At 41.3% G+C, this 288358-nt stretch overlaps 2 protein-coding genes across 5 annotated transcripts in view; one reads left to right on the plus strand and one right to left on the minus strand.

Annotated features, from left to right (window-relative positions):
• Positions 1–9989: 9989 nt before the first annotated feature.
• dntt (deoxynucleotidyltransferase, terminal) lies at positions 9990–210906 on the minus strand (the record flags this gene model as incomplete). Its single annotated transcript, XM_079686891.1, has 11 exons — positions 9990–13739; positions 84168–84251; positions 84631–84879; positions 110947–111049; positions 125067–125199; positions 129119–129242; positions 129428–129499; positions 134320–134490; positions 177273–177377; positions 193640–193814; positions 210713–210906. 11 exons carry the CDS (start codon positions 210904–210906, stop codon positions 13653–13655), a joined length of 1497 nt encoding a protein of 498 aa, XP_079543017.1. The 3' UTR covers positions 9990–13652.
• Positions 210907–229978: 19072 nt separating this feature from the next.
• The window catches only part of blnk (B cell linker), a 71293-nt gene continuing 12913 nt past the window's right edge, over positions 229979–288358 (plus strand). Inside the window, exons 1-13 of one of the 4 annotated variants that reach the window (XM_079686887.1) lie at positions 229979–230185; positions 230378–230440; positions 267370–267416; positions 270139–270216; positions 270744–270790; positions 283249–283286; positions 283715–283832; positions 284108–284211; positions 284381–284453; positions 285393–285476; positions 287889–287914; positions 288007–288035; positions 288159–288215. In XM_079686887.1, coding sequence (XP_079543013.1) covers positions 230042–230185; positions 230378–230440; positions 267370–267416; positions 270139–270216; positions 270744–270790; positions 283249–283286; positions 283715–283832; positions 284108–284211; positions 284381–284453; positions 285393–285476; positions 287889–287914; positions 288007–288035; positions 288159–288215 — 908 coding nt within the window. In that variant the 5' untranslated portion in view covers positions 229979–230041. Of the gene's footprint in view, positions 230186–230377; positions 230441–267369; positions 267417–269513; positions 269654–270138; positions 270217–270743; positions 270791–283248; positions 283287–283714; positions 283833–284107; positions 284212–284380; positions 284454–285392; positions 285477–287888; positions 287915–288006; positions 288036–288158; positions 288216–288358 lie in introns of those variants that run through there. The other 3 variants (XM_079686888.1, XM_079686889.1, XM_079686890.1) reach the window with 3 other exon arrangements.

Consider the following 288358-nt stretch of genomic DNA (forward strand, 5'->3'; position numbering starts at 1 on the left):
ACGACAATATATACACAGGCTCCCACAATCGGTGAGATAACTGATATTTTGAACAAAGAACTGAAAACAGTAATGGAATGGGTGACCAGCAACAAATTAGTGCTCAACATTCAAAAAACAAAAAGTATTGTATTTGGCACAAATTACGTACTAAGGTCTCAACCGCAGTTGAATCTGATGCTGAATAATGTAGAGGTTGAGCAGGTGGAGGAAACAAAGCTCCTGGGACTCATCCGAGTGAACAATTTATCATGGACGAAACACATAGATTCAGTGGTGGCAAAGATGGGGAGGAATATATCTGTCATCAAGAGGTGCTCAGTGTTTTTACCACCGCAACTGACAAAACAAGTCATTGGGACTCTAGTCCTTTCACAACTGGACTACTGCTCAATGATCTGGTCAGGGGCAAACAAGAGGGACCTGGGAAAGATGCAACTGGTTCAAAACAGAGCAGCTCGGCTAGCCCTTAGGAATACAACAAGACATAATGTAAACAAAATGCATGTCAAGCTCTCCTGGACATTAGTCACGGAGAGGCTGATGGTATCACTCCTTTACTTTTTGAGAAACATAAATGAGCTGAAACATCCAACCTGTCTATATAAGCAACTCACCTAGCTCTAAAATCCATACATATAAAACGAGACATGCCACAAGAGGTTGCTATCAAATCCCTAAAGCCAAAACAGAGTCTATGAAGAGCACAGTGCTGTATAGAGCCATGGCTGAACACACTGCCAGATCAGATTTCTAAAGAAACAACTGAAGTAAGCTTCAAAAGACGATTGAAGAGGCATCTACAGTAGAAGCCCAAAGATTGTAAATTACACAAGCAGCAGACAGGTTATGGTAAACATACAGCAGCACACCGATTCATATAGGTTTTTTAAACACATGCAGGAATATGGCACTTTCGCTAACACAGACACACACACAGCCTTTCACAGTGATGATTAGGATTGTATTTGTTTAGTTTGTTTTTACTCTAAAAGAAGCAAAGGGAGACATTTGAAAAATTATTATTATTATTATTATTATTATTATTTTTTTTTTTTTCTTTCCAAGGAAATGGGGAATCAGAAAATAAGCTGTATGTGATAGTTGATATGAAAGTCACTGTTTGAAGGAAAATTGACGCCGTACACAATTTGTAAAATTGTCTTGTAATGTACTGTCGAATGTCATGTTTTATGAAGATTAGCTGTTGTTATGCACCAGCTAATGGGGATCCTAATAAACTCATAAACTCATAAACTCATAAACCATCCAACTCAATCATATGTTTTGTATCATCATACATTAGTAGGCTTTGAGCAAGCAAAAAATACATGCCTTATCATAAGTGTGTAACTATTTTATGAAGAGATGAACAGCAGCGGCTTTTCACAATGATCATTATGCAATTTAAGCTCATGTAAAGTAAAGAGGAAGCAATTATAAAACTGGAAATGAAACTGGGTTTTACATTAATTTGAAAATCAAAGCCGTTTTAATGTTTTGCTTCAAAGGTATTCCATCAGATTTACACCCACTCCATGGAGCAACATGTATAGTTAACTGCAGAATAATATTGACTTTTTAAAGACATCAATTTTATTTTTAATTATGATTTATGGATATTAAAACTCTATGCCAACACCTGTAAAAAACAAGAAATGTAAGATGTCATATAAAGGTCTGTGCTTATCCAAAACCAAACTGTATTTTTGTCAACCAGCAGAATAAGACCCGCTGTAGCAAAGCGCTTTATGACTTTATTTTTTACTCAATCTATCAGGATGGCATGGGGCTCGGCCCTCGAGGGTGGCCAGACGTAGGTGTTTATTCAGCATGAAATGGGGTGAAGCCTAAAAATACATGTGGGTCGAATGGGGTGCCGGGCAGGTTTAAATGGTTGCCCCCACCATTCAGAGAACCACAGAATGAACAGTGCTGCCTCATTAGCAGCCTGATATGGAAGCAGGTCCATCTGGAATAACAGGCAGAGGAACTGGAGAGACTTGGACTTGGCACAGAGAGGGAGAAGGGTCAGAAATAGTTTAAAGATAAACAGACTGACTACAGGACAGACACACAGCACAGAAACAAGCAGGCGAATGTGGCGGGGTGGTCATTTTTAAAGGCAGAGCCACCCAAATACCAAAATGCCTGACAATGCCACCTGGGGAATTTTGCCCCAGGAGATATTTAATTTACACCTCAGAACTAAGAAGGCTCTACAAGTTTGTGACTGACAAAAGACAGAGACGTGGTTCAATTATAATGAAACATTTTAACAGTTTATTTCAATATGTCAATCACATGTATTTGTTTATTCTTGGTAAAACACTTTATATAGAACATTTCTCAAATCAATGAGGGGAAAAGGGGAGTGGGCAGATGCCAGCCAGGGGGAGGCAGTCCAACAGGGCTGTGTCCCACTTACCCACCACCGGTGCTCACTGTAAACCAAAACTCACTGCAAATCAAAACTCACTACATCAACAACTCCTACCAATACATGCCGTGAAGGGAATCAGACTGTGTGCCTATGCCTCCACCACTAGCTGGTTCCAACTCCACTACAAGGGGCAAAGAAACAACAAATGAGTATAAAGCAGAATAAACAATTATCCAGTTGGTCCAAATGAGCAAACAGTCAAATACACTAAAATCTATAAGACAGCAAAACTAAATAACCTAACTCAAAACTTAACCTAACTGTAGCAAAACAGCAGCTTAACACATTTTACATTAGATTACAATACAGAAGTACACATTTAAATCTTTTAGCTTAGGTAATTGTAAATGTACCACTACTCAGTACGATTAATACTAAAGTACCAAGGACCAACACACATCCCTCTAGGTTAACGGGAACTTCAGGCATCACATTTGGCCAAAGGAACCACAGGTGGACCAGGATACGCAATACACTCTCACTCCCTGAACGTCCAGGAGCGACGCTTGGTCAGAGTCCCGTGGCGTGCAGTTGGGACGCACCAAAGCTCCTTCAGCTTCATAAACGGACGCAAAGAGCTTTCAACTGATTGCAATGTATTCCCATCTGCGGCGGGATTTGACGCTCAGGGAAGCACCGCATCGGTCCATGTCGGCGGCAGTTAAAGGCAATGTGAGCGTCCATTCCCATTGGATAACGGAGAATTTTACACCCGGAAGTAAGTATTCTCCTTACTGTCGATTGATTTTACAGTGATATCTGCACTACTCATCAACTCAAACACACCAGATTATCCTTGTTAATTACACAACATTGATTGGCTTAAATTGTGTACAATGGTTTTGTGTTTTTCCCCTTCGATTCGGAGAAACAGCAATTTTTTCGGAGTTTAGGATGGCAGAACACTACACTACCCAGAATCTCAGCTATCGTTTGGGACTACACCATGTGCTTTGCTTCACAAACCCCGTGATTAGTCCTCAAGCTCTGTGATTGGATATTGGAGTGGCAGTGCGCAAAGTTTACACGGAGCGTCAAACAGCACTTTGAAACGGAATTAATCCCATCGACGGCACACTAACCAAAACAGGAATCGAACATGTCCTTCCGATGCGATGTTTACAGTGAGAACAGCTGTGAGGTCCGTGCAGAAAGCAGAGCAGTGTGTAATATATATATATATATATATATATATATATCACTCAGGCCTACATTGGTCTCTGTATTTGTATGCTTTAGTTTAGTAGATATCTACAAACAAAGAGTCGATATTTTTCTAAGACCATTTAGTGCTTCACATAATAAAATACACAACGGCTGTAGCCTGATTATGCTTTAGGAACTGTAGGTGTGTGTGGCACAGTGTGTAGGTGTGTGTGGTACAGTGTGTAGGTGCGTGAGTATTGAGAAGCCTCAATGGAAGAAAATATAGAGAAGCACCTTTAAAGTCAGAGACAATGTTAAAGTCAGACAAATACACACATTTGATAAAAATGGTTAAAATAAATATATATTTTTAAACTCAGATTAGGTAATTATTGTTTTTAGATAAACATTTTTGACAGGTCACTAGTAATTGTAACGGAATATATTTTTTAATTAACCCTCCCAGCCCTGGGTACGGGTCACCTTGGACAATTTCCCCTCCCCACAAAAATCACAAACCTTTTCACAAATCATCCTACTATTTTTCTTAAACTTCCTTAGTTAATATAACGTTTGTATTTATTTAATATTTTTATTTTACAGTATTCCTTCAACTTCTTCTGTTTCTTAGTTTCTGATCTACTGTAAATATGCTGAAACCTGTTTTTGTTCCTAATTTGTCACATGTGAACTCTACATCAGGAAACCTACTGTATGTGTCATTTTCGAAAACTCTGATGCTCCACTATAGCCGCATACACATGGTTGACGTACTGTATAGAATTAAAACCATACAACTTGGTTATGGTTGTTGTTTCGGTCCTTAAGTAGCGTAATGTAATAAATGCCAACATTGAGTTTCTTCTTCACACAGGACCCAAATAGAGGGCTCCAGGGTGAAAATACTTTGTTGGACCCATCCATCCACCCTGAATTATTCCATACACAGAATCTTCACTTTTTATACGATGTCTCCTGACTTCCCGAGGACTTGCCCCGAACGTCTAATACTTATTCGGATTTGTTTACGTTGTAGTTACTTCAAAGGTGCATCTCATTTAGACACTTAGGGAAATTAAAATCGAAAGAATACCGATCAATCAGTGTTGACAAGCCAAGAAAAGTCTTGAAAGTGTAGTTTCTAGTAAACTGGTTTGGGGAAATGTAACAACAATGATTAATTAGAGATACACTGACACATGGACAGACACATACATGTTTCTGCACAGACACATGCAACCACACACTCACATGTACACATTTACACAGTAAAGGAAGCTGTGCATACACGCTCTCGTATACAAACAGCTCCGCTTCTATCCTCCCGCCTGTTTGCTACAGAGCAGAAAGCGGAGGGCGGGTGGAGACACTGGAGAGTCGTGACATGTTGCAGCAGATGGCTCCTCTCCTTCACCTCCTCATCCTCCGCCTCTCCTCCTCACGCTCCTCTGCCACCTGTGGAGGAGGACACACTCTCGGAAACCGTCCGCCCTCCCTGAAATCAAGGGATGCAGGTCGTTTATCATGAAATGAGCAGGTCACCTCAAATTAAAGTTTGTTGTGCGAGTGTGTGATTCCTCCTGTGGGCTCCGCTCATCACTGCATATTTGTCAGACTAAATGAATCTGAAAGTCACAGTGACACAGATGGGAGTTTGTCTTTGCAGGCATATTATCTCCAAGATCCATTTAAAACATTTTGAGTGATTTTTTATTTTTAGGCTGATTAAAAAGGCTTGTGTCTCAGTGGTAATGAGACACAAGCCTTTTTGCGAAACGTTTTATTTTTCACTGCGGTACTTATTCAATATATTTGTACTTCAAATACTGTATGTATATGCTATTTAAGATATTTCAGCTCTCTTCAGGGAGAGCACAGTAAATAACAGTGCCTTGGGAAGACACAGCGGAGGCGGCCAATCAAAAAAGACTTTATTTGTCACGAAGCGGGGGAATTTACAGCATTAAGGCAGCGAAGAAATAGTGCAGTTTAAAGGCAAACAAGAAAAAGAGTACACTTAAATATTAAAAAACAAGGCAAGTATATGTTATTAATAAATAAATAAACAAATAAGTTCACCATGGTAGTCACAATTAAGTAAGAACGTAACAACCGGATACAATGTATATATAGTAAAGTCACAAAACTGTGGATTGCACATGAGCAGGGCCGCCCCTGACCAACTTGTGGCCCCACGCAAAGTTATGGGATGAGGCCCTCTGTGTCACGAGTTATGAGGCATTTGCGCTTCGGATGAGGCTCCCTCCGAAAGATGAGGCCCCACGCAGTCTGCGTGATCTGCGTGTAGGGAGGGGCGGGCCTGCACATGAGCATTTATATTTCACAATGTTTTTATATTTACAATTACAGTGTTCCCGTACAAGAGCAGTGTTTTAGTCCCTATATGTGCGGTGTTCTACCAGGGGCAGTGGTGGTCGGACTGCTATGAGCACAAGTTCATAAGGAAGGTGAACATACGCTGAGATCAAAGGGGATCCGCGACTCCTTGTCTTGGAAGTGAAGGTTCGGAGAGTCAAGGTAAATTGCAGGTTTGTAGCCACATCAATGGCAAGGCTACTCCGTGAGACGTTTGTAAAGGAACGGCCCACTGGCAAGCAGCCAAAGACCTCTGAGGAACTTCTGAAAAAGGTATTCAGCGACTCTGGAGGAAGATAAGGAACTTGCCGGGATTCCCTGAGTTGTCATGGGCCTAACAGTGAAAACATTGAGGAAGAAGAGCACCCTCTTTAGAAACCAAAGAACACCATCACCATGTCTCCAGAAAGTAATCAAGGGATACTTATACGCGTAGTCCTACATAAGAGAAAATATACAGAAAGGGTTGGTGTAGGTAAAGCTGCATTCCACTTGGAAGAGGTAAAATGGCTGACTTTGTTGTTGTGTTCCTATGGAGAGATCAGTGCCACGCAACTACGCAAAAGCGCTACCCTCAGCATCAAGCACAGCTTTTCCCGCTAAAAGCTGCACTTTGACCTGGATTTGCAGTTTAACTTTCAACACTAAAACCAATTAGATGAAGGCTGAATAGCCATGCAAGCTAGCAAGGGAGTACCCATAGAAAAACAACTTATTTAACAGAACAATTCATGTATGGTGCGAAGGCATGAGGGTCGAAATGAGAACTTTTGGACGTGGCTCAGAGTGCAGGCTTCTCCTCTCTCTGTTCTGTTGTTTCAGCCCAGCCATGCAGCGGTTTCACTTCTCTCTGGTTGATTTGACGTCTTGACAGGCCTTGAGAGGCAAGGATACACACTGTCCTTATTCTGTCACCTTCCCCCATTGGCTTTGACTGGCCCCAACACAAGCATCGGAGCCTCCACAGCACAGCCAATAAATCACTGTCTCATGAAACAATATAAGAGAAAGTTTCTATTTATGGTCCTATCCTTTTCAGTCGTCTGACATGAAAGGATAGACATCCCTGTGATGAAAACTGTGATGTTCTTCAGTGCATTAATGCTTCGGATGGTATTCAAACCGGGCTGGATTTGGGTGTCAGCTCCTTTTATATGGTTTCATTCACAGATGCTTGCTCTCACTTTTGAGGAATGTGTCCACACCATTACTCACATTACACACTTAGTCACTCATTGTTCGTCATGACCTTTTGTCACGCAACTTTGAGAGGAAAGTGACACTTCATATTCTATCTTCAGACCATCTCTCGAGAGACATTACGGCTGATGCATGTTCCCGCGGGTACATGTGTCCTCCTCAAAGAGCCGCCCATTAATCTTTGAGCACTTCCTATCAATGCAAACCGTCCCCACATCATCGGCTCTCTCAATCAACCTCATAATATCCGCGGTGACAAATTGACAGAGCTGCAGAATGACCTTACATCATTTTACATTGTAATGTATCCATGAATGAATAATGAGAAAGTGGGCCCCAGTAGTCCCTCTCTCTTTCATTTTGCTTTGTGTCTTTCTGGTCATTTTGTATCTCTTTGTTGTTATTTTTGGTCTATATATGCATCTCTATGTTTTTTTGGGGTTCTGCATTTCCTTTCTTTGTGGTTGTCTTTGTAGTTTTTTGGTATCCCTGCTGTAATTAAGCATCTAATTGTGTAGTCGTTTAGCGATCATTTAACAAAAACAGATTTTAATCTCCTCTAATCAAGAATCTATTTGTGGTATTGTAGCTTTCTCTTTGTGTTCACTTTGGGAAACAGTGTTAATTTTGCATCGGTGATTATTTTTTTATCTATTCTGTAATTGAGCACCTCTTTTGGTTGTTTTGCCTCTTTTTGTGTTCGGTTTGTGTCCCTGTGCAATCGTTTATGGGTCATGCTCATGTCGTTTCACCTCATGACAGAGGTGGGGACTCGAGTCACATGACTTAACTCGAGTCAGAATCGGCATATTTTTGGACTCGAGACTTGCTTGACTAACATTGATAAAAGACTTGACTTGACTTTGACTTGGTATTCATGACTTGAGACTTGACTCAAGCTTGAGACAGATGACTTGAAAGGACTTTTGTTTTTGTAGTGAGATATTACGTTTAATTTTTTCGAAAAACTTGATTATAGCGCCATGCGCGCAAACCTGGCAACCTACTAGAAGGCAGGAATGTCAGTTAACATGGCAGCGGCTAGCTTTACTCCAAAAATAGTGAAGTTTGGATTCAAGGATTATTTTGTCGATGACGGTAATAAGAAGAGAACAGCGGTATGCAGGGTCTGCAGCATAAAGATCAGAGACACGACCGCCACAACATCCAACTTCATTCGTCACTGCAAAAAAACCTTAATCCTATTTAATTTATAAGGAAATTATATAATGGAACAAATGAAATGATTTGAAAATGATATCTATGTAGGTGCTGATGCTGTTTGCGGTTCTAGAGTTAACAGAAATTTAAATTAAATATGTGGCAAATGCCATATATGATTTTCTTACCTGGAATTCTGCCTTTTTGAACAGACTTTTTGATTGAGTCCTAGCTATATTGTCTGCAGTTCTAGGGTTAATATGAATTTAATATGATTGTCATCGGTCTAAAATAGATTTCAAATGATTAACTGTGTATGTAATGAAGATCATAGTGTGGGTTGAATCCATTTTCATAACCACTGTCTTTTAACTGATTTAAATGCGGAAACTGGGCTTATTCATCAGAATTTCGTATGACTTGACTTGACTTGCTTGACCTGAGCAATGACTTGACTTGACTTGCTTGACTCTCACCACAGTGACTTGGGACTTGCTTGATACTTGTAGGTCAAGACTTGAGACTTGCTCATGACTTGCACATGTAGGACTTACTCCCACCTCTGCCTCATGGTCATTTCTGTCCCTCTGTACTCATTTTGCTTCTCTTTGTGGTCATTTTGCTAAACTTTTAGGTCATGTTCCAACACTGCTGTGACCCCCAAGAAATGTCCAAGATATCAATATTAGTGCTGTCAAATGATTAATGTTTAACATTCTAGTATTTAGTTGTATTTTTTGGGATAGAAACAAATACACATGTAGAGTCTAAATAAAGAAATGCATGACAAACCAGTCAGAGAAATCCGTTTTTTCATTAGATTAAGCATTAAGGTTTGAAGATGAATCGTGTGCGTTGATGTGTTAATGTTGACAGCCCGAGTCAATATCTCAGCTCCCATGCCATGAGGAATATATGCAAGTTAAAAGAATGGATGTCGGATCCAGTGATTGAAGGCCGGAATGTCACCGAGAGAAAACTGGGGATTAGAAATGCTTGCATAGGTATAGAAATTAAAACTGATTGGACAGAAAAATACATTTTTGTCAGCAAATCCAGCACTTTTATTTAAATTCTTGTGAGCAATATTTCATATATTCACACATCTGTCATCTCAGTCAGACCTCAGATATCAAGCATGCAAAAACAGAGTTTGCCAGACTGAGGCAATGATTTGCATAGGAAATGGACACATGTGATTGGCTGAAAGTGATGAATAAACAAATGAGTTGGATCTGAGGCTTAGACTCGGACCTCAGCAAAAACAATTTATCTTAACAAGATTGGATTGGACAGCAATGAATGAATAGAATCTGTCTTTTTCTTCTCCAAAATATGTAGTCTGTATAGAACAACAAGAACTGGTCAGCAGTCCCTTTTAACTTTGATTGTTTGTCTTTTAGTTTTAGGATTATTATAAAACGAAATGTAAAGAGCTGTTTTATTGGGAGAGATAATACATGCAGGGGAAAATTGAAAAAAGATTTTTTTTTTTTTTATCAAATGTTTTTATTCACACACATTTAGTAAATAACAAAGTACAATCACAACACAAATTAACTCAAATACAGAAAAACAAACAATAACAACAATCTGACAAGAGGACAAAACTAAGAAAAAAAAATAATAATAAAATAAACCCTCCCACCCCAATCCCAGGACCTCTCAGGACCAATGACTGCAAACAAATACATCGGTTAAGACAGCTAGATCCGCTCCTTCAATTTTTCAGCTGTCGACACCCATAAACCGTTTGTAACACAAAAGCGATGAAAAAACCCCACAGCAACACAGAAAAGATGGTCTTAACATGACCCAGCGGTCTAGTAGTTAATAAAAAACAATAATATCAAAACAAAATATTACTACTAACTTTATTGTGAAATTCAAACTGAACGGTAAAAGAATAGTTTCCGGTCTATTCTGAGCCCGATCTCTGTAGATAAATAAAAATAAAGAACTACGACAGATGTGTAATATATGTAATGCAGCCAAACCATTTATTACAATGCATTCATGTGATGACTTTCAAAGAGTAAAGCAAGCACTGCTGAATAAAGTATGATTTTATCTTTTACAAAATGTTTTTTTTCATATGGAATGCAGTTGGAGGTCAACCAATCCCAGAGCTTGAGAACTAATCACGGGGTTTGTCAAACAGAGCAGATGGTGTAGTGGGATTCTGGGTAGTGTAGTGTCTTCTGCCATCCTTTACTCCGAAAAAATATGTGTTTCTCCGAATCAAAGGGGAAAAATACAAAAGCATTGCACACAATTTAAACCAATCAATGTTGTGTAATTAACAAGGACAATCTGGTGTCTTTTAGTCGATGAGTAGTGCAGATATCACTGTAAAATCAATCGACAGTAAGGGGAATACTTACTTCCGGGTGTACAATTCTCCGTGATCCAATGGGAATGGACGCTCATTGCCTTTAAGGGCAACCGACACAAACGAATGCCGTGCTTCCTTGAGCGTCAAATCCCGCAGCAGATGGGAATACATTGCAATCAGTTGAAAGCTATTTGCGTCCCTTTATGAAGCTGAAGGAGCCTCGGAGTGTCACAACTGCACGCCACGGGACCCTGACCAAACGTCGCTCCTGGACGATTATGGAGTGAGAGTGTGTTGATCTATCCATATATCGTTCACTGTACTTGAATTATTGATATAGTTTTTACCTTTCATACTTTTATCCTACTCCCTGGACCTTGGAAGTAGGTGAAGTTCTATCAGAAACACTGAATGAAAAAAACTGTGAACCACTGAAACAAAAATTCTGTAATGACACGAATGACTGTGAATTCCCGATAAGTGCTTTCCACATTCATTTCTGTATCTCAATTAGTAATTACTGGAGTTCACTGAGGTTAAGTGTTGCAATACTCCGGTATGATCAGTTGTAGTGTTATTCACAGCTAAAGTTCCGTCAGATAAACTAACACTAAAAGCATGGTCTCACTGACTAATGCCATGCAGACATATTGCTCCATAGGGACTGAATGGAAGGCTTTGGAGGAGATTGCATTACTTGATTTTCAGCTTTGCAAACAGTTTAAGACCCTCTCAGACCAAAACTGCAAAGTGTGGATTCTTAAATTGAGTGCTACCGCCTTTAAGTCCCTTTACACGGGTGAATATTTAATGTGGAAATAAAAAAGATCCCATTTGCATTTGGAAAACGATAAGGAAAAGAGGGCAGGACACATTTAAATGTAATGAGGTCAGCTTTTATTTTTTTTATTCTTCTAGAGAAATTTCTCATCTTTTGGGTAAGAATTCATCCCCGCTTTAAAGTGAAAACATTAGATAACCCAGGAGGCCGGGGTGCGGGAGCTTGTGCTGAAAACCTTCAGAGGTTGTGTCAGCGTGAGTTAAAAAGCAACTCAGCGGGGGGGAGGGAAGAAAGATACAGACAAAGAGGGAAGAAGAAGGAAGGGGGGTCCGGGTCGAGTCCTCAAAGTGTCGGACTGTTCTACTTATAAGTCTTTAAATAGGGTGATTCACTAGAATGCCGTGGCTCTCATCTGTTCCTGCTCCTGTTGAGGCACCCAGGGAAGAACCAGGCGCTGAGCATCATTGGAAAGTGGGCTGGGAAGTGAGCAGCAGGGCAGGTCGCGTCTATACGTAGTTTTTCCAACCCAGATAAGATTTAACCACGCCCACTTCTGACTGACGAAAACATCGATACAGCGTCAGAGTGTCACTCTGCGTTTTCATCCCACAAAATATTAATCTGACTGTCGCTGCATAGCGCGTTCTTAAGAAGATTGATGAAAAAGCGACTTTAAATAAATGTATTATGTCAACAGATTTGACGTAACTGTATTAGGTTAGTTGAAAGAAATAATATCAAGTTTAAATAAAAAAGATTAGGTTCAACTTAATGTTATTGCTTTCAAGTAACCGTTATGTGAGATTTTCCTGTGTAGCGGAGTACATTTAAATATATATTTAAATATAAATTCAACATGGATTGAAGAATAATGAGCTAGCAAACAATATGTAGCTTATAAGCTCATTTTACTATTTGTCACGTTTGTACTCACAAAAATACAGTATTTGAGTATATGTACTTACATTCCAACACTGTCAGAGTATATAAAATATTGTTGTAATGTTTTTCAGCATGGCTTGCACTGACTGCAATGGGAGTTGCTACAGAGGCTAAAAAAGGTGCGTCTCCAGGGCTTCAGCCGCTCACGCCCCAGTGAAGAAGTCTCCAAGCGGCAGGAAATGAGGAGGAGGGACCACGGGAGGGGTAGTTAGCTAATTATTTGTATTTGATAAATAGCCCATATTGTTTTTTTTTCCAAAGAAGAAGATGTCGGCCTCCTCTTTTGACATGCCGATGCGGAAGTGGGCGTGATTAAAGCACAGCTGGATAGACACAGGCAGGTCATGTCATCATCACTGGACTCAGACTTACCAAATTGGCCCACAGGGATCAATAAAGTTTCCTCGTTAGTGAATCATTGTCCTGCAGAGCCACCGTATGGGAATATAGAAATAAGGACACATCTTAACAAGCAAACATCATACACAAGTCAGTCCAGTAAGATAATGGATGTTTTAAGCACTGGAGACGGAGAAGCTTTGAATGCCAAGACACAATCATGTGGTTAGTGGACTCATTTACCTTCCGTCAGAATGCTTCATGATTTCCCGGTGCAGCTGATTGCCTCTAATTTCAGCCGAGCATCGGGGAAAGGGGATTCATTGTGTGTCTTCGGATTGCTGCGTGCCAGCTAAATGATCTCCAGTGGACGGAGGCTTAAATGGAGGCTAAATGGCGACGCCAGAACGCTCCTCTATCTGAAGCTCATTAACCGCCTCTCAATCCCCAAGAGACCTGGCTCAGCTTCACGTCGAGCACTCTCCTGCCAGGAGGAGGGCGATTACAACATTTTGCTCGACAAAAGCTCCCTTCCCCCTCATTTCCTGTCTTCTCCCTCATCCTCCCTTTTCCCTCTCTCTCTCTCTCTCTCTCTGGTCACCCCTTCCCTTCTCGTCTGTTTCTTTCCTCCCACCTGCACCTCGTAAGCACCCCGGGCGATTTGTACTCCGACTGATTTGTCTTTGTGTCCTGCCTGTGATTACAACACTTAGAGACAGGCACGCCATGAATGGTAGAGTGTTTACTCTCTAACAGACAATATGAAGAATTTTGAATCATACACCAGCATACACAATAACAACAGAACAAAACTATATGGAAATCAAAAGCAGTTTGAAAGTGAATCACGGGAGAGCGGCAGAGCGGGAAGCAGATGGGAAAAACAGTGATGTATGCAGAGGGTACGATCCAGCCAGGGAAGAGCAGGCCTACGCGTTCCTCTGCCAGGGCTCCATGTACTCCAGACCCAGATGGGCAAAGATGTCCTTTTCAGTCGAAGCTGCCAGGAACTCTTTCTACAGATAGGACAAACAAACAGAAGGTCAGTGCAGGGATGTGTCTCGGTGACACCAACGCCAATCCACAAATTCTCAATTTCAGCCTTTTAAGTCATTTCATATCTTGTACACTCAGCCTATCAACATTTCAGTTTTTTCAGTGTACACTTCTATCCACGCTGCAAGTTGGCAGTATAAACGTAGGATTTGATTAACCCAGTTTGTGTAATCATGCAGTGACCGCCCAACTCCCTTCCAACCCATAAACACTCTAACCTTGCTCTCAGTGATTGGTGCAAATCCACACATTCTCATTCTCAGTTCCTATATTTATTTATAACATCATTTTCTTCAACAATGTTGTTCATTTTCCAACCCCTCCATTTCCCCCATAACAAAGACAGCAGCAATACTACAACACAACACAGTGTTGAAATATCATACAAATAATACAAAATAAGAATATAAATGAGGTAATAACAGATATTACCATTATCGACAAACAATAAACGATATCATATTTTCCAAATATATATCAACCAGTTAATCATAAACTAAATGCACATATAGTCAGGTAAAAAGGTCAAGGTGCATGTTAGTCACGGTTGTCCGCATATCTGTATTCTAGCTCACACATTCTCAATTTCAAGATTAATTATTCCTGAAAATGTTCATGTCTTGTACACTCAGCCATCTCTGTGCCTGTGCTATCCACGCTGCAAGCTTGAAGTATAAATGTAGGATTTTATTCACCCAGTTTGTGCAAACATGCTGTGACCGTGCAGATTTACATTTGACCGCCCAACTCCCTTCGAACCCATAAACACTCTAACCTTGCTCGAAGTGATTGCTCTCTTCAGTAGATGAGTATTTTCCCCGACGAATCGCGACAGGGCTATTAACTACTGGCCGTCTACCAACACCATGTGACGGGTTATGTCTCTAAAGAAGCAGTGACGAGGCCTGACTCACCTTGAGCGCAAGACAGCCCGGAGAGAGAGGGCTGTGATTCTGACACATCCTGCCTTCAAGTGCTAAACTGGACCTGACACCTTGCGAAGAGATGGCAGAAAAACCAAGAGCATGTCTGCTTCCACTGCCAGCTGAAGGCAGAGATAACTGAGAGTAACTCGTCGGCAGCCAGGAGAGGAGAGCGCTACAAGGCACGTCTCCCAAAATACTGGCTTGTTCTTTCAAATGCAAATGACAGGTAAGCGGTGCAGTGGGGGGGGTTAGGGTGCACGCTACAGCTCTGTTCGTATCACGGATCACCTAGTTTGGAGGTAAAAGGGAAAGTGAGTCCCTTAAAAATAACCCATGGGAGAAAAATGTGCACACAACTATGGTAGGGTGAGAAGTCAACCTTGTACCAGAGATTCTTGGCTAATAAAAAAAAAAAGATTATTTCTTCTGTACTTGGCCAATGCAATAGCACTTAAGTAGCATTCACATGAGTGTTTTAAATGATCCTGGTTCATATTAGTATTGTTTGTCTCTACTGTGACATGTCTCCATGCTTTAATGTTCAAAAAGCTCTTTATTTTTCTCATACTGCCTGTGCTGCAGCATCTCTTTTCACCCTCTGTCTGAAACCAGAGCCCAGTCTGTTGGATAGCTGGCTGGCTCTGCTGTGATTGGTCAACCGCTTAGGGATGTCCAGCCCCTTAGCCAATAGAAGTGTGAGTGTTACATAGTGATGTCACTACGTTACAGAAGTAAACAAAGGAGACCAATGGAGGGGCGGAGTGTGTGTAAACATTTGGATTTGAGCCTTTGCAGGCCATTTACATACTGAACAAACCGAAATAACCCACTAAAGGAAAGGGAACACCGCAAAAACGACTCTATGCGCAACCAACGGATGCCAGCTGTGTCAAGCACTGCAAGCTAGCATTTGAGGTAACTGTTACGGGTCCCCGATATGAGGACCACAATAACAGTAATGATACCTGTAATGAGCAGGTGAGACAGGAGCAATGAGGACACAGGTTATTGGGTTTCCTTCCAGATTGCTTCTGCTGGTAGTCTTATTACACAAAATTATTCTTAATCTTATCTTAATTCTGTTAAAGGTGGGGTAGGTAAGTTTGAGAAACCGGCTCGAGATACACTTTTTGTTATATTCCATGGAATGCTCTTAACATCCCGATAGCAATGAATATCTTAAGTGCTTTGAAAAAAAATCCATTAAAAAAAAATGTCATCTGTGGAAGCCGTAGCGCTGTAAAAAGCACGACCAATCATTTGAGCCGGCCCGGCTAAAGTAACTGGATGGCCTACCTGCCTGTCAGCCTTCCATCTGTGCACAAACTTATCTCGTGCCCTCATTGGTCATGTGCACGTTCGTGTGTGTTGGAGGAGGGGCTCTGTAAGGAAGTGGCAGATTTTCTCCGGTTGTGTATTTTCAAATTCTAGCGCACTCGAACCGGTTTCTCCGAAATTACATAACCCACCTTTAAGCATTTCAGTGTATTTACTTAATCATTCACTTTCCTGACAGCTCCATCAACACACATCCACTGTCAATAACCCCTTCTGTGACAAACACACATTCAAGCTGAACTTTACATTCACTAATCTTTTGTACCTTTCATACATCTTGTTCTACAGTATTAAACCTGTATTAAATATCCCTTGAAACTTTCATTTCGACTATTACCCTTCTGCCATTCATTGCAGGTCACTAAAATGCATTTAAACTAGAGAATCATAATGCTACACACACTACAGCATACCTGTGTAACAAACATCCAGTATAACACTAACTAAACTATACCTTTCATAAGGTGCATATTTATTCATAACGTCATTCATAACTACACATGTATGGAAATATTTAGTGGGCGGGAGGCTTCAGACATACTATCTCACTCGCACCATCTCCGTGTCGGACCAAGTTATTCCCAAGATGGCGCCGCACTGGGGAGGGAAATAAGCTAATACGCACACACATTCATAACCTCACAACCTTGCTGTGTAGAATGCTTTTAGACTGGTTTGGCTTTGTGATAGCTAAAGTGCAATATGTTTGCTTTTCTGAAGTTTATTCCTTCTTCCCTTATCCAAAGTGACAAACATAGTTTTCAATCCCAAAGACTACATTCCAACGAAGCAATTTACGCTTAAGTTTCTTGCCCATGGACACTTTTTGACTCAGCGGCTGGGGGTTAAAACACTGACCCTCTGTTTAGCACAGTGCAGATTTAGAAGATCTAATTGAATTATCACTCTATTTCTTGCTAAGCTACTCGTGTGAGTGGTACTGTACATGTCCTGGAACAGTGCTGTCTTAGGAAAAATTATTTCTGATTTCTTGTAGATAGTATTTATTTGCTCTGTTTCTTTTTACATTTTAGGAAATCTGCTGACTGAGAAGTCTTGCAGTATTAGTTGCTTTAGGGTGCGTTCACACCTGCCTTGTATAGTCCGGTTGAATCGAACCCTGGTGCGCTTAGCCGCTTGGTGCGGTTCATTTGGGTTGGTGTGAACACAGTCCGAGACCTCTTAAGTGAACTAAACAACCGGACTCTGGTCCGCTAAAATAGGTGGTCTTGGAGCGCTTGCTTGCGAACTCTGGAGCAGTTCATTGCTGGTGTGAACGCAGTCCGCACCAAAACATAGGAAGCGCAGTATTTACGTGTCACAAGAACGCGGATATCTTCAAAAATCTTTAGCGAAAGAGTCTTTCAAGACATCCGCGGTTGTTTAGTTAAAGAGTAAAGCAGAATTAAGTGTTGAATAGTGTCGTGTAAAGTAAAAATTCTCCGTCAGCTACATAAAAGTAAGAACACCTGTCGTCTGTGAAACGCCCCTCCTTACTGCAGAACGTCTCTCATTAACAAGAACATGCCGATCTAGATCCCTCCGCTTCGCGTTGGGCTCCTGATCAGCCTGTCAGTGTTATTTTCCCCATAATGACCGCGCCGCTGCACATTATCCCGCTTATTACATGGCCACATTCTCAACAAAGTAACGACATGACTCCCAATATTAATTGAAATGCTTTTGTGGATTTAGAAAATGATTTTATTGATTGGAAAAATAGTTGTAAGTATTGATTTAAATTGACATGCATCCGCTAAGATAAATAGTCCGTTGTTACTGTTTGAACTAACGCAGCAACGGTAGGAACTGCTTCAATAGTGTTTTTAAGGAGCTTTTAGATTACAGATTTGAAAACATCGTTGCTTGCTTTAAAAGTAGCACAATTCATTATGTGAAGCCTTGGGAAGTATCTAGATATCCCTGCCCTAATGCCAAAGTAACTGGCAACTGAATATGTGTCGCCGTCTGATGTCTATGTCTGGACCGCTGCGTAAAAAAGAGGGTTTCTGCCCCGTTACTTCTCCGCAGTTTTTTAACGGACATTGTCTGATTATATAATCATATGCGCGGGCCGCTAGTGTTTGTTGATCTCCAGATTAACAGCAGCATGAGAATAACCTGCCGAAAGTGCCAATGCTCCATGGCGGAGGCTCCGCTAGAAATTGCCGGGATTTGCGTTTTTACCCCCTTAATGTCTGACCAATGGTTGAACAGCATTTCCGAGCACATGACTTGTGTTTAAAGTTTATAATCCGTTTGAGTTTTGCCCGTGTGAACCTGGTCTGAAAGCAAACCGAACCTTCTGAAAAATGAAACAATGTAACAAACTGTGGTCTGGTGAGCACCAGAGAGCGGACTATTATGTGTGAATGCACCCTAAAGTTCCTGTTGATCTTTTTTTTTTATTTAAATAAAATTAAGCAACTGGGTCAGCTTCTCCATTAGTATTTGTTTATATGTCATGTAAACAGTAAACCTGGCTTCTGCACTTTGGTAGGAGAGTTAACTTCTCTGAGCCACCCTCGGGGATGTTTGAAATAAGAGCCCAGTTTAAATAACCCATCATATCTCTTAAAGTCCACTTCTGAAAATCTGGGAAGCTTTGTTTGGTTTCCAAGCTCTTATATTCTTCTGCACACAAAACATTTAATCAGTGGAGTCCAGAGAAATATTATCGCTCTTTCACAAAAAAATAATATTGTATGGTGTGTGAAACAGTATTATATTTGAGTTAAACCATCCCGAGGCCCGTTATGGGGGCCAGCACTGCCTGTATTTTTATTGTGCTCATAACCTTGAACCCATGTATTGCTCTCAGTGCATACAAAAAATACCAAATGCAGAAACAGATCGCTGCAATTTATGATGCTCTATTGTATTAAACATACAGGTGATATAAAGTGGAGGCATGCGGAGGCTGGAGTAATTAAAGAGAACAGGAAAGAAAGGAGACTGCTGGACAAGGCTGATGTGATTTATAGTAAATCCACATATCCAACAACGCGTGGCAGGGCTTAATGTTCAGTAACAGAAAAGAGGAAACTCAGGAGATCCAACTAAAGGAGACAACACAAGGCACAGATGAGATTCTCAACATTACTAATTTAGCCATTGTCCTGGATCCGGGATAAAGCCCTCCCTCTGCGGCTCTGTCCACTTTCCTCAATTCCTACAATCCTCACAAGCCCTGAGGGGGAGGCTGCTTTATTTACTTAGCACAACACAGCGTGGGCTCTGAGAGAAGAATCCACAAGCATTATGTACCTCTTCCCTTTAGATATACTCTGAAAAAAGTGAAACGTTGACTTTAATTAAATGTATTATGTCAATTTCACGTAACTGTATTTGGTTAGTTGAAAGTAATATTAAGTTTAAATAAAAAATATTAGGTTCAACATTAATATATTTGCTTTCAACTAACCTAATACAGTTACATGAAATGTCTTAACGTGATACATTTAATTAAAGTCAACGTTTAATTTTTTCAGTGTATGCAGGGAAACTATACTTGAAATTAGGGCTGGGCGGTATGACAAAAGCAGTATACCACTGTATTTTTTCAAATGATATTGGTTTCACGTTATATCATGGTATCTATTTATTTTTCCATGATTGGAAATATTCACACATTTATACTTATTGGACCCACAGAAAAACACTTGGTCGGCCCTCATGAGTGGTGAAGGAATCAGAATTCATGAAATTATTATTGTACAAACTTTAGTTAGCGCATGACTTGAACACTGTTTGTAAATGTAAACAAATCCCCCCTTCTCTGCAGAAAGCACATATAAAGACTTCTTTTATGATTGACCTTCAAACTAAGGTACACACTGAATAAAATAAATGAAGTGCAACTTAAAATAAACCTTGCTTCAAGCCAAGATACACACAGTATTCAAACAAATGAAAGTGTGCAACTTGCATTATTATTAGCTTTTGTTACGAACCCTAAACAGAACTGAAACAAATAAAATGGTGTGCTACTTGCATTAATATTAACCTGTGCTTCAAGCCAAGGTGCACTACACAGACCATATTCTAGTATTGCAACAAATAAAACAAGTGCAACTTTGCTTACACTATCATCCCTTAGAGACTGTAACACACATATTTGGAATATGAAGATCATAAGTGAAGGCACTCTAGCTGAACATTATGTAAAGGCAGGGCCTACCCTCCCGGCCGATCATGCAGACTGCGTGGGGCCTCACCTTGCGGAGGGGGCCTCATCTTGCGGAGGGAGCCTCAACTGAGCCGAAAATGCGGCGCACCAATGCGCTTTTGCGGCGCAATTAGTGTACAGAGGGCCTCATCGTCTAACTTTGCGTGGGGCCTCATGTTGGCAAGGGACAGCCCTGTGTACAGGCTACATCAAGGATTTGGTCATTATAAATCAAAATGGCAGTTTATGAAAAATGCATATAATACAGTAAACAATTCCCCGTATTCTGTCTGGAACTGTATTTTTGGTGTATCAAACAAGGCTCAGAGTTAAAGAGCAGAGCTGCGGTTAATTAGAAGGAGAGGTTATCTGTCTGTGACACTCAGGTTCTCAGTTACTGGCAAGCCATCAGCACCACAAGCCAGAATGGAAGCCGAGCCAGTGTCCTTGACTTAATAAGCCGCTAATCAGCTACATGTTTCTCTGTCCGCCGCATAATGACATCCCTTGTGGACGTGAACACATATCAATTCCTGCAAAACATCTGCCCCTTCTCTGCTGCCCGTCATCCTGGCTCTGCCACCCGGTCCACTGCCTGATGGATGGAGCTGATGGACATGGCTGCCTGCCCGGCGCCGGCCCCACTCCACACATCAAACAGAGCCAGGGAGGCAAAGAGACAAAGAGAGAGAAATCTGGATCGCTGCTCAACGTTATCCTGCCAGCAAGCATTTGATAGACCAACCCGTCCTCATTCCCAACTCGTTACACACGGATGCTTGGTCAGGACCCCTTGGTGCCACTTCCTAACACTGGGTAGCTCTACGTGTCAAACTATAACACTCCCCTGCTGTTGGAGTGAGGGAGTAAACAACGTTTGGAATTCAAACAGAACACTTGGTTAGGTTATGGAAAATATGGTTGGATTTAAAATAAAAGGTGCATAACTTCAGATTGCATTTTGGTTTCACACGGATGTTCGAACATTCGATACGTACTGTAAAGGGGGTCCGGAAAGTATTCTAATTCGTAAAAGTCCATGTTTGTTTGACCCATCTATCTTCCTTAACACCCTAAACTGACTTTATAGGTCTTTGTCGTCTATTTATGTGTCATAATGCCACAACCATGCCCAGCCTCTTTTTTATCCAAATAAGCAAACACAACATTCGCAGTTTACATAATTCAGTAACCCTTAAACATAAGTCATGCAAGTGAGATAATAAAATCAAAAGGAATAGTCAACATTGATATATTCATTAACAAAGTTATCTAATGAATTGAGTAATGAAAGCATTAGACCTTAGAGTGGGCGGTACCAACCATGTCCTTTGCAATGCCAAGTAATATTCTCAACGTGATGAAACTATGCACAGAAGGTTGTCTTACTTAAGGTCATGTTGTCAGTTATAGTTGACTAGTGTATGTAAACCAGCCAACCAAGTAACAGCTCTTAGATGACCCTTGAAACTTTTGAAGCATTTGCTCTTGATTTGAACACAAATTACTGTATATTTTTGACTTTTTACCACCTTATCCGATTGTCAGCACTCCTAAACATTAATACGGCTGTGTGTGTGTCTACAGAAGGTCCAGTTGTGATAGACACAGTTCGCCACTGCATTTGTATGCCAGATTAAAAATTGTATAAATCTCAAAATGTAGCTACAAACTTCAGACTTTCATTCCTCCTCCACCACAAGAACATACGGAAAACACCCGAAACTCTTCTTTGACCTCAGAGACATCACAACAACACCTAACGTTGACTTGCTGTGAGACAACAGATTCATGTTCTTCCATTTAATCTAAAAAAACAGCTGCACAAAGGGCATAGGGCTTATTTTTTAGAGAAACTGCACCAATGTAGAAAGCAGCGTGAAGAGTACAATACGATAACAGCAAGTTAACCAGTGTAAATAATCAGAAATGCATGAGCACATGGCTTGTTTGACAGCATCAAACAACTAAAAGCCTTTGTTAGTAACTAGCTCATGTCATGAGATGGTGGAACAAGGGGAGAATTAATGCACAGAAAAACGCCTCCAAATGAATGCTAATATTGCTCAGTATCGGCTGGGTGGCAACAAAATCAACTGTTTGTTAATATCAGGGTTCTTACACCTTTTCCAAAGTCAAATTCAAGCACTTTTCAAGCATTTTCAAGGTGCATTTTCCAGCTTTTCAAGCATCTTACAGCTGTTGTAAATTACATATTTATATACACATACTCAAATGATTATTTCCCTACCTCACATTAAATCAGATGTTCTTTATGCTATAAACAACCAAATGTGTGTTTCGTGATAGCCTTCTACACGAGGATGAAAAATTAAAGAAAAGAAAACTAAGTTTAATATTTCAAAATTAGTGATCTGTACGTAGACTGGGCATCCCATATTACCTGGCTGAGCCAATATAAAACAATCAGCCAAATAACTTTTCAATACATTATTGATTACTATTTTTGAGATACTTTTAGGTTGGCAGTAAACATAAGTCAGAGGTAAATGGTGTACTTTTCCTCCACTACATGTATTGAATACCTTTAGTTACTTTGCAGATGTGGATGAATGATGTGAAATCTAATCAAGTGTTAAATCAGACTTTAGTTCCACCTGGAGTAAATCCACAAGCTACCCTGCAGTATACAAAGTCATTCAAACTAGCTGCACCTTTAGCAGCTTTGAGAACACTTTCATGATCAATCATTATAAAACATATCATATATATTATTCTGAAATGGACCAATCTGCACAATGACTACTTTTACTGTCGCTACTTTAACTATATTTTGATGAGAATACTTTTCTACTTTTACTTGAGGAACATTTTGAATGCAGGACTTTTACTGTGACAGAGTATTCCTACACTCTGGTACTTCTACTTTTACTAAGTACAAGATCTGAGTACTTCTACTTTCACTACAAGATCTGAGTACTTGTACTTTTACTCAAGTACAATATCTGAGTACTTATTCCACCTCTGGTAGTGAAATGTAGCAACAAAATCACGCAGAGCTGCATAAAAATAGACTCACAATGGTAACAAGTGGAAAATAATATTTACAAATGTGTACAATGATTTGTAGGTAATTTTGACTACTCAAGACACCTGACAAATACATATTCAAAGGAAGACTGTGTTCATTCTACAATTACATGGGATTAAAGCAAAATGTAGTTTTACTTGTATAATACTTCAATTTTATATAAAAGACAGTTTGTTTTCATCTGTTTTCAAATAAACAAAGTATTGGCTTTCAGAATATTAAACTTGTTTCAGCAAATTCAGATGATAAATACAACTTTGAAGCTTATGAGGACATAATTACAAGCAGAGAACGGACGAATGTAACATCACAGCAAGCATAACAACAGCCGGTGTTTCTTGTGAGTGTTTCCCCGGTACACAAAACGCAAAAATACACAAACACACTCGCGAGCTTCCCCCAGACCAGTAATACAAACGAAAATGTGTCTTCGGGTCAATGTGACTGATTTCGATAGAGCAAGTCACATTTGGTTTAGGCACGACACATACTACCAGTAGAAATACATTGCTTTAAAAATCGCTCTGTGTCGAATCAATAGATTATATTTCGTGACTATAACACGAAATGCTGTGAGACTGGGTTGAATTACAAGTGAGTGCTTCATCCCCTGAACACCACAGAATGGCGACTGTAACTCACATAACATATGTACGCTCCTCTGAAATGATTGTCCCCTGCAATTATTATTATCCCTCAATCGAGTTAGCTATTCAGCTCGCTAACGTTAGCTTAAATAAACGTAACATGCAACGTTAGCCTAATCTAAAATGCTCTACTACGGCGTACCTTTCATGTGGCTCGTCAGCGCAGACTCTCGCATCGTTATTTTTGCAAACTTTGCAGGAGGCTATTCGTGGGCTTGACCCTCGTCTTAGCCATGGCTTGTATTTGTCTTCTGCTAGCCAACGCTTGTTGAAACTGCAACCTCCTGGACCACTGTCATCGATCACTCTCATCAGAATGCCCAGGTCACACGTAAAACAAACACTTGCAGGTCGCGCGCATAGCGCGGGAAGGCCTGAGCGGAGCTGTTTTATGTAAAAGCGAAGCAATTATTTTTCTTTTAATCTAAAAAGCGAACTATTCAGTCAGACAGGAATTTATTGTAAAAGTAAAGCATTTAGATTTTCAAGCACTTTATCTCAATTTCAAGCACCATTCCCAAAATTCAAGCACTTTCCCAACCTTGAAAACACCACGTCAAATTTCAAGCATTTTCAAGGATTTCAAGCACCCGTACGAACCCTGTAATATGTTAACGTTAAAAGCCTGGATAAGGGGTTTTGGTAGCGCAACGCAGAAGTTGGCATCACCCTGGTTGCTTAGAGATAAGTATTACAATAATCTCCACATTAACACCACTTTCAGAATTTGAAGCTTAAATGCAGATGCCAGAAATAAATAACTAACGCTAGACAAACCACATCACAGGCACATTTCTTCGTGTCACAACTGCTAAACTAAAGGCTTTCAGGGTTTCCCACACACTTTACTTGGGCGTCCGTATGTTAACAGCCGCCCAAGTATATTTCGTGCAGCCTGCCCACCTAAAAAAACGACCAAATAGGTTGATTTTCAGCAGCTTATTACAACACATAGTCACGTTTTAAAGTGTAGCACCTCTAGTGGTCGTGTAAGAAACAACATGCTCCCGTTGATTGCAAACACTCTGGAGGGTTGTTTATTCACAAATAACCCTCTCTGGAAAATCCTAATTTGTGGAATAGTTTGGCCATTAAAATGCTTTTTGATTAGATTTCTAGCGAGAAGTGTATATTGTACTTTTAGAATCTACATCCAGTGGATGTGTAGGATCTATAGTTTGATAGATATTAAGAAGACGATTTGAGGTCTCGCCAGGGGAACGTGTACGTCTTTACGCAGCTTCCATGTAAAGTTGGCGTCAACCCTCACGGGGTGAAAACAGTATTTCCGGTCTCGAAGTTTTCATAATAAAACTGGAAGTATTCCCCTCACTGTCAAATGATTACACAGTGATATCTGCATTACCCATCCACTAAAAAACCTCAATTTATCCTTGGTAATTACACAATATTGATTGGTTTAAATTGTGTACAATGCTTTTGTGTTTTTAACCTTCGATTCGGAAAAATTAATTGTTTTTTCGGAGTTTAGACACAGAGTTTCCGAAGACACTGCACTACCCAGAATCCTCAGCTATCGTTTGGGACTACAACATCCGCTTTGCTTTACAAACCCCGTGATTAGTCCTCAAGCCCTGTGATTGGATGTTGGAGTGGCAGTGCGCCAAGGTTACGCCGAGCGTCAAACAGCTCTTTGAAATGGAATGTAACCACGGCAGACTATCCAAAACTGGACTTGGACGGGTCCAATGCCGTTATGTGATGACTTCCAAAGAGAAAAGCAAGCACACTCGGAATAAAGTATTATTATCTTTTCGGATTTCATATCGCATAAACACCGTATCCCAACATGCATTGTGGCTAAAACATCCTATCACCAAGCTTGAACGGTAGCTGAGGATTACGGATAGGTAGATGTTTTAGCCTATCAAAACCTCTGAAAAAAGAAATGTGTCCCTCAGAATCGAAAAAGAAAAACATATGGGAAAAACACAAAAGCATTGTACACAATTGAAACCAATAAGGATAAACCGATGTTTTTAGTGGATGAGTACTGCAGATATAGCTTTGAAATCATTTGACAGTGAGGGGAATACGGTTTTATTATGAAAACTTCAAAACCGGAAATACTGTTTTCACCCTGTGAGTGTTGACGCTAACTTTACATGGACGCTGCCACATATACAGTTCTCCTGGCGAGACCTCAAATCATCTTCGTAATATCTATCAAACTATAGATCCTTCACATCCACTGGACGTGGATTCTGAAAGTACAATATACACTTCTCGGTAGAAATCTAATCAAAAAGCGTTTTAATTGCCAAACTATCCTACATTTTAGGAGCGTTTGCATTCAACGGGAGCACTAGAGGTCGAAATCTTTCAAACGTGATTATAGGTCGTAATAAGCGCTTGAACAATCGACCTATTTGGTCGTATGAGTTGGAGGACTTGTTGGTTCACATGGATAGGCTCCTAAATACATGTTAAAACATGTTTAAATAGTAACCCATGTCCATATGTTCCCGGCCTGACTTATTGTCTCGGTCCGGCCCTGCCTGTACCTGTTCACTCTGCCATCGCGTGAAGGGTCTGCTAACAAGCGACCAACAGAAAGGTTAATGTTGTTGCACGTCACAAAGCCACGTCAACCACGTCAACCACGTCAATAAAAACAGATTCATTTATCAGATTAAATACTTGTTAAATAGACAATTAGTTTTGAATACATTCTTATTTTTAAGGTATTTACGAGTGCTATATTGTTTTAATTCTAGGTAAAATTGGGTTTGGAGTCAGCACATCTCTTTTTCATGAATATGAATTTCCCCAAAAATCTGATTAACTATCCAAAAAAAAAAATCTGCATCCATTCTATTGCTTTTATCCTCAGATTGAGTGGGAGACGCACAAAAAGCTTTCAAATCAGATTCTACTTAAAAGTAAGAGGAAGATATTCAGAGTCAAGTGTTTCACGTTTGAAACATTGACCTTTATATAAAGAGTCCAAAGCACACACACACAGGAGCCAGAAAGAAATACAATCTCTTTTTTCTCCTAACCCTATCATATCAGCTAATGTGTCTCCTTTCTTTATTTATTCTTCTCACCGACAGTTAGAAACAGATTACTTTATCGCCAGGAGATCAACAAGAAAAATCTTTTGATTGCTTTTAAGTTAATTTGTCTTTATTGCAGCACACAGGAAAGACCTGACAGGGGCAGAAAAAGTGGGAGTGGATTATGCCCCTGTGTGTTCCTCCTGCAACGATCCGCCTCACACCCACACTCCAGTTCACTCCTCTCAGTTCACAGGACAGCAGGAGCACCCGGAGAGTTCACAGACACCTCACTAATCACACCGGCAATTAGTGCAAGCGTCATAAAGCACCGTCGCCTATAAAACAGCTATTGGGTTTAGTGTTATCGTCATTACCTATCTGTCCCCGGCTTGCTAATCAGCCCCTGCAATGGGAACAAAGGCAGACAGGTAGATAAATAATGAATTCCTAATCAGAAACAATGGAAGCCTCGCTCCACGCCCCGGGTGTTATGGCTCTCTGCTCCTGTGGAGGTAAACATTTGCAAATCAAAGTTATTTAGTTGATTAGGCTGCCCAAAGGTAATAGACAGAAACAGCAAAGACTCAGAGAGAAGTGTAATAAAAGTTCTGTGTTTTTCCAGTGTCCTTGTGACGTTGCCAAAGTAGAACTTCTGAATTTATAATAACATCTGCATATCATTGCCATTGAATTAAGGAATTGGACTTACAGTTTATGGCATATTTCTTTAAGACGTGACGAAACTGCTTCCTGCTCTGGGTTGGGTTGTGAGGATTTATACCTGTGGTGATTTATTGGTTCGATATTATAATGCTTCCAACACTTAGGCGTGGACACAAGCATGTACTCACTACTCTGGCCTGTGTGGTAAGAGTTTTGTTTTTAGAGATTTTATGGTTGCACTTCATAGCACTTGAAGTTAAGCAAATGGCTTTCTATCATCATTTCTATGAGTGTGTTTGTTTTCATGGGCCACGTATCCTTGGCGGTAAGCAGTGTTGGGCAAGTTACTTCCAAAATGTAATAAATTACATATTACTTATTACTGTCTTTTTTAAAGGTGACCTATCATGCAAAATGTCCTTTTGTACGTCTTTTATACATGAATATGTGTCCCCGGTGTTCCAGGGAACTCACCAAGTGTCAGAAAACACAACCCTCTCTATTTTCCTCCATACCCAAATCTCTTAAACATGGGCTGCAACGGATCTGATATAGACTGATCCAGATTTGAACACTTCTGTGACGTCACAGAAGTGGCGCTACAGCTATTGGGACAACTCCACCAATCAGGAGGAGACAGCCACGAGCATTGCCGTTCGAAAGCGCTGGAGACGCTGTAGTACATATGCCAGGCCTGTAGATGGTGCTGTTCTCACAGAATCAGCCCATGAAAAGACAGTGTTAAATTGAGCGAAATGAGGAATGGCTAAAATGCATGATCTGTTTGGTATTTTTAAAAATAAAAAGTATAAATATGCCTTCTATAGGTATGGTCCTACACTATATTATTCAAATATAGCATGATAGGTCCACTTTAAGTAATAAGTTACATTACAATATTACTGTCTCTGAAATGTAATGAGTTACACTACTTTTATATTACTTTTGAGTTACTTTCACCAAGATAACCGCAAAATAATGGCTAGGTATGTTAAATGCTAAAATGTAGTTTAGTGCAGCAACTGCGTAGGCCCTTAAGGCTACTAACAACTTTTGTTTCAAGGCTTAGTTGAATACTCGATTCTTTGAACTTGATTCAATAGGAAAGTGCGTTCATTCTGCCTTGCAAAGAGATTTCTAGTCAAACGACAATCAACTTGATGGATTGACTCTTAGTACCAGAATCAGAATCAGAAGCTAGTTTATTGCCAGGACCTTTTCTTTGGTGTAAATAAACAACAAAAGGAGATAAGTTGTAAGCGAAGGGTCAAACATATAACGATTATAAAAAGAAAATATTAAAAAAAACGACATAGCAAATTTAAATATACAAAAGAAACGAAAAAAGATTGTAAAATGTATGACAATATCGATATCGGTATCGGCGATACAAACTGCAGTGTATCGTATTTTCAGGTGGAGGGATGTGCAGAAATTAGCCAAATATATTGAGAGAGATGAACATGGCTCACGGTATTAAAGAGAGACCATGTACTAAACATTAGCTTTTTTAAGTGAAATTAATATTTTTCTTATTGTATTGTTTATATTACTGCATCTTCTTCCTGAAGTTCCTCATTGAAGTTAGTTGGCGGCTCAGGACCCTGGGAGGTGTGAGGAGGGTCACATGATGTTCTCTAATCTGAGCCGCCTGTAATTGTAGCCTGACTTTTCCTCGCATGGACCCAAACACAACACTCTTCTAATGATAACAATAAATTAACTTTCTCTGCTCCACTGAAGCCCATAAATAATAAATTGGTTTGTTGAAGAGCGGCTGGTTTTGCATGACCAATTTGCTTCCTGCTGCAGACAGAGTGATCGGATGCTGCTGCCTCAGCACTTCACCTCAATTAAAATGGCACATTGGCAAAATAGGAGCTTTGTTTGGGAAGTATTATAAGGTTTGGATATGAGCTATGAGTTATATGACGGGTCACACCACTGGAGAAGCAACAAATCATGGGATTGGGCAGGAATATGCTATACCTGTTATAAGTGATTAAAAAAACAAAACATATATTTCATGAAAAATAAGCTGTAATTTATTTATTTTTTTCTTTTGCATACTTTGGGTGCCAAACTTGTACTACAATGCCGAGACAATTTGAGAGGATAATACCTTTTAACAGTATTTGCCTTTAAATATGAAAGTTATTTAAGATAGGGCTAATGATGAAATAACCTTAGATTACATTTATAAAAAAAAAAATGTTGCCAGCTTGGTGGAGTACACACATTGTACATTAATTACCTTGCCAATTTTTGCTCTTTTTTCCATAATGTTTAAGATTTGAAAATATTTATTTGTATTATGGATTACATGTATTACAAATGTATTGATTTAAAAATAGCAAACTAGCAATTATTACCTGCTACACAGAACGTCCACAACCAGGAACTTTAAATTAGGCAAAAACCTTAATGTTTCTTTTATATTAAAACTTTTTTTTATGACTGAAAAGCTTTGGTAATTCTGCTCAGTGATTTAATTTTCTTGGTAAGAATGTTGCTATTAATAGCAATACAATGATAATAGTTTTCAGGATGAAAGATGGTCACCATTAATACAGGGTACACTAGAACTCTAGTTGTACTGCTTTATCTATATTTTAGTTTTTCTCATATTTATTTTAGTTCACTGTATTTTTTGTTTGTTTGTTTGTAGCCTTTATTTAACCAGGTGAAAGCCCCTTGAGATCAAAGATCTCTTTTTCAAGGGTTTTGTGTTATCTGCATTGGACTACACTAAAGATTATTAAGCGATCGGATTTATGAGATACAAAAATGTTTGAATCCAACGAAGACCTATGTCCAATTAATGTCCATGAAAGACAGGAATTAATCTATCTTGTGTAAGCATATCAATTAGTAGTTAAGACTGCATTTCTTTACATAGGAGAGTTACGGTATATCTATAACTGACAGGTCCCAGTGTCAGTGAATGTAGATTCTGCAGATAAAGGATGGCAGTGGGGAGAACACATGAAGCATCTGCTGATCCATCCATATGGACACTCCGGGTTCTATTTGTGTCCCATTGATGGGTTCAATATCAGCCTTTCAGTCACCATCATAGCATGATTTTCTTGACGGCACTCATTTTGTATTTTTGGTATTTCACTATGATGGTGAATGCCCCATTGGGGATCCAAAGGTGCCATGTAGTTTGTGTCTGTAATGATCATGTCATTTCCAGTTTCCTTTTCTGTTTTATTTTCAGTGCACATATCAAAAGTCCTGAAACTTAAACTACATTTTCATTTGACATGCTTTTATCGGCTTCCATGCTGTGCTACTAATTATTGCCATCTAATACAGACCTGCCAATATGCGTCTTAATTTAAAAAGCTGGCAAGCGCCATACTTCTCTATTATCCTACATTGGAAAATGGTTCTCCTATGTTGCCAAATGTGCTATCTCCACCTACACCAGTTTATCAATTTTAGGTACCATGTATTTACTTCAGAGTCCCATTGGGAGAGGCTTTTGTAGAAGAGAATATTTGTTTGGTGTATTTTTGCTCTGAACTGCTCTTTCCCTCACTAAATTGTCAGGGTGCAGTCGCTCTGAGGCAGGGCCGTCCCTGGCCAACTTGAGGCCCCACACAAAGTTATATGATGAGGTCCTCTGTTTTGCGAGCATCGATGGGGGGGTGTTGCTAGTAGAGCCTTGCAGCGGCGAAACCGTGCCGCGGCACACTAATTGCGCCGCATAAACGCATAGGTGCGGCTCAGTTAAGGCTCCCTCCGCAAGATGAGTCCCCCTCCGCAAGGTGAGGCCCCACGCAGTCTGCATGATTGGCCTGTTGGGAGGGACGGCCCTGCTCAGAGACGACTGCTTTGAAAAGGAAAGAAAGGACTCATGTCAGGGCCTACACAGCTGATTAATGTATTCCTCCTAATCGCACCCTGGTTACAACACGGTGTCAACGGGGCCACGAGGTGACTCAACAATGACTTGTCCCATCCTATGTGCCTATGCCATTACAAACATAGAGCCCTGGATGAACTGCAGATTCATATTTTGGCTTTGCCCTTTCATATTTCGTCCTCTTGCATACATAAAATGCATAGCCTCTGCAGGGGGTTATGAGGATCGAACTGTGTTCAGAATGGCTCTTTGCAACCTTTCATGAATTGGATACAACAGGATCATCAATGTATGACATTACCTGACAACAAGATTGCTAAACAGCCTTATAAGACACATTTAAATCTATATATATTATATTATATAGTGCTTTCCCAGTGATATAAGGTGTCACCTGCTCAGGGGGGACTAAACCTCCTTAACACCAAACTGACACCAAAGAACACGTACCGACGGAACGTCAGCTCACGTCTCCCGTGTCTTGCCCATGTTTTGCACTGGAACACACCGCAAAGACTTCAGCCGACGGCCAAGTTGCACGTACGAACTGCGCATGCGTGAGTGGCAATAACTCTCCTTACCAGCAGGCGGTGGTAGTGTGTATTCGTCATTAAAAAGAGGCAACAACCGGAAGACAGACTGGGTGACACAGAGAGAAGAAGAACAGACTGCATGATATAAACAAATAACAAATAGCGTGTGCGTTCCATTTTCACTCTACAACGAGAAGCTCATGGGGCTTTCCCGAACCTGTGTCGAGAGCTGGAGCAAAATGAAATCTCAGATTTGCCTTCTTAATAGTTTGTTTGAGTCCCTCACTTCCGTTTCGCTTCTCATGCACTGATTCATAAGCTGAACAGCCAATCAGAGTGATTTTTTTGGCCTACCGATTCCACATGTCGAATCGGCGGCGGAAGGTGTCGGCACGGCCGAAAAGACACGACAGTGCAGTACACACCAATCTGAGTAGGGCGACACGACGCTCTTCGACGGCCCGCATCTATCGACGCCGAAAATCGGCTCGTTGTGTAAGGACCTTAACACTCACACAACATACGGAGCAATTTACCTGATTGATAGACGACCACTCTACCTCTGAGACAAAGCCGTCCAAGTGCAGGATGTATCTTATTGACACATCTTCCACTGTGTGAAACTACTACAGGTGGAAATACGTAAAAAGTATTTGCAGTCACTGAGTGTAGTGCCCTTTTCTCAGAGCAAAACACCCTTTAGTTGTAGGTTCAGTCAGATGAGAGTTTAACCATTCAAATTAAGTTAGCTACTGTAGTTAGTGTTAGCTGTCAGCAGCCAGCAGCACAGTCCTGCTTAGCTGAACAACTGAGATACATTATGATGCCTTCTAGCTCTATTCATTAAAATAAAAATTGGTTGAAATTGACTGAAATGATAGGGTTACCATGATTTATTTAAATCTAATCTTTTAAAGTATTTATTTTGCTAGACACTTGAATACTTAATAATATGCAGATGTTTGCAGAGAGGTTCTTGTGTCAATATGAAATAGATATTAGAAAGGAAAAATAACAATAACTTTCTTTTCATAGACATAGGGTATAAAGGAGCAGTACCCTGCATATAGAAGGAGGATGGAAGCTAGATCAAGGCAGAACGGAGGAAAGTCATACAGCTACTAGAACTACACAAAGGTGTGATGAATAAAGAAGCCCATGAATAACACTAAACTGACCATAGCAGAGGCACTGGAGCCTGCCAAACAAAGACTCCAGCTATGGCTACCCGACTGAAGAGGTATACTACAAAAGTAGAAGCCAGGAGAATAAACAGGATGTTCTCTACCATACACTCTAAAATATACTCTCAGTGGCATGGCAACAGCAAGAAAAAATAAGAGCAATACAGAGACCGAGCAATACTGGAGGAACAACAAAGGAGGCATCACATAACACAAATGGAGTGGAGCAGGAATGTGTCCAAGAAAAAAAAGATTACTTAGCATTTTATTACTTCCAGTTCCCTTGTCTTGAAGTCAACCTCTTTTTAAACGTGTTTGTGGTTAGAAGCGTGAAATAAGGTATGTGGTTAAAACACGCCTAAGACATTTTCAAGTGTTGCTTTAAGACAGAAAATACGTCAGTAAATACCCATTCAAGTGACTAAATAAACTACTAAACGTCATCATTACCTCACGAGTCCGCCATTAGCTTAGCGGTGGTGATGCGCAGTTATGTGACCCTGATGTAGTTTATGGCCCAACATTAGCCTTGTACTTCTGGCAATTCCATTTACACTTCGAAGATCACAAAGTGGTGTTGATTAAAACGTGTAAGTGTCATAAATATGTTTGCCTTTTTAATTGCAATACAACAAAATCCAATGGGACAATTCCAAAGAGATGTTGCCCACCCAGGGTAGTTGACTCAAAGCCGAACAGTCGTGATCATGAAGAACCCCAGCCAATAACTTGCCTCTGCTAAACATGAAAACCCCTGTCAGGCCCAATACATCAGCCATGTGTTCCCAGAAAGGAATTAACAAAGAGACCAGTGGAGCGGAACACCATGCAGCTAATGGTCAAAATGACAAGCCAAATATACTGTATTTATATTTCTTCTTCTGTGATAATACATGTCTGTAGGCCTGTCGCGATAATCAATAAATTGACTTATCGTACGACAAATAAAAATCGACTCGATAACTTTTCTGTGCTCAATAAATTGCCGTTTACATGCGTGCTTGTTTACATAAGGATGTGACCAGCATTTTAGCCAGGCGCGCTGTGGCTGCCGGTGTAGGTATCATATGTGTTCGGGGTCCGTTACGCTTAACAATGACGTTTATTGGCTGTACGGCAACCCAAGAGGACATTTTAGACGGCCAAATTCTGAATGTATTGAAACTTCAGACTCAATGTAAGAGCTTGAGCCTCTTTGGGGGGTGCTAACATTTAAACATACACTTCATTCTTTACTTTGTCCATTATTATATGTAGAAGATATTACTTTTTTCTCCGTCATGTTGTTTCCATAGCAACAACTTCAAAATAAAAGCATCTAAATAGATGTGTGTTCTACACACCAAAATACGTTATTTGAACACCCCTCTCGATCGATTTACAAAAAAAAATAGTATGGCCCGCTCTAATACACCAACGCAGTTTTTAAAGATAAACATTTTTCAACACAGAATTATTTACCAAATTACACCATATCCAATAATTTTACGGGTCAGAAAATGCTATCTGTTCATTGCAGTTATTGTTTATTGAATTAGATTACCATGAGCTCAACATAATTATGCAAGAGTACAAATCCACAGCCAAGAAAATGTTATTTGCATGTCATTTTATTTATGAATATGGAATTATGGAATTCTAACACTGGAGTTTGTTATTATTTACTATAAATTGATCATTCTGCTTCAGTTTGTGGGCTACAGCCAGTTTATGGTAGCAGCACGTTAACAGCTTCATCCTCTGAACGTGTGTACTGTCTTTTCAAAAAACTGCAGGAACCCAGAACACAGACCAAAAACATAACCCCCTTCCCATCTCAACTATTGTAACGGGTCCCCGATATGACCACAGTAGCAGTGATGATACCTGTATTAAGCACCTTGCAGATCGCTTCTCTGATTGTTTTATTGCACAACAAAATCATTTATATTAACTTTCTCTTCTATGCATTTCAGTTCTTCATTAACATTCCTTAATTAACACTTCACTTTCCTGACACAGTTCCACTAACATACATTCACTGTCAGTTACCCTTTTCTGTGATTAACACATATTTCTTCTCCTTCTCTCTCTCTACCTACACTCATTCGTCTTTGATCAGACCCCCGGTATACCCTAGTAGTCAGCGCCCCTAGTTACACCAATCAGCGTGCGATTACCGTACAGCCAATCACAATGCGTGACGTCATTGGTAAGCGACGGACCCCGAACACATATGGTACTGACACCGACAAGACGCGCTGTGAGGGGCGGGGCTCACACACTAGGGGTGGGCGATACCACAAAATCTGGATTCGATCCGATACCAAGTATTTCAGGGCCAGTATCGCCGATACCGATATCGATACCGATATTTTTAAATGAAAAGCGTCTTATGTACTTTCATATAGGGGAGAGCTGCATGACATGATTTTTGAGCTGAAATCATCATAAATAGACTACATCTGAATTCATTTTCATGAATAGAGACAGGACAGTTTTTATAGACAAATACACGTTTTACTTTTGCAAATTTAAAGTGCAAACATGAACAATAACAATACAAAGTGGCCAGAGTAGCGAACTGTCTTCTTGCACACATCACAGTTCGCTAAGTTTGAATTGCCAGTTGTGAAATTGCTCCACACAACGCTCCTCTTTCTCTCAGCCATCATGCGCGTGTGTGTGTGTTGCACTCGCGAGTCGCTGGCTGCTGCTGTCCTGCCCTGCTGGCTGCTGTCAGTCAGCTTGATAATCGGCGTTCAGGCAGGGAGCGCGCTGCGCGTGCGCGAGCCTCCACGAGAGGAGGACAGCAGTGGAGAGAGAAGAAAAGAGCATATACTTGTGTTCGTCTGCACATAGTTTTTTGAAGAAATTGACGAGTAGAGGAGACTGGAAAAAAAGTATAAATGTATCGATCCTATTGGCTCTAGTATCGATATTTTGAAACGTAACGTAATATCGGAAGTATCGATATTTTGGGATCGATCCGCCCACCCCTATCACACACAGCCAGGTCAGGAAACTCTGCGTGCAGCAGTGTAACAGCCAAATTAATAATATAGAGACAAGCAGGAGACAACGTTTGACTTACTCGAGGGGAATTATAAGTTAAATGGAAGTGGTTGCAAAACCTAATTCCACATTTCGGGTGTGGGAATATTTTGGATTTAAGCCAAATCAACGAGGCGAACCTACGGATTGAATGAGCCGGGCGGTGTGTCGCATTTGTTTTAAAAAGGTAGCAACAAAAGCTAACAATACGACCAACCTTAAACTGCACCTGAAACACAACCTACCCAGGACTCGACATTATAAATGGCCCGCTGGCCCGGAAGCACTATTTTAGACACCCCGGGCCAGCATAACGTACTTTCCACTTGCCCGCTCGGGGCAAGAGTAGCAGCCGCAAGGGGTTGTGGGTTTTGGAGTCTCTGTGTGTGTAAAATGTGATGGCCAAAGCGAAGTGCGGAGTTATGAAGAGAGAGACGAAAGTATAGAGAAAGTGGTCAGAAAAGGAAAAGTAACTAGTTTGTATGTATGCAATACAGTGTCAATGTAACTGATTAGTCTGAAGAACGTGAATAAACGGAGGTTCTTCCCACGGCACTCGAACGCCCCGTTTTCATCCTTTTTCCCCTCGAAATGTCTGGGCAGCTGGTTACCGACTGACAACGAGCCAATTCAGAAACCACCGGTGTGTATTCGAAACTACGGTTTTGGTGCCGAGTTACCGTTAGTAAAAAGGTAACATGTGGTATAGGTATTTTGACAAGCAATTGTGTTAAATTGTTTCGTTTATTAACGCTACAACATAAAGTTTCGTGAGGCGATTGTCGTTGTTGGGTGAAAAGCAAAGAGCTGTTTACTGCGGAGCGCAGCGCGAGCAGCCTCACGGGAGCGCGCTCGTTCACTATACACTTTCGCGCCATCTAACCATTCGCCAAAAATGTTTTTAATACCAGCGGTAACCGGCCAAGCGCCGGGCAAAAAACGCAGAATGGCGCAGATTTTTAAAAGGCCGCATATTTATGAAAAGGCCGCATAATCCCCGCATTTTTCCACACAAAGTTGAGAAAAAAAAAAAAAAGTTAACTCGTCTTGACGAGTAGTGATGATGATGCGACGTCATCCGCCTGCGCATCACAGAAGGCAAACACCGTTGTGTGAACGTGTGGAATTCACACACCAAGATGAGCAAATCGAATCCATCACATTTACCCACGAATATTTCTGCTAAAGACCGGGCAAAGCAGTACCCTGATGTCTTGCACGAAAGTGGGGGGAAACTGTTCTGCAACCCGTGCAACTGTCGTTCACCGAGGCATCAACCTCCAAAACCCTTTCGAGGGTTGAAAGAAACAAGGTGAGTAGCCTACAAGATTGAAGCTGGTCAGATAACGAACGAGTAAATGAATACAGAATGAGGCGGAGAAGTGTGTGTGTGTGTGCATCACTTTCTGTGATGTAGCTTGCTTGTTTATCATAGGAACTCTTTAAAAGTCCTCTCTTTCATTCAGTAGTAGCTTAGTAACAGGGTGTGGGAGAAGAATCACCTTTTTTCCGCTTCCCGCATATTTCACAACTTTTCGCATATTACACAACTTCCCGCAATTTCACCGCATAAAATCACATAAAAACCCTGCATGTTTAATCACATAATCAAGGATTTTAGCCCGCATAATTAAGGATTTTTGCCCGTGTTTTTCTGCAGGGTCTATAGTGCAGTGACGCGTCCTAAAACCCTTTTATCATTTTCTAATCATAAATGTATCGATTATGATTCGAAAATTATAAAAGTAGGGTAGACATGTGGAGATTATCCGGCTGAACAAAACGTGCATTTATCTAACAAGTTTGTTTTCCACAGACCTTATTTCCAGTTATTTTCCAAAATCCTATGAAGAAATCCCTTCTTATTATACATCCATGAGAAATCCCATTGCTTTTTTGTCGAGGGAACCAGCAGCTTACTTCCTGGTTTTAGGACGCGTCACTGCACCACTCTATATGATGGCAATATAAACAAGGTATTTTGTCGGCTCTGTACATCAATGCCGACCTATGCTGACAAGTAAATGAAGAGTAGAACATAAGTATAAAAAGGTATTGGGAAATGTCCCAGCAGTTTAGGATAATGAAGGTTCTAATCTAATATATTACATAGCCATTACATTTCTAACTCCTGATAAGGACAGAAAGCGCATTATACAAATAATAATACTCATAATAATAGCAGACATTTTTTAACAATGACCACAATATCATTATTTTAATAAACCAAATATGAACAATTGAGGGGATATGAGGAAGAACTTATGATTCAAATGTTGTAGTACAAGTAGTAATGTAGTTTGTGCATACATTACTATTGCAACAAATGTGTTCATTTTCTTCATTATTTGTCGATTTCTTTGGACGAATGCTCTTGGGCCAGTGGTTACAATGGTGGGGCCAGTGAAATGTTACCCTTAATGTCTACCCCTGCTACCCATTTCGTTTTCCCAGCTGGGAGCAAACACGGCAGCTGTAGAGCCCCCACCTCCTTGCTCGAAAACTTTGAAATACAGATTTGGATATGGCCTGTTGAGGCATCTGGGTCTTTGTATGGACAGTGGACTGTACACTTGACTTTTGTTTTAAGGAGGGTTTTTTGCTCGTGAGACAATGTGTGCTCATATTTATTTATTTATATCTATATAGATCTATATATATATCTATACAGTATGAGAGAGAGAGCTCCGTTTTCCAGCCTGAGTCTATTTAATTGATTGTTTTGGTTGTGTGTGATTTTAATTAATTTGTTATAATTAAATGTATTTCTTTTATTTATTATACTGTATATCATTTATATAATTTGAATATTATTTCACATTTCATTTGCAATGTTGAATGTTCTGTTTGGTTTTATTATATATTATCATTATGTCAGTGGTCTAAAATGGTCTTACAACGGAGCCGACAATATTATCGTTTATCGCAATAACTTCCGGGAAAATGTATCGTCCAACAAAATTCATTATCGTGACAGGCCTACATGTTTGGTATTGTGACATTACTAGCCACATGTGCTCAGAGGTGCATTTACAACCCCAAAAAGTTTCATCCCTGTCAAGTCTTCTCTCATAAAACAGAAACCATGCCTTTTGGGAGAACAGCAGCACAGACACCACAAGATACGCCTGAACCAGCCCAATGATTGTTCAGTGGAGTGTCCCTCTAAATAAATAATGGTGCGAACTGAAACGGGAGCCCAGGATGGACGGGTGCCAGTGCTGCTGCGAGGGCTGTGTCAATTAATGTTATATGACGAGCGGACATGACCCAACACCGAGCCGTTCCTGAAACGCTCTGCCATTCACTTTCATCAATAATAGAGCGGAACCTCTCTCCTGGGTGAGATGACAACCCGGTTCAGCCCAATCCTCATGTGGCCCCTATCCAACATCATTAAATTCCTTTATATGTTTCTGGCGAGTTCAATATGTCAACTAATTTCTTCTTTTTAAACTGAAATTACAGAAGAAAAGATTGCAGGGGGTATAATGAGACCTACAATGAAAAAACTGAAACGTTTAATTAAAACGCTTTAATTAAATGTATTATGTCAACAGATTTCACATAACTGTATTAGGTTAGTTGAGAGCAATAATATAACATTGAGCATAAGATTTGTATTGAAACTTTATATTTTTGCATACAATGATTTAATTAAAGTCACGTTTCAGTTTTTTCAGTGCATTGAATTATATTCTGTTTTTGCAACGGAGGCTCAATAGTATCTATAAATACTTCCTAATATTCATTTTTCATATTAAGCACTGGTAATTGGCAGTGTGTGGGTGGATGTGTGGCTGGAGGAGGCAAAGGTTCAGCGGGTGAGGTGACAATGGTGAAATGGGTGACACGGGTAAAGCGGGGGTGCTGATATTCAAGTACAGTTAATGAACGGATAATATTCATGCAATTATCCATGATGTCTTTCTCTTCTTTTAGAAATGTCCCCTCATCGGGCTGTGTCCATCACTCTTCCACCCCCCCCTAATTCTCCGTAATTTCAGTCTATTTTTCAACAGTTCCACATTCCCTCCTCTATCATTACCCCCCTTCTGTCAGGCGATAGCTGTCAATATGATTTATCATTGATGCTAACTGATGTAGTTGTCACACTGTGAGGCTGATTAGATGCCGATGGCTAGCAGCCTAGCGACAGAGAACCACAAACCAACAGCTAGCTCTGACTGCTCCACTGTCAACAACGGCACCATGTAAAGCCTAGAAATCTGGTATTTAAAAACCACCGTTACACAAAAATGTTTCAAACAGTGAATCAAGCAAAAATAGTGTGGGATCCTCGGTGCAAGCCGAAGGGACTATTCAGTGGACATTTACATTTCCGCAGCATCTGTAATAAACATGAACATCCAAATCCAGTTTTGAATAGTCTGCCGTGGTTCCATCCCATTTCATAGTGCTGTTTGACGCTCGGCGTAACCCTCGGCGCAATGCCACTCAAACATCCAATCACAGAGCTTGAGGACTAATCACGTAGTTTGTCAAAGATAGCGGAGAGAATACTTACTTCCTGGTGTAAAATTCTCTAAAGCAACTACTATGAGCTGCTCTGACCCTCGGTCCGGACAGACTCCAAAAGTCCGACATTATACAGTCAAACAAATAAATAAACACAAGGATAATTGTGTCTTATTGTTGAGTAAATAACAGTGTGTGGTTTAGAAAAGAATACAAAATTAGAAGGAAAAAACGATGAAACAATACAGATTTCATTTTTCTGAGCCCCTACTCTCCCCCTAACTGACGGCAACAAAAGTCTGACATTGTTCAATTAAAATAAAGAAGTAAAAACAATAAGTGTGGCTTGATATTGAGTTAGAAAAAGGTTGATAAACGCTGTGAGAATGGATCTGCGGAGAGCATTTCGCCGCGATCCCAACTCGTCTATTACCAACGTTCAGTGAGCTCTATGCAAATCAATGGGAAGCCCTGCCCGTTGAAAACTGACGCTCAAGGGGTACCCTGTCCGTAATAGGGTAACGGGGAGTGGCCCTGACCGGCCGTCAACATGTGACGGGTTGGGAGTGAGAACGTGTTGCTCAGAGGGTTAAGTGTTCATTGATGTGCATTGTCCCTGCTAAATAAATGATTAAATAAAGAAATGACCATCCTGCTGATACCGCCTCGTCAGGGGTAACAGTCTGGGGGAATTGGCGACAAACCTTCCTGTCTCTTCCGCTCTTTTTCCTTTTATTCAGTTGTCACTCATCTTCTCCCGTCTGTATTAGTTTCTCGATTGTTTGCCTTTCCTTACCACATTTTCCCATCCATCATCACATGTCAGCCCTAAAATATATTTGTCCTTTCAACATAATTGCAGGTAAAACATGTAAATTACCTTCATAAGCATGTATGCTTGAGCCAATCCGTTGAGTTGCAATTGACATATTAGTGTTTATCCAAAATGACATCACTTCATCGTTATATCCAGGGCTGCACATAACTGGTGCGCAGGTGTGCTCCACACAGTAACCCCGCTGCCAGGCTCCGGCGAACAGTTCATGAGCGTACTTACTAGCGCACCTCCCCCCCCCCCCCCCGTTCAGAAAGTCAAGAACCCCTCAAAAGGTACGGCTTATTTCATTTTAAGGATGCGCACCAAGCAACATCTCCAGGTGCTCCTTTGAGAACCAGAGCAAAAAAGTTATGTGCACCCCTGGTTATATCCTATTAGACATTTGTGAAAATTACTTTAGCAACACATTCATCGCAAGAAGTGTAGCAAAAGTTTAGGCCGCAGACTCGTCGATGTATACTGCCACAGAGCAGATTTGTGAAGTTGTAATGACTGATTTGAGAGGTCGTAATAACCAAGTTGCAGTTGTAATGGAAAATATATTTTAAAAATATATATTTTTCTTTCGCGTCGAAAGGAGCCAGTTGAGGTGGTTTGGGCACCTAGTTAGGATGCCACCTGGGTGCCTCCCTAGGGAGGTGTTCCAGGCACGTCCAGCTTGGAAGAGACCAAGGGGTAGACCTAGAACCAGGTGGAGGGATAATATCTGTTCGCTGGCCTGGGAGCGCCTTGGGATCCCCCAGTCAGAGCTGGTTGATGTGGCCAGGGAAAAGAAAGTTTGGGGCTCTCTGCTGGAACTGCTACCTCCGTGACCCGACCACGGATAAGCGGAAGAAGATGGATGGATGGATGGATGGATATTTTTCTGCAAGTGAACATTTCATCACTAAGTTCATTTTTTTTCTACAAGCTACAAAACATTTCTTTTTCTTCTGTGACTTCAAATTTGGTTCACAGATATGTGGATATTTTTATAAAAGTGTAAATGTATGCACTCAAGCTCAGATTTTGTTTTCTGCAAGTGCTCACATCAGGTTTTACACACTCTCACATTTTGCACCATATCTACCTTCATAGTTTTCTTTGTAATTATAAAAGGCAGTCACACGTAGTTTTTTGTTCACAAGTAATTATTTTTACAAGATCCATTCACCAAGAGTGATGGAATTTGTTTTTAACATGCTCTATGGATGGAGATGTAAGTTGGTCGACCAAACACTTAAATAGACTTAAAATACCTCAACCACTATTTGCTAATGCTAGATCCTGGTGGACTTTGTTATTTTTAGTGAAATCTAACAAAAGCTATTGGATGGTTTGCTTTGTTACAGAAGTTCATGTTGCTTTCAGAAATCTACATTAGCATAGGATGAATTAAGATAAACTAATGCCATAGTCAGCATCACATCCAACATATCAGGCAATCCACTAAGAACAGCAAAGAAGGCAGGATCTTGACACCAGGCAGCCCTTGAATGGCTGTGCAGAACCTCAACAAAGGTGAGGATCTAGAGCCAGCTACACCTCTAGATTACAAAACATGAAGCAAGGACCAACACATTGAAAAATGAATGAAAGACATCTGAAACGTGAGCTCTTGAATGGCTGGACAGAGGAATTACAACCACTTAATGCCTTGTCATTGGTGTGATTAAATGATTAAGCAAAGAACCAGAACAGATGGAGTACAAATTAGTGAGGTTAGGTACGACATTGAAGATCTATTGGAAGTCACTGCCGGAGAGTTGAGAAAGACATGTGCTGAGACACTCTAGTGACACAGCCTCTGCCCAACCAACTCTGAAGTGGTCTGTCCTCCAAACTGTTCAGACAAAAAGCAGGAAATCAAAACCTTCCATCAGTAAGACGGAACCACTTATGTTTCCAGCAGAGAAGCAGGCTCCGGATGCCCTTTGTCAGATTAGGTTTTCTCCCTGACTTATAGCATACATTGAAAGGCATCTTGTGTGATATTTGCTAAACTAAAACGTTACCTTTAAATGTTCTACTAAAAACAAATGCATGAAAACTTAAACCCAATAAAGTCTAAGGCTTTGTTTCTGTCGAATCAATTGTAAAGCACAAATCACAACAGAGGACTGGACAGAAAACCGCAGAAGTTGAATTAGACATCACTGCGGCAACCACATTCACATTACACTCAATACAAGCTGTCACTGTATAATCCATCCTACACACTGATTTACCTGTCTGCAATCATTGCATTGGGCTTCAGTCTCACAGTCAGAGCCTTTCAACACCAACCCAGCGACATAGCAGAGAAAATGTCCAAACTGGCCTGATCAAAGCAAATCCCTGTAGAGAAATATTCCTTGAACCCGCTTTTGACTGGCAGAAGAAAAAAGGGAAACAAATGGAAATATGTGCAGGCTTTCATGGAAGACCAGCAAACTCCAGTCTTTGTAATGCTGAGTGGCAGCTCCCTCAGAGGAGAGTAGGTTCTTAATCAGGAGAAATGCAAGAACACACTCAGACCTGTTGAGTGTTAGGGCATCAACATTGGACAGACATTTTCCAGCCATGTTAGAGGATATCCTGATTAAAGAAACTGCACACGGACTGGAGGCAAATCCATTAGTGACAGATAACAAGCAGGCCGAAGTGCAACACTAAATGACCAAAGCAGGAGGTTTCAAACGGTTGCACTGATTGAAGAGCATGAATAGAAGCCAAAGTACAAAAGAAAAAAAGCATTCCCTATTCAATTCTGGTAACAGCTTTCAATACAGTAGATGGAAGTGCTTTTCTGGAAAGTACAAAAGGACCTAATTTACACTCGGTAAAATAATCAGAATCGATCATTCTGAGGGAAATGATGGTACATTTGTCTTGTTAAGCAATGTCACCCAAAAAATAAAATGCCTCATACATCCACTACTGTTTCTCTTTTGTGTGTAGCATTAACAGACTGAGCTACGACAACATTTTGTTGTGCAGTTTTGTGCAACATCACAGGAACTGGTTAAATGCTTTGTAGTGATCTGTGTTCTGTCTTTATTCATTATATTATATTTGGATGTGCAAGTCATGGGACAATGCCAAAGGGGGAAAACACAATCATTTTTTAAGATTTCTGTACTACTGTATACCATGATACATGCTAAATTGTTTTGGGAGTGGGTAAAACCATCTGTCTTTAATATGACTGATATAGGCTACAAATAAAGATTCACAGTTAATTCTCTATTCTGCCAAATATATGGAATTTCCAGATGTGTGATCATGACCAGAAGACAATAAGATTTTTTTGACCACTTTTAGCACTGACCTATAAACATCATACGCATAGGAAAGGTCACATTTATTTTTAGTTTGTATAATTTCAAGGCCACCAGTGCCTTCAATAAAGAGACAGAGTTTAAGCAAATGGTCCCATATCTGAGAGAACTGAGCTCCGGTACAAGGACCGCCAGCTCAACCAATCGATCTATAAGGGAGCCAGGACACGTTGTTTTATAACTGATCAAGTTGTGAAAATGGAAGGCATCAAGTGGTGGTTTCTATGTGAAACTGGTTGTGTATCACACTGCTGTGTTGTGATGTCATCATGCTTAGTACCACACGAGCCACCAGACATATTCATCTTCAAGGCAAGCAAATGTGCTCAAACTCTGTGGAGCTAAACACTGTTTTTTTACTCTGACTAACCTTCCTGGCACACACTATCAAGTCTTTATATATTTATTTTAGTTTTAAAGCCAATCAGAGTTATCCTTCCTAAACTTGCGAGTTGAAATCCCAAATTGAAATAAGGGTAGGGGGCGGACGTTTTGTTTCATATTATATGTTTTCACTAAAATGGTTTACATGCATTGCTAAGATACAGACTGCAAAATCACCTCAAAATGCAAACTTTTTTTTAAATGATTGTGACTTGCAAATGGTTAATCTGTGAGTCATGCATGTGGGGCCAGTATTAAGTATAAAGAAACTTGTCTCACATGCAAACACTTTCAAATTTGGTTTCGTTTTTTCTATCGCTTTTCTTTTGGACAACTGAGTACAATGCCATCAGTACATTAAGGCCGTTAAAGTTTTTGCAGAGTAATCACTCCTTTTCTCCCCATCTTGAAATGTTGCCTTTTGGACAACCCGGTATCACGGCAAGATGTGAAAATCTGACGATATACCATGCTGGGAGACGTTATCACGGTTTGTGAAACAAGCAGGACCCAAATGCAGATTATAACTGAACTTCCTTTATTTCAAGGCTATGAGATATGTGTACAATGACAAAAACAGAACACTCAACGCAGAACTAGTCTGGGAACAAGACGAACCGACCAAGACAGACAGACAACCCAGAACTTAAATACACACAAGACCCAATCACACAACAAGACACAGGTGAGGAGGGAGGAGAAAACACAGGGGCCCAGGTGAACATAATCAGACCATTAGACACACCAGGGAAACTAATGACAAGAGGAAAAACACAGGGGAAAGGACCAGACAATAACCCAAAGGAAAACATGACATGGAAAACAGCAAAAACACCCAAACCTACAAAACTATAAACGTGACATAACATGAGAATCGTGACATAATCCCCCCCTCAAGGGACGGATTCCAGACGTCACAAAAAAACAAAAATCCAGCAGGGTGGGTGGAGGGGGTCTGGAGGACGGGTCTCGGGCGCACGGCCCGGGGGCAAGGCAGAGTTCAAAAAAGGGGAATTCGGGCGGACGGCCCGGGGGCAAGGCAGAGTTCAAAAAGGGGAATTCGGGCGGACGGCCCGGGGGCAAGGCAGAGTCCATGGAGGGAATCTCGGGCGGACGGCCCGGGGGCAAGGCAGAGTCCGAGGAGGGGTGAAGACCAAACAGCTCCGGAGGCCGGTCAGGAGCCGGTGTCGGCAAGATCCCCCATGGAAGAGGACACAGGACCGGCAGGACCCCCGGCAGGAGAGCAGTCGGCGGGACCTCCAACGGCACAGGACATGGGGTTGGCAGGACCCCCGGCAGAAGAGCAGTCTGCGGGACCTCCAACGGCTCAGGACATGGGGTTGGCAGGACCCCCGGCAGAAGAGCAGTCTGCGGGACCTCCAACGGCTCAGGACATGGGGTTGGCAGGACCCCCGGCAGAAGAGTAGTCTGCGGGACCTCCAACGGGACCAGACATGGAGTTGGCAGGACCCCCGGCAGAAGAATAGTCTGCGGGACCTCCAACGGCACAGGACATGGGGTTGGCAGGACCCCCGGCAGAAGAGCAGTCTGCGGGACCTCCAACGGCTCAGGACATGGGGTTGGCAGGACCCCTGGCAGAAGAGCAGTCTGCGGCACCTCCAACGGCTCAGGACATGGGGTTGGCAGGACCCCCGGTAGAAGAGTAGTCTGCGGGACCTCCAACGGGACCAGACATGGAGTTGGCAGGACCCCCGGCAGAAGAGTAGTCTGCGGGACCTCCAACGTGACAAGACATGGAGTTGGCAGGACCCCCGGCAGAAGAGTAGTCTGCGGGACCTCCAACGTGACAAGACATGGAGTTGGCGTTGGACGGACAGCCATCAGGACACGGGGAGCTGGCGTCGGACGGACAGCCAACCGGAGACGAGGTGCTGGAGTTTGCCGGTACGCCGACAGGACTCGGGGAGCTGGCGTCGAACGGACAGCCAACCGGAGACGAGGTGCTGGAGTCGGCCGGTACGCCGACAGGACTCGGGGAGCTGGCGTCGGACAGACAGCCAACCGGAGACGAGGTGCTGGAGTCGGCCGGTACGCCGACAGGACTCGAGGAGCTGGCGTCGGCCGATGAGTCAGCAGGTGACGAGGGGCCGGAGTCGGGACCATGGTTACTGGAGCCGGCACTGAAGCCGGGACCATGGCTGTAAGGTCAGGTTCTAGAGCCGGAAACATGGCTGTAAAGTCCGGTTCTGGAGCCGGAAACATGGCTGTAAGGTCCGGTTCTGGAGCCGGAACCATGGCTCTTGGGGCTTGAGCTGCTAGCTTGGCCTTGCGACTCCTCCTCTTAGCAGCCGCCTGAATACTCCGTGGACCTCCATAAGCCAGACGAGTTCCAGAATATGACTCCTGGACAGGAGCAGGAACTGGGGCAGAAGCATGGGTTGACTGCAGACGGAACCCACCGAGGCGTATGGTGCCAGGTTGGGAATTGGGAGGCCGGGAGCTAGCATGCCTGGGGCTAGCAGGCCAGGAATCACACACAGGGAGGATCTTTGAAATCCAGCCAGGTAAGAACTTCACCATACCTGGTTTCTCTCTAGCCATCTGGCGTGCCTCCGACAACACAGCCTCCCGCTGCTGAACTCCGGGTGCTCTCTTCCATCGATCCGAGCAGTTAGCCAAAAAAAAGGAAACATTTAATAATTCCGACTCGAACGGATCTGCTGGGCCCATTTTTCGGGTCGGTTCGTACTGTCACGGTTTGTGAAACAAGCAGGACCCAAATGCAGATTATAACTGAACTTCCTTTATTTCAAGGCTATGAGATATGTGTACAATGACAAAAACAGAACATTCAACGCAGAACTAGTCTGGGAACAAGACGAACCGACCAAGACAGACAGACAACCCAGAACTTAAATACACACAAGACGCAATCACACAACAAGACACAGGTGAGGAGGGAGGAGAAAACACAGGGGCCCAGGTGAACATAATCAGACAATTAGACACACCAGGGAAACTAATGACAAGAGGAAAAACACAGGGGAAAGGACCAGACAATAACCCAAAGGAAAACATGACATGGAAAACAGCAAAAACACCCAAACCTACAAAACTATAAACTTGACATAACATGAGAATCGTGACAGACGTGAAGATGTCACGATTTCGTCCCTTCAAATTTGACAGTAACACGGTATTGTTAACCTATGTTAACCAGTGGAGAAATACCCGGAAATGCCAAGCAAATGCTACCCCGACGGTCGGTTGTTATTGTCAATATTAATATAATAATGATTTATCTTTTAATAGACACACTCGATTTTGCCGATTTTCTTGTTGCTCCAGCTGGTCGACACCTCTTTTAGCAGAAACAAAGGCTACATTAATGTATTAAATCAATGTTAATCCATGTGTGTGGATGTGGAATTAACGGACGTGACGTTGTGCGATTGCGTTGCCAGGCAACAGCTTCGGTTCATGTTAATTTACAAACTCTTCAACTAGAACCGTAGTTATATTTAAAAATATGTTAGAAGGCCTCACGAAATACTTTAATGTAAATACAAATTTAAATGTAAAGGAATGTGTGTATGACAAAATACATCCGTCATAAACAATACCGGAAACAGACGTAGGCAAGATCCTCAGCTCTGTGATTCGATGGTTTAGCCGCAATGCACGTTGGCAAATGGTGTTTATGCGATGTGAAATCCGAATTTAAAAATAAATAAATAAATAATACTTTATTCCGAGTGTGCTTGCTTTTCTCTTTGAAAGTCATCACATAACGGCATTGTAATACACGGTTCGGCTGCATTAAATATTACATTTCTGCAAGAGTTCTCTATTTATAGAGCCCTGCTGAGAAGACTTCTAGACAAACTGAAAACGTGACGTGGATCATAAATATATCATTAATTAAACAACATCTTACATTTCTTTTCACACAATACGTATCAACACTAATTCGGCTGACTTTTATATTTGATCCAATTGGTAGATAGGCTGTATTTACACCATAACGGTGCACAGCTGATAGAAAGGGACACCTAGTGGTTAAAGCACGTTATTGAATTGTATTATTTTATTATTTTTCACAAAAATGAAACCATCAATAGCAAAAACAGAATTAACTGTCATTAGTAAACCACTCAAATAAAAAGATTATAAGTCAGGGCTCGACATTAAGGACTGCCCGATGGCCCGGGGCCATCTAGTATTTAGCTCGGGCAATGAAGCCTCACCTGCTGGTTGCCCGATCGGGCAATCTATTATGCCAGTATCATGCAGCTCGCGGATCCAGTAATGAGTGACCCGACAGTAAAACTAAACATATCTATAACTAGTTTAGGTAGTTCGAGAGGTAATTAAAATAGCTACGTGTGATATTCTAACCTGAAGTGTGTGTTTTGTTCCACTCACCGCTGCATGTGATCATCCAGAGCTGCGTGTCGACTCGTCAGCAGCAGTTGATCTCTCTCTCCCGTCAGATTAGACTTCACTCGCGTTTATGTCTATATCGATCAGATCCAGATTGCCCTTGGCATTAGTTTATCATTACGGGGCGCTGCCCCCGAGCCAAACAGCAGCAACCAGCACGTTGCAAAAGTCTCAATAGTAAACTGTGCCGCCGAAACATAATTTCAGCCAATCAGCGCCGTCAAATATTTTGGTCACGAGGGCGCTCACTCGGCGCCCACGTTGCTTACGTGCGTTGACGTGAGTTGTTTTTTAGACTCGTGAGGAACTGTAACGCAGTGTAGGGGGAGCCGTGACGTCATCTTCAATGAGCTCCCCAGAAAAACCACACAGCTGTTAGCTCTTAGCACTCAGAGCTCACAGCTCTTCATATCTGTTCAGAAACTAGACACAAGTTAAACAAGTACAAACCACATACTGTCTGTGTCATGGCGAATACAGTCGCTGGTTTATTTATGTCTGTATAGGCCGTTGTTGTGAGTGTGGACGGTCGGAGCATTTACAACGTTAGCTTAGCCAAATCTCCATTAGAAAACAAGCATTTTAAAAGGTTTTTCGCCTGCCGTCTGTCTGCAGACTTGTCAAAGCCTTAATTCATGGTTTTTACTATCCGGTATCAATATTTTGTTACTTCGGCATCCTTTTGAAACGTGTATTACAATTAAATCACGGTCAAATATGTTCATCTTGTTGTAGTTGTAGCCCCCTTGACAGCGATTCTCTCTCTAGTTTAGACTGCGGTCAAGCCAGCCTCCACTCGGAAAAACCTAGTAAAGGCAGCCCTCATAAAGGACATTCTGATGTACAGTTTCAAAATATAAGACCTTTGGGGACAGGGATGATAGCTCATATATGAGACTTCAAAGGTCTTTTATTTTGAAACTGTACATCAGAATGTCCTGATTTTTTCTGAGTGACTACATGTGGTGTCCTGCTATCACCCTGGAGTGAGATGGATCTATGATACTGGACAGTTTTTGTTTTATTCTCATCTAAAAACAGGGATGATAGCTCATATATGAGGCTTCAAAGGTATTTTATTTTGAAACTGTACATCAGAATGTCCTGATTTTTCCTGAGTGACTACATGGGGTGTCCTGCTATCACCCTGGAGTGAGATGGATCTATGATACTGGACAGTTTTTGTTTTATTCTCATCTAAAAACAGGGATGATAGCTCATATATGAGACTTCAAAGGTCTTTTATTTTGAAACTGTACATCAGAATGTCCTGATTCTTTCTGAGTGACTACATGGGGTGTCCTGCTATCACCCTGGAGTGAGATGGATCTATGATACTGGATAGTTTTGGTTTTATTCTCATCTAAAAACAGGGATGATAGCTCATACAATAGAGATTTCAAAGGTCTTTTATTTTGAAACTCTACATCAGAATGTCCTAATTTTTTCTGAGTGACTAGATGGGATGTCCTGCTATCACCCTGAAGTGAAATGAGTTTTTGATACTGGACAGTTTTAGTTTTATTCTCATCTAAACACAGAGGGATGATTCTTTTTTACTCTACCGTAATGCATAGGATATTCGCGCACCGCAATATCACGTGAGGGCTGGCTTGACTAGGTTTTCCCGAGTGGAGGCTGGCTTGACCGCAGTTAGTTTAGCATACTCAGCCCGACTCAGCCTGGTTGTTCCTGGCCCTAGAACCACGATTTTATGGGGCCATTACATCACCAGAAGTCCCAATTTAAGGGGTAATTTCTCCCCAAAAAATGTTTTTACTCACTATATCAACAGCCCCACCAAAAATATTTTCCACCAGCCGCCACTGGAATTGACTATTATTGTCTGTCACATACTCTTCTTGTCTGTCACATAAGTGGCGCAAGGGAAATTATTTTGACCGAAGAGATTTAGATTTGCCGGCTCACGGGAACTGCGACGTCACCATGTTGTGTGCTTCGCGGATGTGCTCGGCTCCTCTCGACTGCTGCTCGGGGCTGCTCGGTCAGCTTCCGGATGAGGAAGCATTCATTCGACCAACTTACAATAGATAACATTACAAACATTTTTAACAAGGGTCATAATAGTGTAAATAATGTTTGTTTTGGCAGTTATAACTGAATGTAATGTTTTACACATCTGGGAAGGCATTTGCCTTCATCAGATGGAAAGTGTCTTGACCAACAACTTAAGTATTTCTTATAGCTATGCAGGGCATGCAAGCGAGCAAACAAGAGCAAACAAACAAGTGAAATCAAGAATAAAATTGAAATTGTACAATATAATATTGTGGTGGTTCATCTTATATTTCAGTCTAGAGAATGCACCAGACAGCATCTACAGTAAGACCTGGAAAAATATTTTTTTTAGGGGCAGGCCCCCCAAACCCTTCGTGCCATTTCGTCCGCGCGCATTTTTCAGGGCAATCTCTATTGGGCTCAGGGCCATCTGTAAATGAGCTTAGATGGCCCACAGGGCCATCTCCCGAAATCCTTAATGTCATGCACTGTAAGTGGTTTTGTTTTACATATATTTTAAGGATAATAATAGCAATGTAACACTATCTATGACACTTATAACACTGATTTAAAAAACATACAGAAACAATGAATTCACTGCCCTTAATAAAGTATTTAAATATACATTTCAGGTGTGCTGTTTTGTTTAGATAATTAACATCTGGAGCTCTTTTAATGTCCTTTTTGATTATTGTTACACCAGGTCTTGTCAAAACCTTTATTCCATATTCAATATCCATTCCTAAACGAAACAGCAATTCTACTCCACTACAATTCAGAGGTTAACCTGGTATTTTTACTCCACTACATTTACATCTCCAGGTGATTGTCAAGTGCCAACAATCAGGAGAGATATTTGATAGTTGGTGCTTGAGAAGACTAAACATTTATCTGCAGATCCCTATAAAGTATATTAATTACTCGTTATTCTCTACTAATAGTTAATTAAAGACTGTATATAATAGCTATTTTGCACATCCCTTTCAAGATTTCAAGATTTTCTAAGGTTTATTGACATATCATATACACAACTAATTCAATAACGTGCTTTAACCACTAGGCGGTGCACACAAGGAGCATATAGCCATAATAACTTTGTATTATTAGTGTAGGACACTTGTGTATGTATAACATCTGAAGATGTATAGTTTTATTCATGTTTTCACATAATTGTACAGGATATCGCTATACTATTTCACATGTTTTACTTCACATCACAGACAGAAAGGTATATCCGTCATTTAACAGTAAGCTATTGACATTCTGAATCCATAGATGTGTCTCCCATCACCCAAAACCCCTGACTATTCTCTCAACTCAGTATTTACATTGTTATATTCAAAGAAAATCAGTAATATCTTTAAAAACTACAAGTCCTTTTCTATCAGCTGTGCACCGTTATGGTGTAAATACAGCCTATCTACCAATTGGATCAAATATGAAAGTCAGCCGAATTAGTGTTGATATTGCAGGGAGACATAGTGTGTGAAGAGAAATTGAAGATGTTGTTTAATTGCTGATATATTTATGATCCACGTCACGTTTTCAGCTTTGGCGCCAGTTTTTCCTGTTTGTCTAGAAGTCTTCTGAGCAGGGCTCTATAAATAGAGAGCTACAGCAGATATGTCATATTTAATGCAGCCGAACCGTGTATTACAATGCCGTTATGTGATGACTTTCAAAGACAAAAGCAAGCACACTCGGAATAAAGTATTATTTTATTTTCAAAAAATGTTTTCGGATTTCACATCGCATAAACACCATTTCCCAACGTGCATTAAACTAAACCATCGAATCATCGAGCTGAGGATCTTGCCTACGTTTGTTTCTGGTATTGTTCATGACGGATGTATTTTGTTATTTACACATTCCTTTACATTTCAATTTCAATTTTCATTAAACTATTTTGTGAGGCCTTCTAACATGTTTTTAAATATAACTACGGTTCTAGTTGAAGAGTTTGTAAATTAACATGAACCGAAGCTGTTGCCTGGCAATGCAATCGCACAACGTCACGTCCGTTAATTCCACATCCACACAAATGGATTAACATCAATTTAATACATTAATGTAGCCTTTGTTTCTGCTAAAAGAGGTGTCGACCAGCTGGAGCAACCAGACAAATCAGCAAAACCGAGTGTGACTATTACAAAAATAAATAATTGTTATATTAATATTGACAATAACAACCCACCGTCGGGGTAGCATTTGCTTGGCATTTCCGGGTATTTCTCCACTGGTTGGGCCACGTTAACAATACCGTGTAACTGTCACGTTTGAAGGGACGAAATCGTGGCATCTTCACGTCTCCCAGCATGGTAAATCGTCACATGTTCACGTCTTGCCGTGATACCGGATTGCTTTTGGAACAGATATTAAGACAAGAGTTCATCAACAGTTCATTGCAAGCAAACCCTAGCATACTACTGTAACTAGAAGCAAATCAAAAACAAAACTACAAAAGAGAGCTCACTGCAAAAAAAGCAAGCACAGCTTTATAAAAATGCATTGTTCTCAACAGTGGAAACTCAGAGTGCCTTCAGCTGTGGCAGCAAACCATAATCTCCTGGTTTCCACGTCTGTGAGCCCTTTTGGCCTCCAGTTTCTTCCCTTCACTTTTCTTCCACAAATGATGACTGCTGGCCTGGCTCCACGCTCTTTCTGAGTCTTCTCACCAAAGTTTGAGAGAATGCACATGTTTGCAACATTTAAGATGGTCCAATTCTCCAAATCCTATTTCCAAATCCGAATTATCCCATAATCTGTCATTTCCCGCCCTTATCTCGCGGTTAGGTGGGAGCTTCTCTTGGAACGTGAGTTAAGGTTTTATGCAACAAATCTGGAGCGGGCGGCCTGTAAATATGAGATATGTTGAGATTCTCCAAATCCTGTAGTTTGATCCCAGTTTAAGGAGCAACTCCTCATCCAGTTTTTCTCTGCGCACAGATGTCTTCATGCAGTTCTGCGCTCTAACTGGCCATTTTTTTCCTAGACAGCGCTGTCACATCACTGTTTCTGTAAGATTCCCGTTAGCTGGGAGAATGATAATCGCCCATTTCATGATATACGGCCGGCGACAGGGATGATGACTGTGATAAACCGAGATGACGTTTCTTCCTGTAGTGATGACATTGATAGCCAGGGTGATGTCATTTCTATCTGTGGTGATAATTAGACCCTCCAGAAAAACGCGGGCAAAAATCCTTGATTATGCGGGCTAAAATCCTTGATTATGCGGGCTAAAATCCTTGATTATGCGATTAAACATGCGGGGTTTTTATGTGATTTTATGCGGTGAAATTGCGGGAAGTTGCGAAATATGCGGAAAGTTGCGAAATATGCGGAAAGTTGCGAAATATGCTAAATATGCGGGGGAAAAGAATAACAATTTTTTAATATTGGGCTGTCTTATTTATTCTCTCTCACACACAACCTGCCACTAACGTTAAACCCCTTTACTATTCAATTAAACACATTCAATGTTTATTTATTGTGAAAGCAATTGGGCTATTGCGCACACACCCCCCCCCTCACACACACACACACACACACACACACACACTTCTCTGCCTCATTCTGTTTTCATTTACTCGTTCGTTATCTGACCAGCTTCAATCTTGTAGGCTACTCACTTCGTTTCTTGTAGCTCTCGAAAGGGTTTTGGAGGTTGATCCCTCGGTGAACGTTGTTTGGCTTTCTTGTCCGCAGCAGCAGAAAGCATTTTCGAATGTTTGAATGAATCAAAGTGGGTCGCCACCGTCGATTTTCTCTTATGCTCCAACACACAGTTGCACAGGGTGCAGAATAGTTTCCCCCCACTTTTTGCCCGGTCTTTAGTAGAAATGTTCGTTGGTAAATGAGCTCTATACAGTGTTGTTTACATTCTGTGATGCGTGAGCTGATGACGTCACGTCAAGACGAGTTAACTTTTTTTTCTTCTCAACTTTGTGTGGAAAAATGCGGGGATTATGCGGCCTTTTGATAAATATGCGGCCTTTTAAAAATCTGCGCCATTTTGCTGATTATGCGGTAAATTCTGCGATCGCAGAATCGCGTTTTTCTGGAGGGTCTAGATAATGTTTGCACCCATAGTGATAACCGCTCTAACCATGGAGAGCATGTCTCCAGCCATGATGACATTCCTAAATCACATCCCATGTTAATAATTTGCAAGAATTAGAACATTTCTCCAAACAGTTCTGACGATTAATCTTTCAGTGCTGCGTTTCCTAGAAAACACACGCCGAATTGCTTTTTGGTATCATTTTTTGCATGTGATCGCTTACTAACTTTTTTTTCCTTCCTTATTTAAATTGTATTATTCATTGTTTTTTCTCAATTGTATCTTTGGTAAACAGAATGCCTACTTTAGGGTCCTTTTATCTGGATCACAAGTTCCTGGTACGACTGTGGCTTTGAGGTAGTGCAGTTGTCTTTTATGGTTGTGAGTTTCGATCCAAGTCCCTGGAGAGAAAATATGTCCATGTATCTTTGGGCGAGATATGACGATATCAAGGTGTGTCAATGTGACATACAGATCCCAGCCCCCTCAACCTGTCAATGTATCTAGATGTAAAAGCACTTTGAGGAGTCATAAAGACTGGATAAATGGTAGATTTACAATTTATCTATTTTACAGTTAATAAATTGTGATTGAAAAGCCTAAGGAACCTGTAAATGGAATTGGGAGGGCAGGTTTTTTTCATACATTTATATGCATTAATGTATCCATGTTATATCCTCATAAAGGCAAAACGATGGACTACTGTACATTATAACATTTAGCTGACGCACTTATTCAAATAAAAAAGGGTGATTGCTGGATGCCCGCTTAACCCGAGCCACAGCCTGCATAGAGAACGAGCCCGATTACACTTTACGAAAAACCTTCCTGGATTACTCGACCCATGTTCCGAAGCCTCTGCACAACATCACCGTACCCTTTAGTATCAGTGTTTTTGAGCGAAGAAAATATTGGTATATCAGTCTAACACTTTAGATCAAACTCGAGTATCACAACACTTTTTAGATAGACAGACATATCCCTAGCAGATATTCCTTTGTTGATCCCTTCACGCTTCCTGTTAAATACCTCAACATCTTCTTGAAGCATTGAAATGAAATATGATAGAGACATTCCTGTTCCATACACAATAAACTGGTATAACTGGTGACTTAAAACATAATCAGTTCAAATGTTTCACTTGTCAATTGATGCTTTCTGACCAAATATCATTAGCTGTGTTTTGTGTTAAGTAATAACAAGCAATTACAAACTAAGTTGGGGAAGATGTTGCTGTTCAACCTTGTGTCTTAAAAATGATGTTCCTGTTCAAATAAACTGCATTTGCAACATGTTTTCCCTGGATTTACTGTTGGAGTTCTGAGATAAGATGTAAATAGAAACAAAATAAATAAAATAACATAACTATTTGGTTGTGTTTTTAAGAGATGGATTGACTTACAATAAGTTACCCTCGGAACGTGCTCAACAATGCGGTTTAATTTAATGGGAGCATTTTCAGGAGGTCAGGCTGAGCTGAAGTTTCGGGGCTGTGCACTGTTAGTCTGTTAACTATTTATAACGCACATCTTATTACTTTTAATGAGTGTTTTCTTTTCATCAGTTCACAATTTTACAGCACTGAAATGCTTCCAAAAACGTGGGGGGTGAACAACTGAGCAACATATTGAGAATCTTTCAGTAGATAATATATATATTCAATTGTAATTGATTTATGTTAAGAGACATAGTACTATGAACAACTAGATAGCCAGTGGCGGCTGGTGGAAAATCTTTTTGGTGGGGCTGTTGATATAGTGAGTACACATTTTTTTTTGGGAGAATGACCCCTTACATTGGGACTTCTGGTGATGTAATAGCCCCATAAAATCGTGGTTCTAGGGCCAGGAACAACCAGGCTGAGTCGGGCTGAGTATGCTAAACTAGAGAGAGAATCGCTGTCAAGGGGGCTACAACTACAACAAGATGAACATATTTGACCGTGATTTAATTGTAATACACGTTTCAAAATGATGCCGAAGTAACAACATACTGATACCGGATAGTAAAAACCATGAATTAAGGCTTTGACAAGTCTGCAGACAGACGGCAGGCGAAAAACCTTTTAAAATGCGTGTTTTCTAATGGAGATTTGGCTAAGCCAGGGGTAGCCAACACGGTGCCCGCGGGCACTTAGTCGCCCGCATGGGCAACTTGAGTCGCCCGCCGGGTATGTTCTAAAAATATCTCGCCAAGCAAATCCAAAATGTATAAAATACACAAAACAAAAAAGGAAATGTAATTAAAAGAACCTACCCTATGCATAAACGAAACCTCAATCATAGCGAACCCTATCTACTTACTACAACTCTATATCTATCTAACACCCCTCCTCCCCCTCCCCCACAATGAATATCGACCAATCACGTTGTGGCTTGATTTGCGGGACCAGCGTTGCAGTCGGGAAGAAAAGCAATGTGGCACCTCCCCGCTGATTTTCCTTCTGGCAGAATCTACACATCAGCCCCATTGAACAGCCTATCATGCCAGCCGATACCACACATGAGGGGCAGAGTTTTACTGTGTGTGTGTTGCAACTTGCATATATATTTAATGCACTTGAGGCACACATACACATGGCGTAATTTCCTTAAAAAAAACACTTTAAAAGGGGAGTGATTAGTCAAATATGCATAAATGAAAAGATAGAATGCTAACTAAGTAACATAAGATAAGAATAAACAAGTTGAAATGATTTGTTATTGGTTCTGATCATATCCTAAAGATGTTTGGATTATTGAAAAGTATACAACTCCCTTTCATATGAGTGTTGAGAGCTGTATCCATCAATTCATTTTGTGCTCCAGATTGATGCATTTCACTTCAACATTTAAAAAAAAATTCCCCTGGAGGATGTGAGGTCCCCCCCCAAAATAAAGCAGGTTAAAATAATTAAATTGCATACATGTTATTTTAGTAAACACTGAAAACGGGTCCCACAGACCCAAACAGCACACAAAGGTTAAAGGTAAGCATATAATAATGTTAAAATGTGCTAAATATATATAGTGCCAAAAACAAAAAAAAGAGGAGTAAAAGTAGCCCCTGACTTGTTTTATTTTTTGAAAGTAGCCCTCGTCCTAAAAAAGGTTGGTGACCCCTGGGCTAAGCTAACGTTGTAAATGCTCCGACCGTCCACACTCACAACAACGGCCTATACAGACATAAATAAACCAGCGACTGTATTCGCCATGACACAGACAGTATGTGGTTTGTACTTGTTTAACTTTTGTCTAGTTTCTGAACAGATATGAAGAGCTGAGAGCTCTGAGTGCTAAGAGCTAACGGCTGTGTTGGTTTTTCTGGGGAGCTCATTGAGGATGACGTCACGGCTCCGACTACACTGCGTTACTATAGATACTACCCCAGATCCTCACGAGTCTAAAAAACAACTAACGTCAACGCACGTACAGATGGAGCACTGAATTTCGGACTCCAGCTTACAGCTTCCTGCCTACCACCAGCCAAAGACCAGTATAGAGGAATGTTAAGCCCTCCCACTATTTTCCAAGAGGGCGTTGCCAGATTTTCAATTTCAGGTTTTAACCAGGAGATGTCGCTTCATTCACAAATACAGAAAGACAAGTTTCATGGACTTTCAGTTGTGTTTTGAAGAGCATTTGAACACATCAATATTTTAGATCAACTAAAGTATATCTAATCTTGTAATTCAATAATATATAGTCTTTATATATTAAATAATCATAATTATAATGTAAATGTTTACATTACACTTCTTTATTTGTTATGCTCATACTTTAACCTTTACAATCGTTTGCTTTAATATGCAGTATATTTTTGTGTTTGCTTCCTCCTGCTCCCTTTCGGACACATACTGTATGATTTATTATTATTATTAATATGAAGATATTATTAAGATAAGATAAGATGTTACTTTATTGATTGAACATTTTAGTTTAGAATGTGCTGTCCCACGGTAATTCAGAAGGCTCAGAGGTCACATTCCGACCATTATTTAAAACAATAGGTGCTTTCACACCTTCTACAGTTTGATTTGTATAGAGGGAGCTCTGTCAGTTTTCGAATTACCCATTTGCTTTCGGGGAGCCCTATTTTTCAGAGCACATCCTGCTACTAAATATGTCACACGCACGCTCTGTTGACTGGCGCAGCAGCGCGGATGCGATCAATTGCTATAAAAACACTCTTCTACTAATACAGACGGTGTCACTATGCCGGCGGATGTGGCCGTTGTTGAAGTCTCTTCAGGCTCCGCATCGGCAGGCCTCTCCCTGGTGTGGAGCTGTCAAACTCGACCCTAACGCCGCTTACAGCCGGCCAACTAAAAGTTGTTTTCCGTTCACGTTGTCATTTTTAGTCTCCTTCGCTTCTTTGCTTGTGAATCCAAAAGCTGTGACGCTTGGCTGTTTTCGTTTTGCCATATTTTTTTATTACACAGCCAGAGTTAAAAAAATATCAATATGAACATTTCAAATACCGCGCCGGCATCACCGCCATAATCATAGCAACGTAAGTAAGAATACAGCGCCGCCACATACAGATGGCAACACCCAGACATATTCACAAATATAAAACAAATATTCAGAAACTGTAATGAACAATAACTATTATTTATTTCAAGAACTGTTATTTACAGAAACTCAACATTTATAATCTGTGTGACACAAATATACACGATTGTTTTGGGCTCCCCCTATTTATCTCAAAGTCAGCCTTCAGGGGAGCTCCCTCCCTCTTCGGGGGAGCCAAGGTCCTCCTAGCTCCCCCCCATTTCGAACAGTGTCTGTGGCTGAATGGCCAGCGATTAGGTGCGGCGCATTTGTCATCGGTGATCAGAGCTAACTGCCTGCCGTCAGATTTCATTTAAAAAACAGATCTGATTTTAAGACTATTTCTGCGCTCATAAAGAATGATAAGAATAAGAATAATGCGTATTGAACTGGTTTCATTAATTAGTGAGTTTATTTAATACTAGAACCGCCAATCGGGTCAATTTGTGTGATGTGTGTTGTGTGTGTGCAATGTAACTTTTTTTCAATAAAATATTAAAGTCTCCCAGTCCGTGACTTTTCCTGAAAGTGTGTTATGTAGCACCCTATGTTGTTAAAAATTGCATTCTAATAGCGGGATTTGACGGGTTTAGGTAGGCCTATACAAAAACCTCTGGCGGTTCTAGTGTTAAGGTAATTAGGTACAGTAGAAGCCCTTTTTTATCAGTAACGAATTTAGCAGTTGAACATAAAAGTCAACTAACTGAGGGTCACTTGCAATGACAGTGTTTTGTCCAACTGTAAGCTTGTCACTCAGAGTAACCTACCATTAATTTAGCTGCTGGAGAAGAAAGATCAAGGGGGGAGGGGGGAGGGGGGAGAGAGCTGTGGTTGATGGGCCATTAGTTGTGTAAATACACAGCTGAGAGCTGCCGTTTCATTCAGACTGTTTAAAAAACTGTAACAACGGACTATTTTTCTTAGCGGATGCATGTCAATTTAAATCAATACATACAACTATTTTTTAAATCAATACACACAACTATTTTTTAAATCAATACATACAACTATTTTTTAAATCAATAAAAACATTTTCTAAATCCATAAAAGCATTTCAATTAATATTGGGAGTCATGTCGTTACTTTGTTGAGAATTTGGCCGTGTAATAAGCGGGATAATTTGCAGCGACTTGTTCCTTATGGGGAAAATAACACCCGTCATGTGTGTGTAGTAGAGGTGTGTGTGGTTAAAACACTTTCATGAAGTGAAGGAATTTCCTTCTATGAAACAGCTGTGGGCAGCAGTGAGTGTCACGGACATGAATTCATAGATCAAGGCAGACTGGTGCACACACTCTCCTGTCCTGCCAGGCGACATGCCCGTTCTAAGCCGTGTCCCTCACTCCTCACATCCCAAGCATCCCCACAAGTGTATTATCGTTTCAGATGTTATGTTTCAGTTGTGCTCTGTCTATGTTCAGTGATGCAAACTTGTCACCTTTCGGCGAAATTCGCCTATTTGAATCCAAAATAAGTCGTTTGTGTGATTCATGTAGATCTGCAATACAAATATTTTTGGGGTATGGGGGGGGCTGGGACCCGGAGTAATCTGCAGCCGTGAGCTGCTATCATGACACGCATGTTGTTCTTTTTTTATATATTATAATGAAGTACGAGCTGTGTGCTCGAGTCTTCCTGCCTGTCGGCTCTGCTCATGGATGTATAATAAGGCTCTGCTGCTCCGAGATGATGGTCTAGCTTCAGCAGCTACATTACCTACGGATGCGTTCGTTAATATTAACTGTGCGTCCGGAGTCACTGTGGCACAGACTGGACCGCTGGTGAACAGCTGTTAGAACGGGCTGTTCAGGTGTTCAGAGCAGAGCTCCCTGTCGGAGCGGCAGAGCGTGATGTGAACTGAAAAGTTTTTCTGTGGCAATATTATTTAAGGAATCGTTGAGCTAGCTAGCTAGCATACATTGTCACTATCTGCTAACGTTAGCTTTAGCCTTCTATTTCTAATAGTTTTTTTCATAGGCTATAAACAGAGGTGGTATAAGTATATATATTGTACTTGAGTAAAAGTCGAAGTACTCAGATCTTGTACTTGAGTAAAAGTAGAAGTACTCAGGTCTTGTACTTGAGTAAAAGTAGAAGTACTCAGATCTTGTACTTGAGTAAAAGTAGAAGCACGCAGATCTTGTACTAGAGTAAAAGTAGAAGTACTCAAATCTTGTACTTGAGTAAAAGTAGAAGCACACAGATCTTGTACTAGAGTAAAAGTAGAAGTACTCAAATCTTGTACTTGAGTAAAAGTAGAAGCACACAGATCTTGTACTAGAGTAAAAGTAGAAGTACTCAAATCTTGTACTTGAGTAAAAGTAGAAGCACTCAGGTCTTGTACTTGAGTAAAAGTAGAAGCACACAGATCTCGTACTAGAGTAAAAGTAGAAGTACTCAGGTCTTGTACTTGAGTAAAAGTAGAAGTACTCAGATCTTGTCCTTGACTAAAAGTAATAGTCCCAGAGTGTAGGAATACTCTGTTACAGTAAAATTCCTGCATTCAAAATGTTCCTCAAGTAAAAGTAGAAAAGTATTATCATCAAAATATAGTGAAAGTAGCGACAGTAAAAGTAGTCATTGTGCAGATTGGTCCATTTCAGAATAATAGATATGATATGTTTTATAATGATTGATCATGAAAGTGTTCTCAAAGCTGCTAAAGGTGCAGCTAGTTTGAATGACTTTGTATACTGTAGGGTAGCTTGTGGATTTACTCCAGGTGGAACTAAAGTCTGAATTAACACTTGATTATATTTCACTTAATTAATCCAGATCTGTGAAGTAACTAAAGGTATTAAATACACGTAGTGGAGTCAAAGTACACCATGTACCTCTGAACTGTAGTGGAGTAGAAGAACAAAGTAGCAAAACATTGAAATACTTAAATAAAGTACAAGTATCTCAAAATTGTGCCCAAGTATAGTACTTGTTGAGTTTATGAACTTAGTTACTTTACACCATGTGGCTATAAAGATAAAAAGACTTAAGCCTTGCACAGAGGCATGAAAATACATTTTCAAAATGCTCAACAGTGCTGCCAAAATTATAAACTGACTGCTCCACAATTTAAAATAAATGCTTTTATATATTTCTATTAGATGTGACTCTTTGGCGTTTCTGTTATTATTAACACTGTCAGTCCGTGGGGTGGGGGAGCCGGGGGCTCGGATCCTTGTCAGCTTTTTCATACCTGATGAGTTTGCATCCCTGTATGTTAAAAAGCCTCAGTCACCTTAATTCATGTAATAAAAACATCTCAGGTCAGTAACACTCAAAGCTAAATGTGCAATACCATGTTCAGCTATGTTACTATTTATAATGTTATTGTTGTTACATCAGAAGATGTACATATTGAAATGATTTCTTAACTTACAGTAGGCTATTTTTTACAATGTGTGTTGGAAGGATTTATTAAATTACAATGAATATTGTCATTGTTGAAGGCTTTTAGAGAAGGGTGAACTATAAGCCTGAATTACATAAAATGTTATACCTAAAAACATAAAAGCCACAATAAATAAGTCACAATTATTGTAGTTATGTTTACCTCCCGTATTGCTTTCAACCCACCAGCTTTTATGGTGTTGTTACGTCACTAACTGTAAGCTTGTCACATACAGTCTATGGTCACTCAAAGTAACCTACTGTTAATTTAGCTGCTGGAGAAGAAAGATCAGGGGGGGAGGGGGGGAGAGAGCTGTGGTTGATGGGCCATTAGTTGTGTAAATACACAGCTGAGAGCTGCCGTTTCATTCAGACTGTTTAAAAAACTGTAACAACGGACTATTTTTCTTAGCGGATGCATGTGAATTTAGATCAATACATACAACTATTTTTTAAATCAATAAAAACATTTTCTAAATCCATAAAAGCATTTCAATTAATATTGGGAGTCATGTCGTTACTTTGTTGAGAATGTGGCCATGTAATAAGCGGGATAATTTGCAGCGACTTGTTCTTTATGGGGAAAATAACATCGTTCATCCAGATGAGGATCCCTCCGCTACACTTTGGGATCCTGATCGACCGACGAAACTCCATTAAAATATACATATTTTTGGTGAATTACTGAGTTTAGGCACGTTAATAACGTTTTAATGAAGTTGAATACAGTATATTCATATGTGTCAGTGATTTCATGTCAATTCGGCGAACATAAACATAAATGATCGTGGTGAAGATGATGATTAAATTAGGATTAAAAATCGAGAGCCGGGCTGCATTTTCTCCCGTTCGTTTTTTTCGAATAACAAAATTATTTTGTTAAATAACAACATGGTGATGTTTTGTAAATGATTACATGTCTCTTATTTAGCACAGTAGTATGATATCCGTGACATATGGATCTTAACAAAGTTCCGCTGTACATCCAGCATACTGTATCTCACTTTATTTCACATGAGCTCCAGTGTGGAACTCCAGTGCACCCCCTGGTGGATCATTGATCCATTGCAGCTGGCTTCATTATAATTATATTTATCTATCACGGGGGCGGTCTCAAGTCAAGCTGGAGGTTTTCCCTTGAGCGAGGGCAGATCACGTACCAATCACGGCCCTCGCGTTTCAAACTGTCTGAAATGAATCGCTACATCTGTAAGCAACGTGGGCGCCAAAGTGAGCACCCTCGTGACCAAAATATTTGACGGCGCTGATTGGCTGAAATTATGTTTCGGCGGCACAGTTTACTATTGAGACTTTTGCAACGTCCTGGTTGCTGCTGTTTGGCTCGGGGGCAGCGCCCCGTAATGATAAACTAATGCCAAGGGCAAGGCCATGCAGGAAACATGTGACTTATCAGTAACTTTAGACATCGTAACACAATTTTAAACAATATTTTATTGTAGATTATACATTTTACTGATACCAATTGTATGATATTTACCTTGTTCATTAAAAATAAAAAATATTTTTTTTTTTGAAATATATATTTAAAGATTTTTTTTTTTTTTATAAGATTTTTTTTTTTTTTTTTTTTGTATGTGGGAAGAGGTGGGGTGGCGCCCCTAGCGCCCCTATGGGCCGGCCGCCACTGTAGATAGCAAACACTCCATGGGAAGCCTCAGCATTTCAGATGAATTATTACAGTGGATAGATAATTATCGCTGTGTACGGTTATTTCTTACTAGGCCCTATTTGTGTAAGAAGCCCAGGGGCTAATATATCATCTGGAGAAACATTGCATGCAGATAGACCAAATGAGACAAGTAGCCTTCCAAACGTGCTCCATGTTCTGTTTACTGAACTTCTCCATCTAAACCAAAAGCAGAATCATGTTAGATGAACATCAGGTGTTTTATAATATCTTCATGATAAAGGAAAATGTTATGGTCAAGAGCACCCTAGAAAGATATCTGACGGGCAGGGGAGATGTGGAGTTAGGTTTTGCAACCAATTCCATTTAACTTCAAATTCCCCTGAGTAAGTCACACGTTTTCTCCTGCTTGTCTCTATATTATTCATTTGACTGCTACACTTTTGCACACGGAGTGTCCTAACCTGGCTGCGTGTGAGCCCCGCCCCTCACAGCGCACCTGGCTAAAATGATGGTCCCTTATGTAAACAAAGAAAAGTTATCGAGTTCATTTTTATTTATCATACGATAAGTCAGTTAATTGCTTATCGCGGCAGGCCTAATTTAACGGTATGTTTGGTAGGTTTATAGATGACAGTTGTATTTGACTTCAATAGAGTGTGGAGTGATGACATATTTTTGTGGGTTGACATGAAAGTTAGCAATAGGATTTCCCCATTTGATTTTAAAATAAACTTTTTCACAAACAAACATCAATGATACTTACGTTTTGTTCAGCAGGATAATCTCCACACATTATCACCACGTGATTTTTTAAGCATAAATACAGAAGACAGAAGTAATAAGCTAAAATAATACTACAGTATAAGGAACTACGTCACTGTCACATGGCTGCGAATCACCACCGCTATGCTACAGTATGGTGTCGGTGCAATGCTGTTAATTTGTTTATTTAGTCACAAAACCATTAACTTTGAGAAGAGGGAACCAGAAGTTGTCAAATGCTAGATAAATTCTGGGTTTCAGGACTCATTCCTGCACCACTATGCGGAAGCTGAAAACGGCACATTTCAGGGACTTATGGCACATTTCCACTGCAGCGGGGTACCCCCGTTTAAGCGTCCCTAAGCGTCCTCGCTCAGGCCTCGGGCTGCCTCGCTGGCCGTCCGAGGCCGTGGCGCATTTCCATTACAGTTTAGGACCTGGGGTAGCAACGCAGTGTAGGCGGGGCGATCGGCTTTTTGGCGGGCTTTTTGGGCGGAGCGACGCTGGGTAAAACTGCAGTGGCGTCATTTTCAGTGCGACACAACTCACACAACACACACAACAATGGAGGATGTGGAAGCGATCGTTTACTTGTTTCTTGGTGTGTGGCTTGTTATCACAGCAAGAAGGAAAGTGATCACAGCAAGCAGGAAAGTGATGTTTCAAAGTAGGCTGCAAGACGAGATGCAGAAATGACTGTGATGTGAAACTTGTGAAATCCATGGTGCTGACGTGCTCTGCATAACCTCTGCGAGAGTCATGGAGAGGACTATGATGATGGGTGGAATGCACCACCAGCAGCAGAGCCTGGGGTAGTGGCTCAAGGTGCAGAGGAGGAGGGCACTGACATCAGAGAGGGTTTGAGGCGCTACCTGAATACCTAAATATGCATTGTATTGTATTCATTGTATTGAACATAAATCAATCTTTTTTTTTTCATATACATGTGTTTGTCAAATGTTTTAAACAAAAATGTTGTTATCTGAATTGAATATTTAGTAAATATTTGAATTTCAAGCACCAGTAAGTACTGCCCCATAATAAGAACATTTGAGGAAATATCAGATCATGAAAAGAAAATCTTTCTAATAAATTAAGCGAATATCAAAGCTAACTATAAACATAAATACTAAAGTGTAAAACACAGCAAAACTATATTCATAAATGCAAGTGTAAAATAGTGTGGACAATTGTAAAAATGAATGGAGGCTAAAGTATCCACAACATAAAATAATATATTAAAATATAACCTCAATCTTTCTTCTAGAAATGTTAAAATCTTGCTTGAATGGGTTAGGGGAGCTTGTGCCTGCCTAGTGGATCAGCGCAAGCAATCATCTTCTCTGTATGTGTTGTGATGGTTTATGTCTGAAAGACACAGCCCAAAAGGTTCAAGGTTTTTTTATGTTGTCATACATAGCCACAGTGTAGTTATGACGATGAACATCTGAGGTCACAGGCTTCTCCAACACAATAAATCAATTTCTTGCTTTGAATCTCTTAAAACTAACTTTTATCTTATGGGCTTTTTCCTAACTGATGGTGTTTGTTATTGCTTTATAAATTCATGTATGTTTATATCTTCTCTAAATCAAGATTATGTGAATCTGATTTTTTTCGGTTGGGTGCAATTCATTATCAACAAGAGATAAGATAAGTCAAAGAAGTACTTTATTGATGGCAGTATACAATACAAACAAATGTTTGTATCAAAAAGGCATGCCATTAAACAAGACAAATAAAACATTTAAAACTGTATTGCAGCCAGCATAAATATACATGGCATTGTAAAAATTAAAATAAAATGAACATTTTAAAGAAAATAAATAAACAAGAAAGTACAAATGTTGCATTTAAAAATTAACTAGATAAAAAATATATAATATGTACAATAACTATTAAGGTTATTTGAAGTATCACGGAGGAGACGGGCCACGTCGGCTGCAACGTCCCCCTAGCACCTCGCCAAGAGTGCGCAGGAAGGCTAGGTTGAAGGTCTCTGCTTGAGCGGCCTCCTCCCTTCTCAAGACGGCCTCCTTCCTTCTCAAGGCCGCATCCAACTCCCATCTCCGCTCAGCAGACGCTTTGGCCCAGTCCAAGTGCCGTTCCTGCTGGGCCATGTGCTGTTCATGGTGCCGTTCCTGCTGGGCCCGATCCTCTCCTCCTCGTTTCCTCTTGCCTGGGTGACAATAAGATAATAATTAGCAATAAGGAAAAAACACAGGACAGGTACAGGTCACACAAGGGTAGAAGAATAACATGTATAAACAGAACAGCAGTAAGGATGAACTAAAGAAAGTTCTGGCCCTAGATGTTTACAATGATTGTGAAAGTGAATTAAATTATGTCCAGCCTGTTGATAATGAATATAAATATATGTATATGATAGGATGTCACACACAACTGTACTAGCTGCTTACTAGCTAAGACTTTACTTGTAACAGAGCATTTCCACACAGTGGTATAGCTTATTTTAATTACTGACGATGGATGATCCAAGGTTTAAAAAAAAAAAAACACAATTCCAATCGTTTTGCCATTTCTATTTCTTACCTAGAACCACATGCTGTGGGGTCGAGCTGGCGCTCGGTGTTGGGGTCTGTGGTCGAGTTTGTTCTACTGTTGGTGTCTGTGGTCGAGTTGGGGTCCGTTCTGGATTCGATAACGATGTTGTGGACGGAACACTGCCATCACCCGTTGTTCGGGAATGTTCCTCCTCACTAGTCCCAATGTAATCATATAGAACAGCAACATTACTTGTTAATTCCACAAACTACTGCAGCACAATACTAAATAGCAACAACAACTATAGAAAATAAAAACTGAACGTAAACAATGGCACATATGGTGTTAGCAAACAATAGTTCTAGCTAAGGCTATCTGCCTAGGCTACCTGCCTTAGCTAGCTATGTAGCTCTTCGGGGCTCCATAAAAGCATGGGTTGTCGAACATTAATGTAAGGATAAAATAGACTTCTTTGTTAGAAGTGAGCATACCTTGCAGGGACTCCAGTAAATCCATTGCAGAATCCAGGCCTCCCTCCCTCCCAACGTTGGCCGGTCTATGGCCGTAAATCTGGACTGGTGTTGTTGTTGTCCTTTACTTGGCGATATTCACGGATTTTATCATCCCCAATGAGATGTAGGAACGTCGTCACCTCCTCGGTCGACCACGGTGTGCTTTTCTTTGACGTTGCCATTTTTGTAGCTCCTCCGTTTACAAAAATGCTGTGTATAAAAATGCTGCAAGCTTGCTTCTAGATATATATGCGACGCTAGGGATGATCTCGCGCGCAATCTTGTGACGATTCTCTCTGACCAATCAGCAGTCGAGAGTGTTGACGTCACTAGTTCAGCCCTGGCCCTGGCCTGATAGAACCACGATTTTATGGGGCCGGAAAAAGAGGGAAAAAGTACCCGCTAGCCGGTGCTACGCTATATGGAAAGGCCACCAAAAACTTGCCTGGCCGCTTGAGGACGCTCAAACAGGGCTACCCGCTGCAGTGGAAATGCACCATTAGAGTCATTTGTCCCGGGAATAAATGCTGACTGTTACTTTTCCTATAGAGACAAATCAGTTGTTATTGGGTTTTTTTGTCCAGTGGCAAAGGACTCTCTTTTGGCGAACGCTGCCTTTATGTTATACTGAGGGAACAGCCTGAGTTAAATAACTGCTGGTCTTTGATTTCCTGTGTGTGTGTGTGTGTGTGTGTGTGTGTGTGTGTCTGTGTCTGTGTCTGTGTCTGTGTCTGTGTCTGTGTCTGTGTCTGTGTGTGTGTGTGTGTGTGTGTGTGATCTATTTTCTCTTTTCTTGATTTTGTGTATAGGCTACCATAAAGTTCTGCTTACAGAGTTATTATATTGTTAAATACAACTATATCAAGTCTAAGCACTGAAGAATTGGATCAACTTCTGTCCTTGAAAAGAAAACAAGAAAATCACAATGTATCAATCGCTCCTCTTTCAACCCACCAGGTCTATTCATCAACCTGTGTTAATTGGAATTCATAAGAACAGACGTGCCACCAAGGTCGAGATGAAAAGTTTGAAAACCTGGATGATAAGCGAACAACCCACCATGGCTCCATAAAAAGTCTAATTTCCCAGCCTGCCACGAGGGTGTTTAGAGGACAGGGGCCCACTCCTCTGTTCGCTCAGGTGAGTGTGTCTTACAGGATGTGGCGCCCTGAGGGTCCCTGTGCCACCATCCGCTAAATTAAACATCTCCTCCCCTTCGCTCCTTTCCAGGCGACTCCCATCTTCACCGCAAACACCGAGCAGCAGCCGGGGGTCGCTCACAGCCCGCTCCCCAAAGCCCAGTGCAATTGCCCCGCTATTGTCCACTCATCCACTGCTCAGAGGGGGGAGGAGGGCGGGGGTCCAGAGAGCGGTGAGCACTCCACATCTCAGATATCATAATTTGACAGTGAGCTCCGTATTCAATTCTGCCGACGGAAAGAGGAAAAGAGTACCAGGAAGTTTCTGCGGAGAACATTTTAGGACTATCTCCATTGGTTATCACTTTTAAATTAAACAAGTGTATGTTAGTCAGGGAAAGTGGGAGAGCAATTTGCAGAACGATGTTAATTTAAGCATTTTAAATTGTTAAAGCTCCTGTATATATATGTATTTAGACATTAAAAGTAGCAGTATTATTGATACGACCAAAGCATCCCGTTGAATTTAGCTGCTTTTATGTGATAACAGCATATGTAATGTGATAACATAATTTTGCGTTAATTTTTTATAATCACCTTAGTGATTTTTGAAAGGTGAGACATGCAAAAACATGGTTACATTTTGAAAGTCTGGGCTATTTTTCTTTTATAAGATGTATTTTTTCAGACAATTTGTTTTCTTCTATAAAAAAAACATCAACTTTAATAAGTCAAAACAAATTGTTTCCCGAAATGGTATGCAAATGAACAAATATTGAACAAGTTAATCATAACTCTGACTATCTGAATTTCCAAACAAATTGTCCGTTGTTTTGTTTGAATGTTTTTTTTAAATGTGGCTGTTATAATGTATTATTATAATAACATAGCATACATGTATATAATGATAACATATGAATTCAGAAAAAAAAAGTAGAAACGTTTTAAAGTATTCAACTGAGGACGCTTCATGGTGGAATCTTTTAGTAAATAACTAGACGTGTTAATTCAAATAGCTTATTATTGTATTGATTGCCAAAACGTTGTATTGGGGAAAACATCCAGTCCCTCCCTTGAACACAACATCAGAGTGTGCTGTAGAGCCGGAGGAGTGTCAGCGGAGAGAATGTGAGCGGCCCTCTCATATCATTAACTGTGCTTCAGGAGCCAGGACATCTACGCTCTCTGCCTTCTGACCAGAAACTCATTAATCACACTCCTACAGATGACATAGAGTAATTGCCCTCTGAGAGAGACACCTACTGATACACACACTCTCACTGTATATCACACTCTTTATGCACACCGCAAGCGAAGGTATGCACACAAAAAGGCAGAACGCACTTAATGAATTGCATTAACATGATCACATATTTAACAGGTATACAGTGCAGCCTGGGAATACCTGAGTAATAAGTTATAATATAACACACACCCACAGTGAATTTCAAGGGTAGATCCTGCCGCATGCAGTAGAGGGGGGGGGGGGGGGGGTTCCGAGGTGTTAGGGGGGTCATGGATCCCTCCTGCCCAGGGAGGGAGTCAGTCTGTCTAGGCATGATGAAATCCTCCGCCTGTCCTCATTCATCAAGCCCACTACACATATTAATTATCACAAACCCTCAGAGTTACAGCAGAGGACACACACACGGGCCCCCCCCCAGTTAAATATCCACTGTGGTGGGCAGATACTGATGTTGGTGGTAAGGGCCTGTGGCATTACAAGTCAGCAGAGTGTTCAAAGGAGGCCTGGATGTCAGTTGATGCTAGCAGGGAGACCCAACTCAAACCGGACAGAGGGGGTCATATCCATCTCAGCAGGGGGGCAAATATTGGTTACTGGGTGGTCTCATTTCAAAATGAACTTTGATGAACAATTTGGACATTTCAGAGGCGGTTAATTTTCACTAACAGACCGCTGCTAAGGAGAACAGACTGTTGCTAAGGAGGATCAAGGAACTATGTGCTGGTATGTATTGAAAGGCATTTAATGTTGACATTTTCCTTAGGAGTTGGTAGAGACCGCAACAGAAATTAAAGAGAGTAAACTGACAGGTTGCCAGAAACAACACTCAATTTGACAAGTTTGCCGTTGCTCTCCCTGAGCTTTCTCCCATGTTTCCCTTTAAACTGTGGGTTTTGTCTGGAAGTTTTTCCTTGTACGATGTGAGGGTCTAAGGACAGAGGGTGTCGTATTGTCATACTGATATTCTGTACAAACTGTGAAGTCCACTGAGACAAATGTAACATTCCTGATATTGGGCTATATAAATAAACATTGATTGATTGATTGATTGATTGATTGATTGATTGATTGAACAATATTAATTTCTGCCTCCAACACATTTTCTCTTCCTTTTTGCTACAACGAAAGAGGAAGTGGATTTTAGTTTGTGATTTAGATCCTCATGTATTTAGACTGTCTTCTAAAAAGACTTGGGGTAACTTGTCATGCTGCCAGTTCAGAGGATTTGTCAGGGGATGGAAAAACATAACAGTAAACATGATGGAGGGCAAAGAAACGTAGCTTAGCATCTAAATATAGCTTTGTTTTCTTTCAGGGGGCTAGGAACTGTGGTCCTCAGCCCATATTCACAGCACAGGTTATGTTGTTATGCCGGGCTTTATGAGCAAAAAGAACTCCAGCTGTCAACACCCATCTCCTGGTACCCATAAAGCCTTGTGTTGTGGGGCCCTTCCCTGTAATTGGTTTGGATAATGTTTCCTCTGTGGAACCTGCACTTTCAGCCATTTTGCTGCTGTTTTTCTGCCGTCACCCGTGTTCAAATTACATCATTTCCACCTGTACTAGCAACACAAATGACAGGAAATGCTTAGAACTCGATTTGATTTAGAGACCCGGATGTACAGTGGAGATTAAACTGTTCATTACCTTATATAAAAGCAAATACTGTTTATGATTTTTAATTAAATTGTCACTTAAAGTTACTGAAATAAATACTCTAAATAAAAAAACGACTGAAACAAAGGACTGTAACTTAAATGTACTCAAATAAATACCTTTACAAAAACAAATACCAATTACTGTATTTTATGTTTATTTTACACAATTTATTTATACTGTTTTTGTCTTTTTGACCCGGTTTTATTGTGCCTCTCTCATGAAATAACTGACCCCAGCCTGGCCCCCCCAGTACAATTGGTCTAGAACCGCCACTAACCCTAACCCACACGGACTGGGGATTCATACTATGAATCCTAAGTCCATGCGTCTCTTTGTGATGGTTGTCCAGCCCCCCCCTCCCACAGCGATTGGAGGATTCCCCTTGGGCCTGTTACTAATTGGGAGTAGATCATTAGCTTAAGCATTAGCCCTGTAATCTTTTTTTAAGCATTTTATAATAAGACAGCTTGTATCCGCTGAGAGACTCTCTGAAGCCCACAAGATTAAAGTCCTCTAAATGACCGCCTTTGGTCCTGAGCTGGTGTCTCCTCTTTAATCAGACATCAGTCCTCATCACTCTCCTGTTTTCCCGACATGACCAGCGCAATCTTTCCAAAACCACTGGCCAATTATAAGGAACACGAAAAAGCACCATTACTGTGCCGTCCTCTGCCATACTTTGGACCAATTAGTTCTAGCACTGACAAAAAAGGAGGGAATATTTTTGCTCTGTCCGCTCCAAGTGAGAGCGGACAGAGGGAACAGTCAGTGACAAGACAGACACGGAAGAGTTCATTGATCTTCATTACGGTAATTACGAATGAAAAACAGGTCAAACTGTGGTGCGATTCCTGAATCAGCTCTCTGCTGACCTTGACACTGGCATAGGTGATGGAAGTGTGGAAATAGTTTGAAACTTTGAAAAATCCATCAGGCTAACGGTCATCCGCTGTAAAATCTCCAGTTGAGCTCACATTTCCTCACATTTCTCACTTTATGGCATCTACTTTTTCAACTCTACTCTTTTAAAAACCTTAACCACTAACATCCGGCTTTTTTTGTTGTTCATGCCGGGGAGAAAATGATTTCGAAGCAGAGAGAGTCATCATGACCAAACATGACCCACTGATGACACACTCATTTTTATTTTTGATGATAATCTTTTTAAGTAAAAACGGGCAAATAAATGGGCTTTTGTTAGCATTTCCACTGATCCAACAATCACCAACAGTGGTTTGAGAGACACTGAAAGAGAGACTGACTGAGGAACATTTTTTTTTAAAGTGACGGCGGTCGTTAACTATCGTCTCAATGACTTTGAATGTGATACAACAGAGGTACAAGAAAGGAAGTTCAACAGAGTCAGGGTTTCTTTGACTTGGCTCACCAAAACTGGAAATGCTAATCAGAGATATAACAGATTCCACAAAGTCTTGATCGACTGTCTTTAAGCGCAGGCTTTGTGACTCTTTTACGATATGAAATGGATCAATTGGCGCCATCTTCCGCATTGTAAGATTATCTCAAAGAAATATGAGAAGATGAGGCAACCTGTATAAGGCATGATGGCAAAAATCTACTTATGTAAATTCATAGTTAAACATTTATTTAACATCTGTGCCTTCTCTGTTTGATTAAACAACTTTCCATTCTGCAGCTTTTAAACTTGATACAGCAGATTCAAACAAGTTACTCAAGAATTGCATTTAGGTCCAACACTGTCCCGTGACGAAGGATAAGGGGGAAATCTATTTTGTTTTTGGTCAAATTAAATCAAAGTGAAATGAAATCCTCTCTGAAGAACCAGCACCTTACCGTGGTAGAGAGGTTTGTGTGCCCTGATGAACCTGGGGGCTGTGTTGTCTGGAACCTTGTGTTCCTGGTAGGGTCTCCCATGGCAAATTGGTCTCAGGCAAGGGGCCAGACTAAGATTGGTTCAAAAGACCTCATGAAAGACGACACACGAAGTGAGGATACCCGGCCCGGAGGAAGCCCGGGGTCCCCTTCTGGAGCCAGGCCCAGAAGGAGGACTCGTCGGCGAGCGTCTGGTGGCCGGGCTTGCCACGGAGCCCGGCCGGGCACAGCCCGAAAAGGCGACGTGGGCAACACCTCCGCTTCTCCGTCCCGCGGGCCCACCACCTACGGGAAACAGCGATGGGGTCGGGTGCGCTGCCAGAAGGGTGGCAGTGAAGGCAGAGGGTCTCGACGGACCAGACCCGGGCGACAGAAGCTGGCTTTGGGGACGTGGAACGTCACCTCTCTGGGGGGGAAGGAGTCGGAGCTTGTGCGGGAGGTGGAGCGTTACCAGTTGGATCTGGTTGGGCTCACCTCTACGCACAGCGTCGGCTCTGGAACCTTACTTCTGGATAGGGGTTGGACTCTATTCTTCTCCGGAGTTGCTCAAGGTGTGAGGCGCCGGGCGGGTGTGGGGATACTCACAAGTCCCCGGTTGGGTGCTTCGTTGTTGGAGTCTACCCCAGTGGACGAGAGGGTTGCCTCCCTACGCCTGCGGGTTATGGGGGGGAAAACTCTGACTGTTGTGTGTGCTTATGCACCCAACAGCAGTTCAGAGTATACGGCCTTCTTGGAGACCCTGGAAAGAGTCCTGTATGGGGCTCCTGAAGGGGACTCTTTAATCTTGCTGGGAGACTTCAACGCACATGTGGGCAATGATGGAGACACTTGGAGGGGAGTGATTGGGAGGAACGGCCCCCCTGATCTGAACCGGAGTGGTGGTTTGTTACTGGACTTCTGTGCTAGTCATGGATTGGCCATAACAAACACCATGTTCGAACATAAGGATGCTCATAAGTGTACGTGGTACCAGAGCACCCTAGGCAGAAGGTCCATGATCGATTTGGTTATCGTATCATCGGACCTGAGGCCGTATGTTTTGGACACTCGGGTAAAGAGAGGGGCGGAGTTGTCAACTGATCACCATCTGGTGGTGAGTTGGGTCGAGTGGCGGGGGAAGCCTCTGGATAGACCTGGTAAGCCCAAACGTGTAGTTCGGGTGAACTGGGAACGTCTGGAGGAGGCCCAAGTTCAGGAGGCCTTCAACTCACACCTCCGGCGGAGCTTTTCGGGCATTCCTGTGGAGGTTGGGGACATTGAACCAGAGTGGTCGGTGTTCAAAGCCTCTATTGCCGAAGCCGCGGCGGGGAGCTGTGGTCTCAAGGTCCTAGGTGCCTCAAGGGGCGGTAACCCTCGAACCTCCTGGTGGACACCGGTGGTCAGGGAAGCCGTCCGACTGAAGAAGGAGGCCTTCAGGGATTTGTTATCTCGGGGGACTCCCGAGGCAGTTGCAAGGTACCGACAGGCCCGAAGGGCAGCAGCCTCAGCCGTGGCCGAGGCAAAGCAGCGGGTGTGGGAGAAGTTCGGAGAAGACATGGAAAAAGACTTTCGGGCGGCACCAAAGTTGTTCTGGAAAACTGTCCGACACCTCAGGAGGGGGAAGCAGGGAACCATCCAAGCTGTGTACAGTAAGGATGGGACGTTGTTGACCTCAACTGATGGAGTGTTAGGGCGTTGGAAGGAGCACTTTGAGGAACTCCTGAACCCGACAACTCCGCCCTCTATGTTAGAGGCAGAGCTGGAGTATGAAGGGGGATCGACACCAATCTCCCGGGGGGAGGTCACTGAGGTCGTCAAACAACTTCACAGTGGCAAAGCCCCGGGGGTGGATGAGATCCGCCCAGAAATGCTGAAGGCTCTGGGTGTTGAGGGACTGTCATGGTTGACACGTCTCATCAACGTTGCGTGGAAGTCGGAAACAGTACCGAAGGAGTGGCAGACCGGAGTGGTGGTTCCCCTTTTCAAAAAGGGGGATCAGAGGGTGTGTGCCAATTACCGAGGCATCACACTACTCAGCCTCCCCGGGAAAGTTTACTCTAAGGTACTCGAAAGGAGGGTCAGGCCGATTGTCGAACCTCAGATTGAGGAGGAACAATGCGGATTCCGTCCTGGTCGTGGAACGACGGATCAGCTTTTTACTCTCGCAAGGATCCTGGAGGGGGCCTGGGAGTATGCTTATCCAGTCTACATGTGTTTTGTAGACTTGGAGAAGGCGTATGACCGGGTTCCCAGGGAGTCACTGTGGGAGGTACTGCGGGAGTATGGGGTGAGGGGGTCTCTACTCAGGGCCATCCAATCTCTGTACTCCCAAAGCGAGAGCTGTGTCCGTGTCCTCGGCAGTAAGTCGGACCCATTTCAGGTGAGGGTTGGCCTCCGCCAGGGCTGCGCTTTGTCACCAATCCTGTTTGTAATATACATGGATCGGATTTCGAGGCGTAGTCGTGGGGGAGGGGGTCTGCAGTTCGGTGGACTAAGGATTGCACCACTGCTTTTTGCAGATGATGTGGTTCTGATGGCTTCATCGGTCTGCGACCTTCAGCACTCACTGGATCGGTTCGCAACCGAGTGTGAAGCGGCTGGGATGAGGATCAGCACCTCCAAATCTGAGGCCATGGTTCTCAGCAGGAAACCGATGGACTGTCCACTCCAAGTAGGGAATGAGTCCTTACCCCAAGTGAAGGAGTTCAAGTATCTCGGGGTCTTGTTCTCGAGTGAGGGAACAATGGAGCGTGAGATGGGTCGGAGAATCGGAGCAGCGGGAGCGGTACTGCAGTCTCTTTACCGCACCGTTGTGACGAAAAGGGAGCTGAGCCAGAAGGCAAAGCTCTCTGTCTACCGGGCCATTTTCGTTCCTACCCTCACCTATGGTCATGAAGGATGGGTCATGACCGAAAGAACGAGATCGCGGGTACAAGCGGCCGAGATGGGTTTTCTCCGCAGGGTGGCTGGTGTCTCCCTTAGGGATAAGGTGAGAAGTTCGGTCATCCGGGAGGGACTCGGAGTTGAACCGCTCCTCCTTCGCGTCGAAAGGAGCCAGTTGAGGTGGTTCGGGCACCTAGTTAGGATGCCACCTGGGCGCCTCCCTAGGGAGGTGTTCCAGGCACGTCCAGCTGGGAAGAGACCAAGGGGTAGACCTAGAACCAGATGGAGGGATTATATCTCTTCTCTGGCCTGGGAGCGCCTTGGGATCCCCCAGTCAGAGCTGGTTGATGTGGCCAGGGAAAAGAAAGTTTGGGGCTCTCTGCTGGAACTGCTACCTCCGCGACCCGACCACGGATAAGCGGGAGAAGATGGATGGATGGATGGATGGTGAAATGAAATTCATTGATTGTATTTATTTATGAGCCATTGCAGACATATTATATGAATGCTTTAAAACAAAGTACACACAACTCTTCTTCTTTCGCTGGTTACCTTGTATTTAAAAAACCAGCATACACACACATTTTGGAAAATGACTTTTTCTAAGTACTTAACATCTCTTACCACCTCATCAAACTCCAACAAACACATGCAAGGTTTATGTAGGAATGAGTGTGTTGATTTCCAACTGTCCACTCAGTGCACGGATGACTGCACTGTCAGCATGCCTGGCTCTACCCTGCATTTAAATAAACACCATCTGAGTTGGCTGCTTATGTATAATATCTGTCAGGAAGCTGCCACTCCGTGATCCAGAGACTCTGACCTCTGTCCCCTGGGAAACGGCTGACGGGACCACCTCGGTGACAGGGTGTCTCCCCTGTCCATCCCCCCACTGATACACCCCTCTTTCTCTGCTCAAACGCTTTGCAGCTCTGCCCTATGCATCGGAAATGAGCCGGCCCGTCTTACATTATGCAATGAATAGTTGCGAGGGTAAACACGAGGTATGGATGTGCCTGTCACAAAGATTGATGCTTCCATGAAAGTTCTGTTGTCATCTTGTCAGTGCTATAAACTTTTTCGAGCTGAATAATTGAGTCCTTCAGCTGAGGAGTCGTGTCAATCTTTTTAAAGTTTACACTTCGTGCTTCGAGGAGTATAGCTCACTGTCTCATAGCTGTAAATCAGAGTTCTGCTGATAAAAGAAAGCTGTGCAATTCCAGCTGATGTAAGATGTACAAATGGCTATAATGACAAACATGTCAAGAACTGATTTTCACTTTTTCGAAAATAATTATTTGAACTGCTAAAAATTGAAAATGTATTATTATTATATTATATATTATCAGGTGCTAGAGCTTTCGGCTACCAAGCCCCGTTCCTCTGGAATCAACTTCCAGTGACGATTAGGGAGGCAGACAGTGTCCACACATTTAAGAGCAGGTTAAAGACTTTCCTTACTGGTTTTAAACCCCCTTTTATACATCCTCATGGACCCTTCGTTTTATGGAATTCATTTATTGTACTCTATTTGTGTCATTGTGTTATGTTCCTTTTTAAATTGGTATCTTCAAATTGATCTTGTAAGATACGTTTGTTGTTTTTATATTGTTTTACATTGCCAATTGTGTTTATTGACTTGTGAAGCCCTCTGAGACAAATAGGATTTTTGATTTTGGGCTATATAAATAAACTTGAATTTAATTGAATTATTATTTAATCTGTAGAGTAAAAACAAATTGCAAGATGATGCCTTTAAAATGTGTAAAAAAAACTTCGAAAAAACCCAATAACATTTCATAGAAAACTGAATAGTAGCAAAAGGAGTAGTATTAAGAATATTTGCAAAATAAGGGGCATCCTTGATAAAATTATAAACATAATTGTTGGCAAAAATGTCTTGTCACTAAACCCCATGACAAATTGGCTCAGTGGAATTTTGTCTATTGACATACCAAATCAGGAATAAAAACCTATAACGGTTTGATTGATCAACATTTTTCAACAAACTCGCCTCTATGGCTGTTCCTGGTCTTAACTTTGCTAAATTAATTAGCTACATTCTAATTATAATAAATGACATTCAACACCTCTGATTGATTGCTCACTTCATAGATGGGTAACTGCCTCAAATCACTAATTAACAACTATGGAAAATGACTAAAATTATATAATATGTCACAAATAGAAGTCTGACATAGGTTAATAATTATGAAATCAAATCTTAAAACAGTAAATGATTTCTTTTAACTTATCCCTATGAAGTTAAGGTTTTGGCTGTAGCATAATGAAACCCTTGGTGTTAAGATTGGTTCATTATAAGCTATACAGTACTTTCACTCTCTGACAGTGGGTTCAATCTCCTGGGGAAAGTAAGCCCAGTTTTACCGCACAAAAACGAAGAGGATAGCTTCTGTTGCACCTACACTTATGAAGGTAATATAACTACTAAAATGGTGGCTCAGCACACTCTTTATTCCTTCCATACCAGCAACACAAAGTATGTTACTTTTTTGTTTGTTGCTAAAGATAGCCATGCCGCTAAAAATATATGACAAGATTGATCCATTTGTTCATATTGAAAAATGCCAGTTTCTACTGAACTCAGTAGCATTAATGCCACTGCATGTCTGTCAATCAATGTTTATTTATATAGCCCAATATCACAAATGTTACATTTGTCTCAGTGGACTTCACAGTTTGTACAGAATATCAGTATGACAATACATTACATTACATGTTACTTGTTAGATGCTTTTATCCAAAGCAACTTACATAGTCAATACTGTGGGCAATCCCCACAGGAGCAATTTGGGGTGAAGTGTCTCAGGGACACAACAACATGCTGACAGCAGTGGGGTTTGAACCTGTGCTCCCCTGATCCGAACACCAACGCACTGGTCCACTGCGCCACAGCCTCCCAATACGACACCCTCTGTCCTTGGACCCTCACATCGTACAAGGAAAAACTTCCAGAGAAAACCCCACAGTTTAAAGGAGAACACTGGAGAAACCTCAGGGAGAGCAACAGAGGAGGGATCCCTCTCCCAGGACGGACAGACGTGCAATAGATGCCGTGTGTAAATTGAAAAGATAATACATTTACAACATAGGTAGACCAAATGTTTGGAAATGCATGTGACTCTTAAGTCCACGATGAAAACACCTACCAACTGTTTTATCCTTCCCAGGCCAGTTACTGTATGTTCAGGATTCACACAAAGACAATGTGTTCCTAAACAAAACCTAATTAGCCCTTGCACTGCGGGCCAGCAAAGACTTAATTTAACTGCATGAGATATTGTGTAAACAGATTCTCTCTGCTTTGCTGTGTTTTTTATATCACTGTGTATACTAAGATGCAGTTCATTTAATTGGAAAATGTATAAATGAACTTTAAACTCCCCAATGCAATTACCTTTACTGTAATAAGGACGAGCTTTTGAATACAGAAACATTAAGATGGCCTGTGTTCCCTCAGCTTGTTCTGATGTACAGTACATTGCATTTATTTGTAAATGTACGTGTGAGATGGAGCATCCAGCCTTCCAAACTCTGCACACCCCCCACTAAGCACTGTGCTATAATTAAAAATGTTGTTTTCGCTCCAGTATCAACTCTCTGCTTGCACGGAGTAGAAACATATATTGCATGGAATCATTTAAGATCATTTGTCCAGGTTTCTCATGCTGTAGAAATGTAACACCCACATCTTGCCAAAAGCCTTTGAGTACCAAAGCTTTGGCAGTAATTCTCTATGCAGATTCATAAGAGCACACAAGAGGGGAGATGTATCAAATCCCAGTATAAACTCGTAGAAAAAACCTGAATGGCCTTTGCATTTACTCCTCTCCTTTTTAAGATCAATTAAAGAGGAGCTTGTGGTTTTCAAGTTTCACTGGTTTTCAAGTTCCACTTCTGTAGTCCTATTCAGCCAATTGTTAATAACCATCGTTTTTTAGAAACGTAAACTCTTCAAAAATCACCAGTGGGGTCATTGCTGATGTATTTAATGTCGTAGAACAAAACGTGATCCGTCTCTTAACACTAGAACCGCCAGAGGTCGCTGTATACCTAAAACCGCCAACGGGTAAAATGTACCCGCTATTGATTTGCAAGGTACAATGTTATTTTATTTATTATACAGAACAGTGAGTTTTGATCGCACAGGGATGACATTTATACCAATATAATCTGTGGACTCTCGGCTTTTCATATGACATAGTTTGTGCAGATAGCATGAAGTATAAAATATGGCTACAAGTGCTGATTTAAACGATTGGTGTTAGACTTGTGTTTTGTTTAGGTACAAATCTCTCAATCTCTGTCTATCTATCTATAACTATCTATCGATCCATCTGTAATGTTCTGTTCTATGGACATATAATTGTCTACATAAACAGACGACGCGGACTACTTCTCTCATTCCGAGTGTCCATCTTTATTCAACTGGCACGTAACCTGCACACATGCATTACGTCCTCAACGTGAGCTCAGTCATCCAAGATCTTGTATTCTCCAAGATGTTACACTTTCTATAACTACGGTATATATCTATCTCTCTCTTTCTCTATCTATCAATATATCTATCTATCTCTCTCTATCTATCTCTCTATCTATAAGGAACCGCAGTAGACAAAAGGCGTTGCTATAGCAACACGTCATGTTTACGCTGTATTTTCTATGAGGTAAATATTACCCGCTGGCGGATATGGGTATAAATGGCAATTTATTTGGCGATTTTTTCAATCTGACTTCCTATTGACAATTTTTAACAACAGAGGGTGCTATATAAACACACTTTCAGGAAAAGTCACGGACTTGGAGACTTTAATATGTTATGGAAAAAAAGTTACGTACAATAAAAAAACAGCTAAAATGTACCCGTTGGCAAAATGTACCCGTTGGCAGTTCTAGTGTTAAATTTGTGTCAACCACAGACCTTATTTCCAGCTATTTTCCAAAATCCTGTGGAGAAATCCGATTGGCTCTGAGACGAGGGAACCGTTAGTGGTAAAATGCTAACTCACTTCCGGGTTTTAGGAGTTGTCACTGCACCACTCCTTGATACTTAGGCCCGCCCCTTTGTTGTTAGCCGCTACTAATCTGACAAGCTAACAAAACTACCATGGTGCCTGTGTTACCCAAACTGCACTCCCTGATTAATACCATACATTTGTTAGAAGGAAGCAGACATAAGGGTCTAAGATACTGTATGTGTTTGAAAGATGTGAAACTGACTCGTTATGAAAACAAGGATATTGAAGCTAAAGCCAATCAGTAAAGATAGTCTATAAGTGCACCATGAAATCAAATTAAGCAGCAACATATTTCGTGGAAAGCAAAGTAGACCTATATTTACAATCATAAAAAATAAGCAAAATACCTTCAGTTGCTAGCCTAGCATAGCAGTGCTAGTGTTGTGCTGTACTCTGTTAGCTCACAAGTTGTAGGACAAAAACTTAACGTTTAAGAATAATATATCTATCTGTGAAACAAGTATCACTGTCATAGTAATGCATGGAGAGTGAGGATATCTATTTTAGAAGGTTGTTTTAGAAGGAGTCCTTCCTCTTAAAACTGTTATATGCAGCTTAATAAAGACTAGCAACAAGTGCAGAGACGCTTTGGTAAGATCAACGCAGCTTTGCTCGTTGTTGTAAATTGAATCACAGAAGCAGCTCTACTCTGTAATCGCAACGGCACAATGTGTCCGAGAGAGCAAAATACTATTCATACTGGATCATTTGGCTTTTCGCTTTTACATGGTTTTTGTTAAATCAACACTTTAATTTTGAAAATAGGGTTTCAAAAGCCTCTGGTTTGCCTTAATTATAATGAATGCACACAGAGAGGAAAACGTCTGACACCCAAAAAGAAGTGTCAATAAACTGCAGTCCCTTACCCAGAAATCTCACACCCTTCGAATTAATTTGGTATTTCTCATGTTCACACAGGTCATCAGCCATGGTAGCTAATAAACACCTTGTAAGTGATTCCTCAACTCGAAATCCACTACCAATTAACAATAATGAATTAACAAATGCATCCTTTGCAAGTGCTGCAGAAGTGATTTCACTACATGTTCTGACCCCGTCTCTGTCAAATTAACTTTATATTGCAACAAAACATGCTTTCAAGCCTACAGTGGATACTCAACTGCTACATTTAGCTCTAAATTGCAAAAATGCCAGGTTCTGAGAAAATGTGAAGCTTTCTCGCTACACAAATGAGTTATTATTAGTTACAGTAATTATGTATTGATTAGTTTCTTGTTTAAACCTCTCTGCTAAATGTCAGATACATGTTATCTGCATTTTTGCAAGCTATAAGTTGATGCATTACATACCTTTTTTTTGTCGTACAGGGCGTGGTTGTCCAGAATCATCCCTCGCTCCACTTGTGCAAACCTTCTCAGATCTCTCTCAAACTGCTGTGGAAGAAAAAGAAAAAAACATAAATCAAATAAATCAAACGTCTGTTTTGGGTTGTTATGGCATCTATATTCCTACATTTAAACCTGTAAAAGTAAGTAATTTCATATCAGCCAATTCAAATAATATTGCAAACTTGCAAATTACTTATTATATCTTTCACATTTATTTGAAGGTGTATTTGGACAGAGTGCCAAAGATGAAAGACTTCCTGGACTTTGACCTTGACGTTGTTCTTGACTGAGCAACATTTTATCACATGATGGTGGCACATACAAGACAATGATTGATCATGAAAGACAGTGACTTCTAAACTTTTCCAAGGATTCCACCCGCAGCCACTGCTCACTGTCATTCAGTTCCTACAATCCTTCTTACTCTGGATCCAGTCCATCCCAGGAGAGCGAAGGCGTATCGATCCACAGGCGGCGACACCAGGTCCACGCGCACCGCCCTCCAGCCCCTGATGTCCCCCTCAGCACAGTGGAGACCCCCCTCCACCTGACTGCTCTCCAGCCGCAGGATCAGGAAGCACTTTGCGAAGTTGTCCATGGCCTCAAAATGGTGGTTGGGAAGCTTCCTCATATCAAAGGTGGAGGCCTGGTAATTACAGTACAGAAGAATGCCCTGGAGAAGAGAAAATATAATATGCTTTAATGTATGTAAGAAATACCTTTCTACCATTATTGTTTGGTTAAAAACTGATTTCAACATAAATAGTATAAGAAATGTACTTTTTCCAACTGATCGCACATTTCTTCATCTAGTCTTGCCTGGTGCAGAGCTCAAGTCTATTGCCTCCGCAAGACAAAAACATCAAATAGCAGCCATAATGCACGTGTTTGACTAAGAATAGCAGTTTTGCAACAGCAACCAGTCAACATATCAGAATGGTGTGAATTGTCGTTAGCGTCTTTTATTTGTTCATGTGGTTTAATAGCTTGTCAGCTCCTGACACACTATTACTGTTATGACGTGTCTGTGTCACTTTATTTTATGAATGCTTGTTGGACAGGGGTAGGTGGTAGGAAGCAGGATCAGAAACATCATCACACTTTGGAGGTGTTGGCTGACTCATTAGTCGTCATTAAAAGCACCTCGTTGGGATATATTGGTGGACTTTGGGACCGGGATAGCTCTTCCACAAGGAAAGCACCGGCATCTTCCACCACGAACAATATGCACAACTTATTGACCTGAACATTAACACCGAAGACTGAGCCGGCCGATCTTCACCTAAGGGCTGTGAAGAGGAGTTGCTCGACCCCAGTTAACTGTTCACGAAATGTATCTGTGGCGAGGGAGAGGCACAAGGTTATGGTTTTCTGTCGAGTTATCAAACGCATGGCTATGAGGTGAAGTGTTTTTTAGTGACATCAAAAACCCAGTCACATTTAACTTTAGTCAAAACTTAAGACCAGAAAAAAAGAGCCCTACTGTATCTGAGGATCAGAAGTTGCACATTATTAGAGTAATAATATCATCAAGCAAGGTGTTGATCAGATTAAAACAACTTGACTTATTCTCCATTCATCACCTACACAATTGGCACCAAAGTGAAGATGGAGGCCTTTTAAGCATTCAATTGTTGCTAATTAAATGAATGATCTCTTTAACTGACTGACCATTTAATGTTTTAATTTGTGTTTTACAAAGACTCATTTATTGAATTAACGCTTGAGGTTTAAACTTGGATCAAAAAGCAAAATGTTTAAATGTATGGCTTGAAGTTACAGTATTTGTTAAGGCCCATCACAGTCACTTTTTTCTAAGCAATTATAACAACTGCTCTATTGTCAGAGATAAGCTGCAGAAAGTTTTAGCACATTCAGTCTTTAACGCTGCTAAAAATTGATTTAATATATTTCAGCAAAACTTTTTACTGGAAGAATTGCCTGGATTGTCAGTGTGGAAATGATTGCCAGTGTGGCAGACGAGGATGACTGTTGCTCCCACAGTCTGACCGAGAATTGAGTCATTAAACACACCAAAGCCACTTATTCTGTTATTTGACAGGAGTTAGGACAGTTCAGACACAGAGAAACCAATCACTTATTTGAAGCCTCTAAAAACCTTGGGGTCATTGTGTGGCCTCGTGAGCCCCTCCCCGTTTGTGGATACTTCATGAGACTGTTTAACGCAAATCGTTTCAGAATGCAATCCTTTCAGAATAAAGAGTCAAGTCTTGTTTTTTATCCAAGAGGGGAATATTTGTAATCTTAAAATACTGAGTTGAGGAATGTTCTGTGCAGGGTGTTAAGTGGACTAGTGGATGGTTTGATGTGGGATACATTTGAGTGACTTTTTATTTTATAATGGCGAGTAAGGAATTTTTCAGAATCAGTCAGTTAAATAAATATAACTGACTGTTTTGGGCATGGTGTCAGGAATTGCTAAAGTCTGAAATATCGCTACAATGCTTCATACATTTATGTAGGCTACCCACTAGAAATCATTTAAATGTTGTTGATTTTCTAAATTCTAATGCCATCTTCAATTCACTTTTAAAATTAAATTTGAAAGATAATTTATTTTTTCCTCAGGAATTTGGCAGGAAGTCAAACCCAAAAGCAGTAAAAGGAGGATAGCAGGAATTTGTAATAAAAAGTGAGCTTTTAGAAAACAAAAAATGATTAAAAATAAGTTTAACACAAATACAGGTGGACCAAGCAAGGTGAAAAGAAAACAAAGAAAAGCTGAACAGGTACATACCAGGGAGAGCATGAGGAACAGGATCAAGAACACAGGCAGGACCATATAAGTGAACAAAGATGACGAACTGACTAAGAAAACGTAGACGGACAGCCATATATAGTGACAGAACTAATTAGTTACATTAACAAGAAACAGCTGAAGGCAGGTAAAGGCACGAGGGCAACAGGGAGAAAACACACAGGTGGACAGACAACACCTAAAGTAGAAAACAGAAATGAGACTGAGATACTTTATGTAAAATACAATTATTGTAGGATTTTGTCACAGTATTGCACTGCATACTGTAGAACTTGCTACTCTGATAAATGTGATGTTTTGTTAAAGTATGTGTTTTGATTCTGAACTTAAATAAGATCAATCCGGACGACTGAATGCTGTCTTTTCATTACTCCTGCACTTTTCTGTGATCTGTATTAGGACCCGTAAAATATCCAGCCCTCCAACTTAAGCACCCCAATTACATTTTCAATTTTTAAATGTTGTATCAAGTCTTTATAAATCTCCCTTTGGTGAGAATTTTAATGCAAGGTATGCAAATCCCAATAAAAATGACATTGTTAAATATTACTGTACATGTTTTGCATCTTCAAAGTATTGTAGAGCAACTCATTAGATTTCTTATTGTTTGAGTGTGTTTGGCCATAATTACTTGTTCATTATTGACCTGTTCTCGGATAAAGTCCTACACTGACAAACTGAAACGTTGACTTGAATTAAATGTATTATGTCAACAGATTTGGCATAACTGTAGTAGGTTAGTTGAAAGCAATAATATTAAGTTTAAATACAAATTAGGTTCAACTTAATTTTTTTTCTTTCAACGAACCTAATATAGTTATGTGGAACCTGTTGACATATTGCATTTGATTAAAGTAAATGTTTAAGTTTTTTCAGTGTAAAGAACCACATTTATAAACCAAGTGTATTATTAAATAAATAAAATACTCTCCATTGAGGATTGACACCTTATCAGAGTGCATTTCTACAAAAGATGTTGGCAAGAAAAATAATCTGCAGTTAATTTTATCATGAATAAGTGCTTATTGATTAAATCAAGAGCCAAGTCAAGTCTTATTGGTTAAAATAAGCTTTAACAAAACCTGGACATTACTGTATGTCATGGGCTTTAGGACCACAGTGTTAACATCTGCTCCCACTTGTCATCAGTCTCTTTTGAGCCCGGGGAAGGAAAGAAAAAGAGATGTCAGAACATCCAGAAGAGAGACAAGCCTCCAGTCAGCCATAGTAGATGAGGCCCATTCCCTGGTAAATGGTTCCCCTCCTTAGGTAACGGAAATCTCTCCCAAGTAAGATGTGAGTGTGTTGAAGAGAGGACTAAAAAGGGTCGCTGACAAGAAACAAAGCTGTAGGTGTAGAAAGGAGTGAAATGGAGTGAGTGCAAGAGTGGGAGAATAAAGTGCTCAACCTGAGAAATAGTTGAACGAGTAGATAGCGAAGCCAGGAAGTAGATAGGGGAAAAAGACAGAGACTCTTTGAATTGATTTCCTCTGAGCCTTGGCTTGGCTGACTGTGCCTTTCTCTGGATACACAAGTGTTAAGGCGACTAAGATTACAAATTGTCAATTTAATTCCGGAGGTCAGCGTAATTGTTGGGATACTGCTCTGCTCTCACTGGCCATAAATCGTCCTCACTCTCCTTAAAGACCAATAATTGGGGAAGAGAGTGCAGCAGGGAGACAGACCATCCGATGACTGAGGTTAATCAAAAGGCATTAAACACTTAAGTCCGCACCACCTGAATGGCCGCTGCTTAACTGATGGGCATAAAAGTATCACAAGGAAATGGCTTCCCACCATAGACTGTATATATAAATGGACGTAGTGTCGGTGACGTCACCCATAGGTTTCTGCAGAGTTGCTGAGAAGCCCTTAGTAGGCGGAGTCGGCTGCTGCCGTCTCGACAGTAACGTCAGAGTCTAATGGCGCGTTTCCACTGCAGCGCGGAGCTCGCTTTAAGCGTGCCGAGCCGTGCGGGGCCCGTTTTTGGTTGCGCTTCCACTTGGTCTAGTTTTGGTCCGGGGCTACTTATCTCACCTTTTTTCTGACTAAATCGTGGTTCTATCGAGGCCAACAAACAGGGCTGAGTCGGGCTGAGTTTGCTAAACTAGAGAGAGAATCGCTGTCAAGGGGGCTACAACTACAACAAGATGAACATATTTGACCGTGATTTAATTGTAATACACGTTTCAAAATGATGCCGAAGTAACTGTTGTTACTTCAGCATAATTTTGCCGACTGATGCAGACAGACGGCAGGCGAAAAACCTTTTAAAATGCTTGATCTTCTTATTACAGTATAGACACAAGCATTTCCAAACATTTAGTCTACCTACGCTATAAAATGTATTATCTCTTGGAATTACACACGGCATCTATTGCACGTCTGTCCGTCCTGAGAGAGGGATCCCTCCTCTGTTGCTCTCCCTGAGGTTTTCTCCCATTTTCCCCTTTAAACTGTGGGTTTTTCTCCGGAGGTTTTTCATTGTACGATGTGAGGGTCTAAGGACAGAGGGTGTTGTTTTCTCATACTGATATTCTGCACAAACTGTGCTGTTGTATTTGCTGTAAAGTGTATTTACTGTAGGGTATTTTTATTATATGTACAGCACTTTGGCTCGACCAAAAATCGTTTAAAAATGTGCTATATAAATAAAACTTGATTTGATTTGTTGCCTAAATGGAGATCGGCTAAGCTAACGCAATATAGGCTATATGCTCCGACCGTCCACACTCACAACGGCCTATACAGACATAAATAAACCAGCGACTGTATTCGCCATGACACAGATAGTCAGTGGTTTGTACTTGTTTAACTTTTGTCTAGTTTTTGAACAGATATGAGGAGCTTGAGTGCAAACAGCTAACGGCTGATGTTGTTTTTTCTGGGGTGCTCACGGGTGCTCATTGAAGATGATGTCACGGCTCCGCCTACACTGCGTTACTATAGTTACTGCCCCAGCACCTAAACTGCTAAACTGTAATGGAAGCGCAGCATTAAAGTGAGCCGGGCCTAATAAGGCCTAACCAAACCGAGCGAGGCCTGCGGTGGAAATGCGCCATAACTCCCGCCTGCTCTAGCCTGATCCAAATAAGGGCAAAAATGTTTTTATTCTTAAGTAGGCCCTGAGTTGAAAAAGGTTGGTTCCCAATTATTGTATTAAAGCAAACCCTACATGTGATGTATTTTGCCATGAGTAATTAAATAATAATGCAATTAAACTGTTAAGCATAATTGAAGATTATGACTTTACTTTATTTCTTACTTTAATGGCTTGTCGACTTTGGTTGGCTTTATTCTTGTCTTGTGTTTGCAGCTCTCCCTTTTCGATGTTTTTCTTTGAAGACTATGAAGGCCATGTTGTTTCTACATGCCTTTTTGTTAAAAAGAAAAAACACTATCTTTAAAGGGGTGGACTCGTTTGTCGAGCAAAGACTCTGGATGTCCGCCTCTGCTGCCCCCTGGACCGCGCCACATCTGCAATTACAGATAACCATTCACCTTCCAATAATAGGCAAGGAAAGGCCTCTTTAAAGTTAAGTTCAGTAACAGCTTAGCTAAAGGCAGTGACAGTTCCCATTTAGATAATGAGGTCAGAATGGCAGCATAAAACCACTTAAACACTGACTAATCTCAAGATAAAATCCCCGAGAGCCACACTTGAGACGAGTTGTGGGAGAAGGTCTGCGACCCGTCTCGTGCACGCGGCCGGGAATGTAGGTCACGTCTTATTCTGGCAGATATTTCAGTCCCTCCTGGCAGTGTATTTCCTAAAGCCTTGACTCATCTGAATGCCTTTGGAGAAAAGTAGTAATGAGTTATGGTGACAGTAGCACGGACTAGTAAGCACATGAATACAGATGCCCTTTGTTGGATGGGGTGTGTGACCCTCCTACCTACACACACACTACTGTCTCTCAGTCTCTTCCTTCTGTCTGACAAACAGAAACCTACAAATCCACCATGAAAACAGGATGTCATGAAGCCTCAGCATGGCCGGCGGCAGTTTAGCCCAATAGCGCTCTGTAATCATCTCCAACGCAGCAGGTAATGTCAGCGAGCATCTGAGAGTAAGCTTATTCCACCAGAACTGTTTACAGAGGGAATTACAGAGGAGGGCAGCGGGAAGATAATCTTTCCCCCCAAAGCTTTTCCTCTGAGTCAAGACTTTTTAAATTGTGATTTATAAAAAAAGCTTTTTTTCCCTTATTTGGTTATTTACTCCTCTGGAAAGGGAGCGATGAGTGGTTGCGAGGCCACCTGCATCCGGAGGACGGTGAGCAGTTGTCAGAGACACCAGGAGCTCTGATCTCATCTCACAATCTCTCTGACTCACAGGGAGAGACTTCAAAACCTGCCTTCAGTCGCAGATTAGCGCATGTTATCCAGGGACGTTTGAACTGTGCTTCGACTTTGATTCGGAGCTGCGACGGAATAAAAGAGCTCAGATTGCTGAAATGAAAGTGCAGAGGTTTGTGTGACTGTACTCGTCCTCTCAATGTCAGTCAAGCCGTAAGACCTACTGCTTTCATATTAAAGGGACCAACTCTAATAAGAATGTCAAAAAAACAATTTTTAACAGCTACACTTCTCTAAACAAAGTACATCTCATAAAAAAAAATACACTTCACTAGTGTACAGTATTTCACTGTGCGCAATAAAATAAAGTAACACCTGTAAGTACCAGATGTATTTAGTCAGGCTACACCAGAATCATAACCAAAACAATATCAAGCCTTGTAGATCTAGATGTTCGGCCCATCTTCGTTCCTACTCTCACCTTTGGTCAGGAAGGGTGAGTCATGACCGAAAGAACAAGATTACGGATCCAAGCAGCCGAAAAGTGTTTTCTCTTGACGGTGGCTGACATCTCCCTTAGGAATAAGGTGAGAAGTTCAGTAATCAGGAAGGGACTTGGAGTAGAACTGAAGCTCCTTTGAAAGGAGCCAGTTGAGGTGTTTCAGGCACCTGGTAAGATTACTGGAAGGAGACCGAGGGGCAGACCCAGGACCAGGCGGGTATTATATCTCAACTCGGGCCTATGGGCACCTTGGAATCCCCCATTCAGAGCCAGTTGATGTGGCCAGGGAGAGGGAAACTTGGGGGCCTCGGAGACCCGACTCTAGATACAGGTAAATTGGCTCATTTAAGCATCATTAGGCTATGGGTGAATTCATTGTTTATTTTACGCTAACTACTGCAGTGCCTTTGCTCTGCTTTTCTATTCTAGTTTAAATGTGTAATTTGTACCACTTGCACTCTAAAAAAGAATTCAGGCGACCTTTCAACTCCACTTAATTAAATGCATGGTTGCAAGATAAAAATGTGAGTTAATTGATTTAGATAAACATTTTAAGTTGCAAACATTAATTTATAAGTTGTGTTGACGTAATAATGTTGGTAATTACATCAACTTAATATTGTGTGTAATTTTAACTCTGATTTCTGCGTTAATTGACTTAAAACTAAATTCAAGTTGTAGTAAGTAATGCAATTGGCTTGATAACTTAGTTGTTGGCAGTCACCCATTAGGAATATATAAATTTAGATAATTTCTCTTTTTTTCCTTTTTCAAAAATAGCACAATACAATTGAAGTACGCAGAGGACTATAGCCATCCACTGCCTTGTCGTGTACCTTGGAGAAAAGGAAGAGGACCTTTTCAAGGAGTTTAGCGACGTAATTACACATTTTGAAATAAAATAAAATCCATGGTCACACAGGACAAAAGCACTGCTCTCTGTCAGTTACATTGGCATATTGCACTTTTGGCCACACCCCAATCAATAATATCTTAGCAACGTTCAGCATGGATAGGTGTTGACAGCAATGGCATGGGAAAAGGATTGTGTAGATTTGAAAAGTGGCTTCTGCTCTTCACTTAACCAGTTCAAATATTGTATGGAGCCTGCAAAAAAGATGAGAAGATACACTAAAACTTGCACGGTTGTGATTGACTAAATCGGTCCACATGCATTTAAACACTAGGCAAAGTACTCAAAACTACCTCTGTGTGTCTTCAGGACCACATTGCCATGATGACACACACCTGACACACAGACTCAATAGGTGAAAACAATACCAGCGTCGCTTTAGCAGCTGGTAATAATGGCTCTGAATTCGCTAAGAGTGACAGTTTAAAAAGTATGCAGTTACCTAATTCATTATCTCTTATGCGCTAACCTATTATTTAATGTGCTTAAAAAGGACATGATCAAGATCTGACCATACGATGGCAACCATCGTGGTCGAGGGAAACAAATGAATGAGCAAGCATTCTGCGTTAAATGTGTTCATACTGTTTGAAATAATGACTGTCGGCAGTGTAAACATCTTTGTTACATCTTTTGTAAAATGTATGTGTGTGATCTGCAGATTGGTGGCCATTGAGAGTTTGTAACTGTAGTTTTACAAAAACTTTACAGATTTTACATATTTGGCACTGGTTTTAAATATGCAAAGGCCTCTAACTTCGAAGTGATGGCAGCATTTATTTGCTGTGTCCCCATTTCCCATGGTAATATGGCTAATGTGTTTATTTATTATTTGTGTTATTTATCTTTTTTTTCAAGATTTAAATGAAGCTCAGCGCAAGTTCTTTCAGGAAGACTGGGTGTGTATACATTCACTCCGCAGCTGCATATAATCAGCTCATCACAGGCGTTCTCTTTAACCTATTACATTTCACCTCAATCTCCAGCAGCCAATCAACGTGCTGCAGCCAAACTATAAAATGGTTCTCCTCTCTCCTGCAGTCAGCTGTGATTTCAGGTGTTCATTCACCTTATCAGAACCTCTCCTGTCTGGCTCTCTACTTTTGAAACGTCAGTCATCAGCAAAAATAGCAGCATCTCTACAGGACTGTCTCAGAAAATTAGAATATTGTGATAAAGTTCTTTATTTTCTGTAATGCAATTAAAAAAACAAAAATGTCATACATTCTGGATTCATTACAAATCAACTGAAATATTGCAAGCCTTTTATTATTTTAATATTGCTGATTATGGCATACAGCTTAAGAAAACTCAAATATCCTATCTCTAAATATTAGAATATCATGAAAAAGTATACTAGTAGGGTGTTCAACGAATCACTTGAATCGTCTAATTAACTCGAAACACCTGCAAGGGTTTCCTGAGCCTTGAAAAACACTCAGCTTGGTTCAGTAAACTAAATCACAAGTATGGGGAAGACTGCTGATCTGACTGCTGTCCAGAGGACCGTCATTGACACCCTCCATCAGGAGGGTAAGACACAAAAAGAAATGTCTCAAAGAGCAAGCTGTTCACAGAGTGCAGTTTCAAAGCACATCCACAAAAAGTCTGTTGGAAGGGGGAAATGTGGCAGGAAACGCTGCACAACCAAGAGAGATGACCGCAGCCTTAACAGCATTGTGAAGAAGAGTCGCTTCCAGAATTTGGGGGAGCTTCAAAGACAGTGGACTGAAGCTGGAGTCCAGGTATCAAAAGTCACTGTTCACAGACGTGTCCGGGAAATGGGCTACAATAGCCGTATTCCCATGGTCAAGCCACTTCTGAACTCAAGACAACGGAAGAGGCGTCTGACTTTGGCTAAGGAAAAGAAGCACTGGACAGTTGCACAGTGGTCCAAAGTCCTCTTTTCAGACGAAAGCAAGTTTTTTATTTCATTTGGAAGTCAAGGCGCCAGAGTCTGGAGAAAGGCTGGAGAGGAGCAAAATCCAAGTTGCTTGAAATCCAGTGTGAAGTTCCCACAGTCAGCGATGGTTTGGGGAGCCATGTCAGCTGCTGGTGTTGGTCCACTGTGTTTCATCAAGCCCAGAGTAAATGCAGCTGTGTACCAAGAGATTTTAGAGCACTACATGCTTCCGTCTGCTGAAAAGCTCTATGGAGATGAGGAATTCATTTTCCAGCATGATCTGGCACCTGCCCACAGTGCCAAAACCACCAGTAACTGGTGTACTGACCATGGCATTACTGTCCTCGATTGGCCTGCAAATTCCCCTGACCTGAACCCCATAGAGAATATGTGGGGTATTGTGAAGAAGAAGCTGAAAGACACCAGACCCAACAATGCTAATGAGCTAAAGGCCGCTATTGAAGCATCCTGGGCATCCATAACACCTCAGCAATGCCACAGGCTGATTGCCTCCATGCCACGCCGCATTGATGCAGTAATCCGTGCAAAAGGATTCCCAACCAAGTACTGAGTGCATTAATGGACATTTTCAAATGTTTGATTGTGTTTTGCTGTTATAAATCTTTTTTTTTTACTTGGTCTGAGGAACTATTCTAATTTTTTGAGATAGGATTTTTGAGTTTTCTTAAGCTGTATGCCATAATCAGCAGTATTAAAATAATAAAAGGCTTGCAATATTTCAGTTGATTTGTAATGAATCCAGAATGTATGACATTTTTGTTTTTTTAAATTGCATTACAGAAAATAAAGAACTTTATCACAATATTCTAATTTTCTGAGACAGTCCTGTATATCGAATCGACACAGATCTTTGTGTTGTCATCTCCTACCGGCTGGCTCTTTCCTGCTCATCGGTCCCTAGCCCACTAGCTAGCTAGCATTATCGGACCTAGCAGGCTGCTACCTAGATGCTCCTCGGCTCCCTCAAGTCTGCTGAGCTAACAATTCTGTCTCCACCCCAACTCCACCCTAACTCCAGCCTAACTCCAGCCTAACTCCGCGGCTCGTGTGGGTCTTCCCATCCCGCTGCGATCAGCCGGCTTCCCCGCTGACATCGTCTCTCCCTGCCACCTACAGCCGGTGGCTATCAAGCTAGCTAACAAGCTAGTAGGCTGGTCACCCGGCTTCCACTCTGCACCAGGCTGTCAGCCCCTCCTACGATTCTCCTCCGGAAACCACTGGAATCATTCTCCTGATATGCTGTGGATTATCACTCATTTTATCTGGACTCACACCGCTCCTTCTTCCACGGTCATCCGGGTCCTGGTCTCTGCTGCCCGGGTCCCCAGCATTAGCTAGCTCCGTGCTAGCGCCACTTCACGGGATCATACCGCCGCTCTACTCCCTGTCAGATCTCCACTCCTTTAATAACCGCCTGCCTCCGGACTGCATGGACATCCTCGCAGATAATGAAATACTCCGCAAACTCCGTCCTCCACGCAGAGGCTCTGGCCGTAAGTTTTTATTTCATTACACGTCTCCACACTGTCACACGCCCACACTACGCCATCACAACAAAAAAACACGTGAATCTGACCAATCTCCTTCCACTCCCCCGGTCCACACAACCCCCCCCCCCCAATGCAACGTCACCTCAGAGCAGCCCTGCTCAACACACACTCCATCCACAATAAAAGCCACATTCTGAATGAATTCATTAAAGACAATAACCTGGACTTTCTGTATCTGACAGAAACATGGCAAAAGCCCCTGGACTATTTTTCTTTAAATCAAATCACCCCAGCAGGATTCACATACATTGACAAACCTCGCCCACAAGGGCGGGGTGGTGGTATAGCTGCAATTATCAGAAAGGAAATAAAAGCTACCATAATCCCCATCCCTGATGCTTCTTCATTTGAACACCTGATCTTTAAACTTTCTGGTCCCACTCCCCTGGTCGCAGCCATCATCTACTGTCCCCCGAAGCCAAACCCCTCCTTTCTCTCCGACCTCTCTGACATTCTCACTCAGCTTTCTGCCATATCCCCATCTGTTCTCCTCTTAGGTGATTTTAACATTCATGTTGACGACCCGACCTGCAAATATGCCTCTGAATTTAAGGAAACCCTTCACTGCTGCAACTTCTCTCAACACATCAACTTCCCAACACACAGCCATGGTCACATCCTGGACTTGGTCTGCTCCACTGGTCTCACCATCCATCATCTGTCCAGCCTCAATCTCCATGTCTCTGATCAGCTGGCCATCATCATGGATATCAACATCCCCATCCCCGCCCAAAAGCAAAGACGCACAATAACCTACAGAAACCTCTAATCCATCTCACCTTCAGCAATCACTGCCTCCATTACCTGCAAGATGTCTGTCTCCCCCCCCACACTTTCTGAAAACCCATCTGGACTTGTGGACTATTATAACAGCACCCTCTACTTCTGTCTCAATGAACTGGCCCCCACAAAAACTAAAAATGTCTCTTTCATACACTCCGCCCCCTGGTATACCCCCGAACTCCGCCAAATGAAATCAAGGAAAGGTCAACTTGAACGCCAACACAAGAAAACCACACTAACAGTCCATCTTCAAATCTACAAAGACTATCTCCAGCAGTACAGTAATGCACTCAAAGCAGCCCGGTCTAATTACTACTCACAACTCATTCAGTCTGGCTCCAGCAACCCCAAGCGTCTGTTCTCCACCATCAGCAAACTTCTCAAACCCTGTGACAACGCCACCTCGTCCTTCACCACCGAACAGTGCAACTCCTTCCTTTCGTTTTTCCAAACCAAAATCAGCAACATTTATAGCAATCTGACACCCTCATCAGCACCCACCACCTCCCCTCCTGGCTCCCCCCCCTTCACCTCACAGCCCCTGTCCCACTTCTCCCCTGTGACCCCCATGCAACTGTCCCACTTCATGACTGGAATTAACTCCACCTGCACACTTGACCCAATGCCCTCCAAATTTGTTAAAGAGAGCCTCCCTGACATGTCCCAGCTCATCGCCACCATCATTAACTCGTCCCTCAGATCTGGATCAGTTCCCCCCTCTCTCAAACTGGCTGCTGTCACACCCATTCTCAAAAGACCTGGACTCACACCTGACATCATGTCCAACTTCCGGCCCATCTCAAATCTCCCCTTTCTGTCAAAAATACTTGAACGTGTCATTGCCTCACAACTAAAATCCCACCTCAGCTCCAATGACCTCTTTGAGCCATTTCAATCCGGTTTCCGATCAAAACACAGCACAGAAACAGCTCTTCTGAAAATCACAAACGACCTCCTCCTCTCCTCTGACTCCGGCAACCTGAACATCCTCATCCTCCTCGACCTCACCGCAGCATTCGACACCATCAACCACACCATCCTGCTGTCCCTTCTCGAATCATCACTCAACATCACTGACACTGCACTCTCCTGGCTGAAATCCTACCTCACCGAAAATCAGTTTATCAACATCAACAACTGCACCTCCTCCACTGCTCCTCTGTCCCAAGGCGTCCCCCAGGGTTCGGTGCTTGGCCCCCTCCTCTTAATCCTTTACATGCTCCCCCTTGGCAAAATAATTAGTCGCCACAACCTTCAATTTCACTGCTACGCTGATGACATCCAACTTTATATCTCAACAAAAACCATCACCCCCACAACACACTCCACTCTCACCAACTGTCTCTCAGAAATAAAAGCATGGATGCAAACAAACTATCTCCGACTGAACAGTGCCAAATCAGACATCATCATCGGCCCCCCATCCCGTATCAAAGACATCCAGAATTTCAACTTCACCATTGACAGCCACACTCTATCTCCCCCCCCTCACATCCGCAACCTCGGAGTCATTTTCGACAGTCAGCTCAAATTCAACCAGCACATAAATCACATCACCAGGACCGCCTTTTTCCATCTCAAAAACATTGCCCGTCTCCGCCCGTCACTCTCCTCCTCTGCTGCTGAAACCCTGATTCATGCATTCATCACTTCACGACTCAACTACTGCAATAGCATCCTCTCTGGCAGCGGTTTTCAAAGTGTGAGGCGCGCCTCCCCTGGGGGGCGCCAGAGAGCTTCAGGGGAGGCGCAGCGTGAGAAACAAAAGAACGAGAAAAAGACGAGTAAAGTGACACTTGCCCACTTGTGGCTGTCTGTGGAGACCGAGTTCCCCCACCTCGCCAAAAAGGCTGTAAAAGTGCTCATTCCCTTCCCCTCCACCTACCTGTGTGAGTGCAGGTTTTCCGCATTGACTTTGATCAAAAGCAAGTACCGGTCAAGGCTGCAGCCAGAGGATGATCTGCGATTATTCCTCTGTGCATCAAAGACGCAGACTCATTGTTCCCACTAAAGTAGGGGTGAGTGTAATAAGGAGGCAAAGTTGACGTTCAGTGTGTTACCGGGAGCATATAAGGATTTATCCACCATGTTGAAAATGTAAAAAAAAAAAATGTCTTGAGAACATGGCGTGCGGAAATATACGGGTCGTGCTGCAGCTAGATGTGCCTGTCCTCTGAAAGAAGGTGTAGGTGACTGACATGCAAGGAAGAACGGCTGTCCACAGGCTGTTCCAACTTTAACAACTGTATTAACTTCCAGGGTAGTGAATTGAACATGCAATTGTAATTGGGTGTGTGGTATATTTTCATGCACGGACACGCATGTTCCACAACACACAAACTGAACAACACTCAATTTTCCGATCGCTACCAGCGTCCTTGCGATCTTGTTATAATAACAAGTGCACGTTACTGATGCAATATGGTTGAGACCATTCAGGCTTATTCTAGAGGGGTGCAAGGAATAGTCCAAGTAGTGGGGGAGTTTTATACAATATGTTTAAAACATACAAATAAAAAGGTTGAAAAAAGTTATTGTTTAATGTTTTAAGGAGGTGACGCTACTCAGCCAATCAAATCGGTGCAGTCAGCACGATAGATTCAAACACACACAGAGACACGACAAGAGGAGAGAAACAGTCGGAGTAATTTCAAATGGCGGAAGGTAGACAGCGAAAACAGAGCATTTAATTACATTTTCTCTTACTGGACCTCTTTGAAATGCAATTGAATACCCCTGCATTATAGCAACAACAACAATAATAACAATAATAATAATAACAGCAATAATAATTGGGAGGGGAGGCGCGGCTGTTCTTATGTTCTCTGAGGGGAGGCTCACCTCCCCACACTTTGAAAACCCCTGCTATGGCATACCATCCAACCTCCTCAATAAACTCCAACAACTCCGCCTCCTCACCCACACCCGCTCCCGAGATCACATCACTCCCATCCTCCAGAACCTCCACTGGCTCCCCGTCCGTCAAAGAATCCACTTCAAAGTCCTCCTCATTACTTACAAAGCCCTCAACAACCAGGCCCCCCCCTACCTCACAGACCTGCTGCACCACCACACCCCTTCCCGCTGCCTCCGCTCATCAGAAGCCAACCTCCTATCCATCACCACCCGCACCAATCACCGGACCTGGGGGGACAGAGCCTTCTCCGTCGCTGCCCCCTCCCTCTGGAACTCACTCCCACAACCCATCAGAGACTGCACCGACCTCACCACCTTCAAAAAACTCACAAAAACTCACCTCTTCAATCTGGCTTTTCATGTGTGATTGTTTTTGTATTATTTGACTTTAACTTTAACTATATATTTATTTGTTGTTCCTTTCTTCTCTTTTCTTTTCTCTTCACTATATCTGTAAAGCGTCTTTGAGCACCTGTAAAAGTGCTAACAAATTAAATCTATTATTATTATCATATTGCATGTGTCAATAAATGTTCAAACAAAATGAATTCTCTCCTGATTGAAACATCATGTATTGAAATAAACAACTGCAGTTCAAAATAAAAAGTGAATTGCCTAATATTTTTGTTGTGGAATCAATTAATTTCTTTCTTTAAAGGCAAAAAATGAAGAAGCTAAGAAAAAAAACAATTGAATACAATATATTTGGAGCAACTTAATTTATAAATGGTTGTCAACTTAAAAACGTGTGTTCACAATGATGGTAATTAAGTACATACAACTTAAAATTACTTTTAAATCATACGGTAAAACAAGTTGGAACAACTTAATTTTTGGAGTAATAAACTAAAAAACTTGTATCCCGAATGAGGGTAATTAAGTACATACAACTTAAAATTCCTTTTAAATCATGTGTCGGAACAACTTAATCTTTTGAGTAATCAACTTCAAAACTTGTGTTTATGCTACCAGTTAAGTAAGTGGTAATTAAAAACACCTGATTGTAGAGGAAAAGCCTCCTCCCATAACTCAAATAACTTTGTTGCTTTAAGACAATTTCATTAGAAGTTGTCTTAACTCAATAAACATCTATGCAAACTGTTGCGTTGATTCTCTTTGTTGAGCCAAGGCATTTTTTTTTAGAGTGTGGGTCCCCAGAAATACACTCACCAACTACGAACGGACAGACTGTTCTTGAGATTGTACAACTTCTCCAGTTTTTTGTCCCTAATTACATTTCTGAATATTTTCAATGCCATTTCGGTGGGGACATGTCCCCAGCAGAAAAGACACCTGTGCGCAACTGTATGGAGCAGATGCCCATATTGCCTATTCAACCAATGAGAAAACTCTCCCATCTCTCACCACATTGGCTGAATGCAGAACAATGACGCATTGATAGAATAGCATTATAATGGTGGCAATGCACACACAGCTCAGCCTTCAAAAAGCAGCACTTATACAGTATTTAGAGACAGGGATGATAGATGGACTGAGAGTGAAACATGGCCCTCTCCGTCTCTCCGTTGCAATTGCGAGGGCCAAGCTGAACCTCATCTGTCTGCCACAGAGGCTACTGACTGACCTTGCCTCTGCCCCCAAGTTATGCTTTCAGAATATCAGCACAGGGTGGGGGGAGAAAAAATGATGAACCCGTTTTCACAAGGACGTTTCTAGATAGATGTATTTTTAACTCCCTGCAGGCTGAGGAAGGGCTGCCCGCGATATTAGGCCTGAGTGAAGACACGTGGGGCTCCCGGGGGCTCCATTGCAGATGACAAGGTTACACGACTTAGAGTCAACCTCTGTTACCTCCACTTAATCATTGTCTTTCGTGTCCTCGTCCCCGCAGACTGGTACCCTTTGAAGCCCTACTCCATCCAGAGAGCATCTGGTCCGATCCGTTCCTTCCTCGCCTCCTAAAGCCTTTTCAACACCTGCCAGCCCGCCTAATTCACTGTCTCACAGCCGTCCTCCCTCCTTATCCCCCGCACATTCACACATCCTTTCACCTGTTCCCTCTACCTATAAGTGGCTGCAAGAGGTGAGAGCGCCTCGTGATAGCATACAATAAGTATGAGGTAATTATGGTCAGGGTGGACCGCTGAAGGAGCAGAGAGGCATGTGGAGGTGTGGATAAAAGAGGGACGTTGGGAATTATTTTTAAACCCGGTGATGACAAAAAGAATCCGACAGCGAGACCAGACTCTTCCTGCTCTTCATCAAACACTTGTCTCCTCTCATGACCCTCTCCTACTACGCATTTATCTGAGGGAGGAAACTAGGTCGACAAATCCTCTCCCTTCTCTGTTTTTACTCTACCTTCTTTTTAAGTGATATTGTCCATAATGTGTCTGCATTGGAGATCCACTACTGTCTATCACTTTCACGCTGGAAAGAGATCAGAATGGCTATAGCAGGGATTCTATACACAAATGTATAACTACTGCTCTGAAATAACACAATCTCATCGGCACACAACTGTATTTGATGTAATTACAGTATCTCACGCACTTGTTTTTTTACTTTTATCTAAGTTGTAACCATATGTTAATACAATACACATATACCATATGTATAATTATCTCCCATCCAAAGACGACATGCAGTAATCTCTTTCTGGATACACTGCATGGTAAGAAATTAGAAACAGGGATAGGGTCAAGAGTTATATTTGAGTACAAATACTTTTTAATTTTTCAATTGTCTATCAGACGCTTCTATTTTATTCAATACAGCCGTCTAGACAGCTCACATCGTTTTGTATTATATTCATTTAGTGTCATGTCCAAGAAACTTATAGTGAAAGTTTATTCTTTATGTTAGAGTTGTCATGTCCCTTTGTCTTGTGCTTTATGTCTATGCCCTTAATTATTTCTTCCTCTCATTTCAGGCCTCCACGCTCCCCGCCCCTTTCTGTCTCCTGCCTCCTTGATTATTTTCCCCGCCCTGATTGTTTCCAACTGTGTCCCCTTTACCTGTGTATATATTGTGTTAGCTCCCTCCTGTTAATTGTCAGTTCGTTGTCTCTCGAAGACCTACGTATCGGCTTACCTCACGGACCTTTCACGGACCTATGCTATAGATCACGATTCTAGTTTTCCTCGAAAGAGTGTTTTGTTTTCCTTATTTTATTACTGTGCAAAATTCCAGTAAAGTCTTTATTTTGAAACGCTATCTGAGTCTGAGTTTTGAGTCGTGCAATTGAGTTCATGCCTCAGTGTTCACCCCTTGACATTTAGTGGGCATTAAATGCAAGCTGCATTGGTGGGGGTGTCTCAAGTCAGGAAAATGTGAGCAATGAAATACAACACGGAAAGTCCAAGTGATCGAGAAATTAGTTTTAAACTGTTTTTAGAAGAAAAAAAGGTAGTTTGCCTTAAACTGAGAGCTTGTCCTCAAAAAACTTGATTTCTTCATTCATGTTGTCGTGATATGCTTCAAGGCGCCTATTTGCTCTCTCACCCCTCGATTCCACCGGGTCCGTCTGCGTCGCGTAAAAGCTGCGCCGCGGTTTTGGTCCGGCGTCCTCCGGCATCATACCCTACCGGGCGCGTTTCAGAAGCATTTCAGAAGCGGAGCGTCTTGCCTGCCGGCTCGCAGTTTTTGTTGATTTGGGCATATTTCCTGGACAGGCTACTTTGTACAGACAAAGTTAATAATAATTGTAATATCCCAGTTATAAACGACATGAATCAAAGATGTGTTGCTGTATTTTAGTGGTAAAAGAATGCATTCATCATCATAATTATTCTATTTATATAATTTACACAGTGCCTGTAAACTGGAGGAGAACGCTGGCATTCCTCCTCCTATTTGAAAGACTACGGAGGGATAGGGTCTGCAAATTAGTTTATTTCGGGGATGGACCAGATGCTCTGACCGGTCCACTTCCTGCCCGGCGCCTCTGCAACGCCTCGCGTAGAAAAATAGACTTCAATCCTATTTCGAGCGGAGCCCAGCAACGAGACGCTTCTGGGACACTTCTGGGACGCTTCTGAGCCGTAACGCGGCACGTCTGGTGGAATAGCACCCATTGACTAGATTGGTCGCGATCCTTGCGGACGCCGCAGCGCAGCCGTAACGCAGCCGTAACGCAGCCGCAACGCGATGTTTTCATTGCGTACTTTACATACAGAGCTTTTTAATCCTGGACCACTTTCTTCAAATCCTGATTGTTATGACATGGCCTAATGACAGCTTTTGCAATATCCCTTTTAAGCTTCGACACAGAGACGCTTCTTGCAGGGCAATATTTTGAAAGCTATCATCTTCTTTTGAAGCTTTCATTGAGTCATACTTTTTCTGCATTGTGTTTTCTTTGTGGAGATGTTCACAGCATTCTTGCATCTCATGTTGTATTGCCTCATTCTGCCAGGTAACTGACTCTTTCCCAGCTTACGTGACAATGTAAGCTTCCTCCAAATCTTCGATGCTCTCCTCGAGTTTGAAGGAACCAATTTGCATGGCGTCATCTTGACAGAACATGTCTTCTTTTGACGTGTCCTCTGCATCGTCCTTCTGCTGCATAGTATTTTCATTTGGGGGGGTCTTTGCACAGCTTCTGAATCTCATCTTGCAAAGCCTCTGCAAGCTAATTGCCTCTTTCTCTGCTTTTAGGACATTGTAATGTTCATCCAAAACTTTGAAATGCTGTTGCCTTGTGATGCTGCAATACTTCTCTTTGCAGGGCAGTGTTTCCACAGATAGTTGCCTCTGTCCCTGGTTATGCTCCATTACCTCATTGTGGCTATGGTTTGTTTGACTATGGCTTAAACAGTGATGTGAATTTAGATCTCTTCACTGCACTTCCTAACTTCTTTATAAAGGAAGGAACATTTGTGCCTTGCAGCCTGTTCCTCTGCCTTCTTGCAGTCATGTTTCCTCCAAACTGTCAAAGTTGTTAAACTTTCTCTTGATCTTGTGAATTTAGATGTGCTGCTGCTATCTGTTCCCGGCGGAGGGCCATTTCTTTTTTTTGGAGGACTCCTGAGGACAGATGACAATTTGGTTGCAACTTCTATTTTGATTTCTCAAAGCTTGATCATGACAAATATTTATCTTTTTACCACGAAAATATCAAATCAAGCTGTGGTCAGTGCAGAACATATGACAGCTGATAGTTGTAAAGCCAGTACTATGGTTTTAGCAATAGTCTAGTGTTGTGATGCACTGCTCACTATCAACATTATAATCTCGCACCACAGCTCATGGATTTTTCTTTTGCCAGTCATCAAAAGCAAAGTAAAAATACTCCCAGTGCAACAAGCTGCATTGGTAGGGATGTTTTATTTACCAAGTAAAGCGTCCATGGGTTCAGATTTGAGACGATATGTTTTCAGAACCAAAACTCCAGTGCAGATCTCAGCCATGTGTCTCTTGCTCCCCTCCAAAACAAACAGTTGTTTCTTGTTTAATTGTCCCTCCTGGGTTCTTTACAGTCAAGGTGGCGAAGAAAATAACAACAATGGGGGTAATTATCTTACATTTTGCCATATTTTCCTTAAAGAGCCTGTGACACGAACCCAACAACTGTTGTGCAATGAAATAGTGGGCTACTAGTAATCTCGAACCGTCAGTTTAAAAAAGAAAAAGCGATACCGTTCCGATAAATATCAATAATTTCGAACATCGCGGGAAAATTCTTTCGACTCATTTTGAGGTTTTGGGGGAAGCCGGAAGTGACGACAATGCGGGAACGCTTCACTGTGCGGCGAGAGAGCCAAACACGGACAAAGTGTGTTGTCATGCGTAGAAATGGTGAATTACTGAGTTTAGGCACGTTAATAACGTTTTAATGAAGTTGACTACAGTATATTCATATTTGTCAGTGCTTTCATGTCAATTCGGCGAACATAAACATAAATGATCGTGGTGAAGATGATGATTAAATTAGGATTCAAAATCGGTAGTGAGAGCTGCTGAATTTTCTCCCGTCGGATGTGATATAAAAACAAATCGATTATTTTTGTAGTTGTAAACTCAAGTGGATGAAACTACATTTATTAGTGCTTTCATGTCAATTCGGCGAACATATGATAAATTAAATGATCGTGAGGATGATGATTTAAAAATCTTTTGTTTGAGCCGGTCTGCATTTCCTGATGAGAAAACAAACCTTAGCTTTTTGTAGTTGCAGTCAGTGGTGTAGTGGGCGTTGGACGCGGGGGTACGCCGTACCCCCACTTATTTGAAACATGATTTCTTTTTTTAATAGTCTAAAACATCTAAAATCATTGCCAGTGTTATCAGTTGCAAGTGTGTGTTTGTTGTAATAATGACGAAAACATAATAGGCAGATTTCACAGTAGCCTAATTATAATAAAAACGTAGCTCAAGCATTTATGCAACTTGATTTGAAGCGTGTGTGTGGGGCAGAACTGTGTGTGTAGGGTGACCAGGTGTCCCGCACTGTGCGGGACTGCACACACAGCATTTTTATTATTTGTCCCGCGTCCCACACATTGAGACTATGTCCCGCATTTGAGTGGTAGTCGCGCAGAAAGGCCGGATCGGTTCGCTGACAGCCGGCACCGCCCTTTATTATTATATTGTCTAAACGGCATCATGTAAGTTGCGCTGACAGGCGACACAGAAGTCCCCAAGCCCCCCCCCCGTTGACAGTTCACGAGCACGTCCATAGTGTCTCCCGTCCACCCACTACCCCATCCACCCAGTAAAAACATCCCCACTACACCACTGGTTGTAGTAGTACACCAACATGGATTAAACGTGTGTTTTTTTTTACCACAATGTTGGGGAAATTAATGGATAAAATGCACGGATTATTATTATTATTATTATTCCCACTCCGATCGGGACACTAGGTCCACCGTTTCCCCGCAGCGAGGCTCCCCCCGTTGACAGTTTACGTGGGCTGGGCTGAGTGCAGTGGCGGACTGGCCATCGGGACGAATCCCGATGGGCCGGTACCGAAGTGGGCCGGTCGGATAAGTCACTAGCACATCCCCCACTCCCCCCGTTGACAATTTACTAGTGGTACCGAAGTGGGCCGGTCGAGAGTCCCGGGCTGATTTTTAGTCCCAGTCCACCACTGGCTACATGACCGTATGATCGCCCATATTGACGCACCTAATTCCTAAACTTCTAACAGATACAAAATAAACCGATCCTTCAGCCTCATATGAGCTCTCAGACACGTTCAAAATTAAACTGTCATCGCTGTCTGAGCTTGCTGCTGTGTGCCCCATCGTGCGTTTACATGCAGATGCTGGGATCCTGAACGGTGCAGCTGTTGTCAACATTGAAGGGCAGATTAATGGTTATCAAAGTACAAATATCCAAAATCAGTTCAGTAACGGTTTTCAAGGGGACAATATTTACTCAAATTGATGGGTTTGGATGATGGGGGAAACTCGTGTCACAGGCTCTTTAAGCAAAGTATATGGAGTACGGAATTAAAATGCAAATGATTCCACTCAAAATGGGACCTGCAAATATTACTGTTCAAAATGAGTCCAAATGTCAGTTTTAAGGCAACAAGGACAGCTAAAATATGGACCTTAAGAGCCTAGGAGAGGCTTGTTTTAGCCTTGACCTTTGCCAGTAATCCGTTTTGCTATACTAAAGCAATTGTAGATCACTTGCCACCACAATCTTTAAGTGATAAGGAAGGTGTCTTCACGGTTCCACACAAACGCTAGGACACATAACAGAAATCCTTCATGGCCAGGCACGGGGAAAAAGGCTTCTAACTTTTCCTCAGGTTGGATACAAAGTTATGTTTTGAAGTTTGTAAGTAAATCTTATCTTAAAGGTCACCAATTATATAATATTCACTTCTTCATGTCTCTTCTATATCAACGTGTGTCCCCTCTGTGAAAAGAGATTCTGAACGTTTCAGGAAAAAATATTCTCTCTCTTTTTGTCCTGATCCATTTATATAAACACCTATCACCTGTAACGATTTTTTTGGCATTAGCCAATCGCCCCCGCCCTTATCACCTGAATCTCCTCCTAGAGCACCATTGTGTTATTTTTAACCAAATATCTCTCAGAGGGGCGTGAGGAGGGGCTCCTTATTTTTCATCTAAAGTAACAGACAGAGAATCAGCACTTTTGAAACAGGGCTTAAACAGAGGGGATTATGGGATAATGCAATGATCTGTTTGGTGTTTCAGCCAATCAGAGACAGGCTCTGTATATATCTGAGACCTGTGATTTATTGATGAAAAACAGCATAATAGGGGACCTTTAACATTGCATGTGAAACCGGTGTCCTAAAGATTCTGTCTCCTGGGGTTGGTCGGGTTTAGTTCAATATTTTTCGGTTCTGCGTGGGTTCGCTTACGCTGGCTTTGGTTTCAAGTTGAGTTACTGCTGAGGGTTAGGGATGTGTGAATACCGCTATGGTGCGGCCCTAAAGTTTGTATTGAACCTGCAGACATTTAATTGACTCGTAATTGTCCACCTCTGAGGGGCTGAATCGATGTAAACCTTTAACTAACAGATTTTTCCGTTTGTGTAAATGCAAAAGTTGGTGTTATTTAAATGATCTTGTAATGTTGTAAAGCCAGAGAGCTGGAAGAGGTAGAAACAGTGGGTATAAAAATGAACGCTGTTGTTATTAAGACCTCAGTTTAATGTAATTAGGTAAATGTGCTGTATGCAATGACTTTTAATCAGACGCTTCTGAAGAACATTGATATGTGTCATATTACTGTGGTATTAGCAGCAAATAGTTGTCATCGTTTGAGTACAGCTAACAATCAACCCATTATGTGTCAGTAAACATAGCATGCCATTAACACTGTCTGTCATTGTGTTTTATCCCTTGCTCGCTTTTTAAGAATAATTCTCACTTGAGGCTTCCATTCTCTCTGCATTAAGGTGCCAGCTGTCTGTCTCTTTTTAACATTCCTCCCCTCCTTTTCTTTTCTCCTTTTTCCATTGAAGAGCTCCCAAAGCTGCCAAGAGTCCCTGAAAGACCAGCTAAAAGTTGTTCAAGTGGCCTGCTAAATGATACCATTTCTCTTTCACCTGATTCGCTCGCTTTTCTCTGAAGGCAACCAAATCGGCAGAACCTCGGTCAAGCTTTCTCTCTAGGTTTTATAAAAAGACTATTGTAGGTGACCAAGGTCGGTTCTGGATGATGGAAAGTTGCCAACTCCATTCAAAGTTTTTTTTTGTGCAAAAATAACTAATGCACTGCAGAGATAGGTCTTTATGGCAGGAAGTACTTTAAATGCTACAGTGGAAATGAATGGGAGATTGATTTGTGGATTAATTAGGGGTTTATTATCGTCTAAATATTTCATGAGAATTGGACACAACAACAGATGTAATGTAAACAATTACAGAATTACAAAAATTACAAAAAAAAATGTGTATATATTTATAATTCTGCAAATATTACGATAAACTCACAGCTATTTCGCGGCCCGGCAGTAACACCCCCGCGGCCCGGTACCGGTCCGCAGACCGGGGGTTGGGAACCCCTGCTCTAGAAGGCTCGGTATTTCACTGACTCAACAGGTTCTTCTTCTTTATCGTAATATTTGCAGAATTATAAATATATAAAAATATATATTTTTTAATTTTCGCATCTATGCCAGTCATATTATTTCATCCAAAACATAAAAAATAAATCAAAATTGGCTAGCATAAGATCTCAGCCTCTCGTGCGCAGAGAAAGTTACCGGTGCGCCAATAGGAAGAGGAGCATGCAGGAGAAAACCGTTTCATCGCAGACTGTTATGTTTATGTGGGGAAATGGCAGTGCATACATTATTTGAGTTTGAGATATATTTCGAACTCGGACTTCATTTTAAGGACATTAAGGCGAGGGGTGTAGAGCTATTTTTTTATTTGTAAAACCTCCTTCACTTCATGAAATGGCTGCAGCATCAGGAGGGAGCCTCTGAGAAGTGCAGCACCAGCGCGTACACACCGCCTTCACTGTGTTCCCCACTGCAGGCTGCTACGAAATGTCCGGTCACAAAGGTGCATGATGTGTGTGTGTGTGTGTGTATGTGCTCTGCTCAGCTCCGCTGTGTGTGTGTGTGTCCAACAACGGCATTTGTTTTCAAATGACCATGAACAGTAATGTACACACATCTGGCCAACTCCTATGTTATTATGGCTGGCAAACAAGCCCAGGGGTCTCACTGACATTTCAGTTGTATCCATATGTGTACACTATAGTGGTCCTAATTTGTTTTAATTGTATCCTGGTTTTAAACTTTGTTAATATGTTTTGGATGCATATTGTTCTATTATTTGTTCAGGCTGTTACATACAATTAGCCACTGTTGTCACCTATATTAGGCTATATTATATATTATATTAATATTTGTGAAGCGGTCCTAATTTTTTGTTTTAATTGTATCCTGGTTTTAAACGATGTTAATATTTTTTGGATGCATATTGGTATTTCTTCAGGCTGTTAAATACAATTAGCCTCTGTTGCCACCTGCTGGTGAGTAAATATTCAAATCAGTTAAAATTGACAACTGGTCCGCACATTTTCTTTTAATGTATCTGCCGGTCCTTGGCACAATAAAGGTTGGGAACCCCTGTTCTAGAGTACCCTGGAAGCGAGGGAAACTCTGAAAGAATACGCCCATTGGCTACAAATCAATATATGATTGGTTGATCAAACTGTCAGTCCAAATGTACGCTCTCATTCAGTGCAACGGCCAGGGCATTCGATCAAGAATATAGAATACCTTGGCTGAAGGATATTCTACCCAGAGACCCAGAAAAAGATCTGAATTGTTGCTTTCTTTTCTAACACAAAACCACTGAAATGCGTAGTGCATGGTCCGAGAAGGACAAACAAATTAACGTAGCACTGTAATATTACAGATCAACAACACAGATACGATTCTCATTTAATATACATTTTATTTATATAATTAAATCGATTTTTTGTTTGTTTTATCTGAGTGTTCCAGGGTATTCTCTGAATACCTTGAAGGCCCTGACGGTTCACCACTGTGCTATAGTTATATCAATATAACGGAATGCACGTTTATTAAAAAATGGTGATCAACAAGGTTCAACATCTTCATTACTTCCCTTAGTTGCATCAAAAAGAAGGCAACATACTTACTTGCTTTTTTAGCTCATCAATAACGTTGGGTAGCAGACTCTCCTCCTCCCCCAGCTCAGGTGTGGTCACGATAAAATCTACGTCATGACCGAACTCCTTTCCCCTGGATATAATGACATAACACTGTAAATCATTCACTGTGCTGGGAAATAATGAAAATAATTATCTTTCAGTCACAGCCCTTAACTGATGAAGACGGAGGGTGACAGACGGAGCTATTAAAAGCACATTATGGCCTTGACTTTTTTCATTATTCTAACAAGTAATTTGTTATAAGTTGTTAGGTGTGAAAGCTCCTTTTTGTTGCCTCTTAAGATGTCAGAGCTTTAACTTTTATGAGAATCATCATTTTCAGCTTGGATCAGTGTCATAAAGCACATACAGTATATGGACCCTGAATGTGCTTGCATTTTCTTCTGTCAGCACAACTTCACTGTAGTGGAAGTGATTATTTAATGATTATCAGGTAGGAACATGAACACTGAAAAACTCAGCAGAGAACCCGCTGTATTTGCATCATCATGTGTACACAAAAGGCTTATCAAAGCGCCTGTCAGTTTTCAGTGCACTGAATCAGAAACAACAGTCTTTACTGTTATGAGGTCAGTGTCTCTATTTCTGAAGATACAGCTTGGGATGATTGATGTCTAAATAATCCTTTCAGTAGCTCTTTCACACACAGTTAAAGTAAGTGAATGGTATTAAGATCTGTTGTTGCATTTTTCTACTCCTATGAAATCATGTTTTACCCTCACTAAAAACCAGTCAGGGTATGAAAATAGAGTATAATGTAAACTGGAGATGTTGTAATTTGGTTGTAAAATTGCTATTGTGAATGTCCAATCTGTATGTTAAGCTCTGTGTGAGTTTCCCTTAACAATCATATTGTGGTGTTTTGAAGATTTGAGTATAACTGATTCACTAAAGAAACATGGTTTGTGGACAGTTACGAGAGAGGAGTCAATGTCTGAATTAGCTTTGGAACGCATTGTCATATTAGCAACTAGCAACCATTTAGATGGTAGATATAGCTTTTGAGACAGACTACTCCGGTTTAAAGTCAACAGTTGGCAGCTTAGAAATAAAAAGGTATTAATTGAGAGATGCCATTAGAACCCTCTTGAATTAACTTTTGCAGTAATGGTCATATTAGCGACTAGCAGCAGTTAGCAAGTGATTGAGAATGATTACTCCTGTGTAAAGTCAACAGTTGGCAGCTTAGAAATAAAAAGGGAGGAATTAAGAGACTTCATGCCTCTTAAATGAACGTTGTAACCAGTGGCGGCCGGCCCATAGGGGCCCTAGGGGCGCCGCCCCCCTCTTCCCACATGTTTGATTGTCATTAAAAATTAAAAATAAATTAAAAAATATATTTCCAAAAAATATATTTTTTTTATTTTTATTTTTAAAGAACAAGGTAAATATTATATAGTTGGTATCAGTAAAATGTATAATCTACAATAAAATGTCGTTTAAAATTGTTTTACGATGTCTAAAGTTACTGATGAGTCACATGTTTCCTGCCTGGCCGCAGCGTGTATCATTACCCTCTCTCGTCCGGGCGGTAGAAAGGAGCCCTCAGCCAGAGCAGCTGCAGCCAACAAGCTGACTGTTGCTATCTGTAAACTATGCCGCCGAAACATAATTTTAGCCAATCAGCGTCGTCAGATTTGATGCTCAAAGGGCGCCCTTTCAGCGCCCTGGCCTGTGTGTCTGTGAGTTGTTTAGACTCGTATCCAAGGTGGCGGTACAGTAGGGGATGGCTGCGTCAGGTAGACTCTGGTGCTAGTGGATCGCCGGAGCTGTAGGTTAACATTTACATGCTTATTGTAGTTGTAAGGGCAATGCCTGTGGCACCATGGAGCATATGTGTGGGCTGGACCTGTATTTTACAGGAAAGAAGTGATCAGAGGGTCGAGTTGTCGATTCTTGTTCAGTTTTCATCTTCCTCACCCTCTCAGACTTTGAGTTGCGCGCGCTGCTAAAGAGACGCGCTACCATGGAAACCAAACAATGGTGTAGCTGTTAAAGTCCGAGTGGAAACAGTCGTGAGTAAATCTGATTTTGTCAGAAATTGGGAGAAATGCGGGAGTTTCCCGCGAAAATCGGGAGGGTTGGCAAGTATGACTGACACACACACACACACACACACACACACACACACACACACACACACACACACACACACACACACACACACACACACACACACACACACACACACGTTTTTGTCACCATTTCCATAGCCCCACCAAAAATATTTTCCACCAGCCGCCACTGGTTGTAACTCATTGTCATATAAGCATCTAGCAACAATAAGCAAGCTGTTTTAGACTTACTAATGCTGTACAACCGTTGGCAGCTTGAATTATAAATGAGGAATTGAGAGATACCATTTAATGCATCTTGCATTAACTTTGAAGCTCTTTGAAATATCAGTAACAAGCAACAATTAGCAAGGCTGTTATCTAGCTATTGAGACTGACTATTTACTCCTGTAGAAAGTGAACAATTGTCAGATTAGATTAGAAGGTAGGCATTGAAAGGTTAAATAAATATTACCTTATAAATGTACAAGTAACCTAATAATATAATCATAATATGCAAGTAGCGTTATAGTTTCCAAATTATTCAACGCCATTTAAAGCATTCTGTTACTGCTTAAGGAAGTCCATAATGCAGATATGCTTAATTTTCCTATGTTTAGTTGCAAAACCATGCATCAACCTTTACTTCTAACATAAACTGACAGGATTTTTTTATTTTCCTGCACATGGGAACTTATCTGCCCTTTGAAGCATATTTATATTTATATATTTAGAACAGGGGTCTCCAACCTTTTTCTAACCGGGAGCTACTTTTGAAAAAAGAAAGTGGCCAAGAGCTACTCATGTTATTTTATATAGATTTCAGTGCACATATCACATTCGTGACTCAAGAGCAGAAACATTAACATTAACATGAATAAACTTGACTTTCTCATGAAGAGAAAAAAAGACAAATAATCACCATGCAATACTGAGTTCTGCTTTAAAATCAATAACTACAGTAAACAGTTTTACAGATAAGAGTGCAAAGTTCCTAATTGTAATAATAACATTTCTAGCTCTATAATTTAAATTATTTCAAGCATTTCACAAATTTGTTTCACATGTAAAAGGGGAATATGGCTTGTGCTTTTCTCAACTTGCATCAAGCAAACATATGTCTTCAAACATTCAGTCTGTCACTGCATTGTTGTCTTTCTCCTGACTCAGCTAATGTGTCACCTGGCACTGCATAGCATCCACCAGAGCACTGTACTGGGGTGTGTATCCTGAAAAATTCACTCTGATTGAGTCATTGAGGTGTTCATCAGTAAGTCTTGTCCTGAATTTGGATTTGATAAAGTTCATATCAGAGAATGCTGATTCACAGCGATATGTTGACCCAAATAAGCAGGACAGTTTCAGTGCAGCAGTTTGAATGTTTTTGAATTTCTCTGGGTCCAATAGCTTCCAGAAATCTTTGTCCATCTGATGTGCTTTCAGCTGAATGTCATTCTGGAGATTGATTATCTCCAGCTCCAACTCTGAAGCACTGAGACTGAAAAGGCTGGCCAGTTGCTCAGACATGTCAGTAACATCCACGATGTTGAATGGGTTAGCAAGGAAACTTGCACAGGGCTCAAGCTGTTTAAAGTCAAGAAACCTGTCCTCAAATTCCTGCCCAAGCTTAGTTAAGCAGTCACAGTACTTTGATAAGTCAAGAAAGCCAGCAGCAGCTTTATTCTCCTGCAGTACTTTTTGAACAGAGGGGAAATGATGCAATTTATTTCCCTTTACTTGCTGGAGATATAGACACAGATTTGCTTTAAAGGCCTTTACAGCACTAATCATGTCACATACTGTTTTGCCATTGCCTTGTAGCTGGAGGTTAAGCTGGTTTAATTTTCCTGTCAGATCAGTCAAAAAGGCCAGGTCAAGTACCCAACCAGCATCAGATAAGATGGAGGTGTCCTCCCCCCTCTCTTCCATGAAGAGCTTTACCTCATTCAGCAAGGAGAGGAAGCGCTGTAGGATTTTCCCTCTACTCAACCACCTCACCTCAGCATGGAGAAGGAGATCTCCATATTCAGCTGACAGTTCCTCAAGAAAAACTTTGAAGCTCCTGTGTTGCTTTGCCTTCGCTCGGATAGAGTTTATTATTTGTATCACAGGTTTCATGACGTGATTGAAGTCCATAACTTTGGCACAAAGTGCTTCTTGGTGAATGATGCAATGGTAACTCAGGAAACGTGGGAAATATGGATCTGACTTACAATTTGCGATAAAACCGTTGTGGCGACCTCTCATAGCCGGGGCTCCATCAGTTGTTATGGATACAAGCTTCTCCATTTGCACGCCTTTATTTATGAAATAATTCTTAATAGAATTATACACGTCCACACCTCTTGTTGTTGTTTTGAGTGGAAGCAGTGTCAGAAATTCCTCTTTCGCCGTAAAATCCTCAAACACCATCCGGATGAACACAGACAGCTGAGCTGTGTCGCTCGCATCCACCGACTCGTCGCACTGTATGGAGAACCACTTGCACCTGACCATGTCCCCCTCCAACTGTCCCATGGCATCCACTGACAGCGCCGACACTCTCCTCGCCACAGTGTTGTTTCCCAGTTGCACATCGTCAATGGCAGACATTATCTCCGACTTGCTCTTGTGGTCTCTGAACAAAGTCTCTGCCATAACAGACATCGCTCCCTTAAGAACACCGCCATCAGTGAAAGCTTTTTTGTTCTTTGCCAAATACTGAGCGACTCGGAACGATGCTTCTGTAGCTAGGCTAGCTTTCTTGGCAGGCTTCGTGAACAATGACTGCTGCCTTTGTAGCGTAGCTTTTAATTGTTGTACCTTCTCAACGCGAAGGCAACTGCCGGCGGGATACTCCTTTGAAAAGTTTTCGTGAAGTTTTGTGAAGTGCCGCTCGACATTTCCCTTCTTCCCCACCGCAACACTCGAGCCACAAATTAAACACACACACTTGTCTTTGATGCTCGTAAATAAAAATTCATGTTCCCACTCGTCATGAAAGTAGTATATTTTAGATTTCTTCTTTGACGGACCTTCCTCAGTTGTCATGACTGCATCTTACATCTCTTTTTCTCTATCTTTCTCACTCTCAAAATATACTACATAAATAAATATGTCTCAACATGTCAACTGCACTTTAGCGCCCTCTGGTGAGCTACTCGGAAAACCTCCGCGAGCTACTGGTAGCTCGCGATCGACGTGTTGGCAACCCCTGATTTAGAAGGTCATAAGAGAGGATCCCTTGCTTGGCTATTGTTAAAGCCCACTCCAACTCCACTGATAATAATGTATTTATCCTTTTAGCTAAATGTTCATCCTACTCTTGTCAGTAATTGTGATTGCTTTATGCTGTATCAAAGTTGCTCTTGCACCTTCAGTCAACAGGATTACATCAACAGTTGACTCAAATAAGCAGCCAGATGGAATTCTAAAAAGGAACAGAGGGTTCCTGCGATTATGATAACAGGCTGAAACAACTTCATATTTCAGCTTTTAGACAGTTGTAACTGAGAACAATAAATATGCAAATACCGTCAACGAGTTTTGAGGTTGCCTATCAAATTACATAAGCTTCCCACTTCTAGGCTCCGTTTTGAAGTTTGCCGTTTGGAGATATGTTCTAAAAGTCAAGGTATAATTTCCAACTCATTATTACCAATTACCAAATGTATCCGGATGTTGAAGCAAACTTTAATTTCCCCATTGATTTACATTGGGAAAGAAACGTCTGTAATTCAGTAGGCTACATCATGTTTTTTAAGCTTAATACGCAGTACAAACACTTGAATAGCCCTTATTCAAATTATAGGGCCATAAAGCCCTAAAAGCTGTATTTCCGGTAATTTCTTTACCAAGAGTTTACCAAGGCCCATTTTTTACTTCCATTGAAATTAACTGTGCCCCGCCTTTAAAGCTGTATCCTGCTCTCTTTCTACATGTAGGCCCAACACCCACTGACACACACACACACACACACACACACACACACACACTTGGAGAAGTCATACAGACTAATTCACCAACGAAACGACAACAAATGTTGGTGATATGGCTGCAAAGTAGGATCAGCTGCAGTGAGGGCGCGTGTTTGATCTCTCCTCATCGCCGCTGACTAATGTGTGATGGCAGCGAGAGCGAGGGACATTAAAGGACGACATGAATGGCTTGTGGGAAAGTTTCAAAGGTCACTGTGGCTAATTCAAGGATGAAGGAAGTAATAGAAAACAGCCATTAGAGCTCCATAACGCATGATAATGTTAATGGTTAGCACTAGAGGCAGAGAGCATGTACCCTCGTGGCATTAACAGTATGAGTGCTTGCCTGAGTATATGCTGCTCCAGTCATATTATGTGCACAGTGAATGCATGTAATTTGTTCTCTTTTTAGGATAAGAGAAGACGTGGGAGTGCTACATTTTTACGTCTGTTCACATTCATGTGGTAGGCCTTTATGTGAAAAGTTGACACTTCTCCTTTAATGAGTTGACTGGTAGACACAGCTATCTGAGGCTGAAGGGCACATTTCCATCTGCTGAATGAGCAACTCTCCACCAAACCTTTTCGACACTCCTAATTGGCAGCGCTGAGATTCCACAACACTTCCAGCTTGTACAGTGCGCTGGAGTTGTTAAGTGAGTCTCAGGGCTAGCCTCTGCTGCGCTGGCAAAACTCACTCCAGTGCAATGCATGTGCCGTGAATAGCAAAAACGCCAAAGTGGGAGAGAGACGGAGATGTTATCAGCATAAATTGAGTTTACCTCCAATCAGAGCGTCAAAACAAGCTGATTTTAGCAAAGCATGAGAAACATGGGAATGTTTCAGCTGCTTCCTGATTGCAGCCAGCTTCAGCATGTGTCGGGTCTGTGCAAATACCTACTGTGCTTCAACAACAGTCAGCAGAAAAGTAGACAACTGCACATCAGGTACATTCTCCCCAGCAAAGAATGTGTTTTTCTTCTTCTTTACCTCTAATGATGCACCTACAGAACACTGTTTTTATCTAGGATTAGGGCATCCACTCCTGCTCAGAGGGAGAAAAGGCGGCGAAGGTTCTGGCTTAAAAATATTAGCTTTGATGGGCTGTTAGCACGCTGTGAACAGAAACACCACCAGTGTAACTTTAAATGAAGTACTACAAAGAGCAGAGGAGAGCAATTGAGCTTAGCAAGTCTACTTTTTTATTGCGTGAGGGAAAATAATGAATTATTAATCCTTTCAGCACAAAGCCTATAAAATATACATAGTTATTTACAAATGTGTGTGGACGACAATGCGACACGTATGAATAATACAGATGTGGGAAGTGTTGCTGCAATTGGAAATGTCACAGTATGTATTTTATCTGCAGGAAAGAGAGTTCACAGCAGACAAAAGTCAGGAAGAAGAAACATCTTTTCACCTGGTATCTCAGTTTATTTCTTAAGTGTCTCCCTAATACAGAATAACAATGTGATAATCTTAAAGATATAACGTAAAAAATGAAGAAAGTTCAAAGTTGAATGCAGTTATACACGTTGAGACAGATCGTTTTGCTCTTTCCCCTGCAAGCTGATTATATATATTTTTTAAATCTTGACACCCTGAACTAAACTGATAAGGATTACTTATCTCGGTTGTTGTTCAAGGCAAACAAGGCAGCAGGACTGAGGATTTGAGAGCAGACACCATCGGGCCCCTCATCAGTGTCACTTTGAGTCCTATTCCAGACGTTAAATGATGTTAAATAAGATCCACAGCGGGGATTGCAGACTTCCCACTGAAATAAACAAACACTGCGCTGACACCGTGCAGCATGCTGTATTTTCAAGACTAATCTATTTTTAATCCTCCCCCCTACAAAAACGCTTTAGGACTTGTCAACCGCCTTCCACAGCTGTCCATACAATAAGGCTAATGTCAGTTGCGTCAACAAATCCTCGCCGTGCCGCTCCCCTCTGAAGTCATGACAACTCCAGTTTGTTCGAGCACTGGGCTTATTTCGTAAAACTTTCTGGAGCAGAATTATTTATTAGTGTATGTTATCCAGAGATGAAAGATTTGGCGGAGTCGAGTATATCTATTTAAAGAGGTATATATATATATATATATATATATATTTAACAAGGGCTATCAACTGGAAAGATGAAACTAATTGATTCGAGCTTTGACAGGACTTTAGATGGGAACATTCTCCAATATGTCACACAGGAGAGAATTTGTGGGTTATTAGTGGTGGCATCTTAGAGAGCATGGGATGTATTTGAATGTAATAGGCCTTATATCCCCTCCCGTTGTCTTTAAACCACGTCTCTATGAGTCTGCTTTTCAGTAAGATAAACGGTAAATTACTTACTTACTTACTGATAATCAGCAAGTCATCATTTGTGGCTCCATATCTCCCAATTAAGTTGCATGTAATACTTCCCGAGCCTGCTCAGAATATATATGATGAAGTAAATGTGTGCTTGAAGCCATAAAAGGTCCCTCACAGGCCCCTTTAAGCTCTGCCGCAGACTCCTGGCCCATAAATCTTCCTCTGTTCCTCCCCTTCATTCTTAATGTTAACTACCCATGATGCTCTAATCACGTTCCTCATCTCTTTTAGCACATTATCCCCTTGAGAAGCAGTTATTTACATAATCAGATATCATCCAGGCTGTCATTTATCACTTTGAAGATGAGAGATATTGGATTTTATTTTTCCTTAAGGTGTTTGATACCATCTTTACTCGGGAAAGTTGTGGAGTGATAACCGGCAAGACAAATTGAATATAAACTACGGTGCGGGTGTGAACTGAGACGATGTAACTTTTGAAAAAAATAGCACAATCTTTGTCTGACAGTGAAAATGTACATTTTAAAATTATCTCAATTCAATAGCCTCACTCTGTCTGGAATGACCATTAGCTTGCGGTGGCTAAAATGCTAAAGCGTAACTTTTATTCAAACATTTCTGTAAAATGCACACTATAGAGTCACTTTGCTGAGTTAATAGTACATTAATGTTGTTTATTATACATATGTAATAAATAAATGATGAAGTTAACTATTCTAAGCAGGAAAAGGACAGGATCAAAAGTACAAAAAACACATAATATTTTTATGGTGAATTTGAACAAGTCCTATGTTTGACAACACAGTATTTTATCACTTCCTGTTAACATGGCTCTAAATGTGTGTATTGAAGGTTAGTGCACAGTATATACTGATAGTACAATACTATTTCATATGAAATTAGTTATTATGGAATTAAAAATTAACATATGAATCATCTCCACTTGTGCTACTCTTAAAGGTCCCATGTCATGGCCATTTCTACTGATCATAAATCCATTGTTGAGGTCTACTAGAATAGATTTATATTGTGCAATTTTCCAAACTCACATTGGTTTCTCATACAGCATCTCTGTATAGTATGTGTATTCACTCTCTGTCCTACACAGCTTGTTGGAGCTCCTGCCCCCCCCTCCCTATGAACCCACTGTGCTCTGATTGGTCAGCTCGCCCACTCTGTTCTGATGAGTCCACCACCGTTACAGCGGAACATCAGTGATTATGTGTTACAATGGTGTTAGCAACCAGAAAATGACACCAGTAATGACAAACAGATGAGAATGCTGCGTGGGGTCTGGATGCCGTTTTGGCGGGGCGTTGCGGGGCTCGCTGCTCCGCCCTTTGATGCTCGAGGAGCGGACAGTGTGAGCTGGATTACTGGTGTCGTTTCCTGGTTGCTGCGTGGGGTCTGCGGGACAGCGAGACACTGCGGAGCTCAGCCTGAGCACACACACACACACACTCACAGCCTGAGCTCCGAGTGTGTGTGTTTGTGTACGGAGCTCTGCGGCTGAGAAAAGATAAGGCTGAGCGAGTGAGTGTGTGCGCAGCTCCGCGGATTGGTTCATTTGGACTTTGTTACGTCAATAGGACCCGGAAGGAAAAAATGGAAAAAGAAATCTCCAACGAGGCGTTCTGGGGCAGCAGAGAAAGGTATTTTCTGTGTTAGAGTTTTACTCGCTACAGGGTGTACTTTGAGGGTTCGTGACTCTGCAGACCGTTTACATGAAGAAAAACCTTCATAACACACAAGGGGACGGGTAATAACCGGAAAAGCCTGACATGGGACCTTTAAAACAGGGGTGGGGAACCTCCGGCCCCCGGGCCGTATACGGCCCGCAAGACCATTTGGTACGGCCCTCGAGGTAATTTATAAACACAAGCAAAAAAGAAAAAAATTTAAGAAATCTAGACCGCAAACAAATTAAACAAAGCGAGTGTCTGTTTTTCCTGGCCAAGGTCAGGGTCCTTGTACACAACAAGAGCCTAACGTGTCATCACGTGGTATATGTCTCGTCTAACAGGGGTGCAGTTCTGACGGAGAGCACCAGAACGTCGCTCCAGCACTTCCAAGCAGTACCCATAAGGAGCCGTAGACATGCCGCAGTTTTTGCGTGACTGTGTCTTAGTTGTAAGCCCAGTGGCGATCTGTTCCTCTGTCATACTGATCATACAGTCAATAACTTTGTTATTATTAGCATCTGGTTAATTAGCTATGCTAACGAATATAAGAAGCTTTTTCTCCAACCAGTGAGGTAAAGGCACATCTTTATATGATCATTATAGTTATAAAAAAATAAGAGAATAAAGTAAACGGGTATAAAATACTATATGACAGTAAAAAAAAGTTGTTATTAATAAACAAGAATACAGTTTGAAAGGGGAGTGATTTGTAAAATATCCATAAAGAAAAAGAAAATCTGCTTACAGCTGTCTCATATGATATGGGTGTTGAGAGATGTATCCATAGATCTCTTAATGTTGCTCTCAAAGTGCACCAGATAGATGCTTTTAACTTCAACATTTAAAAAAAAATCTTATGGATAGGAAACTAAATACATTTGCACACATCTTGTGGATTAAGAGGTTGCTTTTTCTTTGCACAGCATGAAAGAAAGGCAAAATGAATGGGCTGTGATTGTAGTACTTTTAAGCAGAGGTCAATCATTTGTACGGCCCTCGGAGGATGTTGAAAAAATTGAAATGGCCCTTGAGAGGAAAAAGGTTCCCCACCCCTGCTTTAAAATATCTTAAAAAGTTAGCTTTTGTTACAAAGTGATGACCTATTTCTCTAGGCTAACCCTGGAAGTTAACACACAGTAGCGCTGGTTTCCTAGACTATATTAGAAGGGGATTTTAACATTCAATTTTTGCAAAAAATATGTTCTGTGGCAAACATTAGAAACAGAATTTAGAATTTGAATCTAAAACAAAAAATCTTTAAGGACACTGAAATCAATATAGTTAGATAGCAATAGAATGTGTACTGTGATATTACAATGTAAATGAAAATGGCATAGAGTATTGTACACTATAATGAAATAAAAAGACTTAAAAAGATAAATAAAGCAGTAATTTACAAATAAAAATAGAATGAAGTGAATTATAGAATATAAAATATGAAATAAGAAATATGTGCAGTAAGCAGTATTAAAACATTGTGTGCATTAATATAATGCAAAAAGAGTCCGCGTTCTGGCTGAGGTAAAGTGTCAGTGGGGGGGCCGGTTCTTGTTTAAGAGGCCGGTAGCGGAGGGGAAGAAACTGTTCAGGTGGCGAGAGGTTTTGGTCCTGATGGAGCGCAGTCTCCTGCCAGAGGGGAGGGGGGTGAACAGTTTGTGTCCAGGGTGGGAGGGGTCGGCCACTATCTTCCCTGACCGCCTCAGGGTTCTGGAGGCATGCAGGTCGTGGAGAGATGGCAGATTGCAGCCGATCACCCTCTCTGCAGAGCGGATGACACGCTGCAGCCTACCCTTATCCTTGGCTGTTGCTTCGGCGTACCAGATGGTAATGGAGGAGGTGAGGATGGACTCGATGATGGTCCAACCTCACCTTTGTGTTCAAACAGTTAATCTTTACAAATGAACACCACTTTAACGATTGTATTAATGCATAAAAGCAATCACCAGAAGTTAAAAGCTTAAAAATTAGCCTTTAATAGACCTAAACCATGGTCCCATGAAAGTTTGTTACATCAACACCACTAAGCATTCCAAAAATGGAAGTGCAAAAATGCTGAATCGTTTCCAGGTTTTAGGACTGCAGCACTTTAGTACTGATAATTGGCAATTACAACAGTTGTCGTTTTATTACCTGAATTAAAAGTAAAATTACTTTGTCTCACTTTTTTGAAGTTATTATAAGATGACTTTGTACCAACTTTGAAAAACTAGAAAAATGTAACTAAATAAAAGGAACACTTCTTTAAGAAGAATCACTCTGCCTGGCAACATGTACTTTTTGTAGCCCGGCGCTATTAAAGACCACCAGCTGAGCGAGGCAGTTCTGTCACCCTGTTGAGAGGCAAGTGCCTGTCCTCACTGCCAGACTGTGTTTGAATTATTTACTGCACACGCCACTGGTTATGGCTGGATTTTTACAACACCACAGAGCAGAGTGCTCCACTCTTACTCAGGCACAAACGCTGCACATAAAAACAAGAGTTGGTGGCGGAGGGAGGCTCTGGCTGTGAACAAATAGTTGCACTCAATAGAGTGGTGCAGTGACGCATCCTAAAACCCGGAAGTAAGCTGTGCATGGGTTTCCTCGACAAAAAAGCAACGGGATTCCTCCATAGAATTTTGGAAATAGCTCGAAATAAGGTCTGTGGGAAACTAACCTGTTAGATAAATGCACGTTTGGTTCAGCCGGATAATATCCACATGTCTACCCTTTTATAATTTTCTAATCATAAATCTAATCGATAGATTTCTGATCGATAGCTATTCAAGTAAAAAGTCCTGACAGTAAAAAGTCTTGACTTCCAAATGTTACTTAAGTAGAAATACAAAGGATTTATCTGCTACATGAACTTAAATTATCAAAAGTAAAAGTGATATGCAGAATGGCAGTATTATACAATTCTATAATTAAAGATAATGTTATTTGTTTTTAATCATAAAAATACATGAACGCATTTTATAGTTGTCTGTGTGTTATTTGGAGCTAATTTGATATGCTTGTTTTTATATGTAAAAATAAATTATGTTACTAGGAATGATAAAGGTGTCCTATTCTGCTCATATTCAAGTTCATATTTGTGACATGTCTCCATGCTTTAATGTTCAAAAAGCTCTTTATTTTTCTCATACTGCCTGTGCTGCAGCACCTCTTTTCACCCACTGTCTGAAACCAGAGCCCAGTCTGCTCTGATTGGTTAGCTGGCCGGCTCTGTTTTGATTGGTCAATCTCTTAGAGATGTCCCACCCCTTAGCCTATCACATTCCATGTGTTGGAGTGCTAGCCAATAGAAGCGCAAGTGTTAAGTAGTGATGTCATTATGTTACAGAAGTAAGCAAATTAGTCCAATGGAGGTGTTTCAGTGGGGTGGGGGGGGGGGGGGGGGGGGAGTGTGAGAGAAACACATGGGAACAAATGGACTTTAGCCTTTGCACACCATTTACATGCACACAAACCTATAGAACGCACGGGAAAGGGAAAACCCCAAAAAGCATATTGGGCCCCTATAAATAAATGTACTGTAGTAAAAAGTACAATATACCATATGCCACTAAAATGTAGTGGAGAAAAAATATAAAGTAGCATCAATTAAAAGAATACTTGAATAAAGTACAAGTATGTCAATATACTATTAAGATATTTTATATCCCTAACTATACCACTGTTATCAACAATGAAGATATGGTGCTGTGTTGTTATCATAACATATGACTGCACTGACCTCACCACCTTCAAAAAACGTACAAAAACTCACCTCTTCAATCTGGCTTTTAATGTGTGACTGCTTTTTTATTGCTTGATTTTAATTTGACTTTAACTACATTTATTCGTTGTTATTTTCTTTTCACTATCTATGTAAAGCAACTTTGAGCACCTGTAAAAGCGCTAACCAAATTAATCTATTATTATTATAACACATTTGATTTACTATTTAATATCGACTAATATCTTAGCATTTCCTGGTCATAAAGAGATTAACAACAGAGGGAAACTAGAGAGATATGCATGATGGGAAGCGCTGTTCCCTATCTACACTGAGCGGAAAAGACAAGTCATGTACCTGTGAAAGCCACCTGTCAGAGCGACTGTGGCGGCCGGCGTGACGCAGTGGACAGCTCCGTCAATAACGCGCCTCAGGGACCCGGCCTCGGCTGCACTGACAGCCCTGGAGATGTCTCCATGATGCAGGAAACCTGGAGGGAACACACCACATGGTTATTAGTCTGGAAGCCAGCCATCAATCATAGCCTTTTCCTCTGGAGAAGTGGAGAGTCAGGGTGAATTAAAAGTAAGGTAACGTGTGATCAGTTCTGAGGCTGAAAGAAGTCGACTAGCTGCTGCAGACACCAGAGCATTATCACAAATGCAGATGCTGAGATTGATAGATGGATTTCCATGTATCTGACTTTGTATTTTTTCTAGTAGTGTGCATAAAAAGTATATATTTTCATATAACAACAATGAATATAACATCTGTTCACTTAAGTGCTTTATGATTTATTTGTACTGCTCTATCACTTATTTAGACTATTCAACTACTGTAACATACTCTGTAATAACTGTGCAATATATGCTTTTATTATCACTGCTGTTATCTGGCTGCTTTCACACTTCCATGCTACGCTTCTCTTATGAAAAAGAAAAAATATATTTACTGTACTTATTGTTATCCACCTAGATCAGGGGTGTCAAACTCCAATACACAGTGGGCCAAAATAAAAAAATCGGTACCAGTCGAGGGCTGGACTGGTTCAATGTTTATTGAAAAACTTATTGAAATGAACTTATTGCACATATTAAACCTGGAACTAACAAAGCCTATAAAAACAACTTTAAACATTCAATAATCAGTTGCATTCATTTTTTATGGCTCTATCTGCAGCTTTTCCAGAGTCACTTCTTATGATCACATTTTTCCACAGGCCAACAACTCTTCAAAAAAACTGAGGAAACCCTCAGGATTGAGTGAAGGTGTGCGTGCAATATACCGGCGGGCCAGATCTAATAGCAATTACAAATTATCCTGCGGGCCGAAATGAAATCCATCACGGGCCTGATTTGGCTCCCGGGCCTTGAGTTTGACACATGTGCTCTAGATGGAGGACAAGAGTTAATTGTAATTCATCTCTAATATTCATGCATGCCTGTTGATTAATATTTTGACTCTTTACTTTTGCTGTAACAATGTAAATGCCCCCTCTGTGGAAAAAATAACTCTGCTACTCTGATTCCGATTCCCTTGGAACAAACGGAGCTACACATTTTCAAAATACCGATTGACATGTCTGTCCGCTGTAAAATAAATGGTTTCTGCTCTTTTAAGATTTACAGAACACAGTGAGATCACATTTCCACTGTCAGATGTTGCATTATTCCTGTGCACGGAGCGGACACTGCAGTGCTCCAGATGATGGATTACGACCAGTTTGATGAAGATGTCTGTCAGCATAATACATCATCAGATGGAGTTTCAAACTGAATGGGAACCTGTGAGCGGTGTAATATAATGCTTTGAATTACCAGCTCATGCAGTGCTCCAGTATGTGCATCCTGAGCAGCAGAGAGGCATACAAATGAAAAGCTGCACATCAGTACTCCCTTTGAGACGTTAAATCACACACATGAAATGCTCTGTGGGGTTTCTATCACTGACAACAATTGCGGCTGATGTTATCTAATTGTCTGGATGCTCCTATTCCTTTTCGCTCAGACATTCCTTTCAGAGTAAAATCACTGCAGATACGCTCTAAACACTACTGGCTCTGTGCGGAGGCAACTTTCACAAAATGACCAAGGCCCAGGCGCCAGTAAATATATATTATTAAATTAACATTAGCATTTAACAGATCTATCCATCCTTTAAAAAGTGTCTTACTTTATTATCAAATTAACTTGCTTACTAGCTTATTACTATAAAAAACTTGTCTCAATGAATGACACCTTTATGAGGGATCCATCCGATTTCTGGGATTTTTCGGTTTTTGTGTCCTTCAGCAGGATTCCTTTATTCAAACCTTTTGAACTACCAAACTTATAACTGTAGACTACACCTGTTAGAAAGTTGAAGCATAACTTAAGAAAAAATTACACAAAGATGTTTCTTTTTTCATGAACATTGAGTAATAAGGTAGCCTATATATTCTCACTAATCGTAAAAATGAGTCCCGGACTGGGTAAATTCACGTGAGCAAGTCAGAACAAAATCTCAGGAACAGATATCATATGTTTAACATCACTTCCCTAAAACTGACTTGTTTTCTTATCCAAGTCATTACCGTTGGTTTTTAGCCGCACTGGCATAAGGATGGCAATTTCAGTCAAACCCTCACACTTTGGTCAGGACTGGAATACTCCAACATGTATGAAAGAAAATTATTCTCCACACATATTGAGAAGCTTTATGAACGCTAACCTTTTCTCCAGCACCACCATAAGATTAAAATGTGAGTGAAAAGTGTACACAGCTATTGGATGGATGCGGTACAGTGCAGACATTTTAAGTCTATTTTGGACAAATGTTAAGTAAACATAACAACCTTTGACCGAAATGAGTGAGCCTTATCTGCACTTGAACTGCACGTGGCAGGTATCGGTTCAAACTGAACTTGTCCGGACTTTGAATCCAATATCACACAGCGCACAAACCATAAACACTTCCAGGACTGTCACATGAAACCATTTGGCCCAAAAATAATCGGTCCCAGAGACTAACATTGAGAAAGCAGACGTTTCTTTTGAGGTAAATCAACTTAAATAGCCCTTCTTTTTTTTTTTTAAATCAAAAGGTCCTTAATGTTTTGAAAAGTTCTAATTGAAAAATTCAGTTATTTTCTACGGTGGCCCTGAAGTGCAAGTCAAAACAACATTTCACAAAACACTACAGCATTTCACAAAACGTATGTTGTTACTTCGGCATCATTTTGAAACGTGTATTACAATTGAATCACGATTAGAGCGATGCGAATATTCGGGGCTTATATCCATGCAAATACTTCGGTAGATACCAACTACAATAAAAATAACATATTTTACAGTGATTTAATTGTAATACACGTTTCTAAATGATGCCGAAGTAACAACATACTGATACAGGTTAGTAAAAACCATGAATTCATGTTTTAACAAGTCTGCAGACGGCAGGCGAATTACCTTTTAAAATGTGTGTTATCTGAATGGAGATCGGATCGATCAGGCTTAACTAACCTGTAGCTGCTCCGTCCACACTCGCAACAACGGCATACAGACATAAATAAACCAGCGACTGTATTCACCATGACACAGACAGTCTGTGGTTTGTTCATGTTTAACTTTTGTCCAGTTTCTGAACAGATATGAGGAGCTGTGAGCTCTGTGTGCTAACAGCTGACGGCTGATGTTTTGTGAGATGTTGCGCTGTCGGGTGCCGACCAATCACAAAGTGTCATTTCTTGACTGGCAGCAAAAACAACCAATCACAGCAGAGCTTCTCTGGCTGGCTTCGTCCAATCACAAACAAGAAGTTTTCTCCCTAAATGAATACCCTTTCCGTATCAGTTTAAATGCTGTGTCGTTTTCTGAAATATTGTGGTGTTTTGTGAAATGTTGTTTTGACCTGCAATTCAGGGCCACCGTACTTTTCCATCCTCTGTTTATTTGAATGAACCCTTAAGGAAATCTCAGTTTGCGGAAGATGCTCTGAAGAATAAGGCAATAAAGGATGATTCAACGCAAAAACGCTTGAAACACATCCCAAATCTCCCTTGTATCAGCCCCCTCTCCCGGTCTTTGCTCAGATGGCCCTCTCTGCCCAGCTGATTGATGAGCGCTCATGGGAATTCCACAGCAAGGGTCCCCTTCACAGTCACTGTTCATTGGTTTTTATTAAAAATACCCCTGCTGGCTGTTCCATTGTGATTTCACTATAAACTCCCTTCTTGTCACATCTCATCTCACTCTAGAGAAAACACATTACAGCTAGCACTTCACATAAGGAGTCTCATATGGGACAAAATGATTCCAAATGACACGCAAGGCCCCGTCTTTAAGTCTTTTTTTGGAAGCAAACTCTAGTTGTCATTATCAACCTATCATTTGTGGAGTGGCAGAGCTTAAATTGCTGAGAGGTTGACGTACCACTTTGTTGCATCCGGTTCAGATGAATGCTGTGGTCTGTCAGAATGTCACTGAATGAGCGCAGCCCTCTGCAGAACCACTTCTCAGCCGTCTTCGGTCCAACCCCAAACACACTTGTGAACAGCTGGCAGGAAACGAGGTAAGGACGTAATCAAGAAGACATGCTCTGAAATGACTTCTCAGGGAGGGGGTTAGCATTCAAAAGTTTTGAAGAGCTTTATGTCCTTAAGAGATAGCAAATGCAAATCAGATTTCACTGCAAAGTACCAAAAAGCGGGGAAGTAAAAGAGTTGTTTTTCATCTACTGACCTTAAAAGTCTGATACCTTTCATCAGAGAGCAATTCCTCAACTTCAAACGAACGGCCACATTGGAGGACCTCCTGCGGAACATAAGAGTAGATTATATTAGGAAAAACGCTCTCGGTGTCACAGCATCAGCATGTTTTTTTCTTTTTACCCTCGTTTCTGTTCCATCAGCAATTAAGAAATGGCCTCAAATTGCTGCTCATTTGAAAACGGTTCCAACTTGAAAAAGGTGCTTCTTGTGTGCTCATTTCCATTTCTTCTCAAGCGAGAACAGCTTTGTTGTTGAGAAACCGAGGATTTATGCCGTTTTTATGGAGTACATAAAAAACCAAGATAACGTTTTCCCCATCCTCTATTGTTGGGAACTTTTGTTACGTGTTTAATTGTTTGCCGCTCTGAGCAGAGCACTGCTAATTGTCAAATACGGCTCACGGGCCAAAACTGGCCTGTCAGAGGCTTCAATCCGGCCCTCAGGATGACTTTGCAAAGGGTAAATATTACAGACAAGACATTAACTTTAATTGTGTATTTTGTATCTATACATTTTATACAATCACAAGGCAGGGGGGATAACTGATCCTTCTTCCTTAACCCACTGTTGTGTCAGTTCAGGCGGTCAGGATTACTACACAGATATCGAAATTAATGTAAGATCATTATTAGATCTGGACAAGTTGTTTTGATCTTAAAATAATATACTATATTGCTCAGATACCAGAGACTACATGCATTGTGCCTTTGTAAATACACTGTGTATACAATTGTTGAACTTGTTTTTCTTGAGAAATTTCAGGTTAATCTTAATGTTATGTAAAAGGATAATTTATTCAATTTGAACAACAACAGAATGTTCTTTTTTGCACTAAAACAAAGGCAACACATTGCTATGATTTAACTTGTTTGGCCCACTTGAGAGTACATTTGGAAGTATGTGGACACTGAACTAAAATGAGGTTGACACCCCTGGCATAAAGTGAGGTAGCGGTTATCAGCTATCTTCAGTTGGGGAAAGTGTAAAGATGTAGCATACATTTGTTTTATTTAAATGTGAAATTATTGCTTTCAGAAATTATTGCTTTCAAATTGGTTAACTTAATACACTTAATTAAAGTCAACGTTTGGGGTATATTTGTGTTTTAGCAGCAGTATCATTGTCCATTTTAAGCGTCTGCATGGAGGACTTCTGGTATAAATTAACCAGTGAACCTGAGACCCTCACTGTGAGTACAGTGCAGTTTAAAGCAGCCTTCACTGCTCGATGATGTATCCACCCGTCCACCACTGCATTTCAAGCCTCCGGCTAAGGCTAACCTCAAACGCAAGTATAAGGCTTCAACACACTCCCTGCCCGGGGGAGGACACACATCTTCACACACACACAGAAAACACATACTGACTATTCATCCCCAACTCTGCCTCAGTGCTCCCAGACTTTCACGTCAGTAGGTTTTATATCTTTTCTCCTCTATGGATGTTCAGTACGATTCTGTCGCTGCTGACGGTGTCACTCCGATGTTCACAGGCACATCAGGCGTTTTGTTTTTACTTTGTTTGGTTTCAAGTTTTTTGTGTTGTGTCATTTTCTTGTTTTGAGCCACGATCTGTTCAAAGAGATATGTGGGTAAAGAAAAACTCATCGGCTGGGTCTAAGAACAACAACAGGGAGAGGTCATTCACAGGCAGTCACTTCAGTCTCTGGGGACATTTGTGCTGACAGATTTGACGGATTCGGAGACTCGCTCTGAGACTCTGTTAGGTTTAATGTGTCAGAAGTTGGAATGCACGGCTCACCTTGTTCTCCGGCAGGGACTCAGCGTTGTCTTTCCCTGACAACTTGCCATGATTTCTGCCCCGAGCGCAACTGTAGGTGAGGGGATGATTGCTGAGCGACCCGATAAGACTTTTCCCCCCAAAGACGAGATAAATTGATGTGATGCCTGTCAGTGTGTGTGCTCATGTGTGATTGGTGTGTTTGTTAGTCTGTCTTGTACTTTACATTTCGAATTAGTGTTTGATATCTCGTTGAAAGATTGAATTTGTATCTGCCTTCAGTAACTTTTTTTCTGAAAGATGAGATTCCACTTCTGTGTCATCTGAAAGTTGCACATTGGTGTTGATAGATGAAGAAAGATCCAGCTAAAACAATATGCTAAACATTTGAGAAACACTGAAGTGAAAGAAAGTCGGGATCGTGCTCCCTCACAGAGAAACTCAAAACATAAAGTCTGTCAAAAAATGAAGCTGTATTAAATTGGTGGTGATTATTTTTCAATCACTGATGATAGGGTTAAATGATAATGGAAGCATGCAATTCAGAGTTATGCTATCACTTCATGTACACTGTTCCGTCGCACGGACAATTTTAGCATTTGTATGATACATTTTTGTTGTATGTTTTAGGTGTTTTCCGTATTTCAACTGGCTCCCAATTCTCTCTTGGGGATAAAAAAACGTTAGCTTGGATTCACCAGCTGTGCTGTGTTCCAGTTACAGTTTGCTGCAAAACCTTGTGCTACAAGTTTTAAATAAACAAATCTACATCGTTAGATCATCTACATACATGTCAATATATTTGTAAATCCCAGTTTTATCTGTGTTTAATTGAAGAAAGTTCTGACATTGATTTGTTCAATGCACTTACTCAGTGTTTGAATTGGAGCATACTGTAGTCTCCTGGTGAAATGGTTATGTAAATGTGTGTGTCGTCTGCAAGCTATGGTAACTTATTTAGTTGTTTTTCATTATCTGAGCCAGTGGTAGCATGTAGATGTTAAAGAGGAGAGGCCCCAAGATGGAGCCTTGAGGAACCCCACATCATATTTGTCAACTCGGATGTGTATTTACCTATAGAAACAACGTTTTTTCTGTCCTTTAAGTAGGATTCAAACCAATTTAGAACTGTTATGGGTTACTCAGTGGTTCTCAACCTGTGGTTGTGGTACGCGGAGGAATCTGAAATATAAAAAATATTTAAAAATTAAAATAAAAGACCTGGAGAAGGACCCAGAACTCACCACTTCCCGGGGCCGTGGACAAAGTGCTCGCTGCGCCCTCTCTCCCCATTGGGGGAGGGACGGGGCCCCCTGTTCCCGGTGCGACTGTCAACCGGGGCGGAGTGTCCTCAGTGCGCTCCGACCTCGTCGTGCCGCCAGAGTGGGGATCGGCTCAAGTAAAAGAGGTCAGCGGTCTGAGGCGATGTCGGCAACCCACCCGACCCGTCTTGAAACACGGACCAAGGAGTATAACGCGCGTGCGAGTCAGAGGGTGCATTCAAAACTCCGTGGCGCAATGAAAGTGAGGGCCGGCACGCGACGGCTGAGGTGGGATCCCGGCCCGCACAGTCGGGGAGGGGGAGCGTGAGCGCGTGCGATAGGACCCGAAAGATGGTGAACTATGACTGGGTAGGGCGAATCCAGAGGAAATTCTGGTGGAGGCCCGTAGCGGTCCTGATGTGCAGATCGGTCAAATCGGTCCGGGTCAGAGAAGGCTGTGACCGAGGTTAAAAGCTGAAAAAGTAAACACTTGTCCTTAATTGTTATCTTTTTTCTTTTCTTTTTTACTTTTCCACCACAGAAATGGCAATAGCAAACATCAGCAGACTGAAGATGAGCTATTAGCCCTTAGGCTCATCCGCTCCTGGAGGCTTTCATTATTATTATTATGGAACTGAATTCCCAATAGTACATTTTCTGTTACAATGTAGGTTGTTGCAGGAGGCCTACATTCAAACTTTGGTATAGGAAATGACATGTATGTACAGTTGTCATGTGTTGTGTGAGAATAAGTTATTATTTTGTTATTTTGTTTATATTCTCACTTGTGGTGTGTGAGTGAGTGAGTGATGAGTGAGAGAGAGAGAGAGAGAGAGAGAGAGAGAGACTGCCCTTTGTACACAATAAATAATGTTATTATGAATAAATTTGCCTCTGAGTCCTGCATGAACTGCATAGACTGTATTTTAACATTGGTCTTATGGTGGTACTTGGAGAGCCATCTATTTTCTCTGGTGGCACTTGGTGTAAAAAGGTTGAGAACCACTGCTCTATTGGCTTTCCCTTGACGGCAACATGGTAAAATGCTCAAATAGGCTGTAGCCAGGATCATGGGATGAATGAATCTACGAGAGAACTAACTGGTTAACAGGTGAGTCATTTAGCAGGTTAGAGTATATATATATTTAGGAGTTAGTGGAGGTAAATAGAACTAAAGAGATGGTGAATATTGGACTTAATTTAAATGTGATTTTAAAACAGCGTATTTCAATATATCGATATTGTACAAACTGAATTTCCCCTTCGGGGGATCAATAAAGGTCCATCTTCTTCTTCTTCTTTAACAATTCCTATGTAGAAAACAAACCTAACCCGAGCCCACTGGTTCTAAATGACGACATACATCTTTAAAACAATATTGACATGTTTTCATTTTTTTAATGTCAGTTCTGTCTTTAAAAATGTATGTTACATTAAATGACTATACTTTTGGCTTTGATTCTTTTAGCGAAGCATTACTGCTGACCATTTTCCAGTGCATTTCCATGAGTGTCCAGATTGATTTTCTCTTATCAGGACAGCGACTGATTTTAGATCATTTCCCAAAAGAATGCAAATGAAGTTGAAAATAAATTAAATCAAAGGAATCATAAAAATGAGTGGTGATTGAGGCAATCCATCACAGTAAACTTTGCATTATTTATCGTATGCACATAGAAACGGATTTGAAAGCTCTCCGTGTTTGGAAATGTGATTATGCTTCTGAAAACCTTTGCATTTCCAGGCTATAGAATCTAAATCAAACTGGAGTACCAAACTCAATACTCTTGTTTCATGAGACCACGTAATACAGATGGATCGTTGTCATATTAACTGGACTCTTTTTGCAGACGGGGCCTTACCTCAATCACTTTCTTGGTGTGCTGCCCCAAGCAGGGCAGGTCCTGGGTAGCCCCCAGGCACCGCACCGCCCAGGGCAGACTCTTCAGAACAGACGTAGCTCTCCTGAAAGCCAGACATGGACCCTCCATGTTGTTGAATTCATAGCTCTCCGCCAGCACTTCAAAAGCATCCTACAAGAGGGGAAGAGGAAACATGTCCAATAGAATATCAGATCAGGAGCATCAAAAGACAAGCTTACTGCACCCATTAGGTTTGTGTACAGCCATTTAAATGGGAACTATTCATTCTTATCTTTACTATGTATTATTACTTTTGTCATAGGGTAAGTGTCAAGAAAGGCAGGATTGAAATGCTGGTCCAAAAAAAAATTGAGGCAAGTATAACAAAAAGCATGCTTTAAATAGTCAAAGCTGGTCCACACAAAAAAAAAAGCTAAAAGAGCAGGCATTGTAAAATAAAAGGGAAAGTAGCAAAAACAGGGACAAATCAGGATGACTGGACGAAACACAAGGAGCAAAATCCACAGGTGGAAAATCCAGACACGAAACATGGACAAGAACCAGACAGCAGGGTGATAGGAATCAGTGTGAGGTAGAAATCACACAGATGGGAAAACATAAAGACAGGAAGGAAAAACAGATTTAACCCAGGGGGGGGGAAAGCTTTTCAAGGTAAAACCAGAAACACACAGACAGAACATGGCAACTTGAGGTTGAGGAAAAAAACAATCTTGGATAGGTTTTGGAGTAAGATCGTGGTTTGGGTTAGATAACTGTAAAAGTGAAAGTCAGAACCCTAACCTCAACCCTAACATTGTGTACATAAAGATGGTTTTAACATGGATGCCAAAATCCATCCAACACGCCTAACGTTAGCAGTTGTTATCGCTTCCATTAAAATGGGTCAGACAGGCCTATATGCTCCTACTGCTTTGTAAAACTGCAACCTAAAAATAATGTATGTATGTAATACGTAAAACTGAATGGCACTTAATGTGTTTAATACAAAGAAAGCAACTTCTTCAAACTGGAGCTACAGCACCAGACTGTGTTCACCTTTGCTCATAATTATCGCTAAGATATCCATCATGTTATTGTATTGCTGCTTTTGGTGCTCAACCATGTTAATCAGTGCTAAAATGTAGGCTTGTAGTAGTTGGACTAGGCCCCTTCTGACCCACAGGCCAATAACCGCTGATAGAGTCTTTTAAATCAGCTGATAACATTGCATGAATCCCCATTTTTGGATTAAACATCAAACCAAGGAAAGAGAGAGAAAACGCAGCGAAGAAAGTGAGAGCTCGCACAGATGGGTCAGGTGTACATTCACATGTGAGATGCACTGACCCGTACAGGACACCAGACAGGGAACAGAAGTCACTCCCCCCCCCCACACCTTCATCACTCTTCTCTGTCACTTTACAGCAGGACATGCTGCATGTTGGTTTCCTCCTGGATGACCAGACAAAGACATTAGAGGCTGGCAAACAGCAGACAGGAAGCTGTCATTTTCCACTTGTTCACAGCTGGCTCCTCGGGGGGGTCTATGGGCTTTCCCTTGAAGGCAACATGGTAAAATGCTCAAATAGGCTGTTGTCAGGATCATGGAATGAATGAATCTAAAAGTGATTACACAACTCGGCGGCAAAGATCAGCCACTAACTGGTTAACGAAGCAGGTTAAGAGTATATATATATATATATATTTAGGAGTGATCTAAAGTGATAGTGAATATTGGAATTAATTTAAATGTGATTTAAAAAAAAAACGCATTTCAATATATCAATATTGTGTTATTAGACTAGATATCGTCTTGGTTATTGTAATATGGCAGCACTGGTTTAAAGGATACACTACACTACACTTAAGCAATGTGCTTTTCTTAACTGTTCTAGGCGTTGTGTCATTGGTCATTGTCAACTAAATACATTTTATCTACATTACAGATCATTAATACAAATCTATAAATATTTCATAAAAGTTGAAAATGAGTCAGCCATGCATGATGAAAATTGTAAATGCTGGTTAAAATAATTTCATATTTTGTGAATCTACATTTATAAAAGAATGGTGCTAATAGTGCTGCATTTTGGAGAATATATTTAGAAGTCAAGGATTATGCACAATCTTTAACTGTTCAAATTTCAGGTGAGTCACATTCTTGACCAGTGAGACTCTTCATTTAACTGCAGCCACTAAGTATATCATCAATTTATATCAACTAATCCTTTACCAGGCTTTAAAAACCTAAACGTTGTTAATTAAAGAACATATAGATTGTAATATCAGTTGGACTGAATATTACAGATCCGGTGTCTGATAGCATCTCAACAGAACAACCATAGTATCGCTATAAATACAGTACCTTCATGATCAGCTTGATAAAAGTTATATTTAACAGATTATGTGTGTTTCAGAAACATCATCTGATATAAACACCCACCATGGTCAGGACAGTATTTGACTGCCCCAAAACATTGCTAAATATAAAATTATTGGAACTTTTATCCTAGTGTGTAGATCATATGTTTGATACACACACAACAATCTCATAGCCCTGGCTAAATTCTACTGTCAGTGAAATTTTTCCTAAGCTAGCTAGCGACTGGTCATTGTCTGTATGAGTCATGAACATATATTTATCTGCAGTATTAGAAACAGACAATCATGGTAATGTAAATATAAATTAACATCACCCCGTGATGCTCCTACTCTAATTATAATTCCCTAGTCAGTGAAGACCTCATTCTGAACAGGTATATCACACAGCTGTCAATCATTATGTTGTTTTGAATAGCGTTAAAAAATAAAGATAAGCCCAAAGATCCTGGACTTCTTGAAAGATATTCAAATGAAGATTAAACAGGTGCTAGGCATTACATTCACTCTGGATCCAGCCCTTTGTATACTTGGCAATACTGTATATTGATCTGACGGATAGAAATATGATTATCTTGTAAAGGATTCTGCTTTTAATAGCAAAAGAAAACCCATAACAGCTTCCTGGTTGAAGCCGCAGAATGCAATGAAGAGGCAGGTTCGATCAAAGATGGCCAACATTAAAACAGGCAATGCCAGAGCTCTAGTCGCACCTCTTTATTAATATTTACTGTAAATATGATTTCCTTATTTTCCTTTTTATTATTTATTTTAGTTCACTGTACTTCTTTTTATTTGGATAGTACCACACTGTTGTTTAGCCAATAAACAGGTAGTGAACGGTCATTTCATTTATGTTAAGGGTAGAAAAGTGAAATGTGATGATTTTGTTTATGTCATAGAACAATTATAAATACCAGTTAAAAAGTCCTAATAGTGTGGATGAAAAACTGGAATGATTGAATCTAGTGTACAACACGTATACATATGTCAGCATCTCCCCGTGTAATTTGTACAGTGTAAAAAAAGCAAAGTAAAACATATAAATACATTTAAAACTAATCACAATAAAAGATTGATTTGCAATCTAGGCATTGTGCTTTGCAAATTGCCAAATGGTGGCACTATCTCCACAAAACCCTAATGAGTTATTTCACTTTAAGATAATGAAACAAGAAAAAATACATCACCGTCACACTTTGTGATATTGGCTTGCAGCTGGATATTTGTGCTGAAGGGACAAGCTACTGTTGCAGAACCAAGTGAAAGGAAAACATGTCACCACATGAGAGTTGGATCATCAATAGAGCCATTTATGAGCTAAACAGGTTATATCATTATGTGGGCTAAGAGACTGCTGTCTGAATGTCTCCGAGCTGCAGGTGGCATTTGTGCCTCAGAACTCCCATTATTTCTAATAGGCAGAACTTTTCTGAGAAATTAAGCTAGTTTTTATTGAAGCAAGATGGTTGAATTCTTTAAAGAGAAGTACCAGGTATGGTTCTCCTTTTAGCCACCTGCTAAAAAAAGAAGAAGAAGAAAGCCAGAAAACGTACAGAACAAATTTCAATGAAAAGTAACTAAACACAATTATCACTTTTTGCTCATTAAAGAAAAATGTAACAGAAAATGCTAAAGTGTTGCTGCTTGAACATCCAGAGGGTATACTTCCTGCCAAAACCCCGAAACATTTTGGATTATGTGCACAATTAAATGCGGGTAATGTGATAATTGCATTTATGTGGTGTATATTTTCTCTGATTGTTGATGCGGCATCTCACTTTGTAGTTTTAATTGGTGTGATATTACACTGTACGGCTTCTACAGAACTCATTTTTCAACCCACCTATTCTATTATTATCTAACTGCATTGATGGAGAAACTGTCATCTTTGTCTTCTCAGAAAATCTACCAAAATCCTCAAACCTCTTTGTTCAATCTTGTGTTCTTTTGTGAACTAGATCAACCTGTTCTCGCTACATAGATTAAAATATAGTTAAATGAAGTCCAACCCCCACCCCTTGCTCCTGCCTTTCGCTCAGTCAACTTTTTGTTCTAATGTTTAATTAACGTCCGGCCATTTACCTTATTCAACAATCTTTTCATGCTGTTCAGGTTTTGTGCAAAAGTCCTGTTTTACAGCAGACTATTTGACTTGTCATAGTAGGGAAAATGTGAAAACAATAGAACTGTTCTTTTCAAACGTCTGCTTCAACAATCCCTGTACCCAGAAACTAAAGCACATACATGGAAACAGGCATCGTTTGTTTCACTCTTACACCTGTGCTAATTCAATTGTTGTTTCTCAGTCTTACACCTGAGTGATGAGATACTGACTAATACAAAGCAGCCTTCACATCAGCATCGTTTAGCATCTTACGCAAGCAACTACAAAAAGGAGCAATTTAGCTGTAAGCCCCATCAAGTTGCTTCTCAGAACAGTTAGGTGTTTGAAGCTGATTACCAGCAATCTATACAAACTATAGGGATTCATTTGATGTAACCAAGCAGCAACCTATGAGTCTGAAAAGTAAAGCCAAAGCAGAAGTGCCTTTAAACCTGAATTCTTTATTATGGTTAGCCGTAAAAAGTCAGATTGAATAGAAGTCTATGAGAAAAGAAGCACAGCGCAAATTCAATCAGAAATGTACATAACAACTTCTCTCTCTGACTCCCCCAACAATCATCGTTCTGCTGCCAAACTTTAAAAATGTTCTCTTCTCTCCTGCAGTCAGCTGTCATTTCAGGCATTAAGGGTTTCCTATTCTACCTACAGCTGCACCTCCACCTAAAGATATACAATATCACGATGGGTCAAATGCCAAAGACTTTTTCCCATTTCCAAAATCACACTATACTATTGGTCGACTGCCTGTGATGATGAAGAGAGGAAGATGCAAGTCGCTCTCTAGTTTCTGTCTCTTTGTATTTTATCCAATGGACAAACTATAAATTAAACACGAACAATGGATTGACAAGACCTTTGTTTAGCGCTACTCCTAAATGACTCAAATTCAAAGGAGCTTTATTGAACTCTCAAACTATTGCCTATAGTGGACCGGGCAGTCAACACTTAAACCTCCTTACATGTAATTAAAGTACATTTTTCTGTTGTTTATATCGAACTTCTGGCTATATCTTACACATTGAATTTTAAAGAACACACAACTAAGAGTTTAGTATCTTATCTTAAAGGGCCCATGTAATGCTTTTCCGGTTATTACCCGTCCCCTTGTGTGTTATAAAGGTTTTTATGCATGTAAGCGGTCTGCAGAGTCAAAAACCCTCAAAGTACACCCTTTACGGAGTAAAACTCTAACACAGTCTATGCTGCCCCAAAACGCCTCGTTGGAGATTTCTCATTTTCCATTGTTTACTTCCTGGTTACTGTGACGTGTGAATACCCAGAGGCTACACCCTCTGCCAGCCTTTCACGAAAAAAAACATTCCCAAACCTTTCAGCGATTCATGCCGGATATGTACAGATGTAGCACTGAATTTCGGACTCCAGCTTACAGCTTCCTGCCTACGGCCTGCCAAAGACCAGTATAGAGGAATGTTAAGCCCTCCCACTATTTTCCAAGAGGGCGTTGCCAGATTTTCAATTTCAGGTTTTAACCAAGAGATGGCGCTTCATTCACAAATACAGAAAGACAAGTTTCATGGACTTTCAGTTGTGTTTTGAAGAGCATTTGAACACATCAATATTTTAGATCAACTAAAGTATATCTAATCTTGTAATTCAATAATATATAGTCTTTATATATTAAATAATCATAATTATAATGTAAATGTTTACATTACACTTCTTTATTTGTTATGCTCATACTTTAACCTTTACAATCGTTTGCTTTAATATGCAGTATATTTTTGTGTTTGCTTCCTCCTGCTCCCTTTCGGACACATACTGTATGATTTATTATTATTATTAATATGAAGATATTATTAAGATAAGATAAGATGTTACTTTATTGATTGAACATTTTAGTTTAGAATGTGCTGTCCCACGGTAATTCAGAAGGCTCACAGGTCACATTCCGACCATTATTTAAAACAATAGGTGCTTTCACACCTTCTACAGTTTGATTTGTATAGAGGGAGCTCTGTCAGTTTTCGAATTACCCATTTGCTTTCGGGGAGCCCTATTTTTCAGAGCACATCCTGCTACTAAATATGTCACACGCACGCTCTGATGACTGGCGCAGCAGCGCGGATGCGATCAATTGCTATAAAAACACTCTTCTACTAATACAGACGGTGTCACTATGCCGGCGGATGTGGCCGTTGTTGAAGCCTCTTCAGGCTCCGCATCGGCAGGCCTCTCCCTCGGTGTGGAGCTGTCAAACTCGACCCTAACGCCGCTTACAGCCGGCCAACTAAAAGTTGTTTTCCGTTCACGTTGTCATTTTTAGACTCCTTCGCTTCTTTGCTTGTGAATCCAAAAGCTGTGACGCTTGGCTGTTTTCGTTTTGCCATATTTTTTTATTACACAGCCAGAGTTAAAAAAATATCAATATGAAGATTTCAAATAACGCGCCGGCATCACCGCCATAATCATAGCAACGTAAGTAAGAATGCAGCGCCGCCACATACAGATGGCAACACCCAGACATATTCACAAATATAAAACAAATATTCAGAAACTGTAATAAACAATAACTATTACTTATTTCAAGAACTGTTATTTACAGAAACTCAACATTTCTAATCTGTGTGACACAAATATGCACGATTGTTTTGGGCTCCCCCTATTTATCTCAAAGTCAGCCTTCAGGGGAGCTCCCTCCCTCTTCGGGGGAGCCAAGCTCCTCCTAGCTCCCCCCCATTTCGAACAGTGTCTGTGGCGAATGGCCAGCGATTAGGTGCTGTGCATTTGTCATAGGTGATCAGAGCTAACTGCCTGCCGTCAGATTTCATTTAAAAAACAGATCTGATTTTAAGACTATTTCTGCGCTCATAAAGAATGATAAGAATAAGAATAATGCGTATTGAACTGGTTTCATTAATTAGTGAGTTTATTTAATACTAGAACCGCCAATCGGGTCAATTTGTGTGATGTGTGTTGTGTGTGTGCAATGTAACTTTTTTTCAATAAAATATTAAAGTCTCCCAGTCCCGGACTTTTCCTGAAAGTGTGTTATGTAGCACCCTATGTTGTTAAAAATTGCATTCTAATAGCGGGATTTGACAGGTTTAGGTAGGCCTATACAAAAACCTCTGGCGGTTCTAGTGTTAAGGTAATTAGGTACAGTAGAAGCCCTTTTTTATCAGTAACGAATTTAGCAGTTGAACATAAAAGTCAACTAACTGAGGGTCACTTGCAATGACAGTGTTGTGTCTAACTGTAAGCTTGTCACTCAGAGTAACCTACCGTTAATTTAGCTGCTGGAGAAGAAAGATCAAGGGGGGAGGGGGGAGGGGGGAGAGAGCTGTGGTTGATGGGCCATTAGTTGTGTAAATACACAGCTGAGAGCTGCCGTTTCATTCAGACTGTTTAAAAAACTGTAACAACGGACTATTTTTCTTAGCGGATGCATGTCAATTTAAATCAATACATACAACTATTTTTTAAATCAATACATACAACTATTTTTTAAATCAATAAAAGACATTTTCTAAATCCATAAAAGCATTTCAATTAATATTGGGAGTCATGTCGTTACTTTGTTGAGAATTTGGCCGTGTAATAAGCGGGATAATTTGCAGCGACTTGTTCCTTATGGGGAAAATAACACCCTTCATGTGTGTGTAGAGGTGTGTGTGGTTAAAACACTTTCATGAAGTGAAGGAATTTCCTTCTATAAAACAGCTGTGGGCAGCAGTGAGTGTCACGGACATGAATTCATAGATCAAGGCAGACTGGTGCACACACTCTCCTGTCCTGCCAGGCGACACGCCCGTTCTAAGCCGTGTCCCTCACTCCTCACATCCCAAGCATCCCCACAAGTGTATTATGTTGTTACATCGTTTCAGATGTTATGTTTCAGTTGTGCTCTGTCTATGTTCAGTGATGCAAACTTGTCACCTTTCGGCGAAATTCGCCGTTTTGAATCCAAAATAAGTCGTTTGTGTGATTCATGTAGATCTGCAATACAAATATTTTTGGGGTATGGGGGGGGCTGGGACCCGGAGTAATCTGCGGCCGTGAGCTGTTATGTGCCATCATGACACGCATGGTGTTCTTTTTTATATATATTATAAAAAAGTACGAGCTGTGTGCTCGAGTCTTCCTGCCTGTCGGCTCTGCTCATGGATGTATAATAAGGCTCTGCTGCTCCGAGATGATGGTCTAGCTTCAGCAGCTACATTACCTACAGGTGCGTTCGTTAATATTAACTGTGCGTCCGGAGTCACTGTGGCACAGACTGGACCGCTGGTGAACAGCTGTTAGAACGGGCTGTTCAGGTGTTCAGAGCAGAGCTCTCTGTCGGAGCGGCAGAGCGTGATGTGAACTGAAAAGTTTTTCTGTGGCAATATTATTTAAGGAATCGTTGAGCTAGCTAGCTAGCATACATTGTCACTATCTGCTAACGTTAGCTTTAGCCTTCTATTTCTAATATTTTTTTTCATAGGCTATAAACAGAGGTGGTATAAGTATATATATTGTACTTGAGTAAAAGTAGAAGTACTCAGATCTTGTACTTGAGTAAAAGTAGAAGTACTCAGGTCTTGTACTTGAGTAAAAGTAGAAGTACTCAGATCTTGTACTTGAGTAAAAGTAGAAGCACACAGATCTTGTACTAGAGTAAAAGTAGAAGTACTCAAATCTTGTACTTGAGTAAAAGTAGAAGCACACAGATCTTGTACTAGAGTAAAAGTAGAAGTACTCAAATCTTGTACTTGAGTAAAAGTAGAAGCACTCAGGTCTTGTACTTGAGTAAAAGTAGAAGCACACAGATCTTGGACTAGAGTAAAAGTAGAAGTACTCAGGTCTTGTACTTGAGTAAAAGTAGAAGTACTCAGATCTTGTACTTGACTAAAAGTAATAGTCCCAGAGTGTAGGAATACTCTGTTACAGTAAAAGTCCTGCATTCAAAATGTTCCTCAAGTAAAAGTAGAAAAGTATTATCATCAAAATATAGTGAAAGTAGCGACAGTAAAAGTAGTCATTGTGCAGATTGGTCCATTTCAGAATAATAGATATGATATGTTTTATAATGATTGATCATGAAAGTGTTCTCAAAGCTGCTAAAGGTGCAGCTAGTTTGAATGACTTTGTATACTGCAGGGTAGCTTGTGGATTTACTCCAGGTGGAACTAAAGTCTGATTTAACACTTGATTATATTTCACTTAATTAATCCAGATCTGTGAAGTAACTAAAGTAACTTTACACCATGTGGCTATAAAGATAAAAAGACTTAAGCCTTGCACAGAGGCATGAAAATACATTTTCAAAATGCTCAACAGTTCTGCCAAAATTTTAAACTGACTGCTCCACAATTTAAAATAAATGCTTTTATATATTTCTATTAGATGTGACTCTTTGGCGTTTCTGTTATTATTAACACTGCTGCTTTAGTTGTTCTGACTGCTAAAATCCTCTGTCATTCCGTGGGGTGGGGGAGCCGGGGGCTCGGATCCTTGTCAGCTTTTTCATACCTGATGAGTTTGCATCCCTGTATGTTAAAAAGCCTCAGTCACCTTAATTCATGTAATAAAAACATCTCAGGTCAGTAACACTCAAAGCTAAATGTGCAATACCATGTTCAGCTATGTTACTATGTATAATGTTATTGTTGTTACATCAGAAGATGTACATATTGAAATGATTTCTTAACTTACAGTAGGCTATTTTTTACAATGTGTGTTGGAAGGATTTATTAAATTACAATGAATATTGTCATTGTTGAAGGCTTTTAGAGAAGGGTGAACTATAAGCCTGAATTACACAAAATGTTATACCTAAAAACATAAAAGCCACAATAAATAAGTCACAATTATTGTAGTTATGTTTACCTCCCGTATTGCTTTCAACCCACCAGCTTTTATGGTGTTGTTATGTCACTAACTGTAAGCTTGTCACATACAGTCTATGGTCACTCAGAGTAACCTACTGTTAATTTAGCTGCTGGAGAAGAAAGATCAGGGGGGAGGGGGGGAGGGGGGGAGAGCGCTGTGGTTGATGGGCCATTAGTTGTGTAAATACACAGCTGAGATCTGCCGTTTCATTCAGACTAGGGATGTGCATCTCCATCACTGAGGCCGATGCGATGCGCATCTCGATACGTTACCACGATACGATACATTAACGATACCTTTGAAACACCAGGCGATGCGATACGATACGATTCCCCCCTGTTGCGATACAGTTCGATACGATTTGATTCAACATTATGCGATCCGGGGCGATACGATGCGATTCAACACGATGCAAAAATAATGATACTTCAATATGGTACGACAGAGGATTTTTGTTTTATTCCTTATATGCAGCAAATCATACATTAACAAAAAAGTGCTTTACATATTTGGTACTGCACATCCCATCATGCCGTTTATTTTTTTACCTTTAAAAGCTCTCCAGAGTACAATTGTATAACACCTCACAGTTAAACAATGTAAGGATGCATTAGTCATGATTAACAATGTGCAAATAACAGCTACCATAGAGCAATGCCCATACAGCTGCCAGCCTGATGTGCTTAACACTCAGAGGCTAACACACCAGTGAGCAGAAAGCATTGGTTTCTATCTGAACAATAAAGAAAACAAATAACCTTTCACAAACAGGTATTTCATAACTGCTTACAGTAAGGAAGACATTTAAATTATTATTGGCCGTCACAGGCTGCTGTAAGCTAAACACCTCTCTCTGACAGAACACCTCACTGAGTGATTTAACTCATATGTCTCACTTTCAGGTTTCTCTTTTCAGCCGCAGACCCCATGTCGCCTCTTTATGTGCGTCGCTAAGTTCCTCGTACTACTTGTGTACTTTAAAGCGGCTCGGCATCGTTAACAATTTGCGAGTGATTTTTCAAGTTGACCGTCTGTAGTAATAGTGCCGCGCACATATACCATCAGGACGTTACTGATGGGGTGCGGCTGCGGAGTGATACTGTGTGTATGCAAGTCCGCATCTAGGACGGATCTATGTATCATGGCTGTAGACCTGTTAAGTAATAAAGATACCTCATACAAAGGTCTACGGATACCTTATTACTCTCCATGACCTGCGGTCAACTATATAGCATAAATGACTATTACACCGTCTTTCTTGAACAATCCGAAGTGTTGCCAAACGTTTGATTTGTAGGTATTTTTCGCTGCGCTGTGTTTCTCTTTCTCCTCAACTTCCGTGTGTGTTGATAACTGAGACTCTCGTTCTCCGTAGTGGCGAAGCAAATATCAAAGATCGTCTCTGCTGAACGTTGACAAGATGAGGGGATTTTATATGAATGAATCGTTTTTTTGCCGATGCAAAGACGCTACGCAATCGATGCATCGCGAGTTCAACCCAAACTGTAGCCGATGTGCACTCTTTCAACCGGTGCACTCGCATCTTGAACGTTTATGCCGGTGCACCGATGCGAATCGGTGAATCTTAACATCTCTAATTCAGACTGTTTAAAAAACTGTAACAACGGACTATTTTTCTTAGCGGATGCATGTGAATTTAAATCAATACATACAACTATTTTTTAAATCAATAAAAACATTTTCTAAATCCATAAAAGCATTTCAATTAATATTGGGAGTCATGTCGTTACTTTGTTGAGAATGTGGCCATGTAATAAGCGGGATAATTTGCAGCGACTTGTTCTTTATGGGGAAAATAACACCCTTCATCCAGATGAGGATCCCTCCGCTACACTTTGGGATCCTGATCGACCGACGAAACTCCATTAAAATATACATATTTTTGGTGAATTACTGAGTTTAGGCACGTTAATAACGTTTTAATGAAGTTGAATACAGTATATTCATATGTGTCAGTGATTTCATGTCAATTCGGCGAACATAAACATAAATGATCGTGGTGAAGATGATGATTAAATTAGGATTAAAAATCGAGAGCCGGGCTGCATTTCCTCCCGTTCGTTTTTTTCGAATAACACAATTATTTTGTTAAATAACAACATGGTGATGTTTTGTAAATGATTACATGTCTCTTATTTAGCACAGTAGTATGATATCCGTGACATATGGATCTTAACAAAGTTCCGCTGTACATCCAGCATACTGTATCTGACTTTATTTCACATGAGCTCCAGTGTGGAACCCCACTGCACCCCCTGGTGGATCAATGATCCATTGCAGCTGGCTTCATTATAATTACATTTATCTATCACGGGGGCGGTCTCAAGTCAAGCTGGAGGTTTTCCCTTGAGCGAGGGCAGATCACGTACCAATCACGGCCCTCGCGTTTCAAACTGTCTGAAATGAATCGCTACATCTGTACAGCGTAGGGCACTGAAGAACGATGCTGTTCCTACTTTGTTTGGACCAGCGGGAGATTCGGGTACACAACCTTTAAGTATTCATTGTTGTTTGTGTATTTATGATGTTTAAAACAAACAAGGTATCTACTAGGGGTTTCACAACTACCAATATTTACTAGTCGACACGTTTTTCAAAATAGTAGTCGACTAGTCGTTACGTCATAATAAAGACACACAAAGAGAGGTTTACAACTGTATTTTCTATTGGAACTCATACAGTAACATTAAACACTGCATTTTAATTTGTGTTACATGGCTGAGTAAATAACAAACACTGGACTCACCAAAATCGACAGCAAACAACTCTTGTTTACATAAATGCCACGTAAATCCAGTGCGCAACAGCGCATTGGGCAACACTTTATTCGCTGTCCTCCACGATAACATCCACCTTTCCATATTTTTGGTTTGAACACCAACGCATCGACATGTGAGGGAAGGAGGCTTGACCGCTTTCGGGTGACAGTGTTGCCTGCCAGGGAAAAAACCCTCTCACTCGGGGTGCTTGTGGCTGGAATAGCCAGGTAGCTCCTCGAAAGCGGGGGAAGCGGTGCACGTTTTCTGCCCACCACTCCAGTGGATTATCCATTGTGGGGATATGCGGTGTCCGCTGGCAGTAATCCCGTAGCTCATCATCCGCATCACTGTTGACCCGTGTTTTCTTGCTGTTCGTTTGCCTCTGTTCAGTGCTGACGCCGGTCCGTTGCTCACTGGTGCTAGCATTACTGCTAGTGCTAGCTGTCGGCAGCAGGTGTTTCATCTTTAGATGGTTGCGCATAGCAGATGCATTTGTATTGTACTTCAGTACAGCTGTACACAACTGACACTTCACTGTGGAGTTGGTTACATCTTCGTTGAAGTACTGCCATACATAAGAATGTCGGACGTGTTTTGTAACATTTTGCAGCACCTCGTTTACCTCCATTTTTTTCACGACTAGTCGACTAGGGCCTACAGCGCCGACTAGTGGTAAAGGTAGTCGACTAGTCGACTAGTCGATTAGTTGGTGAAACCCCTAGTATCTACCACGACTGTTTAAATGGATAAACGTTTTTCAGGCTGCTAAGCCATTGACACACAGTGCCAACTGGGCTAACTAAGTTGCTAGCGTTTCCATATATCAACTCCAATGTCAGCAAATGGCAGATGGCCTCCTTTCATAGCAGGAGAATGCCTGCATTCCCACACAAAATACTCATAGACAGTATACTTCGGGTGATTTACCGTACGGTCAGTCGCAAAACTTAGTTACATTATAGTTGGCGTTCCTAGCATGTATGCTACCGAGCTAAAAAAGAAGGCTACCAAGACAAGAGCTATGAGTTTGCTAGGGAAAACATTGTTTTTATGCCAGCTACAATGAGGGGGGGGGGCAGGAGCTCCAACAAGCCGTCTAGGACAGAGAGTGAATACATATACAGAGATGCCGTATGAGACACCCATGTGAGTTTGGAAAATTGCACAGTGTAAATCTATTCTAGTATACCTCAACAATGGAATTATGATCAGTAGAAATGGCCATGACATGGGACCTTTAAACATTACATAATGCAAAGAGCTTGACAATAATTCAGTTCTGTACTTAGTTACTCATGACATTTGATTAGCATTTCATATTATGCTAACTCTAGCTTGCAGCTACACTGCCCTTTCAAACCATATAAGGAGGGTGAAAAGAAGGACAGTAATAGGAATACATATCAGTTAAATACCAGAAAAATAAGTTCACGTAAAAAGGCAAATACTATAAGCCTCTAGAAGGACTAGGCTGAGCAACTCTAAAACCCTGGCCTGGACTCGATGCAGCCGGAGCTCAGGGCAGAGTCGGACATATTCATGCCTTGGTTTCCTCTTCCCTGCCCAAGCCAGCGATCTGAGGTCAGTGCAACACCCGCAGTCATGTGCAGAAATGCGGCCTCAGGTCAGTGAGCAGCAGACTTTAGACCAGCTCACCCAGGAGACGCACTGACCCGCTTACTACAGCACAAGGAAAGGGCCTTAAACACACACAGCTGGGCTCTCTGTGCAGCATGCCAAAAACAGAAGGAGGAAGCTTGTTATTGGATAGGTGACGGGGCATGATTGAGTTGTGCCAGTGGTTAATGTGCATTGTACAAATAGTTGTCTACATGTGTGTGATGGCCACATCCACACAGGGAGCAATAACACTGCACCCTCACCTCCGATAGTTCTACCTCATTTATAGTTGCAGTCAACAATTAACACCTATCAAGATTATCAACACAAGACAATCTATTTCAGCCATGGTTAGTTTACTTGACAGAAAACATGAGCAAATGTCCAGGCAGCAGCCCCATAATCACTTAAAAGTAAAAATATCCCGGTGCTGGATTATGACAAGAATCACATATTTATTTTGAGCTCCTGTATGTATCAAATACAATTGTTGTAAAATGTCTGCACTAATAGCCAGAGTTGGGTGTAACGCGTTACTGTAATAATATTACTTTTGTCGGTAACGGAGTAGTGTAACGCGCTACTTTTATAATTCAGTAATCACACTACAGTTACTAACATTGCCCCGACACGTGTTACTTCGTTACTTACTAAAATCAGTCATAATCACACTGACAGACAAGAGGGGTTTCCGCCGCAGGTTTATATGTACGTAATCTGCGCGTCCACATCTCCGCGTGCAGTGCTGCATAAACATGGTTGAGTCAGCGATAAGTTTCGAGGGGTGGAGGTTAGTGATGGCAGTTTGACACTGAAGCTTCGAACGGAGCTTCAACCCTGGACTTCCTATTCCATAGAAGCAGTCCTTCGAAGCTTGCTTCAAATCACGTGACATGTGACGTACGAAGCAGCAACTGCTTCAAATCACGTGACATGTGACGTCCGAACCAGCAACTGCTTCATTTCCTGAATGAATCAACACACTGGTTCGCCGTACAATCAGGTGATTCAATGCACTGCCTCGTCTCGATTCTGACAGGTGACAGGTTGAAACAGTTTCAAATTTGAGCGCTTCAACACTTTATAACCGCTCTAAACAATGCGCAATGTGTGGGTTGTTGTCGTAGTTTGCATTGTTGCTGTTGAGTTGTTGTTGGCATTGCATTTGAATTGGATCATTATAGAGCAAGCCAGGAAGAAAAATAGGTCGTTCTGGCTCGTGAAACACTTCGAAATGTGGAGAAGTTGTGAACAAAAAGACAATGAGTAATATAAAAACACTTCAATGGTCTAAGGAATTGATAGCCCAGTGGATAGAGCAGGCGGCTAGGATGCGGCGATATCCTCCGCGCAGCTGTTTCAAAGCTCGGAATAGTTAAACTTTTAATCATTGCTTTTCAACTTTAATACTTTAATAACTGATAAAAGGCCCTCTCCGCCCCCAAAAATGTCAAGCACTCTCTAGTCTCTTCTTAGTAACCCAATATACACTATTATCAATCTTTAATTGCAAATAGAACATGATATTCAGTCTTAGTGTGTGTGTGTGTATCGAATATTTTTCAAGGCAAAGATGCGTTAAACCCACTGCAGCCTTGCACTTCGCCAGGAGAGGTCGCTGTAACTGAAGCTTCGAGAAATGAACCTATTTCCGACACAATTGTCCAAGTGGTTCGACGCTTCATTCAAAGCTTCATTTTGCCATCACTAGTGGAGGTATGCCCATTATTTTGAGTTCGTCTGAAGAATAGACAGGAATGTGATGGTGAGGTGCAAACTGTGTCCAGGCCAGAAGCTGTTATCCACTGCTGTAAACACCACGTCAAACCTCAACAAACACCTGCAAAGAACACATGCTAAGGTGAAGCTAACGCACACGCTATTTGTTATTTGTTTATATCACGTAGTCTGTTCTTCTTCTCTGTCTTCCGGTTGTTGCCTGTTTTGAATGACGAATACACACTACCGCCGCCTGCTGGTAAGGACAGTTATTGCCACTCACGCATGCACAGTTTGTTTGCTCGGCGAGTAAAGTAACGAGTAAAGTAATGAGTAAAGTAACGAATTACTTGATGTAGAGAGTAATGAAATAGTATAACATATTACTTTTTTTAAAGTAATATGTAATATGTAATATATTACATTTTTTTAGTAACGACCCCATCTCTGCTAATAACTATGTTAACAGTTTAGCCCTGAGCCTGTTTTTCAGGTCTCAGGCTCGAAAATGACATTCCCAGAACAAATGACCATATCTTCCCTTCTAAAAGGGTTACATTAATAATCTTTTTTCTCAAAGCGAGGTTACACCTGTGAGTTGGATGGAGAAGAGTCAAAATCAATATAGATGTTTTTTATTTTTTTAAAAATTCAGATTGAACATAGTAAAAAACTGTAAATGATAGAGTCCGTCCAAAAATAATTGTTTACTTACAGTGAAAACTACCCTTGGATGATGGTAAGGTAGACTAAAAGCTTTAGTAATCCAAAGAACAACATATAATAAGTACCCTGTATCAAGATTGACACAAAACAAGTGACATTTGACCTTTTTAGAGAGGTTTAGCAATAAAAACTCCACCTCTGAGGTTATTTGGGTGGAAATGGAGAGACAGCAAGCGCATTTCGTGGCATCTGCGGGCAGTGGCAAGCATGGGCGAAGTTTGAACTTTAAGGTTGGGGGTGCCAAAAAATAACTACAAATGTAATGTATAGCTATAGGCTGCAACACAAGGATTCATACATGAAAATTGATCAGGATAGCCTACAGGCTACTGCAGGTGTGTTTTCATAACTAATATGCCCAATAGATGAAATTACTATGGCAGCGGAACTCGCCGCAAAATAAAACGGCTGCTGCGGCACATACTGCTGCTATAATTAGGCTATAACACAGAGGTCTGTAGGATCAATGTTCCCCAATGCTCACACACTTTTTAATGAACTGTATAGGCATACTAACTAATAACTGTAGGATATAAGCACAGCAGTTTTATCACATTTTGACCTAATTTCAGCGATGAAAACAAAGCCAACCAACAAAGTAATGACTTTTGTTCACCGTCATCTAGTGATTATGATCTCCATGCATTCAGCGTCTCTGCCCCACAACTGTCAGCAGCGGCCGCTAGCAGGACCGAAGCATGTGAGCACAACGCAAACGGGAGGATTTGGAGGATTTTGGTTTGAGCGTGGAGCGGTGTCTGCTGCTTACGGCAGCTGGCTATCCCCGGATGCAGATGCTGCGCAATTACGCATTTAAGCTCAACAAAACGAAATAATTTGAATGAATGGCTTACCTAGTGCAGCATCAGGCGCCTCTTTTTCCGGCTGGCATAGATGTCCACTATCTTCTCAACTGACAGTTTTGCAGTCAAATCTCCCTCAATGTGCAGCAGGGCCAGATCAGAAAATCTCTCCTGGATCATTGTAGTTCTCAGCCAGTTTCTGATCCTCCTCATTGCTGAGAAACTTCTCTCTGATGTCGCTGATCCAATGGGCAGTGTCAGTGCAAGCTGGAGTAATGGGAAGAAGTTTGGATAGCTCTCCTTGCTCACTTCGTTTTGCAGGTCCTTCAGGTTAATGGGAGATTGGACAGCACATTTTATCAGGTCCATTTCTGCTGTCACCAGCTGTGGATGGACGATCTTGAGGCTTGCATATTTTCTCAGAAGTGGTTCAATGCCTTTCTTCTCACACTTTATCACAGCATCACATGCCGCTGCAAGCTCCATGGCTTCACCTGAAAACCGTCTGTCCAACTCGGCCATCATATTGTCCAGCACAGGGAGATATAAATGACAGTAGATGGCGTGAGCCTCAAATTGTCCGTCTATTTCCTCATTCCTTTCATCTCGTTGGCGCTGCCCAAGTGTGGCCCCCACCACATACTGGTAAAGCGACAAAGGGGGTCTTGAACTTCTTTTTCGCTTTGCCATGGAGGGGGGGTCACTTTCTGCAGTGGCAACTGGCATGCCGACGTCCTCGCCAAACTGCTTGATCTGGCTCCATATGTCTTGCCAACCTTCCTCCTTTCCTCTGCGTTCCCTCAAGTGTGCTCTCAGACTGTTGATCGTGGAGGCAGCATCTGCAAGTGTTGTGGATTTGGACTGAAGTTTCTTGTGAACAACGTGCACAACCCGCAGTAGGTCCTCAAGGAGAATGAGGCAGGCGATGAAGCCAGGTGTGGTCATGTGATTATACAACCCACTTGCTTCCACTGACCATTTCTCTCCTTCATCCACCATCTCCTTCAGACAGCGTGTGATAGGCACATAATGTGATTTAACCGCAAAGACGCATCGCCATTTGCTCGCCCAACGCGTGTCACTGGGTTGCCCAATTTCCTTTGCCTTCATCTCGAGTGTTTTCTGCATCGCCAGAAACCTGTGGTGGTTGCTTGGTTCTGAAAACACGGAGTACAGCTTATCAATAACATTTAACGTCATTTTGATGTCTCTGTTGACTGTGCATGATTCCACCAGGACCAGATTAAGTTTATGGGCCATGCAGTGTACGTAGATGGCAAAGGGGTAATCTTCCTTGATACGCTGCTGCACTCCAGTTAAATGCCCAGACATAACTGAGGCCCCATCATACGACTGTGCGACTATTGGGACGTCCTGCAGTCCACATGACTCCAACCCCTTCTTGATACCCTCAACAATCCCAGCAGCATCTCGGGAGGCAGAGCAGTCAATGAAGCAGATTAATCGCTCCTTAACCTGTAGCTTTTCTGCATATCTGATACACACAGACAGTTGTTCAGACTTTGATGATTTGGCCTCATCCGCGATAACCGTGAAAAAAAAAAACTCACGCACTGCATTTGCTATTTCCTCTCTGACTAGCTCTGCACACAAAGAGATGACCTCGTTTTGAAAATCTGGACTTGTACAATTAAAGTACTTCTCATCCTGCATTTTGCGGAAACTTGGGTCATACTTGCTGAGGAAGTCGCACAGACTCAAAAAGTTTCCCTTTGTTTCATCATCATCATCCGGCTTGCTTTTATCTGTTTCTGTATTGACTGTATTTGTGTGCTTTTTTTCATTTTTATTTTCTTGTATTTCCTTTTTTCTCCATTGTATTTCCCGATGTCCACGGAAAGGGAGGCCCAGTTGAGACAGCAGCTTAACGACATCCACGAACTTTGTCAAATACTCCCTGTTTTTATCCACTGTGTTCTGGTGACTGGTTGACAAGTGGACTCTGACAGATCCATGCTTTTCAGTTTCCTTGTAGCCCTCCCACAGTCTCATGCAGGCCTTGTGTTTTTCACAAGAGCTATGCTTTATCAGCCTCTCAGTTAGCTTACTCCAATATCGCCCGCCTTGTTTAGCTAGTGTGTCTTCCTCCTCTCCAATCTCCTTGGAAAAGTGGCGGCAACAAAAACAAAACACTGCGTCCCTTGAAACCAAGTACTCCAGCCACGGATGCTTGTTATAAAAGAATGCAGAAAAGCAACGATTTCTATCTCCAATTTGGGGGCCACACTTTTATCTCCTAGGTCACTGGGAAGTTGACCGCCATCAGAGGCTGTCTCACAGGGATTGCAAGCGGCGGGAGCTGCGGTGCCGACCGGCGCCAAGATGTGGTGGCTGGTCGACGGGCGAGGCGGGACTGGCGGGTCCGGAGCAGGTGCAGCTTGGGTGGCAGCAACGGTGGCGCTGGAACTTGAATCCGAAACTGGAGTTGTTTTGGTTGCGAAGAACCTGCGTATATCCATTTTTTTAGTCTTCTCCTGTCAGGTTTTGGCGGCTGGCAGACTCGACTTGTCTGAATTTGAGTGCTCAAAGTGCGCATGTGCGTGCAGCGTGTGAGGGTGCAGCAGCTGCACAGATCGTCTGTGTAAACTCATTTTTGAGTAATGTTCTGTCTCTGACAGCAGTACACACTGAGACAATATGTTTGTGGATTTAAATTTATTATGTTTATTGAGTTTGCATTTATTGATATAGCGTTCCAGAGTTATATTTATCTAGGCCACCTACTATCTGTACATCATAACAACAACAACAAAAAAAAAGACTCCGGCCACCAGGGGGTGCCGGGCACCCCGGGAACCCCCCCAAACTTCGCCTATGGTGGCAAGTACTTCCGGCATCTGCCACGGAGGCCGCTACTCCGTGGTATCTGTGGCAAGTATATGCCACAGATGTGGTCTCTGTGGCAAGTATATGCCACAGATGCCAAAACTTGCCGTGGCAAGTATATGCCACAACCGGGCCACAACTTGCCGTGGCAAGTATATGCCACAACTTATATATGCCACAACTTGCCGTGGCAAGTATATGCCACAACTTGCCGTGGCAAGTAAATGCCAAAAGTTAAGAGTTAAGAGAAGGTTTACGGTAGCTGCCACTTGCCTTCCGTGGCAAATGCTGATATTTAAACCCGTAGCCTATTTATCGCGTAAAATGTCGCTGTTTTGGCATGACTTTATCGGACTGATCTGTACACAAGACTGATTATCTGTTACTGATGGTCCGATCATATTTTTCAAAAAGATTAAACATTATATGTTCTATATATTTTGTGGTTTGTTAAAATAAATAAACGTGCTATTTTTATGATAATACTCAAGATATATTATTAGTAAGTTGACATAAAGATCTAACATTGTTGAGCAGAGGTGGGAAATAGGCTAACTTGTATACTCAAGTACTGTACTTGTGATTTAGAAATAGCCCACTTGTACTTTAGTTGAGTATGTAAATGGTATGTTACGTAGTAGGCTACTTACCCCACTACAATTCAGAGGTAAATTGTGTAATTGTAGCCTACTCCCCTACATTTATTTAATACGCTACCTTTAGTTACTTACTACAGATTCTGATTAATGATGATACATATAATCAAGTCTTAAATCAGACTTTATAGTTACTCCTGGAGTAAATTCACAAGATACCCTACTACAGTATACAAAGTCATTAAAACTAGCTGCACCTTTACCAGCTTTGAGAACACTTTCATGATCAATCATTATAATGAAAACATGTAATATGCACTTTAAGTATATTGTTATGCTAATCATTTTGCGCTTTTACTTGAGTAACATTTTAATGCATGACTTTTACTTGTAACAGAGTATTCCAACATTTAGGTTGGCTACTATACTTCACTTCACACTAGAACTGCCAGGGGTCGTTGTATAGCCTACCTAAAACCACCAACGTGTCAAATGAACGAATGCATTGATTTTCAAGGTTCAATGTTATTTTATTTATCATACTAGAACACAATGAGTGTTGCCACTACTCGCCGTGGCATGTGCCTTGGCATTTGTGGCATCTCCCACAGAGGCCACTACTCTGTGGCATCTGTGGCAAGTATATGCCACAGATGCCACAACTTGCCGTGGCAAGTATATGCCACAACTTGCCGTGGCAAGTAAATGCCACAGATGCCACAACTTGCCATGGCAAGCATATGCCACAACTTGCCGTGGCAAGCATATGCCACAACTTGCCGTGGCATTTGCGCATGCTGAACGGGAGTTGCCACAAGATGCCAGAGTTAAGAGAAGTTTTACGGTAGCTGCCACTCGCCTTCCGTGGCAAATGCTGATATTTAAACTCGTATTTATCGTGTAAAATGTCGCTGTTAAGGCATGACTTTATTGGACTGATCTGTACACAGGACTGATGTGCGATCTCTATTTTTCAAAAAGATAATAAATGTATCATTTATATTCAATTTTACTTGGAATAGCCTACGTGGTTTGCTAAAATAAACAAACGTGCTATATCTATGATAGTAGGCTAAACATAGGCCTATATTGTAATAAAAAAAGAAATATTGGCAAGTGAGCGTTGCAACGCAAGCCCTTGGCAATTGTCGCTTCTTGAGGGGAGTTTCCACTGCTTGCTACGATAACCAGGTGTATTGTTACTAGTAAAGACAAATAATTAAAAAATAAATATCTATATTGACACAGCAACGTGTACAATGGTGTTATTAGACTTGGCTACAGACTTAGGGCAGCTGTAACTGATTGCAGTTGCCACTGCTAGTGAGATGCTAAGATTTATATTTTATAAATGAGGCAAAGGACAGTTATATTTGATTGTACACATGTATAAATGTGTTATTTTAAATCCAGGCATATTTACTTAATTTGTATTATTTTCGTTGTTAATAAACAGATTAATGTCATTGTATCTGTTTTGTTGTTTAATATTTTGATTCCGGTTGAACATTTGTATTTAAATGCTTCAGATTATTCTTATTAGATATTGATATCAGTGAATCTAAACAAACCATGTTATTCCGTTAAGACAATCATGACAGTATATTAAAAATCAAGACACAATGCATGCTTTTTTATCCACCCTTTTATTGCGTTTTGAAACTGGCGAACAATTTATATTGTTCGAGTTCTTGACAGAACGCTGAGTCATGCTCATCCGTCTCCCCTTGCCAGCTTTTCAGTGCTTGTAGGCTTTGCGCTTGGTTGTCCTTATCCTTATCCTTGTCCTCCTCAAAAACGGTGTTTTGGCACCAAACAGCAGCAGCTGTAGTAAGTAACTAAAGGTAGCGTATTAAATAAATGTAGGGGAGTAGGCTACAATTACACAATTTACCTCTGAATTGTAGTGGGGTAAGACTACGTAACATACCATTTACATACTCAACTAAAGCACAAGTAGGCTATTTCTAAATCACAAGTACAGTAGGCTACTTGAGTATACAAGTTAGCCTATTTCCCACCTCTGGTCAACAATGTTAAATCTTTATGTCAACTTACTAATAATATATCTTGAGTATTATCATAAAAATAACACGTTTATTTATTTTAACAAACCACGTTCTCCAAGTAAATTCTATAGAACATATAATGTTTAATCTTTTTGAAAAATAGAGATCGGACCATCAGTAACAGATCATCAGTCTTGTGTACAGATCAGTCCGATAAAGTCATGCCAAAACAGCGACATTTTACGCGATAAATACGGGTTTAAATATCAGCATTTGCCACGGAAGGCGAGTGGCAGCTACCATAAACCTTCTCTTAACATGTGACATTTACTTGCCACGGCAAGTTGTGGCATATACTTGCCACGGCAAGTTGTGGCATGGTTGTGGCATATACTTGCCACGGCAAGTTGTGGCATCTGTGGCATATACTTGCCACAGATACCACGGAGTAGCGGCCTCTGTGGCAGATACCGGAAGTACTTGCCACTGCCTGTAGATGCCACGAAATGAGCCAGGCCCTACTGTGGAAATGGGGGTTTTACCGTTTCTCTGGAACCCATTGTTTGATTTTGGTGATTGACATCTCTTTCTGACCGTTAGAGCCAATAGAATCGAAGGGGAGTCTCCCCACACACACACATGGTAAAACAAAAAGGTGGGGGCTTCGCGCAAGCACTTTTGCTCCAGAGTGAAGCTGTCTCTAGGTCTGACATCTCAAAACCGAAAAGCAGATTTATTGCTTATGGATTATCAGAAATCATTCAAAGTGACACAGACACATTGGATTAACCTATGGATTAACTTCAGCATCGTATTTATCGTTTTAATGCCATTGAAGACCACTTTTGACCAGACTACAACAGAGGTGAGCCATGTTAGTGTTTCTAGCTACCTAGCTCCATATGTTTTGATGCGTGTTCTTGTTATTATCTTAGAGAGTTCGTATAATTGAGTGATAATAAAGGGCACCCCTCGATTCTGTGTCATCTCACGATGTGAAACGATGGGTTGAGATGTGCAGCAAAGATAAATAATAAGGTTGTGTGAGTGAATTTCGGTGCAGTCATCTGTTAGCATTTTTCGCTCGTTGCTAATTCAGAGGCTCAGCGTTAGCATTGTTTTTTTTGTTTTTTTAATTATTAAAATGATCAGTTAGATGAGTTTCTTTCCGTTACATGGATATAAAACATTCATAGTTTATTAAATGAACATGCCCTCAGACACTGTTTTCTGCAAGATGTTGCAGGAAGCCCCCAGTACCGGGGTCTCTCTGGCTTAACAGGTTAAGACTAAATGGGCTCACAGCTCATGATCTGAAATAAAACACTAAAGCCCAAAAAAAATAATTAACACTGCACTTCTGATACTTCTGCCTTACTGCTTGGTCCATGACAATATGGTGGCATAGTGTTCCTTGAAGGTCGCTACTGATAAGCAAAGGGAAAGCTAAAATACCCAAAAATAACCCTCAATACTTGTATAAACATGGTACACCGTGAGCCAAACAAAACATTCCCCTTGGCAACAATGACTACAACACATGTTTAGAACCTGATACAAAATAACAACCTACTAACATCCACACTCTTTCCTTTTTTCGCTAAACATAAAGGCAGGAGGTAGGAGAGACCATTTAAGATGTAACCCCATACGCAGCATGCTTGTGTTCTTAATTTGGAACCACATACAGAAACAACACAGGTATTTAATTAAAGATGCAATACACTGTTTGTTATTATGTATTATTTCGAGTCAAGCTTGAAAGTTAAACTGAAGGTCTTAAAGGTCCCATGTCATGCTTTTCCGGTTATTACCAGTCCCTTTGTGTGTTATGAAGGTTTGTATGCATGTAAACGGTCTGCAGAGTCACAAACCCTCAAAGTACACCCTGTAGCGAGTAAAACTCTAACACAGAAAAGACCTGTCTATGCTGCCCCAAAACGCAGGAGCTCCAACAAGCCATTTAGGACAGAGAGTGAATACCTGGTGAATACACATACTATACAGAGATGCTGTATGAGGAACGAATGTGATTTTGGAAAATTGCACAATTTATATCTATTCTAGTAGACCTCAGTATACCTTCAGTAGAAGCTGCTGGGACTCCCAGCAGCTTCTACTGAAGCCTTTCGAGTAAATCCCAGAGACAATGTCCATTTCTGACATATTGTCTTTGTTTCCAGTGTTGCAGTCTAAAAAAAGCTAAAGACTATACTATTGTTTTGATCACTCTCAATGCACTCATTGACCTCAGTTTCAGCATGGTGCAGAGGCAGATGTTTTCAGAAAAAATATTTGTGATATAGCCAGTGGATGTTACCTATATATATCATCAGACAGATGCATTTTTGAAGATCTTTATTCTATGGAGACATAATTGCATTAGTGTATCTTGTAGCAAAATCACACTCAAGCAGAACACCCCATTATAATGATCTCACCTGTAGAAAAAATTATAATACCTCTCACACAGACACACACTCTCTGCAGAAGGTCTGTCAACCTGTCATGTTGTTTTAGCGGCTGCATGGAGTAATTTCTCCGTGCTCAAAAACCCACTCTGCATATGCGTTCATCTAATTAATAAAGAGTTAGTGATGGTAGGGAGACTTGGTGTGGAGAAAGTTGAAATAGCACGCCAATTTACCCCCCGCCACCAGATATCACGGACTCGCCAGCCAGCCATGCAGCATGCATAAAAAAAACATAAAAGGAGGTCAGAGAAACCGGTGAAAAGAGTTACAACACGTGTAACAGCTGGATGGATATATTTAAAGAGCATCTTGCAGGGTTATTTTTGTTTCTACATTTATGCTTAAACTTGCTTGAAAATTATAATTAAAAAAGTGAATGTCGGATTTGATATTTTTTACGAGACATAAGGGCAGGAATTCAGAGGGAAAGTAGCAATTTTGAGCTCTGCTCTAAAAAACTGCTTTTTTTTAAGGTCATACGTCAAACGCGTCATATTACATCACAAAGGGTAAACATCTCCACTCTCTGACCGCGGGTATAGTTACTAGTTGTGTTGAGTTGAGCGGTTGTGTTTTAGTGAGCTGGTATTTTTCGGTAGTTTTAAATTGTATTTCACCATTTGTAATCATGGTGAGCTTGTGTTTGTGCAGGTTGCACAAATACCAGCCTGTCAGGACATCGAGTCCACAGTTTCCCTCACGGGAAAAGGACCGGAGGTAGCGTTCGTTCCTGGGTGCGTTGTACATCCACCTCCCTGCAGCACATACCAGGGTTCCCGCGGGGTCTTAAAAAGTCTTAAATTTGATAATATGAATTTAAGGCCTTAAAAAGGTCTTAAATATGACCAAAAAAATAAAAAAGGTCTTAAATATGATTTAGAAGGTCTTAAAAATGATCGGATTTGAAAGGTACTTCTGTGTTGAGATCGCGTCTAAATGTGTTTTGGGGGAAATGTCCGGGCTGCAAAGTAACCAGTACGGTAATAGCCTTTCCGTTCCCCCCAACAATTTGTATTGAATTAAATCAACATGGAACCAGTAATCACTAACTTTGTTTCCCCTGGCCCCTTATTGGAGAACACCCAGCTAATAACCTAGCAACCAAGCTTCAGCCAGCGGCAGTCAGAAACTCATGTATCTTCGAATCTACTTACAAATTAATATGGGGAAGTGTCAGTTCAACCGTATTTGGTTGGAAAACATCTAATTTAGTGCTTGGTTGAAACCAGTGGAGGGGAACGTGTTTGAAGCCCGCTGCACCTTTTGCAAATAAAATTTGCGTTTGTTTTGCTAATGTAGCATTAGCTAGTGGAGCGTGAGCTAGTGCAGCGGCTCCCGCAACAACACCGGGGGACCTCCGGGCAACGTTTGGGTCTACAACGTCAACCCTAAAAGCGGAGGTGCTGTAGACGCTAAATACCGTAGCTAAACACCAATCATACAACAGCAACGATGAAATAGTGTAGCCAAGGCAGCAGAGCTCTGAATATAGCTTCTCTCTCTCTCTCTCTATCTCTTGCTCTCTCTCTCTCTGTCTCTCACACACACACTAGAGCTGCTCGATTATGGCAATAATCACGATTATGTTGGTCAATAATTAATATCATGATTATTAAATACGATTATACATTGACTTTGAAAACATCCATTAATTGAACTTTAAAACAAATAATAATTTGAACAGTATCTTTTTAACTGTTGATTACCCTGAACGTATAATTAAAAGGAAAAACCAATACAAAAATAAATGATACATTTAAATAAATAATATCAAAATAATAAATACCAATAAACAAGATCAACAAATATTTTGGAGCGCACTAAATAAATTAGACTAAAATTAATTAGATCAAATATGTTGTAGTGCACTGTCACAACCTAGCAAAGCAAAATAATCGTTTTTTTCGATTATGTTGTGTTCGTAATTGTGGCAGGCCAAAATCGTAATTGCGATTCAAATATGATTAATTGCACAGCCCTAACACACACACACACACACACACACACACACACACACACACACACACACACACACACACACACACACACACACACACACACACACACACACACACACACACACACACACACACACACACACACACACACACACACACACACACACACACACCTACTCTAGATGTGTGTGTGAGGACACAGTTTTGTGTACTGTTATGCTGTTATGTTCAGTCATTGTTCTTATGTTGAACATGAATACATTTACTTTGTAAGTAATTATGGAACGTATTTCTTCTTTCATAGCAATTTTCCTTCATACTTTATTGACGTGAAATAAGTCTTAAATTCTATTCAAAGTGGTCTTAAAAAGGTCTTAAAAAGTCTTAAATTTGAGTTGGCGAAACCTGCAGGAACCCTGACATACTCTCCACTGCTTCATCAGGAAACCGTATTACATCTCTCTCCCCCCCCCGTTCGCTGCTCTCTCTCTCTCCCCTCCGGCACACGGCACCGTAAGACGTAGTGTGGAGTTGCATTAGGTAACGCTGTGGTGGCTGTACTGCTCCAGCCGTCTCCTTTGTGTTTGTTTGTTTCCCCCTGTCTGTGTTGTTTGTGTGTGAGTGGTGGCTGTCACTCCTGGCTCCCGGCTCAACCTCCACTCACCTGCTGCAATCAGCTGTGCACCCTCCCCGACTACACACCTGCTTTCCATCAAGCCATTTACAACGGCATATCAACGGAGGCTCCACAACCTTTCTCCGCCAGATCGTCAAGTATCAGCCGTATCTCGCGTCTCTCCTCCGGTACACAGCACCGTAATGTGGAGTTGCATTAGGTAATGCGAGACACGGCTGATACTTGCGCATTAGTTTCTGTTATGGATCAGTATCAACAGTCCTGCCAGTAACGTTACTACCAAATCTCAATGTTTTTCTTTGTGTATCTGTCAAGTTTACGTCATGAGGAATGCAAGTTACCTAAAGCCTTCAAATTAATTAATATAGTATGAAATCCAACAAGATGTTGTCACACATCTAACATCTAAACCAAACAAGCACGGTTTGACCCATTTATGATCTTTACTGCTTTTGGTTTGTTAGCTCTTTTAGTTTAAATGTTAACTCGCTAGGGGAATGGAGGAAATCAATTTCACATTTAAGGTTCAGTGCTCCCATATACCCCGTCCAGCCATCTCCTCATCCGTGGCTTTTGCCTCTACTATCAATACATTGGAGGCCTTTTTCCTGAAGGGAAACCAATTCAGGATGTTAAGCTTCTTCTCTGCTGCTCTTTTTTATCTCTTTCTATCCCTGCCTGCTTTATTCTGTGTGTGCAAGTGTGTGTGTCGCCATCAGAGAAAAGGCATTCGATATTCCCTGTCAATTGCCCAAGACACAAATGTCAATTTTTGTGTCAGTGCATGTCAAGCTTATGGTGAAAATATGACAGAGGACTCATTGCTAAGCAGACTTCTTCTTTTTTTTAAAGAGAGGCTGTAGTCTTGTGTATAGTGTGGATTTCCCCGTCACAGCCGGAGACAACAAGAGTGAGAGAGAGCAGTCAGGGGGGGTGAAAGAGTGTGAGGCAGAGATGGTGAGGGATAAAGAGGCAGCGGGATAAAAAAATCAATAGTGCATGGCTGTGGAATGAAGGGCCGCTTGCTGCCGATGTGTGATTGACACCTCACTGGGGTGCTGTTTGAGATGATGCTCATCCTGTCTTCCTGATTCTCAACACCTCTCTGCACCACCTACTTCCTTCCTCTTCCCCAGAACACCCTGCTGACCTGCGGGGGTGCTCCTTTCCTCCCCTGCCATCCTGAAAGCAGGTTGTTTTCTCCAACATTTCCAATACCAATTTCTATTTTTAATCCATTCATACAGAGACTGTTTGCCTCACTACACCATATCACTGTCAAATTAATTGGATTTGGCTAGTGCTGGAAACTGATCAATTGAACGTATGTCTTTGTCTTACTACCAAAGACAAAGCAAAGGTTTTAAATTCTTCAAAAAATCCAGATGTTGTAAGTCCTACTGCCAGGAGTGTGGCTCAGAATGTGTTGCAGTATGGTTGAAAGAATGGTTTGAAATGTCAGGTAATTATACATATTTGCTTTGTTCCAGATGATTTGATGAGAAAAATAGTAAAGCTAGAAAAAGGTGGTGATTAGCTTAGCGTAGCTAAACATAGTGATGCTGTGTCTCAACTGGAATACTTTCCTAAGTACACTGCCTAGTCAAACACTATAAACCACGGGTCGGCAACCCTAGGCACTAGGAATGAGTGTGCAAAAAAAGGGCAAATTACCAATTGCCAGAGCGCGTCACCCGTTACCTGCAGAAGGAAGCCATGCACGCATCGCAGCGCAGAAGGATAATCGAGAGCCCGCTCTCTTTACCTCCAATCGACTTTCTGCTGCTTTCCTACGTGGTGAAACGAGGACCAGCCGCTGTGTTTAGTTTCTCGGACGCGAGACAACGGCTCCGCCATTGCCCGAGCCGAGTAAAATAAATCTCCACCGCATAGTGAAAGGACTTCACGCACCCATATAATCATTAACAAGAACGGTTCCATGTACGAGGTTTCGTGTCTTGGCAGATATAGGCTATTAGTGTGTGTTATCAACTTCATGTTGATCTTTTGTTTGCATTACATGCTACTGTTGTGACGGACCGCCGAGTCCGCCGTGTTTTAATTGTGCCAATCAGTGTTACCGCTTGTGGTTTTATTTATATATTTACCCGCATTGATTGTATTGTTTTGTTAGTAGGCTATCTCTACTGCACGTCAAGTCAGTAAAGTTAAACTGTCACTTATCTGTTAAAATCTTAGAACACACCAGGTGAGCTCAAACTTCACCTGTCGGGTTCCTGAGTGATAATTGCACAGTTACTGCGCCTTTATGCACGGTAGCAGGATTCTCTCTTTTCTTTCAGTTTTACAGTGTTAACTTAGTCTTAGTCCCTGTGAAGTTGTACACTGCTCTTTTTTTTGATCAGTTAAAGGTCCAGAGCACATCAGAGAACTCAACTTGCCTGCCTGTTCTGTGATAAATCAGATGTGGATGTTATATGGATGGGAGCATACTTGGTGCTCATGTTTCTGTTTGTTACATTTAATTCACCCGTTTTACATTTTCTGTTAACACATTGCAAGTTTATTGCTGAAGATTGGTGCTTAATCAATATTAGTGATTAGTGATTTCAACTCAGATGTGAATGTTTTCATAAGGATGGCTGCTTTCTTTGAAATGTTGCTATGCACTTTGATGTAATAAAATGACAGACCCGTTGGAAATGTTTATGTGATGTCATAATTGCACTTAATGATAATCTTAATATGGATTTGGCACACTGATTAGGACATTTGTTTTTTAAATGGCACTATTATTTGTATAGTGTTGTGTTCACCAGAGCAACATCATAAGCGGCTGTTCCTTTCACTTCCGTTATGTAGCTAAAATGGCGGACATTGAGTGTGAGAAGTGTGCAATATTCCACATTTAACTTTTGAGCGTAATTAGTGCACCATCCGGGTAATCAGAGTTCACTGCATTTTGCCATACTATGCATTGGCATTCACTTATTCACTCAAAGCAGCACATGTAAGTACATGAGCGGCACATTGAGACACAGCAAGAAAACTAGCTTGGCTCTGCAAATAAAAAGTGTAAAAGTGTTGCAAAAGTGTCCCTTCAAAGTTTCAACAGAGGCAATTCTCCTGCATTCTCAGTCACTTCCACAGTTTCAGTAACTTTTGTAATTCAAGTCTCTCATTGGGTCGCTTTCAAAAGTGAAACTATATCTAACAAATACATTTGCATTTACACAATCGCAGATTTGTTAGTATTTCTAAAGGTTTATCCACAATATCCTCTAATGTTATAGAAATTAGCTGTATATTTTCCTATTTAAAAAATGTTACACTTTTCAGACCTCTATGTTCTGCTATGATTGTGATGAAACCATGGACACTCACACATAGATGTATTATAACAAGTTGAAACCGTATTCAAAGATTTTGCTTATGCGAAAACTGCTCACCTAGGAGGCCAATGCACATGCGCATTGGTTTTTCTGTTTCTTGTTGCGCCAATGACTTTAGATTGGATGACATCATGAACTTTAATGTAAACCTTCATGGTTTAAGGATCCAATTTACAGAGAATGTTAGTTGACCTTGTTTGCAGGTCGAGGAGAGTTTTTATAATGGGGGTTATTTGCTGTTATATCCTGACTAGCCACTGGGACAAAGAGGCAGCAAGCTTTTTTTTAACTCATCTATCCTTAATTCATCAAGTCGTGATTTAACCTGCTGGTGTAGGGCTTATGGAGAGTACTGTATGTGTGTTGCAGTCAACTGGGAGCAGGAAATAAAAAAAATACCATCCATTTTTAAACAACTTTGATAAAGCAACCACCACATGTGCCAGAAATGGTGGCGTTTTAGCAATATGCATTATTTCAAATGTCATGTACTTTTGAAGGACATTTTCTGAACCTGAACTTCCAGTTTCCCATTGGGTCTAAAATAGCTGCTTCTATATGCATAACTGTTGGTAAAGCTGCGTTGGTTTTGAGAAAAAGCTGCTTTGTTAATACTGGGAATATGAAATGCATTGTGTCAAGAAAACTAATTAACACACACACATGCATATATAATGCAATTCTGAACACGAACCAAGATAGCTACATTTAATTGAGCGGAGAGATTCCAATTTGACTGACTGACCTGTTTTTGCTTCTGATGAATACATGTCTTAACAACAGAGAAATAATTAGCCTTCTTACAAATGCCTGTCCCTGACCGTTAGAGGTCTGCTGTTATGTAGATTTGTATTCACTCTGCAGTCTGCATTAAACATTAAGGGTCTCAGGGGGTTCTCCAAAATGTTCTCATTTGACTTTCTCTTTTTTAAACCATGTTACTCTTTCTGTTGGTATGCATGCTGTGTTTGTGCAAAGCATCTGAAGTTACATGCATATCAAATATTTAGGAAAAGAGTTCCAGAGCAGAGTCAATATTGAATTGGACATTTTGGAATAGAAAGGGGCTTTCTTTATTGTCGAAAATAATAATAATCATAATAAATAAAACTTCAAGCCGTCACTTAAAGACAAACTCATATGGTTGTGGTTGCTAGCCAAATTTATCCACATTTATCTGTACTGCTAAGCCTTATATTGGCTACTTAGCTTACTTTGTCTTCTTCATCATCCAGCATCCTTGGTATCTGTTGCTCACTGAGTTGATTCTCGCTAAGTACTCAATATAAGGCTTAGTCCTCTTGCCAAATAGTGAGCCTGTGTTGATGTATGAAAACTATGTTAGAACTGGTTTATAAATGGTTCTTAATGATTAATAAAGTGTTTACAACCTAATTCATAACCTAATTATAAACCCTTTATGAATCCTTTATATGGGTAGTCTTATTGTGAAGTGGTACCAAAATATTGTATTGTATGTATAAATGTAAATATGTAAGTAGGAATAACTTGCAGAAATGCTCCCTTTCGGACACATGTGATGTATTATTATTATTATTAATATTTTTGTTGAATATATAAATATTATATGAATATTGATAAATACTGTATTTTAACAATACGGTATTCTGTTTTTCACTTCTTTTTTTTTAATTTCTTTTTTTGTATCTGTTCGAAATAAAGATAGAAAGAAATATGAAATCAAGCAAACAACTTTAATTAAGAAATTATTTTTGAATGAAATTGAAAAAGGAAATTAGATTTTAAATGCTTTTAAAAGAGGAGATATTAAAAATCTAGAAAAATCCTATTTAACCTTTATTTGTTAGAATACGTTAATCATTTGAATTTCAAAAAATTAATTGTATAAAGAGGATAAAGTACACCATGAAAATGAGATATCAGTTAAAAAGGTAATGACCATTCGTCCTCGGCTTTGAGGATTTGCATGTTTGGTCTAAACTGGGTTTGTCAAGCAATGCTTGTACATTCTCTTTCGTAGAAGATTCCGGCATTTCTGAGAATAATGAAACAAACAATGCATTGAATTATTATTTTTTGCTTATTCGTAGCTTGCATGCCATCTGTGGCTAAGGGATGGGAAATCTCTAATTGGTTGACCAATCACACCAGAGTTGGACAGTTAACCAATCAGAGAGGCTGGGCTCTGGTTTCAGACAGAGGGTGAAAAGAGGTGCTGCACACAATACCAATAGGAACCTGAAAATGAGCATAAGAGGGCCCCTTTAAGCCCCGCCTGCAATCCACAGCGTCACAGCCGATCTCGGCTCAGTCAAATGAATGGTGAGGGAATTATCCGCTGATTGACAGTTGTCTCTTTGCCAATGTAAGTCAATGGGAACAAATGATTTGGTCACTGACTGATGTGAAAGTTATAATACCACCGTTTGGCTACTGCAAATGTGCAAGTACAAACAAGCCTTTATGTAGTCGCATGCTTAAAATTGAACATATAGTTGAATAAACTCAGGGTATTTACAACATGGTTTTCCTGTATATAAAATCCCTTTGTTACAAATAAATATGTAATGTAAATATTTCTTACAATTTTCTAACACCACTGCCTTTAGTGGCATGCTTATCCTCTGAAAATACTCATCACTTCGACAATGTTAACTGATATCTGATTTGCCAGTGAGTGAAAGTTAGGTTTTCAAGCACATGGTATTGACATTCATGAAGGAGCAGCAGCAATCGATGTCTGGCTGCTTTCCAACACCGTGATAAACATGATTAGACAACAAGGGCAGCACCCAACTGATGTGGTGTCAGGATCTGCAAATTGAAGTTTTCCGATAGTGTTAAATTGGAAATATAAACTCACTAATAAGTGAATAGTCTCAATAACTGGAAACCATCAAAATTGCCATCAATATTCTTATGTTTACAAAATATGGTTATCTTATTTAATATAAAAAATTTATATCGCACATTCCTACTTTAACTTCTCATGTTTATATATTTATTTTATTCAATTTAATTATAAAATGGAGTAACTGTCACGACGCCACTGCGTCAGGCCGTTGTGTCCTTGGGCAAGACACTTCACCCGAATTTGCTCCTGTGGGTATTGTCCACAGCACATGTATAATATCAATGTGTACTTGTAAAAGCGCCTTGATGACTTCGAGGTGTGAAGATGGGCGGTGTGGCGCAGTGCGCTGTGCAATGATTGTCAGATCAAGGGGGTGAAACCCGCTGCGTCTGTAAAGCCGTTGTGTCCTTGCTTGGGCAAGACACTCCACTTCACTTGCTCCTGTGGGTATTGTCCACAGAAGATGACCATTACATGTATGATCTGTATGTGTAATGTGTATTTGTAAAGCGCTTTGAGAGTCATTGATAAAGCGCTATAATAAATAAGGATTATTATTATTACGACACCCAATTTCCGCCTGGATTAATAAAGTATTCTGATTGATTCTGATACCATGTAATAACCAATATAAAGACCTGCTCAAAAACACACATTCTCATCAGGAACATATTCATAGGGATTGTGTCATTACTGTGCACGCCAATCAAGCAGACAGCGAGACAGATCAAGGGTAGCTTTACCATTGTGGATCAATAGCCTGCTCTTCATTAGCACTGCCATACACTCAATAATATCCTGTGCCTATCGACTTGCTGTTCCTTTTATCCGAACAGAGAATTGGTTTACAGTCAAAGGACACGACAACATATTTTTCTTTATTTATAACAGACTTTCAAAAAACTGCATTTAATCTGCCTCAATGGAGCATTTTACTACGGAGCCCTGGAGGGTTCATAGAGAGAAAAATAAATCAAACATGGCCACGCTTTATTAACTTGTGGCCACGCTTTCAATACAACGAGGCCACGCTTTTATTAACTAGTGCGCACAAGTTAAGAAAGTGTGGCCACATTTTAAATACAACGACGCCACGCTTTATTAACTCGTTAAAAGCGTTAAGTGGCCTGTACTATGAAGCAGGATTTGCTATTTACACTATTCATTCATGAAGTGTGACGCTGCGCTGTCAGCACGCGTCTCTATGTTTGTGATTGGTCAAATGTTGCTAACCCCGTCCCTTTCACGTGAACGCGCTCTCAGCCGGTCAGATAAACCCTGGTTGATTTACTGAGTTGATAACCAGCTTCGTAGGACCGCTTGTCAACATCGCGTTTTTTAGGGTTAGTAAAGCCGGGTAAATCAAACATATCCAGGGTCTGTTGAACTGGCTTCGTCGTACAGGGCACTGGAGGCAGTAACGTGTAACTCCATAGCCGTGGGAACATGTTTCAAATGGGGGGTGCTGTGGGGATGACACCAGGGCTGGTTCTGACCAATTTGCTGCCCTAGGCAAGATTTTAGCTGGCAATGAAAAGCCTCTACAAAAGACCAATACACTACAAAAAGAGAAACGTATTGATATGGTGGACAGCTTATATAAAAAGGCTTCAAATGTATTTAGTATTGCATGAACATGTTTTAATTGAGGGGTGGACTTCACATCCTCTAAGGGGGTCCGGGGGTGGCCCCCCGGGAAGATTTTTTTTAACATTTTAAAGTAAAATACTTCAATCTGGTGCACTTTGAGCGCCCAATTACTAGAGACTGATCTAGGGGATACAACTCTAAACACCCACGGGAAAAAGATCGGTTTGTATGTGAACATAACCAATAACCTACCATAGCCAAGAACAAATAAATGTAGGCTAACTTGTTTTATTTTTGTGGTTCATTCATATCTTATTTTATCAGTTAACATTTATTTATTTATGCATATTTTTAAATCTCTCCAGTTTTAAACAATTGTTTTGGTTTACCGTCCTATAGTATACATTGGAATGATTTCAAACCTGTTTTTATATATCCTAATAATTATAAAGATGTCCCTTTGAAATATTTACTAACATAAATTGTGATCAAAACGTTTGAGATCCACTGAGATAACTTAGACTAAAGTGAACTATCTAAACACTCAGAGTCCTTTACCTCACTGAGCCTCTCAGTCTGACAGGACAGAACACTCCCTCCGCATTATTGTAGAAACAGCTTCTTATATCCGTTAGCGCAGCAGAAGCTAACAACAATCCCCGCCGGTACCGGTGCACCCCCTCTCTCTATCTATCTATCTATCTCTCTCTCTCTCTCTCTCTCTCGCACTTTGGCTATGAGCTGGGCGCCTGATAAGCCAACATTCCCCACTTTCATCACTTACAGCGCCCATCGTAAAGGGCAAATGGAAAATGTAACCGGGGTGAAAAGGGTGTTATCTTTACTTAATTATGAATGTTGTTACATCAAGGCTGAAAATTCGTTATTTTTGTATTATATTTGCATTTAATCTTGTGGAAGTGCAGATCCCCTGTCCTCCACCAGGGGGTGCTGCAGCACCCTCAGCACCCCTACTTCCCACGGCCCTGTGTAACTCAGCACACACACACATTGAACTACCAGAGTATTCCCCCTCGTTTTATGAAGGAGATGTCCTGTCACCAGGGCGCATGATGTGTGTGTGTGTTTGTGCCCAGCTCCGCTCTGTGTGTGCGTGTTTGTGTGTCCGACACCACCGGCATTTGTTTTCAAATTACCACGAACAGTAATTTACACAAATCTGGTTCTCCATAGTTATATGTGTATTCCCAAGTGAAAGAAATGTGTTTAATCTTAATCTCGATGTAGTGCTATAGTCCTGCCGGAGTGCACCGGAACGAACGACACTATCATAAACAAATGCGCACACACACACACACACACACACACACACACACACACACACACACACACACACACACACACACACACACACACACACACACACACACACACACACACACACACACACACACACACACACACACACACACACACACACACACACACACACACACACACACACACACGCCCTGGCGACTGGACATATTCTTCATAAAACTAATCAATTTAAATTGAGGCCACGCTTTATTAACTCGTGCGCACAAGTTAATAAAGCGAGAAAGTAAAACGTGACCATGTTTTATTTATTTTTCTCTTTATCAACCCTCCAGGACTCCGTATTTTACCTATCACATGAAAAACAACCTTTTCGTTTCACATGAAAAACAACCTTTTCGTTTCATCAGTATTCTTCGATGTGGCTTTATGTGGGGATAATGAGTTAATCATAGGGATGGGAAATTGAGTGGGATCGCTAATTATGGAGTTAATGCTTTGGAAAAAGAAACAGGGGATAAGAAATTGAACAGTGGCCCTTCCCAGGTGTGATGTGTGTCGGTGTGTGTGGGTGTGTACATCTATGGCAAGCCGTTTGAGTATTTATTCCATATCCTTGATATCAGACGGCAGCTGCCTACACTAGTCGGCCCTTTGATTAAACTTGTTAGATATATGGTCACACTAGTTTGGTACTCTGCTTTACTAGTTAAATAAAACATTGTACTAGTCACTCTTTTTAAGCAACTAGTGGCACTTTTGTCCGACTAGTTACCACATATGCCTTACTAGTGATGCCAGGAGCAGCACTCGTAGCACCAAAGTACCAACATGTAAGCTTTTTGATGAACTAGTGGCCTTCTGACCGTACTAGTGACGCAAAAAAGAAGCAGAACTAGTTCACTTGTGGCATACATTTGTCAAAATGTTCACTAGTTAACTAGTTGACGCCTCTTTTGACCTTACTAGCTAATTAGCGGGGCTCAAAATGTCTACATGTTAACTAGTGAACCCTTTGTCCTTTAATAGTTAACTAGTGAGATACATTGACATTCAACTAGTGAACTAGTAAGGCTTAAAATGTTCACTAGTAGTACTACTGGGTCCCAAATGCGCACTAGTCACACTAGTTGCACATAATTATGGAGGAGGAGGGGAAAGAATGCATTGAGGTCTCCTATTGGCCCAAAGCTATAGAGCGCCACCCAGCCCAAATAGTTTCTTTAAGAGCTTAAATACACTGTGTTTTAAAATACAGTATGACCATATTTACTTCCGTATATATTAGTCTAAGGCACATATGGAGAGGTTGTTTATCTTCATAGGATCTATCGTTACCCTGATTTTAAGATCTGTCCAGTGTTTCAGCTTTATTCATTTCATGAGCACCGCTGATAAAATGTCCCGGTGTTCTCACACACAAGCATACGCACACTCGCACCAACAAAATCACACGCACAAAGCGGAGCAAAGCAGAAACAGAAACATGTATTTTTCTAGGCAAAACACACACTGACTGACTTCCCACGGACAATATTTTAACAAAAATAATAATAATAATAGATTTATTTCATTAGCGCTTTTACAGGTGCTCAAGACGCTTTACAGATATAGTGAAAATAAAAGAAAGGAACAACAAATAAATATATAGTTAAAGTTAAAGTCAATAGGAACTAAATACCCGATTGATGCACCTCACATCTTCAAGACATTGCTAAAAACATTGCTAAGGCTCTCCCTCACAGGGCTGAACTGGCCAATCAGAATCTGGGTCCCACCTGCTTCATTTGCATATGGCTCACTAGTGAACGTGTAAGCCATATGAACTGCAACTAGTTAACTAGTGGATGCATATTAAAGCTTACACGTTAACTAGTGAAGGCAAAATCTTCACTAATTAACTAGTTGCCGCCTCTTTTGACCTTACTAGTGAACTAGTGAGGCTCAAAATGTCTACACGTTAACAAGTGAGGTCCAAAGTGTCCTAGATACACTAGTACAATTGTTTTTACCTTACTAGTTAACTAGTTAAACATGCTTTATCACACTAGTTAACTAGTGGAGCCTTAGAGGAGTCACTAGTAAACTAGTGACACAGATGTTGTTTTTACTAGTTAACTAGTGGAGGGCAATTGTTCTCACTTGTGAGGTTCTGTTATAAATATTTTTTTTTGCACTAGTGGACAACTGTATGCAATTAGTTAGATATTGATTCAACATGTATGGGTTTGTCCTAAACTAGTTGATATTTTCAGCCCACTAGTAGAAAACCACAACTAGTGGCCTGAAAATATCTACTAGTTTAAGAAAAAGCCATGCTCGCAGGCACGTGTGGGTGAACTGCGGAACACGTGTGTGTTTCTAATACGTACACTTACAATCACTGCAAGGTAAAAGTCATTATGTCATAGCCGCTGCCTCACGGGCCCTTGGTAATCTGTGCTTAATAGACTCATCAGCGGGTCTACAGACTCCCACCCAAACACACACATGGTTTGCCAGACACTTCTCGGGGTTAACACACACCGCAGAACTGTGATTTCTTATCCGGTACCAAATGCGGCACCAACACAGTGCCTCCGAGAGGGATCACACAACTGGAGATGAATGATATGCAAATACTACATAAAATATTACACAATATTTATAGCAAGCACATTTATAACACACTTTAGAAAATATTGTAGATATTTTTATAATAATATAACAAAAGTATATAAAATAATTCAAATAAATCCCACCTACCCCCCAAAAATATTAGGGGTGCACCGAATGGGAAATTCTTGACCGAAACCGATACCGAAAATAGGAAACAGTTGGCCGAAAACCGAATGCCGATACCGAAAATGATTAATAGAAATATATATATATAATGTATACATTTTTTACCAATGTTGTTCAGCTGCCTGATTATGGAAAAATAAATGATTATGGCAAAACTTAACTTAAATAATAATTACTATTATGGGTCCATAAAACATTTATTCAGCACTTTTGAATGCATACAGTACATTAATTCCAAGTCAAGTGCATTTTCTTTTCTCTGTAGGATAACTACAACAAAGTGCATTCAGAACAAAGCCAAGGTGCTTTAAAACTACATAAACATCTAGGCCAGTAGGCCTACAACAAAATAGTGTAAATAAAGAATGTAACAGCCAGGCCTTCAACAACAACAAATGCACCTATAAGTGCATGCATACAAATGTGCAAGCTGGATAAATCCACATGAATGTAACTATTTACAAATGAAATTACAATTGAATTTCAAGAATCTGTAAATAAGGCTGTCTGTCCTCATAAGCAAAGTAGTAAACATTGTATAAAGATACATAAAGTGAAAACTGGATACAAAATCCACAATCAATTACAAATTAAATTACAATTTCAAGAATCTGCAAATAAGGTGGTCTGTCCTCATGAGCAATGTAAACAACATTGTATCATTTAGATACCGAAAGTACAATAGGCCTATATTGAACACTGTGCTGCTGTCATTTCCCCCTAATGATAACCTGAGATGGTGAATTATAACTCACAATGAAAACTGTTCAGGTAAGTGGGTATAGAGTAGACATGTAGAACTAGATAAGCTTATGATAAGCCAGCCTTGTCTACTTATTAAGGAAAAGTGGGAGGTTATTTTTAATGAACAGTAGCTTCTCTGCTTTATCAGCCATAAGTCTGTTCCTCTTCTCATCAAGCACATGAGAGGCAGCGCTGAACAGTCTCTCGCTGTCAGTGCTTGTGATTTGATCTTACTCCGCATATTTGTCCGGGTGTTTTGATTTCAAGTGGTGGAGTAATCCCGAAGTGGTGAAAGTCTTTGCAGTTACACCCCCTCGAGAAATGTCAGCTGAACACGTTTTACAAATCGCAATCTGCGCCTCTTTCTCTGATATTTTTAAATATCTCCAAGCGGCGGACATGTTGGCTGTGAGCCAGCCGCGAGCATGGTCGCGCGCTGTGCTTGTCGCCGCGTTTGGATTACGTCATCACAACAACACGTTAGCTTACCAACGTAACCCTGTTCTGTGACATTCGGTGATATTTTTTCGGTACTAGAACCCTTTCGGCCGAAAGTCGAAAGGGCCTTTTTAACCATTTTCGGCCGATAATTTTCGGCAGCCGAATATTCGGTGCATCCCTAAAAAATATGAATTCAAACTGCTCTATAACTATGATCTAATAGTTACATATGATTCTGAAATGGACCATTCATAATAATTAACACTTTACTTTTGAGTTTATTTTGATGCTTATACTTATTTGCTAATACTTTTGTACATTTAGTAGAGTACGAGTTTGAATGCAGGACTTTTTCTTGTGAAAAGAGTGGTACAGTGATGAGGCATAATTCTAGGCCGACCTGGAAGTAAGCGTCACATTTTCATTGGATATCGATATATTGCAGAAAATAACATTTGTTCGATACAAGATATATATCGTGTCATAAAATAATCTCCAAATATTAACACCATTTTATAATTTTTTTAAGCATAAATGCAATAGCCAGAAATAACATGCTAATTTTAGTCTATGAACGTACTATATCATGAAGACTGCTGATCATCACTGCTAAGCTAAAGGCACCTAATGTTTTCTGTGATGATGTTAAGTAGTCTCATTTAGCCACTTCGCAACAGCTGTTTGTATATCACATGAAAGCTTTGGAAATACACAAGTGGAGTAAATACTGGAACATTTTATAATGTAGATCAAACTTGAAATCTATTCAGCTTGTAGTACCCAAAGACCTTAATTCAGGCTTCAAACCACAAACTTTCAAAAAAAACGTTGACTTCGAGAAGAGGGAACCGAAAGTGGTAAAATGCTAGGTAATTTTGATGTTTTAAGACTCAAACTGGCCCCACTCTACATTCCCTTATGATAGTAGAATATAAGTATTTCTTCCACCACTGTCTCAATGCAACATCCTTGCCCTTTTCTTTCACTGTCTTCAACACCTGAACCAATCAACTAGTTAATCATTTCCCCATTATTTGTGGGAACCTGAATCCCACCCTAACCCTCCCTGCTAGACTGCCCACAAGATGGCAGAGGGAAAGATTCATAATTTATTGTAAGGAGCGTCTGTCGGCCATCTTGGCGCCTCAGGGCGTTTCCGTGCCGGCCCCGGTGCCAGGGGTCGTGGGCCTGTCAGCTGTTGCATCTCTAAAACGCTAGAGCCGCAGATACTGCTCATTTGCAGGTTAATGTATTTTGGGGGGAGTTGTGTCAGAGTGTTGCTGAGTGAAGCAAGCCAGCCATCCAATTAGAGCAGAACAGATTAGGAGGCTTTTTGCATGGGAAAGCAGTGCGACAGCTTAAGGTGGGCGACATGTAAAAGTGCTGTGTCCAGAATGACGTTAGAGAAGAGTTTCTTACTGTGAATTTCTTGTTATGGTTTTCCAGGGTTGTCCGTCTCTGGCAGGCGTACCGAGAAACGGTTGCCACAGGAGTGAGTGGAGAACCTTGTGTGGGCAGGGGGATCTGGTTAAAAAAAAGATCAGAGACTTATGAACCCAAACATAGAGCATGCATCCTCTCGATTTCTGAGCTTTTCGCAAATTGTTGACAGGCTAAGCGTGAGGGTGTTCCTGACAAGTACAGAGTCAAGGGTTCAAATTGAATTACATATAAATGCAGCCATTACATTTGGAGAAGTTATTTTTATGACTGTATGTCTCCAGGACAACAGGCTAATGACTCTCATCTCACAGTCTGGTGGCATAAAAATCCATTACGCTACCTTACCCATGGCATTATAAATCTGCTTGCCATCATCTAATTGCCTTTTCATTCTATGAAGAAATGGTTCCCCATTTGTAATACATGTGTCATAAGGATTACCAATGTAATATTAATATTCTCGCAAATAATTAGACATCACAAAAGGGAACATTGTGTCCATAAAATTGTCCATGGATTAGGTGGGAGAACAATACAGAGAATGGAGGAAGATGATGAGGAGGAGGAGGAGGAGGAGGAGGAGGAGGAGGAGGAGGAGGATGGAGTAATTGTCACCACACAGTGTTGACTGGGGCATTCTGCAGAAGGAACAGGGGTGTCTCAAAAGGATAATGAAAAGAGCTCTCTTGCTGCTGGGCTGAATCAGTGAGGGATTTTTCTGTCCCCCTTAAAAAAAAAATACCTGTGAATATATTTCACAACACAATTTTTCTGCTAATCAAAAGTATAAACTCTCTTCTCTTACTGTGCTTCTCCCAAATACAATAGGGGGTTCTCCATCACTTGTTCTACCTTTGCTGCAGTTTGTTCAATCCAATATGGAATTGTGGGATCCATGGAGACAAACGCCTCAGCATCAGCATGCAGAGGTTGGATTTCCCCATCTAGCCTCAGTGTTTATACAGGCTTGTCCTTCTGTGGATACTAATGCTCCCAGACTGATCTCACAGGCAGAGTATTCTCATCTGACCTGCTCTCTAGAGTTTTGTTCCCCTTTGCTGTATGGCTTGGATGTAGCTAAACCAATGTCTGCTACCGCGACAGTAAGCATTGCATGTTCTCGCCAACTTCTGTGATCTTTCTTCAAACAGTGGAGACGCTCCTTCAAACCCGTAGAGAGGGTTTTTCAAAACATAGAGACACTCCTTTAACCTTAGAAACACTGAATTGAACAGTAGATACAATCCTTCAAACCGTAGAGACACTCCTTTCAACCATAGAGACAAACTTCGAAACCGTAGAGACATTTAAAACCGTAGAGACATTTAAAACCGTAGAGACATTTAAAACCATAGAGACGCTTCTTCAAGCCATAGAGACGCTATTTCAAGCCATAGAGACAAACCTCCAAACAGTAGAGATGTCACCATCTGTCTGTGTTGTGTTTTGTCTTGTCTTTTTCTGTCTATGGTTTCCTGTTTTATTTTGAAAAGTGTTCACCCCCTGTCTTGCCTGTTGCTTTCTGTCTGTTTTTCCTACCTGATTACCCGATTGTGTTCACCTTGTGCCCCTGTGTTTTCTCCTCCCTCCTCCCTCCTCCCGCATTTAGGTTCTGTGTTTTCTGTTAGTCTTTGCGAGTTCCTTGTGTATCTTGACTGTGTTCACGGGGAAGAGTTCTGTTTTGTTTCCATTTTGACCTTGGATTAAAGGTGTTTTTTCTGTGAAATCTGCGTTTGGGTCCTGCTTAGCTCAACCCTGACAAGAGACAATCATTTAAATCATAGAGACACTTCTTTTAACCGTATAGACACACCTTCACAACGTAGAGACAGTCCTTCACACCTTAGAAGAACTCCTTTAAACCGTATAGACATAACGTAATGAAACGGGAGATACAAACCGTAGAGAAACTCTTTGAAACCTTAGAGACAACACTTCAAACCGTAGAGGGAGAGAAGTGCACTCAGGTGGGTTAATGAAATCCTTTCAGGCCGCTAAGCAGAGCAAAGGTCGGCGTTCTTTCTACAGTTTGATAAATGACTTAATCCATAGCGGTAAAAACGACTAAACGACCCAAAACATAATCTTGACTTGTCCTCCCCTTCCCCAGGGAACCACCTCGCCAGGAGTAAAGCATGGGGACCATGAGATGGAAGTCAGTTGTCTCGTAGTGGATTTTAGCTAACACAACCCCAAAACTGGGAGCCACAGCAGACTGGTGAAGGGTAAGGTAACCCTGTGTAACCCCATTACACTGATATTTAGAAAGAAATACCTCATCTACTAATAAGTCATGCATGTATCTTGTAACTTAATATCGGGGAAATCAAGCTGAAACACGTATGTAAAAAAAACACAAAAACATAACAGAAGATATAATGTAATGTTTAAAAAATGAGCATAAGAGGTTGTGAGGTGTTTTTCTGCATTAAGTAAATTTTACGCCACATCCAGAAATGTATTCAAGTTCATTTGTGAATCTTTAGGGGAGCCTACCAGGGTAACAACAGAATCTGCTGATCCAGACGGAGAGTTTGGATGGTCCTGGGTCAGCCCCCTAAGCTAGAGTTTGTGCTGGCTGGATTTGAGCTAAATGCTAACGGACTATAGCCTCCTCTTCTCCTAGCGCAGGGGTCGGCAACCCGCGGCTCTCGAGCCGCATGCGGCTCTTTCAGCCCTCTGCTGAAAGAAACGGAAGACGAAGACAGCTGAAGATCTTCAGTCATAATTATATCAGTTAAAGGTGGGGTATGTAATTTTGGAAAAACCAGCTCGAGTGCGCTAGATTTTGAAAATACACAACCGGAGAAAATCTGCCACTTCCTTACAGGGCCCCTCCTCCAACACATACAAACGCGCACATGACCAATGAGGGCAGGAGATAAGTTTGTGCACAGATGGAAGGCTGACAGGCAGGTAGGCCATCCAGTTATTTTAGCCGGGCCGGCTCAGATGATTGGTTGTGCTTTTTACAGTACTACGGCTTCCACAGATGACATTTTTTTATGTATTTATTGTCAAAGCATTTAATATATTGATTGGCGGGATGTTAAGAGCATTCCATGGAATATAACAAAAAGTGTTTCTGAAATAAATTACATACCCCACCTTTAACTCTTTTTAGGGTGCAGCTATATGTTTTATTTATTTCAAAGTGGCTCAATTTTAATTGTATTTATTTTCCCCAAGTGCTGTGTTTAATTCAATTTAAAGTAGGCCTGTGTATATATTTTTGTATTCTCCTTATAAGAGTTCATTGTTTATTATTAGAGGTAAACAATTGTATATAATGTAATAAATAATAAATGCAAAAAAACTGTAGTTTTTGTCTATGATATAACAATATATACAACTTTATAAGCTATCAAGCTATCAAATAGACAAATAACTCTGAAAGAGAGCTTTGACACTGTTTACATAAGTAAAGTGAGGATTGGCTATCCACCTCAAGGTTTAATTGTTATCTGAGAATTTTCAATACAAATATCTCAACCAGGTTTTGTCTCATGAGTGTCTTAATGGGGGATAAAGTGAAAAATAAATATATATTTACGTTATTTATTTACCAATTAATTATATCAGTTTGAGTTGGACAAATGTAAATTCATTTAATTTACGTAACGTGATCCTTTTATCCTTTATTTGATAAAAATGAGTTGGACTAACTCAATTCAATTTTATTAAATGGATGTTCTTAGTTTCAGTTGGGGCTGCGAATATTTATTGGATGGAAATCCTGCCCACAATTGAATTGAGTTCATCCAATGAGTTATTTTTTTGAGTGTATGTTTTGCGGCTCCAGACAAAAAAAAGTGTTGGAAAAGGGGGCCAAATGGCTCTTTTGGTCAAAAAGGTTGCAGACCCCTGTCCTAGCGGAAGCAGCCTTGAAGCATGTCGAGAAATAAAGAAATACACAAGTCATTTATGCCACTTTGAATTTAATCCAATATCGAAAACGTACACATGCCCTGTATGGCCAAGCTCAAGGGCAGCTCTTATTCTTCCACTCATGTTGGACTGACGGCAGACTGGATACCCAACCCAGTCTCACGGCATTTCGTGTTATAGTCACGATATTTAATCTATTGATTCGTGTTCACCAACACGATTTTCCCCTTTTTTAAAAGCAACGTATTTCTATTGGTATGTTTCGTGCCGGCACCACGTCTTTTTGTCCGGTCGGGTCTTGGTAGACCGAAAGTTGTGTGGTTCATAAAAACATGTTCTTACTCAATATCAAGCCACGATTATTCATGTTATTTAAATTCATATAATGTTGGACTTTTTTTGCCGTCCTTGAGAAAAATAAATGGGGCTCAGAATACTGAAATGTGTATTTTTTTAATCTTTTTTTTCTTCTAGTTTGTTATTCTTTTCTAAATAACACACTGTTATTTACTCAACAATAACACACAATTATCCTTGTTTTTATTTATTTGTTTAATTCTCTTGCTTTTTTGCCGTCCATCAGCAACTTAATTTCAAAATAAAGTCACCGGAAACAGACGTAGGCGATACACACCCACTGAACTGATCACCCAAGATCCTCAGCTATAGTTGAAGCTCAGTGTTTGGATGTTTTAGCCGCAATGCAAGTTGGGATATGGTGTTTATGGGATATGAAATCCGAAAACATTTATAAAAAAAAAAGAAGAAAATAATACTTTATACTGCGTGTGCTTTATTTTCTCTTTGTAAGTCATCACATAACGGCATTGTTATACGCGGTTCGGCTGCCTTAAATATTACACATCTGCCGTAGTTCTTTATTTATAGAGCCCTGATTAGAAGACCTTTGGAAAAACTGGAAGAGCTGATACCGAAACTGAATATGTGACGTCACGTGAATCATAAATATATCAGCAATTAAAGAACATCTTCAATTTCTCTTCACACAATACTTCTCCTTGCAGTATAATTTGGCTGACTTTTATATTTGATGCAATTGGTAGGTAGGTAACGGTGAGCAGCTGATTGACAGGGACTTGTAGTTTTTAAAGATATTATTGATTTTCTTTGAATATAAGAATGTAAATACTGAGTTGAGAGAACAGTCAGGGGTTTTGGGTGATGGGAAACACATTTATGGATTTAGAATTTCAATAGCTTACTATTAAATGATGGATATACCTTTCTGTCTGTGATGTTTTACAAATCAGATGTAGATCAGGGGCCGTATTCACAAAGGATCTTAGGGCTAAAAGTAGCTCCTAACTGGCGAATTTAGGAGAAACTCCTAAACATAATGGGCGTGTCAGTCTTACATTTAGGACTCCTAATTGTATTCACTAAGAGCAATTCACAAAGTATTTTAGGCCTAAAAGTAGCACCTAAGTCTGGGAGAGCTTAAAAGTCCTCGAGAGGACTCCTAACTCAGTAAGACCTATTCACAAAGAATCTGAAAATGGCTGAGAGAAGAAATGTTTTGGAGACAATGGAAGACTGTGAATTGATCAAGAGATATAGGCTAAATCGTGAGGGTATCAAACTTGTTGTGGAATTAGTGCGGGATGCAATAACATCCCCGACTAACAGGAATAACCCTATTAGTCCGGAAATAAAATGTTTGGCAACACTACGATATTTAGCAACAGGGAAAATGCAACTTTGCAATGCCGACGATTTAGGAATATCGCAACCATCAGTCAGCCGTGCCATAAACCAAACCATCAACGCGCTCTCTAGACCACATATCATCCAACAGTTTATCCGGTTTCCTTTGGACAATCAACAACTACACAGGATCAAAGCCAACTTCATGGCAATTGCAGGTATGCCCGGTGTGGTCGGTGCTATTGACGGGACGCACATAAAAATAATCGCGCCATCAAAAGATGAGGACGTGTTCGTCAATAGAAAGAAAGTACATTCCATCAACACGCAGATTTTTTTTGATGCAACTTTTAACATTCTTGATGTTGTTGCAAAGTGGCCTGGATCTACCCATGATTCGCTTATTTTAATGGAGAGCGGTCTGAGGCAGCTTTTTGAGAGGCACCATGTACCAGTTGGGTGTCACTTGCGTTTAACTTTGTCTTCACTTTCATTCATAATGATAGGGGGACTTGAACGGCAGTATGGGCTGTTATTGAAAGTGTTTAAGTGCTGGAAATATGCTCATTGGATAATAGTTTGCAGGGTGCTTTTAATTGCCTCCTTGATTTAATGCAATTTACGTATTTTTATTGTTTGCTCTCTCTCTTTAACGTGCATATACAACGTCATTATCGTGGTCTACACAGACTTGTCATCATGCGTGTATTCTGCTAACTGCACTGTCCATAACTATTTGATAGGAATACATTTCTAGCCTAGGCTATTTCCTTGTTTTTCGGTGACTCATGCACGAGAATCAACGTAATCCATAGCAACGGCGCGTCACTCTTAGTTCACTCTTATTGATTTATCCTTAGTATGAGTAGGTCTCAGCGGCTTTGTGAATAACTTTTAAGAAAAAACTCCTACGTAAAATGTTTTAGCGCGAGTTAGGAGCACTCCTAGCGGTAAGATAAAATGCTTTGTGAATACGGCCCCAGGTGTAGAAGTAAAACATGTCAAATAATATAGCAATATCCTCTAAAATTATGTGAAAAAATGAATAAAACTACACATCTTCAGATGTTATACATACATAAGTGTCCTAAACTAATAATAAAAAGTATCATTTATTGTGTTAACACTTTCAACTTGACAGTTTTTTAACCCGCACCACCTAGTGCTTAAAGCACGTTATTGCATTTCTTTCTTGATATATGTTATATTTGATGAAACAAATATTACATACAAAATAGGGGAAAAGTAGAAGGTCAATGATAGAAATATAGAATAGAAAAAAACAAGAAGATACTGTAAGTCAGTGGTCGCCAACCAGTCGATCGCGATCGACCGGTCGATCGCGAGTGTGGTGCGGGTAGATCGCGGACCGTTAAAAAAAAAAAGTAACAAAAGAAAGAAAAAGAAAATTAAAATAATAATATTTGATAAATACGTTTTTAGATATAAACCTATCATCCACCACCCCGTTAGCAGGTGCCACTTGATTGACGTATATTTGAGAAACCTCAATAATATAATATATTAACCGTGCTTTACGTGAACCTCATCATGACACAAGAGACAACGGCAGGGCTGTAATTTCCCTTGTTCAGTGAACGCAACAAGACACCAGACTAATCAGAGAGTTGCATGGAAATACACGTGTGCTTGTGTCATTCAAGCTCGGCTCTGTGTGTGTGTGGCAATAGCGCATTTAGTGTGATAGAGAGAGGGAGAGAGGGAGAGAGGGAGAGAGAGGGACCGGTGCGAGCGGGGACCGTGATGTTAGCATCTGGTTAGCTAGCTGCACTAACGGACATAAGGAGCTGTTTCCACAACAAGCTGGAGGAGAGTCCTCTCCTGTCAGACTGAGGGGCTCAGGTGAGCTAAAGGACTCACGTGTTTAGAACGGTTTTGTCACAAATTATTCAAAAGATTATTTCCGCGGCACACCTTCGATCATTATAGTTATACAAACAATAAGAGAATAAATGAAAAACAGGTATGAAATAGCCTACTATATGGCAGTAAAACAAGAATACAGTTTAAAAGGGGAGTGATTTGTAAAATATCCATAAAGAAAAAGAAAATCTGTTTACATTTCTGTTTCATATGGGTGCTGAGAGAGGTATCAATAGATCTCTTCATGTTGCTCTCAAAGTGCACCAGATTGATGCTTTCAACTTCAATATTTAAAAAAAAACCTTCCCGGGGGAGCATCCCCCCGGACCCCCCTAGAGGAGGTGAGTACCCCCCTAGAGGAGGTGAGGTCTGCCCCCCACTCATAAAAAATAGCACTTTACCCCTGCCTATATGCCTTGAGCTGATTATGGAGCCTTCATTGTAACAGTAATTCAGATGCAATTAGCTTATATAAAAGGCCTAAAATTGGAAGCATTGTCTGGGCCGTCTTTTTCACTCAATTCTGCAATAGGTAGATCTCGCCTTTCACCGAGGTCGGTGATCTTGGGCTTAAAAAGGTTGGTGACCACTCTCTACAATAAAACAGTTTAGTGCAGGATGTACAAAGATATTAATATGATGATGTGTAAAACAGAAAAACGAATTAACCTTTATGTAAACATTAAAGAATACTTTAGGTTAAGGCAGGGGTGCCCAACCTTTTCTTAACCGAGAGCTACTTTTAAAGTTGCCAGTCTGCCGAGATCTACCAGTCCAAATAGAGAGGCGTAGCCATTACTGACAGCCTACTACCAGGTAAATACAGACTTCTACTTGTATAAAACTGACCTTCGTACGATTAATACTTAATAAAATACTGCAGATCCTTTATCTTACCTCTTTCTAATCTACACACATACAAGTATGTAACTGAAGTTACACAACAGTGTTGTTGATACAGACTTGGAGTTTATTCACACGTCACATACTACAGCGGGTAATGTTTTCAAGAAACATTGAACAGTGCTACCACATATGACACAGGAAAAAAAGAAAAGACTCTGAACCCTTTCTTTGCCATTATTTAAAAATAGTGTTGCTACAAAAGTATAAATTCGTCTTACTAATAAGACAACTCAGATCTGAAGCTACACAGGAATCTGCTGCCAAAGTGCAATAAAAAAGACAAAATTCATTGAATCAAACCCTTTCTTTGTTGCATTTTAGTAGAGTATAAAAAGAAATTCCTTTAAAATAGGATGCAAGCAACACTGGTTTCTTAACCTGAATTGATAATAGACTATAATCAATTTAAACAGAACAGATCTTAATGTTTGCATTCTTATACCATTTTGTACAATAATTATAATGAATAAGTTCAAACAAACTAAAACTTACAGCTGATTAATAACGGTATCTAACTTGAGTTTTTATTATATCAAAAACCTGTTGAAATGCTACTGTTATTTTTAAAAGTCAATTACGGAATCTGTGTTTTACACCGCTCTCGCAATTGTTTTACTCTCAGTGTCCGAAAGAGAATTGCTTCTCAACTTATTCTTCCGATTATGGACTATTGTGATGTTGTCTACCAAAATGCACATAAATCAGATCTTGCTCCACTCAACATAGCCTACAATAGACTATGCAGATTTGTTCTTGGTTGTCCTTTTCGTACACATCACTGCACAAGGTATAACCAACTTAAATGGCCTTCTTTAAATGTAAGAAGACACACGCGTTGGCTTCAGCTGATATTTAAATGCATTTATCTTAATTATCCTCCTTATTTAAAGCAGTATTTTGTACCCTACTCATCAAATCATCAAGTTAGACATTCTGTTCAGATTTATTTTTCTGTCCCCTCTGCAAAAAAATTGATTGGCAGAAGAGCGTTCATGTTCAAAGCCCCAACAGACTGGAATACTTTACCTGCTGCTATTAGATCTCTTGCATCATTGGGTATGTTTAAACATGCATTGTTATCTCACTTTCAACTGGTCTGTACTTGATATTAACTGATATTGACAAAACTGATTTGCTCGACTGTCTCAAATTGTAATGATTGTGTGCATTGCTTGAATTTTACTTAACAGACTGTATGTGGTTTGTCTTGTGTGTCATGTTTTGCATTTTGTCTTTTTTTTTGTCTGTAAGTTGTTGCTATTGTCGGGACCTCCTTGAAAACGAGATGGTGCATCTCAAGGGGTTTATCCCAATGAATACAAATGTCTATATACGTATACTGTCCCCCAAAAGCGCATCGGCAGCCTCCAGGAATGCTTCTTTCACAACTTCGCCATCTTTGAAAGACTTCATGTGTTTCGCAAGAACGTGACTGACACGATAAGATGCTATGGTGGCAGCCTTGCTCTTGTTGTTGGGCCTGGTGAAAATGGACTGCTGTGCATTTAGCAGTCCTTTCAGGTCCCTCGCCTTTTGGGAGCCTAGGGCAGAATTAGGAGGGAATTCCGTCTCGTAGCGTTTGTGCACTGTTTTGAAATGCCGCTCCTAAATTACCCTTCTTCGATAAAGCCACGCTCGCATTGCAGATGAGACAGATGGACTTTGAATTGAAATAGATACAAAAATAAATCATCCTCCCATTCGGAGTGAAAATTATATATGTTGGGCTTTTTTGCTTCTGCCATAATTGCGGTCTTGTGTGTGTGCGGACTGTCACTCCTGTTGACACGGACAACGTCAGCGAAATAGTGCCCACTGCCCAACAGCCACGCCCCGACACATGGGGTCAAGCCGGTGTCAGTACCATATGTGCTCGGGCTACCAGATCTGCTCGGGGCCCGTTACGCTTACCAATGATGTCACGCATTGGCTGTACGGCAACCCAAGAGGTAATAATAATAATTCTAAATAAAACAGGAAGTTAACCTAAATTACATTTAAGACACTGCAACGAAAGTAACAAAAACAATGTAATATCCTTTTCCGTTTCACAGAACACAAATTGGGTTATTTACATAATTATGTTTAAACTGGTGACATTTACGGGACACAATTCACTGGGTTATATAGTGTGTGTTGCACCACGGACGAGTTAGTGAGTGCACCTGTATGAGGGGCCGTACAGGCCGTAATTCATACTGGTCCTCTCACGCACATACATTCTCCTTTTACATACATATATTTTCACTCTTACATTCATACATTCTCCTTTTACATACATATATTTTCACTCTTACATACATACATTCTCCTTTTACATACATATATTTTATAATATATGCATGTCTGAAGATAATATATGTATGCAAGGGAAGAATGTATGTATGTATGAAGACAATGTATGTACGTATGTAAGACTGAAAATATATGTATGTAAAAGGAGAATGTATGTGCGTGAGAGGACCAGTATATATATGTTACAAGCTGGCTCTGCTTGTAACATAAGGACAACAGTTCCACAAAGGAGTTGCCCAAAACAATCATTTATTTTAACTAACAGTGTCTACAACCAACAATAAAACAAACAGAAGAGCGGTGTCCTGCTGCACCGAGCAGGGTAGCTGAGAGAGAGCGAGAGCCTGTTCTGCAGCCCTCTTATATCCTGGAATCAAGGGCCACAGGTGAGTCCCATCACTGCTGATTACAAGAAACACACAGGTTACAGCAGCACCACCTGATGGACAACCACAGGGTTGTCACACCCTGCCCCATAAAAGAAGTGTCCCCAAGACACTGAAACATCCAACCCAATAACAGAGCTTATACATGAAACATACATTTTACCACTGCCTACATTCCACAACTCAGCAACCCTGGCACCCTGGAAGCAACTAAAGAGCAGGAATACACTGGAAAAAAGAAGTGAAAACAGGAACAAAACCCCCTTAAGGTACTGCTCTCGACAAAGCATCAGCCATCACATTTTGGGAACCTTTGAGATGTCGGATGTCCAACTGGAAAGGCTGTAGAAACAGGTACCATCTCGTTAACCGCTGGTTTGGGTTTGGTGACTTCCTCGGCGTGGCGAACCTGGGACAAGAGCTTCACTAACTCACTACGAGAGACAGACAATGGAACAACAGGCAGCGAAAAAACAGCATTCCCCAAATTGCCTTTTGGGCCTTGCTCTTTATATGCCTGGGCTCGTGTTACTGCACAAGGTGAAAAAAATGAGTTACATGCTAGAAATACCTTTGTCCGTTTTTTCTCAGGGTCAGCAAGTTCTCTCACCACTGGCTTTGAGGATACCACTGGTGAAGGAAGCACATCGGGCCACAGTCTGCCACCAGCCAAATCATTACCCAGGATGACTGCCACTCCTGGAACAGGCAAAGAAGGCCGGACTCCCATGGCAACCTCGCCCTGCCCCAAATCACAGGACAACACCAACCGATGCTTTGGAGCAGACAGCAAATGCATCCCCATTCCCCTAGACAATACACAACTTCCAGTGTCAGTTTCCGAGGAAAATGGAAGAACACCCTCACTTATGTACGAATTCAAAGCACCCGTGTCTCTCAGTATCTTAACAAGGAGTTTCTTGCCACTCGCTTGCAAAGACACATAACCTTGACGTATGAAAGGGGCATAACCTGGATCAAATTCCTCTGCTGCCAGGGAGGGGCGAGTCTTCGCCTCCTGCAGGGCTAGTCCCAAGTTAGAAACCGCAGCAGCAACTGGTGGCGGGGTGGTATGGAGTTTAACCGCAGCTATAGCCTCATCCCCAGCAACCTTGTGGGCAGTATGGAGTTTAACCGCAGCTATAGCCTCCTCCCTAGCAACCTTGTGGGCAGGAGCTGCCAGGGCAACAGGCCTGGGAACCTGACCATTTTGGAGTCCCTTGGTTTTTGCATTAAGTTCTGGGCATTCATTTTTCCAGTGACCATTACCCAAACCAAAGTTGCAAGTATTTGGATCTACTTTGTCCCTCCAGCTATGCAAGGACCTTTGCTCCGACCCTAACACTTCACCCACTCTACCTCTGGGGTCACCAGACCAGTTATTTCTGCTCCCCCAGTCAAATCTCTCCCCTGAATGAATCTTGTGTGTTAAAGTGTATTCATCAGCTAACACCCCGGCGTCTGTTACATTTTTAACCTTATTCTCATTGAGGTACGTAGCAACGCATTCTGGAAGGATATCTTTGAATTGTTCAAGAAGGAACAGTTCCCTCAAATCATTAAGATGTACTACTTCGGAAGCCGTGACCCATCGATTACATTTCATCGTCAGCTCCCGAACAAGTTCCACATAGGTCTGTACGGCCTGTACGGCCCCTCATACACCTGTGTTGTGTTGTCATTCTAGCTTGTTTAGCGTGTATACAAGATCATCCTGCTGACTCCCATTCTTCGGCTCGACAACACTGTCAATTGTTCTTTTTTAACATTCAAACATAAAAAATAACAATCAACATTCATCTGAATGAGGGAGGTGATTTATTATCATTATAACGTAATTTCCCGATCATTTAAATATGAATATGGTGAAATACATTTTTACAATAAGCGAGAAATTGATTTAACTCCTGTTTGACAATAACTGTGAATTTATTTCCTTTTATTTAAAATTAGAAATGAAATTTGATCATACACCAATAGGGCGGGTCATACTCAGGTGCTAACATGAATCTGAAGGAAATCCTAACATGGGGGTGTCTAAATTATGTGTTTTTTTATGGGGAATTCAAATATGAGCTTATTTAACTCGTCTCTAACCTACATCGTTTTGTATTTCTAAATTGGCAATGTTACCCTTTCTAACCTCTAAATAAGATAGTAAAAGATATAAGAGAAATCATTTATATTGACAAAGCCAAATCCTTTTTAAATATTTATTAACAGGTGAACTGCATATAATGTATATAACTGGATAAGATTACAAAGAGCAATCTTCTGACTTCTTGAACTTTGCCAGGTTGCACAAGTCCTGCTTTGACTCATTCTTGGACATCAGTCTCCTGCTAGTCTCCTGAGCTCTGATCCCTCCTCCATCCCTCTTTTCCTGTGAGAAGTACTTAGCAGAAGCCTCGTTCACCATTTTAACAATCCCAATTTCTCTTATTCTTCTCTCTCTCTACCTACACTATTCGTCTTTGATCAGAACCCCGGTATACGCTAGTCAGCGCCCCTAGTTACACCAATCAGCGTGCGATTACCGTACAGCCAATCACAACGCGTGACGTCATTGGTAAGCGACGGACCCGGGGCAGATCTGATAGCCCGAGCACATATGGTACTGACACCGGCCAAGCACAAAGCTTTGATGCATTATTCTGGCACAGGAAGATTATGTTATAGGACATTAACGATGAAAACAGAATATTGTTGTTCTATTTTTAGACACATCTCGCGATCAACTGGTTGGGCACCCCTGGGTTAAGGTCTTCTTTTAAATAAGAAATAAGCTTTGGGGTATCTAGAGATAAATATTAAGCCTGACAAAGTACTTAACGTCTAATATATTGCTTTCCTGCAATGTTAACTATGTTGAAGCACTTATTTTAACTGATATTATACACATTAATTATACTCGTATAAGATGTATGTAGATAGTATAAGAAATGTGCAGAATATGACAGTTTAAAGGTAGATAGATGTCTTGTAATGCAAAAAACTGGGCCCGTTCGAGTCCAGCTTTGGATAGTCTGCCATGGTTTCATTCCATTTCATAGAGCTGTTTGATGCTCGGTGTAACCTTGGTACACTGCCACTCCAACATCCAATCACAGAGCTTGAAGATTAATCACGGGGTTTGTCAAGCAAAGGGACTGTAGTCCCAAACGATAGCTGAGGATTATGGGTGTGTGTTGTGTCTTCGGCCATCCTAAACTCCGAAAAAAACAATTTGTTTCTCCGAATCAAAGGGGAAAAACACAACAGCATTGTACACAATTTAAACCAATCAATGTTGTATAATTAAGAAGGATAAACTGACATTTTTAGTTGATGAGTACTGCAGATGACTATGCAAACTTTGAGACCGGACATACTGTTTTCACCCCAAGCTGTTGCCTGGCAAAGCAATTCTGTTGATAGTTATTTCATATCGCATTAACACCATGTCCCAACGTGCATTGCGGCTAAAACATCCAATTACCGAGCTTCAATCATAGCTGAGGATCTTGGGTAATCAGTTGAGTGGGTGTGTATTGCCTACGTCTGTTTCCGGTGACTTTATTTTGAAATTCAGTTCCTGACGGACGGCAAAAAAGCCAGAGAATTAAACAAATAAATAAAAACAAGCATAATTGTGTATTATTGTTGAGTAAATAACAGTGTGTTATTTAGAAAAGAATAACAAATTAAAAGGAAAAAAATATATATATTTCAGTTTTCTGAGGCTCTGAGCCCCATTTATTTTCCTCACGGACGGCAAAAAAAGTCAGAGATTATACGATTTAAAATAAAATCAATAATCGTGGCTTGATATTGAGTAAGAAAATGTTTTTATGAACCACACAGCTTCCGGTCTTCCAAGACCCGACCGAACAAAAAGACGTGGTGCCGGCACGAAACTACCAATATAAATACATTGCTTTTAAAATCGTTCTGTGTGAAATGAAAAAAAGGGGGAAATCGTGTTCGTGAACACCAATCAATAGATTAAATGTTGTGACTATAACAAGAAATGCTGTGAGACTGGGTTGGGATACCACAGTGACTCACTATGGCATCTCAAGTCAAAGTATATAAGACAAGACAGGTTGGGGCAAACTTCTTATCATGCTCATTTAGTAGTTTTCTCTGCAATAAAATACATAAACGTCTTTGACATAACTTTAAAATGTTGATAATGTTTATTTGTAATGGTTGTGTTAACCTAAATTCTGGCCATATCACACACATTGTATCTCTGACACATGTTCATAAGCCAGATGCAGACCTAACTTCCCTGGCAATCATTTCCATTTTCATTCCTGTTCAAGCCATGTATTTCAACATGCTACCACCTCTTCATTTTAACAACCTTTTAGCAAGCCAGTAGGTAATGGAAAATGATACATTTCAATGGGTTTTATACTTAAAATTCCTCCCTGACTTGCTGGTGTGGAATATTTATGATAGTAAAACACATTGCATTTCCAGACTATCAAGAAGAGCCGCAGGCAAATATGTGTTCCGTTTTGGGAATATTTTATCTCTAGATGGTAGCTCCTTAAATGGATTTATGACTCATAAAAACAATCTACTGGAAGCATTGCGCACATAAATGCCATGGCGCTTTACCTCTTTGGCTCCCTAGAGGAAGTGCATCACAAAACAAGAAGAGAAGTGGGCCCGTGGTTACCTGGGGAGATGGGCCAATAAACGCCAGCACGGCATCATTAGCCCTGTCACTTAGTGATGGAGCCGACTGCATGTGGCCATGTGGAAACAATGCTAGGCAACAAGGAAAAAGGCTTTTTTTGGGATGTTTCACAAATGCCATCAGGCATTTAGAAGAAAGCCTAGATGGGGCTTGGCACACTTCAGGAGTTGAGTGTTTTTCTCTTCTCCACTCGGGGAGCATCAGGAGACAACATATTTCTTTATTTTGTATCCATATGCTTCCGAGCCCTCATATTGCCATCCATAAGGGGATATATGTGACGTCCAGCTGGCAGGTCTATTTGACTCTCCCACGTGATATGGGGGATTTTGTTTCTATCAGCGAGGTGAGTTGTGGTTGAATGAGCAGAGGGAAGTTAGATGTGTCCTTTTAATAGCTCCCTGTCAGGGGGGGTACACATTACATATTTGCTTTTGGAGAGGAAGAATCTCAAAAGAGGAAATACCTTGACAAGCATGAAAGAGTATTCTATTATCATGTTCCCTCAAATGCTTCATGGGCATGCCTAATTAATTATTTTGTACTAACGTGAAAAGCTTTCTGTTTTGTTCCTAGTGCCATCTAGTCCCTCCCCATTCTATCTGGATAGTTATGTGACGCACACAAACCTGAATGAGGTGCTTGGTCTCCACAGCAACAGGTCTCCCCTCTCTCATGCTGTCGGTGAACCAGCTGATGTCCAACACATTCACCCCGGGTAGATTCTTTGGGGCACACTCCTTTAGCCACTTCCACAGGGATGAGGCTTGGCTGTCCTCTGACACCACATGAGTGACCTCATCACTGGAGAGACAGGAGAAAATAAGATGTCAGAATGCTCAGTGCTTACTTTATGGTTTTATTCAACTCTGTCAAAGGTCACAGAGAGTGGTAGGGTTAGGTTACCTTTCTAAAATAAATTACATGTAAAGAAACCACGTATTCATTCATATCCATAACAGTTTCCCACAGACACCATTTCCATCACCAGGACCCGCGGTTTGAAATCACGTATGTTTTTGTGTATTTAGGTGACATGGGCATCACTTCGTTTTGAAAAGTGGTTGGGAGATAATATACTAGGTACGTAGGCCTACTATTTTTAGGAAACACCTGTACACACAGGATTTACAAAGTAAAGTGTTCTCATATAATGTATTACTAGGCAGCAAATAACCTCTTCCTTTTGAGTTTGCTAACGTTAGCTAATGTCGTTAGTTTGCTAAGGTTCTAAATAGAAAATCTAAATTACTTGCACTAGCCTTATGAGCTTGGTGCTACCTTTTTCGAAATACTTGCACAAAGTAATCTACATTTAAAGGCTGCTATCTTTTCTGAGTGATGTTTGGTGCTGGGTATAAAGTATACAATAAATTATTAGAGCTTTGCAATAAAAAAAGCTGCCTGCCTCAGCTGAAAACACAACACAACAAAATACATTTTAAGAATAATGCTAATAATAAGACGACAAAATCAATGTTTAGGTAAGGACTCCCAGGATACTTTATATTGTTTGATTGAAAGATTTAATTTACTGCTAGATTGAACAAAAATAACTTTCCTTCGTCTCAGCAGCTTTGACAGTCCAGAGGTTCAAGGGAGGCTTTTGAAATGCAGCTTGGATCTTAGTGTTCTGCTCTTCCTCGTGCTGTTTGGGGATCAACACTGGGTGAACAACAATCAGCACAGAGCGTCAGTGCCTCCCTCCACTGTTTGATAGCCCAACTCATTCAACCAGTGCCTCCACCAGCATCGCAGAGACTTTCTCAACAGACTTTTTATCAGCGCCTCTTCCCCTCTGCTTCCTGCCACGGAGTCTAACTAACATAACCAATCAGGGCGCCCAGCCGTGCATAATTACCCTCTGCATGCTCCTCCTCTTCCCCTTCTCCTGCCGGTGGTAAATCAGTGGAAAGGCTCTTTAAAGGATGTCCTAGCAGTGCTCAGGCTAAGGCTTAATTGGCCAAATCACTGGCGAAACTAATCTTCTATATGCTCGGCACACCGTTCCAGCCCCTGATGGGCCATGTTTTTAAAAAAAAGTCAATCCCAGCACAAGGAAATGGACAAAAAGCCTCTAAAAAAGATACATTTGAGGTATCTAACGGGCACAGCTATAATCTCTGAAAGCTTAAATACATTTGCCTGAATCTGGATTCTTATCATGAACACACATGATAAGAATCCAGATTCAGCCGCACAGAATGTGAAAAGGCAGATTGACATGCAAATGAGCAAGAATGTGAGCCCAGCAGCAGATTGTTCTTCCCAAAATCAGTGGGAGCCTGAGCCCTGACACAAGGACAGGCTAAAGTCAATGGGCTTTCATAGAGAACTCTCTCGAGTCGTATCATGTCAGCAGATACGCTCCTCTTCCTTTCAGTGAAAACCAACAGGCACATCATGATGCATCTTGATGTGCCTGTTGGCATGTCCATAAAGGATTTGTACACCATGGTAAGGTTTTATTGGTTTGTTGGGACTTGACAGCAGCTCCCATGAGATATCTTTACTCATAAACACAATCACACAATCATTTTAGGTAGTCAATTAATTATAATAAATACATAACAACTTAATATGGCAAGACAAACTTTTTTCCTGGGAGTTGCCATTATTTAGCACACTCTTTAAATAGAAATGAGAGGCCTCCCTTTGTCCACGTATAACTGTCCAAGGACCAGGGACCCATTGTCTCCAAATAGTAATAATGTAAATATGCTACTGTGACCATTGGGTGCATTTGTATATCCAATCTGACACTAAAATAAAAGCGTTGTTGATCTAACAAACAGAGCGTTCCCTTTTTTATATAAGATAATGAAAGGGTACGTTTAAATATGTACATGAGAGAAGAAATGTACTATTACTATGTCAAATACAAAATGTATGGCCTCTTGCTTGTCAGTGAGGATGGCAGATTGTCATGATTTTAGTTTTTAGATTTCAGTCAAGTCGCTTCAGTTGATTCAAAATGCTGCAGCTCGTGTACTAACCAGAGTTAGGAAAAGGGACCACATTACTCCTGTTCTGGCTGCCTTACACTGACTCCCTATAAAACACAGGATAGAATTTAAAATTCTTCTTCTCGCCTACAAAGCCCTTAATGGGCAGGCGCCATCTTACCTTAAAGAACTCATTATACCCTATTGTCCTACTAGGGCATTGCGTTCCAAGAATGCAGGGTTGTTGGTTGTTCCTAGAGTCTCTAAAAGTACAATGGGAGCCAGAGCCTTTTCTTATCAAGCTCCAGTTTTGTGGAATCAGCTTCCAGTTTGTGTTCGGGCGGCAGACACCCTATCCGTTTTTAAGAGTGCGCTTAAGACCTTCCTTTTTGATAAAGCTTATAGTTAGGGCTGATTAGATTCAGCCCCTAGTTTTGCTGATATAGGCTTAGTTTGTCGGGGGATATCTTACTTCTTCCTTCTCTCTGTCTATACCTATGTACTCTCATGTTCCGATTAACCCAGCTTCCCCAAATTTCTTTCTTTTTGGTGTCTATATACGCCGGGATCCGGAGTCATGGATGATCCTGCGGTCCTGTGTCATAGATCGCGAGTCCTGGATCTTGAGTCGTGGCTGTGGTCCTGGATCATAAGTCCTGGATGGATATCCTCGTGGATTCATCTTCCTATTATACACACATGCATTTCCAAACATTTGGACTACCTATGTTGCAAATGTATTATCTTTTCAATTTACACACGGCATCTATTGCACGTCTGTCCGTCCTGGGAGAGGGATCCCTCCTCTGTTGCTCTCCCTGAGGTTTCTCCCATTTTTCCCTTTAAACTTTGGGTTTTCTCTGGAAGTTTTTCCTTGTACGATGTGAGGGTCTAAGGACAGAGGGTGTCGTATTGTCATACTGATATCCTGTACAAACTGTGAAGTCCACTGAGACAAATGTAACATTTGTGATATTGGGCTATATAAATAAACATTGATTGATTGATTGATAGTTTTGTCTGTCTTGTCATGGTTTTATTTTGAAATTCTGTTCTCCCGGTGTCTGGTCTTCTTCCTGTGTTTGCCTTCCTGTGTCTGATTTTGCCTCATTAGAGGTTTCTCGATACTCAAATTTCCCCTCCTCGACTCCTCGGTCCTCCGGTAGTGACCCGGAAATGAATTTCAGCGCGCCATTTTGAAGGACATCTCATTTCTCGAAATGCATTTCGAGGACCGAGGACCGAGCATCGAGTGTGTGTGGTACAGTGTGTAGGTGTGTGTTGTACAGTGCCTAGATGCGGCGGACAGACGGGTCTCAGTTGGTTTGGTGTCCTATGCTTGCTATGCTTTTAATACTTGTACAACTTTTGGCCCGTAATTTCAATTCCCCATTTCAGCGACCAGAGGGGGGGGGGGGGGGGGGGTTGTGTTACGTTATTATGACAGTGCTCTCATACTTGTTTGATTCTGAAATTGTAGCCTATATATTTATATAAATATATGTGTGTGTGTGTGTATTATGTCCGCATCTGTAGTCTGTTATTGTCTCATTATACCGCACTGTCGATTAATTAAAAGTAAATATATATAAGTCGTCATGAACACATCTGTCCATCAGAGTGCTGCTGTGCCTCCTGTTATCGTTAATGGACGTCTCTTTAAAATGACCGCTAAGAGGAGAGGAGTTCTCATTTCTCTAACCGCCTGCTGCTTCCACTCCTCTCTCCTCAGTTCCCCTCTTCAGTCTTCCGCTCGCATCTCCTGTGGGCGGCACCAAGTCTCGAGGAGAGGAGTCGAGGATAGGAGTCGAGGGGGGGAAATTTGAGTATTGAGAAACCTCTATTGTGTTCACCTGTTGCCCTTTTGTTTTTGCCTCCCCTGCCCAGCTGTGTCTTGTCCTGTGATTAACCCTCTTTGTATTTAGTCTTGTCTTCCCCTGTGCTCCATGTCGGTTCGTTGTATTTTCTCACCCTCCATGTTTGTCTCGTTCCAGGTTGGTTTTTGTCCTCATGCTACGTGTTTTGGATTTATGATTTTGTCTTTATTGCCAGGTCAACAGCTTTGATTAATAAAGCTTGCTTTTGGTTTGAAACCCGCTTCCCTTTTTAACTGCAATTGAGTCCTGATATTCCCGAATCCTGAAACAGATGCTTATGATTAAATTAAAATTATTGATCAACATTTTTTATTACATTTTATGCCCTGGGGCCTCATTTATAAAGGGATATACGCTCAAAAAATGGCGTACGCCAGTTTCTACGCAATGTTTGCGATTTATAAAATACTAACTTGACGGGAAAACGTGCGGTCCTCCACGCAAACTCTAACCCATGCGTACGCACTAAGCACAAAAACGGGAGAGACGAGAAACTGCGACACCGTTGGCAGAAGGAAGAATGGAGAGAAATATGTGGAAATAATACCGTAAATAAAATGTTACCTCTCATTTATCATATATGAATAATTCATTTTTCAAACATTGATCAAAGCCAATCTTAAAATGATTAAACAAATGCCGGTTTGAGAGTCCTCAGTGCAAACAAAAACATAACTTGTAGAAATAAATAAATAGGGATATGGTATTTAAAACCACCTCGAATATGTTGTGTTAATGTTATGAAATGTTTTCTCATAAATGATGGGTAAGCAGGAGGACAGAATTACGTCTAAACTGCCGCCGTTTTGCCTTTCTATAGGTGGTATACGAGCATGGTTTTATATACTATCATGTTTAATCATGTTTTATGCCATTTGCTAAGACTTGATAAGTCGCTCATAAAACACAGGAGGTATGGAAACTAAGAACACCATATGTGGTAAATTGTACAGCTAATATAACACAACACATTAGTTGTATTTCCTTTAACTGGTGGATATAGAGTTGCTGCAGTGGAGATGCTGCGCACAGCTGATCAACAGCTGGGACACAAACCACCAAATACGAAAACATAATTCAGATCCAGTCGTCATGACTCCACTCCGGAGGGATTCCCCGGTCATTTCTTACAGTTTCTCATCAAGGGGGGTCTCCTCTCCCCGGTACAAACACACTGCCTGAGGAAGGCTATTTGTATTTTTTTTGTCATGAACCTTTTTCGGACCACTTATTTATTTATTTTGGTGACGATCCGACCTCCATGCTGCTACTCTGGTTCAAACTGCATCCACCAAACAATATGATTTATCTCGACCTCACCAAAATAACCAAAATCTGACACGGTGTGAGATGTCTTTTTTAGCTGTTCTGTCGTCATTTCCTGCTATCTTCTTCATAAAGTCAGTCAAAATGAATGAATGAAAGGGCGTTTCTTTGACTATTTATAGGCAAATATGGGCGTTACGTGAAGCCCGCAAAAGCTGCACCTCATTTCGAGTCGATTGTGATTTATAAAGGGAAACCGGCGTAGGAAGTGCTCTACGCACTTTCCTCACCGGTACGCAATGTTTGGTGAATCGGAAAATGTCGGAACATTTCTGTACCTATTTTTGGGATTTTTACTACGTAAGCAACCCTCCCACGTGAATCCTACGCACTGCGTTATAAATGAGGCCCCTGAGCATACTCTTACGATACTCTGAATATCTGAACGCTCCGGGTTCACGAACAATCCAGTCAGCTGAAGGCAACACAAGTCCATTGATATGTTTAGGGAAAGATTATGTGTGCAACTCGATTTTGACAGAATAACAACTGGTGACTTCTAGAATTGTGTGAGTAACATTCTGTTTTTAGACTTCTCTGTTTCAGTGTGTGTACTCTGTATAAATGCTCTGTAGTTTATCTGACTGAAATTGTGATTTTAAATCTCAAAACCGCTACAGTATCTGTAAGGCAGAAACTTGGGACAAGTAATTTGACTGAAACCTTAAAACTGAACTAACTGACTGCTAGGGTTAAACTTTGATTTAAACAATACTAAGAGCTTTATTGAGTAGGTGTAACTGTATTAAGGGTTAAACTCATAACTTTATAACTTAGGGTTTAATGCAATTGGAAAACCATTGTGACACTGAAAATACAATAACAACTCAGGAGGGAGCCAGTCTAGATTTCCTTTTGAGGGCCACCAGCTGCAGAGAGTTAACTAATTAGAGGGGCGTGGCCCCACAGCTGTGAGAACTCAGCAATCAGGTCTCCATCTTAGGTTGCTCTTTCCTGGAGCGTCAGCCAGACGAAGTCACGAGGGAGGCAAAGAGGAGGCAAATCCTACTTTGATTGAGCTAAGTATTGTTGGTGTTTTCTTTTGTTTTTTATTCAATTCTCTTTGGTTCTCTAGCCCCTCATGCTATAATCATGTGTATTTTCTCCATTCCTGTTCATGTGTCCTCTCGCAATTATCACTGGCCCCGTGTATCTCCTAATCAATTTAACCGGCCTGCTCTTGTCTATCCCACATGCTCCACTGAGATCCAACATCTCGTTTCAGGGGGCCTGTGGAACTGCCAGTCAGTTGTTCCTAAGGCTGACTTCATCTCTGGCTACGCTTCCCTGCAGTCTCTGGATTTCCTTGCTCTCACGGAGACCTGGATTACTCCATCCAACACATCCACCCCAGCAGCTCTCTCCACAGCATATTCCTTCTCCCATACACCCAGACCCTCTGGCAGAGGAGGTGGCACTGGTCTCCTGCTCTCTCCCAACTGGAGCTTTTCCCTCTTCAAGCTACCTAACTTCACTCCTTCCACCTTTGAATTCCATGCCGTCACAGTAACCCATCCTATACAATTAACCATTGTTGTTCTCTACCGTCCACCAGGCGCCTTGGGGGACTTCTTGGAGGAATTAGATAATCTCCTCTCACACATCCCTGAAACTGGCCCTCCCGCTGTACTTCTCGGAGACTTCAACCTCCAGACAGGGAAGATAGATGAACTAACATCTCTGTTAACCACCTTTGCTTTCTCACTGTCTCCATCCCCACCAACTCATAACGCTGGCAATGTCCTTGATCTCATATCCTCAAGGAACTGCACTACTTCTAACCTTTCTGTAAACCCGCTTCACACATCCAATCACTTCTTCATTTCATTCTCTCTACCCCTTTCCAAACATAGCAACCTAATCTCTTCTAATTCTGCACCTGTCCGCCGCAACCTTCGTTCCCTCTCCCCCTCTACCTTTGCCTCATCGGTGCTCTCAGCCCTCCCTTCCTCTGATTCGTTCCAACTCCTGCCTCCAAACTCTGCTGCAGCAACTCTCCTCTCTACTCTCTCATCCTCTCTGGACTCTCTCTGTCCTCTCACATCTCGGCCGGCTCGTCAGTCCCCTCCTTCTCCCTGGCTAAATGACGCACTGCGTGCTAATAGAACCATCCTTTGGGCAGCAGAGCGGAAATGGTGGAAATCCAAACACCATGACGACTTCCTAACCTATCAGGCTCTCCTCTCCTCTTTCTCTGCTTCTATCTCTCAGGCAAAAAGCACTTTCTTTCAAGATAAGATCCAATCTTCCTATTCCAATCCCAAAAAACTATTTTCTATCTTTTCCACCATCTTGGACCCCCCCAAAGCCCCTCCTCCCTTCTGTCAAGCGACTTTGTTAACCACTTTGAAAAAAAGGTTGATGATATTCATTCTTCTTTTTCTGACTCACCTTTACTCACCGCTGGGTCACCAGACCCACCTTTCACCCACACACTGACCTCCTTCTCCCCTCTCTCTCCAAGTGAGGTTCTTACCCTCATTACCTCTGCCCGTCCTACCACCTGTCCTCTGGACCCTATCCCCTCAAACCTCCTTCAGACTATCGCTCCTGATATTCTACCGTTTCTCAACCATTTCATCAACACTTCTCTAACTTCTGGTCACTTTCCAAACAGTCTCAAGGAGGCAAGAGTAAACCCTCTCCTAAAGAAACCCACTCTCAACCCGTCTGATGTTATACACTACAGGCCTGTCTCTCTCCTCCCGTTCCTGTCTAAAACACTTGAACGCGCTGTCTTTAAACAACTCTCCTGTTATCTCCATCAGAACAACCTTCTGGATCCGCACCAGTCTGGTTTCAAGGCAGGTCACTCAAAAAAAACTGCTCTCCTTGCTGTCTCTGAAGAACTGCACACTGCTAAAGCAGCCTCCCTCTCCTCTGTCATCATCCTTCTGGACCTGTCTGCTGCATTCGACACGGTGAACCATCAGATCCTCCTTCGCACTCTCCAAGAACTTGGAGTTTCAGGCACTGCACTTTCCCTCCTCACCTCATACCTCAAAGACCGCACCTACAGGGTTACTTGGAGAGGGTCCGAGTCCGACCCTTGTCAATTCACTACAGGGGTCCCTCAGGGCTCTGTTCTTGGTCCCCTCCTCTTCTCCTTGTACACAAACTTGCTCGGGTCTGTCATTAGCCCGCATGGTTTTTCATACCACTGCTACGCTGACGACACCCAACTAATTCTGTCCTTTCCCCGCTCAGAGACCCAGGTCGTCGCACGCATCTCTGCTTGTCTAGCGGACATCTCTCAGTGGATGTCTGCTCACCACCTCAAGCTCAACCTTGACAAGACTGAACTGCTTTTCCTTCCGGGAAAAGATTGTCCCACTCTTGACCTAACAATCAACATCGGCACCTCTGTTGTTTCCCCGACTCAGACTGCAAGGAATCTGGGTGTGCTCCTAGATAACAAACTGTCCTTCACTGCAAACATTGCTGCTACAACCCGCTGCTGCAGATACACGCTTTACAACATCAGGAGGATACGTCCCCAGCTGACCCAGAAATCAGCGCAGGTTCTGGTCCAGGCTCTCGTCATCTCACGCCTAGACTACTGCAACTCCCTCCTGGCTGGTCTACCTGCATGTGCCATCCGACCTCTGCAGCTCATCCAGAATGCAGCGGCTCGTCTGGTCTTCAACCTTCCAAAATTCTCCCACACCACGCCGCTCCTCCGCTCCCTTCACTGGCTTCCAGTAACTGCTAGAATCCACTTCAAGACACTGGTACTTGCGTACCATGCTGTGAATGGATCTGGCACTTCCTACATCCAGGACATGGTTAAACCGCACACCCCAGCACGTGCACTCCGCTCTGCATCAGCCAAACAGCTCGCTGCACCCGCACTGCGAGGGGGACCCAAGTTCCCATCAGCAAAAACTCGTGGGTTTGTTATCCTGGCTCCAAAATGGTGGAATGTGCTCCCCATTGAAATCAGGACAGCAGAAAGCTTACACATCTTCCGGCGCAGACTGAAAACTCATCTCTTTAGACTCCACTTCGAGCGATTGAATTACTAACAAAGCACTTGTATACTAATAAAGGGCTGGCTTTTCTAAAGCCAGTTGAGTAGCACTTGAAATGTTTGGCTCTATGAAACCTGATGTACTTATATGATTCTGTTTTCTTCAAGGTTGTATCTTCTTGGTCGAATGCACTTATTGTAAGTCGCTTTGGATAAAAGCGTCAGCTAAATGCAATGTAATGTAATGTAATGTAATTATTGTTTGGGTTAAAATAATTGTCACTTAAAATAATTCACAGCGTGTCAACGAGACATGAGCTTTGCTGACTTTTTACTACAAAACCAGATTTACAACTTATCTCCTGACATGATTACTACTTGCCACTAGAGGTCTGCGTCGTCTTTTATTAGTATTGGTGATCAATACTAGATGATAAAGGCAACTTACCTGTAGGTGTAACAGACCTCCTCCAACTTAAATATTTGAGGCTGATAATCATGGAAAAAGCTATCCAAAGAGCTGATTCAGCTGAAGCAGCTGAAGCAGCTGAATCAGCCCTTTAGCGTTAACCACAAGTGCAATTGCTGGGACATGATCTGACAATCTTCCTACTGCTAACAGAGGTGTTAGAACCAGTGTTGGGACTAACGCGTTACAAAGTAATAGCGTTACTAGTTATCTATTCCCATTAAGTAACGCCGTTATAGTTACTGTGATTTAAATGGGTGCGTTACTGCGTTACTGCGTTACATTATGTGATGGAACTGAACCGAATCTCCCTGCGGATGTAATTTACAGGCGAATACAGCGATGTCCTCTCACAGTACCATGGAAAAGTGAAAGTAACCAGAGAGGAGTGATGATTGGTTAACGCGGGGTAACATTTCAGGGTAAGCCAATCAGAGACAGAGTTGGGCGGGTCTTGCCTTATGGGGAAAATACACACACACGAACACTTGCTAATGCTAACACACACGCACACGGCAACGCTCACCACCAGCACACACACACACAATGGCAGATGCAAGTATCAGCGAGAGCAGCAGCGCATTTGCAACTTGGAAATATAATCACTATTTTCAATTTGTGGTCATAAAGGACGCAAAATATATTACGGTAAAATGTAAACTGTGTGCAGGACAGAAAGCATGGCTGCCAACATTTGAGTTCATTTGAGAAACGTTCATGTGTACAGTGTTACAATGTATTGAACATGTACTAACTAGGGTTTCCCATTAATGTACCGGGCGCTACAGTGGAATACGCACATACTGTACACAGTGTACCCGCGACTCTTACAATGAAGGCTCGATAATCAGCTCACAGCATATAAAATGGCATATGGGTGTAAGCAGAGGTAAAGTGCTATTTTATAAGTGGGGGGGGGGGGACCCTCACCTCCGGGGGGTCCTGGAACCTGCTCCCCCGGGAAGCTTTTCTTTTTTTTAAATATTGAAGTTAAATGCATTAACCTGGTGCATTTTGAGAGCAAAGTGAATTTAAGGATACATCTCTCAACACACATATGAAACAGAACTGGAAACAGATTTTCTTTTTCTTTATGGATATTTTACAAATCACTCCCCTTTTAAACTTTAGCCTATTCTTGTTTTACTGTCATTGTATTTCATAACTGTTTTTCATTTATTCTCATAAATGGTGACCAAAACGTTTAAGACCCATTGAGATAACTAGACTAAAGCAGGCGCGCCGGATTCATTTTAGAAGTGGGGGGGCCAAAAACAGTGCGTGTGTGTATGGCCCAATCCCAAACCACGCCTTACACCCTACCCCTACACACTCCCCCTCCTTGACGGGTGAACTCCGTGGAGTGACACATGAGGCTCCCTCCGTTCAGATGGAGGGAGTAAATACAGCACAAGCTTTGGGACAAACTCCCCTCTCTCCGGCAGAAACAGGAAATATGAAGGCCTAACAACGGTTTCAAATCAGCATCTCTTTGGCAAAAAATGTAAATGAATAACTCAAATAAAACTCCAAACATCTTTAATTGTGTTACTTTTTTGTAAAGCTCTTTTAGTTTTAAACCTGATGTTTATAAGCTTCTTAGTTTTTGCAACAGTCTGTAAATATACACAACTTTATAATAAAATGCACACATTTACCTTTTTCTAGACTAAACACACAGGTATGATCCCAAGTTAAAAACATATGAGGTTATCATGAGCTTGTTAACATCGCAATTTATCACTATCGTTTAGTGGTTTTGCAAATAATTAACCACTCTCTGTTTTTGTACCATTCTGCGTTGAAGTATACCTTCTCTTTGCCCAAATAATCTACAAGCGGTCTACTTTTTTCCGATAGTTAACTGTACAGCTTTACCCGACTCAATGTCCCGACAACAAACCTCCATGCAGTCGGAACCAGTCTGTTTCGGTTCAACAACGGCGGCGGTGGGGGCGGCGGCGGTTTTGAAAGTTTCTGCGGCCGCAGAGCTACTGCTTTTGAGTTCATCTGGCTTCGCTGTTTGAAGAAGGTCCAGGCTCCGGAGATGTGGATAACAGGGATGTGACCTTCCAGTTGTTACATTTAAATTTAGATTGACTGTATTTAGTTTTCTTCTGCGTCGGTTTTTCTGACATGTTTGCAAGTGTAGGCTATACAGTATATTCTTTCTATCTAGGTTAACGGCTGACACACAGAACAACGTAACACATAAAGTAAACAACGTCACAAATAAACAAATCTAAGCTTTTTTATTGGTTGTAATTTACATGGATACATTTGAATGGTGTGACAATGTACTATTTGATTGGGTTAAAATTTACATATTCTTCCTGTTATGTCTGCCTGCTTTATTTTACCTAAGGCAAAGTGCCCTGCTCCATCGAAATCAGTCACATTGACCCGAAGACACATTTTGATTCCTAGCTTTCTAATGATATCAGGATTGTTTTTGTAGGCTACTCCAAATATTAAGCAAAATATGTCACATTATATAATGACTGTTACAGAGTCATCATTTTGAGAAAAAGGCCTTTAAAGTGTTCTCTTCTCTGGAATCCATCGATCTGATTGATTATTAGCGGAGAAAATGATCAAAATACTACGGAGGGAAGATATTTTCATTTGGATTACTGCACTCACGGGAAACACCGGCTGTTGTTCCTGTTGTGACGTTACTCCGTTCTCCGCTTGTTATGCCGTTACAAGCTTCAAACCTGTATTTATCATCTGAATTTGCCGAAACAAGTTTAATATTCTGAAAGCCAAGACTTTGTTTATTTGAATCAGATGAAAACAAACTGTAACAGACCCTGCCGTGTTATCTATGATTACTATATGCCTTACATTCATAATTTCAGCGGGAGGGAGGGGGAGCGGCGCTGTGGAAGATCACAGTGGCCAGTGAGAGGCGAGCTGTGGTCTTCCCTTTACAAGCTTAAAAAATGCATGTAGCTACTGAAATTGAATATATATAACAATAAAAAATAACAAAATATACGCAGCTAGATCGCGTTTTAGATGCGACTTTAGAGTAGAGGGGAATTATTGAAACGGGATTTGTACAGTGTTCCGCGCCGCTTGTATATACGTATGTGTTTGTGTATTTTTGCCTTTGTGTGTATTGTGTTTGTTTCCCGGGGAAAACACTCACGAGAAACACCGGCTGTTATGCCTGCAGTGATGTTAAATTACTCCGTTCTCCGCTTGTAATTATGCCGTTACAAGCTTCAAAGTTGTAGGCCTATTATCATCTGAATTTGCCGAAACAAGTTTAATATTCTGAAAGCCAAGAATTTGCTTATTTTAAATCAGATAAAAACAAACTGTAACGGACCCTGCCGTGTTATCTATGATTACTATACACCTTACATTCATAATTTCAGCGGGAGGGAGGCGGAGCGGCGCTGAGGAACAGCAGAGTGGCGAGTGAGAGCTGTCATCTTCCCTTTACAAGCTTCAAACATGCCTGTAGCAAGTGAGATTGAATATAACAATCAAAAATAACAAAATATACCCAGCTAGATCAGATCGTGTTTTAGATGCGACTTTAGAGTAGAGGGGAATTATTGAAATGGGATTTGTACAGTTTTCCACGGCATCTGCTGCGCTTCCGGCGCCCTTGGACTAAAGTTAACTATCTAAACAGAGCCCCTTACCTCACTGAGCTGTAGTTATCTCTCTCAGTCGGACAGGAGAGAGCTCTCCCTCTCATTGTTTGAGAAACAGCTTCTATCCGTAAGCGCAGCTAGCTAACCAGATGCTAACAACAACGATGCAAATAATGAGTTTGGTAGAAATATACTGTATAATAGTAAAGTTATTTAAGATGATGCCATATTTATTGAAGATTTTACATTATAAATATTCCCCAAAATTATTCAAAAGCATATTCTTCAAAACTCTGCTGTAGTATGACCATCAGGAGACTATTGATGTGTGTAGTGAGTTTGGTAGTAATAAGCTGTATAATAGTGATAGAATATTATTGTATTCACTTTTTTCGGAGTTGCACTTTGCAGACGGTCCCTGAGCACTCGTTTCTTCTCCGGCTGCGGATAGAGGCCAATGTAATGTGTCCAGCACGGAGGACGGCGCGTATTGGCTTTTTTTGATCAAAATGTGATTGTAGTTCGTTGTCAACCTTAACACGGTACTTAGGAGACGTAATTGTGTCTGAATAACGTTTTGTTCATGAGTTATTGATCCGTGAAATTGGAATCTCCCAATATCGTTCCAACTTTACTGAACTAAGCCAGAAGACCGTCTCATTTCGTAGACCGCTTGGTTTGCTGTTCCTTCAATTAATTGTTATATACATTTATTTTGGACAAAAACTTAGCATGAGGAAAGGCAAGTGTGGCGTGAGTGCGTGAGATATGGGTTAATTGCGTGACTCTCACGCTCAATGCGTGAGTGTTGGCAGCCCTGCAGAAAGCATTGTCCACATCGAAAAACAGCAATGCCAATCTCCGGAAGCACCTAAGTAATGTACATGGGGCTATAAAACTAGTCGCCAAAGACCTCACCGTCTCAACCACCGGCAGTGACCCAGATAGAGCAACACCATCTAAACAGCCAAAAAACGATCTTTTTAAATCGCACTTTTGTGTTTTATTGTTCCACTATTTCATAATGATAATTGCTACAATGATGGGGAGTTGTCTTTTCTCTTGTGCCACAGAACAACACAAAAACTTGTATTTTTATTGTTATTATTCCTAAAGTAAAGTAACGTGTTAATAGTTACTTCTATAATCTAGTAACTAATAAAGTAACTAGTTACTTTTTTGAGAGCAGTAACTATAACTATTACTAGTTACTTTTTAAAAGTAATTTGCCCAACACTGGTTAGAACACGCCTGTCGAGTATCCAACTTAAAACAAACTAAACTAACTTCACAATCAGTTCTGAAAGAGCAATCAGTGCAGCTTATCAATCAGCCACGGCAACATGTCGATATCGAATCTGTGTTCATGTGTATCAGACTTGAAATTCAGCCAAGGGATGTGTGTGTGTGTGTGTGTGTGTGTGTGTGTGTGTGTGTGTGTGTGTGTGTGTGTGTGTGTGTGTGTGTGTGTGTGTGTGTGTGTGTGTGTGTGTGTGTGTGTGTGTGTGTGTGTACACACACACACAGTGTATCTGACCATATGCTCAAGGCACAGTGCCTATAACTTGTCTAGACTAGACTAGATACGGGAGGTGTTGCTAACTGCAGCTGATATCAGTTTTGTCGGCTTGCAGAATAAATGTCAGTTTGAGGCAGGCACGCTCTACTTCCTGTCGTTGGTTTCAAACAATTGCATCAAGCCAAGTGTAACCGTAGGAGCGCTCAAGCTGTGTTTCTGGGAATGTTGCCATGGCCAAGCTGGAGCACGGTTGGCAGGCCCACTTACACACACATATGAACACTCACACCCATGTTCATGAGTGCCTTTTATTGACCTTAACCTCATGCTAACTTCCTAACCTTTCTTATATATTAATGTATGATAGAAGAGCGGCCTTTCCTGTGAATTTCTTCAAAGTCAAATTGCGTTTCCCAGTGATTCCAAGATTTAATAACAAAAAAAGAAGCTAGTCGTTTTTTGTCTTCTTCAAGCTAGACATGCATTATCCGTCTTTTGGAAACACCCAGAGAACCCCTCGCTCAGTCACTATTAAAAAAAAAACCTCATGGTCTGGCCTTAGAGAATTGTTTTAGAAAGACACTAGATATGAGCTTTATTATTAGCAATGTATAAATGTATAAGATTTCAAAATATGATTGGATTTTCGCTTCTTGTCTACCAACTTTATAACTTACTGGTCAAACCTTTCGACAATATCCCTGTCCATTGACATCTTTTGAAATCATTTATGTTGTTTTGAGTTCTCTCTTTTTAATTATCGTTTACTGTCAACATCTGGTTATGTATATTTTGGTATGTTATTAATGCATGTATTTCTTTTTTTGCTTGGTTGTATTGATTTATTTTCTCTAAAAGAGGAGAGACTGCATCAACAGTATCACTAGCCCCAAAGAAAGCGGACACCGAACCATTTGGGGATGGGAAGGAGAGAACTTCTGCTGTGTTCACAGTTTGGGATTTAAAAGATGCTTCCAATCAGGGATGGATTACATTGAAGAAGCCATGCTGCTTCCATAATTACTGCACAATACTGTAGGTGATTCATCATAGCATTCTTATTATAGACACATGCATTTCCAAACATTTGGACTACCTATGTTGTAAATGTATTATCTTATCGATTTACACACGGCATCTATTGCACGTCTGTGCCAAATGTAACATTTGTGATATTGTGCTATATAAATAAACATTGATTGATTGATATCAGGCAACAAGCTCACAAAACACCTCTCCTTAAGTGTGACTTCACAAGAAACTCCTGCCCAACTCATTAAAAAAGTTTGTGTGTGCTCTGTTACCTTTCCTCCAATGTTTTTTGTTTTTTAAACAAGCTGTAGCTGGGTGGGTTCACCAATTTCTTCCCCTTCTTAAACGTATTTATGTAGGAGCAGTGAGTTATGGCTCAGGGGAAAATCCACTAAGGTGTAGCGGAGACAGGATGGATGCCCTAGCCCTTCCTAATTAAGTATTCATGAGACAATAGTGGCTCTCTAATTAGCTAATTGGACCTAAAGTTCAGAAAAAAGGAGCATGTTTTCAGGAAAATGCCACAAAGTCACACAGAGCGTCTCCCTGGTGAATTTCTTTTTATAACACTGACAAGACCTTTTTTTCAGAGGAACAGGCTGTCTTTCCTGTAAACCTAAATTCCATTCATTATTAAGATATTACACTGCTTCTACAAACTATAAACACATGTTTATTTATGAATAAATAATAATAGTTTTCCTCATTGCATTTATTGACCATTTTCAAACAGTCCTTCAATTAGTATGTTGACCTTCTTTTTCCCTAGAGTTACAATAAAGGCCTTGAAAGCAAAACACAAGTTTAAACCATTCTGGCTGGCAGCTGAACACGAAACAGAAAAAAGACTCCTGCATCCCTCTTAGCTCCACATTGACATGTTCACTTCACATTTAGAAAAGCTTTTAGGCACCGAGCTCAATCTTTGAACATAAAAAACAAGTTTTTCTAACCTTAGATTGTCGTCCACAATAAAGCCCTTAGATCTGGCCAGCTGGGTCAGAAAGTTTCTCCTGCTGCGTCCCATTTTTCTCTCCACCAGGTACAGTCTGACATCTTTAAACTTCACCACATCATGTCTGGGAACAGCGGCTTCCACTGGTCTTGATCTTTTCCTAGCAAAAGGCACAATAGGAGTGTGGAACATCTCTTCTGGGGTGAGCTATCTAAAGTATTTCAGGACCTCTAGGAATCTGTTATTTTTTAGCTTGTATTGTTGTTGTTCCCAACTTGCATCCAGGAATACACTTTAGTAATGCCACAGTTGTTTATTTCACACCAGTGTATCTTCCTTTTGTATTCCCTGGGACAGTGTGTCAGTTAGAGCAGGGTTGGTAATAGTTGAAAGACAGGAAAAGCCTCTAACAGGTGCTGAGGATTTGGTGTTTACCAAAAACCACCTGCAAAGATTGAATGATTAAGGATAAAAAAAAAAAAACCTATTGGCATGGCATAATACACTTCCAGTAAAAGTTTTTCTGCAAACAACAGTTTGGAGGAAGTAAACATTGCCTCAAAAATGTTCTTGCAGTTGTGACTATTCTGTTGGCTGGAGTAAAGCCTCACTCCTGGGAGATGCTTGAATTCTGGTCACCTCACGAATCTCTCACAGCTGTCCTGCCATGTCCGGTTTCGTCTCGCCACTCACCGGCTCATTATGTCCGGACCCAGTCTGCACCATCTGCTCCAGTGCTTTAATTAGCTTACTGCCTTAAAATTAAAGCCTTTGTGGGCATTTCCCCCGAGATCCCACAAGCTCATACACGGCCTTTGCACACAAACAGGTAATGTATCGAGCGGGCCATTGATGATTAGGAACATTCATCCAGGGGAGAATAACTGCATGTGCATTGGTCAGGAACGCAAACTGAAAATGGATTTAATCTTTATAACTCTTCTTTTCTTTCTAAAGATGTAATTACAACATGAGCCGTTGCCTTGTGTTGTTTAGATTTCTCCGCATCAGCGGTCAACAGAAAGAAAAGCTTTAAATGTCACTTTGTTGTAATTATCTATCATAATGCTTCTGCTCCAGTAGACCAAATAGAAATGATTTGTTGATTTAGGCGAAGGGGGGAGGGAGGGGGGGGGTCATTACAGGCCTTGATTCTACTCTAATTACAAAGTTGCAGTTCATTTCTTCACTTTAATAAGCACACCTTGCCTCTGTCAGCTCGACAGAATTTGTTTACACTAGTCTCATTAGCACGGAGCTCTGAGGGTTAAAGGGTGTCACAGGGCAGACGTGACTAATTGCCGGGCTATGTAACACCCCAAACGCTCAGATGTATATGAGGGTGCTGGCCCCTATTCAAACTGAGGCCGATGACATCCCACCATCACTAATGGCACATTTCCACTGCAGCGCGTAGCACGGTTTAAGCATTCCGTGAGAGAATTGCTGGCAAGGGTGCTACAACTACAACAAAATGAACATATTTTACCATGATTTAATTCTAATACACGTTTCAAAATGATGCCGAAGTAACAACATACTGATACCGGTTAGTAAAAACCATGAATTAATGCTTTGACAATCTGCAGACAGACGGCAGGCGAAAAACCTTTTGAAATGCGTGTTTTCTGAATAGAGATTGGCTAAGCTAACGTGGTATATAATCCGACCATCCACACTCACAACAACGGCCTATACAGACCGGTAGAATCTCCCGCATGAGTAAACTCCCCCCCCCCCCGCCCTCTTTTTTTGTAAAGCTTTATACCCAGAATCAGCATTTTAGTAACAGGGTTGAAATAGAGGGACATGAGGCATGGCTAGAATGGGTGATCTGTTTGGTATTTTGAGCAAAACACTTAATAGACATGTTTTTTACATGTTTTTATATATCTGATACCTATGCTATTGCCTAAAAATAGCATGATAGGCAGTGGCGGCCGGCCCATAGGGGCGCTAGGGGCACCGCCCCACCTCTTCCCACATTCTAGATTGTCATTAAAACTTTTTTTAATGAACAAGGTACATATTATATAGTTGGTGTCAGTTAAATGTATAATCTATGATAAAATATCGATAATTTTTTTTTTTACAATGTCTAAAGTTACTGATAAGTCACGCGTTTTCTGCTTGGGGTTCATAAATCTTTGCCCATAGAGACGTGCAGGGATGACGTAAGTAATAGCTCTAAATAAAGTCTGTGGAAAACGAACCTGTTTGATATATGCACATTTTGTTCAGCCGGATAATCTCCACATGTCTACCCTACTTTTATAATTTTCTAATAATAAATCTAATCGCCAGAAGCAAAATGCTAACGTTATGCTATAAACGAACTACAGCCGAGTACAGCAGGGTCGCACGACTTCAACGTCACGCCAATTTAAGATCGATATTCAAATATACAGATTTAAAATTGTACAAGTTGAAGCGTTTGTTTTAACAGTTTTCAAGAGCGCAGGTACTTGCTTTCAAGCAGAACAGAGGAAACAAGCTTAGCGGAGTGTTTACGTGTTCGGCGTAATGACGTAAAACGTCCTCGACAACTTCTGTAGTCCTATTCAGCCACTTGTCAACAACCATCATTTTTCAGACACGTAAACTCTTCAAAAATCACCAGTAGGGTCACTGATGATGTATTTAAGGTCGTAGAACAAAACGTGATCCCTCTCTTAAATTTGTGTCAACCACAGACCTTATTTCCAGCTATTTTCCAAAATCCTATGGAGAAATCCCATTGACTCTGAGACGAGGGAACCGGTAGTGATAAAATGCTAACTCATTACATGGTGCATGCGCAGTCCGCACTTCTTCAATGCAACAGATAGGAGCAGCTCGGGGTGCTCCATGCATGCATGCATTGACATGTAATATCCAAGGATTATAGACTGTTGGATGCTGCTGTTTTGAGCATTGCAATACATTTATTTTCACTGTGTTATTTATTTATGATTATCTTTAGGCTCAGCAAGGATTTGATGTCAGCTTTTGCTGTCTTTTTTTCTTTAGTTAATACTGAAATAGAGCCCTGCTGTTTTGTCAGGGCCTTTTCTTTAAATACAATTAAAATGTTGATACAGTAGCTTTTTTAAAATTTCTATGCTATGCGTTCATTGGGTGGTATCAGAGAGCGCCAGAGAGTGAAGCCGAAGAGTGCGTGATTGACGTTTGAATGAGAGAGAGTTGCAAAACTACAGTAGATAGCGAATATGGAGAAGGAAAATTATGTTTAATCACTTAAAGAAACACCCTTTGAGAGCAGGACACTGGAGGGAAAGCTGAGAGTAAAAGAGCTCGGCTGATCAGCCTGACATAGGCAGGAGTTAAGGACAAAGGAAGGTAGTATACGTGCTCTTTTTCAAGGAGCTGGTTTAGCAAGAAGGTAAACTACCTAGCTAACTACCAACACCAGTGCTATATTTAGCTTCCCCTGCCTCCCTTTTCAAACATCAGGATCAGACCAGTCTATGGACGAGACCCAGCATGGATCGAGACAGATGTGAGAGGCTTAAAGCACATGTCAGAAAAAACTAAAAGGCATGAACAAACTAGGGTCCACATGGATGATGCTATGCGCCGTGTTTAGGAAAGTAAACACAGCTGTCCAATGAGGGCTACAGGATAGGGATCTGTAAGCATAATAAGGATGTTGACAAAAACAGGCACTAAAATAATAGACTGTATCAAGTGCTGTGTGCCTTTGAGCTAGCCCTGCGTTGTAATCAGTGTTGGGTGTAACGCGTTACAAAAGTAACGGAGTTACAGTAATATATTACTTTTTGCTGTAACGAAGTAATGTAACGCATTACTAATGAGATGTGGGTAATATATTACCCGTTACAATGCTCAGTAACGCAGTTACAACACATTTTAACCCGAAATTAAATGGTGTTTTGTTTTTTAAGAATGTACTAACATAGCGTACATTCCGACACCGGACAAATTGTGCGGGTAGATCAGTAAACCTGGTGTTTACCCTTCAGGCTTCGCGTCGAGATCTTCGGGGAAGTTGAACGTTATGCAACCATTCAAAAAAGAGAACGTAGCGAAAAATACAAACAACAAATTGTGTCAGGTGCGCGTGACCTGCTCCGCTGCGCGTGCATCATTTCCAAAGTGCTTCCACAGCAGTGACACACATCTGATCTGTGGATAATCATTTATACGAAAATGGTTAAAGCAACCATCACTAAACGCCAGCAACACTGCATCTACTGCAGACAGTAGCAACAGGTCAGATGCGGTCATCACGTTACCCTCCGTTGTGGACACTAGCTTACTCCCGCCTGACTCGCCAGCCCCGGAGCAGCAGTCTTCGTCGCCCGAAACTACGCCGCCCCTCTGTGGCCCGCAGGTGCCAGGTATATCTAAACAACTACCCGCCTGTACAGTGGGGTAAGGTGGTCATTTTGCAGCTTGTGGTATAAAAATAGACAATGGCTAGAATATTCATGTGAAAATAGTACCATATTCTGACATGCCTGTAGAAATGTTGGGTCAAAAATAATGCATACAATAGCACAGATGCCTTCACCACGAATGGCTACAAAAATATCTCATATCCCAAGCTTATTATCAACGAGCTGATGTTGCAGCTGAAATGTTCTCCAGGTCACAAAGTCAAGCTCATGATGTGATACCAGTTTTCAAGCACAGTAAATATTCTCTTCCCAGCGTATATGATGGGACCAAGGTGATGATGTAGTAGGCTACATGGTTTTAATAATACTTTTGCCTTTTCAATGTTTGCAGTTTCAAACCATGAGCATGGTTTAAATAATATTTGCCTTGATTTACAATATGTTAACCTTCATTATAGTCCTTGACAGCGGTCTGTACTGCTGTATTAACAACGTGTCACATGTTAAGTATTTACAATCAGAATCGAGTATTCAACTAAGCCCTGTAATACAAGTTGTTAGTAGCCTTAAGGGCCTACACAGTTGATATGCTATACCACATTGCCCTTCACTGGATGCATAATGAGCTGCACTAAACTACATTTTAGCATTTAAAATACCTAGCTATTCTTTTGCGGTTATTTTGGTGAAAGTAACTAAAAAGTAACTAAAGTAGTGTAACTCATTACATTTCAGAGAAAGTAATATTGTAATGTAACTTATTACTTTCAAAAGAGAGTAATAAGTAATATGTAATATATTACATTTTGGAAGTAACTTGCCCAACACTGGTTGTAATATGACATATATTTTGGGTTTGTGTATAAGTTTGCTTACATTTTGGTAGAGCCCCCCCTGGAGAAATATGCACCAGCCGCCACTGATGATAGGTGACCTTTAGGGGAAAACACATGGTAAAAACTTGATGATATCTAAAAGACAACCCAGTCTCACGGCATTTTGTGTTACGGCCCGTCTACACTACAGGCATCAAAAAATCTTGAAGCTGGGCGTGTCTGAAGCTTGGCGATTTTTTGCGAGCAACGCGATCAACAAGCAATCACATGAATCTCCCGCCCCCGACATACAAAGCAATAGCAATGTTAAAACGAAGTAAACTGGATATAAACTCTCCAAACAGGCGAAAAACCTACCAGTTTCACCCACTGTCTCTGCCACCTCCCTCCATGCCTGGTTCCTCCGGTTTGTATCCCGGTAAATAGTTCTGGTCGTAAAGAACCGGGTGATTTGCTACCGTAATATCTCGTTTGGAATATGAGGAAATGAACTGCGGTCTGGCTCTCCCAGCTTGCACGCGGTTTGATTGGCTGCGCTTGCACTGGCGGGATTTGCATAAACGGGATTTGATTGGCTGGTGCCAAGCATCGAGCCTCAAAAGTTGAACAATGTTCAACCTGATGCCGATAGATGCTCGTGATGCTTGCAAAGCCATGCCATGCTCCCCACAATGCAGTTCGGCGAAGATTAAAAATCTTCTACGTCACCCCATTCAAGTGAATGGGCGAAGCGTTGACAGCATTTTTCGATGCCTGTAGTGTAGACGGGCCGTTATAGTCACGAGATTTAATCTATTGATTCGTGTTCACCAACACGATTTTCCCCTGTTTTTCGTGTCACACAGAACGATTTTAAAAGCAATGTATTTCTATTGGTAGTATGTTTCGTGCCTGCAACACGTCTTTTTGTCCGGTCGGGTCTTGGAAGACCGGAAGCTGAGGGGTTAATAAAAAACATTTTCTTACTCAATGTCAAGCAACGATTTCTTTTTAAATTTTAAATCTTATAATATCAGACTTTTTTTGCCGTCCGTGAGGAAAATAAATGGGGCTCAGAGAAATGTGTATTTTTTAAATCTTTTTTTCCTTCTAATTTGTTATTATTTTCTAAATAACACACTGTTATTTACTCAACAATAACACACAATTATCCTTGTTTTTATTTATTTGTTTAATTCTATAATCTCTGGCTTTTTTGGCGTCCGTCAGACTGAATTTCAAAATAAAATAACCGGAAACAGATACACACCCAGTGAACTGATTACCCAATATCCTCATGGTTTAAGCTCGTGATTGGATTGTTTAGCCGCAATGCACGTTGGGATAGGGTGTTCATGTGATATGAAATTCGAAAAACGTTTTTTTTTTAAAGAAGATAATACTTTAATCCGAGTGTACTTGCTTTTCTCTTTGGAGGTCATCACATAACGGTATTGTAATACACGGTTTGGCTGCATTAAATATTACACATCTGCCGAAGTTCTTTATTTATAGAGCCCTGATTAGAAGACTTCTAGACAAACTGGAAGAACTGCCGCCAAAACTGAATACGTGACGTGGATCTGGATCATAAATATATCAGCAATTAAACAGCATCTTCAATTTCTCTTCACACAATACGTCTCCTTTCAGTATTATCCACAATAATTCGGCTGACTTTTATATTTGATCCAATTGGTAGATAGTGGTTAAAGCACGTTATTGAATTATTATTTAATATGTTATATTTGATGAAAAATATATTAAGAGTACATACAAAATAGGGGGAAAGTAGAAGGTCAATGATAGAAATATAGAATATAAAAAATCAAGAAGATACTGTAAGTGATCTCTAAAATAAAACAGTTTAGTGCAGGACGTCGAAAGATATTTATAGGAGGATGTGCAAAACAGAAAAACAAGTTAACCTTTATGTAAACATTAAATAATACTTTAGATTAAGGTTTAGGGGTATCTACAGATAAATATTAAGCCTGACAAAGTACTTAACGTCTAATATATGGCTTTCCTGTAATGCTAACTATGTTGAAGCACTTATTTTAACTGATATTATATGAATTATCCTCTTATGTATGTAGATAGTATAAGAAATGGGCAGAATATGACAGTTTAATGGTGGAGGTACACATATTGATAGATGTCTTGTAATGCACTGTTGAGGAACCTGCGACCCAACTAAAATTTGAATTACACGACCTATATAATAAAAATGCAGAATATTCGTTATTTAGGCTCAAAACAAAGTTCTACGAGAGTGGTGAAAAGACAGGAAAATTACTAGCGAGACAACTACAATGTCAGGATGCAGATAACACTATAACATCTATCAGAAAAGATGATGAAATAATTACATCATCCAAGGGGATTAACACAGTTTTTAATCTAATCTCATCTCATTTCTGTGGTTCTGTGTTTCTGTGGGGGTATAATACGCACGTTTCAATACACATGTATCATACATCTTCACTGTTACCCTCCCCTTGTTATAATGAAGACAACAGTGCATGTGAAGGACTGTAATACACATGTATCAGACACGCTCCCCTTGCTATAATGAAGACAACAGTTTTTAAAATGTAAAAAACACTTTTTTTTATTTAAAAAAAAAATGTCCTATTTACATTTAAACATTTTCACACACAAAATCAATAGTTATACTGATTGTAACATCCCCAGGACCGTCTCCAGCTTAGAATTCCCCAGATTACTGGAAATATCATGATGGAGTTTTTTCACTTCAGTCAAAATATTCATGTGTATGCTGTTTTTGACACAAAGATGCATTACATCTACAAACAGAGCATACAATGAGAGCACATGATACACTTTTGATGTTTGTTTCATTTCTTCGGTAATGTTACAGAATGTTTCGGAAAATGAAGATTCCAGGACCACTTTAAATGTTTCGTTTACAATCGTTTCCCAATGACCGGGAATAGTACTGCCAGAACGAACGATATCCAAAATGTCTTCTAGTTTACAAACTTCAGCCATTCTGTTTACACGGGGATCACTATTCACTCTGTTTTCAATCGTCCTCATCACCACACTTATTAAAAGGGTATTGACTACATTCTGATCAATATATACAGAGCGTTTTGCATAGTAGTTCCCCATTTTTATTTTACTTTAAATAAGAAGTCAATGTATCGAAAAAGAAAAAATCCCTGGCTTCAACCAACCGCAGGTTATTAGTCTTCTTCTTCTCCATCCAACTCGGCATGGATCTTTTCAAGTCTCTCCTTGAGGCGTCTACAATTTTTGAGATTGTGCAGAAAAGCCTCCGAAGCGCCTTGGATCCTCCAATCATCCGTGAAAATTTCTTTATCAATAAGAGTCTGGTCGATCTCAGTAATGAAGTCGGTGAGCCAGAGTCTTTTCATTAACGTGTTGTAATTGTTTCTGAAGAAAAAATCGGGCATGTCATTCAGACAATCGTGTTGCCTCTGGCCAGGGTGACTGACTCGGCATCCGTTGCATATTTCTTCTCTGTACCGATGTATCACCCCCTCTACAATATCAACCAACACTGATTTCACTGTGTCCATAAACAGAGACGTCTTGGCCCAAGGAGCAAAATAAGCAGCAGTAGTACTGCAAGATTAGGGTGTCCAGAATGGTGGTGATGATGGTAGTCCAGGAGTTTGTTCCTGGCTGCAACTCACGGGGGGAGACTTGGTTTTTCTCAGATCCATTGCTAGTTTTCAAACTGTCGTCTTAGTGGGGTCCTTAGTTTTAGATGCTTTGCTGAGTGGAGGGAGGGACTTATTGCGTTGAGTGGAGGGGGAGTCATCTGTATAATTGAGAGTTTTTTTCACCAGTATAATGTCCCTCGCTGTTTGAGTCTTTTTTTTTTTTTAAGTTATTTTTCAACTATCATTTTCAACCAAGCAGCAAGAGGTCAAATTTAAGAATAAGTAATAGTTTGTCACCATTTTACGGGAAATAGTCAGAGCGCAATGTCACATCTTAAAGACAGCTTGAACTGGATAAATGGTTAGTCTTCAAACATACCGTATGTTCTGCATGTTAGTTTATCTGGCCAATTGGTTTAGACCCTACTGCCCTATGCTCTCAATAGGGAAGTCACGCTTTGGGAAGAGGTGTTTCATTTCACAGATCCACCTTGATTCTTGTTGTGCTGGCTGAAGGAAGAGGGACGGGGGGAGGAAAATTCAGAGGATGAAGAAGCAGAAAAATAACTTGTTTTGTAAAACGGGCAGCACGTCAGTTTCAAGGAAAAGATGACACCGTGTTTATGCATGACATGCAAAATAGCTTGAAGCCCTACAACCACAAAAAAAAAAAAGGTACAAGTATATTGTGTTAAAAATATGGCAAAAAGTCGTAATATTGTATAATGTATTGTTTCATTGAAACAGTGTTAAAATCACAAACTTGCCTTTTAGAGTCGCAGTCTTTTACAAAAATTCTGTTTTGTTAAGAGCTACCAAAACATAGTAAACATCGCAATTATTCACAAAACAAACTGGGAATGGGGACATCGATAACATATTTTAATGTTTAATTTTCTTCAGGGCTACCGTAGTGCACATTGATGAACACTTTAAAACAAAAATAATGCTTACAAGTGTAAATGAGCCGGATTTTAGCTTTGAGCTAATTTCCATCTGTAGTCCCGTCACATACAGCATATAAGAACATGACATTTATATATATATATATACAGCAAAAATAAAATACATGATATGCAGAAAGAGCATGAGCAGCATACAAGCATTTACCACATGGCAGTACAATGTAGCAGCTATGATATATAAAGTGCAAGATAAGATAAAAGCGCTACATAAAGTGCTAGAGGAGATACCCCTGTGTTAAAGTGCATTTATTTAGCGGTGATTACACGTCTGTTTGTTGCTCAACCATTCTTTAAGTTGACCTTTTAAAACTATTGAGAGTGGGACAATCCCGTATCTCAGTTGGGGGGCTATTCCACAATGAGCTGCCTTTAATGGAGAGGACATTTTGTCCAAAGGTGGTCCGTCTGTGGTGGACTTCACAGTCTCCTCTGGTTTCTGACCTAGTGCTGTGTCCAGTGTGTTTTCTGTGGATGAATTCCCCCAAGGGGAGGGGGGCCAGCCCATTTAAATATTATTTTTTTTAAAACACATACTTTTAAAAGACATAAAAAAAATCAAAAACTCAAGAAATTGTGATTTTCAAGGATGGTACAGTGGTGGTATGACTGTGGCTTTCTGTCAAACACCTAGATAGCTCTCTTGAACAGCTGTTCTATGGGTTTCAGGTGTGTGGCACAAGCAAACGACCAGTTTGTAAAACAGTATTCAATGTGGGATAGAATCATACAGTGGAGGTATGACTTTGCAGCATTGACAGTTAAGAAAAAGGTCTAATTTGTTTAAAATGTTGCAAGTTGAATTTAATGGTATTGGATATTTTCTGGATATGTTTCTTAAAAAGTCAAGTGCGAGTTCCAATATGACACTCCCTGTTCAAGATACTTGCACTGGGAGACTAGTTCTATTTCGGCTCCATTTAAAAATACATTTGATCCTTCGATTTTGATTGATCGTTTACTGAACATCGTCGTTGAGAGTTTTTTCACCAGTATAATGTCCCTCACTGTTTGAGTCTTTGTTTTTAAAGTTATTTTTTCATCTATCATTTTCAACCAAGCAGCAAGAGGTCAAATTTAAGAATAAGTAATAGTTTGTCACGATTTTGCGGGGGATAGTCAGAGCGCAATGTCACATCTTAAAGACAGCTTGAACTGGATAAATGGTTAGTCTTCAAACATACCGTACGTTCTGCATGTTAGTATATCTGGCCAATTGGTTTTGACCCTACTGCCCTAGACACATGCTCTCAATAGGGAAGTCACGCTTTGGGAAGAGGTGTTTCATTTCACAGATCCACCTTGATTCTTGTTGTGCTGGCTGAAGGAAGAGGGACGGGGGAGGAAATTTCAGAGGATGAAGAAGCAGAAAAATAACTTGTTTTGTAAAACGGGCAGCACGTCAGTTTCAAGGAAAAGATGACACCGTGTTTATGCATGACATGCAAAATAGCTTGAAGCCCTACAACAACAAAAAAAAAGATTGTGTTAAAAATATGGCAAAAAAGTAGTAATATTGTATAATGTATTGTTTCATCGAAACAGTGTTAAAATCACAAACTTGCCTTTTAGAGTCGCAGTTTTTTACAAAAATTCTGTTTTGGTAAGAGCTACCAAAAACATAGTAAACATCGCAATTATTCCCAAAACAAACTGGGAATGGGGACATCGATAACATATTTTAATGTTTAATTTTCTTCAGGGCTACCGTAGTGCACATTGATGAACACTTTAAAACAAATATAATGCTTACAAGTGTAAATGAGCCGGATTTTAGCTCTGAGCTAATTTCCATCTATAGTCCCGTCACATACAGCATATAAGAACATGACATTTATATATACATACAGCAAAAACAAATACATGATATGCAGAAAGAGCATGAGCAGCATATTCAAGGATGGTACAGTGGTGGTATGACTGTGGCTTTCTGTCAAACACCTGGATAGCTCTCTTGAACAGCTGTTCTATGGGTTTCAGGTGTGTGGCACAAGCAAACGACCAGTTTGTAAAACAGTATTCAATGTGGGATAGAATCATACAGTGGAGGTATGACTTTGCAGCATTGACAGTTAAGAAAAAGGTCTAATTTGTTTAAAATGTTGCAAGTTGAATTTAATGGTATTGGATACTTTCTGGATATGTTTCTTAAAAAGTCAAGTGCGAGTCCAATATGACACTCTCTGTTCAAGATACTTGCACTGGGAGACTAGTTCTATTTCTGCTCCATTTAAAAATACATTGGATCCTTCGATCCTTAAAACTAGAATACTGATGGCTGGCTTACGCTACAAACTTCATCACCTTTTAACAAGAGAGTAAGTATATAAAACGTTATTTTGTATATTTTACACATCAGCAGAAACAGAGAGAGATGGCAGGACACTGTGTTTTAGAGAGAACCCCTCCCCCCTGCGTAAGCAAACGGCTTGCGCGGTAATACCATCGCCCAGATGGTCCGCTTTTAGTTTCCCAGACGGTGCTTGTCAGGACTCTTTTCACTTCTGGCGGCGGGGGGATATTTCCTTCTTCTTCCTCCACATTGAGGGGTAACGGTGAAAACTCTTCTTTGATCTTGCTTTTTGTTTGCGTTTCTTTGCTTTTTGTTGCACATATCTTGTACACCGCTGGTTCCACAGTGTTTTCTTGATGCACTACTTCTTCCGATACAATGGTTGCGTGGAGATCTCTGGAAGACACCAGAGTTAACACAGCCCCAATCTGTTGAGGTCAACGTCGCTTTAACACTGTGGGGTCCATACGTTTCTCCATTCTTCAAATTGTAGAAATGCAGTTCATTCGCCATATAGTTGAATACGTATCCCCAAACATGTTCATTTTCCAGAAGCCATTTCTCTTCAAGATCTTCGACCGGAGGTGTTTGAACCCGGCACAGATACTGCATCCGTTTCTTGACTGGCGCTCCGGACGGATGGCGGTAAGTTGTCACAGGCGTCTCGCTGATTAAACCCATATCGAGGCGTCTCTTGGCCATTTTTTCTTTTTGGAAAGATGACTTGATGATTGGAAATGACTGGCTTTTTATCTGCACGGGGTTCTTTTTTTTTTATCTCACTCCACCCCTTCGGTCTTCTGACATCACATAATTGGGGCGGGCCCTTCTGTCAATTTTATGCATACTAATGTGATGGAAGCGGCATTTTGTTTTAATAGACTTGGGGGCGGGCCCACCTGTCACTTTTTATGCATACTAATGTGATTGAAACATTTTTTATGATACACCATAAGGCGCAACAGTGGGGGCTTTTCACACCTGTGAATACACATCAACCCCCTCCTATCGACGGATCTCACACCTACTTGGGATATCACACCTACTTGAGATCTCACACCTCGATCAAAGGGGAGGCGGGACTTAGCTCATTTGCATAATGGGGGGAGGTGTGACCTGTCACTTTTTTATGCATACTAATGAGACGAAAGCGGGATGAATATTACTACTCGGGGGGTTTGGGGGCATGCACCACCAGGAAGATCTTTTTTAAATGTTGAAGTTAAAAGCATCAATCTGGTGCACTTTGAGAGCAACATGAAGAGATCTATGGATACATCTCTCAACACCCATATGAAAAAGAACTGTAAGCAGATGTTTTTCTTTATGGATATTTTACAAATCACTTCCCTTTTAAACTGTATTCTTGTTTATTTATAACAACTTTTTTTTACTGTCATATTAGTATTGTATACCTGTTAACTGTATTCTCTTATTTTTCTATAACTATAATGATCATATAAAGATGTGCCTTTACCTCACTGGTTGGAGAAAAGGCTTCTTATATTCGTTAGCATAGCTAACTAACCAGATGCTAATAACAACGTTATTGACTGTATGATCAGTATGACAGATGAACAGATCGCCACTGGGCTTTCAACTAAAGACACAGCCACGCAAAAACTGCGGCATGTGTACAGCTCCTTATGGGTATTGCAATTTGTGAAGTCCCGGCCCGGAGCCGCGTTCTGGTGCTCTCCGTTAGAACTACACTCCTGTGAGACGAGACATATACCACGTGATGACACGTTAGGCTCGGGTTGTGTTCAAGGACCCTGACCTTGGCCAGGAAAAACAAGCTTGTTTAATTATTTTGCGGTCTAGATTTCTTGAATTTTTTTCTTTTTTGCGTGTGTTTATAAATTACCTCGAGGGCCGTACCAAATGGTCTCGCGGGCCGTATACGGCCCGGAGGCCGGAGGTTCCCCACCCCTGATCTAGACAATATAGCTCTGAGATTGGATCAGATACTATCAAAACTCATCCATAAAGACCAAGTGGGATTTATTAAAAATAGATCCTCAACTGATAACATGAGAAGACTATTACATTTAATTTGGATGAATATAAATAATCCACAACCTGTGTCAGCCGTATCCATAGATGCACACAAGGCTTTTGAAAGGGTGGAATGGGCATTTTTACTTTCAACCATGACAAGGATGGGGTTTGGGGATGACTTCTGTAGATGGATAAGAGTTTTGTACTCAGGCCCTAGCTGCAGTTTTTACAAATGGGTTCGGGTTGATATCCCAGTTATTTGACATATCCAGATCAACCCGCCAGGGATGCAGCCTCAGTCCACTTTTATTTACAATCTTCCTTGAACCGTTGCCTGCTTTATAGGGATCCTATTAATATCTAATATTAAAAATAATACAATTAAATAACGTGCTTTAACCACTTGGTGTCCCTTTATATCAGCTGTGCACCGTTATGGTGTAAATACAGCTTATCTACCAATTGGATCAAATATAAAAGTCAGCCGAATTAGTGTTGATACTGCGAGGAGACGTATTGTCCACGTCACGTTTTCAGTTTTGGTGGCTTTGGTGGCAGTTTGTCTAGAAGTTTTCTCATCAGGGCTCTATAAATAGAGAACTACGGCAGATATGTAATATTTAATGCAGCCGAACCGTGTATCACAAGGCCGTTATGTGATGACTTTCAAAGAGAAAAGCAAGCACACTCGGAATAAAGTATTATTTTTATGTTTTCGGATTTCACATCGCGTAAACACCAAATTCCAGCGTGCATCGCGGCTAAACCATCCAACCACCGAGCCGACGATCTTGCTGTTTCCGGTATTGCTTATGACGATGTGATGTGAGATGTGAGATTGGGTTGCACAGGGGGAAATAACGTATCTATGGCACAATTTTAGATGCAGATTTTGTTAAACTAATACGTTTGCGCTGGGGAAGGGGGTAGCAATAAAGATAATACAATTAAACAGTTACACAACATTCTGCAGGTCACCCTTGAAAAAGAGATCTTTTGATCTCAAGGGGCTCTCACCTGGTTAAATAAAGGCTACAAACAAACAGCGTCGATAGCAGCGTCCCTAGCAACCACCTTGGTAACAATGAAAACGTTGAATGGACACAATTTCCTGAAGTAATCTTCGTAATAACTAGCAAACTAAATATCATGTGCGTCCACTGCACACATAATCTAAAATAAAAACTCATATTTCTCTCATCAAATGACATCAAAACGCATTTTAATGGCCAAACTAACCTTGAAATAGGCATTTTCCACCGAGAATAAAACGAAGGTCGGCCACATGGACCAACGTAGTTATTACACATTTAGACAGGGCCGCCCCTCCCTACAGGCCGATCACGCAGACTGCGTGTGGCCTCACCTCGCGGAGGGTGCCTCATTTTGCGGAGGGTACTTCATTTTGCGGAGGGAGCCTCATCTGCAAATGTGCCGCACCTACGTTTTAAGCGCGCCACAGTTTTGCTGCTGCGAGGCTCCAATAGCATGTCCCCCCCCCCCATCGACGCTCGCGACACAGAGGGCCTCATGGTATAACTTTGCGTGGGGCCACAAGTTGGCCAGGGGTGGCCCTGCGTTTAAATGTGAGACTGGGTTGGGTTGGGAACCCACACATACACAAATGCCATTTATGGTATGTAATTATAAACAAATATACGAAGTCTGACAACTTCATTGACACTTTTCAATCTTTCAGGGAACATCCTCTAATAATTTCACTAAACAAATTTAATTTGAAGAAAGATTACGGAGAACAGCGGGGCTCCGGTAAGTAGTCAGTTTGTGCAGTTTATTTTAAAAGCAGTGAGGGCTCGATAGCATTTGTATCTTAAGTTAGCTAGCTAAATGAGTGATGTAGCCTTATGCCTTGCTGTCAGCAAGCTACGTAATTATCATTAACGTGAATCGCAACGTTACCGTGTCCTTTTGAGAGAGAGCTCCCCCCTGGATATCGTCCGCGTATAAGTGATATGTAATGTAAAAACTGTTTATGATCTGTCCTAAGGGTCGCCAAGACCGAGCCCTGCGGGACACCACAGGACAGTGGAGAGGAGTCTGACACAAAGTCTCCAATCGAGACGGTGAAACTTCTATCAGCAAGATATGATGCAAACCAGTCTAATGCTATTAGAGATATGCCCACCCAGTCACGTAATCTCTTGATCAGGATATGGTGGTCTACAGTGTCAAACGCAGAACTTAGGTCAATAAGTACTAACACAGAGCAATCACCCACATCAGAAGCCATAAGGATGTCGTTAGAAGCCCTCAGGAGAGCGGTTTCAGTGGAGTGCTTTTTCAAAAACCTGACTGGAACTTATCGTAAATATTGTGCCTCTCCAGTGCAACAGTGAGTTGGTTGGCCACGACCTTCTCTATAACTTTTGAGTGAAAGGATAGTTTAGATATAGGCCTGTAGTTCACGGGCAAGGCTGGATCTAAGTTAGTTTTCTTTAATATGGGCTGAATAGTGGCATGCTTAAAATAGGAAGAGACACATCCTGTAGACAAGGAAGTATTAATAATAGCTGATACAGCACTGCAAATGGTTGGTAAAACTTTAAAAAATATGGGAGTCGGTATTACATCCAGGGGGCAGGAAAATAGCTTAATTTTCCTAATTAAATCCATCAGGTCTTATGAGTTGATAGGTTCAATGAACCAAGCACGGAATGGGATGGAGAGGGGCTAGAGTTGGGCAGTGAAGTCCCGGGATGAATACTGGACCTAATAGATGCTATCTTATCTACAAAGAAAATAAGGAACTTGTTACACTCATTATTCGAACGCATGGGCATAATTTCCACTGGGGACAGGGGGGACATGTCCCCCCACTTTTCAAAATCCTTTTTTTTTTTTCAAATGTGTTTATTATTATTTTTACGCAAGCAGTCATCGTCACGGAGGAGCGTCTGTGTGTGTGTGGCACGAGCGCATTTTGTGTGAGAGAGAGAGAGAGAGAGAGAGAGACAGAGAGAGAGAGAGAGAGAGAGAGAGAGAGAGAGAGAGAGAGATACGGGGGTTATTGTTAGCATCTGGTGCTAGCTCGGAGCTAACGGAGATTAGAAGCTGTTTCAACAATAAGGAGAGTGAGAGCTCTCTCCTGTCTGACTGAGAGGCTGAGATAACGTCAGTTCAGTGAGCTAAAGGACTCTCTGAGTCATTAGATTGTAAACTTTAGTCTAAAAAAAAGTCTACTAGAAAGAAAGAATGCAGAATAGGTAAGATAAAGTTAGGAGAGAGGAGTTTATCAAGTATGTGTTATTGGTTGTGAACACATTCTAATGGTTTGTTGATTATTGAAATAGCTATACAGTTCTGTTTCATGAGTGTTGAGAGCTGTATCCATAAATCTCTTAAATTAAATCGGGAAAATGTTTAATTGCGGAGGACCCCCTGTTTTGTGTCCCCCCCACTTCTCAAACCAAATAATATAATAGATAATGTTATTATCACAGCAAAAGTGAGCTACTGATCAGCTGTACTCTGAGTAATAATGCGTGAACGACGTAATGATGTTTTGAGACAAATGGGGTTGGTTTTTACAGATAGATTAAAGAAAATACATTTATGATCACTGATCAGTAGATCCTCCCAATGGATGTGATCATCATCTAGTCCCAGAGAAAAAACAAGGTCTAAGGTATGACCACCCACGTGAGTAGCGCCAGAAACATGTTGCTTGAAATTAAAAGATTCAGTAATATTAAGAAATTCAGTGGTAACAGAATTTGTGGCATCATTGAGATACATGATTTTCAAAGTAAACATTTTCAATGCTATAAATTCGGTGTCTGATCAAATTCAAATAATTATGTCTCTTATTTGCTTCCATAAAATGCTTCCTAACAAAGTAAAAGGCTGAACTAAAGACATACCCTGAAACTAAACAAAGTAGTAGGCCCTAATGGGGTTCTATGGGATCTACTTCTTTGTTAATTTGCATGTGTTAAGGAAGTGTGTGGCTGTCTTTTTAAAGTTGTCTTCATTATCTTTGGAGGATTCAATTTGCTGTTGGGTAATATGAGGATCTTATGTGTCCACACTTTTACAATCAATATTACTGGATATAATTGGAAAAGGTAGAAAATAAAGTAATTCAAATCTTCCATCTAGAAAAGGGACACTTCTGTAGTTTAAAATAAGAATAAAGAGATTTACACAAACCCTGTTTTAGATCATAAAGGCTTCTGTTCATCATCTTCATATCCTGTTTTGAAACTGAATAATCACATTTTGGTTAAATGTTCTTTCTGAGAGCTCCATAGATAAGAAGATCATACTACTTGTTATTTATTTCTCACCTAACTCTTGTCAAGAAATCCACAAAACATAATATCTGATAAGTATAATGCCTCCACAAGCTAACTGTTAGCCAAATCAAGGTTTTGTGTTCACAGTTTGGCCCTCAAAGGCCAAAAAGGTTTGAGCTATGATGGGGATGCCCTCATTTTTTTTATGGGGCACTATACTGATTAGCTAAGTGAATGTTAACCTAAAGAACATTTGCTTTTTAAATACATTTTAAAAGATACTGCAGTATTTCCGCTAAGTGTACATAAAGATGAACCGGTAGGCCTATAGGCTACATCCCAAAAAAGTATTTTTGTTCTCAAATTTGGCGGTAGTGCTCATTTGTAAAGAGCCTTTGTAATTGAGAGCACAACGTTTATTAATATGACCCATATATTTTTCAGATATGTATTTCACCTGACCACAGTCCTGTTCCTGGTATCAGAGATGCTAGCCAAGAAAAGAAAAACACCACATATCCTGTCTTACAGAACATTTTCTAAAATTGATTAAACGCAATCTCTACACATGACTTTTATTATAAGAAGTGCACCTTTTATAACTTTAGCTGTACTTACACCCACTGAAGTCTGGCACCTGGAATAAGATTACACCTTGAATTGAAAATAACTGTACAATAACTGTGGTTTGAACTCAACTGTAAATAAAGTGTGGGCTGGAAGTTGAAAGTCAAATCATACTTTATTATGACACCTTGGTTTCTCAAGGTCTTTTTATAGGACTTTAAGGAAGTAACCACTTCCCTTTTGTGAATGCCTCACTGCAATCTGTGTAACACATTTAGATGAGTTTGAGAAAACCATGGATTGCCACATTACCTTTGGATGAAAAAGAAGGAAATACTGAGTGTGTTGGTTTTAATGAGGTGACCTCCCTTTGTGTACTTCTCCCTGTCAAATCTGGCTGTTTGTTTGAGCTGCGGATGCGTGACAGGGTCAGTCTGTTACTGTACTTACAGAAGCACGTTCCTGCTAATAAGCTCCCTGTTGAGACAAAAATGAACCTGCCGTCCAGAGAGGAGTGTGAGGATTGGGACCCGGCACAAGTAGCCTTCTTTTTGGGCCAGGTGAGTACAGGAAGAAAATGGAGAATAAATATCAGGGAAAAAATGGATGCTAATGGGCCTATTTTCTCATGATTTTAAAGTTAAGTATAGCTGTTGAATTACACTAATCATCTGGGAATTAAATTCAGTTAATCTGTGTAGTTAAGTGGAAATGTTCTGGAAAGTTAATCAATATGTGTTTAATGCCCTCAGAACAAAATGGCAGAGTGTGTTGGCACCGTGAACAGACTGAGAATTGATGGACACAGACTTCTGGTGAGTTAATCCCTCACATTTTCCTTCTTACACCTGAACTTTCCAAGAAAAACTCATTCGATCCATCTTGAGGTTACATTATCTATTAATCCTTTCAGCATCATATCTGGGATGAGGTAGGGCTCAGTTTTTCTAATTATTTCAAAATGGACAAATCCTCCCGAGCAATTATTGTTGTGATTATGGTATTAAAAACAGCTACATTATTACAATTCCTCAAGCTATTTGTCTCTGTTTTGCTTTTCAAATTAACAGCTAGAAAACACTGTTCAAAATAGCCAACTTTTAAAACACTGTCATTCTTTTTTTTAGGTTAAATATATTTGTAGGAGTTATTTAATTGTCAAGATATATAATCCTTAACCTTTAAAGTAGCTATTTGTTGCATACATTGAAGCATAAACTTTGCGATGAATCATAAATTGAACTGCAACACTGTGAATGTCTAAAGTTATAAAACAGGGGGGAGTTTACAGGATATGAAACATGACTAGTGTAAATATAAAAGCTTGTATTACTTCCCGCACTCATGTAATCCACCCCAACACTAATATGGAAGTGAGTACATCAGTTGCAACTTCTGCTTTAATATTGCACTCATAAGTGCATGGTCTCCATCCTCCACATTGTGTGTATACTCTCTGACAGCTTTTCGAATGTTTCTGAGAGGAACACTGACACAATGAGTGCAAGTGAAAACTGTCTTGTGTGTCAGCGGGAGAGAGTAAGAACTGTGAAATGAGACTCGGGGGATAATAAAGCTTTGATCCCTACTTATTTAAGTAAGTATCATTAAATCTGCTTCAGTCGAGAGGGAGGAACTGTCTAACGAGGATTTCATGCAGTGAAACAACTGAAGCATTGGTTTATAATTCCCTAATATTATAATTCCGAGGAACCTAATAAAACTTCAGTGATACTTCCTGCACATTGACATGCCCTTAGAAGCATATTCATAAGTGTCTTTTTAGTGGCCACTTATAAACACTTCTCTCCACTAACAAATGAGAGCATCAATCTTCTCTTGTATTCATTATTCAATGACCCTGAACTGATTCCATTTTAGGTGGGATATTGCATCATGGTAATATTTCCCCCTATCTCTCACAGGCCTATCTCCCACAAAATATGCTCACTGTTGAATTGTCAAAATGAATAATGTTGCAGTGTGGAGGCTTTGATGTGCAAGTTACCAGTGCAGATCTGAAAAATACATATACATGCAGTTTGTGTATTGACTGATAGATCCCGTAGCTGCAACCCAGCACACACAGGCTCCATTAAGCTCAGGTAAACCCACGCTCGTATTGAATGAGGACATTTCACCATGGCTGCACAGCTGGCTGAACACACACTCAATTTAACCAGCTTCAAGGCTACAGAATCATGTATACATATACACTCAAATACTTTTAGTGCTTTTAGTCAGGAGAAGTTTTGTTCTCTGTGTTTGATTTTAAGCCTTGCAAGCGACGTAAAAAAGTCTAAATCTGACATATTTCAACAAAAATTGTCTGGATCGGTATGGAATTAACAGACATTCATTGTCCCTGCAAGAATATGTAAGGCACAGACTTTTCCACCAGCAAAATCCTTAAGTTGACATCATATATGTGGTTCATAATGAAATATATCAACAACTATTGAATGAATTGGTGTAAAACATATTCATTCACTATTACAGATATAATAGAAGCCTCTATTTTTCAGTTTGTAATCACAGGCTGTACAAAAGAAGAAGTTAAATTTGTCAACGTGACGTCACCCAATGTTTTGCAGACTGCTCTTTTAAAGCCTCAAGTTTTATCTAATTGCAGTCGCCATCTTGGTTCCATGAAACCAGAAGTGAAACAATGGGTTAATCTAAGTACAACCGAATGCTGAACAATACTTTTTGTAAGGCTACCGAAAGGTTACATTAACGCCATTACACATTATTTTATGTTTATTTATAATTACAAACATTTGGTATACATAACTCAACAAAATATGTAACATAGGTATAGTACATTTTAGACATTTAAACGCAGAGATGCCAAAAGTACACACATCCTTTACTCAAATAGAAGTAAAGATACTCGTGTTCAAAGATACTCTGGTAAAAGTAGAAGTACTGACTAACATTCTTTACTCAAGTAAGAGTAAAGAAGTATGGGCTTTGAAATGTACTTCAATAAAAAGTACCCATAGCTACCAGCTGTTTTAAAGAGTACCTGACCTCCCTCTATATTAATAGAACAATAATGTCATTGTTAGCTAATGAATGTTTCCATGCTGAACAACGGCAACATGACAACGTTTTCATTGGTCCCTCTTCTTTAGAGAAGACCTGGAAATGATGGATACACGGATCGTGTTCAAATCAATAGGCACGCAATGACTCTAAATAATAATGATCACGCCACCAAACACACATTCAAACTAAAGGAACCAGCCTGTTTGGAAAATGTAAAAACTAGAAAGTACAGGTATTTGTGTTCCACATGTAAGAAGTAGAAAGTACAGATATTTGTGTTCAACATGTAAGAAGTAGAAAGTACAGGTATTTGTGTTCAAAATGTAAGAAGTAAAAGTAAAAAGTCGTAGGAAAAATAAGTAGTGGAGTAAAGTATTGATACCAGACAAATGTACTTACTGTAAGTACAGTAACGAAGTATTTGTACTCCATTACTTCCCACCTCTGTTAAAATGAGGATATGTTACCCACCATATATATATATTGTTATTTAGCAAAAGATGGTATAGTATAACTACAATGTTAACCACTCAGCGTCAAAAGTAGACGCTCAGAGCAACTTCACTGTGGGCGGGGTGGTCAAACAAACAACAGACTTTAATTCAGGAGACCACCGTAAGTGTCAGGTCGGAAATGCAATGTGGAGGTTATTTTAAGTGATATCACGTAAATTATTTAAACCCTAACTGAAATACTTTCTTAAACCTTGAATGCGGAAAGTTTGGCAACCAGTGAGTTCCCTGATGGATTACCTGACTTGTAAAGACAGAGCATTTGGTGTATACAGTATAAAGAGTGATTTGTCTCTTTACTGTGTGCTTGTGTGTCATTGTAACCTGCCCTCACTTCTCCATGTGTGTCAGATAGATCTGTGTTAATATTTAATCTGCCATCTGCACCCTCATGAATTGTTGTTTTGACAGCTTAAGCTCTAAAAGAATTGCTCTAAAAGCATTTGTCAGTTTTAGAAAATATTTTATCTCAGAATGCAGTGTGTGCACACTTTACCTCTTCAGTTATAAGTGCTGTTGCTCATTGTTACTTAGCAGTTCCTCCTTTATATCTGACAAACAGCCTGCTAATGCCTCAGGCAATGAAATGTCACTTCCTGTTGCAAGAGGATTTTACAACAGCAACTTTCAGCTTTGATGCTTTAATGTTGGCTGAATCAAAGTTGTGTTGTGAATGCAGAAACAGCTATTTACTTACATGTAAATTGACATGTGCTTTTTTATTTCAAAGAACACTTTCAGTCAAAAGTGTGGTTTACTCAAAAAGCTTAGAGCTACAGTTTGACACTAAAAGGCTGATTTTACATTTTTTAAAGTAGGATAGTTTGTCTTATATAAGAAGTTTAAAACATGTACATATACATGTAACTTTGTTGCATCACAACTAGTTATTTAATAAGTATTAAAGAGGAGATATTCTGCTCATTTTCAGGTGTATATCAGTATGTAGTGCCTCTACTGTGACATGTCTCCATGCTTTAATGTTCAAAAAGCTCTTTATTTTTCTTATACTGCCTGTGCTGCAGCACCTCTTTTCACCCTCTGTCTGAAACCAGACTAATTTGTTGACCAACCACAACAGAGCCGGCCAGCTAACCAATCAGAGCAGACTGGGCTCTGGTTTCAGACAGAGGGTGAAAAGAGGTGCTGAAGCACAGGCAGTATGAGAAAAATAAAGAGCTTTTTTAACATTAATGCATGGAGACATGTCACAGTAGAGGCATAAAATACAAATATTAACCTGAAAATTATCATAACAATTACCCCTTTAAAGACTTCACCTAATAATTTCAAACCTTGTATGGACATATTTTTCTTTTTTTAAATATTTTCTATTGACCAAATTATGAAAAAACTGATTTATTGCTAATCAAAATAATCTATAGTTGCAGTCCTATAATGTATGCAAAAATAACCTGAGAGACATCAAATATAGCATAACTAATAATTAACAAATGTTCTCAATTATCATTGTATATAGTTAATTAAGAATACAATACAATACAGCTTTATTTATAGAGCACTTTAAACCTCCAGACCAAAGTGCTGCATAGTCAAATAAACAAAACAAAACATACACAAAATAACACAGCACAGCTCACACTCCATAAAACAAGTACAAGTAAAAACAATAGACAATTTAAAAGCAATAAAAGCAACGCTCTAAGATGTTAATACGCTAAGGAGAAGAAGTGGGTTTTAAGAAGCGATTTAAAAGCAGGCAGTGGAGGCCTGTCTGATGTGCAGGGGCAGATCGTTCCACAGTGTGGGAGCCCTACAGAGAAGCAACGGCCCCCTCTGAGCTTTGACTTGGTTCTGGCACATTGAGGAGCAGTTGATCCGCTGACCTGAGAGGGCGGTTGGGCGTGTAACGGTGTAGCAGCTCCGAAAGATATGGTGGGGTCATGCCATTTTGGGATTTAAAAGTAAATAAAAGGATTTTGAAATGAATCATAAAATGTTTTGGCAGCCAGTGGAGCGAAGCCAAAATGGGGAAAATGTTGTCATATTTCCGTGTGCCAGTTAAAAGCCTTGCTGCTGCATTTTGCACCCGCTGCAGACGAGCAAGGGAGGACCCACTGACCCCCATGTAGAGAGAGTTACAGTAATCCAGCAGAGTGGTGACAAAGGCATGGATTACTGTCTCAAACTGCTGTCTGGAGAGAAAAGGTTTTATTTTGGCTAGCTGCCTCAGGTGATAAAAGTTTGTTTTTACCACCGATTTAATCTGACTCAAATTTTTTTCAGGATCCATTTTAATGCCAAGGTTCGTAATGGGGGGCTTGGTGTACTGAGAGAATCAACTAAAGTTTTAGTTAAGTAAATTATCATTGTTATATTTTAGTTATTACAAATCTACTTACCATTTATTCATGGTTACAAATAAGTATTGCCAGCAAAAATGCAACAGAAAAGCTGGAATAACTGTTTGTGATGAGTTCACTTTGACTCATCAGTAACACAGCATGTGTCCATGAGCAGAAAGGGCATGTACTCTGAATGTCATCCAGTAAATGTGCTGCTGCTGAGCACTGCCTTTGGCCTACTTTGCATATTCACATAATGTCTATACAGTAGATGGAGCAAAGGTCATAAAAATCCTTATTTAAATACGCACAAATAATAGGCAATGCAGAGCTAAACTGCTATCATAAGACAAAATGATTCGAATGCGCCATGCTCACATTCCAGCTCTTCATTCAGTGGTAAAAAATACAATCTGTCTGAGTGGTGGGTGGCTGTTCAACAGTGTGGATGAGAATGACAGTCAGTCAGCACAGTGTATAGATATAGGTGTTCTCCAGCTCTTTGATGCCTTGTCGGCTCACGCAGGTAGATGGGTTAAAAGAAACATGTATCAGATCAAAGGAACCGTCAGCCTCCATCAATGTGGCGCTGTGTGAGATACGATGTCACACTCAAAGTAAAGGGCAGCCTATGCACACATACTTTATTTGGCAAAATATATCACATTATTGCTTTGGTGTTGGTATCAAACATCTAGAGTGGTATGCTGGAAAACAAATATGTGCTTTCTACCCTTGTGGTTGATAATAGAGAAATCACTTTGCAGTGGCGGTTCTACGGGGTGGCACGGGGTGGCACGGGGTGGCAGCTGCCACCTCAGAAGAATGCCTTGCCACCCCAGCTGCCACCCCAGTTGACAGCTTTGTTTTGAAAGAAAAGTTGTGGCTCATCGGACATTTATGAGAGAAAATCTCTAATGTCCGGGTGCAAGTGAATGTAGCACAAGACGTGAGCCTTGTAACCCCTCCCCCGGCCCTGGAGCGAGCCTGGAAATATGATTGGCGGCGATTTCATTTGAACGGGGGGAACAGCGCAAAACGAGAAGCATTTCGGATCCAAGTAGACGGAAGGAATGAGGTGTTTGCGGTCTACAATGACAGAGAAGAGTCTGTCAAGTTTGGCTGTAAGGCAAGGCAATTTTATTTATATAGCACTTTGCTGTATGCGACAATTCAAAGTGCTTTACAAAACAAATTAAAATACTTTTTAGGATAAATACAGTAAAAACACATATATAATGGCATTTTACAACAGGCATTACAAAGCAAAGATAATAAAATAATAAAAATAAACATCACAGGTATACAGTACGTCTAAAAGGCATAGGCCTACTGTAGTGTGAATATGAGCATCTCAATTAAATGCAGCCAAAGAGATATGTTTTTAGTCTCGATTTAAAAATAGTAAGCGTTTCTGCGGACGTGCATGATTTGGGTAGTTTGTTCCAGTGTCGGGGCATAATAGCTAAATGCTGTCTCTCTTTTTTTTGTTTTCACTCTCGGAACCGATAGCAGACCAGTCCCGGAAGACCTGAGGCACCTTGATGGCTCGTAATTATGTAGGAGTTCAACAATATACTTTGGTTCTAAACCATGTAATGATTTAAAAACTAGCAATAGTAGCTACTTTAAAATAAATTCTTTGGCCAACTGGAAGCCAATGTAAAGATTTCAGAACCGGACTGATGTGATCCACTCTTTTAGTGTTAGTGAGGACACGTGCAGCAGCGTTCTGAATCAGCTGCAGCTTTCTGATGGATTTCTTTGTCGGCCCTGTGAATACACTATTGCAGTAGTCGAGTCTACTAAAGATAAAAGCATGGACAAGCTTTTCTAAGTCCTGTTGTGACATTAGTTTTTTAATCCTCGATATGTTCTTCAGGCTGTACTCAGCATTGAATCAAAATGCACCATAGCTTTAAATCTTAATAAGTTTGTGAGGCGTTTTGCTGAACACGATTGTAATCGCCTCATTCAGCTGTAATATAGGCATGCCAACTTGATGCTCTGCTCACGGATGACTCGATGAGCATAATAAACTTTTAAAATGATGACCTTACGTGTGTGAATATATTTTTTTCTTTGTGGGGGTCTGCCCCCACAAAACAGTTTTAAGTCCAGAGAAAGTCAAATAAGACGGTGTGTAAAACTACACTGCCCAGCCAAAAAAAAGTAACCACTTTGATTTAACTAGGCGAGTAGGTCATTCCACTGGATAATAACTGCAGCGATGTATATGTTTTAGCTGAATACACGTTTTTTAACCCTAACTGATGCAGTTAGTCACTTCTTTAATGTTTGTTCTTTCTGATGTAAAGTCAAGGTTGTAACTGTTTGCAATGAAGTTGTGGGGCGCTGAACTGTTCCTTTGAATCTTTTGATGATATTAATTACTTGTCTTTCAAATTTGAAGGAGGGTGAGCAAGCATCTTGAGGAACATTCATCATTAACTCCTCCAAAAAAAATAGTTTATTTAATAATAGCATATGATTATCATAATATGTGAATCATAACAGTGATTGACAGCTGATAGGAACTATATGATTGTTAATAGGGGTGCACCGAATGGGAAATTCTTGGCCGAAACCGATACCGAAAATAGGAAACAGTTGGCCGAAAACCGAATGCCGAAAGGCCGAAAATGATTAATAGAAATATATATATATATATATATATATATATAATGTATACATTTTTTACCAATGTTGTTCTGCTACCTGATTATGGAAAAAGACATGATTATGGCAAAACTTAACTTAAATAATAATCACTATTATGGGTCCATAAAACATTTATTCAGCACTTTTGAATGCATACAGTACATTAATTCCAAGTCAAGTGCATTTTCTTTTCTCTGTAGGATAACTACAACAAAGTGCATTCAGAACAAAGCCAAGGTGCTTTAAAATAAACATCTAGGCCAGTAGGCCTACAACAAAATAGTGTAAATAAAGATTAAGAGCCAGGCCTTCAACAACAACAAATGCACCTATAAATTTGGTAACCTAACGTGTTGTTGTGATGACGTAATCAAAACGCGGCGACAAACACGGCGCGCGACCATGCTCGCGGCTGGCTCACAGCCAACATGTCTGCCGCTTGGAGATATTTCAAACTATCAGAGAGAGAGGCGCGGATTGCGATTTGTAAAACGTGTTCAGCTGACATTTCTCGAGGGGGTGTAACTGCAAAGACTTTCACCACTTCGGGATTACTCCACCACTTGAAATCAAATCACCCGGACAAATATGCGGAGTATGATCAACGTAACCCTGTTCTCTGACATTCTGTGATATTTTTTTGGTGCTAAAACCCTTTCGGCCGATAATTTTCGGTGGCCGAATATTCGGTGCATCCCTAATTGTTAATAATATCATATTCATACATACACACATCGATGAGACAGTTAATTAATGTACTTATTGCAGCAGTCTGCATAGATTTGGTACCCATGCTGGTCTAAGAGTGAGACAAAATCATTCAGTTATTGTTCAGTTAAAATTCATTAAATTAAGCCTGCCAACTTATATATTTATATTTAAGGCTTTACTGATGTGCCACAATAGTGTCACCAAATGTTATTTAGTTAAAATATTAATATTGTGGCTTTCCAACTAACATTAATTGATATGACTGCGATTAAATCAGCATATACTTCTGCCAGGGGATGCCACCCCTGAAATTCTCCTACCACCCTCTTGCCACCTGATGAATATTTTTTCTAGATCCGCCCCTGCTTTGGTGGCATAAGAATATATCAGAATACCTTTATTAGTCCCACAGAGGGGAAATGTACATTGTTACAGCAGAAAAATAGCCAAAGACAGCTTAATGTTTCCTACTGTAAGCATGCATAAAAACAAATATTAAAGATTAAAACAAAAATTATAATAAAAAAAGTTCCACAATTTACAAAAAACACATCCTGAAACAGTTCTGAGGATTTAGCAGTTAGTTAGTCTGTGTTGTCGTTGTGTGTGTGGGGGTCTACTAGGGGTCGTGGTGGTTATAGTCTGACCGACCAACTCCAAATTTAGCTTGTTAGCATTTGTGATATGGGAACATGTTGTCACGATTCTCATGTTATGTCACGTTTATACTTTTGTAGGTTTGGGTGTTTTTGCTTTTTTCCATGTCATGTTTTCCTTTGGGTTATTGTCTGGTCCTTTTCCCTGTGTTTTCCTCTTGTCATTAGTTTCCCTGGTGTGTCTAATGGTCTGATTATGTTCACCTGGGCCCCTGTGTTTTCTCCTCCCTCCTCACCTGTGTCTTGTTGTGTGATTGAGTCTAGTGTGTATTTAAGTTCTGGGTTGTCTGTCTGTCTTGGTCGATTCGTCTTGTTCCCTGACTAGTTCTGCGGTGAGTGTTCTGTTTTGTCATTGTATATATATACCATAGCCTTGAAATAAAGGAAGTTTCAGTTTATATCTGCATTTGGGTCCTGCTTGTTTCACAAACCGTGACAGTACGAACCGACCTTAAAATGGACGCAGCAGACCTTTTGAAGCTACAGGCGGAACGTCTTGGATATTCTCTGGAGTATATTTTTTATATGTGGAAAGGCGCCTCATCTAGACGGGGTAGAGAGGCTGCGTTGAAGGAGGCACGTCAGGAGGTTGCTCGCAAGCCCTGGCTCTGGAGCTTGTTGCCCGAGTGGCTTAGGATTTCTTCATGTAGCCCTGAGAGCCAGTCCTCATTTTCTGACCCTTTCTTGGGGTCTGGTCTGGAGTTTGGGGGTCCACGAAGCCTCCAAAAAACTCCTAAGAGACGCAAGGCCAGGGTTCCGCGCCCAACAGCCATGATTCCGGCTCCAGCGCCAGACCCAGCAGCCGTGGCTCCGTGCTCCAGTACCGGCCCACGCAGCTTTGCTTCCATACTCCATTACCTGGCTTACACAGCCAGGGTCCAGGCTTCCACTCCGCGCCCAGCAGCCATGGTTCCGGCTCCAGAACCAGACCTTACAGCCATGTTTCCGGCTCCAGAACCGGACCTTACAGCCATGTTTCCGGGTCCAGAACCGGACCTTACAGCCATGTTTCCGGCTCCAGAGCCGGACCTTACAGCCATGTTTCCGGGTCCAGAACCGGACCTTACAGCCATGTTCCCGGCTTCAGTGCCGGCTCCAGTAACCATGGTCCCGACTCCAGCTCCTCGTCACCTGCTGACTCATCGGCCGACGCCAGCTCCTCAAGTCCTGTCGGCGTACCGGCCAACTCCAGCACCTCGTCTCCTGTTGGCTGTCTGTCCGACGCCAGCTCCCCGAGTCCTGATGGCTGTCCGTCTGACGCCAGCTCCCCGGGTTCTGTTGGCGAACCAACCCACTCAAGTGTCGTTGGAGGTCCCGCAGACTGCCCCGCTGCCGAGGGTCCTGCCAACCCCATGTCCTGTGCCGTTGGAGGTCCTGCAGACTACTCTTCTTCCGGGGGTCCTGCCAACTCCATGTCTTGTCACGTTGGAGGTCCCGCAGACTACTCTTCTGCCGAGGGCCCTGCCAACCCCATGTCCTGTGCCGTTGGAGGTCCCGCAGACTGCTCTTCTGCCGAGGGCCCTGCCAACCCCATGTCCTGTGCCGTTGGAGGTCCCGCAGACTACTCTTCTGCCGGGGGTCCTGCCAACCCCATGTCCTGAGCCGTTGGAGGTCCCGCACGCTGCTCTTCTGCCGGGGGTCCTGCCAGCCCCGTGTCCTGTGCCGTTGGAGGTCCCGCAGACTACTCTTCTGCCGGGGGTCCTGCCAACCCCATGTCCTGAGCCGTTGGAGGTCCCGCATACTGCCCTTCTGCCGGGGGTCCTGCCAACTCCATGTCTTGCCACGTTGGAGGTCCCGCCGACTACTCTTCCGCTGGGGCTCCTGCCAACTCCATGTCCTGTCGCGTTGGGGATTCCGCCGACTGCTCTCCTGCCGGGGATCCTGCCGGTCCCGTGTCCTCTTCCATGGGGGATCTTGCCGACACCGGCTCCTGACCGGCCTCCGGAGCTGTCGGGTCTTCACCCCTCCTCGGACTCTGCCTTGCCCCCTGGCCGTCCACCCGAGATTCCCTCCATGGACTCTGCCTTGCCCCCGGGCCGTCCGCCCGAATTCCCCTTTTTGAACTCTGCCTTGCCCCCGGGCCGTCCGCCCGAATTCCCCTTTTTTGAACTCTGCCTTGCCCCCGGGCCGTCCGCCCGAGACCCGTCCTCCAGACCCCCTCCCCCCACCCTGCTGGATTTTTGTTTTTTTGGGACGTCTGGAATCCGTCCCTTGAGGGGGGGGTTATGTCACGATTCTCATGTTATGTCACGTTTATAGTTTTGTAGGTTTGGGTGTTTTTGCTGTTTTCCATGTCATGTTTTCCTTTGGGTTATTGTCTGGTCCTTTTCCCTGTGTTTTCCTCTTGTCATTAGTTTCCCTGGTGTGTCTAATGGTCTGATTATGTTCACCTGGGCCCCTGTGTTTTCTCCTCCCTCCTCACCTGTGTCTTGTTGTGTGATTGAGTCTTGTGTGTATTTAAGTTCTGGGTTGTCTGTCTGTCTTGGTCGGTTCGTCTTGTTCCCTGACTAGTTCTGCGGTGAGTGTTCTGTTTTGTCATTGTATATATCATAGCCTTGAAATAAAGGAAGTTTCAGTTTATATCTGCATTTGGGTCCTGCTTGTTTCACAAACCGTGACACATGTAGTGTATATATTTCAACATGTTAAAAGAGTCACAGGACTTTCAACAGCTGCTGGGAGATAATGCTTTCATGCTGCTCTCTCTTTTGTGAAATGGAATTTTAAAGGTCTCCTGTTATGCAAAACTTTTACACATAAATATATGTCCCCTCTGTGTTAAGAGATTCAGAAAGTTCCAGGAAAAAGATTTTCTCTCTTTTTGTCCTGATCTATATATATAAAAATTAGTGCTGTTGCCTAATTTTATATATAGGGCTTTTGCGTTAACGTGTTAATAACGCGTTAACGCAAAAGAAAATTAATGCCACTAATTATTTTAACGCGATTAACGCATGTGTATTCTTTGTCCTCAGCCGCCCCGTAGTTTCAGGGCGCATCGAGTTTAAAATACCATCTACAAGCTGATGCTGACAGACCCGCTCCTGCCACCCGCTTGCGGCAGACCACACTTCCACGCTCACCGGCAGGCACCGACTGGCCATCGGGAGGACCGGGAGGGTGTGTGTGTGTGTGGCGTGAGCGAGCGAGAGATAACGCGCACCTTACGTGTATTGTACCTGGTGCTAGCTAGCTGCGCTATCGGATATAAGGAGCTGTTTAAATGAAAACAGAGGAGCGGCATTACGCCGACAACTGCGCCGAGCACTTGACTTTATGCAGGTAGCCAGACAGTGGGATATTGTACGAAAAGTCAGCACACAGCACGGATAGTGCGCGAAATATGATTGCAGCGTCCAGGCAGCTCCCGTTCGAGCATATGCCTTGAGTTGCACATAGCTCCAACGATCCATAACAGTGTCTCTCCACACACACACACACACACACACACACACACACACACACACACACACACACACACACACACACACACACACACACACACACACACACACACACACACACACACACACACACACACACACACACACACACACACACACACACACACACACACACACATTGTATGAGGGAGGTTCCAGGTTGAATTGAGGCGAATATTTGTAATGTTCAGAGGTTGTTGTGTTTAATATTCATGAGAATATTTGTCATTGTTCAAATGATAATAAACAAACATTTGCATAAAGCATATTTGTCCACTCATATGTTAAGAGTATTAAAAACTTCAAAAATATCCCTCTAAGGTACATTTAGAACAGATACAAAATGTGCAATTAATTTGCGATTAATCGCGATTAAATATTTTAATCGACTGACAGCCCTAATAAAAATATATAAAAACCTTTCTGAAAATGAGCTGTTTAGATTCTGGCCACTTTGTGATGTCACAATGTTTTTTGGATTGTTCAACCATTAGCCAATAACCAACCAAGGTAACACCCGCCCAACACCTACAGCACCATTGTGTTTTTTTAAAGCAATCACTTCTCAGAGGGGCGTGGCCAGCAGCTCATTAGCATTTAAAGCTACAGGCAAAGGATCTGCCTTTTTGGAACAGGGCTGAAACAGGGGATTATGGCATGCTACAATGCATGATCTGTTTGGTATTTCGAGCCAAACACTTAAATGAGATGTCTTGTATATACCTGAGACATATTATATACTGTTGAAAAAGAGTATAATAGGAGGAGCAGGACCTTTAACAAATCGTTTTTAGCCTCAACACCTCCTCATGCCCCTTGCCATTCTAACAGAAGGCAGCTGTGTGAACAAAAGTTGTCTGCCATGTGAGTGTTTTGAGGGAATATTTCACACCAATAGAACTCTTGCTCAATGGATATAAAAGATGTGTGCATTGCTATGTTGTGTACTTTATACTGTGTATTAGACATCTCTTTCAACCTCAAGGACATGATCCATCCTTGGCCCATACAAAAACCCTCCCCCTTCTGTATGTAGCACATAAAAGGTTAGGCCTATTTGAAGCCAATGCAGTAGCACTTACAATAGTTTGGCTTATTGTAAAGCAAATGTTCACACAGGATTCTTGCTGTTTCTGTACATTCATGGATGAATGCACTTATTGTAACTTGTTTTGGATCAAATGTAATGTTAAGTAATCTATCCAGGGAATGTTAATGTTTACTATTTGTTTTAGGTACTAAGAACTTTTTTGTGTTCTTGATAGCTATGGACTGACTCAGCGTGTGACTGAGCCCACGCACAATAAGGGGCACACTCTGGACTTAATCATCTCAAAGGGTCTGAATATCTCTTACGTTGTGGTGACTGATGTTGCACTCTCTGATCATTCCTGTGTTTTCTTTGAGAGCTCTATTTCTGTTCACAAAAATGTTCAAAAAGAGGTAACCACAAAGCGATATTTAACTGAAAATACTAGGGAAATGTTTACTCAGAATTTTTCTTCCACACTTGCCCCTGCTAACATCTCAGTAAATGAGCTAGTAGATCATTTTAATTCAAAAATTAAAAATGTTATAGATGCCATTGCTCCAACTAGGGTAAAGGAAGTGACTGGGAAGAAAATATCTCCATGGAGAAAGGCCATGAACGTGAGAGCAGAAAAAAGAGAGTGTCGAAAAGCTGAACGTAGGTGGCAAAAAAACAAATCTCCAGGTTCAGTTTGAAATCTATAAAGAGAGACTTGGCCTTTATAATTTGGAATTGAAAAACGCAAGACAGTCTTTCTTCTCTGACATCATTACCAAAAACAAAAACAACGCACGTGCCTTGTTTGCTACCGTCGACAGACTAACTAACCCCCCAGTGTCAGTAGCCTCTGAATTTCTATCCACCAGGGCATGCAATGATTTTGCCTCCTTCTTCACTGACAAAAATCAGACAAGCAGTCAGTGACTCGGTATCAGGTACAGCAAATGTGTTGTCCCTATGTCCACCTAATATCAATTCAAACACCATGACAAAATTCCATCAGATTAATGATAAAAACCTAGAGGACATTATTCAACTTCTGAAATCCTCCTCCTGCTGCCTTGGTATTATTCCAACAGGATTTTTCAAAGATGTTTTTCATTGCATGGCCTCAGATCTACTTCATATAGTAAACAAATCTCTTCACTCAGGTATTTTTCCACAGGCCCTGAAAACTGCAGTCATTAAACCACTCTCAAAAAATAACAATCTAGATGCTTCAGTAATGAACAATTACAGGCCCATATCAAACCTGCCATTTCTAGGTAAAATCATTGAAAAAGTTGTTTTTCAACAGTTGAGTAATTTCTTGCATTTAAATAACTGTTTTTATGTGTTCCAGTCAGGCTTTCATCCAAACCACAGCACTGAGACTGCTCTTGTAAAGGTCTTCAATGACATCCACTTAAACACAGACAGTGGCAGAACTTCAGTGTTAGTATTATTAGATCTCAGTGCTGCGTTTGACACTGTTGACCACAACATATTACTAGACCAACTAGAAAACTGGGTGGGACTTTCTGCAACAGTTCTAAATTGGTTTGAATCCTACTTAAAGGACAGAAAAAACTTTGTTTCTATTGGTAAATACACATCTGAGTTGACAAATATGACATGTAGGGTACCTCAAGGCTCCATCTTGGGGCCTCTTCTCTTTAACATCTACTTGCTACCACTGGCTCAGATAATGAAAAACAACAAAATAAGTTACCATAGCTATGCGGATGAGACACACATTTACGTAACAATTTCACCAGGAGATTATTCTCCAGTTAAAACACTGACTAAGTGCATTGAACAAATCAATGACTGGATGTGTCAGAGCTTTCTCCAATTAAACAAAGATAAAACTGAGGTAATGGTTTTTGGAGCCAAGGCAGAACGTATAAAAGTTAGCGCTGAGCTTCAGCCTGCAATGTTCAAAACAACAGATAAAGCCAGAAATCCAGGTGTAGTCATGGACTCTGACCTGAGTTTCAACAGTCACATTAAAACAGTTACTAAATCAGCCTACTATCACCTAAAGAATATATCTAGGATTAAAAGACTAATGTCACAGCAGGATTTGGAAAAACTTGTCCATGCTTTTATCATCAGTAGACTGGACTACTGCATTGGTGTCTTCACAGGTCTCACTAAAAAATATATTAGAAAGCTGCAGCTGATTCAGAACGACGCTGCTCGAGTCCTCACTAACACTAAGAAAGTGGATCACATGACTCCTGTTCTGAAGTCTTTACACTGGCTTCCTGTGTGTCAAAGAATAGATTTCAAAATACTGCTGCTGGTTTATAAAGCACTGAATGGTTTAGCCCAAAATACATTTCTGACCTCCTGCTAAATTATGAACCATCCAGAACTCTCAGGGACTGGTCAGCTTTCTGTCCCCAGAGTCAAAACTAAACATGGTAAAGCAGCATTCAGTTATTATGCTCCAAATATCTGGAACAAACTCCCAGAAACCTGCAGGTCCGCTGCAACTCTGACCAGTAGCGTGGCGAAAAAATTAGGGGAAGCCAATAATACGTCCTTTCTTTTGGGGGGGGGGGGGGGGGGGTGGTCAATGTAATAACGTAACCAGATGAGTGATTACAGCGCCCGGTATCATTTTACACACATTTGTATCATACAGATGCAGGACTTACACACGCCTGTTATCTGACCGACAGGTCCGCACGCACTCTCCAGCCGAAACTCTAATAAGCATTCATTCACAAACTAAATCAGGAGACCTTTAACGTTTTACGTCCGGTTCGCTCTTTTGTTCCTCGCTGTACACAGCTCCAGTTTGGGCATTGGCCTGTCATCAGATTGTATTTGTTGTTGCTGCTGCAGCGGAAGTTTAGTACAATTATTTTCGATTAAATACTCCGAATCTCCACCCTCCATAATTGCACTTGCTTCAGTTGCTTGCTACTTTCTAACGGCGGTGAGAGTGGTGCAGTGACGTTATCTATCTTCTATCGATTAGATTTATGATTCGAAAATTATAAAAGTAGGATAGACATGTGGATATTATCCGACTGAACAAAACGTGCATTTACCTAACAGGTTCGTTTTCCACTGACCTTTTTTCGAGCTATTTTCCAAAATCCTATGGAGAAATCCCATTGCTATTTTGTCGAGGGAAACCGAGCGCAGCTTACTTCCGCTTTTTGGGACGCGTCACTGCACCACTAAATTGATGCGATTTGATTGGATTGCGAGGCAAGGGAAGCCAGCCGCCTCTGGCTTCCCTTGGCATGGACCTGACCAATCACAGGTTGGCAGGGGAATGAGATGAGCCTCATCTGATTGGTCAATCCCTCCATTTTTTTTCACCAAAGGAAGCAAATTTCGGCTGGCCTCCTCTCGCAACAGAGAGTGCAATCTACTGTTTCACCATAACATCTAGAGGGGCGCTGTTTCACTCTTTGTAAAATACTCAATGAGAATGGGGGAGAGACGGGCCGGCAGCAACACACAACAAAGAATTTCCGAAACTAAACGAAGTGTTTTTATTTATTTATTAAAATTATAACTACAATCCGAAAAAACAGGGGAAGCCTGGCTTCCCTTGGCCTCCAGGAGAAAACGCCACTGACTCTGACTACTTTTAAATCCAGGCTGAAGACTTTTCTTTTTGCCGCTGCTTTTAATTGAAATATTCACATCTTAAACTGCACTGTAACTTTTATCCATGTATTTTTTCTTTTAATGTTTCTTTTATAATCTTTTCTTTTTAATGACTGATTTGAAATGCCATTTTCTTAATGTCTTTCATTTTTTGTAAAGCACTTTGAATTGCCTTGTGTTGAAAGGTGCCATATAAATAAACTTGCCTTGCCTTGCCTTGCCTTGCCTTGCCTTGCCTTGCCTTGCCTTGCCTTGCCTTGCCTTGCCTTGCCTTGCCTTGCCTTGCCTTGCCTTGCCTTGCCTTGCCTTGCCTTGCCTTGCCTTGCCTTGCCTTGCCTTGCTTTGCCTTGCTTTGCCTTACTATGTATAATTTACATGTATAATTTGTTCATGATTCTAGTATCCTAAAAAGGTTGCAACAATTCAGACAAAAGAACAATCTCTGTCCACCCCAAATGTATTTCTAGCCATAGTAGAATAACTCTATTATAGGCAATGTTGGGTCTGTCAGTCACTTCTGTCTTATCTCTGTGACAGTATGGACCTTTTTTGTCACCTTGGAAGCATCGTAACCGTGCAAGATTCAGTCACAAAACTTTACAGATGCTTAGGTTAAATTACGATGAAAGTCGACTTTACAGCCCTTGCCTGATTTGGCGTTGTTGGGAAAATACTGAATGTACTCCTAATATCTTAGTAGCACATGATAACAAAGGCCCTACGTATCTGTGTACGTAACAGGATGTATGATTACCCAGAAGAGCGTCAGGACACACTGTTTTAGGCATATGATAGCTATGTGACAACGATTAACATGATGATTCAGCCTCTATGGGTGTAGACATATGACTGTCATGTTTATTGCTTACGTGGGGCTAAGCTAATCTGAACTAAACATTGAATACTGCTTTGAACCGGTATTCTGCATCTTGTGACTGTGATTGTGATTGTGATTGTGCATGTCAAGGACACTATTCTGGGAACTAGTTGGTCCCATGCAGCTCTGTGTGTGATGACTACTTCCATTCTTGCAAGTATAATAATTACATGTATCCTGGTATTGAAGATCAAGCCGGTGCCGAGTGATATTTTCCTAACAGGCGTCACTAAGTTTTACAGTTGTGTTGTTCAGATCTAACATATGTGTTGATACCATTGCACGATGTATCTACTTTATAGTTTGGATAGGATTTGCTTTTTAGCATTGTTAGAGTATAGACACATGAAGAACCATGTAAACATGTCACAGTAGAGGCAAAAAATACAAAAATTAAACCTGAAAATGAGCATAATAAGCCTAACCCTTGTGTTTCCAACAAACCTTATTTCAGTTGTCTAAACAAAACTACATTAAACAAAACTACATTAAAAAAAACTAATTTCGAAACAAGGGAACGGCCTTATGTTGTAAAATGCTTACTCAGTTCTGGGTTTTGGGACTGGTTCCTGCGCCACTCTATAAAGCCTTCTTTTAAATAATCTCAGATAACAATTTGGAACCCATACACACTACTTATATTCACACAAAACATCCTTGCATGCTTGAACTCCAGCTTTAAAAAGATTGAACCATGGACATGGTAGTTTCATCATATGTCATTCTAATCAGACTGCATGTAAATAATGAAAATGTGTCATTAAATGCTGCTCTGTGCCTGGCTCCCTGGTCCATCATACTGAGGACAGGCTGCAGCTAGTAGAGCTGTTGTGTCTCATTTTAACCAGCACAGAGAGTCCTATAAATAATTCAGCGTAGGAGCAGTGTCTGAGTATCCACTAGGACTGACTTTTTGATATTATATTCGGTGTCAAAAGGCTAAGTCTGATTTTATACCGATATTCTCATGTTAGTGAGTGGGATGATCAAGAGTGTTTCTGTGAGGCCAAGGTTCAGTACTTTGAAGGCGGTTAAGTCATATCAAGTGATCTCACTCTGATTTACAAATGATTTAATCACAAGCTCTGTTTAAAGGGCTTTTACCATAGCATGGGCTTATTCCTGGAGGTCATACATCCTTTAGTTATACGCAACTTCCCATATTCACCCACCAAGGTATGTGAGCATACACAGCTTTGCAAAACTATTATATAATCCGCTGTCGGCATCTTAACAGAACAACATTACATTTGTTTCACCGGAGACCCTTCCGTCGGTACATTATTCATATCTGATTCAACTACCCATATTAGGCTCATACCTCAAACATGAGCTTTTCATCACAAGCCTTTCTCTATTTGTTCATTTGACACCTTACACACTTCAACACAAAATATCCAAATGTCACTACTTTTGTTGTCATGGATCTAACATTATGACAAATATAAAGCAGAAAAGACACAGAGCAAGTAACGAGCTGGAGCGATGAATTATGAATGACGAGGGGGATACATAATTTAGCGGGATTTTGTTGCATATTTTATGGTAATCATTTCCTTTAATTTGCAAATCACAATTGCCTTACTGCAAGGCAGACATTAAACGGCACAAACAATCCCAATGGCTAAGGGCAGCCGGATAAACTTTATAAATGCTTGATGATGACTTCCGGTGAAGAGAGTGACCATCATGGCCAACACATCCTCACTCCCAGGTCGGCCTATGTTGACGTTATGTCAAGGTCCCCTCTGTCGGCTTTGTCAACACAAGGGGGGCGGCACTTAGCGTACATTTTCAACTTTCCAGGATGTCCATAGGCTTCTAGCTCCCTAAACGTATGTTGTAGACGACTTGAGATAGCGAGCAAATGCTACCCGCAGATCCATTCTCACAGCGTTTATCAACCTTTTTCTTACTCAATATCAAGCCACACTTATTGTTTTTACTTCTTTATTTTAATTGAATGATGTAGGACTTTTGTTGCCGTCGGTTATGGGGAGAGTAGGGGCTCAGAATACTGAAATCTGTATTGTTTCATCATGTTCTCCTTCTAATTTTGTATTATTTTCTAAACCACACACTGTTATTTACTCAACAATAACACATAATTATCCTTGTGTTTATTTATTTGTTTGATTAATAAACAAAAGTTGGAGTCCGTCAGGACCGAGGGTCGGAGCAGCTCTTTAGCTTTAGAGAATTGTACACCCGGAAGTAAGTATTCTCTCCGCTTTGCTTGACAAACCCTGTGATAGTCCTCAAGCTCTCTGATTGGATGTTTGAGTGTGCGCCGAGGGTTACGCCGAGCGTCGAACAACACTTTGAAAGGGGATGGAACCACGGCAGACTGTCCAAAACTGGATTTGAACGGGTCCACCCCGTCCCCAACCCCGTCCCCAGAACTACACATGCTGGCTATTGTGTGTTTCGCAACATGTTCTATGGCACGTCTCTGCTGGGAGTTGTAGTTTTAAAAGACATTTTCATATTTCCCATAATAAGAAGATGCCACTATTAAACTGTGTACATCCCTGGAGGTTTAGTGGATAGCAAACACTCACATTTAAAACATATAATTAATAAATGGGTCAAAATTGCTTGTGCCCATAATGGGCAGCATTAATATATACCCACATGCCAGCCAAGATCAGAAGAGCTTTATTTAACAGCTGGTCTTATGTCTGTGACCCAGGGGCGGATCTAGAAAGATATTCATGGGGTGGCAAGAGGGTGGCAGGAGAATTTTAGGGGTGGCATCCCCTGGCAGAAGTATATGCTGATTTAATCGCAGTCATATCAATTAATGTTAACTTGGAAAGCCACAATATTTATTTTAACTCAATAACATTTGGTGACATTATTGTGGCACATCAGTAAAGCCTAAAATATAGATATATAAGGTGGCAGACTTAATTTAATGAATTTTAAATGAACAATAACTGAATGAGTTTGTCTCACTCTTAGACCAGCAGGGGTACCAAATCTATGCAGACTGCTGCAATAAGTACATTAATTAACTGTCTCATCGATGTTTGTCTGAATGAATATGATACTATTAACAATCATATTATTCCTATCAGCTGTCAATCACTGTTATGATTCACATATTTAGTGTTATTATTAAATAAACTATATTTTTTGAAGGAGTTAATGATGAATGTTCCTCAAGATGCTTGCTCACCCTCCCTCAAATTTGAAAGACAAGTAATTACTATCATATATCATATATCAAAATAATCAAAGGAACAGTTCAGCGCCCAACGACTTCATTGCAAACAGTTACAACCTTAGCCTCGTTCACACCGCAGTACTTTTCCCACTTTAGTTCCGATATAGTTCCGAAATGTCGCGTTCACACTAAAAAGAGCCGGAACTAAAATGAGTTCATGAGAACCTTTTTACCCCCTTTTCCGTCCCTGCTAGAGAGCAGGGACTCTCATGCGGCTCTCTTGTGAGAAAATAGCTATATTTCTGATTGGTTGGGCGGATTACAAACCACGCCCCGTAAAACTCAAAAAAAGTGTTGTGAAGCCACCATTTTATTATCCTCGCATTAGCATTATTAGCATTAGCCCAGCGCAGAAACGCAGAGAGACTAACTTATGGCAACACAAAATAAAACATGGGAGCGGTGGAGATGAGGAGGTGTAGGCGTTCTGGCGATTTACTCGGAAGGCTTCCCAGCAGCTTCTACTGAAGCCAGTCCCCAACCCCGGGGACTTCCGGCCGGGGATTTTGGGCGGCAGTATACGCCGTGAAGTTGTTTGCGGCCTGCCAGTAAACCCAAAGCAGAAGAAGAAGTGACGTCAGCGGCTTCATTTGCCTAATCCACCCCCAGGGACTTATTCCGGTGTGAACGCGATCTGTACTAAGTTCATCAGCTAAGTTCTCATGAACCTTTGTGGGAAAAGTACTGCGGTGTGAAAGCGCCTCTTGACATTACATCAGAAAGAACAAACAGTAAAGAAGTGACTAACTACATCAGTTAGGGTTAAAAAATGTGTAATCAGCTAAAACATATACATTACATCGCTGCAGTTATTATCCAGTGGAAAGTCCTTGCCTACTGGCCTAGTTAAATCAAAGTGGTTACTTTTTTTTGGCTGGGCAGTGTAGTTTTACACACCTTCTTATTTGACTTTCTCTGGACTTAAAACGATTTTTGGGGGCAGACCCCCACAAAAAAAAATATATATTTACACACGTAAGGTGATCATCTTAACAGTTTATTATGCTCATCGAACCATCCGTGAGCAGAGCATCAAGTTGGCATGCCTATAACAGCTGAATGTGGCGATTACCATCTTGTTCAGCAAAACGCCTCACAAACTTATTAGGATCCAAAGCTTTAGTGCGTTTTGATTCAATGCTGAGTACAGCCTGAAAAACATATCGAGGATTAAAAAAATAATGTCACAATAGGACTTAGAAAAGCTTGTCCATGCTTTTATTTTCAGTAGACTCAACTACTGCAATAGTGTATTCACAGGGCTGACAAAAAAATCCATCAGAAAGCTGCAGCTGATTCAGAACGCTGCTGCACGTGTCCTCACTAACACTAAAAGAGTGGATCACATCAGTCCGGTTCTGAACTCTTTACACTGGCTTCCAGTCGGCCAAATAATTGATTTTAAAATACTATTAGTAGTTTTTAAATCATTACATGGTTTAGGACCAAGGTATGTTGGTGAACTCCTACATAATTACGAGCCATCAAGGTGCCTCAGGTTTTCTGGGACGGGTCTGCTATCGGTTCCGAGAGTAAAAACAAAACATGGAGAGGCAGCATTTAGCTATTATGCCCCGACAATCTGGAACAAACTGCCTGTGTCATGCACGTCCGCAGAAACGCTTACTATTTTTAAATCGAGACTAAAAACATATCTCTTTGGCTGCTTTTAATTGAGCTGCTCATATTCCCACAACAGTATGCCTTTTAAACATGTATTGATAGCTGTGGTGTTTATTTTTAATATTTTATTATCTTTGCTTTGTAATGCCTGTTGTAAAATGCCACTATATATGTGTTTTTACTGCATGTATTCCTAAAAAGTATTTTAATTTGTTTTGTAAAGCACTTTGAATTGTCGCGTACAGAAAAGTGCTATATAAATAAACTTGCCTTGCCTTACAGCCAAACTTGACAGTAGTGATGTTACGTATTGCGCCGAGGCTTTTGAGCGTGTGTCGAGTAATCCCCAAAGCTTTTTGTGAAGCATGTATCGAGGCTTGTATCGTTTTGGGCAAGTGACGTCATCGATGACAAACGAAGCCTTGCTGCCTGTCGATACCACGTGACTGCTTCAGGAAGCGATTCAGATCGGTTGAACAGTTGAACCACAACGCTCATAATACCCATGGATGTATAATATGAACCATATTACCCCTCCTGTACCCGGGCTCGGTTACACGATGGAATTAAGAGAGCTCAGACCCTCACTTATATAGAGGTTGGAACATGTCATAAGTATAAATAGATACAAGCATAAATAAATGTAGGAATAAAAACATCAATACATAAATGAATAAATACAGGAATAAATATGGTGCAGTGTTTTCAGGCAGATTCAGTGCGTGTGCTGTGGCTCTGCTGGAAAGCAGTTGACTCACGACCGTAGGGTCCCTGGTTCAACAACTGAACAATGCGTCTTTTTTGTTGTTTATAAAAGCTGCAGCTAAATGAAATAATGTAGTTAATAAATGTATTCTTTGATATGGTTTAGCCTTTCTCAGGCTACAACATGTTTAAGTGTGTGAATATTATTAAGGAATACAAATCCCTCTTTTGCAAAGTTTACCAGCCTCCTTAGGCTTTTCAATCACAATCATTCAACTGGAATAAAAACAATATTGTTAACATGAAAATATAATTTAATGTTCGTTGTTTAGAGTTATTCTAAGGCTTTACTCATTGGGAACTCGGTATGAGATTGAGCACACTGTTGAAATGTCCAATCTCCCTGTTTTACACACTTTGACCAACAGGGGGTTTGTGTTCAAATGAAGCCCATGATGAAGCCTCATGAGATGAGCCCTTTTGCGAACCAATTGGCTGGAAAGCTTCAAAGCTTCATAAGGCTTAATCTCGCCATCACTACTTGACAGGCTCTTCTCTGTCATTGTAGACCGCAAATACCTCATTCCTTCCGTCTACTTGGATCCAAAATGCTTCTCGTTTTGCGCTGTCCCCCCGTTCAAATTAATTAGCCGCCAAACAATCATATTTCCAGACTCGCGCCAGGGCCGGGAGAGGGGTTACAAGGCTCGCGTCTTGTGCTCCATTCACTTGCACTCGGACATTAGAGATTTTCTCTCATAAATGTCCGATGAGCCACAACTTTTCTTTCAAAACAAAGCTGTCAACTGGGGTGGCAGCTGGGGTAGCAAGGCTTTTTTTTGAGGTGGCAGCTGCCACCTCGTGCCACCCCTTAGAACCGCCACTGCTATGACCCATCCTGTTGTTAATTGATAAGCCTGAAACATGCACTTGTCAAGGTTCAGAGGCACATTTTGCAAATATGGCAGTAGCCATCGATCATCTTAAGATAAGATATACCTTATTGATCCCAAGTTGGAAACATTTTGTGTTACATCAGCATGTGTAACAGTTGTAAATATGCAGTGGTGTTTATTTGTAAATCATTTAGTATAATCACACAAATTCTGTGTTTTATATTTAATAATTCTGTGTTCAATACCTGACAAGGTCGGAGATGAAAAACTTGGGTCGCAAGTTCCTCAACAGTGCATTGCAAGACATCTATCAATATGTGTGTATACCTCCACCATTAAACTGTCACATTCTGCACATTTCTTACTATCTACATACATATTATAAGAGTATAATACATATGTATAATATCTGTAAAAATAAGTGCTTAAACATGCAGTAGTTAACATTGCAGGAAAGCAATATATTAGTACTTTGTCAGGCTTAATATTTATACCCCCAAAGCTTTTTTCTTATTCAAAATAAGACCTTAACCTAAAGTATTCTTTAATGTTTAAATAAAGCCTTATTAGTTTGTCTGTGTGTGTCTCCTCCACCAGGTGTCCCTTTCTATCAGCTTTGCACCGTTGCTAAACATTTGCTATGGATCTGCGGGTAGCATTCGCTCGCGATCTCAAGTCGTCTACAACATACGTTTATGGAGCTATATATATAGAAGCCTATGGACATTCCGGAAAGTTGAAAATGTACGCTAAGGGCCACCCCCCTTGTGTTGGAAAAAGCCGACACAGGGGACCCCCCCTTGCGTTGGAAAAAGCCGACACAGGGGACCTTGACATAACGTCAACATAGGCCGACCTGGGAGTGAGGATGTGTTGTCATGGCAGCTTGGCCCTTTGCTCTGCTCCGCTGAGCTACTCTGTCCCCGTGCCACAGTTATAAAACTGGACCAAACTCTACTAAAATAGTCTCAGATAGTAGTATAAGCCGGGATGTTGCAGGAACCGAAGCAAAATCTACCTCGAACAACAAGGAATCTGAAGAAGAGCCCGACAGAGATGGAAGCTCAAGGCAGAGAACAGGCAACACGTGCTGACGAATCAAAATCTGAACTTGCAAGCATCAACAGCCTCCTGAGAGGAATTGCAGCAGATGTGAGCAGTGTAAAAATGGGCCTGGAAGAGCACGTTGGAGAAGCTTGGAGGAAGGATGTCGGAGGCTGAAGCCAGGATTTCTAACCTAGACGGTCCTCGGGGACGTTAGCAACAGCCGAGGTGCTAGCATAGATTCCACCGCAGCACACGTGAAAAAGCTCCAAGATAAAGTGACATAGGCCTACTTAGAAGATGCAGGGAGGCGGAATAACATTTGTATAACGGGCATACCAGAAAATGCTGAGAAAGAGGACCTACATGGTTTTGTGCTTAGCATATTTGCTGAAAAGCTGGACCTGGAAGTGGATATGGGATTCGAACTGGAGCGAGCACATTGCGTCGGACCAAATAAGGATGATGGGCACAGCCGACACATTTTGGTCCGCTTACTGAGATTCAGCGCCAGAGAAGCCGTTCTCCGGGCCGCCCGCGAAAAGAGGAGAGTCGAATGGCAGGGCAACATAATCTCCTTCTTCCAGAAGTTTTCTCAGGAGGTGCTTCAGCAGCGTAGGAAGTTTGATATGGTGAAGAAGCAGTTCCAAGAACGCAAGATACCGTACTCTATGTTGTATCAAGCAACTCTTAAGGCTCTGACACACTAGGCAGTCACCAGAGACACTGGAAAACACAGCAAAGACTTCAGCCGAGCACGTACAAACTGCGCATGCGTGAGTGGCAATAACTCTCCTTACCAGCAGGCGGCGGTAGTGTGTATTCGTCATTCAAAAGAGGCAACAATCGGAAGACAGAGAAGAAGAACAGACTGCGTGATCTAAACAAACAACAAATAGCGTGTTCTTTCCATTTTCACTCTCGTCCATCGAAAGCATGTTTCGTGCGGTACTGGAGCTATCAGCCATTGGAGTGTTGCTTGTGGAAGACATTCTCAAGCAACCGTTTCGCTTCTCATGCACTGATTCGCTAGCTGAACAGCCAATCAGAGTGATTTCTTTGTCCGACTGCCTGTGGCCGACGCACGGCCGATTCAACATGTTGAATCGGCCGTGCGTCGGCCATGAAAGGCTAAATAAGGCGTGTCACGGCCGACGGTGCGGGGCACACCAAATTGAGTTTGGGCGACAAGGCACGCTTTGTCGTCCGACTAACGAAAACGGCCGATTTCGGCCTGGTGTGTCAGGGCCTTTAGACTACTGTAAACAACCGATCCCATATCTTCACCTCGCCGGACGCAGCGGCAGGTTTCCTTGGAACACTGGACTGAATACCACGGTTATTGAACTGACCCGTTTCGGACTCTAAATGAACGACAGGTTGGTGGAGACACATGTTGCTGCGCTGCTTGCTATTCACAGTAAGAGCACCGGTTCCAGATTATGTTTAAATATTACATAGATCGAGCCTGGTTGTTGTAATCCTTCTGTCTCTGAAGGGGTTTCATTTAGATATTGTCTCGGGGAAATGTTGGAGTTTAATACTCCCCATGGATGTGGCTGCGCCTACATACAGGCTTTGGGTCGGTATGCAGTTAGATTTACTTTATTTATCTATTTATCATTACGATGTTACCACTGCATGGGTGTGTTTGTGTGTACATGCACAGCACACCTACGTGAATGTGCCCCAGTCTATGTGGGTCTGGTATATGTACTGTATCTTGTTTTATACATTTTGAGTTATAATTTACTAATTAATACTACAGCATGCCTATCTATTGGGTTATTTTTCATAGCTTCTTATTTTCTTTTTTCTCCCTGGAAGACACACTAATATTTAGTAGTGGTTGAAGAGACGGGCGATTTTATTTATGGATAATACATTTAAATAACAGGCTTTGAGGGTGGGGCATTCAGGGATCCTTTTCACAGGATGCAATATAGAAGTTTAGTTAAAGGAGGAGAGCCACATGTTCTGCTTTGGCTCATAGTCGTAGTTTTTCTGTGTCATTTGTTTTGTGTTTTATGTTAAGTCAGTGTTGTGTTTTATGTTAAGTCTGTCGTCTTACAGGGGAATGTTTCAGTATGGCTGGAGCTCTTAACGTGTGCTCTGGTTGCAGTTTTTCAAATAATCTTGGTATCTACATCTGGAAATGGATAGTGGGTGATCTGGTAGATTGACATCATTAAATGTTAAGGGTGCAAACCTAGCCACTAAAAGGAAGAAGATTTTACTGTATTTAAAACACAAAAAACGGATCTGACTTTCTTGCAGGAGACCCACCTGGAGAAAAAAGACTCTTTGTTGTTTCAGAGGGACTGGGTAGGACAGGTTTTTTATAGTGCTGGATCCTCTAGCCCAGTGGTTCCCAACCTGGGGGGACTTTTTAATCCACATAAACACATCGGCAAAATCCGGCTTACTTTGAGCATGTGTTTTAAACAGTTTAATCCCTTTATGAATTGTTTCCACTTGCGGCCTCCTTTAATTTCTTCATACAGTGGGAATCCAAATGAATTAATCCTGAGTCCAATAACCATCAAAGTCACTCCAATAGTGCTCCTTAATTACGATTTCATCCTCCTTTAACAAAATGCTTCACATTCATCCAGTTTGTGACAGTAGTTGTAGCATTTTTGAGACTTTTAAACTTTAATTACCGCTGTTGCGCCCCCCCCCCCCCCCCCCCTTGTGTGTGTGTGTGGGGGGGGGGGCGCAACTTCCAACAGGAGTCATTTGGGGGGCCTCTTGGGAACAAAGGTTGGGAACCACTGCAGTCTAGCCAGAGGGGTGTTGCCATTTTGATATAAAAGAATCTCAAAATGTAAATACTAAATCAGATGAAGAGGGGAGATGGATAGCTATTGATACTGAAATATATGGTATTAGATGTACTTTTATGAATATATATGCCCCAACAGCGGACTTGCCAGGTTTCTTTATAGACGTCAGCAATACTATAAGACAATTCGGAAACTCGTATACAATATTAGGCGGGGTTTTTTCTATTACAAAACAAACATCCATAGGTAACATCTTAATATCAGATCATGCTTCGGTCGGGATAGTGTTTCGTTTAGGCCAAAGGCCAAGAACCCCACCCACTAGGTGGAGATTTAATACATCCCTACTCCGAGATGGACAGTCCCTGGAATTTATAAAAAACGAAATAATGGATTATTGGCTGAATAATGAAGGCTCACAGCCGTGGAGTGGGATGCATTTAAGGCAGCCATTAGAGGTTGACTCATTCAACACTGTTCATATCTGAAAAGGAAATCGGTTCAACGGCTTAAGGAATTGGAGCTGGAAATAAAAAATCTGGAAAATGTACACTCTTCCCAGCCTGACCACGCTACCCTTTGGAACTAAACAAACTAAAAGTAGAATTTAACTCCATATTACAGAAGGAATTAGAATATACATTATTCAGAACTAAACAGAAATATTATGCCTTCATAGGGAACTTAAATATAGTTGGGGAAAGCATATTTTAGCATAATCTTGACTAAAACAAACAGATGCCATTCAAGTACACTTGAATATCCATGCCATACTGTAACACACTGCTTACTGCATGGCTATTGAGACCACACCCCCTACAGGCACTGTGCATTCCTCCATCACATGCACAGATGAGTAATATTTAACTCAACATTCCTGTTTTTGTTCTTCAATGAAACAAATAATTGTTCAATCAAATAATTAGAACTTGTTCTGTTCTACTTAAAAAAATAAAAAAATATGTTGAAATGTCATGTTTTTTGTTTAATTTTGCTGGAGAGAAAAGGATGACAGTCAGGAGACGAAACCTCCTTTTATGCGCACCGGGGCCGGCTACGTTTATAGAAGTCTCAGTGGATGAATGCTTGCATTATATGATCAAGGGGTAGTACCCATAGAGTCCAGTAGAGGGCGGAGCCTGTGAGAGATATAACTATAGGTTACTTACGTAACCCCAGTTCTCAGAGTAACATGAAGTGAGATGTCTCACTATGGGATGCACCTCATCGCGGAGCAAACAGAAGCTCCTGGTGATCTTGACGTCAGCGTCAGGGAATCTACCCCCTATAAGTAGCTTGCGCTACGCCGCATGCATCATTCAAAATAAGCACCTCTTCTTGCTTCACCATAGCAAGGAGGGCCGTCTGGTGAGACATCTCACTTCATGTTACTCTGAGAACTGGGGTTACGTAAGTAACCTATAGTTCTCATTCGTAACACTCCGTTCGATGTTTCACTATGGGATATTGTAGCTCCCGTATTGCCAGACGAGCTTATCTCGAAAATCACCAAACCCAACCAGAATTTAACAGTTAGAGCTCTAACTCAGCAGGGGGCCCAGCACTGCATGGGCCACACTGGGAGCAGAGACGTCTAATCTGTAAAAGCGGACAAAAGTGAGCGGCGAGGAACAGCTCGCTGCTGCACAAATGTCTTGAATGGAAACACCCCTGAACAAAGCCCAGGATGTAGCCAGACCACGAGTCGAATGAGCACGCAAACCCAAAGGTGCCTGCAGACCCTGACTCGTGTAAGCCAAAGCAATTGCCTCCACAATCCAGTGAGAGAGCCGTTGCTTAGTAACAGGCTTGCCCTTCTGAGGGTTAGCCCAGGATACAAAGAGTTGGTCATTATGACGAAACTCTTTTGATCTGTCCATATAAGTGCGTAAAGCACGGACTGGACACAGCAAATTCGGCTGCTGTTCCCCGGAGGGACACAGCGGCGGAGGAAATGCCTCAATGTCAATGGGGGTACATGAACGAACCACCTTAGGTATAAAGGCAGGGTTGGGCTTCAGCAACACTCTCGTTAACCCTCGGGCGAACTGAGTGCATGAAGGATGTACAGATAGCGCATGAATGTCACTGACTCGCTTGGCGGATGCCAGGGCCAGTAACAGCACTGTCTTGAGTGACAGGTGCTTCATGTCAGCTTCTTCCAGGGGTTCAAATGGGGCTCGAGTGAGCCCATCTAAAACCACTGTCAAGTCCCATAAGGGCACCAGTGACCTGGAAACAGGAAGAAGCCTGCGAGCTCCCTTCATAAAATGGCAGACCAGAGGATGTTGGCCGGCCGTCTTACCTTCAAAACCCACATGGCATGCAGCAATAGCAGCCAGGTAGACTTTGATCGTGGAGAAAGCTCTGTGTTTATCAATTAGGTCCTGTAGAAATGATAAAATCACTCCCACAGGACATTGAAAAGAGGTGTGCGCTTTTTGAAGGCACCAGTCCTCAAACAGCCTCCACTTACAGTCATAAAGACACCTAGTGGAGGAAGCTCTCGCACTCTGAATAGTGTTTATCACCTTCTGCGGGAGACCCACTGCATTCAGATTATACCATTCACGGGCCAGGCCCATAGGGCCATGCGCTCCGAGTGTGGGTGAAAGATTGTCCCCCCCGCCTGAGACAGTATCTCAGGCGGGGGGGACAATCACAGCAGACCGCGGCTGACCGCACAGCAGCTGATATATCTCCGCCAGCCAGTACATTGCAGGCCAGTGCGGAGCTATCAGGATCATTGTGTGTCGCCGTTCCCTCACTCTGGCCAGAGTTGGGGGTATCAGCGCCAGGGGTGGAAACGCATACAGGAGGACCGGAGGCCAAATGTGCGCGAGCGCGTCCACGCCTAATGGTGCGTTTTGATCGCACATTGAAAAGAAAAGCTGACAGTGAGCATTTTCTTTTGATGCGAACAGATCTACCGCGGCTCGGCCGTAACGCACCCACAGCTGGCTCACAACCATTGGATGTAGAGTCCAGTCTGCATACAGTGGTACACCTCTGGACAGCAGGTCTGCCCCGAGGTTCATCACACCCGGTACGTGCGTCGCTCTCAGAGAGAGGAGACGACCGCAGCTCTACAAGATAAGTTTGCGTGCCAGCATATGTAACTGGAGAGAGCGCAAACCCCCTTGTCGGTTTATATACAATATTGTGGTCGTATTGTCCGTCCTCACGAGGACATGGTGTCCTCTGAGAAAAGGCAGAAAGCAATTTAGGGTGAGGGACACCGCTAAAAGCTCCAGGTAATTTATGTGCGACCGCTGGAGGTCTCTGCTCCAGAGACCCCTCACCGGACGACCTTCGTAAATACCTCCCCAGCCTGTCAGACATGCGTCTGTGGTGACCACCTTCCGTGAAAGGACAGCACCCATAGGCACGCCCCGTACCAGAAAAGTCGGGTGCAGCCAGTGGTGCAGTGCCATTACGCATTTCACAGTAACCATCACTCTCCGCGGGGTTTAGTTTTAGAGTGGCTACCCAGCGCTGAAACTCCCTCATGTGTAACCGTCCCAGTCATACGGCCACGATGGCTGACGCCATGAGCCCCAGTAACCGCAGGCATGATCTGAAAAGAACATGTTTGCAACGCTGGAAATGAGCGAGGCAAGCTCTGAAAGCTTTCACTCTTTCCGCTGACAGGCGGGCTGTAAAAGGCACCGAGTTCAGGTGTAAACCCAGGAAGAGTACAGTCTGTGCCGGGCACAACATGCTCTTTTCTGTGTTTATTATGAAACCCAGGTTGAGCAGGTGCTTTACGAGGACATTTGTCTGCGTAATAGCCTCCTGCTCCGACTGTGCGAGAAGCAGCCAGTCGTCTAGGTAGGTTGCCAGGCGAATACCCTGTTGTCTTAACGGGGCTATCGCGGCTTCCGTACATCGTACAAACACTCTTGGACTGAGAGACAGACCGAAGGGAAGTACTCTGTATTCGTAACAGATCCCCTGAAATGCGAACCTCAGATATTTCCTGTGTGGGTAATATACTGGGATGTGGAAATACGCATCTTTCAGGTCGACTGATGTAAACCAGTCGTTTTGTCACACGAGACGCAGCAGAGATGTGTGAGTGAGCATTCTGAATTTGTATCTTTTTAGATATTTGTTCAGAGCCCTCAAATCTAGTATTGGCCGAATTCCGTTCCCTCCCCGTTTGGGAACGAGGACATACTTGGAATAAAAGCCGCTCTGACTCTGCTCGGCGGGTATTATAGATATAGCCTTCTTTTCTAGAATTGAGAGAATCTCTCTCTCCAGAATATGGGCTGACTCTCCTCGGGCTTGTGAATACAGAACGCCCGAGAAGCGAGGGGGGGTGACAGCGAATTGGAGTCTGTAGCCCCGTGTTACTGTCTTGAAAACCCAAGCAGACGCTGTGAGCATCTCCCACTGTTTGCTCCTTAGAGCCAGCGGAGATGTCACGTCTCTTACCCTCTGAGTCTCTATTTGTTGTGTTATGGGGCCCTCTAGTGTCTGAACACGATGGTACCCCATTTCGACAATCCCCACCGAGACTGCGGATGCGCGTGACGGTGGTGCCTTCACAACCCCAGCCGGCACTGCGCATGCGCGTGACGGTAGCTGCTCTATAACCCCAGTCGTCACTGCGCATGTGCATGAGGGTGGTGCCTTCACAGACCCGTCTATTATCCGCCTTTTGAGAGAGGCCGTAGCTGCTCTCAAAAGAGGGACAGGCGACAGACTGTTTATTGTTTTTATTGTCTTTCTTTTCATTTTTTTGGACTGCGCCCTCGGCTTGAAGCCTGGATGCGACAGTGAAAAATTGTTTATTTGAAAACAACAACAATTGTGACATGTGTTTTTGTGACTTAGGCAGATAGCAGAACTCGCTGTCTCTGGTATTAAGTCTGTTTCCCTTCTGGCGCGAACTCGAGGATGGCGTTGCGGCATCACTCGAGGCGGCGGGAAGATGGAGGCCTGGTGGCACCCCGAAAACACATCTGGAGCTGGGGAACAGGGAACTTCCAGCTCTGTCACCGAGGAGAGGAGGCTGTCAGGCCGCCCGCTTCTTCTTCCTCGACTGGTGACCGAAAATCTGAGTCGGCTGTGCCTGAACAGCAGCTGCCGAAACCGGAGATTTCATCGGCCAGCTCGTCCTCGTCTCCTGCCTGGGTTGGGGACTCGGGGCGGGCTGTGGCCTCTGCTGCCTCGGTACCTTGAACCGGGCAGAACGTGAGGCAATTTGGGCGAAGGACTGCCGCGAGACCGTTGCAGGTAGCGGCTGGACCCTTCGGGGGAGACAGAGGTGCAGGGCCTCGTCTTCCTTCTTTTTCGACTCACATCTCCGCTGCATCGAGACTAAAGCGGAGCCGAAAAAACCCTCGGGAACGATAGGCATGTCAAGAACATCCTCCTTTTCCCGGTCTGGGAGGTTGGTCAGGTTGAGCCACCTGGCTGTCTCCTGTACCACCATTATGCCCATGACTTTGCCCGTGGCCTGGACTGCACAGCGCTGCACACGGAGGCAAATGTCCGTGATTGCTGCGATCTCGTCCCATACGGCCGGCCCAAGTTTGCTCGATAGGTCCTCGCAGAGCTCCGCCTGGTAGGCGGTCAGCAGTGAGGAGACATTGATTGCCCTGGCGGACAACGCTGCGGATTTATAGGCCCGTTCTGTCATCGCTGACTGGAACCGGTCTGCCTTCACCGGTAGCGCGGGGTTCCTGCTTGGTGTCAGAGCCAGCCTCGGTTGGAGGTGGGCTGCCACCAGCGGTTCCATGGGCGGCATGCGGAGCAGGCCGAGCCTCTCCATACCGTCACAGTCCAGGGAGGAGGCACCCTGGATTGGGGCCTTATTACTGAAGGGGCGGTCTCTCCACGAGACCGACACCTCATCCAGCATCTCCGGGAAGACTGGAAGGAGCTGCCTCTTTGTCCTCGCTGCGTCGGGCAAAGTCTTCCCCTCGTAGCGAGACCTGGAGGTCTCCTTGGCCATTTCAGGCCATGGGATGTCCAGCCTGGAAGCGGCACGTTGACACACGGCCTGCAGGTCCATGCTCAGACAGGGCGAAGCTGGTGCGCTATCGCCCGGGAGAGCAGCCATCGCTCCCGGCTTTGCAGCCTGAGCTGATGACACGAAGACATCATCGTCTTGCTCATCCGAGTCGGACAGGAGGAATTCAGAGGTATCCTCTTCGTCCTCCATGTAGTCCAACTCCAGGACATCATCCGCGGGCGAGACCATGGTGAGGTCCAGTTGGGAGGTCCAGCTTGACACAACGCGGGGCTCCGCTCTCGCGGCTGTTGCCGCCACCGGGTCCCAGCCTGACACGGCGCGGGGCTCCGGTTCAGCAGCTGCCGCTGTTATTGAGCCCCAGCCTGACACAGCGCGGGGCTCAATCTCCGCGGCGGACGCCCCCATGTCTTGATTGCTGGCCGGCGAAACAGTGGACATGAGGGGGTCCTGTCCCGACAAGCTAGCTTGGCGTGCTAGCCGTCGGCGGAGGCTCTTGATGGTGAAGCGGGCACAATGCCCGCACGAGCCGGGGTTGTCGATAGCCTCCTGGGCGTGTTCCAGCCCAAGGCAGGACGAGCAGACCTGGTGTGAGTCTGTGCCTGATATCTTCAACCCGCAGCCGCAGAGCCGAGCCTCCGAGTCCCTGACTCCTCTGATGTGAGGGAGAGAAGCGTCCATCTCGTTCGCCGTGGTGACGGCGTGGAGAGGACCCACTCGTAACAGGTACGTTGCTGAGAAAAAATCCTTCCCCACCTGTCGTTAATCCGGAGAAAAAACGACGGTGTAGAATTTTATTCTCAAAGAATATTAACTGGTGTGTTAATACCCTTTTTATCTTCCCCTCCTCTGGTGTGAGAGAGAAAAATAAAAAACCGTCCCCGCTACCTTGGTGTCGGTAGTGAGGAAAGGCAAGCTAGTAACAGGTGTGTTACCAGCTTGAAAAATCAAAACCTTACCTTTAATTCCGAAGAAATAAACGTCGAGGTAGATTGCAACACTAACTGGTGTGTTCGTATTAACAGTCTTCTTGCAGAAGTATATATAGAAGTAGCCGGCGAGCGCCCGTCGACCGAAGTTAGCTTGGATAGCTTGGTTCCGTCTGTGGACTGTGTGAGCTAGCCCGGCTACCAATAGAGATGTGCTCTGAAGCGAGAAGAGGTGTTTGAATGATGCATGCGGCGTAGCGCAAGCTACTTATAGGGGGTAGATTCCCTGACGCTGACGTCAAGATCACCAGCCAATCAGGATTGGCGTAATGAGATTGATGCTTCTGTTTGCTCCGCGATGAGGCGCATCCCATAGTGAGACATCGAACGGAGTGTTACGAATGAGAACACATATTTTTCATATTTGCTTCGTCTTTTGGAGATTTTACTTTATAATCGTTTATCTCATGTTGGTTTTTGAAATACCAGTGTGTATTTTGAATATATCATAGTTACATTATTGCGTAAAGGAGCTAAATAAGGTCCAGTAGGCGGCTCATGATCGATTCCGACCAGAGGGCAATGTCATCCTCCCTATCTCCCCCTTTAAAATCTGTCTCTATGATAAAGTGGCCCAACACGGGAAAGATTCAGGCAATGTTATCCCCTCTATCTCCCCCTTTTTTATCACTGTATTTTTAATAAAGGCGCTCTCTTGCCCAAAATATATATATAAAAAGAAAAAAAAGCAACACAAAGTAGGCTACATCAATACAATTATTTTTAACAGGATCTCCCATCCTTGAGAATTATGTGGTCTTTTGGCGGCTATGGCTTAGGGGGGTTATTGCGTTGATCTACCAATCAGGGGGTCATTGGTTTGATCCCCAGCAAGTTTAAGTGTCCCCGGGAAATATATCTTGCCCTAAATTGCTTTAGAAGGCACATCTATGGTAGTGAAGTATCTGTAAGTTGCTTCGGATAAAAGTAGCTAAATGTAATGTAATATCAAATGTAATATACATTATTATTTTTAAATGATGTATCTATTTACCTATATATGCTATTTCAATAACTTGCATATCACTCTTATTGCACTATTTCACAATTTCACTTTTTTAAAACTATTTTTCTTTTTGTATTTACTATTTACTATTTACTTTCACTATATTTTTTCTGTTTATCTGTGTTTTGTGTTGCTCTGTTGGAGAAGCCTGTGACACAAGATTTTCATCGGCAGAACTAAACTGTAGCTATGTTCGTATGACTAAATAAAGAACCTTGAACAAGCGACAACTTCCCCATAGCTGCAGAATCTGACAAGTGTCTGTAGCTGTCATGCATTGATGCCATTTTTGTAACCATATCTGACCCTGCTGATACAATGCTGTACGTACAAGGGACTTCCCTTCCTTACTGGTTCAGTTTCAAAATTACAGAGGTTTCCTTAGAAAACAAAGTGATGGATAGCTGATGGAGCGGCCCTTAGTGAGGTGCTGCCATCTCCTGTCGGCTCTGAGGTGATGCATGACTATAATTGTGCCTTCACAGAAGCTGAAATGCATGTATTTAAGGAGGATGACAAGTTTGTATCGTCACCCTGCCTGTAAGAAATCACAGCAAGTTCTCACATTTTCTCCAAATTTGCCACCATGTGTTTAAATTGATTTCTGCCATGCTTCCACAGAGCCTGTCTGACAGTGACATGAACAAGTTTAGTCTTGTCTACCAACCGTAAGTAACACATTGATGTCATCGCCGTCATCACACACTTCAATCACACCTTCTTTTATTCTCACCTACCCCCCCCTCCTCCTGTTCATATCAGCTTTTATTATGTGCCTGATAAAATACAAAGCTTGAAAATTAGAGATTTAAATTATCTCAGAGGTAAAATGTGTGTGTGTGTGTGTGTGTGTGTGTGTGTGTGTGTGTGTGTGTGTGTGTGTGTGTGTGTGTGTGTGTGTGTGTGTGTGTGTGTGTGTGTGTGTGTGTGTGTGTGTGTGTGTGTGTGTGTGTGTGTGTGTGTGTGTGTGTGTGTGTGTGTGTGTGTGTGTGTGCGCACATATGCATAGTTTGTCTGGACTTGTGTACACACAGCTGGATGTGTGTGTTGTCTGCCTGGCTGCACCTGCACATTTCTCCGTATGTTGTTCCTCTTTATGTATCCCTGACGTGTCTTTGCGTGTCTTTAAAAAAACCATATCTGTTAATATTAGTTATTAACTGAAATAGGTCAGTAAAACTTGATATATGTTTTACCAACTTATATCTACTTTTTTTATTTAATATTTAGAATTCTTAACAAATTTATAAAACTATTACAAAAATGAAATAACTATTTTCTATTTACACTTTGAACGTTAACTTATTCTTGATATTTACCAATTAAAAATGAAGTAAGTGAAGTCCATTTCATTATATTTTTCATTTTTATGTGAATTATGTTATTTGGGACACATATTTATTTTTATTTTTTAGCTATAAATAAATACGTTTAATTAATGAGTTTAATTAACTTTTAGGCCTAATATGGAACAAGCAGGGGAAATGTAATATGATTTATACACTGCACAGGTACGACACATTTTCACTGAATAATGTTTGTCCTCATTTCTCTATGACTTCCTGTTTTGATATGGTTGTTCATCCCTTGTTGAACCAGGAAATAACATGTTAGAGCTAATAAAATACTGAGAGTTCTCTCTGGTCCTCCCACACAATGTAGAAACATTTATTTTTAATTTGTGAGTCATTGCTTCATATATCAGAGCCTCATAACTTACTCTTAATATTCATTATATACAGTCACTATAACACAACTTTTTTTAATATCTCACAGAGCCAGTAATAAACCAAACTGTTTCCACTTTGTCTTTGACGTAACAAGAATATACAGAGCAGATCTATTTTATGAATAAATAGGAAAAAACTTTAGGAATTTAAATGTTTCATAATCATGTGAGTGTCCATGGTTTCACATTAATCTCCGGGCCAAATGGTGACTAAAGGCTGTCTAAAGATTATTCTTACTATGAATCATGAACAGCCGTTTCCTTAATAATCCAAAACTGTAATTCTGTATGCACATTTTTGACCACAAACAGCCTGTGTTTTTTCCTCCTGTGCTGTAGTTGACTGTAATCACAGGAAGAACAGACATGTAATTAGCAAAAACAGCTCCATGGTGACCACCATAGACTGTATGATATGCTGACCACACACACTGTGGAACATTGTGCCAGTCTAACAGGAAAGCCATATACTCATTTTTGCAAAATTGAACTTTCCATGGCACCATACTTGAACTTACACTTCACCCCCAACGTGTGTTGCTTAAAATACAGTATGTGTGACAAAACTGTCAAACAATTTCCTCAGTAATGACTTGTCAGTAGACTTTCAAAACGTGTCAACTGTTCCTTAGAGATGATGAAATGATAGTAAATTAAAACACGGTGAAAAGCTAAAGTAATGCTATAAACAAACTACATCATTTTCATGTCTCAATTAGCCACTTGTTAGCAACTGCCTTTATTAGGACACAGAAAGCTTAAGAAAATTCACCAGTGGGGTGTGTATTGAAGTATTGTTTAATAAAAATAGATGAACATCTCGTAAGCTTGAGTTAACCAAAGACCTTTGGAATCGAACCAAAAACTCTGTCAAATGTAGCTTATTCTCAGTGCTCATCTGCGTCTTGAGACTGATGCACAAGTCACTAAAAGAAGTTGTGTGTGTGGGGGGGGGGGGGGGGGGGGAAGAGAAGTGACTTTTCCTGCAGAGGCTGTAAAGAGTAACACCCTCCCCTCTATGACAAAGACGTGACTTGTAGCCAAATACTGAATTCATTTACATTTCTGCGGACAGTCTTGCAGCACACAATGTTTGAGAAGTAGAGGGCCGAAAATGTTAAACATGAATATGGATACGTTAGGTAAACTCGCTGCTCCAGCTACAGCAAAGATTCGGTAAGAGGTTTAATATTATTTTATATGTTGAGGTGGTTGATGACACAAAATCACTTTTTGCTGCTGTTTTATTCTATTGAACTGTGTATATATTTTTGCACTATTGACAAAAAATGTAAAATACTTTTTTGTATGTGTTTGCAGTTTAGTGCCAGAAAAAAAGTATTGTGACATTTGCTAACTTTTTACTGAAAGTAACAAAAACAAACAATCTCAATGTTCAAAGTACTCTTTTTGAATAAAAAAAGGGTGCTTTTACCATTACATAAATCCTAAATTATGTATGAAAAGAGATAAAGAGGAGAATTCAAAAGAATTAAAGAAAGAATGATGTGTGACTAATTGACGTGAATACTGCAATCTTCTTCTTAAATACCCTTTAAAGCTGAAAAGATCATTGACTTCATGTCGATCACTTGTTTGGCTCACAATAACGCAAAACTCATTTTATAAAGATGTGTTTCTGAATAATAAAGCCAAATTAGGTGTTTTTCCAGGCAGCTTCAGAAGATTGTTCAAGACATCAAGAAAAATGATGGCAGCTTACTGAACAAACTAAGAAGGTGAGTCTCTAAAATCTCCTAATCTTTTTATTAGTACTGCATATTTCTATAACACTTGGAAAAAACAATCCAAATATATCAGTTTCACTTTACATGAATATATGTTTGGCTGTTTATCTAAAATGTCCCTGTGGTGAATACATGCATTATTAGAGAATGTCAATTCCCCTTTCACAAGCAGTGGAATAAGAGAAAAACTAAAAATAACTACAGCAGATGGCTGTTTCAATTTCCTTTCCTGAAATGAGTCCCTTTAAGGCACATCAGGAAATAAAATACATGCATTACAGAAGCCATTCATCCTCGTCTGGTAAATATGCCCAGCAGTCTGCTAACTGCTTTTATGTAAATATAGACATTTCACAGTTTTACAGCACAGGTGTTATGTATGCAAATGAAATGTCCCATACAGCAAGATAAAGTATCATTACGCCAACCATTCCACTCTACTCATTTAGATCACAATTCATATTGTGTCAAATCCCTTATTTAGCCATTCATTGCCTCAACATCTCTTTGTGTGGCAGATTGAAAAGTAAACCGGTTCCAAAAGTACCTGCGAGGGATTACAGAGGTAAGAACTGAGCCATTCACTTCACATCACTGATGCAACTGGAATATTGAAACATGAGATGGAAAAAACTGGTATTTAAAACTCCTATGACACTAAAAAAGAAACCTTCGTTTCGCTAGTTCAAAATATACACTGAACAAAAATACAAACGCAACACTTTTGTTTTTGCTCCCATTTTTCATGAGATGAACTCAAAGATCTAAAACATTTTCTATATACACAAAAAAAACATTTCTCTCAAATATTGTTCACAAATCTGAATAAATCTGTGATAGTGAGCACTTCTCCTTTGCCGAGAAAATCCATCCCACCTCACAGGTGTGGCATATCAAGATGCTGATTAGACAGCATGATTATTGCACAGGTGTGCCTTAGGCTGGCCACAATAAAAGGCCACTCTGAAGCGTGCAGTTTTGGTTTATTGGGGGGGTCTGGGGGGGTCAGAAAACCAGTCAGTATCTGGTGTGAGGGTTAGGGTTAGGGTTAGGGTTAGGGTAATGTTGTGAATCGAGTGGCCCATGGTGGTGGTGGGGTTATGGTATGGGCAGGCGTATGTTATGGACGATGAACACAGGCCACTTGAAAGGTGTAATTGTTATGATCATTTTCAGGTTAATATTTGTATTTTATGCTTTACCGTGACATGTCTCCATGCTTTAATGTTCAAAAAGCTCTTTATTTTTCTCATACTGCCTGTGCTGCAGCACCTCTTTTCACCCTCTGTCTGAAACCAGAGCCCAGTCTGCTCTGATTGGTTAGCTGGCCGAATCTGCTGTGATTGGTCAACCGCTTAGAATTGTCCCACCCCTTAGCCCCATAGGGATGTCACTATGTTAGGGAAGAAAACAAAGCATTCCAATTGAGGTGTTTCAGGCCCCCCCGCCTGAAACACCTCAATTGGACTGCTTTGTGTTCTTGAACGGTGGGAGAGAAACTCACTCTAGAGTGAACACAGGGATTGGTGCTCGAGTTGACTGCCTGCACTAGCTCACAGGCTTCGCACCATTATTGACTTGATGATAAATTGGTAACTCGTGGTAATTTATCAAGATTGCAGCTTAGTTCAGCATACCATAATTTGCTAATTCGCAATTAATGCATATGGTATGTAACATTTCAGCACATTTCTGACAACAATTACACCTTTGTTGTGTTATTATACAATTTTTTTTCAACTGTATATAAACATTTCAAGTCATTTGGGATTTTAGCCTTTGCAAACCATTTACTTGCACAAAAACCTAAAGAACACACTACAGGAAAGGGAAACCCCCAAAAGCATTATAAGGCCTCTTCAAGTCTTTTTGTTGAATAACAATGGTCAAAAGCCCGACCTTACACTGAAAGAATCAGACAGAGTAACAGAGTCTGAAGTACTTAGTGTTAATGTACCACCATTAAAGCTTAGCAAGGACACATTGCAGGAAACAAAGAGAACATTCTGTGCCAAAAGGAGTTTAGCTTTGGAAGGCCATTTACCTGCCTTCAGCTGATCCTGGAATTCATTTTAGCATAAAGTGTGGAGTGTTAATTTGGTCTCCTATCTCTCACATTGCAACGGTGTTACTGTAGGGATTATTACAACAATGATCATGTGAGTAGTTTAGAACTTCATAAAGCATTATTTTTTATTATTGCAAATCAGCAATACTAACTACATGTATTAGGGAAGTGTAATAGTTATTTGTAACATAACGCCTACAAGATCTGCTTCATCCCACTATTTACCACAAAGATTTTTAATTAAAAGGTTTTAAATGTAAAGGTTTTATCGTCATGTGCACAATAGATACAGAGTAGTTGTAGTGGAGAGTTACGGTTAAACTCTGGGTTGGCACTAGTTTTGTGTTTATTACTAGGTTCAGGTGTCGGCCAGAACACTGGTGGCCAAAGATCCAGAATAGAAGAAATTAGGAGCTGAGATGAGGCTTGACTTCCTTTACTGACTTAGGCAGACATACAGGTTGTGCTGAACGTGTTGGGGGGCATGTCTCTTCTGCCTGGGGCCCCCAGAGTGTCTTGCAGCGCCACTGTGCACACATAAACAAAATATATAATGTCACTAAACCCTATAGAGCTCCTGCGGTCACGTGACTTTTGGTTATCAGCCACCATTTTGGCAGTAAACATGACGACCGGCGCCAGCGTTTTCCTACCGTGCGAGTATACATCTCATTTTAATTCAAGTGAAATTCGGCTTTATAGTACAAAATTAGAAAGATTAAATATAAGCGACCCATATAATGCACCCGGTGTGCTTTTCAAGAGCATAACCTCCTGCTCTGAAGACGATGTACCCGACTTGCGCTACGCGGACATCCACAGCTATCTTGTAAGCTTTCCATCAGTGTACTCAGGAGACTCCCTCAGAGCTTACAAAAGCTTGGAGGCTTACAAATGGTGTCAGTCCGGCTTCGTAAACAACATTCAACTGTGGAGTCTTACATCCAAAAACTTCGGCATCATCACTGCAAGGGTAAGTATTAAATTATTCCAGTTTGATAGGCAGTGTCACGTTAGCATTGTTTGTTTATTAGCTTGTCTAGCTACGGCAGTGTCACGTTAGCATGTTTGTTTATTAGCTTGGATAGCTACTGCAGTGCGTCTGAAACTAGTTTGTATTTTTGAACGTACTCAACCAAAGTGGCTGGCGTTTTTAACCTTTATTTATCTATTTTTGAATTTCATATATAGGTTAATCACTCCCAAAGGCTTAATGAAAGTCAACTAAAGCCATGGGTGGTGGTCAGGAACGACGGTGTTGTGCTGGGAGCCCACTGCAACTGCACAGCGGGACTCGGGGAGAGCTGCTCTCCCCGAGTCCCGAGGAATATTTTCAACACGGGTTTGTTTACCACTAGCTTGCTACAAGCTAACTGGCTAGGCTGCACCAGAGCCACACTTGTTGAGTTAAAAAGGGACATCACAGAGTCCGTTAGCTATAATAACTGGGTGCTAGATTCTACTTCGGTAAAAATTAAACTGACCAGAAACTTTTTGTAGCATTGTACTGTATTCCTTCACCCACCTGATATGAAGTGATCACTGCATAAGCGAAAGCAAACGGCCGGGGGGTCCCATCTTTCAGTCTTGTTCAGACGGCTCCTGGCTCTTTTAATCGCTGCGATCCACTTTTGCCTCCTCTCCGCGTCTTTTGGAATGCGATAATAAGATACACCTTTCTTCTTCCCACGCCTATTTGTGCAACCTGGTGCACAGCAGTTATCCACCATCCTCGACAGTCTGCCAGTGCCTGCCAATGAATTTACTGACGCGATTACTGCCAAAATGGCTGCCCCCTTCGTTTCTCGTCACGTGACCAGCATATGTGACATCATCCGCAGGAGCTCTATAGAGATAATAAGACACATATACAACAATCCTTCGGCGTGAGAGGACGCTGGCGCTGACTGTTCGCCGCTTCTCTGTCCGAAAATCTCGTCTTTCTTTGTGTTAATCTAAGAGTTTCTGACCACTTTCTACTGCTATAGATTGCTAACTATTCTGTTGTTTTTTTTTGTTCTGATCTGGACATATTTGTTACACCCGATTGCCATTTTTGACGGACGCTTGGTTCTCTACCCTGCTACACCTACCTGCTAACGCTGCTCCATCCATCAAATAACCAGCCCCATTCTTCGTCCTGCCCCTCCCCGTGGGCCCTGACTCTGGTTCTTCTTCCTGCCGGTCCCCCCATCTGCTGTAAAGGACAGCCTGCAACTGACCTCTCATCCTGTCTGACGGCTGCCAACAGCTCCACTTTCAGCGCCGCTGGTCTACAACCATAGCCAGCGCTGTGCTAACGCTAGCATCCTACCGCGGCACTACGATGTTACGATACTCTGTCTCCCAACTTTTTAATCTCAACAACTTTTCTGCGCTTCCTCTAAACTTGTCTGTCATCAATTGCCTCGGGCTTCTACGCAGACCGAGGTATGTCCATAGAGGTTCCAAACGCAGATTTGTTTACTCCCAGTCCGGAAAATCATCCATAACATCTATCTGGTCGACTAACCGCCATGTCCCGCAACTGTGTCATCTGAGCGCACTTATTACTCTATATTATACACCCACCACTGGTCCGTTACAATCCCAGCTGTACCAAAAACCTGGAGTGGATTCCACTGCCCTCTTCTCAGAGCTGGTCCAAATTCCTGGAGTGGATCCCACTGCCCTCTGCTCAGAGCTGGCCCAAATACCTGGAGTGGATTCCACCGCCCTCTGCTCAGAGCTGGCCCAAATACCTGGAGTGGATCCCACTGCCCTCTGCTCAGAGCTGGCCCAAATACCTGGAGTGGATTCCACTTCCCTTTGCTCAGAGCTGGCCCAAATACCTGGAGTGGATTCCACTGCCCTCTGCTCAGAGCTGGCCCAAATACCTGGAGTGGATTCCACTGCCCTCTGCTCAGAGCTGGCCCAAATACCTGGAGTGGATTCCACCGCCCTCAACCACCAAAAACTGATAATAACACACTTCCTTCCACCTCCTCTCCGCTCCTCCCCCCCATCTCACATTCCTCCCCGCACTGTCAACCTGGACAACCTCTCACCTCTTCAGCCTGTGACCATACCACGCCCCTCCCACTCAACTAATATTGCCCTCCTTAACATCCGATCACTCAACAAGAAAGCCCTCATCCTCCATGAACTAATCTTGGAAAAATCCCTTGATTTCCTTCTGCTCACCGAAACCTGGCAACAGCCCGATGACTTCTTCTCCCTCAACCAAACATCCCCCCCTGGCTTTAAATACATCACTAAACCCCGCCCCTCCCGCCGTGGTGGCGGCCTTGCTGTAATCCACAATCAGAACATCCAGATCACAGAACTAACCCTCCCCTCAGTATCATCCTTTGAATTCATTGCCTTCAAAGCCCCTCCCTCACTGACAGTCATCCTCATCTACCGGCCTCCTAAACCTCATCCCTCCTTCCTCTCCGATTTCACTGAGTTCCTCACACTTGCCTCATCCCTCTCTCAACGTCTGTTACTACTTGGTGACCTCAACATTCACATTGACTCAGCCACCTGCAAGCTGGCATCCGAATTCACAACCCTACTGGACAATTTCTCTATCACCCAACATGTCACCTTCCCCACCCATGAGAAAGGACACATTCTTGATCTCGTCTGCTCTACCAACCTCCCAGTGATTGACCTCCACCCTTGCCCATTTCCCCTCTCCGACCACCAACTCATACAATTCAACATTGCCCCCCCCACCCGAAACCCCTGCCCACCCAGAAACATCCCCTTCCGTAATCTACATTGCATTGACCATAACCATCTCTCTGAACTGCTATCGTCTAATCTCCCCCTGGACGCAACCCTCAGCTCACCTGACGATCTGCTCAACCACCTCAACTCCACCCTACTCACCTCCCTCAACACTTTAGCCCCCCTCAAAAATAAAACTGTTACTTTCAAGACCTCCTCACCCTGGTTCACACCCGCACTGCGTAAAATGAAGCAGCGAGGCCGCCAACTTGAACGTCTTTCAAAGAAATCATCCCTCACAGTCCATTACATAAACTACAAACTCCATCTCAATGCATACAGAGATGCTCTTATTGCCGCTAAATCTGCCTACCTCTCCAACATCTTCACTGACCCCTCCCGTAACCCCAGGACCCTCTTCTCCACAGTTAACAAGCTCTTCAAACCTCGTGCTAATAACCTCCCTACTTCTACTTCCGCTACTTGCAGCTCATTCCTCCAGTTTTTCGCAGACAAAATTAACGCCATTAACCACTCCTTCTCAGCTCCATCTGATATACAAGCATCTCCCCCAACCTCCACCGCTACCATTTCTCCCCCCATCTCCCTTGACCTCCTGACTCCTCCTCCCCAGCGCCGCCTTTCCCAGTTCAACCTCGTTACCCCAATTGAAATACTCCATCTGATCGGTTCCTCAAATCCCACAACCTGCTCCCTTGACCCTCTACCCACTCCTCTCCTGAAGTCCTGCCTCCCCGTCCTCTGCCCCTATCTTGCTAACCTTTTCAACTCCTCGCTGTCCCATGGAACCGTCCCCTCTGCCTTCAAAACTGCTGCCGTTACTCCAATCCTCAAAAAACCTGGTCTTGATCCCTCCTCCCTCACTAATTACCGCCCCATCTCCAACCTACCATTCCTCTCAAAAACTCTTGAACGCATTGTAGCCAATCAAATTCACTGCCATCTCCAAACCAACCAGCTTTATGAACCCCTTCAGTCTGGATTTCGTCCTCACCACAGTACAGAAACTGCACTCGTCAAAGTCCTCAATGACCTCCTCACCTCTGCTGACACTGGTTCCCTCAATATTCTCATCCTCCTCGACCTGAGTGCAGCCTTCGATACCGTGAGCCACAACATCCTGCTCACCCGACTCAGGGACATTGGTATTGAAGGTATTGCACTCAGATGGCTCCAGTCCTACCTCACTGAATGATCCCACTTCATCTCCCTCCCCAACCACTCCTCTGCCACAGCTTCAGTCACCCAAGGTGTTCCTCAAGGATCAGTACTTGGACCCCTCCTCTTCATCATTTACATCCTGCCCCTCGGTCAGATACTCCGCCACTTCAACCTGGACTTCCACTGCTATGCTGATGACACTCAGATCTACCTCAGCACCAAATCCCTCCATAACCCACCCCTTACCCACATCGATTCCTGTCTGACAGCTATTAAAACTTGGATGCAACATAACCTCCTCAAACTGAACAGCAACAAAACAGAACTCCTCCTAATTGGCTCCAAATCCACCCTCAGCAAGGTCACTAACATAACACTCACCATCGATGGCACCATTGTTTCCCCCTCCAATCAGGCACGCAACCTTGGCGTAATCTTTGACCCCACCCTCTCCCTCGAACCTCACATCCGCCAAACAGTCAAAACCTCATTTTTCCACCTCCGCAATATTGCAAAAATCCTACCCTCTCTCACCCGCCCCGCAGCCGAACGACTAATCCATGCCTTAATTTCCTCCCGCCTTGACTACTGCAACTCACTTCTTTACGGCATCAGCACTACATCCCTCAACAGACTCCAACGGGTTCAAAATGCAGCTGCACGTCTCCTCACACATACCAAATCATGGCATCACATCAGCCCAGTCCTCAAAGAGCTCCACTGGCTTCCTGTCTCCCATCGCATCAATTACAAAATGATGGTCCTCACCTACAAAGCACTCCACCATTTGGCCCCCCCTTATCTCACAAACCTTCTCACTCCTTATCAACCCCCACGGTCCCTCAGATCCACCGCAGCCGCACTCCTATCCATTCCCACATCCACACTCTGCAGCTTTGGGGACAGAGCCTTCTCAGTGGCAGCTCCTAGGCTCTGGAATTCCCTCCCCCAAGATCTCCGTGACTCTGAGTCCCTCACAGTCTTTCAGTCCCGCCTCAAAACACATCTTTTCAACTCTGCCTACCCATAAGCCCCCCTCCTCTCAATCAATTTCCTCTTGACTGCCTTTTTATTTATTTTACTATACTTACTTGTTTGCCTGTCCTTGTTTGTCTACCCTCCCTCATATTGTAAAGCGTCTTTGAGCCGTGAAAAGCGCTATATAAATAAAATGCATTATTATTATTATTATTATTATATAACATGTCTCCCTTCCCCTATAATAGTAAACACATTAACACATCATGTCAAACACTCAGTAGCCTACAAGTGACACACAGAGATCCGAAGTGAAGCTACCACTAATGCTAACGCTCCACTTCCTGTCCGTGGGTAAAGCGGCAGCCGATGCTCTTATTGTGAAACGCTACAGACATGCTACTTCTGGTAGCCAGGTTAGCGGAGCCATAATTGAACAGTAAACACTAAACCAGTGGCGGCTGGTAGATTTTTCTCCAGCGGGGGGCTCTACCAAAATGTAAGCAAACTTATACACAAACCCAAAATATATGTCATATTACAACGCAGGGCTAGCTCAAAGGCACACAGCACTTGACACAGTCTATTATTTTAGTGCCTGTTTCTGTCAACATCCTTATTATGCTTACAGATCCCTATCCTGTAGCCCTCATTGGACAGCTGTGTTTACTTTCCTAAACACGGCGCATAGCATCATCCATGTGGACCCTAGTTTGTTCATGCTTTTTAGTTTTTTCTGACATGTGCTTTAAGTCTCTCACATCTGTCTGGATCCATGCTGGGTCTCTTCCATAGACTGGTCTGATCCTGACATTTGAAAAGGGAGGCAGGGGAAGCTAAATATGGCACTGGTGTTGGTAGTTAGCCAAGCCTTCTTGCTAAACCAGCTCCTTGAAAAAGAGCACGTTTTTCACCTTTGTCTTTAACTCCTGCCTATGTCAGGCTGATCAGGTCCGAGCTCTTTTACTCTCAGCTTTCCCTCCAATGTCCTGCTCTCAAAGGGTGTTTCTTTAAGTCAGGGGTGGGGAACCTTTTTCCTCTCAAGGGCCATTTCAATTTTTACAACATCCTTCGAGGTCCGTACAAATTATTGAACTCAACGTCTGCTTAAAAAACTCAAATCACAGCCCATTCATTTCGCGTTTCTTTCATGCTGTGCAAAGAAAAAGCAACCTCTTAATCCAGATATTTGACCATGACCCGCGCATTCATACACCGTGGCATGACCACCAAAACAGAAAGATATGGACACAAGATGTGTGCAAATGTATTTAGTTTCATATCCATGTGGACATGATTTAAGTGTGGGGGGGGCTTTTCTAACCTCATCTCGGGGGGTTTGGGGGCATGCACCACCAGGAAGATTTTTTTTAAATGTTGAAGTTAAAAGCATCAATCTGGTCCACTTTGAGAGTAACATGAAGAGATCTATGGATACATCTCTCAACACCCATATGAAACAGAACTGTAAGCAGATTTTTTTCTTTATGGATATTTTACAAATCACTTGCCTTTTAAACTGTATTCTTGTTTATTTATAACAACTTTTTTTACTGTCATATTAGTATTGTATACCTGTTTACTTTATTCTCTTATTTTTCTATAACTATAATGATCATATAAAGATGTGCCTTTACCTCACTGGTTGGAGAAAAAGCTTCTTATATTCGTTAGCATAGCTAGCTAACCAGATGCTAATAACAACAACGTTATTGACTGTATGATCAGTATGACAGATGAACAGATCGCCACTGGGCTTTCAACTAAAGACACAGCCACGCAAAAACTGCGGCATGTGTACAGCTCCTTATGGGTATTGCAATTTGTGAAGTCCCGGCCCGGAGCCGCGTTCTGGTGCTCTCCGTTAGAACTACACTCCTGTGAGACGAGACATATACCACGTGATGACACGTTAGGCTCGGGTTGTGTTCAAGGACCCTGACCTTGGCCAGGAAAAACAAGCTTGTTTAATTATTTTGCGGTCCAGATTTCTTGAATTTTTTTCTTTTTTGCGTGTGTTTATAAATTACCTCGAGGGCCGTACCAAATGGTCTCGCGGGCCGTATACGGCCCGGAGGCCGGAGGTTCCCCACCCCTGCTTTAAGTGATTAAACATCATTTTCCTTCTCCATATTCGGTATCTAGTTTTTCTTACACTCCGACTCTTCGGCTTCACTCTCTGGCGCTCTCTGATACCACCCAATGAACGCATAGCATAGACATTTAAAAAAAGGACAGCTACTGTATCAACATTTTAAAATTGTATTTAAAGAAAAGGCCCTGACAAAACAGCAGGGCTCTATTTCAGTATTAACTAAAGAAAAAAAGTCAGCAACAGATGACATCAAGTCCTTGCTGAGCCTAAAGATAATCATAAATAAATAACATAGTGAAAATAAATGTATTGCAATGCTCAAAACAGCAGATGTATGCATGGAGCACCCGTAGCGCGGATATTATTATATCATTCTGTCTTGTATTACTTAACAAAAAAAAAAAAATGGCTCGTTCGCGGGCGCGAGCCGGCTCCCGTCGTTCACTTAGAAGAGCTGGCTCCTTCGCGACCGACACATCACTAGCACCCCGAGCTGCTCCTATCTGTTGCATTGAAGAAGTGCGGACTGCGCATGCACCATGTAGTGAGTTAGCATTTTATCACTACCGGTTCCCTGGTCTCAGAGTCAATGGGATTTCCCACTGGTGATTTTTGAAGAGTTTACGTGTCTGAAAAACGATGGTTGTTAACAAGTGGCTGAATAGGACTACAGAAGTTGTCGAGGACGTTGTACGTCATTACGCCGAACACTTAAACACTCCCGCTAAATTAGTTTGCCCCTGTTCTGCTTGAAAGCAAGTACCTGCACTCTTGAAAACTGTTAAAACAAACGCTTCAACTTGTACAATTTTAAATCTGTATTTTTGAATATCGATCTTAAGTTGGCATGACGTTGAAGTCGTGCGACCCTGCTGTACTCGGCTGTAGTTCGTTTATAGCATAACGTTAGCATTTTGCTTCTGGCGATTATATTTAAGATTCGAAAATTATAAAAGTAGGGTAGACATGTGGAGATTATCAGGCTGAACAAAACGTGCATTTATCAAACAGGCCTTTCCACAGACCTTATTTCGAGCTATTTTCCAAAATAAATTTGTCGAGGGAACCCATACGCAGCTTACTTACGTCATCCCTGCACCACTCTATGGGCAAAGATTTCTGCGCCCCAAGCAGAAAATATGTGACTTATCAGTAACTTTAGACATCATAAAACCATTTTTATCGATATTTTATAATAGATTATACATTTAGCTGACACCAACTATATAATATACCTTGTTCATTAAAAAAAAGCTTTAATGAAAATCTAGAATGTGGGAAGAGGTGGGGCGGTGCTCCTAGCGCCCCTATTGGCCGGCCGCCACTGCAACATCTCACATTTAACGCCACATAAACCTTTATCCACATAAACTACATCTTAAAACATTAATAATACAGTCTGTGCCACTCAACATGGTGTATATAATCCTAAACTTTGAGACGGAGTGCCGACTCACTTAACGAGTGACTTAATGAGCCGCTATAACAAACATGCACGCAGCATGCACAGATCACATGACCACGGAGACCCTGCATTAAGCCACATCGGCACAGAAGTTATCATAATAATACAGGCAGTGACAACAGGCAGTACTGTGGACAAACACTCACCTTCATTTATGCAGACAATACTGTATAAACACTTAGGATGACACTGCACAACTGTACAACTTTCCTGCAACTTTACTTCTGACACACATTACCCTCTGATGTATGACGTCCCCCAAAACACGTGGGTTAGCCCCTCCCCACTATGAAGACATAACTGAACAGGTATCAACTCTATATGATAACTGAATATATATAACAATAACTTATAACTTTGAGGGCTTTTCTACAGTAGTTGTTCGCAATGAAAATCTGAAAAGTCCCTGGCTACTCCAACAGTGTATCATACATAACATTACATGTTACTTGCTTTTATCCAAGGCGACTTACATATTCAATACTGTGGACAATCCCCACAGGAGCAAGTGTCTTGCCCAGGGACACAACAACATGCTGACTGCAGTGGGGTTTGAACCTGTGACCCCCTAAACCCAACACCAAGGCTCTATCCACTGCGCCACACGCTTCCTCGCATACCAATACAAATACATAAAATATAGTAAAAGTAAAATGCAGGAATATCTCCAGCCTCCAAGCTCCTAAAATGTCCAAATGTACAAAAACATTGCAACTGTGCTTCAGGAGAAAGCACACATGATTGCACCCATTTCCATTTGCCGTTTTGAGAAGCATGCTGCGATCAATTATATGAGAGATTATACAACTCTAAGTGAGAGGTGAGGAGACAAGCTCCACTGGTTCCTCAACCAAGAGGCAGACCTTCAGAGTATGCTTTCGTTCTAAAATGAGAAGAGGTTCTCTGACACCTGCTCGCATGACTTTATTACTGGAATTTAGTATTTTTAGTTGCCTGGGTTTCTTAAAAATCCACAATTAGAATAGTTTCTATAAGCTAATTTCTCCCTCTGTGTTGGGTTGTGACACTTACTGAGGTTCTGTACTTTGCAGAATGTTTCCATAATAGTACCTTATATCTACTCCATTACTTTTAATAGAGAAAAACTTTATTTGTACTCCACCACATTTATTTAACTTCTTTAGATACTTTTCAGATTATGATTTTTCATGAAAGGAAATTGATAAACATATAACATTAGATATCTCTAAAGAATAAACAACATTTTGAGGTCCAAAAGTAAACTATAATATATCAAAAAGTAAGAAAAACTCCCTCTGGAAAGAACACTGGGATTTTAGCCTTTGCAGACAATTTACATGCACAAAAACCTATAAGTTACACGCTACAGGTAAGGGGGAAACCCCAAAAAGCAGAATAGGGCTTCTATAAGTGAGTTCTTGAACAATCCTTACTTGAAATGAAGTATTTTGACATTCAGGTATTAGTACTCTTACTGAAGTGAAGAATCACATTACTCGCACTTAGTAATAAAATCATTTCACATACCTGTGTTTACAGATTTCAGGGAAGATGAAGAACGGTCGGACTCTGATTATGTAAGTTGGGACATACGGTATGTGAGTTATAAATCATTTAAAGCAGGGATGTCAAACTCAAGGCCCAAAGGCCAAATCCGGCCCGCGACCTCATTTTCTGTGGCCCGGAAGAGCATGCAAAGAATATAATATACAATACAATTAGTGTAATTTCAATTATTTGCCCTAGACTTCTGCTTTCAGACGTAGTTATTTATAAAGTTATTAACAGAACAGAACTGATAATAATCCAGTGCAGAGCCAATAATGTAATATAATACATGATTTAATATATATTTATATATGTATATTTATATAATCTTAAAGTTACAACCGACCCCTTGAGTGCAACCATAATGCTGATGTGGCCCTGATGTGGAATTTGAGTTTGACAACCCTGATTTAAAGTGTAATATTTCTATGGAACATAACAAGCAAGTTGTTCACAGGACAATGACATGTATGAGGATCCACATGAGGAGCAGGACGACAACTACGAGCCTCCCCCCAGCCACAAAGCCTTCACCCCTACGCCCTCTGCTTCCTTCCCAAGGGGGGAGTACCTCGGTCAGTACAGTCATCTGACAACTCCTTATGTCTGCATTTATTTCACCCCAAAAATATTTTTGTACAAACATCACCAGTTCTCCCGGATTCATTTTCACACGCAGTTTCTATTTCTTCAATATGTTCTCTTTAACAGTGATCACCCTCTTCATGGTACATTTGCATTAGTCCATTCAGCCCTTTCTCACCATTGAGACAAAGCCACAATTCTCACAGGGCTTCACAACGGTGATTCATGCAAATGCTGACGTCCTGTTTCTACTTCTCCTTTCCAGACAACAGACAGAGCAGACCCGGCCGGCTGCCCAGGAAGCCCCTCCGCCCGGGCAAAGGCTCCAGACAGCTGCCCCCAGAACCCCCCCTTCAAGGGAGCGATGAAGTAACGCAACTTTTTCCACCTAAACATTTATTTAATACTGTACTGCAGGCCTGTCTCGTCCTGGATACTTCAGCATTAATGCGTCATGAAGTATTTCGCCATATCCTGTGTATTGGCAAATGATGAGTGTGGACAGCTGACCCCATTTTCACAATTTCTTGTTCTGCAGGAAGACTACATCAATCCAGACTGCAGTAATGATGATGACAACTACATTGAACCTGATGAGAATCCTCCTTCCAGTAAGATACAGATCAGAAAGAGAGGAGGCACACTGATTTGAAATCTTTGAAAACTAAAATGTTTGTATGCTTCTGTCTACCAATCAAGTTGGAGTTTTCAACCAGTTCTGTACGACATTTGTAGAATATTGTTATAATTAATGTAGGAATTGTTATATTATAGAAAAACATGTGTTTGGTGAGTTCACAGAAACGTTGTCTAATTTAATCAAATTTCATGACGTGCATCTCAAATTTTGAAAAAAGATCTCTCCAAGGGTTTCTAAGATATTGCGTTCATGAGATTGCGATGGACAGATGAACGGACTACAACGCAAAAACAACATGCATACGGCCAGTACTATAGAATAGTCCTAAAACCCGGGAAAGAACAAGCTTTTTACCACATCCGGTTCCCTATTCCCTACTTTTTTTAGCATGTTTGTGATTCGAAATAAGGTCTGTGGTTAATACAAGCTTACAACAGTAAATACTCCACTTGTCAAATGTTTGCAACTTTGATGTGCCATAAAAATGGTAGTTGCTAACAATCGACTAAATAAAATATTAAACGTCATCACGCTGACACTACTCTTCCTTTAGCTAAGCAGTGGTGATAAGCAGGCAATCGTGATTTGAGTTTGCTTTGTATTACTGCCAATCGCATTTACGCTTCAAAAATCTAAAAGTGGTGTCAATACGTGGAAATTATCATGTTGAACAAAAGGTTTAAGTATCATAAACATGTGTTTAGCTAAATACCAAAATCCAATTTGGAAATCCTATTGCTTTTTGTTCAGGGACTCGTGCGAATTTAACTTCCGGGTTTGCCTACAAAAATAAGTCATCACTGCAACATTCTATTGGTGGTGGAGGCACATAATTACTGTAGCTATATGGAAGCTACTGCTGCAAGACTGTCACTATGAAGATGTAATAATGATCTCTGCTTCTTCTCAGATCCTATGTTGTATTGTGGGAGCAAAGCAGGAAGGGACCGTCCCATGATGGCTACACCTTTAACAGAGCGCTCACCCAGTCCTGGTAGGTACATCAATAACCATGCTGCTGTACCCAAACGCTAATTCACGAGGGGCTATCAAAATGACAGATTACTGGTTTTTATAACCTTTACTCATAACAACAGGCGCATTCACACCGCAGTACTTTTCCCACAAAGGTTCATCAGAACTTAGTTCATGACAACTCTTTAGTTCTCATGAACTAAGTACAGATCGCGTTCACACCGGAATAAGTCCCTGAGGGAGGATTAGGCAAATGAAGCCGCTGACGTCACTTCTTCTTTTTCTGCTTTGGGTTTACTGACAGGCCGCAAACAGCTTCACGGCGTATACTGCCACCCAAAGTATGGATGGGAATTCCGGCTCTTCTTGGTGAGCCAGGTAATTTGGCTTGGCTCACCAAGGCTCATCATCTTTCGACTCCCAAACGGCTCTTCAGTTTACCACATATTATACCTTTTATAATTAAATCAAATGTAGCCCTGTTTTGGCTAATGATTTATATGTGTACACATATCACTTAAATTATTCAATACATCCTTTGTACTGAAGTATTCAAAAGTAAAAATTACATGTTTAATATAAATAATTTGCTGTGGCCAAATGTTATCATTGCATTTAGAGACCCTTGTATCTCTCTGATACAACCCAATGAAAGCACTGTCTTGCTTGTAGAACCACGCTACACAAAGCAGATAGCAACACCTATAAAAACTTAAGCATAGACATTTTAAAAAAGGGGCTAATGTATCGACATTTTAAAATTATATTTAAAGAAAAGGCCCTGACAAAACAGCAGGGCTCTTTTTCAGTAACTATTAACTATAGAAAAAAAGACAGCAACAGCTGACATCAAATCTTTGCTGAGCATAAGGATAATCATAAATAAATAACATAGTGAAAATAAATATATTGCAATGCTCAAAACAGCAGCATCCAACAGTCTCTAATCCTTGGATATTACATGTCACTGCATGCATGCACGGAGCAGCTGTAGCGGGAGATCATCATCATCATCATTCTGTCTTGTGTCACTTAAAAAAAAAAAAAAAACGGCTCGTTCACGGGCGCGAGCCGGCTCCCATCGTTCACTTAAAAGAGCGCCGACACTTCCTCATCACTCCACCGCTCCCATGTTTTCTTTGGTGTTGCCATAAGTTAGACTCTCTGGGTTTCTGCGCTGGGCTAATGCTAATGCGAGGAAAATAAAATGGCGGCTTCACAACACTTTTTCGGAGTTTTACGGGGCTTGGTTTGCATTCCGCCCAGCCAATCAGACATAGGAACCTTTTTCTCCCACGAAAGTACCTGCTCTAGCAAGGACAGAAAAGGGGGTAAAAAGGTTCTCATTAACTAATTTTAGTTCTGGCTCTTTTTGGTGTGAACGCGACATTTCGGAACTATATCAGAACTAAAGTTTGAAGGTACTGCGGTGTGAACGCTCCTAACTCGTTATTGTTATTTCTATGGCCTTTGAAAGTTCAATAGATGACCTACTATCGGTCAACAGTTAAACATTTTACTTCAAACAACACATTCCAACCTCATGGTCCTAGAGGAAAAGTCACTAGGATGCATTATAGAGGAAAAGTGAATAGGCGCGTTCACACCAAAGAGAGCCAGAACTAAAAGCGCACAAATGCAGAGAGTCTAACTTATGGCAACACAAAAGAAAACATGGGAGCGGTGGAGATGAGGAGGTGCCGGCGTTCTGGCGATTTACTCTGAAGGCTTCAGTAGAAGCTGCTGGGAGTCCCAGCAGCTTCTGCTGAAGCCAGTCCCCAACTCCGGGGACTTCCGGCCGGGGACTTTGGGTGGCAGTATATGTCGTGAAGTTGTTTGCGGCCTGCCAATAAACCGAAAGCAGAAGAAGAAGAAGAAGTGACGTCAGCGGCTTTATTTGCCTAATCCTCGTACAGGGACTTATTCCGGTGTGAGCGCGATCTGCTCTTTAGTTCATGAGAACTAAAGAGTTCTCATGAACTAAGTTCTCATGAACCTTTGTGGGAAAAGTACTGCGTTGTGAAAGCGCCTAATGGAGATCTAGAGGTCTAGATCTAGAGATTTTTCACCGGATCAGTGAAAATGTTTTGGATTCATCCTCTAGGGACTATGAATGACTGTACAAAAAGTAATGGCCATCCGATAATAAGACATTTCAAACCTAAAAAAGCCATGTTGCTATTGCTATTTGGAAGAAAAGAAGGGCCTATGTTATGTCTACAATGTTGAAAAAACAGATAATAGGCTTACATGATTGAATAGTCTTTGTAAACACGCATGCCTGTCTCAGAAATCAGAGACAGGCAAGAGCAGTCAGTCCAAACCATAGGTCCAAACACACCAAGGGTGAATATGTTGCAATGAAATCCTCCTACAAAACAAGTGGTTTGGTTCTACACTGTGTCTAATTTCGGCTCTGGTTGTTTTTCAGACTTTTATGAAGTTCCTGACAAAGAGGTAAGCTTTTATGTAAGAGCATTTCCAAGCATTCTTTAAAGGACATTTACATGTGGAATTCATTGTGGTTCCATTTTATGGTGTCTTCACAGGGGAACTCATTATCTCTTCCAGCAAACAGGTCAGTGGGAGACTTTCTTCATGGATGATCATTCATGTAATTGTACAGACATGCAAAACACAATGATAGTATTTAGACTGCAGTCTCTAAGACTCTGAGACTATAATCTTTTGAATTTTTCAGACTTTGTCCAATCCCCGCCACACAGTCTCCTTCTACACCACCCAAGCCCAGCCCCAGGTAGGATTACTAAGGGAAAATGCACTATGTACACCAAAAGGGCTTGCTTTTGCCACTGACAAGCCCAGATTGTTATATAAATGTCTGACAAAACTATGTATAGGACCCTGTGGATATATAAAACTTTGTTCCATTTTCCGCTG

Source organism: Notothenia rossii (assembly GCF_949606895.1).
Source record: "Notothenia rossii genome assembly, chromosome: 6".
Classification (NCBI taxonomy): Eukaryota; Metazoa; Chordata; class Actinopteri; order Perciformes; family Nototheniidae; genus Notothenia; species Notothenia rossii.